Here is a 277,500-nt window from a genome sequence, read left to right on the forward strand (position 1 = left end):
CATTTGCTGTAGTCCTTAAAAAGCGATTTTTAAAAAATAAAATATCTCCCTTTGCTTTGAACTTTGAGAGTCATAACTTTGCAGATGTTGTTTATGCTCAAACAGCAACATTACACATTAACTAAAGTTAGAAAAGTGAAATCATATTCAACCACCCCTTTAAATAGGTCTTACATTGACTGAATTACTAAAGATTACCTCTTATGGGACTATGATAATATTTTGTAATTATCATTTAAATCTGATTTATTTTTACATTATTGCTTGTCGTAAATGAACATCTCCAAAAAAAAAAAAAAAAAAAATTGTGAGGTTTCAAATCAGAATATGACATTCTGTTATGAGACATGAATCAGTTTCATACATGTCCACTGTAGAGGACACCTGGACATGCTTATCAGGCATTTTAGGGAGACATAAGTGAATAGGGAATATATTATAAATCAATATTTCTGTGAAATATTATGAAAATGTTGGCAAGTTATTACTCTCATTATTATAGCTACTTCTTTTTTCATTACATCACCCAAAGAACACATTAAAATGCAAATTAGAGACAATGGATAGATACATTGTATATAATGGGCAACCCCATTTTTGGCCATGTTTAAAAAGTAAAATAGTAAATCAAATCATTCTCTAATATTTTTCATAGTTGTGCATGTCTTTGTGCATAGTTTGGTTCAGGTGGAAGTTTCCTGGAGCTGTCGAAGTCCTGAAAACCCTGATTTACATCAAACGCCTATTAAATGCAGTCACATACAAAATGTAAAATATAAACATCTTTTACCAACATTACCTATTCTTGTATCTGTTTTATAGAGAAGTTATAATAAAAAAAAGCCTGGAACCTAAAAATTGACAGGTATAGGCTACTGTATATAAAAATGTAATATAAAAAACATTGTTTTGGTTATAAAGTCTTGTTTTCATTTTCTTATTAACTGAGTCTTGGGATGCATCTGAAATTGCACACTCTCTTGAGTAGGTAGCCAACTTATTGAATAAGTAATTACTTCACAACTGCTAAAAAAGTTTGTTCTATATATGAGTTGCCTATGTGTAGTATGCAGGGGTTAAAGTGGGCTGGAACAGCCCAGAACTGGGAGAGCGGGGCACAACCTAACACGGGGCTAGTTGTAACACCCTTGATTTAAACATTTCCAAACATGCTAGCATGATGAAACTATATTTACTAGATGCCATATCAACACTCTAAAGAAAAAATTGCGCCAAAATTCAAATCTTTGTAAGATACCAAAGTCTCCGGCACGGACACCAAAGTCTCCGGAACGCACACCAACGTCTCCTGAAAGGACACCACTGTCTCCGGCACAGATACCAACGTCTCTGGCACGGACACCAATGTCTCCGGAAAGGACACCAACGTCTCCGGCACGGACACCAACGTCTCCAGCACGGACAACACCGTCTCCGGCACGGACACCACTGTCTCCGGAACGAACACCATCGTCTCCGGCACGGACACCAACGTCTCCGGCAAGGACACCACCGCCTCCGGCACGGACACCAACATCTCCGGAAAGGACACCACCGTCTCCGGCACGGACACCAACGTCTCCGGAAAGGACACCACCGTCTCCGGCACAGACACCATCGTCTCCGGAAAGGACACCAACGTCTCTGGCACGGACACCACCATCTTCGGCATGGACACCACTGTCTCCGGAAAGGACACAACCATCTCCGGCACGGACACCAACGTCTCCGGAAAGGACACCACCGTCTCCGGCACGGACACCACCCACCGTCCCCGGCACGGACATCAACGTTTCCGGAATGGACACCACCGTCTTCGGCATGGACACCACCGTCTTTGGCACAGACACCACCGTCTCCGGAAAGGACACCACGGTCTCCGGCAAGGACACCAACGTTTCCGGGACCAACACCAACATCTCCAGAACGGACACCAACGTCTCCGGCACAGACACCATCGTCTCCGGAAAGGACACCAACGTCTCTGGCACGGACACCACCATCTTCGGCATGGACACCACTGTCTCCGGAAAGGACACAACCATCTCCGGCACGGACACCAACGTCTCCGGAAAGGACACCACCGTCTCCGGCACGGACACCACCCACCGTCCCCGGCACGGACATCAACGTTTCCGGAATGGACACCACCGTCTTCGGCATGGACACCACCGTCTTTGGCACAGACACCACCGTCTCCGGAAAGGACACCACGGTCTCCGGCAAGGACACCAACGTTTCCGGGACCAACACCAACATCTCCAGAACGGACACCAACGTCTCCGGCAAGGACACCACCGCCTCCGGCACGGACACCAACGTCTCCGGAAAGGACACCACCGTCTCCGGCACGGACACCAACGTCTCCGGAAAGGACACCACCGTCTCCGGCACAGACACCATCGTCTCCGGAAAGGACACCAACGTCTCTGGCACGGACACCACCATCTTCGGCACGGACACCACTGTCTCCGGAAAGGACACCAACGTCTCCGGAAAGGACACCACCGTCTCTGGCATGGACACCACCGTCTTCGGCATGGACACCACTGTCTCCGGAAAGGACACAACCATCTCCGGCACGGACACCAATGTCTCCGGAAAGGACACCACCGTCTCCGGCACGGACACCACCCACCGTCCCCGGCACGGACATCAACGTTTCCGGAATGGACACCACCGTCTTCGGCATGGACACCACCGTCTTTGGCACAGACACCACCGTCTCCGGAAAGGACACCACGGTCTCCGGCAAGGGCACCAACGTTTCCGGGACCAACACCAACATCTCCAGAACGGACACCAACGTCTCCAGCAAGGACACTACCGTCTCCGGCACAGAGACCACCGTCTCTGGCACAGATACCACCTTCTCCAGAATGGACACCAACTTCTTCGGAACAGACACCGACACGGACACCACCATCTCCGGCATGGACACCAACGTCTCGAATTATGAAAATCGAATTATTGATATAAAAATTAACATTGTTACTAGTAGCAATTCAATTGCTGGTATCAAGAATAGACTTTTCAACTAGTGACAATTGAATTCTTGATATCGAAAATAAAGGACTTACTAGTAAGAATTGTATTTCTGATATGTGAAATTAGAATTTCAACTAGTAAAAAATCAATTGTTGATATCAACAATTGAATTTGAATGGCAGCCTATGGTGAGATTTCACTACTAGTATGAATGTAATCTGGACCTTCTACATTCGCTATGTTTTCATTATCATATGACCTACCAGCATCATTTACATCGCTTCACTGCCATTCATAAATCCTCTCCCGTGGCCTCATGGGATTGTAGTGTTTAATGTATGCACACTTCAGAATGGCCACTGGAAGTAGGCCATCCAGTACTTTTTGCCTACTCTAAGTACTGTGAATTAAGATATTTTGTCACATACTGTTTTTCGCCTACTGCCTCCTGGTGTCCTCTACATTGGACATATCATAAAAGATTGATAAAACTTTTTTTTTCGCCATTTGTTTCTTATACTCCAAACCATGTAATGATGTAAAAAAAAAAAACTGACAACTGTCTCAGGAGGATATATAAATATATTCATTGTGCACTAGTGACTACAGGATTTGTTTTGAGAGAGAGAGAAATTGCCGAATTATACGTTTAAATAGGCTAAGCATTGGGTTTCAACTTACACAAATATCACCAACATCTGTACAAATTATACAAATGTAAAAACAAAACCAAACAAAAAAAACTTTAAGCCGTTCAAATGTTGACTTAAACTAAATGCTATAGGCCTATGGACTGTGAACATATTTAGAAAGTTTGTGAACCCTGTTCAGACAGTTTAATATAACTTTCAAAAAGTATATTAGCCTTATATATACACAGCTTATATTTCCAACAATGTAACATGCATTTAAGAGAAATACAAATGTTTCACATATAATGCTCTAAAGAACTGCATAGCATCATAAAACATTAATAAAAAATTAAACATCAGCTATTAAGGATAACATTCATAACAAAAACATTAAAGAAAAATATATTCACATATTAAAGAGGAAGAAGAAAGAAAAGAGAGGAAAAAAAGATAACAGAAAATGGTATATGTGTATAGTCAAAATAAAAAAAGGAATTTAATTATTTGTAAATGTCCATAACTCTGGTTGCTTTACGACTTGAAAGACCTTGTAAGGTTTCAAAATAAATCTTTATGTCAGCCTTTGATGATATTGGGTATCCATTCAGAACATTTACATTTGTTTATGTGAAACTTACCAAGTATATTATAAGATTTAACATAAAAATGTGATTCTTGTCTATATCTTTTTTTTTTGTCATAATAAAAAATAATATATTTTTCATTTTAATTCCACTGAACGTATTAAATAAATATTCCACATCAATCCAAAAGAAACTAACATACATACAGTAGGCTACATACATAAAGATCAGTTTTAGGCCTATATCTTTTTAGGTTTGTTGGATAAATGATACGTATCATTTTAAAGTATATTTCATTAACTTCTTTATTGATACAGTATTTGTTATTATAAGTCCAAATCAATCTCCAATTAATATTCTCAAAATGGTTATTTCAAAAGTATTTATTAGCTATGAAATGTTGCAGGGCAATGAATTAAACGTCTGAAAAAGGATTACTGCATATCATTAATTTTAACACCGTTTATCAAGACCTCCTTTTTAAACGTTGATTGCTATTTCACTGATGCCTTGCAAAAGTCTTAAAAAACCTCCTGGTTTTGCTTCAAATATGCTAGCCTTTCTCGTGGAGATATTGAAATACGGAATGTCTTTAAAAAATTCAGTATGTAAATAAATAGCCCTCACCATTTACAATTTGTAAAAACATTAAAATATACATTTTTACCCAATTGTCGTAGAACATTTACTTATTCTTATATATTTAACATTTTTATTATTCCATATTATGTTTTAAAATTTTAACTGGATTAAACTTGATTAAACATTATATAAAGCATAAAGACAAGCTGTATACCATTGCTTATCTTTATTCTTTATATAATGTTTATTCCAGTTCAACTTGAAAATTGTATTCGATCTCTAACAAAATCAAGCACATTCAACCCTCCCTATATGAATTACATAAAATATTATATATATATATATATATATATATATATATATATATATATATATATATATATATATATATATATATATATATATGTATGTAAATGTAAATGTATATATATATATATATATTTTTTTTTTTTTTTTTTTTTTTTTTTTACTTAAGTCTATTTTCTCAATACTTTTTACTATGCAGATAGAAAATATCCAGACAGAGAAAAATAATACTCATAAAGCAGTTCAGAAATCTTCAGCGTTCATGCGAAGCTGTTGGGTGAAGATGCTATTGCACAGGTCAATGTTACTTCCTATGAATTAATTAATATAAAAACTATTTATATTTAAATAGTGAGGCTTGTCTTTCCATATGAAGTTGAATAAAGTGTAACCAATTATTTTAAACAAAAGATTTTGTTACATGATACATCTAATACTTTCGAAGGGACACAGCTTTGTTTTGCCAGTCGTGACATCACTGCGATCGCTGACCTGAGCGCATGACTGTGACATCACTCCAGTGGTTTGGAGAAGCCGGAAGTGAATACGGGGAAATTACAACAAACAGAGCGAGGACAGTTACTGATCCACACGAATAGCTCGGGGGAATAAAACAAGACTGAAAACTATTCCCGTCTAATCTTCACACTTCATCAAGTGGAACCAGGATGTCGAACATGGAGAGTATCCTTGCGGACCGCGGGGGTCGGGCCCGATCCAGATTCACTTCACTGTGGCTTGGACCGTAAACACTTCTAACGTTACTTAGAGTAATTTATGGGTTGAACTCGGTCGTGGCAACATTTTGTTGTTTACGAATAGGTCGGGTCACATTCTAGCCGTAAAATCTAATCGCACTTTTGGGATTTCTGTTCGCGTCACTGAAGGTAGAAATTGAATTAGAGAGTGAATTTTGTTCTAGAGTAGAAAACGATTTAAAGTGATACGCTACATGAGTTGGTGAACTCACCGTGGTGTTTATATTTTTGTACGTTAATGAAGTTTCAAATGCTTATTTTGATAGTTTCGTGCTCTAAAACATCGTCAAATCCGCCCAGGTATGACTGTGACGTAGAATTACGTAATGTCGCCACCTAACGTTATATGTATCTAGGTAAACTCTCAATCCAGCCGGTCAGACTAGTTTGTCAAGTTTCGAGACGATTTTGGTCAACATTGTTGTTTATATTCTATTGTAATCGGCTTTGTTACATTGTTTAGGCTTGTTTTGGGCATATTATTAAAGGTATCAGATAACTTTTACAGACATGATACAATCTTTTCCTTGACTTTTGACTTCAGAGCAGTTGTTTAACCTCAAGTTTGCAGCTAAAGAACTTCAGCGGAGCTCCAAGAAATGCGACAAAGAAGAGAAAGCAGAGAAGGTCAAGGTCAAGAAGGTAAACAAACCATTGATATTGGCATTTGGAGACTCCATTAATTCATAGGAAGTAACATTGACCTGTGCAATAGCATCTTCACCCAACAGCTTCGCATGAAAGCTGAAGATTTCTGAACTGCTTTATGAGTATTATTTTTCTCTGTCTGGATATTTTCTATCTGCATAGTAAAAAGTATTGAGAAAATAGACTTAAGTAAAAAAAAAAAAAAAAAAAAAAAAAAAAAAAATATATATATATATATATATATATATACACATTGTCAAAAAATTATACTAATGTAAATGTCAAAGTATAGCCAAAAACATAATTGAGAATGTTGAGTCAACACATTAGATTGTATTTTAGTATTTAAAAAATAAATGTTCCATAATTACAGCAGATATAATTGGTCAACGTCGATGTGATGTTATGAAGCTCACTGCTTATGTTTTGGTTACTTTAGGCGATCCAGAAGGGCAATATGGAGGTTGCACGGATACATGCAGAAAACGCTATCCGCCAGAAGAACCAATCGGTGAACTTCCTTAGAATGAGCGCGAGAGTGGATGCAGTGGCTGCACGAGTACAGACGGCTGTCACCATGAACAAGGTACACAAATGGCTTTCTCCTTTTAAACCAGATACACTCAAGTAGTTATCCAAATAGATTTAATAGTTAACTTTTGATTTTTATTCTCCAGGTCACCAAGTCTATGGCTGGGGTGGTGAAGGGCATGGATGCAACCCTGAAGAGCATGAACCTTGAGAAGGTGAGAGGGAGAGAGAGGAAGACTTCTCTTTGACATAAACAGTTATAGTGCTTTGATTTGTCTTCATTTTATTGGCTCTATATTTATTCTCTTTGTTCTGATTCGTCAGATTTCAGGTCTGATGGATAAGTTTGAGCGTCAGTTTGAAACTCTGGACGTACAGACGGCTCAAATGGAGGACACGATGAGCAGCACCACAACACTGACCACACCACAGGTCATACATGCACTCGCGTACTGCAATGACTGCAACGTAGGCCATAAATTCACTGACGTAGTAGTTGTTTTGCCTTTACTGACACTGTGGTGTGTTTTAGGGTCAAGTCGATTCTCTGATGATGGAAATGGCGGATGAGGCCGGGTAAGAACATTTTAAATGCTGAAATTTGTTATTCTTGTTATGCTCACCAAGGCTGCATTTATTTGATTAAAATACAGTAATGTTGTGAAATTTTGATTAAAATACAGTAATGTTGTGAAATATACATTTTATTACACTTTATAATAACTTTTCTATTTGAATATATTGTAAAACGTAATTTATTCCTGTAATGGCAAAGCTGAATTTTCAGCATCATTACTCCCAGGGCTTGACATCAACTTTTTAGCTCACTGGCCACAATTTTGACATCGAATAGCATGAGAAACAACAGCCATATAGATATTTTTAATAATATCTCATAATTTGGCAGCCGGTTTATTAGGCTGCTGTCACTTTAAGACCTGACGCACGGATCCATTATACTGTTACACGTGTTTTCTTTCTCAACTACATTCACTTAAAACGTGAATACTCGCCAAGATCTGCATTTTGGCATTATTTTGTGTCTATTTGACCGTTTAAGCGCAATAAGCAGTGGGAAAAAAAATCAATTTAGTACTGAGAGGCGGCTTTATGTACGCGTACTTTGGGTATGAGCACAAAATCTGCGGGAATTAGTAAAATGATGCGCAATTTGTGCGATCCCACGCCAAAATCCAAGCTCTTTAACAGCAACAATATTCATCTGGAGCAAATTAAATGAGTGAGAGTGGGGAGGCGGGTTTGTGTGTCAACTCACTGTCAGAGAGATGAGAGCACGAGAAAGCGCAGCTGGTATCATGTATCTATTCTGCAGAAAATGAGTATTGGAAACTATTCATATATTTCAGTATCGATATGTTTAATAAATCGAGTTTTTTTGACAACACTACATTGCACTTAGTTTATTATTTCAGATGCCTTTGTAAAAGACTAAGATTGAAAAATGTGTATACTATATATCAAATTCAATAATAATGCTTTGCGTGTGTTAATGTCAAGCCCTGATTACTTCATGATCCTGCAGAAATCATTCTAATATGCTGATTTGGTGCTCACGAAACATTTCTTATTATTATCAATGTTGAAAACAGATATGCTGATTAACATTTTTGTGGAAACAAAGATACATTTCTTCAGGATTATTTGATGAACGAAATGGAAAAGAACAACAATTATTTTACATAACTTTTATACCATGATTAATGTCTTTACTGTCACTTATGATCAAATCAGTGCATTCTTGCTGAATAAAATAAAAAAATAAACTGACAAAATGTCTTTAATTTAAGATTAAAACAAACAGTGTCTGTTCTTGTGTGTTTAGGCTGGACCTCAATATGGAGCTTCCTCAAGGTCAGTCAGGATCAGTGGGAACCAGCGTAGCATCTGCAGAACAGGTATTTAACACAAACATGAGTACAGACATACTAACAAAAATATAACTGATATGTACTACAATGATTTTATCTTTCTCACCATAGGACGAGCTCTCTCAGAGACTGGCCAAACTCAGAGACCAGGTTTAAGGAAGAACCCGGTGTGTGTGTGTGTGTGTGAGAGAGAGAGATTGTGAATGTGCCAGTGTGTGAGAAACATATCACCTGTTTACTGACCCCTGGAAATATTAGCCTCATTGTTTAATTGTTTAGTTCAGTTTATTCATTTGAGGGGTATGTGCAGATGTTTGAGGGTGTGCAGCTTTCCTTATCCACTAGAACACACCGAAACCAAACTGTAAAGACACGCTGGAAACTGAATTAGACAAAATTAGATATGTTATTTGGTAACGCTGCTGTCATCAGGATTGTTCTGGGGTCCTGCTCTCCCTCAGTCCATAATAATTGGTATAAAGATTATAATATTGCTTGCAACATTTCTTTGTAATATTCCTCATTTTATTTAAATACTTGCTTGTCTCTCATATACATTTTATGCCAATGTAGCTACATTAACCTATACCAGCATTAGTATCAAACAGCTGTTGGTGTTTTTTTTCTTGCTGCACACATTTTTGCCTCTGCTTCAATGGATTGTGGGAATTTGTACCTTAAAATGCATGTGATCAAGATGATGATTTGAATAAAATCTTTTCATTTTGTCCAAGGCAGTAAAATCCCCAGTTTATCAGCCCTAAGTCTTTACAGAAACTCTGATCTTTTTCTGATGTGGTCTATCCGAAATGTATAAAACATTATAATAAACTTCCTTCTGCGATGTACATCTCAATCAGCTGGCTAAGATGAGAATATATATATGTTTGTGTGTATATAAATAAATATTTTGCAAATTTCTATGTTCTTGAATGTAAATAATTGATTCAATTCACATTTATTTGTATATTGGGAAAATCTTATTTTCTTCAGAGAATCGGTGTCTGTTGGCATTATAATACTAGTTTTCAGACTTGTACAATGACTGTGATCGGCCTGTTGGGCCTAGAGTTACAACAGGATAGGGTTTTGATTGGTCCATTGGGCTCAAGATTTCGAAGAGTGATAGGTTTTGATTGGTCCGTTGGGTTCAGAGTTAGCAGAGCTGAGCAGCTGTTACTGATGCGCTGGCTCATGAGTCCAAGGAGAAATGTGCCGCTTAAAAACCAAAACCAATTTATATATTCATATAATTTCCCATTGGAGTCTTACCTGATTTTATGTGTGTCCACCTGGAGTCATTTAGATGACAGATCTGAGTGCCTTAATTGTTCTTCCCTCAAAAACAATATTTTATCATGAATTATATTGGAAAAAAAATTCTGTCAAGTCAAAAAAAAAGTTTAAAAAACATATAATTATCAGACACGTGACTAAAGAAATATTTGTACTTCTATAATTTAATTTGTAACATTCCAGGACCATAAAAGTGAACAGCTAGAAGGTGATTAAAGCACTGAAAAATGTTTTAAAATTAGCATTCCCTATATATACATCCATATACATTTCCGCTTAAAAGTTTGGGAATTTATTTAAAAGTTTAGAATTTATATAAAATTCTATATATAAAATTAATTAAAAAATAATAATTATAATATATAATATACTTTATGTGTATATATATGTATATAATTCATTTTTTAAGAAGATTTATATTTTCTCTTATACATCCATTTGCACTGTTCAAAAGTTTAGGGACAGTAGGAATTTTTTTAAAAAGAAATTAATATTTGTATTTTACGGAGCTCCTAAAGGGACCTTTGCAAAAATAAAAATATACAGACTTTCACGTGCTCATGAGAAACGTATCTCATGAGCACGTAAAAATCGGTATTTTTTTTTTTTTTGCAAAAGTCCCTTTAGGGGCTCTGTAGTATTAGCAAGGATGCATGATATTGGTCAAAAATTACAAAAGATTTCAATCTTCAAATATATGCTGTTCTTTTGAACTTTCTATTTATTAAAGAATCCTGAAATGTATCACAGTTTTATCACAAACTATTAAGCAGCGCAACTGTTCAGCTTTGCCATCACAGGAATAAATTACATTTTAAAATATTTTAAAATAGAAAACAGTTCTTGTAAATTGTAATAATATTTCACAATTCTGCTGTTTTACTGTATTTTTGATAGAATAAATGCATCCTTGGATAGCATAACCGAGTTTTTTACTGACCCCAAACTTTTGACCAGTAGTGTACATTATAACTTAGATGGTCATGAAAAAAGCTCATGTCCATTTTATTTGCAACTATACTGTTCATGGAAATGTCACTAATTTATGTGACCAACTCTAATTTTCTCCTCCCATTCTCTCCTGCCCTGCCCCTTCATACCCCGCCTTTTTTGCTGGAGTGTCTTTTACTCTAGAGATGAGAAAGACAGATGGATTGACTGATCATGGCATTATTCCATTTAAGCACAGGAAGAGAAACTTTACGTTTTTAGACTAGTATGAAGATCAGAAACACACTTTGTGTGTTTCTTGTTGAGTATAAGGATGTAATATGGACCAACATTCTAGATTTCTTTGGGATCCTGAAGAGGAGCAGCTGAAGGTGAGTCAGGGAATTTGTCTCACACATGCATGCAGGTTCATACATACATGTTTGTCTCTCACATGTTTATAATATACAGATTTTTAATAACAATGAGGTACAACTGTTTAATTCTTTAATGTTATTTTGAATGATGTATAATAATATAATATTCACATATTTACTAATACATAATACATATTCACATATACATATTGTGTGTGTGCATGTGCGTGTGATGTTTTTGGAAAATGTAAAATTGCAAGTACTTTCTGTGATGGGTAGGGGTAGGGTTAGGGGATAGAATATACAGTTTGTACAGTATAAAAATCATTATGTCTATGGGATGTCCCCATAAAACATGAAAATCTAATGTGTGTGTGTGTGTCTGAGGAATGGTTGTTAGCAACCATGATTTCTCATGAGACATTAGCTCAGTGTGTTTGTCCTCTGGGAAGACAGTTGTGTGTCACTCTGTGTTCTGTGTTTCTTTAATGATGAGCCAATTACCAAAAACATTGTTAACATTCATCTAGACACGGCACTATCCATCCATCCGTCTGTTGAACCATCCATCCATCTGTCCCTAAAGCCGTTCCCTTATTAACCATGAGATCATCCTTCAGTTTGGATCTTGGGCTGTGGTTTTTAAATCTCTCCCTGTTGCATCTATATCTTATGGTAATCTGAGGTGATTGCCATAGTGACCACATTCCCAGGCGAGAAGTGTTTGCTGGTAACTCCCCTGACCTGCTGTCCCTCTGCATTTCATCCACAATGTCTTTGACATGCACTCCTGAGAAGTTTGAAGGGCTAAGTTGTACTGAAAATGGAATGCAATTTAGGCAAAAAAAATTCCAAATTTGTCAATAAAAATGAGCTAATTCTGACAAAACCTCACTTTGGGCACATTCAAATTTGGAAAAACAATAGAAAAAGTATATTTTAAATAAATATAAATAAATAATTTATTATTTTTTTAGATGCAGTGTTTTGTTTAAGGGTTAGCATTTAGTAATTTTCCCATGCTAACAGGGAAGGTTCTAAGAACTTTGTCTAACATTCTGGCAAGGTTCTCTCACAAACGTTCTCCCAGTAACGTTATGTTTGTCCAAAGTTATCTAGTCTAAACATTAGCACAAAAATTGTTGTTTACACATTATTCATGAAAAGTTTTTTTGAAACATTTGAATTGGACATTAGTTTTTAAACTTTACTACTTTTTTGAGATGGGTTAAAGAACATTAACTTTCCCATAATACTTGCAAAATGATAAAATAGAGACAACATTCCCATAATGTTTTCTCTATTTGCATATAACAAGAAAAGTGGACGTTTTGAATGTTCTGAGAACATTCAGAAATAACATTTTCCAACGTCCTCCAACTACCCTTACAAAAAATAAGTATTCAAGTTAATTTTATTAAGTATAGCCTACTTAGGAAAAGTTTAATACTAACATCAGTATACTGTAAGTGTACTGTTTCAATACTTGGGACTAAATTGGCTCACTTTTTATAAAAGTATACTTTTAAGTATTACAGTAGCCTAGTAAACTTTGAGAACACAACTAGTTTACAACTGAGTTTTTCATTTGTACTGCAACTATACTACAAGTGAACTTATACTGATGTACTATAGTCAAATACTTGTAGCACATGTTTTAGAGAAGTAGCCTACATAAAATATACTTCTGAGAAGTGCATAAAAAGTAGACTGAAAGTATACTTTTTAATTTTTTAGTTTAAAAGAAGTATATTTGGACACTTTAATAAACTTCTTTTTCATAAGGGTAAGTGATCGTGTGTGTTTGTGTGTACAGTATGACGGGCCAGTCGGCTGCTGAGGGATCTCCCTGCTCTCATCGTCTCTCTGTGCAAACTCAAGAGGATGAGCAGGACCGGGCAGAGAGTGTGCTCAGCAGGTCAGTGATTTTGTGTTTGTGTGTGGTCTGTTTTCAATCTATGCAAGGACCAAATGTCCTCACAATGATAGTAAAACCAACTTGGTGAGCTTGTGGTCCTCAGAAGTGTCATAAAAGGACTAAACACACTATTCCAAAAGTATAATCATAACTCTTAAACATTTGCATATGTAAGTGTGAGACTGGTTTGATAATTACGTAAAGACCAAAAAATCCAAACTTGAGGGGTCAGTAAGATTTTTAAAAATGTTCTTGAAAGAAGTATTGTATGTTCACCAAATACAGTAAAAACACTAATACTGTGAAATATTATTACAATTTAAAAGAACTGTTTTCTATTTGAGTACATTTTAAAATGTAATTCATTCGATGGCAAGAAACATTTCTTATTATCAATGTTGAAAACAGTTTATTTGCTAATAACCATGATACATTTTTTTCAGGATTCTTTGATGAATAGAAAGCTCAAAAACACAGCATTTATTTGAAATAGTATTCTTTGGTGTCACTTTTGATGAATTTAAGCATCCTTGATGAAGGTATTAAAAGTATTAATTTCTTTCAAAAATAAAAAATAAAATCTTACTGACCCCAAACCTTTGAGTGGTAGTGTAATCCACATCCTAAACAGATAGTTCACCTACAAATTTAAATTCTGTCATCATTTACTCAACCTCATGTTGTTTTAAACCTGTATGAATTTCTTTCTTCTGCTGAACACAAAAGATGATATTTTGAAGAATGTCTGTAACCAAACAGATGCTGGTCCCCATTGACTTCCATAGTATGAAAAAGGTTACTGACATTCTTCGAAATATCGTCTTTTGTGTTCAGCAGAAGAAAGAGATTCATACAGGTTTGAAACTATCCCTCTAAGTCATATTTAACATAAAACACTTCAAGAACAACAGAATTCGATCTGAGTTAACCATGATGGTATAAAACGTGTGATTTCAACTCATTTCTCATTTCCTGCTCATATGTTCTGTCTTCATCCATTCGTTGCTCTCTCAGGTCTCAGTCTGCGTGTGACGACACCTCGTCTGAGCTGCAGCGAGTAGCTGCTCTAGAGCCCCAAGATACGCCATCAAGAAACTCCTTTAGAGGAAGAGGAGCTCTATCCAGGTTTAGGATCCATACAAATATGCACATGCATCTCACATGTGCCACAGCAAGTCTGGATAAATCCTTTCTCTCTTGTGTTGCCAGGTTGGTGACTCTGGTGGTGACTCTGAGAGACTGGGCACACAGGAGTCTGATAGAAGAAGAAGAGAGACCCGATTCCTTCCTAGAGAGATTCCGGGCACCCGAAGTACGAGCCCCACCCAGTCGAAGGAGCAACAACCAACCAGACGCCAATGGAAATACTAAGGGAAATACAAAGTAATGTGACACATTTCTTTTTCTTTGACTTATGGGCATGATACCTAGTCTGCATACAGAGAGGGTAAATCTGATAACATTTGTTACATGTGTGTGTTTTTTCCACAGGAAACAATGGGAGACATTTATAGTTTCTCCATCTGATGATATTTACTACTACTGGCTCTTCTTCATCGCCGCTGCTGTGCTCTATAACTGGGTACTTCTTGTAGCCAGGTGTGACTTTTCACCTAGTCTTTCTTCTTTACATATTCATCACTATACCCTTTGTTAATGTGCTCCTGATAAACACAGTTCCCTGTGCTGGCGGTTTGTTTCTGGCGTAACTAATTGTTGCGATGCTCTAAGGCTCTTTCGTTACGCCTGTCACTCTTCCACAAAGATAACAGTCCTTTGAGACAACTGCTTGACTAACTGTACAGATGTGTGTGTCTGCAGGTTGTCTAAATACTTGTGGTTTTTATGTGCTTTCTCTTTCTGTCTTTGTGTGAATAGAGCATGTTTTGATCAGCTTCAGACTGAGAATCCTATTGTCTGGCTGGTTTTTGACTATATTTGTGACATTGTCTACATACTGGATTCATGTATGCGGCTAAGGACAGGTATAGACACACACATACTCAAAATTCCTGACTTACACCACATGTTAAAGTTAATTATCCCAATGATTGAATTAATTTAAACTAATAAAATAAATAGCTGTATTAACTTTTAAAAGAAAACACATATGGTGTGGTCTCTGGTGACATATGCCAGACTTCTCCAATCATTTTGTCTGCTTTAACCCCGCACCTTTCTTACACATCTGCCTCCATCCATTCAAAAACTGACGGACAGAACCAAGTTCTCGTCCTACATTTTTTCTTTTCCGTTTCACTCAGATGTACAACACAATATGAAAGATTGACCACTTCAGTTCCATCGAGACTTTTTTTATTTTCATTCAGCAACTTGGAAGCAGAACAATGTGCAGATTTTTGTATTCTTTGTGTTACTGAACGAACTATAAAGCATTTTTATGCTCTTCCAGGTTACCTGGAGCAAGGACTTCTGGTGAAGGACCTAGCGAAACTCAGAGACAGCTACATTCATACATTTCAGTTCAAACTGGATGTTATCTCCATCCTTCCCACAGACCTGGCGTACATCATTGTGGGCATCAACACACCACAGGTCCGTTTCAACCGCCTCCTGCGCTTCTCTCGTATGTTTGAGTTCTTTAATCGTACTGAGACGAGAACCAACTACCCAAACATCTTCCGCATCTGGAACTTAGTGCTCTACATTCTAGTTATCATCCACTGGAATGCCTGCATCTTCTATGCCATCTCAAAGTCGCTTGGTTTTGGGTCAGATCAATGGGTTTATCCCAACATCTCATCCACAGAGGAAGGAGGTCTGAGACGGAGTTACGTATACTGCTTCTACTGGTCCACACTGACGCTGACCACCATCGGAGAGATGCCACCACCCGTACGGGACGAGGAATATGTGTTCGTGGTGTTTGATTTTCTTGTCGGAGTGCTCATTTTTGCCACCATTGTGGGTAATGTGGGTTCCATGATTTCCAATATGAACGCCACACGGGCAGAGTTCCAGGGACGGATTGATGCTATTAAACATTACATGCACTTCCGCAAAGTCAGTCGCCATCTTGAGACACGTGTCATCAAATGGTTTGACTACCTGTGGACAAATCAGAAAGCGGTGGATGAGCAGGAAGTCTTAAAGAATCTTCCTGACAAGCTACGTGCAGAAATTGCCATCAACGTTCATTTATCTACTCTGAAGAAAGTTCGCATCTTTCAAGACTGTGAGGCCGGACTGTTAGTAGAACTGGTTTTAAAACTGCGCCCTCAAGTGTACAGTCCTGGCGACTACATCTGCCGAAAAGGAGACATTGGAAAAGAGATGTATATAATTAAAGAGGGAAAATTAGCAGTTGTTGCTGATGATGGGGTGACACAGTTTGCATTGCTAACAGCTGGAGGTTGTTTTGGTGAGATTAGCATTCTTAACATTCAAGGTAGTAAAATGGGAAACCGTCGGACAGCTAACATTCGTAGCATCGGCTACTCTGACCTCTTCTGCCTTTCAAAGGACGACCTAATGGAGGCCGTAACCGAATACCCAGACGCTCAGAAGGTTCTGGAAGAGCGTGGAAGGGAGATTCTGAGGAAGCAGGGGCTTCTGGATGAAAGCACCGCACAGGCAGGCTTGCTTGTCATGGATACAGATGAGAAGGTTAAACATCTGGAGGGCTCACTGGATGTTCTACAAGCACGTTTCGCACGGTTGCTCGGGGAGTTCACAGTGACTCAAAGCAGTCTGAAGCAAAGAATCACAGCGCTTGAGAGACAGTTGTGTCATACAGGCCTTGGGCTTGTTTCAGATCAAGAGATGGACTTTGAGAGTAATGCTAACACACCACGAGCCAATTCAACTGCATAGATATGCGCATTTGCGCCATGAAAATTGTGTGCCTCTATGTCACATGCAGGATTAGCCTATATTTCTAGATGCACATACATTTACAGTCACAGACATTTGCTTTTTCAAACACGTTCCAACAGCCTCCAGTGTTTAGACTTGGTTTTTCAAGTATTTTTCAGGAAAAACATATTTAATTTTCCCTAAATGAAAATGTGTGAGAGATAGATGTAGTCCATCAATATATCATCAGTTTTGTTATTGTTAACTATTTTTAATTGAAAAAAAGCTGAAATAAAATATAAATTCATCTATCCATCAATTCTCCAAACCATGTGTCCATGTAAAGACTATAAAATATAAACTATTAGGTAATTATTATAATTGTTTTAAATCAAACGAAAATGAGAAAAGTTGGCAACTAATTGAAATGAAAGTTGATGTAGCTATACTAAAATGACAAACTAAAACTGAAATATAAATTAATTAAAGATAAATTAATTAATAAAATTACAAATGCACTTAACAACATTTAAATGAAAGTTAATTCAAAATATTCATATCAAATAATAGCCTATTAATAAAGGCTTGTTTTCATTTGTGAAACATTTAATATGGCGTCCACTGTGAAAACAGTCCATACCAAGGACAAATGCTGCTGAGTCAAAATGTGTATTGATAGACTGTATAGGCTACTTGTAACATATTGGGTCCATACCTTAATTTGCTTTTTCGCACTAATCTAATGTAAACAGAAAATAACCAAATGTATATTCTGCATAATTACTGTGATCAGAATGTATACTGTTTGCAACTCGCTCATTTCCGTGCAAAAATAAAGCTGACATTGCCCATCCTCAGTCGTCTCCACGTGTGGTTATGACGAAATCCTATAAAGTAATTACGTCATCACCTTACGTCAGTCACGGTCACAGCGTAGTTTCCGGTGCGCCATTTTAGGCTGCATGGCGCAAGTTCCACTGGGAAGATGGCGGGTGAAACTGGCTTTTGGTTAGTTTTTTCTTTTGGACAATTATAAGTTTTATGCCGATAATTGTTAAACGCATCTCTGTTGGTTGTGCTAAATGCTCGGCGGTGAGTTGAACCACCGCACGTGAGGAAGCGATGTCTACTGAAGTCTTGAGGTAAGGCGCCCTATTTTCTTTTCCACTGCTAACGTACACACTGTTGTGTTTGTTAATAATAATATTCCTCGACAATACATCAATTAAATCCAGTCGCTGTTTGAATTAAATATCTACTCTTTAATCTCCCTTACATAAAGGAATGTTAGGTTTTACGTTTTGACTTTGCAGTTTTGGTCTATCTGCACCAGCCGAACAAAGGGTCGGTGCTCCTCTGAAAAAGATCTATAAACCCTATTTAAGTCCTATTTAAGTCTTAAATGTAACCTCACATATTCCTGTCAGACTGAAGCCTGAGATATGGTTCTGTCTATTAGAAACTCTCTGTGGTTGTGTGTAGTGTGGTTTTGGGTTTATAAAGGGCTAATCGGTGTATTTAATGTATCATGAGGGATTCCAGCGGGAGGCAGTTGCCATGGAGATGAGCTGTGTCTTGTCTTTGCAGACCCAGGCCTGTGGCTGGTGGAGGAAGTAAGTTAGGTGAGCTGATTGGGAAGCTCCATGAATACCTGTCGGCATCTACAGAAGACAAAAATGAACCTACTTTACCCGGACACTGGAATGGTGAGTGCAGTAGGGAAAATATATTGATCATTACAGTCACAACTGACCAGAACCGAAATTAAACTCATTAATGGAGCAGTTATAGTTCAATTTCTATCATGTCTCGTTGACAGGAACTACGGCCAAAGAATACCTGGAGCAGCAGGCTCTTGTCCAGACCGCAGAGGAGGTAGACTGTTTCTAGAGTGCTGCAGGGATGAGATGATCTTCACAAATGAAAACATCTTGCATACCTAAGCCTAAATACAATTGTATCAGAAAGTTAAAGTTAGGCTATAAACGAACTTCACCACAGTCGCATGACTTTAATGTCACCACCTCTAAGCTTCAGATGACACTTTCCATCTTTATTTAAAAATCTACAATTTGGAAAGTTTGATTTAGAATAGTTTACAAGAGCGTGAGTTTAAACACAGTGATCCTGTAGAAGTGGACTATTGAGTAAAATGATATTCCTGTTTGCCATGATGACGTTTAATGTCCCTGACAATCTCTAGTCTCATTTAGCCACAGGTTAGCAACCGCCTTTTTCAAGACACATAAAAACGTAAAGAAATCACAAGTGGGTTATTGGTGATGTATTTTATGTAGTAGAATAAAGAAAATATCTTGAGCTTGTATTAACCACAGATGTTATTTGATGCATTTAAACAAAAATCCATTGACTTTGGGATGATAGAACTGGAAGTTTAAAAATGCTAACTTGTTTCTGGGCTTTAGGTCCTGTGGCACTCTATTGTATAGATTAACAAGAACTCTCATTGTAATTTAAGTTGGCTGAAATTTAGTTAGTTTTTTTTTTTTAAATGATAAATTCTTGAGATTTATTTGTTTTTAAAATGTTTTTTTCTTTTCAGCCCAGCGGTCCCTCAGAAGTGGGAATGTTTTCGTCGGCTCGTTCAAGAAGGTTTGTCAATTAAGGATGAACCACATCTGGAGACCCTTTGTGCTCTGACTTAGTGAACTCATTTGTAAACTGTTACTCTTACAGGAAACCGACTGTTGTCACCAAACACAGCGGGATAAACGAGTCGGACGCTTCGTCTGAGAGTGGAGCAGAGGATGTGATGTCTGTCCACTCCAACGACCATGACACTAACTTTCTACCCAAAGGTGCTACTCCCATTCTCGTATTCACTTGGCTGATTCAGATGATCATGCCTGTGTGATGTATTTTATGTTATGGTTTCTGTTATTGAATACATTAGGATATTTCAAGTTGTCTTTGAACCCCTTTATTATCTGACACAGGAACGGCGTTTGTGCTGCCAGAGCCTGTCTTTAATGAAGCTCGTGATGATTTCCGTGGTCCAGAATTCCGCAGTAGGCGTGTTTACAAGCAGCACAGAGATGGTGACAGACGCAGAGGTAAGAGAGAGGCACAACGTTAAGCTTTAAATGGGGCTGGCCGATATATATATTCTGGTGACAATGTAAAGTGTGCATAGAGATTTTGCTGTATCATGTATATTGTGGTACATTAATATATCTACGCAGCACAGGACTGCTTGAAGTTATTGACTTGTTAGATCAATAAAGAAACATGCAAAATGAGAAAACGAAGCATAGGACATGCTTAATGTTAAAAAGATTTTTAAGTGTAATAAGTTACACTAAGTATAAGTTACAATAAGCAAAAAACTAAACAAAACAATGCTGTACTTGTGCTGTCTGACACCTGAAGCTGGAGCAAGTGCACAAAAAGCCGCCATTCAGAAAGCATGCTATCCTGAATTCAGTTCTCTTTCACGGCTTATTGCACTTTATTGATACAAATGAAATAACAGCACAATCTTGGTGAGAATTTACATAAACATGGTGCGTTCTCTTACTTCAGCGTAAATGGATAGGGAAGAATTTGGATGTGTCAGTACATTAGAACTGTGCACAGCAGTGTAATATACCTGCTTCTTCCTGTGTCCTTAATGTTAATCAAACAACAAAAGACAAGAAAATCAATCACTGCTCTTTAGTGAATAACTTAACCCTCTGAGGTCTGAGCTGTTTTCTGGGCCCTGGAGGTGTTCTGACATGCTCTGACATTTCTGGTTATTTCTGTTACTTGTGACATTTTCATGGCTAAAGTCTAATTACACTGTATTCAGCACAAACTCTGCTACAATAATATATCAGCAGCATGTATGTAAAAGTTTGTAGTTTTGAGATAATGACATTTATGCGTGGTTTTTGAAAATACAAAAAAAAAATCTCACTGAAATAAGGCCATGAAACCCATACTGATTATTTCTTCACAAGACTTTTGAAAATTGTATGACGTAGCCTAGAATATTTGCTGCAAAACTATGTGAAAATCACCCTGACTGCTCATTCAGATAAGACAATATATTGATTTAAAAATTTTACGACGTGTTTTGTGTGAAAAAGCCTTATGCGAGAGCTCATTAATATGTAAGCTTTTCTCACCTGAGAAAGACAAAGAACCTCCCCTAACGGCCCTATTAGGAGCTATCAGGCCCCTATCATTCTGAGCAACCTTGCACAATACTGTAAATGAGGAGATTTAAAAAATAATGGCTTTTAAATTGTTTGGATTTATTTACAACACAACATAATCCAAAGATACACAACAAATGCCAAAAAAGCACTTCAAAGACAGAGACCTTTGTGCCATTCCTAAAAACATTGTACATACCTTTCATTTCCAAGATTTTCACTTTACCATGTTCACGTACTGAGACTCATCTGAATGTTGAAGTCCTCAGTGGCATCTGGGACCTGAAAAAAAAAAAAAGTGAACATACTGATATCAAGAGAAAGGCCTGCACGATTTTGGAAATAAATATTAGATTTTTCTGGTTAAAATTGCTTTTTAAAATTCCTTTTTAAAATTCACAGAATACACACACACACACACGTTTCCAACGATATATAATATAATGAACACCAGGTTTGTTGTGCCTTGTAGGCATAAGGTATATGCGCAGTGCGGATAAAATAATAATAACAATAAATAACCTATAGCAGCCTATAAATCTTCCAAAAGAAGCTAGAGAAAAATATATTGATTATCATGTTACTTCAAATGTTTCCATCCGTTATGATGATATGAAATGAGATAATAATAAAAACATGAAGCCGTTTGGTGCGTTTTGCTTTCATCCAAAATATGATACATTCAAACGCGATCGCTTGCAAAATATGATACATTCAAACGCGATCGCTTGCAAAATATGATACATTCAAACGCGATCACTCTCAAATATAAAACATTATGGTTACCATAAACATATCTATGTTTGAGCAGATATCCACAAACACAGTAAACACATATGATACATTCAAACGCGATCGCTTGCAAAATATGATACATTCAAACGCGATCGCTTACAAAATATGATACATTCAAACGCGATCACTCTCAAATATAAAACATTATGGTTACCATAAACATATCTATGTTTGAGCAGATATCCACAAACACAGTAAACACGGGTCTAAATATTATAATATTCCCCATATATCTAGCAACAGTTCAGCTGCAACGTGACATTTATGCAACAATAACAAACTAGGCTATGTAAGAATTTCTTACCTTATCTTTCTTGTCTTCAAATCGCGTTCTTCTTCTTCTGAGGTAGCCTAAATCCAATGTAAGCTCAGGCACGTCTTTCAAACTCGACGAAAAGTGAAGTGAAGTGTTTTGTTGTTGAGGTAACGAGCGCGTTCGCGTTCCATGTGGAGATTTGCATGTGAATATCTTTTGCGCGAGTAGGCGTGGCCAAATTAACTGTAATGAGCAAGCGTTTGAGAAGCTGGACATCTTGTTGGTTTTATACAAATTACTTAAACAGAGAATATTTGTTTTCGTTTTGAATCCGATCATTTAAAAGTACACACTTAAATGTTTATAAAGGTATATGGCTCATAAATGTGTGACAAGTATTCGCTGAGTTTTGTTTCAGTTTATAGACGTGCTCAAGAAAAAAAAGTTCACCGCGACGGAGAGGCAGAAAGCACACCCTGTTTATTTTCTTTATTTTACAAAAGCACAATGTTTTGATTTGATTGTAAGTGGACACATACAAAAGGAGAAATATCACAGATTCTTTTTTTATATTTCTTTTTTCTGTATGACCATAAATGATGGAGTAATTTAAGTTTATAGTGCTACAATGTGGAGAAAATCCGGCAAAACGCGTCGGCGCGTTTGTCGACCTCAGAGGGTTAAAGGAGTGGTTGATTATGATTTTACTTTTCTAACTTTAGTTAGTGTGTAATGTTGCTGTTTGAGCATAAACAACATCTGCAAAGTTACCATGCTCAAAGTTTAAAGCAAAGGGAGATATTTTCTTTTAAAGAAATTGCTTTTTAAGGACTACAACAAATGGCTAGTAGGGACTACACGACATTCCTCCCGGGTTAGTGACATCACCAACCACAATATTTACATAAACCCCTCCCCCTGAACACGATTTATAGATCATCAAGACAGAATATGCTAATCAATGACTAGAAGATAACTACACTACACATAAGTTACATAAATTCATCAACTAACTATTCAGGAATGTTGTCTACATGTTGTCACTTCTTCTTGAGTCTCTCCATCTTTCTGACTCCGGTTTGAACATAAAAGGCTAAAAGTTTTTGAAATTTTCACTGCATGTCTGTGTGAGGTAATCGAAGCTTCTAAGGACAAGAGCTCTTGTAGCTCCGCCCCCTGTGCTGGGAGCAGCAGCTCATTTGCATTTAAAGGGACAGACACAAAACGAGGCGTTTTTGCTCACCCTCAAGAAGTGACAATTTTAACATGCTATATAAAAATATCTGTGGGCTATTTTCAGCTAAAACTTCACATAGGCCTACACACTCTGGGGACATCAGAGATTTATTTTACATCTTGTGAAAAGGGCATTATTCCACCCCTTTAAGTGGCTTTAATAAGGGTTAAATGTGTATTTGTTTCATACACTGAAGACTGTAAAATGTTTTATTGTTTATTAAATTTCTTTAGTATTTTCTACTGTACCTAAATAACTGTTTGTTTGTTTATTGTATTTGTCCTTTTGTCATTTGCATCTTTGATCTTTTTATTAACAAAGATAACTTAAAATAAATAATTCAGGGCTCAACACTAAAGATTTTTTTCTACTGGCCCAGTTGTTGTTTTTGACCCATGTAACCTTGTATTGTAATAAATAAGGTTATGACACCACAATTTTAGATACTGATTAAATTTCACAATTTTGATAATACAGCAAAAACTGCTTGCCTAAAACTAAGATGATTTTTAAACCTCTAAAGTACATGATGTGCCGATTAATTAGTCTAATTTATCACAAATTAATTGCAAGGATCATTTAAAGTCATTAATGTGTTAAATGAGAAAAGCACCAAATAGCCATTACAAAAAGTAACTTTAGAAAGAAATATTTCATCTGATTCAAACGAGAATTTATTACACGCAAATTTTTAGGCTTCAGTGGCCATGGTTTTTTTTTTTCGGTATTGGTATTTACATATATTTACAGACCAAAACTATTACCTTCAACAAAATCAACATCTTCCAAAGATCTTTTATATTCTGCAAAAGAAAGTCATAGAGGTTTGAAACGACATGAGGATGAGTAAATGTTTATAAACAGAACTTTCATTTAGGCAAACTATCCCTAAAATAGGAAATTGTTTTTCAATGAAATTATAATTTAAATAAGTAACTAAAACCACCAGTAGGTGGTGGTAAATGTCTAAATAAGTAAGTTGAGTCATTCATTTGATTTGTTTCAATGAAGCAGCGCTGTGCTGACTGGCTCTGTGTTTGAGAAGCAGAGGTCTAGGGAGTACATGCATTTCCTGGAAAACCCACACTACCAGATGTTTTGACTGTTATCTCTTTCCGATAAGAGGAATAAAATGGTGTCCCGAGCGGCTTCAACATGCTGTTTGTCAGCGACGATTACGTACATAATTGACTCTTATAAACATAGCTTTGGGAATTTGACCATGATCAAACTACATTTGATGAAAATTGCCTACCGTCTCAGTTGTCTAAAAGATGAAGGCAATTATCAGAGTTTGATAATGTTTAATTTTCCAATAAAAGATATTACATTTTTACATGATTTGTTACATGTAATTACTCCCTATCTTTAATTAATAATATCCCTTTATTAAATTACAATTTTCAAACTGATGGTAGTGCTTTCGTTATTATTAGAGCTCCCGGGACAGAAAACTAACAGCCACCTCAAATCCTATCAGAGATGTTCCCAAGCACCCAATCTCAAAACACTGTTTTGTAGCACATAAAACAAAGAATTCAGTGTTCATGCCAGGAACAGTTTATCAGCTAAACTTGAAAGATAGTTTGTCACCCAATCTTACACAAAATAACTTTCCTCACAATGGGGATTTCAGACCATTTTCTGTGGCTTTCCATTTACAACCATGTGTAACCTTGATGTTGCAGCTGAAGTATGTGAAATAACGCTTTTAGCTGTGTCTGTCAGGCTATGAGGGTAAACTCTTCTGATTTGTGTTTGTGTGTGTCAGGAGGATATGAGTTGGAGAGGGTAAACTGCACAGCGTGCGGTCAGCAGGTGAATCATTTCCAACGTGACTCAGTCTACAGGCACCCTATGCTTAAAGTGCTTATCTGCAAGGTATGTAAATGTGCAGTAATCTGTGTAATGTTTGTTTATGCATATGAAAGTTAACAGGAGTCTTAAAATCAACGCTACTTTCTCATACCTGCATTGTTTTTAGAGCATGTTTGACAACTAGTGAAATCTTCCGCAGAGTTTTATAAGAATCTGTTTGCTTTCTTGTAGAGTTGCTTTAAATATTATATGAGTGATGACATCAGCAAAGATTCAGAGGGGATGGACGAGCAATGCAGGTACGTGTGTGATTTGTCAAAAAGTTTGAGGTTTTTTTTGTCTAGAGAGAATTTTATAAAGCAGATTAGGATCATACATGATTAACTAATATGTGTGGGTTAATATCTCCTGTACCTTCATTTATAAAATGATACATTTATATTTAGGATTTAAGAAAATGAGGCTTGTTTTAGCAAAACATCAGTTTTTTAGGATTTAAATCAGCATAAATTCAATTAAATTAAATAAATACCGCTATGTGTACATGGTTATTTTTCCTCCCCCTTTTTAAACAAATATTCTTTACAAATAAAATGTCATTAAAATATCAAAAAAAAGTCTCTTAAAATAGACACTCTTCTTTTTGCTTTTCATTTTTTTCATCTGACCCACACATTTCTCAAGTTTAAGAGATTCACTTGTGCAGAAGGCAGCCTAAGAGTCACCATTATCATAGGTACATAATGATGAAAGTCAGAGCAGCTGAAATCATCTCAATTAATAGATAGGGTTTGCAGTTGATGTTTTCACTTATTTGTGGGTTTGTAAAACAAGTGCTTTAAATCCCTGTTCATTCAGGTGGTGTGCAGAGGGAGGCAGTCTGATTGGCTGTGATTACTGCAGTAACGCCTTCTGTAAGAAATGTGTCCTGCGTAACCTGGGGAGGAAGGAGCTGTCCACCATCCTGGAAGAGGAGAGGAAGTGGTACTGTTATGTGTGCAGTCCCGAGCCACTGGTGGAGCTGGTGTTGGCCTGCGACTCTGTTCTAGAGAGCTTGGAGCAGGCTCAAAAACGAGTTTCCCGTACCGACCCAAACTCGGTCAGGGGGAGGGCGAACAAGGGTCGTAGTGCGTCCTATCTGATGGGGGCTGGAGGTGGAACGGTGCCCTCTGCAGGCCTTTACCAGCGAATGCAGCGGTTTGTAGATGTCACAACATCTTTGAGTCATTCCTTCAAGGCAGTTGTTCAAAGTGAAAGAGAGGAGGATGGAAACCAAGAAGAGAAGGTAGAGAGAATTGGGCAGTTACGGATGTTCCGCGCTGTCCTGGATGATCTGCAAGCAGCCAACAGTGCATTACAGGTAAAAGAAGTTACCAGTTTTTACCAATTAAACTGTAAGAAGAATGCTTACAATAAAAGAACCATACAATTTTGATTAGGGATGCACAGATAAGCCGGTAATTATTATTTCCATATTAAGACTGATAGCGATACTTGTCTGATTTTAAAATTAACAATTAAAAAAACACTAAAACCTAAAATCAATAATTTTAAATGCTAGTGTAAGTTGAATTTAGACATCTTATGTTAAACTATGGCAGATATAACATTTGATCTAAGATACAGTAAAAAAAAAAACTTTATTCTGAAATATTACAATTTAAAATAACTACTTTAAATGTAAATTATTCCTGTGATAGTAATGCTGAATTTGCAGTCATTTCTCTAGTCTTCGGTATCACTAAAATCATCAGATATGCTAATTTGGTGCTCAAGAAACTTTTCTTATCAATGTTTAAAACAGTTGTTGCTTCTAAATATATTTGTGGAAACCATAATACTTTTTTGCAGTTTGTTCATATGAATGTATTACAACAACATCTAATTTGTAATTGCAGGAAGCCCTGGACCATGAGCTGACTGGTCCCAAATGTGCCAGTAGAGTTGTTTTAGATAATAAATCAAAAGGGAGACGTAGACCGAAGAAGGCCATGTCATCACGGAGCCCTGGACTCACTAAAGAGCTGGTGGTCAAACTTACTCCAGTACCAGTCAGCCCACAGCCCATCAGCAGCAACTTTCCTACTGTTCATCCATCACCTGACAGACAAAACATAAACATTCACACATCAGTGAGTGATGGAACACTGGAAGAAAGTGAAGCAAAGGTGGAGATGGAGAAAGGGATGGAGATGGAGGGATTGACTGAGAGAGATCGACACGTGGAGAATTTTTGTGGTAATAATGAAGAGGAAGAGAAAGAGGAGGAGGAGGAGGAGGAGGAAGAAGAGGAGGAGGAGGATCAAACTGACCCAAAAAGTTTGTCTTTATCAGAGGAAAATAAACGTTCTCCACGTGTAAAAACCACACCGCGCCGTCGGCGGACAAACACAAACCCCTCTGCCGAACATGCTGGTTTAGCTGAGGATGACTCTGATTCTGACGAGGTGCCTGAAGTGCTGCTCCAGACTGCTGCTGCCATGGCGAATAGTGAGGAAGAGGGTTTGGTAGGTGGCAGTTGGGATGGGGATGAGGTAAACCAGCATGTCAGAAAGCAGCGGCTCTTTGGGCTGGTAAAAACCACACCTCCCGACAGAGGCTCTCGTAAGCGGAATCTCAAGGAGAGATCTTCATCGTCCTCGTCATCCTCTTCTGCGTCTTCAAGAAGGGGCTCCCAAGACCAGGGGTCTGCGGTCAGAATGACCAGAGGAAGAGCCCACAAAGTTGCCAGGATGACAGGACAGAGCGGGAGTTCATCAAGTGAGGTGGGAGGACAGGAACTGGAGAGTGGTCCGAGCAGCGACTCCGACGATCAGAGGATCAAACCGCTGACAGAGGGCGTCACATTGCTGGGCTCTGGAAATTTCCAGCAGTCTTCCGGTAAGTTTGTGTGTGGGTGCAAAAAGCCAACATTTTCTTTATACAGTAATACCAGGAACATGTTTTTCTTAAGAAAAAAAAAAGTAAATATAAAAGTTTTTGTAATCTAAATGTAAAAAAAGCCCCCTTTTTCTTTTTTTTTTACGTTAATCTTTAACAAATCTTACATGAAGAGAGCACTTTTCATAATCTGGTCAATTCTTTTTTTTCTGTTTCCATTTTGTTTTTCATATTTCAGAAGCATTTTGTTTTTAATTTTAATCAGTCTTATTCTGTCTTTCTCTAGGTGATGAGATGGACATCCAACCAGGTCCGTCTTTGTCTGTGGAGGACGATGATTTAGAAAATAGGTACGATTCTGACTACACCAGGGCCACACACACTTTCCCAGCACAGGCCTTCTCCACTGGACTCCGACTGTCCCAAACCCACTACAGCGAGAGCTTTGATCCAAATCCCATTTAAAAGCACGCAAGCTTCCCTTCCATCCACATGCACAGCCGCTAGACAGGGCTTTTGAACATGTCTCTCACCCAAACACGCTTTTTTTGCTCGATCAACACTGTCCGATTTTTATTTCCCCACAGTTTCTTCCACACGCAGTAGAGAGAATCTGTAGCCGTAGGCACACACCGCCCGTCAGTGGGGAAGCTCTGAGCCTGCACTGTCTAACGGAAGTCAGTGAATCATCTCCGGGGAAGCTCCTGTGTTTGAATTTTACTTCACTGACACAGACCATTGCATGTCTTTAGCAGAACTCCTGAAAGCCACACTGTCCTCTTTACTGTCTGTGCTGCTAATAAAGCTTTTAAGAGGGTAGAAAGACTCTAAACCTCTAAACCTCGGATCTGATGGATCCTGTGTTCAGTAAGACAGACAACTTCTTGTGTGTGTTTGTGTTTTAGGGCTCAGCTTCCCGGTTCTCACGCTGTAATGTTTTCGGTCAGTCAAAACAAAGGCTGTGTGGTTTGCTAACGGTAGGTGTTAGTTTCATATAACACTTTTGTTATTGACAGTAAAATGTCATTGTTGGTGGAATTCAAGTGAACACGTTTCTTAGGCAGAGTGAAACGCAGTCGTACAGTATTAGCATTTATGTTAAACGCGGTTGTGTTTGTTCTTTTTCAGGAGATTAATCCTGCGACAGACAACTGAATTTTCTACATTTAGGAGCTTAAACTGAAGATTTGTTTATGCCTTTGTCTGTACTGCCTTTGTTAAATAAGTTATTTTTTTTTATTTATTTTTTTTTTACGTAGAGTTACTTGCGTTTTTTTTTTTTTTTTTGGTCCAGTATTACATTTTCAAATCATTTGCACAGAATTTATGTCCTCGTAAATTGGTGAGAAGGTCAAAAGTTTATCCTGTTAATGATTGTTCATTTTAGCAGAAGTTGATGGATGTCAGGGATTGGAAATTTTAGGGAACAGAAAACTTGACTCCAGCACGTAAAAGTTTTTGAGTTGGTGGTTTAAATGGTAGTTTAGATTGGAGCCATGGCCTCGCAGGTGGTGCATGTGCTCTAACTCATTGATTAATGGTGCTCGCTCATGCAATGTAAATTTTAAGCCAGGCTTGTGTTATTTCCCCCTCGCTCCCACCCTTTTTTAAAATTCATATAAATAAAATTGGTTAGAAGGCTGAACCAACCAAAATGTGAAACGATTGTTTTGGTGGACGTGGCTTCAGTTTGTGTTCGAATGTTCACGGGGCAGCAGCAGGTGGCAGTGATGATGCTCTTTCAGGCCCAACATGCAATCTGTAAGCTTGTGTGTAGTCAGTCGCTAAAAGCAGCGCGTGATCGAGTGTAGTCTTCACTCTCACATGAGTGGTTTCTGTGTGTTATTTGCATGGTTCTTATGGAGAGGCAATAAACACTTATTTATTCTTTCTCTTGTTCTCTGTTTTTTCCCCGTTTCATCTCTTTTTCTGTAGCTTAACAGGGTTCCCACGCATCCTGGAAAACCTGGAAAACTTTGAATTTTGTAATGCGATTTTCCAATAATGGAAAAATCATGGGAAATGTACCTCAGTATCTTGGAAAATGTGTTTACTGTAACCTTTTAATCAAACTGGTTCACCGTATCACTGACAACGTTTTCATAAAATGAAGAAATCCTGGGACCCATCGGGATTTGGAACTGGGGTCAGTTCTCATGTATTCTGGCATGAATGACATCGCAGAATCATATCGTTTTGTTTTTTCGTTTGCGTTTGCCTGTGTATTGTCATGAGCAGGAATACGTCATAGTCTCTGCACACTCACCGTCATTTCTGTTCTCCGCACAGAAATCACTCATTGATATCAACTGACATTGATACCATACATATTTCAATACATTATTATTACTATTATTATTTTCCAAAGGATAGTTACTATATCAGGTTAATTCGAGTGGACGGTTAGAATCTTCCGGAGGCTTCTTTTGTCACTCAAATGACAGGCCAATTCACATTAGCTGTGCATTTTGAACCATGCCAATAACCACGATACCTCAATGGCTATGTTACCTGTAAACATTAAATGATTCACAAAAATACATGTGCCTGTAGAAAATATAATTATTAGATTTCTGAAGATTCTTCCAAAATTATAATCAAGATTAAATCCAGCAGAATCAGAATCTGTGGCATGCTGTCAATTACCATGGAAAACTAGCTTGACTTGTCTCCATAACCATTGTTTAACATGACACTGGTGCTATCGAATCAGAATGTGACCAAATTCTGATTAATATCTTCTGTGTTTGTGTTAAGTGTTTCTTAACTCAGTCAATCAGATTTGAACGTTACAGTTCAAATGTCAAACATTTTTTACTGGAGAATTCATGTAAAATAAACCTTTGTATTTCTGCTTTTAAACTCAAGCCTACAAAACTTCCATTGTAAGTGCAGTACTGCAAAAATGTTTTTTAATTTTTGCAATCTAATGGACGTCAACTTTTATTTTCTAAGGCAAACTACAGCAGGCCACAGATGTTGATTAAATATTAGAGATGTCCGTCACATAAAATGCCTTGAAGAAAAGGAAAAAATATCTTGGACCAAGTGGGAACCCTGCCTGACCTTAACATGCATTAACATTAACATGCTTCTGATAATAATCCATTTTTTTCACCCATCTTTCAAAGTGTTCTTTTTTTCTGTTTGTTGTCTTTACTTTCTTGTAGAATCCTCTCACTTTCATTGGATTTCATTGCATTTCAAAAACCCTAAGAGCTCAAATATTTATTGCATGCTAATGTCCTTTTGTTTGGAAGTATTTATTACTGCTATTGTTTTATTAAAATGTTTTACGCAGAAACAGCCTTTTCATTATTTTCATCAGAAAGAAGCATGCATTATTTTGCATCTGAGAAGAGAAAATGTAAATAACTGTGTAAGAACTGTATATGAATTGTAGTTGTAATAAAAGTTTATACCCCAGCCACAACAGCCTCTGTGCATTTTGTATTATATATATTTTGTTATTGTTATTTAGTTTTGGGGGGTGTTGCATCCAGTTTGTCATATTCAGAGGTTCAGAAAGTTTGTCGTATTCAACGTTTCACTCATAAATTAAGGGGTTTTATATTTGTGAAACTAACAGACCACTTTACAGTCCATTTGATATTTTTCATTGTTCAGTAACCTGTTATTTAAATGTTGATATGTCCTTTATATTTACGTCCTTGCTAATTTAAATGAAAAAAAAGAGAAAAGAATAGAAACTACTTCTGTTCTTCTAAATTGTTTCTGTGTAACAAAACATGTAATCTTGCTACTATTTAAGTGCACTTTTGAGAAATTACAATGAAAGAGGTTGGAGGAAGATGCATTAATGAATCTGAATCCATTGGTCACCCACCTCACATTTTGTCCCTCTTTTCTCTTCGTCCCTCTTTTCTCTTCATCCCTTTTCTCTCTCTATTCTCTTTACTGCTTCATCCCATCATTTGTTTTATAAAGAATTGCGAGGCAGATTCTGCTGGCTCAGATCAGAGCTAACCTCTCTGATTCTGAGCTGGACGCCAGCTCAGATGAGCAATCAGAGAGCACGAGAGGAGAGGATGAGGAGAAGAAGAAGAAGAAGAGCAAGAGCGAAGCATCTGAGACAACAGACGAGGAAGGTGAGTGAAGGCCAATACCACTGGTACCATGGAGAACAGACCTTGCAACTACTTTTGCATCTCAATGTATATGGCATTTCTGATGAAAACAACATAAACAGCATCTGAAACTGATTTAACTTCACTATATTTGTATGTAGCTTTATAACACTTTATAATATCTTTTATTAACATATTTATTAATCTATATCCTTCGAATAGTTACAATATTATTAGACGGTATTCTTGTATTTTATTGTTGCGTGAACAAAAATAGTTTTTCTTCAGACAATGATGGCTCAGAGTCCAGTGGGTCAAAGTCAGGGTCACGGCACCGCCACCGATTGCTGCGACATGGTCTTACCTTATCAGAGGCAGAAGCAAAAAGTCAAAAGCAAGGGGAGAAGAAGAAGAAGAAGAGTAAAAGAGAAGTCCAAGATTTAGGATGCGTTGTTGGTGAGTTAAACGTTAGATGTACTGTTGCACAGGTTTTTTTTTTTTTTTTTTTTTTTTACTCTTAAAAATGATGTAATGTTCTGATTATTTGTTCGGACCTGGTGTTATTTAGATTTTTTCCCATTTTAATCCTAGTGAGCAGCAGTGATGAAACGGTTGACTCTGCCCAATATGAGGAACTCAGCCTTTCAGAGTCTGAGGAAATAGGGTAAAGCTCAAGATATCATATTAATCAACTGGAGTCTGTTATGGACATCAAACACTTGAATAAAAAAGCACATTTTCAATTAGTACCTACCAACAAGCCTGAATGTGTGCAGTGATGATTCATTTTTTCCCAATGTATTCATTTTTCTAGGTCCCAGTCACCCACTCATAATGAGAAGCTTCAAAGTCCATCACGCACACCTGACAAGACCACCACCGCTGCTGATGTGTGTGTTTGTTCCTATTATATCATAGATGCTGTGAATGTGTATTCCTCAATATTTATGTTTTTTTTTTTTTTTTGGGGGGTCAATATGTAGGATGATGTCTCTCCAACCACCGAGGAAAGCTTGAGGAGCACCCCTCGAGGGAGAAGGCAGATCAGACGGCTTCTAGAGGTGGGTCAGCTGGCCCGGGAGACACAGAGCGCTCTGAAAGAAGAGGAGGAGCGCAGGAAGAGATTAGCAGAGAGAGAAAAACAAAGACTGGACCGTGAGAGGAGAGAACGGGAAGAAGCAGACCCAGAGGTGATGAACTGCATAGTGTCATATTATGTTACATTTTTAAATATTAAAGAGGTTAAGATATTGAAATTCTGTCCTCATTTACTCTTCCTCATGTCAAGATGTTGTGGGATTTTTATTCATTTATTTTGTCCATACAGTTTTAGGCAAAATATCTTTAATGTTCCACAAAAGAAACTCATACAGGTTTTGAATGACATGAGGGTGATTTAAGTCATGACAGAATTTTCATTATTGGCTTAACTATTCCTTCAATGTTTTTTAATGTTCATTATTAATGACATGCTTTTAACCTGAATGATAAATTTAGTGTTTTGTCTATCATTTGTAAAAAAAAAATCTCCTCTCACCTACTTTAGGTCATCTTAGTTTCTGAGAGACAGGCCACACCATTGGTTCTTGAGCAAGATGATGTAACGCAAAAGCCTATGTTGCAAGTGCACATGGGCTTCCTGAATAAACTTAAACCACACCAGCGAGAGGGTGAGAAAATTTGCCTTTGTACAGTGTTAATACAGTAAGTTGCATGAGGCGCATTAGATGATTCACAAAAATATTTGTTTTAACATGGTTATTTATTTATTTTGCTTAAGTGTGCCTGTAGAAAATATAATTATTTGATTTCTGAAGATTCTTCTTGCAAATATTGTAATAATACAGTGAGATATTTGTGTGGGCAAAAATCCTGCAACAGAGATCTGATCTCACCATCATCGAGTCTAGTATTGCATAAAGAGACAGAAGCAGTCGAGACAGCCTAAATCATGGGGTTAACCACTAATATTTGATGTAATGGTTTTGAAAAATACTAACATAGTCATTTGTGGTGCGGGTGTGGGTCAGGAGTCAATATGCAGGAGTGGACTGTGGGTCAAATTGCTAAGGCAATTTTTATGTGTCAAATAATGTTTATTGTATTATTTTACTTACACATTTTATGCTTTTCAAATTTATCTGTCATTACGGCATGTAATAACTGTGCAGTACAGGAGCTCTCCAAAACTGACTCCCTGTTATCTTTTTTTTGTCTTCCTAGTGTTATAATTTTATAAAAGTCCATTGAAGAACTGTGGCAGACTCAAAAGGATAAATAAAAACATAGTTATAAAAGTCTTTACTGTCACTTTTAATCAATTGAATGCATCCTTACTGAATAAAAGTATTAATTTCTTCTTTTTTTAAAAACAAACTTTTAAGGCTACATTAGAGGATATGCCCTATGACATTTTCCTAACGATTTACAACAGTAGAAATTAGTCAGAACATGACTGTTTTTCATCCGTTTTAATATTCACATGCATTTATGAAGCAGCATGTACGAAATGAAAGCCAGTGATGTGACCTAGTGACAGTTTGTGGTGGAGGTGGTTCATGTAGTGCATATGTATTTGTGTGTTGTTAGGTGTGCGGTTCATGTGGGACTGCTGTTGTGAGTCTGTTCAGAGTGTGAAGTCGTCTCCAGGCTCCGGCTGTATTCTGGCCCATTGCATGGGCCTGGGCAAGACCTTTCAGGTAAGGGGCACATGAATATTCTCCTTTTCTTTGAAAAATCAGAAAGTGGAAGTTTCACAGACAGTAACTGTGTGTGTGTGTTTCAGGTCATCGTGTTCCTTCACACAGTGCTGTTGTGTAAAGAGTTGCCACTGAAGACGGCTCTGGTGGTGTGTCCTCTCAACACGGTGCTGAACTGGAAGAGTGAGTTTGACCAGTGGCAGAGGGGCTTAAGACCACACAGACTGAGGGTCGGTAGAATTATTTCACTTTCTTGTGTTGATCAATAAAAATTATTACAATTTAAAATAACTGTTTTCTATTTTAATGTATTTTAAAATGTAATTTATTCCTGTGATGGCAAAGCTGAATTTTCAGCATCATTACTCCAGTCTTCAGTGTCACATGATTCTTCAGAAAGAATTTGAATTATGCTGATTTGGTTCTCAAGAAACATTTCTTATCAATGTTAAAAATGCTTGTGCTGCTTAATATTTTTGTGGAAACTGCGATATGTTCTTTGATGAATACAGAGTTCAAAAGAACAGCATTTATTTGAAATGGAAGTGTTTTGTAACATTATAAATGTTATTACTGTCACTTTTAATCTTTACTGTATAAAATAAGTTTCTTTAAAAAACAACATTTTGACCCCAAACTTGAATGGAAGTGTAAGTTAGAAAGTTGCAGAACTAGCTAACATAGGGGCTTTTTTCAGACCTGAATCCATCCTTATATGTGTTGCATTTATTCATCTTTAATTTTGTGTTTCTAATGTAAAGCTATCACATGACTTCAGAAGACTTGGAATAAAGCGCTCAAGCAATGTTTAGGCTTTTTACACTACACATAATGTAACCCTTTTTTAACCCGAGGTTAAGGCCACTTTCAATCTGTACTTAAACATTGACAGTGCAAAAGGGATAAGGCTAACTCAGGGTTACATTAATCCAGGGATAAAATTAAAATTTACTCACCCTCATGTTGTTCCAAACCTTTATGAGTTTCTTTCTTCTGTTGAACACAAAATATTTTTGAAGAATGTTGGTAAGACAGTTGACTGTAGCCATTGACTTCCATAGTAGGAAAAAAATACAATGGAAGTCAATGGGGTACATCAACTGTTTGGTTCCCAACATTCTTCAAAATATCATATTTTATGTTCAACAGAAGAACGAAACTTGTACAGGTTTGGAACAACTTGAGGGTGAGTAAATGATGACATAATTTCATTTTTGAGTGAACTATCCCTTTAAGATCACTGACCTAGAATCACTGAGCCTAGAAAAATCTGTTAAGCATCAAATGTATGTGTTGCATAAAAAACAAAACAATTTTTTTTTGTTTTCTTGCCACTTTGTTGAATGTGGACTTTTCACCACATCACTGATATTTTTTTCTGATCATCTCTGCCTTTTTTCACACAGGTGGCAGAGCTGGCTACGGTGAAGTCTTTGGCTGTTCGCGTTGAGCTGTTGACTGAATGGTTTAAGAATGGTGGCGTGATAATCATGGGTTATGAGGTTTTTCGTGTTCTGACGAACACAGATAGTGCAAAATACAGCAAACACAAAGAAAGCTTCCGCTCAATTCTCCTGGATCCAGGTAAATTCTTCTGAATAATCCATCTTCAAATACTGAGTACAGTTAAAATGTTTTTTAAATTATTTTAAAACCTGTGTGTGTGTGTGTGTTAGGCCCTGATCTGGTGGTGTGTGACGAGGGCCATGTCCTTAGGAATGCAGACTCCAGCATCTCAAAAGCCATGCGAGCTATACGTACACGTAGGAGAATCATTTTGACGGGAACACCGCTTCAAAACAACCTCACTGAGTGTAATCACTTTTCATCTCCATTTCTATAAAAAGCTGCTTGTGAAAAATTACTTTCTTATTAATGTTTTTAATATTAAACTTTGAGGTTGTCTGTCTTTAAAGGCAAAGTGTGTAATTTTTTTGTTTATTGTTCTAGATCACTGCATGGTAAACTTCATTAAGGAGAACCTGCTGGGTTCTCTAAAGGAGTTCCGAAACCGTTTTATTAATCCAATCCAGAACGGCCAGTGCGCAGACTCCACCCCTGCTGATGTCAGACTGATGAAGAATAGATCGCACGTCCTCCATCAGATGATGTCAGGATTCATACAGGTGATAGAGAGAGAGAATAAATAGAGCTAGAGGCTGTGGAAAAAAAGGCTAAATGTTTTGTATTTGATGATTTGTGTTTGTGTTGCAGAGGCGGGACTACGCAGTTTTGACGTCCTGTTTGCCGCCCAAGCGCGAGTATGTGCTGTCAGTCCGGATGACACCTCTGCAGTGTCGGTTATACACACACTATCTGCAAACCTACAAAGGTCAGAGTCTCACAAGCACACACTAGAGCAGGACTAGTACTGCGACAGTAGAAAAGTGTCAACCTGTAGAGATTAAGCTAATATTTGTTTTCATGGTATGGCTCATATTGAAATTCTATACTTGTTTTTTTTCTAAATAAATTCAAAATAAAACACTAAAAACTAAAATCAGTTTAAAATGCTTAATTTAAGCATCATGGCATTATAATGTACCAAAATTATATATTTTGAGATTTAACACTGTTATTAAATTGTGTTGTATAGATGAGTTTTCAGATATCATCTAAATGTAAAAATTGGAAAAATGAGCATGCACAATTAAATATCCAATATCGGCTGATATTTTAATCCAGTATTGCATAAAAATAGCCTTAGATACTAACATGGATTTAAAATTGCTATATAGTGATGTGATAAAAACGTTTTTATTTTAATTTCAAACATTGCATTCATTTTGTCATACCATCTAATTCTAACACACACTGCGCTAAAATATTGATAGCATGCAAATGATAACAGTGTCTTTATTTTAGGGCAAGGAGCAGGTGTGAACAGTTTGTTTCAGGATCTTCATGTTCTGAGTTTGATTTGGACTCATCCCTGGTGTCTTAAACTTGCTCAGCTGAGCAGGAATAAGGTATAGACCCCCTCATTCAGATACACCACTACTGTTCAAAAGTTTGTGGCCAGTAAGATTTTTTTGATAAAGAAATTATTACTTTTATTCAGCAAGGTGGCATAAAATTGATCAAAAGACAGTTAAAACTTTTACATTGTTAAAAATTGTATTTCAACCCCAATTCTGGTCTTTTGAACTTTCTATTCATCAAAGAATCCTTAAAAAAAAAACTCAAATGTTAGGCTGCACAAGTGATTTCAACATTTATAAAAAATAAGAAACGTTTCTTGAGCAGCATATCAGCATATTAGAATGATTTCTGAAGGATCATGTTACACTGAAGACTGGAGTAATGATGCTGAAAATACAGCTTTGCCATCACAGAAGTAAATGACATTTTAAAATCTATTCAACTTATTAACAATCTATTCAAAACTTATTTTAAATGATCATATTTCACAATGTTACTGTTTTACTGTCGTTCTGATCAAATAAATGTAGCTTTGGTGAGAATGAGAAGATTTTGAATGGTAGTGTACATGCATCTTGACTCATTTTTACAAACATCCTATCAGTTGTCACTGATTTTTCTCCATCACCTTATATATTTCTGTGTGATGCAGGGGAAAGAGCAAGAGCCTGCTCCTGTCTTCACAGGGCTGGATCCAGGTTTGGAGAGAGATTCTGTTAAGCCAAATGGCTCTGAAAGGTATGCTATGTCATATCAGATTCCAGTCTTTTCTATACCAATAATGTTTCTCATGCTTTTGTAAAATATCACACATTAATGCTAGAGTGACTTTGAATAGAAGAGTAATTTGAGAACATTTTGTTTTGGAAACAATTGGTAAATGAAAGACTGCTTCTTGAATGACACAATCACAACCGACCAGAATATATTTTATTTGTAATACACAGTTATGTAGAACCCTTGAGAGACCTGCTAAAGTCAAATTTTGCACAAGACCAGGTTTGCTGTGATGTTTCCACCATCTGTCTTATAGGAGAGATGCAAAGATCACAGGTTTAGCGGGTGATGGAGAGGGAAATACTGATCCAGTCTCCTCAGTCTGTGGGTCCAATCAAAAGCAAGATGTCACAAACAAACCCACAATGGAAATTCCTGGTGGGGAAGCTGGTACATGTACACAGTCTCTCTCTCTCTCTCTCTCTCTCTCTCTCTCTGTTTCTTTGAATCTGTCTCTCTTTGTCTGTATGTCTGTCTCACTTTTAGTGTCTCTGTCTATTGTTCAGGATTTATTGTGGGGAACGGGTCATCTGCGGACTGGTATCTGCCGTTTGTAACAGCAGCTGATGCCAAGGTGCTGGAGCATTCTGGGAAATTGCAGTTGCTACTGGACATTTTACACTGGGCAGAGGAACTACAAGACAAAGTGTGAGGAACACGTACTTGAATAGAAGTAGCACTTGTTATAAGCTTTGTTTTGGTTTGTATTCATATTTGGTTCATTGAAAGAAAGAAAGCAAGAATGCTTAAAATTGTGACAGTAAAAGTGACAGTAAAGACTGTTATAAAAGCTTTCTATTTCAAATAAATGTTGTTCTTTTGAACTCTATTAATTCAAGAATCCTGAAAAACATATCACAATTTCCATACAAAAATTAAGCAGAACAACCATTTTAACATTGATGATAATTAGAAATAAGAAATGTTTCTTGAGCACCAAATCAGCTTAGTAGAATGATTTCTGAAAGATCATGTGACACTGAAGACTGGAGTAATTCAGCTTTGCCATTACAGGAATAAATTACATTTTTAAATAAATTAAAATAGAAATCACGTTAAATTGTAATATTTCACAATATTACTGTTTTTACTGTATTTTTAAACTTTTAAACGATATTGTGGATTAAATAGTTGTGTGTTAAATGTTAAGAGTGACTATGTTTGACACTTGAATGAATGCTGTTTGCTTTTGTTCAGGTTGGTGTTCAGTCAATCTCTGATATCACTGGACCTTATTGAGAGTTTCCTCCTGTATGCAGATGAGACCAGCGGGAAGGAAGGGTGTCCATACAAAGGTAAAAACAGTTTGTACAGGGGATTGTTAGAGCTGTCATTTGTTCATTGCATACAATAGTGTTTTTTGTGTGTGTGTGTATTGGCAGGAAAGAAATCGTGGGTAAAAAATAAAGATTATTATCGTTTGGACGGCAACACTAGTGCTTGTGCTCGCAAGAGATGGGCTCAAGAGTTTAACAACACTAAAAACATAAGGTACTGCACACAAAATGCTTATAAACATTACATTTAAGTTTTCTGGATTTCTTGTCCTGACTCTTGGTGTTTCCTCTGTCAGAGGGAGGTTGTTTCTGATCTCCACTCGTGCGGGGTCTCTAGGAATCAATCTGGTTGCTGCAAACCGAGTCGTGGTGTTTGACGCTTGCTGGAATCCATCATATGACATCCAGAGCATCTTCAGAGTCTATCGCTTTGGGCAGAAAAAAACTGTAGCTGTGTACCGTTTTCTGGCTCAGGTATGCACATAGAATTACACATACTTGGGTGGACTTCTCATATTTAAGAAAAATATGTATTAAAATGAATGAAAAAAACAATTACAGACGTAGTATTTATAGTAAAAAAAATCAAAATAAATTATATATATATATATATAATATTTGTATTTTTTTGTATTTATTTTATAATTTATACAGTACCTGTCAAAAGTTTGGAAAACATTACAATGTTTTTGAAAGAAATCTCTTGTGCTTACCAAGGCTGCATTTATTTAATCAAAAATACAGTAAAAATAGTAATATTCTGCAATATTACAATTTAAAATAATTGTATTCTATTTTAATAAATAAAAAAATAAAATAAAAAAATAAAAAAAGTTAGTTTCCACAAAAATGTTAAGCATAGCAGCACAGCTATTTTCAACATTGATAACAATAAGACAATCAGACAGTAATGATGCTGAAAATTCAGCTTTGCCATCACAGGAATATTACATTTGAAAACATATTAAAATAGAATTTATTTTAAATTGTAATAATATTTTGCAATATTACTGTTTTTACTGTATTTTTATTCAAATAAATGCAGCCTTGGTGAGCATTGACTTCTTTTAAAAACATTAAATTTGTTATTATTATTATCATTAAATGTTTCCAAACTTTTGACAGGTACTGTATATTTTTTATATATAAATTTTTTATGTGTTTGTTCTTTTTTGTGTGTGTGTAGGGGACGATGGAACAGAACATTTACGAGCGGCAGGTTGCTAAGCAGTCTCTGTCCTCCCGTGTTCTGGACCAGCAGCAGATTCAGAGACACTTCACACACAGTCAGCTGAACGAGCTGTACCACTTCCAGCCTGACCTACGGCCCAGTAAACACACAGAAACGCCTGCGGTAAACACGCATACATGGACCTGCTGTTGTACAACACACAGATGTGGGTACGTGAGATAATTATGACCACAAGGCTTTACCTTCCTTTTGTCTATCAGGATGAGGTGTTGGTCCGGCTGCTGCAGAGCTGTGGGCAGCTCATAGTAAGTTATCATGAGCACAACTCATTGTTAGACCACCGGGAGGAAGAGGAGCTGAGTGAGGAAGAGCGCAGAGCAGCCTGGGATGAATACCGTGCAGAAAAGAAGGTACATATTGCAAGTCAGTGGTTTTAAACTGTGGTACAGAGTGCCCCCAGGTGGTACATCACAACCCTGGTAATTTACACTTTTAGAACAGGGATGTCCAATCCTGCTCCTGGTGGGCCACTGTCCTGCAGAGTTTAGCTCCGACCCCAGTTAAACGCACCTGAACCAGCTATTCAAGGTCTCTCCTGGCATGCTAGAAACTTCTAGGCAGAAATTTCATTTCTGTGCAAAAAAGAGAGTGACCAAAAACTGAGACATTAAAAGCAATTATTGTGTTTTCTGTGAGCTTTATCTTCTTAAGGCGGTTTTAAAGATTGGGGTTGCCCAAACCTGGGTTACACGACCCTGACCTTTATGTGAAAATGTATGCATCATGTTGATGCATATTCACACACTTGCCTTCATTCTGCATGTCACATTTGTTCAACAGCTCATTCATGATTTGTCTCTTTTAGGCCGCTGTACAGATCTCCAATGAAGCCGCCTCCAGACAAGCCAATCGGGACCTACAGGTAGAGTTTAATCGCCAACCTTTAAGGATTCTGTATTTGTGTGTGTATTAAACAGAAATTCTGCAGCGCTAAAAATCTATCTCTTTCTCTCAGCAGGCTGTGGCTTTTCGAAATGTTGGCTATACAACCAAGAGCGTTCCTCCAACTTCACTTGCTGTCAAACAAGGCAATGCCCAACATTCTGCTGCTTTGGATGTTTATAACAACCTTTCAACCTTCAACCTTTTATAGCATCACCTTTCAGCTGCAACCCAAAGTGGTTTACTCCGTTTCAAAAGCAAATACATAGCCTGATATTGACTTGATATAAAAAAGGTCCAAGACCTATTGCTTTTCGAACTACCTCAAAACCAGTATGAATATCCTGAAATGTATCCGGCACATGTATGTTCTTTTGGGCACAATGGGGTTCAGAAGCCTGTATACAAAAAGACAGTTGTATGTGTCTTTGCTAACACTTTTTATGTTTAAATATTAAAAATATAAGATAATTTAGTTTTCAAAAGGTCTTAAAAGTCAGCTCAATCTGTCTTATGACATGTGAGGATTGTTCTCTGTTCAACTGCTTTGTAGATGTAATCAGATAAAAGAAATAAAGATACACTTGCTTGATAGAAAAAACCCACTTGCTTGCTGTGTCCTGTGCAGGCGCTGTTTCTCTTATTACTGTGCTTCATACCATGGACTGGTCACTCCAGTCACTGATGCTTCATAGACTCGCGTCTCGCGCTGGTCTCGCGCCGGTCACCCTGATGCTTCTGCCAGCGTGTCTGCGCCGCTGCGCGAGGCTGCTATACTGGATCCCTGTTACGATCATTATCGTGGTTGTGATGTGGTCATACTACGCCTATGTCGTGCACTTCTGTTGGAGTGAGTAATATTTCTGCAAAATTATTAAAGTTAGTTTAATGACGCAGATTTCGTGGGATTAAAAGGCCATACGTGATATTAAAATGTAGAAGAGACCGAAGTTCATGTTACATTTTGTTTTAGCGTCTGTGTAACTCGGTGTTTTTTGTTGTTTCTCAACTTTTATAAGATGCTTCTATATTTGACTGCTACAGGTTAAGTATCACTTATCTGTTATTTAATGTCAGTTACAACTACATTGCTGAGGTGGGCTTTAATCTTAAATCATGGGCGTCAGTTATATGTAATTTATTTGAGTGCAAAATGCTAAACGAATAGAAAACATTTTAATTCAAATCGGCAATCAATCAATCCAAAAAAAAAAATTATAGATTGTGTGTATTAGTCAGACGACTAACATATGAAGACTGTGCATTGTAATATTTTGTGCGGTCGTTTTGGGTCCAGTAGAAGTGCATTGGTGGTCAAGTATTGTAGTGATTTCAGCCTTGCAGCTCATGTCATATTGGTTAAATTGTGGCTGTTGCACTCCCCGGTCTCCCTCTTATTTTGGAAAGTCATTGAGCACCAGTTATAAATCTAAATATTTAAAATTGTTCAGTAAAGTAGATATGACATCAGATGTTATAACTGATGAATGACTCTTGTTCATATTTGTGTGCCAGTCCTGCTTACCTGTGCAACGCAGAGAGGTATGAAATATTTGTGGTGTTATAAATAGTTATTGTGTAAAAATATGCAGTTCTAAAGTTTGAATGAACAAATTTGGCATTTGCTTCCTGCTATTTTGATTGATAATTGTATATGTACTTATTCTCTCAGTGGTGTTCCTTTGCCTGTTCCACGTGTGTTTTGGGATGTTCTCGTGGTCATTTTGGAAAGCAGTGTCTACTCCACCATCCTCTCCTTCTGTGGAGGTACAGTAGCATTATAAATGTATAGTTCTTAACCAAAAAACAAGTTCCTCCCTTGGACCTTCTGGAGAATGGACGCCTATGGCTTTTTGGAAATGGTACAATCATAACAGCATTTTTTTTTGTACACATCATAGAAAAGACTTGTACCATGTAAATACTATAGTATATAAATAAAGTACAATAGTATGACTATCTTATACCATTGCTGCAGGACTGTAACCACCATAGACATTGAGGGGGACAAGTCCCCCCAATAATCACATATGGTCAAATTGTTATTAGGATAAAAAACGTTTTAAAAGTTAACATTTTTAGGCTGGTCTGCCTTAGTGGTTTGACAGCACTTTTCAATGTCAAAATGATTGAGATGGCCAATCGAATCAAAGAAGGCAGGCTTTACTGACCACAGAAGCAGAACATGAATTACAGTGTGATTTTTATTTTTTATTTTTATTTTTTTGTGATAGAGTGCGATGTAAGTAGCTAAATATTTAATGTTTGACTTATTTTTTTACTATAGAAATGTTGAATGGCCAACAGTAATATTCAGTGATACAAACTACTTGACCTTTATGCCAAATTGTACTGTTTGAATAAAAAAATACAGGATTTCACATGATTCATGCAATTCATAATTAAATGTGACAAGACAAGGAACATTAAAAAAGCCGTTTTGGCACATTAGGCAAAAAGACTAAGGGGGATTGTGTATACTAAATAAATAATTAGAAATAATTTTTAACTTATAAAATTTAAAGCAAAACTCAAAGCCTATCTTTTTTCTTTGGCTTTTAATTGTAGTTGATTTGTGCTGTGTGTTCTGTAATTTATGTTGTACATGGTGTTAAATGTTGATGATATTTGATATAGTGTACTGCACCTTGGTAAACATTTGTTGTTTTTAGTGGTGCTATATGTTGAGTATTATTTGAAAATAATTCAAATAGATAAATTCTAGTTATTTTGCTGTTTTTGTTTTCTTTATTCCTTTAAATCCCTAAAAAATCCTTTAAATATTTAAAGAAACCAACCCCCCCCCCCCGTACTATAGTACACCCGCAGCCAGTACTTTCTTTGCAAGGGGAATTTAAACTCTTCACCATTTCTGCTGGCTTTAACCTCACAGTTAGAAGAGATGAGTAGACTTGGGCTCTTGCGGGGGTCAGCCCATCCACTTGCAAGTTATTCAAGTCAGGCATGTCATATGTGACAAATGAGCGTAAAAGAAACCCCTCTCCCTCTCAGAGCACCGCTATCTAATTTACTAATTGTGTTTGTGTGTGCTTGGGTGTCTGTGTTCAGTTTCAGCTCTCCTCTTCAGACTCGATGCTCTTTGAGCAGGAACGTGGCGGTATGGAGAAGAGTCAGATTCTTCTGGAAATCTCCCAGAAGCTTCCAGTTCATACACGTACAGCAACCGGAGGTCAGGAAACCTGTCAGTGCTATAATGGAGAAACATGACAATGTAAAGTAAATCAAATCTCCAAACTAAACTGGACCCGCTCCAAATGTAACTCGATTCACACTGAACCTGTAAACATTAACCTGCTCCATCAGCATCGTGTAATTGAGGGAAGACACTGACCTCTAGATTACTCTAGACACACTGAACCTGCAATTAGTGCATTTTGAATGGCTTTCAGTGAAAAGCATCTGCATCATGTTAGAAGGTTCACTGCATCAGTGTTCCCTTCACTGCTTTGTAAGAGAGGGGAATCTGATGCCTGTACTGAATACTCAGCACTGTGGCAAAAGAAATTATATTCCAGGTCTGTGTCTTGGGTTTGCAGTCTGATTCACAAACAATGACTATTATGTGTCCGTTCTTTTTAGTGAATCAAAAAAAGATCCTGAAACAAATGGCTCTTATGAGCTTTTTGTTTTATTGAATATTTCAAAAAGACAAGTTGCCATTTTAATCAATATCAAACGCTGCCTTAATTTTCAGCTTCAGTAGAGAGAGAATTTCTACCATATAGATGCAAAATGGAGATTAAAACTGAAATACACCCAAATTAATTGGAAATTTGGAATCAGATTGAATTGGAAAGTCTGTATCAATAGTCCCAGTCCCACAACAGACTGACAAACAAAATTATGTTACTTGCTGAAAATCTGAACAATAATGATGCCGACTAACTGAACACAGTCATACTGAATCATGCTAGTTTGGTGCAATGTAAGGATAAGAAAATGATGGCAAAATATTATTTTTAAATTCATTTTACTTTAATGCAAAGTAGACAACTTGACAAGTGATCAATAACACCAATGTGTCAACAACAAACAAAACCAATAAACATTTTTTTTTAAGAATAATAAAATAAATTCCAGCTCACTTACCAATCAATATGGTAACACTTTAGTTTAGGGTCCAATTCTCACAATTAACTAGTTGCTTATTGGCATGCATATTACTAGGATATTGGCTGTTTATTAGTACTTATAAAGCACATATTAATGCCTTAATCTGCATGACCATATTCTACATACCATAATTCACCCAATACCTAACTTAAAAACTGCCTTACTCTAACTATTAATAAGCAGTAATTAGGAGTTTGAAGCAAAAGTCATAGGTAATAGTTAGGTAATAGTGAGAACTGGAACCTTAAATGAAGTGTGACCTCTATATAGAGTTCAGATGCAAAAGCCTCTAAGTGCCATCTGAAATTTTCTTCTAGAATGATCATTTTTATCAAGCTTGTATATTTAAGTTCAGTAATTTCACTTAAATGGCAATGAAAATGACCTATTAATTTTAATTTAACTGAAATTACTGAACTTAAATATACAAGATTGATAAAAATGATCATTCTAGAAGAAAATTTCAGATGGCACTTCAGATGAACTCTTCATATGCTTTTGATAGAAGTCCGAATCCTCCAAGATTTTTTGTTAACTAATCTAAAATGATCTTCTATTATAAGATATGCAACATAATGAAAACATAACAGTCTCTTATCAAAAAGGAATTCTATTTTCCTAAACGTTGGAGAAAATGTTATTTATTAATTTGATTGCTTGTGTGTGTGTTCATCTCAGCTATCAGGTTCTGTCATCACTGCCAATTGATTAAACCAGATCGCTGCCATCACTGTTCTGTCTGCCAAATGTAAGAATTGTTCTCTCTCTCTCTCTCTCCATTTGTGTGTGCGTATCAGTGCATCTCCCACTCATCTACACACTCTTCCCTTAATGAAAGGGAGAGACGCTGAAATGTGATCTGTGTGTGAGTGTGTGTGTGATAATTACAGGATGTTGTTGTAGCGCTTGGTCACATTTATTTGAGCGGACACAGTGAATCTTCTCAAATGAGTTTCAGCTCCGTGTCAATATCAGGTTCCCTGCCTTTGATTAAAGTCTAGGTCTGAGTGTCTGTGTGAGAGCGAGTGAGTGCAGTGGAGAAAAAGAATGACTATGTGTGTTTGTGGAGATTTTGAATGTGTGTGTGTGTGTGTGTGTCTGATTACACTAGGGTTTTTATTATTATTTAATGAGAATAGTTCCTGTGGCCTGTGCACTTCACTCCTGCGGTCTGTCTCTCTCTCTTTTTGTAGGTGTGTACTGAAGATGGATCATCATTGCCCCTGGTTTGTAAACTAAATTAAAATTGACTCTATTTACTTTCTAAATTCTTGTTTCTGTTTATTGTGAATGACTTATTGGTGTATTTTATTCTAAAGAATAAATATTATTTTGTAATTTATGGCTTAGTAATGGTTACTCTTCCTGTAAACATCTTTCATTTTCAGCTGTTGTTGCTTAGTCTGTGCAGGCTATTGGATTTTGAAGCAAAATAGACAAGACTTAACATGTTACATCTTGTTTAAATGAGTAATATTGCATTTTTAATGCATTTTAATTTTAACATTTTTAAAAAGTGACACTTATTCTCCTCTTCCGTGTGTATGTTGTGTGTTGTTGTGAGCATGTTCAGGCTGAATAACTGTATTGGGTTCTCCAACTATAAGTTCTTCATGCTCTTCCTCCTCTACTCACTCCTGTACTGCCTCCTCATCGTTGCAACGGTTACACCGACCTTCATCCAACTGTGGCTGGTGGGTGACTTTTTTTTTTTTAGCAAGATTTACATGCACTTTGAGTGGTAGTGAGTCTCAGCCTCATATGGCACGTCCACAGATTTTAAATATTAATGAATTATTATTAAAATATTTTAAATATACTCAGAATTTACACACATTCTACAACCCCACTTCCAGAAAAGTTGGGACATTTTGTAAAGTGCAATAAAATCAAGAACCTCTGATTTGTTCATTCTCTTTAACCTTTATTTAACTGGCAAAAGTACAAAGAAAAGATTTTCAATGTTTTCACTGACCAAGTGAATTGTATTCTGTAAAGATGAACAAATTTTGATTTTGATGGCTGAAACACACTCCAAAAATAAAAGTTAAAAGATTATAAAATATCCAAGTTAAACTTTTGAAACGGCCCAGAATAAGCTGGTGAATTGGTAATAGTTGAGGGTATCTTGATTGGGTATAAGAGGAGCATCTCAGTCTTTGCTAGCAAAGATGTGTAATGGCTTACCACTCTGTGCCAAGTTCATGAGAGAATTGTCAAACAATTTAAAAAATCACATTTCTCAATGCAAGATTGCAAACAATTTGTCTTTCACCATCTACCATACATAATACTGTGAAAAGATTCTGGGAATCCAGAGAAATCTGAGGCTGTGTAGGGCAAGGAAAGAAAACCTCTGTTGGTTGTGCGTCACATTCAAGCCCTCAGATGGCACTGCATGAGAAACTGTTAAATACAGCCACATGGGCTCGGGAGTACTTTGGAAAACTGTTTTCACACGGTCTGCTGCTGCATCAAGAAATGCTTGAATCTCTGTTACACAAGGAGAAATACATCAGTTCAATGCGAAGATGCTGGTGAGTTCTCTGGACCCGAGCTCATCTCAGATGGTCTAAAAGACAGTGGAAATGTGTGCTGTGGTTTGATGAGTCCATGTTTCAGCTTTTTTGGGAGAAACGGACATTGGGATCTCAGTCCCAAGGACAAAAGGGTCCATCCAGACTTTCATCAGCGACAGTTGCAAATGGCAGGGGTGACTTGCATGTGTGTGAAGGTATCACTGACGTGGAGGCGTATATTGGGATTGTACAGAGACATACACTGCCATCAAGATGACATCTTTCCTGGGAAGCAAGACAATACCAGGCCTTATTCAGCACGTGCTTCATCAGAGTGGTTTCTAATGTGCCGGACAGTCCAGATCTGTCTCTTATTGAAAATGCATGGCCCATTATGAAAAGGAGAATCAGACAACGACGACCATGGACTGTTGTGCAGCTGTCTCGTATCAGGCGAGATCGGGCAAAAATTCCACTTGCAGAAGTTAGTATTCTCAGTTCCAAAAGGAAATTAAAAGGAAAGGTGAAGTGACAGTGGTAAACATGCCTCTGTCCCAACTTATTTGGAGTGTGTTTCAGCCATCAAAATCCAAATGTGTTTATATTTACAAAATACAATTAAGTTGATCAGTGAAAACATTGGAAATCTTTTCTTTGTACTTTCGTCAGATAAATAAAGGTTAAAGAGAATTAACAAATCACAGATTCTTAATTTTATTGCATTTAACAAAATGTCCCAACTTTTCTGGAAATGTGGTTGTAATAAAGTGTATTGCTTAAGTCGCTTTGGATAAAAGTACCTACCACATGTGTAAATATAATTTAAGTGATAACGAGTAAATTTGATATACAACGTTCTATCTTTTGCAGTATAATGAATTCTTATTTATATAATAATTTGGTAACACTTACAATAAGTTTTCATGTGTTAACATTAGATAACAACACTACTAAACATGAACGAACAATGAACAATACATTTACAGGAATCTTTAAACTTAGTTGATGTTAATTTCTACATTTACTAACACATTTTTAAAATCAAAACTTGTATGTTAACATTAGTTAATTTGCTGTAAACAAACAATGAACATTTGTATTAGTAAGAAATGCTGTGAATAGTATATTGCTCATTGTTAGTTTGTTAGCTTCTGCATTTACTAATATTAATGAGACCTCTCTCTCTCTCTTTCTCTCTCAGGGCAAACTGTTTGATAGTTGTGTTAAACTGCATGTCTTGTTCTTGACACTGGTGTCGGCCATGTTTGCTGTTACCCTCTGTTTTTTGCTCTTCTTCCACATCTGGCTGCTCGCCAGCAACAAAACTACTCTTGGTAAAACCTACATTTCACATATGCTCATTATTCGAATGAGGTTTTGTAGGCGTCATAACATCTTGTTCTCTTTCTCTCAGAGTGGTTGTCAGTCCCCTTTTTTGCGGATGGACCAGGAAGTGAAGCATTTGATGTGGGTGTCAGGGCAAACTTCTTACAGGTGTTTGGAAAGAAAAAGAGACACTGGCCATTTCCAGTGTTTAGCAGGTCAGTATTAAGCAGTAATCACCATTGATGGCATCCATAAACAGCCTTCAGATTATAAACACAATTTTTTGCAGAATAATTAAAAAGTGACAGTGAAGCTTTTACAATGCAACAAAAGATTTCTATTTCAAATAAATGCTGTTGTTTTTTTTCCTTAAAAAATGTGCCACGGTTTCTACAAAATATCAAGCAGAACAATTGTTTCGATAATAAAAATGACTCTTAAGCACCAAATCAGCATAATAGAATGATTTCCAAAGGAAAGCTTTGCTATTACAGAAAAAAACCAATGTGTGTATAAATACAGTACTGTGCAAAAGTCTTTGGCATGTGATCTGATCTCACCATCATAGTCCATCTGTGATTACATGAAGAAATAGAAAGAAACAGAAGGACTGTGGCAACGTCTCCAAGACGCTTGAAGAAACCGATCTGCAAAGTGACCTGAAAAACTATGTGCAAGTGTACCTGGGACAAAAGCTGTTTTAAACGCAAAGGGTCTATTTATGGCATTATTTTTGAAAGCATCCTCACTTTTCACAGTACTGTAGCTTTGCTGGTCGGTTTCTTCAATCCACTTGGAGGCATTTCTTCATGTATTTACAGACAGACTCGATGGTGAGAACAAATCTCATTGTGGAGCATACCGGATTCTCACTGGATTATTACAATTAATGGCAAAAGGAATGTTTGGAAATGTAAACGGATATTTCCTACTGACACACTTCAGCAAAAGATATAAATAACTGGCTTAAAACTATTTTTTTCTGGTGAAAATACTAATGTGTCTAAGACTTTTGCACAGTGCTGTGTGTATATATATATATATATATATATATATATATATATATATATATATATATATATATATATATATATATATATATATACAGTATATGGTAACACTTTACAATAAGGTTCCTTTATTAAACATTAGTAAATGTATTAACTAACATGAACTAACAATGAGCAATACGTTTACTACTGTTTTTGTTAATCTTTGTTAATGTTAGTTAATGAAAATAAAGCTGTTCATTGTTTGTTCATTTAAGTTCACAGTGCATTACCTAATGTTAACAAGATTTTAATAAAGTATTAGTAAATGTTGAAATTAACATTAACAAAGATGAACAAATGCTGTATAAGTGCAGTTCAATATTAGTTAATGTTAACTAATGTAGTTAACTAATGAACCTTATTGTAAAGTGTTACCCAGTATATGTATTTACTATAATAGAAAGCAGCTATTTTAAATTGCAATAATATTTCAAAATATTACTTTTTTTTTCTTTTCTTTTTTGATCAAATATACAGCCTCGGTGAGCCTAAGAGACTTAATTAAAATTGTATATTAATGCTTCCTGTCATTTAAATTGCTGTTGGCAATACCACTCAACCCTGGTCTTTCAGTAGTTAAGGGAGTTTTAGGCATTCTGCTTCGTTTTGCCTAAGTAAACTGCTCACTCATGATAAAATCACTGTAAGCACAGCCATGAGAATGAGAAACATGTCCCAATAATAACATTTTCCAGTTTTCAGATTAAAATGCCAGTACTGATGAATTTCAAAACTGCATTTCCTTGTTAAATACTGGCATTTCGCTGTTTAGTAAACAGACATTTAATTTAAGTCACCAGTCACAAACATTTAAGGGCCTGGTTTCACAGATAGAGTTTAAGATTAAGCCAGGATTAGGCCTTAGTTCAATTAGGACATTTAAGTAGCTTTTATAAGTGTTCCTTAGAAGAAAACATCACTGGTGTGAATTTTGAGACAAAAAATGTAAGATATGTCAGTTATAACAGCTTAGACATGCATTTTAGTCTGGATTATCTTAAGCCTTGTCTGTGAAACCAGCCAAAGATGTGATTTCTTTTGATTTAATGCCACAGCACAGATGCCATAGCTTATGTTTACCAACTGTTTCTTTTATATCCATCACAGTCAAGGGGATGGACATTCATTCCCCTTGAGATGGCAGATGTCGTCTCGCAGTCCTTCAGTGATGAATGGAAATGGGCATTGTGTCATGGAAGGAACTGTCGGTAAGAAATATATTATCTGAATCATATTTCAAAATTTAACAAATTGGTTAATCAATCCAAGTCATGTTTCCCGGTATAGAGAGAGTCATCTAATTATGTGTCAGCACTGTAGTCAGAATGGTTTGGTAAATCTTTTATTTAGAGGGAGACTGAATTTATCCCAGTTCTCACGCTGTCTCTGAAGGTGATCTCCTCTCTGCTTCTGTCATTAACTTAAGTGTGCTATCACAAAGAGTAGGATTACGAACACACATCCTCTAAAATTCCCCCAGTAACTCTAAATAGCATTCTGAATAGTCTTTTTTTTTTAATTCTCAGAAGTAACTGGCAGTTTAGGAGAGAAACGAAAGGAATCTTCTGTCGTAATACAAAGTTTATATTTTTTTAATTTAGAATTTTGGGAAAAGGTTCAGACTCCCAAGTGTATACTGCCCCCGTGAGGCCAATCTAGGGCTGCACAGGCTAATCGAAAATTCTGATTTGAGCCATTTGTATCATTCTGTTCTGCCATCAGTCTCACCTGAGGGGGTCTCCGTTACCATAGCAGTGGATGACTAGAAGTAATGAAATTAGGTATGAGAAATGCTTGTTCTGCATTTTCAGCAGTGTCCAAATGAAACTAAATGAAATCCAAATAATAGAAATGTGTTTTTGTCTTTCTAGGTTAACGGAATGTGTTGTGTGACATTGTCACAGTGAGGTGATTTTAGAAAGATCTCAGTCACAGGTTAAGCTTACAGGAGTGGCGGCCGGCCCTCGGGGAGAACAAGGGGTGAGGGTGAACACCTGCCCGCATGCTCAGTTTTCACCTGGAACACTTCCTAAGGGAGCGATCAGGTCTCCGAAACCTCTTTTACTGATCAGGGTGTGAGAGAGCTTTATCAGGTGTCCTTGCTCAGCGATAATCTTTTAAATTCAATATTTTTGTGCTGAAATGTAGTGGTTTTTCTGTTGTAGGATTGGATTCTAGCTTTATGGTGACACTATTAAATAGTGTCTTATAGATGAATTGAATAACACATTTTATGAAAATAAAGGCAATTAATTTAATACAAAATATTTTTATTTGTAATTCTTTTATTTGCATCATTCTAGAGTGTTCAGGAACAGTCTATAACACAGTTTGTTTTAATCCTGGTGGTATCATGGATAAGCACATGTTTTTGAAAGAACATTTGTTCCATTTTCTCACATTAAACATGGATAAATGCATAACCAATAAAAATACAGAGGCCAGCCCTGATCAACCAATCTCACACTCACAGACACTTGCTGTGCGGCTGGTCAGGCTTCAGATGAATCCAAGTGAACTTGTGTGGAATTGGTGGTTTGTCAATCTGTGCCGAAATACCTCTGGCCGAAATGTGTCGGAGCAACAGCATGAACTTCAGTTGTCAGTATTGTGATGTCAGGAAACTCCTGAACAATGGACCGTGCACCTGCACACATACACACACACATTATGGAGGTGCAGTGTGCACTATTTAAAAAATGGACTTTATTCATATATATATATATATATATATATATATATATATATGAAGAAAATCAAAAGTGACATTAAAGACATTTATAATCTTACAAAAGATTTCTATTTCAAATGCCTGCTGTTCTTTTGAACTTTTAATTAAAGCTGCAGTCCGTAGTTTTTCCTCTTTGTCGTCATTTCTGTTAGAAATCTGCAATTGTAGTTATTCGCGGAATTATCAACTTTACGTGGGTTGTGCCTCGGCACGGCATAACGTGGGTGAATCCAATGTTTTGAGGAGAATGTGCGGCTGTCAGTCACCGCGCGGTGTGGATACGGTCATTCAGAATCACAGGTTCTACTCTTTGGAAGTATGACCAACATAAGAATTTTCATCGGGAAATGTCACCTGAACAAGTAAGTAACATCCACTTTTGTTCTGAACAACTAAGAGAAAAAAAGCATTGCAGTAAATCGCACTGATTAAATCTAACGATCGCTTATATCACGTCAAACCGTGCAAATTATACTTTGTTCTCAAATTGTTAATGTTAACAACCTCAGCATTGCGTGACTACATTTAATGCCCCTCAGATATTTATCGTTGTTTTCGCATGGGCCCGGTTGCAGTCTTTTTTTCTGTAGCCACAAAAGTCCGAAGTCTTTTGCATTTTACAATGGGAGAATCTCCAGTTGTCACTGGTGATTGTCGTTTGAACCTTTCTGGATCCGCCATCAAATTAATACATTTTATTATATCAAGTGCTGTGAGAATAGGCTATAAATCTCCACCTCCAACATCCTCACAAACAATATAGCCTACTCGCCGGGACACCTTCTTTAAGTGTACAGACGTGACGTAATGATGCAAAGACATGCTCGAATTTCCCGCGGAAATCCACCAGTACCACTGGAATTAAAAACATTATTACAAGCTTACCATTTTGAATCGAGCTAAGGCGAGCAGATAGTTTTGAACACTGGCTGGTTATTTACTTGCTCAAATTTATTTTGGATACTTTTTAACCCAAAAAAGTTACGGACTGGAGCTTTGATCAAAAAGTCCTGAAATGTTTCCACAAGCAGCACAACCATTTTCAACATTGATAATAATAAGAAATGTTTCTTGACCACCATCATCAGCTGAAGGATCGTGTGACATGATGGCTGTAATGGCTGAAAAAATAACTTTGCTCTCACAAGGAAAAATTACATTACAAGAGAAAACAGTTATTTTAAATTGTAATATTTTACTGTATGTATTTTTTATCAAATAAATGCAGCCTTGGTTAGTTACAATACAGATTGTTTCAAAGCAGCTTTACAGTGATAATAGTAAATTAATGCAACAAAGATTGTTTTGGCTGTACAGCAGCTCTAGAAGAAAGTTTTTAATTGATTAATTTCCGTTGTAAAAATCATTAGTCATTAACTTAGGGACTGTTTACACACCGTTTTCAACTGAAAACAGAAAACTTTGAATGCGTTCTGGCTGTTCATTTACACAACAAACAGCGTTCTGGTGTCCTGAGAACACAAACTTTGAAAAGTTTTTGAAAACGAGTTTTACAAGCAGTGCTGTTCTCATCTCCGTGTGAACCTGCGCAAATGTGCACGGGCGCGTAGTCTGTCTTTACAAAGTGACATTGCCAATTACTTGTCTGGCATGCATTATACAGCGCTTTTAGTCGTTTCCGCGTATCGTGTGAACGGGAATCATTTTGATAACGTTTTCATCTGTACTGAGGAAAAATGTTAGTCGTGAAAAAAACAAACTTCGTGTCGATGAGGCCTTCGCAGGGGATAGTCTAGATGACACGGTCTCTGCTGACACTTCAGGGCTGCGTTAAAAAGTTATTATAAATGACAGAATATTTCAAATATACAGCTAAGTTCAAATTGTTTCACAAATGTCCCTTGTTTGTATGTTACCAAGAGTGCTACTAACATGTACTAATATAGATAAATACAGACATTTATGATGTGATTGGTTTGTAAATGAGAATACAAATCAAGTCTTCACTGTGTTCGTGTCTTACCGTGTGGAGTGGAGAATAGACTCAGTAGTATGATATGTTTGGCCAGAAGGCCGTGTTCATTCAGAACCCGCACCGCTTCTATCACAGTGTTGCCTGTACCTGAACACATACAATAATAAATCGTCTCTTTAAATGCCATATTTGACCATTTTTAAATCCAGATTTCCCCCCAAATCAGTGCAGAAAATGCAAAAAATACCTCAAATTCCACGTGGACCGGCTTAATGCCTTGTTAGAGGTGAACTACTCACTGAGAATAGGGTACATGAGCAGAACTTTCCTTCTGCTGATGTCAGGAGGAAACTTTGCATAGTAAACTTTGGCCTTTTGTGTCTCCTCATCACTCTGGATCAGAATCTTCCCAATACGGATTGACCTGCAGCAATCTCTCAGGCCTTGCTCCATGGCCTCACCTGCTCACATTAACATATGCGTTTAAGTATAAAAGGCATGCACACTAAATAGGGCTTTTTTTTTTTCATCATGGCTGTGTGTGTGTCTGACTTTGTGAGAAAGAAAGAGACTCACCACTCCTCATGATGCTAACCCCACAGTTTCCCTTTTCAAATTTCACACCCTCATATTTGTGCCCTGCATAAGGAGTATAGAGTGAAACTTTGAATTTGGACAAATTCAACAGCTGATGGCAGCAATGCCATGTTCATATGAGAGAGGGAGAGGGAGAGGGAGAGGGGGGGTAATCACCATGGTAACAGGCTCACCTGTTGGTGTGGTTACAGTGCATTCACTGTACGGAAGCTGATTGAGACCCTCTTCCACCACTAATCTTATCTGAGAGCAAAACAAACAACCAATCAGAATAGGGAGTAGCAAACCAAATACAGAACATAAGAGTTGACCTACTAATTTGACAATACTAAAAAAAAAAAAAAATCAAGTTTTGATTCTTTAATGAATATAGTCAAATAAAAAAAGCAATCAAGGAATGTGAAACGTAATTAATCAACGATACATTCACTTTGTGTTGACTGCAGAATTTCTTGTGTGAGCTGCCTTTATTTACAAGGTCTTTATAAGAATAATGGCTGGTTTAGTAGAATATAAGACAAGACCACAATTCTTTACCATTTTTTGGTGATGCTTACCAATCTATCGGCACAGAACACAAAATCACCTCTACTGGTAGTTCTGGGAGAGATAGAAGAAGAAAAGTCACTATGTGACAAACTATTGTAATACATAATACATGTTGACTGATGTGCAACCAAATGACATGAGGCTATATCCCAGTTTATTCCATGGACATTTTAGATACATTCTGATAAATTACAAGTTTATGTTCCTGTACACATGAAATTATATATAGGTGCATATGGTACAGATCTGGCCTATGGGGACACGCAATGTGCACTCAATCCGTTTAAAGGCGGACTGGAGACTCACTTGTCCCGAATGATAGTCTGAAGTTCTCGTATTTGGTCATTTAATGGCAAGAGTTTCAGCTGAGGTCCTATTTGTCCCTGGATGTCGCTCATGGTTTGGTTTTCACACGGTTCCGTGTCATCTTGACAGGTCTCGGCAGCACCGCTGCTGCGGGCGAAGCGGACGTGCTTCGCGGCGTGTTCGGGGCTTTCATTGTTATTCAGCTGCTGATTATGGCACGGCATCTTTTCGATAAGATCCGTTTCCATAGGACTAAAACCACAAGAAGGAAACACTACACGAAACCACCTGGTCCACTTAAATGATGGCTGTTCTTTTCAACTGATGAGGTTTTCAGCACTATCTCGCCATGTCTATAGCTGAGCGGAGGAGACGCATGCTACATGACGCACGCTCCCGGGAACAACAACCTGACGTCATATCCCATGTTCACATGATTGGACAGAAATTATGCCAATCTAAATCTCACTGACGTAAGGGGCGGGACAAGCTGCGGCCCTCATTCAAGCAAGTGACTATTCACTTGCAGTGAATTTATAGGTAATTACAAGGTAAAAGATAGCATCACACCAGACAGCAGTGCAGAACATATGTTACATATTCCAGTAAATATTCATGTATGTCAAACATACAAAAACAGATATAACTAGTGTTAATAGTGTTTGTGTAAAGGGAGCGTTGTTGCAAGTTTTCTACATGAGAAATTAAGATAATTTTTATTTTCAATATGTAAGAAATGTTGGCTTTATGTAAGAAATGTTGGATTTGTTTGTTTAAAGTAAAGTCTGCATTTGTAATATCAGTTTCGTAGATGAAGATTATTTTTTATTTTCAATATGATGGATTTTTCTAAATTTTGGCCTTTTGGCCTAAATTTTTTCCTCGCTGATATTTACTTATTTATTTAAAGTAACTGTGCTGTGCATGTTATACCAGCTTATAAATAAGCAGAAATAAACTAAATCTGCAGAGACCACTAGCTGGTGCTTGGAGCTTGTGAAACATCAGTACGCATGCGTGCGCCTCTGCACCTGTTCAGCAGTGCCGCGCGCTCCCGATTCCTCAGCGCGCCGCCGTGCAAAATATGGGGGCGCGCTCTTTATGGCAGCTCTCAAAAGAGGGGGAGCAGCAGCGCACGAGCGCGCCGTCGTTGTCAGGGACGGACGGGGTACAGCTGGGAAAAACACATACACACACACGCACACCCCCGTCTCCGTCATACACGCACATACGGCAAAAAAACAAAAGCGACTCTTAGGGAAGAGCGGAACGGGAGAGAGGGAGCATGCGGCGAGGAGCAGGGGCTGCTGCAGACCTTTGTTTGTTTCCTGGAAACCCTGGAGCGCGAGGAAATAAAATGGAGTGGTAGGGGCTCCGAGGCGCGAGAGGCGCGTCCACCTGCTGCTACCGGGAAGGCAGTCCGGGCTCGCGAGAGAGGGGAAACATGTTGAGACCACTGCATTGAAGTGGGTAACAAAAAAAAGCAAAAAAACAACATATGACAACATTCCACGCGCCGAGCGATCAAACGGAGTCTTAAGAGCGGGCGGGACGTGCGGCCCGAGTGTAACGGGAGGTGAGTATGTGGGCTGTGCGTGTTTATGTGCGTGATGCGGTGAGCGGGCCAGTGTGACGCGCGTCAAACGCTGCAATGGGGAGAAATGGTGGAGCGAGTGTCAGCTGTCATGATGCGTCCATATTGCACAGGTGTGTGTGTGTGTGTGTGTGAGTGAGGGAGAAGAGGAGGAGGAATGGTTCAGTGTCCTGCGAAAGCTGAGTCGCAGGCCATCGTTTGAGGGGACAGAAAGCATTGGTGCTACGTGAGGCAAACACACACACACTCTCTGTCTCTCTTTCGCTCTTACACACCATCCCCCCTAAGCCAAGGCCACAGCTACATACGCATTCGTTCACACAGAGCAATAACACGAACGATGTTATGTGGCGACATTCTGTATGTGCCGTTTTACGCATTTTCATTTCCCCCGCGTTTTGCTTGTGGTCGGTGCTCGGCGCCTGCGACCGATGCGGCATTTGGCGATGGGAGATGCAGAACAGCAGAGCGCGTATCATAGCGCACCAGGCCTTCAATAATTAAGGGTGGACTCAAACCTGTTACGTCTCTCTGAATAATGTAAATTCTCTTGGTTATCCGAGATGTTGAAAGCGTGCTCATCTTTCAGGCCCTTGATATAATCATGTTTAGAGTCTGTCACCGGATACCTGTCCTGGGAAGCTGTTATGGAAGTTTCTTTGATGCTGTCAAGCTGCACCGCACACGTACGGCTATAACAGAACCGAAGGTGTCTTGCACAACAATCACCCAAATCAATCAATCAATCAATCAATCAATCAATCAGAATGGATGCATAGGTCTATTTGTTTTCCACACAGAAGCCAGACTTGCAGTGTTTAAACCTTCTACCTTGAGTTAAGTAGTCAGTCAGTGTAGTAATGCTTTCATTTACATAAATGGATGGATGTTTGATATTTTGGTTGCTTGTCTGACAGATGACCAAGGACAGATTGCAGCAGATTTATCGATCTCCGAAAAAGATCTAACAAACTCACACCGACGTGGATTAGGGGTCTCTCTCTCTCTCTCTCTCTCTCTCTCTCTCTCTCTCTCTCTCTCTCTCTCTCTCCTGTAATTCCATTGTCTGTCTCTTGGGTGAATGTTGAAGCTGAATAAATATTAATTTCGTTTTTAATAAAAGCAGTTTGCAGACAGTGCCACTGCCCTGTTCTCTGTCTCTGTCTGCAATGCTGGCAAGAATGAGCCCAGCCATGCTGTTCTCAGAACAGCCCTGGGCTTTTTCTCATACTGGCACTGGTTTGCAAGGAGCAAATCCTAGATCATAGCCATTTCCAGATCCGGAAATGGTGTATAAATACATTGGAAATTGTGTTTTTAGTGTATTACTCTGTGTGTTGTTGGAAATGGGTGTTATGGAATTTTTGCCTGATGATATTCTAAAATTATCCAGAAAATGTATTTATGGGGTATAAGACAAATGTGCTGTTGACAGTAACAGCTTATTGAAATAGTTGGGCCATAAACATTTTAAGGTATAGGTAAATGTTCACGTATTCATGATCAGAAGCATGTTTTAATAACATTTGATAAATACATTTCTGAATTAACTGTTATGTTTGTTGAACAATAGTAATTGAACAAACAGTAAATAGTAACAACCAATCAGTTATATGAATTCGAATTGAATGTATCCACTAAAGTTTCATATGGAATTCAAAGTGATAATGAAATTAGATTTTTTTTTTAAAATTAATTTAGTTTAAATGACATTATTTAAAGTGTATAGAAAAATATTGTAATTGGAGCAGCAAACCACTGAAATACACACAATGCCCACTCAACAGTTTCAAAACTCTTGTGCAATTCATAAATCTTCAATAGGTCAGTTCTGAATTCCTATGTAAATTCACCTCATGGGAACACTTCAAACAGTGTACTAGAGATCAACATTTCTCCCCAAAGCATATGCTGCTGCGTTATGTTTATTTATTTATTTTTTTTAATAAAAAGCTGCATGTCTTTTTACTTGCATATATGGTACACTATTCCGTTACATGGACACACAGCCTGAGGCAAGAGATAGCACTCTTTCTTTTCTCTGTCTCTGCTGTTACAAAGCTCTTTCATTTCTTTCACATCCTCAAGAGTTGTACTTCACAGTGAAGGGCAATCAGAGGACAGAATGATGTAAAGCAATACAACTTACTGTAATCCTTGAGAGTAAAAGTGAGAGACCGGAACGGAAAACGGGACACAAATCAAGGAAGTACTAGAGAGAGAAGGCTGATTTGTAACTCATAGTTGGCATGTTAAATAAATAATTTCTCTTCTCAATTCTCTGAGAAATAAGTTTTGAACATCGAAATACTGAATTGTTTTTCTGGACCTGAAGCTAAAATTCCCCTAAATTAACAAGTCACTCTTTATCATTTTAGCTGCTGATGAACCTAAAAGAATAGTTCACCCAAAAAAATGAAAATACCATCTTGTCTATTTAAATGTTTTGTATGACTTTGATGGAATACAAAAGAAGTTTATGAGGATTTTTTCTTTTCTATTAATTGGCTAAGAACTGATGTTTTCTGACACTTTTTTTATACACTTATAAAAATGTATACACTTATTTTCTGCATTTCACTTCTGGTCTAGCTAGAGTAATTTTATACTTTAAACTTGCCATTGTGTAGTGCAAATTAATGTTGGCTCTTATGACAAATTGTTTGGGATATTCCTCATTTGTAAGTCACTGTGAATACAGAATCTGATAAAAGAATACGTTAACACCATACTAAAATACCCAAAACACTACTGGTTTATCGGTCAAATCTAGAGTTCTGAAAAGTGTGATTTGTTTTTGTTTTTTTCCAGACTTTAGTGCTGACCGATTTTAAAGATTGCATGGCTTCCACTATAGCCTTTACTGTGTGTGTCTTTGTGTTTCTACAGGCTGGACAGTGGTAATTATGTTAGTGAGAGAGAGATTCAGTTCAGATTGATGGATGTTCTACGGGAGTCTCGATTCTCAGGGGCAGATCACAGCCCCTGCCCAAGAGATGCCAGTGAAAATGGTAGGAGTTCCCACATGCATATAATATGCAGCATTTTAAGAACTATTATTGCACCTAATTTAAAAAACACATTGATTTCAGTGTAACATGTAAAATTCGTCTTTTATATCTATAAAATCTTTACAGATGTTTGTCAGGAAAAACTTGAATTTCACTTTAAAGTTTTTTCTCACCCTCTTTTTGTTTTTGACTTTTTTAGAACCACATGACCCGTTGGCAGATGTGCCACATGATTTAAGGCGCTGTGATGACATCACTCCTGCAGTGCTGTCCCTGCCCTCCCTCTGTGGCCAGAGTCAGACCTCTGAAGGTCCCCTTAGCCCAGCTGACCTGCATGATGGGTCTGTCTCCAACACCACCTCTCTATCCTCTCTCTCTTCGTTCTCCTCTCTTTCCTCCCTCTCATCTCTCTCTTCTGTGCCCTGTTCCAAACCTGTGACGCCCTGGTCTGTGCCGCAGACCTGTGACAGGTCATCCCTCTCTAACATGGACTCCAGGGGCGGAGATTGCCTTAGCTGTCTGATCCCCAAAAATCAGACAGAACCGGAATCCTGTGAGTCCGTACTCGGCTTTGCCAGCATCAATTTGCAATGCCTTGGCCCCGCCCCCAGCGCAGGTCGCTATGGTGACCAGGTCCTATCTGACCAGCTGCTCAGCGGCCCCGCCCATCCAGCTGTGACCAATGAGGGGGCTGAGGAAGGGAGGTCGATGCAGGAGAGCGAATCAGATGAGGATCCTGCATCCAGGAGCATATACGAAGGTCTTGGTGAGGAGGCGCAGGACTGGAGCTGTCTAGAGACACTCATCAGTGAAAGCCGTATGGAGCTCTTGGACTTATGCTCTCGCAGTGAACTTGCAGTCAATCTGTTCTGTGAAGAAGATGTGGAGAATTACATGTTTCAAGAGGAGGAGACAGCACTCAGTACTGACGTCTGCTCACTTAAGATACGCTACGAGTCCTATCAGGATGGAGTACAGGAGAGAAGTGAGTCTGCCCTACAGGATGAATCTCAGCTAGGTTTCTTTCCCAGTTTACCTTGCAGTAGAAAGGAGGGGCCAAAAGAGAAAACGGACCAATCCATTGAGATTAAGGGTGATGACCATGTGACCCCCAATATTAGCCCAGACAGTAACTTTCTTTTTGACCTCAGTAATTCTCCAGAAGATTCTGGTGAATTCAGTGATGACAGCTCTTGCACAGGCTCCCCAGACCACGCTCTCTCCCTTCGCCATGGCCGTTTGTCCAGAGAAAACTCTAGCTCCTCCAGCCAGCTAAGCTACCGCCTCCGAGCCAAGAGGAAGGTGGCCTACCGAGAAGACTACCTGTATGATGTGGACTCTATAGAAAGTGAGAAAAACGCAGAGAAACGAGATAAACAGCCTGCTGGGCTCAAGAAAGAGCGTGATGATGACTGGTGTCCGAAGAAGAGGAGGCGGTCCAATAGGAAGGACCCACCTGTCATTATAAAATACATAATCATTAATCGGTTTAAAGGCCAGAGGCACATGAGGGTGCGGCTGGGACGAGTCGACCCATCACCTTCTGTAGTCTGTTTGAGTCCAAATGCTCTGCTACGCTATGAGAGACTTGCACCATTAAAAGCTTACTGGCAGAAAAGAGAAAAGGAGTTGCAGGAACAGAATAGATTGAAAGCTGCAGAAACAACCAAACGTCTCAATGGCTGCAAAAGACCGCCAAACACTACACCCAAACGCAAGCACAGGTTGGCCAGACTCAGGATCCAGCAGATCCATGCAGTACAGAATTCCCTCCCCAGCCAAACTATAGTGGTCCACGCCAACAATCAGCCAGAGGAGACTGAATCACTGAAAAGCACAGAGGAACCAAAAGATGACATTACCCCCATTACGCACACTGCCAGGGCTAAAAGCAGAACACAGGAGAGAGAAGAACGAAGAAAGGCAGGTAAAACAGGAAAGATAAAGAAGTTTAAAAGTGAAGCGAGACTTCGGTTGAAAAAGTTAAAAGACGCTGAGACACAGGGAGTCCCTGAAGCCTCTGAGATTGAGCAGTGCAGCCCATGTTTACCAGAAAACCTTAGTAACTCTTTAGAAGTTAATGTTACAAATGAAACCTCCAGTAATGACCCTGAAAAATGCACTTTGACCCCAACAGCTCCAGGGACTAATGGAAACGCTGAACTCCTCCCGGGGGGATACCTGCAGACTCTTCTCGAAGCCTCTGAGTCATCGAGCACTGCTAACATCACTTATTTCCATCCAGGGCTGCAGAATCCCACCCTTCAACCAGTCCAGAGCTGTGTTCTCTCTCCTCCCTCTGAATCAGAGCTGCCCCACTCTCCTCCACCTATGAACCACGGGCCCAACCACACACATTATGCTGAGCCAAACCTTACTGAACCAACCCAGCCCATTTCATGGCCATCCCAACCATCTGCTGAACAGCTGCCCTTCTCCCCAGACATCCCAACCCAGTCGCCTATGATGCCATCAGGCTTTCCCACACCATTGCCTGTGTTAGCAGGGGATGGCACAAATGTCGCAGGGTATGGGCAAGTGTCTCTATCAGGGTGCAGGGTGTCATATGAAGAGTCCCAACCTGATGCTGATTATGGCTTGAGTCCGACTGGGTCTAGGAGTGACAGTGGTGTAGGGCGGCTGGTTAGCTTTAACTCCCTTGGGTCACTTTCTGCCACCTCTAGCAACTACAGCTCGCTCAGCCTAAGAGAGGGTGAAAGAGAGAGGGAAGAAGAGATCAGCGAGATCAACGATGGCTTCTTGCCACATTGCAGTCCACGGCTCATCCTACAGCAAAGTCTAGAGGAGGTCGCTCCACTTCGAGAGTCCACTGACCTTCTGGATATCTCCAACTTTACCCCTGACAAGTTCCGTCATTCATCGCTATCTGAGATGTCCCCACCAGACACACCTAACTCTTCCCCACAGCTGCTGGGGAATTGTGGTAAAGTTGGAGAGTTCTCTGAGGCAGCAGAAGCAAATGTACAATGGAACTGTGGAGTTGTCCCGCAACTAAATGAAGATGGAAACCCACACCTCCTTCAGATACAGTCTTTCAACACAGAGGAGGAAGATGTAGGGCTAAGGGATCACAAAGGTTCTACGAAAAAGGGTGGGAAAAATGGACAAGGCACTAAAAAGACCAAAACTCCAAAAGCAGTGAAAGGAGAGAAAGTAAAGCTCCCACGTCAGGGTTCTCGTTCTGTGAAGAAGATCAAAGCCTTGCTAGAGGGAAAAGCAGCCAAATGTGGCGGAGGGTCAGGAAGTTGCGCTTCATCCCCCACCCCATCGCTTGGCTTGATTGGAGCTCAGGGGGAGTGGCCTATTACCGGGGGACTGTCAAACGATGACCAACGAGAATTCCAGGAACCATCAAACATCCTGTCCAATATAGTGTCTGGCATGGCTGAGGTACAGCGTTTTATGAGGGCCTCTGTGGAACCTCTTTGGGGGCCTTGCCTGTCACCAGGTCAACATGCCCTCCAGAGCCAGACACTGAAGATTCTGGGTAGTGCCGCTGACCTTAAAAAGCGGGGTGGTGCCTCAGGCGGAGGTCGAGGGAAGAAAGGGGCTGGGCGTGGTGGTAAAGCACTGCCTAAACTTCTCCCACCAGGCTTCTTTCCTACCCTTGGATTAGACTGCCTCCCACTTCCACACCGCCCAGCCCACAAAAAAATGTACCGTCACAAAAGCAGTGCTAAGTTTGCCCGTGAGGAACTCTTAGCGGGCAAAAGGGACATAAAAGGAGTAGCATTGACCGCTTTGGTAGAGAAACGGAGGTAATATTTTCTCTCTGCAATGTGCCCCTTCTCTTTCTCCGTTCCCTTCCCTCGCACCCTGCCAAATCCTCCTAAAATCCTTTCCACATTTCAGAGCTGCATGGCACCGACTTTACCCACAATCCTTTGCCTAGCCCACTGGAAGGCAGGCACATCCTGCATGTCAGCCCTGCTAAACTACCTACTAGACTGACTGAAGTCTCACTGTCATGGCTGCACCCTACTCACCATTGCTGCTTTGTTGCATTTTTACCTGACAAATTTTCAGTTGTTTTTAGTTGTGTTCTGTTTGTTTTACAAGAAGAAAAATGCCTTGAAAGTCTTTGGATTCTCTTTTAGTGTGGTGTTTATCTAAATATCAATATTTTGTCTTTTTGTTTTCCGTTGCAGCTATAACACTGTATGTGTTAAATCGGTGTCACAGCACCATGGTTTAAATCGAGCCCAGCGCCCTGCTCTGTCTCTCAGCAAATGGTTGCCTTCTGTTCAGGGGTCAAAGGTCATGTGTAGTATTCTGTGCTAAGAATCGTTTCCCCCTCGTTTCTGTGCCAACCCCTCAGAACATTGGGCTTTGACAAGCTAAAAGAAAGCGTCCTCACCAAGATGTTCGTTTTCTGAGGTTCTGAAATTCCGAAAGAGATTTTTTCATTGTTGTTTGTTTATAAGTTGTGAAAAGGGGGTTCATTCATCTGTTCTCCAGTGAATCTCCTCCTGCCAGTATCAAAATGCTGTTGTACACAAACATATGCACTATTTACAAAACAAGATTATATCAAACATGTTTAAATTAATGTGCCAAACTATGAACAATTAAATGTACAGACATTTTTATCTACATAAATATTTGCTGTTTTATAATGTGGCAGTGATTGAGGAGTGTGTGTGTGTGTGTGCGTGCTTGGGATGGGGGGAGTTGTTAATCTGAGATTCACTCCTGTTGCATCACATCTGTACAAACAGCGAGGAGTCATCTCAACAATCAAAAGAAAAATGTTGGTTTATTTTCTGTTTTACACTCTTGGCTAGTTCCAGTTTAGAGGCATGAAGTGAGAGATGCATGACAAGAATTGGTGGTAGGAAGCCGAAGTGCTATAATGGCGGAGAAATTCATTGGTTGCCTTTCGTTCTGATTTATTTCTGGATGGTAAAAGATCACTGTTCATCTATGACAAGGTAAGAAAATGATCATTCCTTCTCATAACAAGACATATAATGCATTCTAACCGGTTTACGTCCCCAAGTTTCTAATTTAGCTTTCAGTAAATACTTTCTCTGTAGCTCTAATGAATTTTACACCCTTAAAACCAGATAAGAACAGGACCAAATATTGTTTGAAAGTTTTTCTAATTTGTTGCTAGTGATGTGCATGCATTTAAAACATGAATATGTGCTGTGAATGCTTATCCCCTGTATTACTTTCTCTGACTAGCCTGTTTTTTTTTTCTTACCTGATCTCAAAACCATTGTTTTTCAATTGCTGTTGGAATGTTATTTGTTGTGTTATAAAAAGAGGGAAAGAAGCCAACTTGGTTACCCCCATGTACTGTTTACTACATTGCTGCAGGATTGTACAACTCCCTGGATCCCCTCTTTTGTGAATATGTATTTGAAAAGAAGTTTTTTTCTTTCTCTCTTTTTTTGTTGACAGAGTGTGAAACACTTTTAAGTTGTTCACTACATCGGGTTCGTTTGTGAACTGATCCTCCTATTTCAGAGTTCAATGGGTATTTGTGCAAATGCTGTTCACACTGATGTGAATGAATTGAGGTTAAATTATTGGAGAAAATGTTGATGAACACAGGTGCAGATGATGAGTGACATTCCACAGCTGGTGGTGTGATTCAGAAGTGAGCTCCTCTGAAAACTTCTTGACTTTAGGGTGAACTAATTAGAGCCTTCCCAGCCAAATCAGCCTCACCAAGCAAAAAGCCAGGAAATATTAGCCGGGGAAAGCTTGTTGTCCATGTTTTCCCTGTGCTGAGTGAATGGAGATGTAACACAGTTGGTTCAGGTCCGTTGGCTCAGGGAACCCAACTGCATTCACATCTCTCATTCCCTCAGCTGTCCATCTCGACATAAACTCAAGCTGTTCTCAGCGGTGCCCCCTACTGTACTGTTTTTACATAGCCCTATTGTTGCTAAACCTGCAGGACATCTGTGATGCCAGTGCAGGGTGCTCTTGTTCATATTTTGAGAACAGAGTTTTACACCAGTGAAAACTTTATAGCACACATCCCCTGCACTTACTGTTCATATTTTTAAAAGTTCTTAAACAGTGTTATTCCCCTATAAGTGCATCATGTAAAGTTAAAACAGGAATATCAAAAACTTAATTGTGCCCTATTTATGAATGTATTATATTGTCAAGTTGGAAGTATTTTTTTTTTTTTTTTCATGATTTATTTGACACTGCATTACTTGTAACTACTTTTGCCTTTTTTCATCATCAAGGAAAAAAAAAAGAAACTCTTTCTACTGCCTGGTCTGTGTTACCCAGGTGGATTCTCAATGAAAAAAATGATGACCTGTATATTTTTCATTGTGCCAATTTGTAACATATTTTCTAAGTGTATATTTTTCTTAGAAAGTGATGTGAGGTCGTTCTTACTGTGGCTTTGTTCTTTTCCCTTTTCAGCAAGTGAGAAGGTTGCTAATTGCCATGTTTTCTTTCTTTCTTTTTCTTTCTCTCTCTCTTATTTGTTTTTTGTTTGTTTGTTTTAAAACCAAAAATTGAAAATATTATAAAAAATAAATAAAAAACTATTGTAAAGGAGAGAGAAGGAGAGCAAGCTGTGACTCTTTGTTGAGAGTTTTTGTAATTGGACCAATCTTGTTGTAAGAGTGTTGTGCTCTAGTAAAAAATATATATTAATTTAAAGATAAAAAATAAACCATGAAAACAGACAGTGGAACAATAACACTAATTTGTGATCTCATTGCTGTTTTATAGATTTTCATGTAAATTATTCTAGTATTTTGTTTTTGTTGTATCTGTCACAAAAGTTGAAATATTTGTGATCAAGCCTGTATGGTGACAAATGTAATATTGGTAACTTGCTGAGTTTTGTAATCATGTTTATGGAATAAATATTAATTAAAAGAGCTTTTGATCACTTGTTTCAGTACCGTTTCATTTTTACTTGTAAAAATATGAACACATCTGATTTAACTAAATTTGATGTAGCCATTCTGTTTTCCAACGTTGTTGCTCTGTCGAATTATAAATATAAATATATCTGCATATCTCATTGTAAATCAGCTTTGATGGCAGTTTTTACAAACTACAACTGCAGTTCAAGGAACACACTGCTTGTTACACCTCGCTCTTACACCACAAGAGTGCACTATTAACTATGAAACCAGAGATTTTCCTTAGAAATCACTGAACTTAAAAACTAACAGAATTTACAATACATAAATTATTTTTATTCTTGCAAATGATTTTTTATATTTCATCTGTATGTAGGCTATGATACACAGGACAGGTTTATGATGACATAAGTCTTACGACATTTCTATCTATAGGCCAATTAGCTGGTTTCTAACTGTATCTCATTTGTTAAGCTTTATAATATAGTTACATTACGCTGAAACTGTAAACTGGAACATCATTAACGCGTGTTGCGCGTATCTGTCTGTTTAGCTGCCAGTCATCAAGCCCCTAGAAATGTATCCAATCATATCCAAGAAATTGACGAGCGCCACAGTTTATGGGTGTGTTTTTGCTTGAAGGGGGCGGGGCAACAAGGGCACATAGTACATTTGCTGCGTGGACAGACCCGAAATCAGATAACCGGTACCAAGGCCCTCTTTGCACTCACTTTATTGAGGTTAACATTGAATCAGAAGAGAATTTCACTTACAGTGTTTTGTAAAAAACACTGTACAGCACCCCGACACTATAGGCACCACGGATCAGCCAAGAATGCCAAATATAAAGATTTTTAGCGGCAGTTCGCATCCGGATCTGTCGCAGAAGATCGCGGACCGACTGGGACTCGAGCTGGGGAAAGTGGTCACCAAAAAATTCAGCAATCAGGAAACCTGGTGAGTTATTTTTAGTGAATTGATACTGAACTATGCTTTCCCGTAATGTTTTGGCTAGGGTACACGGAATGGTAAACACATGGTAACCATGTTTTGTTTTTTTAGTTTGTAGTTTTCTGAATTGGAAGATGTCGTCTGGCGCAATGCACCTCAGACATGCAACAGACTCAGTTTCCCAGCATGCACCTGCATTAAGCATGTGACTCTAGGGCCGCTAATGCTAATTTTAAACGTCCTGTCTGGCCTCCTCTGCCACGTGAGGAGTCATAACGTTATTAATTGTGCCCTTTTGAAATGCAGCTGTATTATTATTTATTATTAATAGTTGTAATACCGCTGTACACATTACACGTAATCTAAAAAATAAAATAAAAAATACACAACTCTCATATATGTAGACATGAAAAATCATGTTGGCTCTGCTGTCTGTTTATATAATTGACATTTAGCTCAAGATGAGTGGAAGGCTTGTGACCCTAAGATAAAATGTCTCTTACTCTTTATCTGCTCCTGACTTTTGATAAATGTAGCCAGGTTCTTGACGCAACCGTTTCAGTTTGTTTTGCAATGGTTAACAGTCTGATCACCAGTGAAGACCAAATATCAGCTCGTATCAGATACTCCCCTTTAATCAGGCTGACAAATATAGATTTAGTGTGTACTGTCTTTAGTGATTGAGACTCAGCCTTATCTGTGTGTTTTTGTCTGTTTTTTTGTGTGTAGTGTAGAGATTGGAGAGAGTGTGCGTGGAGAAGATGTGTATATTGTCCAGAGTGGCTGTGGCGAAATAAACGACAATCTAATGGAGCTGTTGATCATGATCAATGCCTGTAAGATTGCGTCAGCATCCAGAGTCACTGCGGTCATTCCTTGCTTTCCCTACGCTCGGCAGGACAAGAAGGACAAGGTGGGGGTGAGAGAAACAGCTTGCTTATTAACATGTACACACAGTTGATCATACATTAATCACATCACTGTTGGTGGATCCATGTGGGCTACTTTCTGTAAGTCTTTCTTCTGTGGTGTCAGTGTGTGTTTCTTGTATTCTCCTTTTCTGGCCTCTTGGCAACTTATAAGGCATGGCTAATTATGCTTGCTCTTTTCCTGTTAATGTGTCTATAGTTAATGGTCGTGATGATACCTGTTTAGTTACGAGTGAAAATTTTGTCTGGTAGAGTCGGGCTCCAATCTCAGCCAAGCTGGTCGCCAACATGTTGTCTGTAGCCGGAGCAGACCACATCATCACTATGGACCTACATGCATCTCAAATTCAGGTACACACAGTAAAACGCCTTCCCTGTTCCCTCTAAACGCAGACTCAAAACAAACCCTTATCTCTCACGAACAGAGATCAGTGACATAACCCTACAGTCAGGCACGTTAAACTGGGTGGGCATTACATTTTATAGTTTCGAGACTTGGGGACAAAGTTGTTTTTTTTGTTTTGTTTTTTTTTGCTCAAGGTATGATTTTAAGTCAATGTGTTTTTTTTGTCAGGGATTCTTTGACATCCCAGTTGATAACTTGTATGCTGAGCCAGCAGTCCTGAAATGGATAAAGGAAAACATCAATGAGTGGAAGAATTGCACAATTGTTTCTCCTGATGCCGGTGGAGCCAAGAGGTGTGTTTTTCTATTTCCTCTCCTGCCTCTCTCTCAAAAACATAGGGTCTCGTTCAGTGACCCATGTGTATGCAGAAATATGTGTGATACCTGCGTACAAAGGTTTTCACAAACAAATAAATCATGATTCATCAATTGTTGTACCAAAAGTTTAGAATAACTTCACAATAAATGTAACATCAACTGAAACCAGACAGGCAAAAATCAGGCAAAAGTCTCGGTGGTCTTATAAACGTTTTTATATGTATATATATATTTATTTATATTTATATAAATAAAATTAACACTCGCCAAGCAACACATGCGAATAAAAATGTTGGCGAGTATATGAAACGGTGTCAATCGCCAGTTGGCCGGTAACATTTTTATGAATTCTAACAATGCAGTATTGTGAAAACATTTAAAGGAGTAGTTCACTTTAAAATGAAAATTACCCCATGATTTAATCATTTTACTCACTAGGTGTATGACTTTCTTCTTTCAGACAAATACAATCGGAGTTATATTAATAAACACCCTGATGCTATAATGGCAGTGGATTGCAACCATCAGATTGAAGCTCAAAAAGTGCATCCATCCATTATAAAAGAGCTCCACATGGCTCTGGGGGGTTAATAAAGGCCCTCTGAAGCAAAGCGATGAGTTTTCAGTGTAAAGCGCAACTTATGCGAGTAATGTGACGTACTGCTGATATTTACGCTACGCCATGACGCACTACGCTACTTCTGACGTCATGAGTTGCGTAAGTTGCGCATCAGGGGCAAGTAGACAGCGTTTAGCCGGAAGCTAGAATTTCACTTTGTAGCGTTTTAAATAGGAATATTTTTCTTACACAAACTCATCGCTTTGCTTCAGACGGCCTTTATTAACCCCCCGGAGCCATGTGGAGCTCTTTTATAATGGGTGGATGCACTTTTTTTAGCTTCAATCTGATGGTTGCAATCCACTGTCATTATAATGCTTGCAAGCGTCAGGGTGTTTATTAATATAACTCCGATTGTAATTCGTCTGAAAGAAGAAAGTCATACACCTTGTCATATACTTGGTGTATAGTATAGTATAGGAAAGTCATATACATGGCTTGAGGGTGAGTAAATCATGGGGTAATTTTCCTTTTAAAGTGAACAACGCTCAGGAAAGTTGACGTGCCAGTGATGCATCATCATGAAGGTTAAAGCATTGTCAATTTATATAATCAAGCACAAGAAGACATGAAAGGGAACTCAATTTGTTACTCGAAGCACACGTCTCAGTGAGCGCGCTATACTGAATTGAGCTCTTTCACGTCATCTTGCGCTTGAACAGACCTATTCAAACAAAATTGTTGAAAGGCCCGTCTTGGCAAGTAAACAGTCACTTATGTCTTAAGTCAGTGTGTGTATATATAATATATTATATTATATTATATTATATTATATTTTATTATATTATATTATATTATATTATACTATATATTATATTATATTATATTATATATAATAAAAAAAAATATTTTGTGAGGAAAAAGTAAGTAAGGCCTAATAATATTTCCATGTTTGCTGAGTGACCAGAAGCTGTGTGGAAACACCACATATGGAAATGGTTTGGGCGTGTTTTACACAAATTACTAACCGGTGGCGAATTCAGGATAATCCAAATTCATTAACATTCCAATAAGGTTAAGAACAAACGAGTGTCTGTATGCACGTGGTCTAAATTTGGACCACCATGTATACATTTGAATAATTTACACAATTATCATTGAATGAGACCCATTCTCTTCCTCACTTATTTCTTTTCTTGTTTCAATGTCATTCTTGTCATTTTAGATTTCTCTCTGTTTGTCCTTCTCATTTCCAGTTTGTTTAAAAAGTTTTTAAAAAAAGAATGTATTTTGTGATCTTTTTAAGTATTGCAAATTAGATGATTTAAAGCAACATAACCCTTTCAGGTTGTTAAACCTGGAGAATTCTAGTTCATAATGTTGATAAGGCTCTTTCAAGACGATGGACATGAGTGTGTTTTACTCTTTTTAGGTGTGGAGGGTGAGGAAATGTCAGGTTTTTTGTGTGTGAGTGTGTGATTCTCTGCTAACAGTCGATGGCTTGGCCTAAACCTTTAGCTGTACATTATAGTGGTGGGCATTTTTTCAAATCTGTTTGAAGCCTTTTAAAGCTTGGCTAATTTAATCACGCTGATTACATCATGTGATTTTGTTTCTGGAGAAATGGACTGACTGCAGCGCCCCCTTTTGTAACAATTTAAGGCACTCGAGTGAGTGAGTGAGTGAGTGAGTGAGTGATCTTACACACACTGTGACTGGAGTTTGTACTTGTTTTTACTGACATTTGTGCATGTGGCCTATCTGTGATGTCTGTATATGATACTTGCAGAGAAGCCTGAATGCATCCATTGTCATTTCTCACTGTTGTACAGAATGCTACCTAAAAATTGTGTGTTCATTTTATCAGAGTAACATCCATCGCTGACCGACTGAACGTGGACTTTGCCCTAATCCACAAGGAGCGGAAGAAGGCCAATGAGGTGGATCGTATGGTGCTGGTTGGGGACGTGAAGGACCGAGTGGCGATTTTAGTAGATGACATGGCGGACACGTGTGGGACAGTATGTCACGCGGCTGACAAGTGAGGACTCGCGTGATACACGATCACTTTCATGCTCAAACACATGCACGTTCATGATAATCCTAGTAATCTGTCATGCCTCCATACAGGCCTGTCTGTTTTTTAACCACATATGTGCATCTCTGTCCTCTATCAGACTGGTGTCTGCAGGAGCCACTAAAGTCTACGCCATCTTGACTCACGGTATCTTCTCTGGGCCTGCCATTTCTCGGATCAACAATGCCAACTTTGAGGCCGTCGTGGTCACCAACACAATTCCACAGGAGGACAAAATCAAACACTGCAACAAGATTCAGGCACAGACATTTATCATATTAAAAAACTGTTATGGTTTAGGGATGGGTAATAATTTCCAAATAATAACAATCAATTTAAATATCGATTCTTCAATATCTATTTTTAAAAAAATAATTCAAACAAATGTTTCCGGTCACACAGTATTGTAATAAACATAATCACATGATTATGCAATAATTGTATAATATGTATTTCAAAGTCAGAATCGAATCTCAAGCTTGTGAATCTGAATCAAATCAGTGATGATATGCAACTCTATTATGGTCTCACAATTTGACCATACATTTGTAATACATGTACACTGTTGTTTAAAAGTTAGCTGAGGCTAGATTTTATTTGATTAAAAATACAGTAAATACAGGAATATTGTGAAATATTATTACAATTTAAAATAAGAGTTTTCTATTTGAATATATTTTAAAATGTAATTTATTCCTGTGATTACAAAGATGAATTTTCAGCTTTACTCCAGTCTTCAGTGACAAATGATCCTTCAGAAATCATTCTAATATGCTTATTTGGTATTCAGGAAACATTTCTTATTAATATCAGTATATTTGCTATAAATTAATGCTTATTGCTATGAATGAATGTTGCCGCTGAATATTTTTAGTGAGAATTATTTTCAGCATTTTTTTTTTTTTTTTTTTTTAATGAAATAAAATAAAAATATTAAATTCTTACCAACAACAAACAAACATTTGAACGGTAGTGTAATCTGGTTTTAACTTCTGGAATATTATATCTGATTTTGTTGTTTTACAGATAGTATTGTTGTTGTTGTTGTTGTTCTTTACTCTGAGCATTCTGATTTATTTTTCTCTCCCTCTCCAGGTGATCGACATTTCTATGATCCTGGCTGAAGCCATCAGGCGAACTCATAATGGGGAGTCGGTCTCGTACTTGTTCAGCCACGTCCCTTTGTAACACGCACATACATGCAGACACACGCACACATACACACGTCATCTCTTTACACGTCATCAGACTCGCATGATGGAGAACCATTGCTGGGTCTGTCACACATAAGAGTCTCACACACGCGTCATTTAACTGAAGACATATCCTGGACAGTGAATGAAAAGAATGAAAGCTTTCCCCCTTTCTGCTGCATGTGCTGACTCGCCTTTTTTCCCCAAGAACATTGTGAAATGTAATAATTTGATACTTCTATCATCTTGATTTCCATCTACTATCCACTCATTGAATTTCACCCGTCACACTGTTGCATAAATGTTACTTGCATGTTTGTCTGTCTGTTATTTCCTTAGAAACCATTTAAAGCAACAATTAGACAAAAAACCTTGTAATGCTTATAATGGGAAATCTCCTGTAAAACTGGATTTTTTTGGGTATTTTAACTCCAAGTTTACTGTTTAACTTAAGGTACGATGGACGTTTATGAGTTTTGTATCTTATTTTTGTTATAGAATATAATTACTAACATGTGGCAAGATTGGAAAAGAATAGAGATTGGTTAGGCCCCTTTAGATTGCCGTTGTTATGGCAGCTGGATTTTATTTCTTCCTTTTTGTTCCTCTTCTCAGGTTTTATTTGTGGACAAATTAGGTCAATTAAAAAAAAAAAAAGTTGTGCTTAAGATGTTTGTTCATGTTTACAGTTAGGCAGTGTTTTTGTTTGCTTGAACACAGATCTGTGAAGTGCCCTTCAGATTGGGCTGAAAACACACACTCGAGTCCTATTAAGTGGCTACTGTGGAATTGGCCTGAACAATCAGCCTATTGAACCATATTTTTGTTGTTTCTTGCTTATGTCTGTGTGGGTCAGTGTGTTTGTTCTTTGAGGTATGTTTCTTTTTTCCCATGCTACTTAAGGGGTTAGTTCACCCCAAAAAATGAAATTTATGTTGTTAATTACTCACCCTCATGTCGTTCCAAACCCCTGAGACCTTCGTTCATATTTGGAACGCAAATTAAGCTATTTTTGATGAAATCTAAAATAAGAGATTTCTTATTTTAGATTTCATATCTAAAATAAGATATGAAGATATGAAAGATAATCCCCCCCCCCCCCCCCCCCCCGCTTAATTTTAATGAAACGATGAGAATACTTTTTGTGTGTAAAAATAACGACTTTATTCAACAATATCTTCTCTTCTGTGTCAGTCTCTGACGCTGTTCACGTTGTAAACAGTGCAGCTCTTCTGGGTTCTACGTCAGAACGCCGGCTCCTGCATCAGCATCAGGTGTGTGTCGTGGTGCTCACGTAAACAGAGAAGAAAATGTTGAACAAAATCATTTTTGTTTTGCTTTGTTGTTGTTTTTGTACACAAAAAGTATTCTCGTCATTTCATAATATTAAGGTTGAACCACTGTAGTCACATGGACTATTTTTACAATGTCTTCACTACCTTTCTGGGCCTGAAAGTGTCAATTACATTGCAGTCTATGGGGGGTCAGAAAGCTCTCGGATTTCATCAAAAATATCTTAATTTGTGTTCTGAAGATGAACGAAGGTCTTACGGGTTTGGAACAACATGAGGGTGAGTCATTAACAACAGACATTTTCGTTTTTGGGTGAACTAACCCTTTAAACGAGCTCAGAGAATACACCTAACTATCCTACAGCTTACACTGGAGAAGTATGTGAGATGGCAGAGCTTGATTTGATAGGTCTATGCCGTTTGCCTTAATGAAGGAAAAAAAATACTGACGACTGTATCTTGTCTGAATACAGAACAAGTAAAGCATTTCATGTATAAGCTGCACACCTGCTTGTTTTTCCAATTATTATATAGGGTTGGGAGGGTTACTTTTAAAATGTATTCTGTTGCAGTTACAAATTACTTCATAAAAAAAGTATTCAGTAACATAATCCAAGCACCACATTATGAAAGTAATATAATCTGATTACTTTTGGATTTCTTTAAGGTCACATATATAAATAAGGTCAGGTAAAAAGCAATCATCAGAGTAATTTTATTTAATAGTGTCTTGACATGATCACCAACTAACGTTAGATTACAGAGCCCCGTACATATATTTATATAAAGGATACAGACATCTAGTGGCTACAGGTATTATAGATGGTTTTATTTGTATTTCTTTAACATGTACAAGGAAAAAAAAATACTTATAGATTATACACAATATTTAAAAAAGTCTGCACCATCTACATATTAGTCTACTTTAAAATACATGTTGATCAAGGCTGTTATCTTTCTTAATTTCACTGACTTACCCTGCGCGTTAGTGGTGGGAGTTTGGGTTCATTTGCCTCTAGAAACTTAGATACAACTGCGATCAGAAATAAATGATGGAATTTTAAATCACTAACAAACACTATCTAACACGATGTCCGTTTTACCTTTGAATGTTTAAGTTGGATGTTGAGTCCTTTGATAAAGAAAGCGTTTTCATAGCTGGAAGGCATATTTTCCTTTTTCCTCTTTGAAAACAAAATAACTGTGAAATGTCCAGACATGAAAACGGGTTTCCCCGCGGGAAGCATCGTAATTAATAACTTAACTGTGTCTCAACCTGCGTCTGAGGAGAATGGTTGTAGACAGTTTGACTATTTGAACATAAATATTTTATTGGATATTTAAGCGTAATTTCCGTTGGCTAGATGGAGCTCTAAAAGCAGTGCATACTAATGTAGACGTTTATAAACAGAAGTAGACTTATAGGCCCTGCACAAGTGCACTAGGTGGCGCATATAGGCTACACGACATTGCCAATATCAGTTGACAATATCAGCTACTGCATATTGCCTCTGTTGCCTATCTGTCTACTGATATGTTTGGAAATATTTCCCTATATGAATCATGACCTATATGAATTTATTATCAATAAAATATGAAAAGTGGTTCGAGGTCTGGTTTACAGATCATGTCAGGCCCATTCTGGCTGACAGCCCACAGCAACCGATATGAGATATAAATTCACCTATCCGTCACTCTCAGCAGAAACAACAATGAAAATAATAGTCATCAGTAATGAAGTAATTGTAAGGAAAACCGATTTGCCAAATCATCTTGTTTGTCAACGTTAAACAGAGCCTAATCCAAATACCGACAAGCTCGGCGTCAAACTCGCGCTCTCCGTGGTGTGTCCTGTCGTTATCTCGCCGGCCGCACGATTACGGGATATGTCTTATCTTAACGAGCAATGTTCCCACGGCTCGGGCTCAGTAGTGCAAGCTATCCTGTTATCATCCACTTGTCTTATTTATGGAAGCCTGTTTAGAAATGTGCACGAGTGACAGAGAACGCGCGTGCTTGGACACACTCATTAAATAGATCAAATAATATTTCCAAAGTTATCATTGAGGGGAATTTTGTTTTCAAAAACAACCGGATTCGCACAAAGAGAGAGAGAGAGAGAGAGAGAGAGAGAGAGAGGACAGAGCGCTCGCTTTACCTCCTTTCGACCTCCTAAACTTTTAACCCCGCAGCGCGCGCAACCGTCGCGCGCAGTGATGTTGACTGACAAGCGCCGATTTTTTACCGCACAATTTGCACTCTGAGCATAAATTCTGCACCATAAATGTGAGTATAGTGAATTTCTCTTCTTACGCTTTTTAGGCTCAACTTTTTTAGTTGTATTTGGGAAGCACATATAGGAACAAGCAGATATAGCTATCACGGATGAAAATAGGAGTTCGCGAAATGTGGTATTTATTTTGTCGCCGTGTGTGAGTTTGGACATGGCGTGTCATGAGTGTGTGAATGAAAAAGGTGTGACGACATAGAAGGCATCCCGCTAATGGGAGACCGAGAAATCAGATGGAGAGACACGACAGAAGAAGGGACAGAGCTTGGTAAAGAGGTGTCTGAGAAGAGAAACTCAAAAATCAAAACGTTAAACGCTTTTGCCAATATTCTCATTTGTTTTCAAGGAGATAAAAATGCCTATCGGAGAAACTGCCTAACAAATCAGTGGGGACGAATTTTAAATCTGTTTCGGAATTAATTCACCAACGAAAAGCTCCTTATAACGATGAGGTAAGAGACGTCAAAAATCAAAATAGGCCTATGCCTATGCGCGAGAAAAATACAGGGTAAAGAGAAAATAAATGTAGCTAAGTATTTATTTGGATAGAAATAAATGAAGATCATTTTTTTTCTATAAAGCAGCCTGCAAATCGAGATTTTCCAACAGTCGGTAACTGTTATAGCTACATAATATTATTTATAGCTAACGTTAAACGTTTTACATTGTCAGCCAAAAAACGTCGCTCTTATTCTGTCCTAAAATTCTAGCCTACAGATTTATCATCGAACGCAAACTGAAAACCCAAAACTTTTTTTTTATCAAGGCTAAATCATTTGTATCTAGCCTACTTAATCACATTTCACAAGAATTTAAAAAAATCAGCTGTTTGAACGCATTTTTTAAAGAACATTGTGAGTTTGTGTGGATTTATTTATTTATTTGTTTGTTTATTTATAATTAAGATCTGGAGATCACCTGCTGATTTTATTATTATTATTATTATTATTATTATTACCATTTTCCATTGCGCATCTTTTAGTCCACCGTAGTTAACCTCAAACGAGGATATGGCGGATTTAGAGATCGGATCTCTACAATCGTGTTCCGGCGGCGATTCTCCAGCGATGGAATTCGAGAACGATAAAGATTCCGGACATCACGGTCGGAGCAAAACCGGGTCGCCGCCACTGCAAACTCAGCCTTCCCAACAGGTCAGCCATGACTGCACGTGCAGCCTCCCCGAGTATGCAAGGCAATAATTCTGCTGTCACATTTTTTTTTTTTTTGTTCATTTTGTGATTATTATTATTATTATTATTATTGGTGGTGGTGGTATTGTTGTTTATTTTAAGTGGAAATTGTTTATTGCACGTAGCCTATGATATTCACTACGCGGATACAGCTAAAATGGAATAAATAATGTTTACAAAACAAATAGACATTTTTGTAGCATCACATTCATTATATGAGTGTATTAGGCCTATTTATATTACGTGCATTTAGTAGGCTACGTAGTGTATTTAGATCGTTTGTTGTTGGGTGTCTTCATAATTTACACGCATATCTTTTTATTTTGCTTTCAAATTTGATATTATTATTTCACAATTATCGTATGGACTAATTTAAAAAAAACACTGTATGGTTAAAAAAAAAACGTAAAAATTAATTACCAGACAGGAAACGCTTTCTTTTATTTAAATAATATATTATTATTATTATGTTTTAATATTTATTATTTTTATTTGTCAACATATTCAGACAGAATAAATAAAAAAAAAGCAGTAATTTCCATTTCCCCCCCTTTTTTTCCTCTCAATGCAGGGTATGGAGGGAATCAAAGTTTATTTGCACGAGAGAGATCTGTGGGCGAAATTTCATGATGTCTCTACAGAGATGATCATTACCAAAGCTGGCCGGTGAGTGACACATTTCATTCTTTCTTTCTTTCTTTCTTTCTTTCTTTCTTTCTTTCTTTCTTTCTTTTTTATTCTTTCTTTCTATGTAAAATATGTATTTCTCTTTATTGTATATTCATGGATCAACAATTTTTTTCAACACAATTCTCAGGCAGGAGCAAAGGGCCCTTGGAGGACAACAGAGTAGACAGAAATAGGGCAAACTTTGTCATCATATTCAAACATGCTGGATGGATACCAGAAAATATTTGGTTTGATTTATTTCCAAATAAATCCATTCCCTTTTTTAATTAGAGTGAGCCACAAATACAATTAAAAATTGATAAACAAATAATGTCTTTAAATATATGTGATAGTTTCAGGGACTCTCATTAGCTACATAAATCTGCAGGTTATTAAAATTATTGCATTATTGCAAAAAAGAAAAAGCTCTTTCTTTACATGCAATGACTTCATGTGTTCCAGTGCTCAGAGGCAATCAAGAAAGTAATCCATTGTTATATTATTGTTGTATGTATGCATGCATGCATTTATGTATTATTATTATTATTTGTTGTTTGCTCTCTATAATGCATCATTAATCTTTTTCAGACGAATGTTTCCCAGCTACAAAGTGAAGGTAACAGGCCTAAATCCCAAAGCAAAATATATCTTACTGATGGACATTATTTCAGCCGACGAGCATCGGTATAAATTTGCAGATAACAAATGGTAAGAACTACAGTGAAATTCATACATTTTAATTTATGTCCATATTTGTATATTTTTTATATTTTGTATATATTCATTCTTTTACAACAATATTAAATGGGCATTTTATTAAAAAATGTCAGAGTGGTGAGCATTTGAATTATTGTAGGGCATTGAGCTGTTGAGCATGACTGAAGGAAAATGAGAGATTTAGCTAAATCAATGCGTGGGGGGAATGCAAAGAGAAAGGAATGCGTAGTGTAAATATGACTGAATAGAAAATGAACTGTGTTGTTGTTGTGAAATGATGCATGACTCATATAATTATGAGCTTTGGTTAGGTTGTATTGTTCAGTGAGTGGAGGATCCACACAGAGAAACTCTGAGACAGAAGCTCATTTTGCTCCCTGAACTTTTATCTTAGAGTTGTGGAGCAGACAGAAAGTCCTTATCTTCTTTAATGTTGACTAACCCGTTCCTATCTCTTCTGCAGGTCCATCAGTGGTAAAGCTGAGCCGGCGATTCCAGGCCGACTGTATGTGCACCCAGACTCACCGGCTTCAGGAGCTCATTGGATGAGACAGCTCGTCTCTTTCCAGAAACTCAAACTCACCAACAACCACCTGGACCCTTTCGGACATGTAAGTAATGATGTCAATCAGATTGAATTGATGTGATTCAGCTCCCCACAGGTTTACACCTCAGTTTCTTAACCAGTGGGTTAACCAGGAAATCTCTTCCTGTTATTTGCTGCAGATCATTTTAAATTCCATGCATAAATACCAACCTCGCCTGCACATCGTGAAGGCAGACGAGAGGAACAGCTTTGGCTCCAGCAACACAAGTTTCTGCACACACTCCTTTCCTGAGACGACTTTCATCGCTGTAACTTCCTACCAGAACCACACAGTAAGCAGCAGGAGTCCTATGATCGTGAATAAATGGACAGATTTGCATAAAGTGTTCATCTTAAATCCTCTTTTATTTTCAGATCACTCAGCTGAAGATTGAGAATAATCCATTCGCTAAAGGTTTCCGTGGAAATGACGATGTCGAATTGCATCGCATGTCCCGTACGCCAAGGTGGAGCGCGCATATTTTAAACATATCAATACGTATGCATGTCCACACGCAAACACATTTTACTTTAGTAGATCATGTCAGCACCATAACAGTTTGTGAAGTGAGTAATGATGAATCATTAATGTTCTGTATTTTTTCTTGTATGTATGTGCCTGCATGTCATTGTGTGTTGCATCTCGTAGCCGGTAATGCTGTTGTTTCAGACACACAGAGAATATGTTGTACTTTAACTAGCAGGGTTTGGGAACAAAAGTCAAAGCTTTCTGTTGAATGTTGACAGTATTGAATGTGACACACAAGAGAGGGATATTTATAGTGTAACAATATTAAGAGCAGAGCGGCACAACACACTGTCACACAGAAAGGTCACTGAAGGGCTAATGTGTGTGTGTCTGAATAAATGCGTTTTTGAGAGAGAGAGAGAGAAAACAGAGAGAAAGAGGAATGGGTCAGATTGGAAAGGGGGTATAGAGAAGATTTTTAGCTACTGTAATTGTCTCTTAGCGTAGAAATTTAATTAGAAACGATCAGTACTGTGCAAATGATATCCCTTACCCTCGCCGCCCCACCATGCCAATGCAAATCATGAGACTGCTCTCTCTCTTTTAACACCCTGATCTATCAACCCTAGTGCCAGTGTTTTGTGACTCCTCCCCTAAAAGTACCATAATTCACTTGGATATATCCTGGAAATATCTTGAATAAAGCTTTTGAGGTTTTCCTCTAATCATCATTTTCTCTTTTTTTTTTCTTTTTCACAGTAAGGAGTATCCACTTGTACCACGTAGTACTGCAAGGCAGCGTGTAGCTCCACCCTCTCCTGACTGTCTCTCTCGGTCAGAATACACTGTGACACAAAAACCCAGTCCAGGCTACACCTGCTCCGACACTTCAGGTATAGTCCAAAACAAAGAGTTTGTATTTTTGTGTTATAATATTTTGATTAAAGGTAAGTTTTATTGTTATAGTGGCTCCAGTAAATAATTTTAGCAGCTTAAAAAGATGAGTGCCTTATACCTCTCTAAATTACTTTAAACTTTACTAATTTAATAAGTCATCATTTGATTTTATAAATTTTAATATTTATTATTTGTACTTTTATTTTGTACGTTCTTGTGTTGCTTCAGAATTTTTGTGTTTTTTTTAAACAATGTTCAGGTAGGCCTACATCATTTTCTCTTTTCAGAAAAGTCAAGTCAAGTCCCCTTTATTTAGCGCTTTGTACAATACAGATTGTTTTACACTGCTGCTTTACACTGGTTAACAGGAAAAAGATTCAGTAAGGCAAACAGAATAAAATTCTGCTGTAAAGCAGCTCTAAAAAGACAATAGCAAACAGTCACCATCCAGGTCAAATAAGTTCAGTGTTGATTCAGTTCGGTTCAATAATTGTAAAGTTCATCAATTATGGTATGAATTCAATTCATCTATAAAGCAGCTCTGGAGAAAATCCAGCTCAGTTCAGTTCTCGTCAGTACAGTCAAGTCAATAATATTGCTGAATATTAAGTGTCCCCAACTGAGCAAGCTAAAAGTAACCATTATAAAATGTTACGACTGTTATTATTTGTTAGGTGTAAATGAATGAATGTAATTTCCTTTATACTTTTTAATTTGATGTATGTGACCAACGTTAGCCTTCGAAATGAGAAAACATTTATTTTCTGCACGCAAAAAAGAAAGAATAAAAACAGCCTGTGCTGTGATGTCTGATTCAAACAGGTTATTTTTAATGAGTCAGTCAAAAATGTTCACGAAGCCACGATATTGCTTGTGAGTTGAGGTTTGAAACAGGGAATGCAATGTGCTAATTTCTGCACTCAGTTGATCTAATTTTGAGCCATATTAAATGTTTATGGGATCTCCTTCAAAGCTTTTAGAATCTTTGCTTTTTTTATTTCTGTATTTATCAAATGAACATTTTAATGACAGTATATTTTTTAACAAAAATAAATGTGTTTATTTAACAAATTAAACAGAATATAGTAACATTTTTGTTGAAGTGATTGGTTTGAACAAGTATTATGCAAAACATATTACTTTAGATAAAAAAAATATTTTTATTATTTATTTTACTTACAGTGTAATTGAGCTCCTAAATATTTTATTTTAGGAGCCAACATTGTCCTTTTCATTTTTGCTGTCTAGACTCTATTCTGTATGCAGCAGAGAGCACTCTGTAAACTTTTTTTGCCATCCTATTAATTCAAAAGGTCAGTGGCCGTCTTCTAAGCTAGCAGCAATCAACTATATAAACCCAAAACAATGAACTACTCTTTTAAAGCAGAAATGCCCATTTCAGCTCTTATTTGCCATGTCTTTACTGGAATGATTGAATCAGGTTTTTTTTTTCTCTGCAGGTGATCACACCCTCACTGAAGCCCCACACACTCATGACCCCACCTACCAGCTCTTCACCTACCAGCTCTCGCCCTGCAGTATGGACACCGCACAGCACCAGCCTTGCATGTACGGAAGCTCTCAGGTGGGCATGGAGGACCTCAGGTGGGCGTCTTATACAGACAGTACAGCTTACCAGAGCTTTTCTTCTGCTAAAGAAATGGGTGGGACTTTTGGTCCCACCACTGACCTCTCTCAGGAACTGTATCCACAATACACCTGTGAGGTGGGTGTCCAGTCACACTGCATGATGACTGATTTATCGCTTTATGCTTGCAGTCGATCATTCAGCCAAAACCAACAACCAAACAGCTGGTGTGGGGGCAGTTGAGCATGTGTGTGTGTGTGTGTGTGTGTGTTTGTGTAAGAGGGGAAAAAACTCTGTGAATAATTGTGATAACTTGCTCATAACTTCATCCTGAAATCACACATTTGCATCTATTTTGCTCCACAGATTCTATGTTGTTGGGAATCAGGTCTGGCAGATTAAAATTGGTACATTTTACAGTTCTGCTATATCACCAAAATAAATAATAACAATACAATTTGACATCAAAATGAACTGATATAAATATTTGTATATATTTTATATATACTGTTTTATAATATTTCATACTTTTTCATGATTTCTGTCATTAGCTTAAGTAAAATAAATTAATTAAAACTAAAGTTTCCAGTTATAACCAAACAGAGTATTATAGCATGCATATATATACAGTATATATATATGTATATATATTAACAAAGTTTTTAATGTTCACATTCACTGTGGAGCAAGTGGAAACTAATGGGATTTCAGGATAAAAATGAGAAATTTTCATTTAATACAAAAAAAACACACAAAAAAACATTTAATTTCCTCTCATCCCGAACACAGTGATGGACGTTTGCATGTCCCTTGCATCTTCAGTGATGTGTGTGAGATTTTGTGTACCTTTGTATCTCATCAAATATCTCTAGTAAAGATGTATGAATCTCTGTTACCATTACCGCAGAAAAAAAATCATCAAGATACATCTACACCAGGAAATAAAAAAGAAAAAAAGTTAAGGAGGTGGGTTGTTTCACTGTGGCCAGTATTTGTGAAGATTTAGAGAGAATCCTCTCTTTTACTATTTCACTTGGGAAATGCTGATGTACAAGCACTAACAAACCCAAATGCAAAAGACTCTTAAATATCCACTTGAACACGCTCATGTGCTAGCTTCAGATGGGGTCCTTTATTTTGTTTATTCTAACTCTATAATGAAGAAAAAAGGGAATGCTGGGTACTGCACGTGTCACAGTCCGTTAAGGGAGCAGTGATGTTACCAATCCTGCCATGGCCCAAGGCAAGAGAGACAGAGAGGAGGGGCATCAGCTGGACATTTATTTATAGACACAACATGCAATAAAAATTTCATTAGTGAAATAGGGTAATTTAAAAGAGTTTTTAATGTTGTGAAATTCATGTTCCAATTATTTATAATGATGAACTATTTATTGATTTTGAGTTCACAATTTGTGTTTGCTGATATTTATTTGTAAAGCGATTTTTAAATTCATTGCGAGTGGTTTACCCAGAAAAATGTAGAGTTTCCATGTTTTGTGAAGGTGTTTTCTGAAACTTGTTTGAATATGAGGCTGAAATAAAATGGTAATCCACAACCATGTATTTTGTGTTTAATCTAGAGCCTGTGTCTTGAAATGTACTTCATTCATATTTTGATGTTTTGAATGTGTATGTTTGCATGCATGACAACAGCAGTGTGTGTGTGTGGGGGACATTTTTGGCCCCCCATGAGGAAAACATCTTAAATCATCTTAAAAACATCTTAAGAAAACATTCTATAAATCATATTAAGTGATGTTTTTTCAACATGTAAAACTGCAGACATTTTCTGTGATGGGGAGATTTAGGGGTATGGTGAGGGTTGGGGAATAAAATATACAGCTTGTACAATATAAAAATCATTACGTCTATGGAAAGTTCCCATAAAACATGTAAACCCAACATGTGTGTGTTTCTGTGCCTTAGAGGTGTAGTTTCACACCTCATGTAAGAGTTCGAGCTGTTGCAGGGAAACAGAGAGAGATAGAGAGAGAGAGAATTTGTCTTCACAGGAATGACTGGAAGGTTTAGGAAAAACAGTTTATCATGTAAAGACCAGGGAATTTCTTGTGCATTTCAACAACAATTTCTACTTGGAGGAAAATAATTCAGCCCTTTTCTGTCTCCTTTACCAGTTTTTATGTCATTGGATTACATGGTTGACATTTGAAAGGCCTATTATTATTATTATTATAGGTTTTGCGAACAAACAACACTGCACTGTATTCAGAGAGCAATGTGTCTTTTTGCCATTTATAACTAAATTTCAGATCAAATTTGGAACATCTCAACACATTTTTAGGGATGTAAAGCAATGTTTAAGTACACAGAATATTAGAATATGAACTGAATAATATGCCTGCTATCATTAAATTCCCCAGCAGAACTGTTTAGGGTGGCAGATGTAAAATCTGAACTCAAATCAAGTCTTTGAAAAGCCTCTGACCCTGACTGGATTTCCTGGCTCAGCTAAGCACTTATTTACTGCTAATTAAGTGATCTGAGCTCATTTTCCCAATCCTAATGGCATCATCCAGCTCCTCCAGGAAACACGCCGCTGCCCCCAGTACACTCTGGCACACGCACACACTCCAATAAGGGCCCTTTTACCTCCCTGACATTAGCTTGTAATGCTATTAACCCGTTCATCGTTAAGATGCCCACTTAAGCAAAATGCGAAAGCGAAAGATACCCATTTAACGGAATTTATTGCGGAGTGGGAAGAGATCGAAAAGCGTACATCTTAATGTTAATGCAGAGTTGTTAGGAGTGCAGCTCACAACTAATGTATTCATGATTGTGTCTTCTTGTTCCTCATTTCCAGCTTTGACCTGAAGAATCTAATGTTGAATGTGTTGTATGTCAGCTGGTAGGCCTATAAATGTTTAAGAATGGGGGTATCATAATTATTTCCGATTTTTTTTAAAAGAAATTAATCGTTTTTTCAACAAGGATACATTAAATTGATCAAAAGTGACAGTAAATACATTGATAATGTTTTAAAAGATTTCTCTTTCAAATAAATGCTGTTTTTTAAATCAACTTTCAACTTTCAACTGCTAATAAATCAACTAATAAACTTTCTAAATCATCATCATCATCATAGCAATAAATAATACATTCTAAAATATATTAAAATAGAAAAGTTATTTTAAATCGTAACAACATTTCACAATATTACTATTTGCTGTATTTTTCATCAAATAAATGCAGCCTTGGTGAGCATAAGGGACTATGACAAAAACATCAAACGTTCTTACAGACCCCAACATTTTTAATGGTGGTGTAGAGCCTCATAATGAAGTTACTCATAATTCAATTCACATTTATTCAGTAAGTTTGATTAGGTTAAGTTGATGGCGGAGGAGAAGGAGGCACTGTGACTTAATTGAATTTAAAACAAGAATTTTCTTTAACCTTAGGATTATACAGTGAAAATATAGAAAAAAATTCTGAAGTTTTTAAAAGTATTTTTATTAAATAAAGTCTTAAATATTTAAAGATGATGTGTTATAGCATTAAAATATATGAACATAGCCTATATTTTTTTTACATTAATTCTTTATTTAAACTAAAATATTCCTCTAGATTTTTTAATACTGTTTTTCAGTATTTATGCCAATAAACCTGTGCTAAACTTGATAGAGAGGCAGAATGTAGTTAGCAGTTGTCAATAATCAGTAAATACCAGCAGCCAAGAGATTCAGAGTGGGTCAGTGCACCCATGTATCTGATGCTTAGTGGACCAGAAAACACTCATATGGAAGCCCCTCCTCCAACAGTTCATCCCAAGAAGACTGTTCCCTATGGAGACCTCATAATCCTCAAAGTCAAAGCCTGTAGCCAAACACAGACAGAAAAGACCTGAGCAGATCCTCAAAAACAATACATCGTTAATAGAGAGAGGTTTTTTTTCTGTAAATCAAAAACTAACACAAAAAGCTGTATGTACTCATTTTACCTGCTCAAATAATATCATTTCTGCAGTGCTTTACTGATAATGTATAGAATAATTTAGATTTTTAAGAAGTTAATAATTAAAATATTTAATCCTCCAAAGAATTGTCCATTTGACCATGTTTTTTTTCTCTTATTTTTTATATTTATTTTTATTTACTGATTACTGTGTTTGATTTATGTAATGATCATGAACGCACAAATGATTCCCAGGCAAACAAGAGTGAGTAAAAAGAGTTGGACTGACGCACAACACACTGTCGATGTGGGGGTGAATACCCCCCTAGCGCACCCCACCTCCGAATGTTCTGGGGCAGTGTGCTTCGGCAGCAAGGAGCCACTGTCACTCTCCATTAGCAAGAAAGCCCTAATCCCTCCCATGCAAAACTGCCATAATGATATCACTAACCACGAGTGGCACCGCCGGTCATGCAGTGTCTGCGTATGTGTGTGTATGTGAGCGAGACCTAATGTCCAAAGCTTGACCTTTCACAAACACTTGTTTCACTAATCTGAACCTTTTTTTTAAATGCCTTCCTACATCTTTTGTGTCTATTTGAATATGGTTTGAGCAAAATGAGATGTCTGGCCTCCTATATGACCTCAAAGAGAATATTGTTTTTGAATGTATATATAGGCGATGAAGAGTTCAGATGCAAAAGCCTCTAAGTGCCATCTGAAATTTGCTTCTAGAATGATCATTTTTATCAAGCTCGTATATGTAAGTTCAATAATTTCACTTAAATGGCAATGCAAATGAAATTACTTAACTTAAATATACAAGCTTTATAAAAATGATCATTTTTTGCATCTGAACTCTTCATACTCACTCACTTACTAGGTAAACCCTGCAGTCCCGGGAATCTAGGGTGGACCCCCTTTTGTCTTTGGAACTGCTTTAATTTTTGTGGCACATATTCAACAAGGTGTTGGGATTCCTCAGAGATTTTGGTCCATATTAACATGAAAGCATCACGCATTTGCTGGAGATTTGTCGGCTGCACATCCATGATGCAAATCTCTCGTTCCACCACATCACAAAGGTGCTCTAATGAATTGAGATCTGGTGACTGTGGAGGCCATTTGAGAATAGTGAACTCATTGTCATCTTCAAGAAACCAGTTTGAGATGATTTGAGCTTTGTCACATGGTGCGTTATCCTGCTGGAAGTAGCCATCAGAAAATGGGTAAACTGTGGTCATAAAGGGATGAACATGGTCTGCAACAATACTCATGATGACTGTGGCATTTAAACAATGCGTAATATACTAAGAGTCTAAGAGGTCTAAAGTGTACCAAGAAAATATCCCAGAAACCATTACACCACCACCAGCAGCCTGAACCATTGATACAAGGCAGGATGGATCCATGCTTTCATGTTATTTGCGCCAAATTCTGACCCTACCATCTGAATGACTTTCTAAATGTTTTTGAATAGTATTGTATCACAGTTTCCACAATATTAAGAAAAAAAAAGTTTCAACATTGATAATAATAATTTTTTTTTTAGCCCCAAATCAGCATATTAGAATGATTTCTGAAGGATCATGTGACACTATGACTGGAGTATTGATGCTAAAAAATTAACTTTGCCATCACAGGAATAAATTACATTTTTAAATATATTAAAACGTTTCAATTGCAATAGTATTTCAAGTGTTTCTACTTTATTTCTTATCAAATAAATGCAGCCACGGTGAGCATATGAGACTTCTTTAAAAAAAAAACATTTTTGAAATAACACGAGGGCCTGTAAATGATGACAGAATTCAAATTTTTGACTAAACTATCGCTTTAATTCAAGCACTGAATTACCTAGCTGTTCGGTCTTTATGAGCATATAGTCTCCCCCTCTCCTCTTTCTCCCTCTCTCACCCCAGTGTTCTTGTTCGATATTGTTTACTACCCATAAGCAAGTCTCTTTTTGCAACACTAAACGGTGCATTACAACTATCAAACAAACAAACAAATGCTCCCTGACCCCGGCTCAGCGGGACAGCTGTGGTGTCTCATCACTTAGCACAAATGCTAAGTGAGGGTAAACATCATCCTGAACATTGAGTGGCTCTCCTGCTCACTCACTCACCTCTGTTATGCTTTTGAATAATGAATTTCGCCTGCGCTTGTTCAGTGTTCGATCATGTGTGAACACAACAGAGAGACACACAGAAACCTGATGCCTCCTTAATTTACTGAACAGCATGCTGATATGTGGGGTTGTGTGATTTTTTCTTTCTGAGATTTGAGGTCAGGGATAGGGTCAAATAATGGGCTAAATATGGGATCCCTGGCTTGATGGAGGACTGTTCAAGGGACCCCACTGTTTAATGTCTTCCGAAAATAATTTTAGTTTAACTTGTTTTTTTGTTCTAAAGCTGAGAAACATAAGCCAAATAGAGTGAAATAAAGAAATGCCTGTTGTGAGGAAAAAATAGTTTCTTGTCTTTTCAGCATTTGGACATTTACATGGGTGTTAAAATCATTTCCTCTAATTCCACACTAAGACAACAGAAGCATTCGTGGCCTTAATGCATTAGGAGAGAAGGTGGCAGGAGACAGAAGCATGTTTATTAAAGATAAATGAAGGTCTGGACACACGCACGAAAACAAAAGGAATAAAAAAACACATAAAAACACTTAACGTATTTGAATTTATCTTATCAAGTCCATTAAGCATAGTAAAAAAGAGGGAATTTTCATGTTCTCGCATTGTTATTCCAGTGGAATTATTCATTAAATAGCGAAAAAATATATTAAATTCTAATGATGTAGACAAAAAAGTGCATTTTGGCACGCTTTGAACCAAAGAAGACATTTAACAGGCTTGTGTGTAAAAATTCCTCATAAATGTTTATAGCTTATACATTTGATAGCGCTTCAGTGCGTAGGGGGAGACCAGGGGCAATTGTAACACACTTAATTCCTCCAATCAGGAACAAGCTGACACTTAATCTGCACATGATCAGTAGGATTTTCTCTCTGCCTGTAGAAAAGGATCACGATCATTTCACCTCAGCAGAAGTTTTCAACATAATAGCCTACACAATTTTGAGTTATGAAAGTTACTTTTTAGTTGAACACTATTTTTTGTTATTGTATTTTTCTAAAGTTTAGATTACTTCAAATTTAAACTTACATACATTTTATGTAAAATTGAAAAAATTTTATAAAAAATGAAAATATGAACAACCTATGCTATTACCCAGCAAACATACCAGTGCGGGCCCACTGTGGGTAAGTGTGGGTTTTCTGTGGGACAGTGTGGGCAAAGGCAAATCCTTTGGGGCCCCATGTGGGCTTTCTGTGGGCAAGGTAACAGAAAACCCACACAGGCCCCCAGTGGGTTGTGGGGGCCCATAGCAGTTTTGCCCGTTTCGGCCCCCATGAGGATTTACTGTGGGTAACCCTCTATATATAGGTGTGGCTAGCTAGCATACAAGATTTTTATCATGGCTGCAATATTGGGGGCAAATGTAACATTGTGTTACAGTTGCCCCCGAGTCACATGGCCCAGTGGAAGCACCTTGTTTGTCTGTGTTGACATACTTTTCTGTTAGAAAATGAATATATTTATACAGTGGGTATAAATATTATATGACTTAGGCTATTTATCAATGTTACAATTACCCCCAAACCAGTGGCGTCATGCCCATTCAAAGTGAGGGGGCACGTGCCCCCTCAGATTTTTCCTCCCTGATAATTTTTTTGTCTCAACTTTATTCCTATTATGCTCCATAATATACCAGAGCCTATAACGACTCAAATGTATTCTTCTGGATGTGTAATAAATCGGTCAGCATCAGCCCGCCCCTTTTTCCTAATATGGTGTCTGTGTATATCAAATCTGCTGTGTATGTTCAAGCAACTCACTCGTCTCGCACGTTGAGCTGGCAATGTTTTACAGATGGTCTTGAAGTGGTAAGTGGGCAAAGCAACAAATCGGCATTGAATTAGTTATCGGATGATATTAAAAGGTAGTGGGATTATTTGTGGTTGACCTGGAAATTTTAACTTGATCAAAAAGTTATGGATTTGATATTAGCCATTTTCAAATAAACGGGGTAGTGCTAACCTTATTCAGCACTGAAATTTGTCAAACTTCTTTCAAAGTCCTTCATCACATATTAATATTAAAATAACTTAATTTCAGAACACCACAAAGTCAGACCTCAGCACCTTTATGTACCTTTAATGTAAGATCGTTCTTAGGTCACATACCAATTTAAAATCATAACATAAAAACTGCAATGGTACTGTTTTTAAAATCATGTGTAGTAGGCCTAAGTGTACAGTAAGTGTGTGTGTAAAAATGCTTTAATGAAGTAGACTTCAAAAGCTTTTGAATTTGAGCTTACAGTTCTTTCATCAACCTGTCTTTTACATAAACTTACAAAATAGATACTTTAACTTAGTCCTCAGATAGAGGAGGGTTGCTGCTAGCTCCGTTAAGGTATTTCTGTCCCTCCCAAACTGCATTGAAATGGTATGTTTAGCAGCCAGAATTTAAAAATTTTCAGGGGGAGAACCCCCCTGACCCCTCCTAACATGATCCATATCACCCGTCAGAAAACAATTGCAACGTCTCAGATTGTGCCCCCCCAGAATTTTGGCTTGCATGACGCCCCTGCCCCAAACACTGTTACAATCGCCCCCACCAAGGCGGAAACTGTAACACTCTGACTTCTTGCATTTAATTTAATATTATAGTCTTGTCCTTATTAGTGAAAATATATCAATTGTATTGTTAATTGGTGCACCTATATTTGTTTCTTGTATCAAAAGATGATTAGTGTATTTCAAGTATTCTGAGTTATAAAGGAAAATGTAAAAAATGGTAGAATTGTCCCTGGTCTCCCCATATTGAAGATGATTATGTACTGATCCATACACCAAAACCGTTGTAGGAGATCTATATGATGTACAGTTACCGTAGTGTTAATAAAATGATTCACTCAGCAACCGCAACATTATTCATAAAGACCACTCTATTATTATTCACACCAACGAAGTATTATCAACACCAATCTTCACCAAACGCATTTTATATTTTTAAATGCCTGCTTAAAAATGATCTAATGTCTAATCACGACGTGAGATGGTATTTATTTCGGTAAGGAAAAACATCAGTCTTCTCTTCAGTAATAACAAAGTTGGAATATGAATCTGACACTAGAGGGCAATAGAGGAAAACGCTTTCCTTTTTGTTGCCGTGGAAACGACACACGCGGAAAAAGTTTGTCCAGAAAGCTTTTTGTGGGACTTAAAGGTGAATTTGGAGGATTACTTTCAGTCGATTTTCAAAGAACGACTCTCATTGTAAGTATATCAAATTTATTACACCACAAATCTTGTTTTTGTATCCGTTAATCCGATATGGCCACTGAGATTCAGAGTCGTTGAAGTGCAATTAACTGTAACGGTAGTCAAAGCTTTGTTTGGGCGGAAAAAGATTGTGAATTGCATGTAAGTTACTCAGAGATTGTTCAACCCTTTAGAAATAAGGCCGTGCAGAAGGATTTGACGGATATGAGTACAAACGTAATGCAACTTTTGGAGGTGCGCGAGGAGTGCGCGAGCGTGACCACAGGACTGGAAGCGCAGAAAGAGGTGGTCGTATGAAACAAATTAAATAAACTACTGTATTTACATTTTCGCTGTTTCAGTTTGAATGAGTGTAATGTTTCCGTGCTCCATCTTGTGTGTGCTTTTGTCAGGAAATGCAGATGAAGCGGGAGAGTTTAAGAAAGAGAGGCGAAAACATGAAGAAAGAGGAGGAGAAACTGAAGATATCCATACTGAAATATAACAAGTTTTTGCAAGTAAAACAACATTCTAAAACAACTACTTTGATATGAATGAATAATATGTAAGCTGACTTTTTGGAAACCTTTTTTGTGTTTTTCTTTCCCTTAAGGAAAATGATGCCAGGCGGTTGCGTGCCATAAAGAAAGCAGAGGCAGAGAGAGCTCAAATAAGACTGAAAGAACAGGAGATTCAGAAGCTAAAGAAAGAGAATGACGCCCTGCAGGCACGTAAAGAGCTTCTGGAGGAACGTGTCAGAAAAGCCATGTGCTACCAAGAGTTCCTGGAAAGAGCTGTAAAAATGTCCGGAAAGGTAGGCATTAAATAACTGGGTCGTTTGTTGTGTCTGAATGGGGAGAGGTACTGAAACAACTCAGAGAAAAAGTCAAGCTGTCTGGACTCACCTGCCTCATTTGACTGAAGAGTGAGACTTTCCACACTTTGAGAGTCTGAACTAAAGACTGTGTAGGGCAGAGAAGGTCTGCTTGTACATTTATGAATTGCTACGCCAGGGTTCCTGCAGGGCATTTAAAAGTCGAAATATTCAATACTGTGATAAAAGTTTACATTAGCAGTAGCTCCGGGTAACACAATGGCAAACACAACTGCAAAGGTGCAAGTTTTGGTCCATCAGAAAAACTGAAGGCTGTGGGGTCTTCACAGTCGGCACCTCCACCTGAGATGTTGGGCTACTGATAAAACAGGCCCTTATGTTAACTCCCACTATTATGTATAAAAAGGAAGAACACTAGCCTGACGTCGTCATACTCATATTCTAGTCTACTCTGTGTCTGATTTAGAGCGTATGGAGCGCTAGATTTAACGAGTTGTAGCTGACGAAATTAAGTCATTTTAATGAACCCTTCCAGTTAAATTTTTCGCTGCTAACATCTAGGGTTTTCGCAATAGCAAAAACATATCTTATGATACTATACCAGCTGAAGTGTCAAGATATCAAGCAGTATCATGATACATTGCAGTACTGTGGTAATTCATATATACTAGTGCAAAATGCCCGTGCAAAATCAGTTTTTGTGTGTGTTTTTAGTAATTGTTGGTTTGGTGCCCGTGAAAGAGACTGTCAACGCATTGAATTCAGGGAGCAGGCTAGGTTACTACAAATGATGGCTGTGAATAAACTATAATATTCAGAAGTAAACAGTGTAGCTAACTGAGTGTTTATGAATACCACAACCTTCTAAGTGCTAGTGCAAAATGCCCGTGCAAAATCAGTTTTTGAGTGTGTTTTTAGTAATTGTTGGTTCGCGTCGATTCAGGGAGCAGTGCAAAGTGCCCGTGCAAAATCAGTTTTTGTGAGCTGATCGCCGTCAAAAAAGTTCAGGAGATATTCCTTAGTGATGGCTGATTTCAACAGTTTCAATATGATAGCATTTTGAAAAAAAAGTGTCATGAATTTATTGCATTTTTTGGGGAAAATAATCCGTTTTTATAATAGATGGTCAGGAGATATTTCTTAGTGATGGCTGATTTCAACAGTTTCAATATGATAGCATTTTGAAAAAAAAGTGTCATGAATTTATTGCATTTTTGGGGGGAAATAATCTGTTTTTATAATAGATCTTTGAAAATCCAAATCTGGATTTGAATTTTTTATGATATTATAACCTAAAGATGCTATGTGAAAGTTTGAAACAGAAAATAGTGGTTTTCATCTTTCCACTTTCTTGGTAAAGAAAACACATTTTTACTCAAATTAATCAAAATGGATTTATCACGTTCTGGAACCAAACTATAATATTCAGAAGTAAACAGTGTAGCTGACAGAGTGTTTATGTCAGAATGTTTATTTTTAAACCATAACCTTCTTGGGGCTTCTTTGACCGATACAACTCTCTAATGTCAGAATGTTTATTTTTAAACCACAACCTTTTAAAAATGATATATTTAACAATATCTTTAGCATTTCTCATCCAAACAACGTCAAACTTGGCACTGCACTTACTCATGCCGTGGCAAGACACCTGTCGAATTTGAAATCCATCGGACTAACGGTTCGAGAGATATGCGGTTAACAGACACACAGACAGACAGACAGACAGACGTTCCTGTAATTTATAGATAGACTAGTGCAAAATGCCTGTGCAAAATCAGTTTTTGTGTGTGTTTTTAGTAATTGTTGGTTTGGTGCCCGTGAAAGAGACTGTGAACGCATTGAATTCAGGGAGCAGGCTAGGTTACTACAAATGATGGCTGTGAATAAACTATAATATTCAGAAGTAAACAGTGTAGCTGACTGAGTGTTTATGTATACCACAACCTTCTAAGTGCTAGTGCAAAATGCCCGTGCAAAATCAGTTTTTGAGTGTGTTTTTAGTAATTGTTGGTTTGGTGTGTTTGAGTGCTCATTGTTACAATTACACAGCAAAAGTTCAGTGACATTTTTATTTGTGCATGGTAGAAAGCACACAGTGAACTCCGAGAAAACGCTATGCTTGAGGAAACAGTTTGTGAATAGGCTACTACAAATGATGCCCGTGAAAGAGACTATGAACACATTGAATAGGATATGTTTAGTTGGTGAATAGCATAGGCTACTATTACACAGTAGCGATAACTTTAAGCGCACCAGAATGAAATATAATATTCAGAAGTAAACAGCATAGCTGACTTACAGATTCAGTTAACATCCACAAATGAATAAGCGCATCGATTCAGGGAGCAGTGCAAAGTGCCCGTGCAAAATCAGTTTTTGTGAGCTGATCGGAGTGTTTATCCCAGAATGTTTATTTTTAAACCACAACCTTCTTGGGGCTTCTTTGACCGATACAACCCTCTAATGTCAGAATATTTATTTTTAAACCACAACCTTCTAAAAATTATATATTTAACGATATCTTTTGCATTTCTCATCCAAACAACGTCAAACTTGGTACTGCACTTACTCGTGCCCGTGGCAAGACACCTGTCGAATTTGAAATCCATCGGACTAACGGTTCGAGAGATATGCGGTTAACAGACACACACACACACAGACAGACAGACGGACATACAGACAGACAGACGTTTCTGTAATTTATAGATAGATAGATGTAATTGAAAACTACTAGACTAGACTTTTTTTTTTTTGACATTTATTGGGGGTGAAGGTTAGTCTTTCCTCTCGGTTCAGATTCAAAATAATTCCTTCATTAATAATTTGTTACACAGGACTTTATTATATTAAATATTAATCAAAAATGATTCACACTTTCACAAAATCCAAACATTCAATGTAAGAACATTATTTATAATAAGTTTTATTTGATTCACAGCTTATATAGTGTTTTGACCTCGACATCCCAACTGCATTTTACTGCAAACTTGTGACTAGTTAACTTTCTAAAGAAGGTGCAATCGCTTGTTTGCTAAGGGGTCAAAATTCTTGTTTTTCCTGGGTCAAAATTAGTCTTCGGTGGTGGCCGACGGACACTGTCATCCGGTCTTGCCCTTTTTTTTTTTTTTTTTTTGCTGTGATTTTACCACTGGTTTGATTGGTTTACATACAGCTGTTCATTGTGTTCATGTTACTTCACAGTGCATTAGGCTAACTAATGTTAAAGGAGTCATAACCTAGTATTACCTTGGATACCCATGCTCTATTATAGTCTTTCAGGCCCTTCTAAAAAAGAAAAGTTGAAAAAAAGTTGAAAAAAAATAAACAGAGCTCCTCTGACCCTTATTTCTGAAGGCATTATTGTCTCGCGAGATCTGATGCGATATTTTGGCTGTCGTGGACGGTCATTGTAATAATGCAAATGAGGGGCGCGTTGATTGGTGGCAGGAAGGAGGCGGGTTGACACCGCAGGTAACGCTTCAGCATATCATTCCAAAATGACATCATGGCGCAAGTTGTGAACGTTTCTGCATCTTTCACGGTCGAGTGCGTACTTCGAATCGGAATTCAGTAATGGCGGCGCTCGACTGAATATGAGGGGGAGAGGGGCAGGGCGGGCTTCCTGCAGCATAGGTCTGCGGTGTCCATATATGGTATATCCTATAAATTAACATCACGTATTTGAGTGCGCGTGCATGTGGGCTGGTTGACGAACCCAGGGGTAAACAAACGCTTCACTTTTAAATATCGGCTTCCCGGCCAGTGTATAATCGTTAGACAATCATAACATACATTTTTTCTCGTGGAAAAGTGAAAATTACAGGTCATGACTCCTTTAACAAATACAACTTTTGATTTCAATAATGTAGGCTAATAGTAAATGGTGAAACCATTAACCATTCATTAAATTGAATCGGTTCAAAGGAGTCATTAGTTTGCGAATCGGACGTGTCATTAGAGGACCACGGCACGCGTTGTGTGATTATCCCGGCAGTTTAGGACATCGCACAAGATTTGTGTCAACACAGAAAACATTTAATCACTGGATAGGTTTTTTTTTGTTTGTTTATTCAAAGTGTTTTTTATTTCAGCTGAATGTGTGGAACGCTTTTCAGAGAAGATAAGGCAACCTTTTTTTTTTTAGCACAATTCACACCCAGTGGTAATTCAGGGAAAAATCTTCCGATCTTTTACCATCGTGTCAATTCTCAATTGTTTTTTTTTATTAATATGCGCGAGGGAGCGAGAGAGAGCAAGACATACACGACCAGGGCTCGCTCTCTCTCTTTCATCGTTCTTTCAGTAACATACGCCCTATCGCAAGGGCAGCAATCATGTACATCACTCACCAATCAAATAAGGCTTTGGGGGGACAAAAATTTGCTTTGGCGGCCGAGAGAGATGGAGGGAGAGCAGGGAAAGGAAATGCAGCTGAACGAATACGCTGCGTGTTTTAAATAGAGTAAAAAAAAAAAAAAGAATAACGAAATGCAATATGTGGCGGCCGGTGTTGATTCTGTGGCGCTGCGGTTCCATCCTCAGAGCAACCAAGATGTGGAACGAGTGTTGCAATGTTTGTTGTCTTCGAATCCATCCTCTTGGAGTCAGCATCTCACATGGGTTGAGTACGCACATAACTCGTTACCAGTATCGTCCACAGGCCTGTCTTCGTTTGAATGTAGTTAAGGTTACCAGCCACATATTTTTACGAGTCTGGAATCCGAAGTTGCGGTTCCCTCCGCCCACGCCTTTGTCCAGTCGTGTCAACACACCAGGCAGACCCTCCTCCAGGTGGGCTTGTGCACCAAGGCTCAGGCAAAAACCTGGCAGGACTTTCCAAAGCGCAACCCCACTCAATGACCTCCCTTCTCTTGGTACCTGTAACAGTAAAAGATAAAGAAGTGAAGGCGGTATTGGATACAGGGAGTACTTACACCCTGATGCAGGAGAACCTGTGGAGACAGTTGGGAGGAGAGGCTTCATCGGGCACTCCAGTTTCCTCTCAAAGATTCATCATGGCTGATGGAAAAGTTCACCAGGCTATGCATCAGGAAATAGTCAGAAGTGACATGATAAAGTATGCAGAGTAGACACCTATATAATGAAGGATGCCCATCTGGCTTTTACCATTATAGCTGGCTTGGACTTCCTGAGAGCTGCTGAAACCACCGTGGACGTAGGCCAAGGCAGATATGGCCTGGTTATACATACTTTCTCTGATTAAGCATCATTGAGCCATCTTTCTCTCCATGGTCATCACCCGTAGTCCTCGTCCCCAAATCTGGCGGTTCCTGCAGGTTCTGCGTGGACTATAGGAGGTTTAACAGAAAGACCATACATGATGCTTATCCAATGCTGCTTATTCATGATATCCTGGAATCCATGGATGGCCCCACCTGGTTCAGCACATTGGATTTGCAGTCAGGATACTGGCAGGTGGATATGGAGGAAGGGAGTAAAGAGAAAACAGCATTCATCACCAACCAGAGGCTAGAGGCTCAGGAATGCCGCAGCCCTTCCAGAGGCTTATGGAGAAGGTCCTGGCAGAATTGAGGGGCAAATTCTGTTTTTTATATATAGATGATTATCATCTATTCACGATCATTAGATGAACACATACAACATCTGAACACTATACTGCACTTGAGTCTGCAGAGACTCAACCAGGCATCTCTTACTCTTAACATGAAGAAGTGTAATTTCTTTAAACAACAGTTAAAGTTCCGTGGTCACATTGTCTCAGTAAAAGGAATGGAGGTTGGACCCAGAAAAAATCCTCCTCCCAAAGACCTTAAAGCCGTCCAACACTAAATAATTGCATAATTATGATACATAATTACAAGTAATCTTTGTGTAAATGAAGATCTAACCTTGTGACAAGCCATCTTTGTTCCACAGTGTCTTCTTGGACATGTACAGGTCGTGTCTGCCTGGATAGTACCCGCACATCAATGCAGCGTCTGCAATGGTGTATGGGGACAGAAGCCAATGAAATGGCAGCATTCTGTGGAGACAGATGGGAGACATCTGATTATTACCTTAAACTTCATATCTGCTCTCTTTTGATCGAGAATCAAGTTACTGCAGTATCCGCATGACTGTCTTTTGTTACTTTGTTCTGTTTTGTATGATAATTACAAGTAATCTTTGTGGAAATGAAGATCTAACCTTGTGACAAGCCATCTTTTTTCCCAGAGGGTCTTCTTGGGCATGTACAGCTTCAACTTAAACTTTTATTTATTTATATAGCACATTTTAATAGCAACGTTGTTGCCCAAAGTTCTTCACAGTTAACTAAAAACAGTAAAACATACCTGAATAAAAATATTTATCAAGCCTAGCAGATGAAGGCATGACTACACACTCTTAGACGTACCCCCTCACACAACAGTATAATGAGATCAGTGTAGAGAGAAAGAAAAATAATTGAAAACTAAATGAAAATAAGTTATATCTACAATGTACAATACCCTTAACTAAAAAATAAGTTAAAAATATAAGTTTTTAATTGAGACTTAAAGATTTCTATTGTTTGAGCTAGCCGGATATGTGGGGGAAGACTGTTCCACAACTTAGGAGCCACAACTGAAAAAGCTTGGTCACCCTTTGACTTCTTTTTAGAATAAGGTTGTGTCTACCTGGATAGTACCCACACATCAATGCATTGGTGTGTGGGGACAGGGAGTTCTGTAGCTGGGGCGGCCCATCCGGTCCTAATAGTATTTCAACTAGGGATGTGCACGAATATTCAAATTTTCGAATATTCAATGTGTAATTATTATTCGAAAAATAAAATACTATTCGAATTTTACTACGTTGCTTTGCTGGCCGTTAATGCAGTGAATACATGATAAATCCCAATCACTAACTCGCAGTTATAATTAAATGCACTGGGTGGCGCTGTGGAGCATGTTTAACAAGTGGATGGTATTTGATCACATAATGTCGTCGTCTGCCTCGCGAAGTTTGGAATTACTTAGATGAAAATTATATTACAAAATGGAAGTACTTTTAATCAAATTAATTAATGAAACTGAGTTATCATAATATCACCTCCACAATGAGAAATCACATGAAATCCAAACAGCAGTCGACTGAGGAAAGACAGCTGTCCATCACTGCATTAACGACTGCAGGTAAACTCGGCTGTAGCGCTAGTGATCAGATATGATATCTTCTGATAGCAAAATGATCATAACTGAAGCGAAACCAGAACGTAGCACAAGCACGGCAGGGTTACGCAACACTCGTTCCCTCATCTAGAGAGAACCGAGGTTACGTTAGTAACCGAGACGTTCTCTTATGAGAGTTCTCTCGTGTTGCGTAAGCTAGCTTACGCTATGGGAACCCAATGTAAAACGCCGTGCGTGCTAGGATTGTCCACAACATAGTCCCAAGGGCATGTTCCCGGGGCACACATGATAAGTGGGCAATATCAAGGCCAACGAGGAGTGGGCCTTATAAAATAACATACGGCAGTATATTTGCCTTATGAACAAATAGGTGCTTAACACAGTATGACAGTCAGGGTCGACAGCAGTCAGCCTGAGCTACTGTATAGAATAAAATAGGTGCATAATACAGTTTATCAGTCAGGATGGACATCAGTCGGCCTGAACTGAGAATGAGATAGGTGATTAACACAGTATCACAGTCAGGAAGGACCTAAGTCAGCCTGAACTGCAGATTTTCACTCTGTACAAAAATGCAAAAGCATAATATACAGTCTGGTCGGCACTGAGTCGAGCAGAGCTGTAGATATTACGTTTAGACTGATAACAGTCTAGCCTGTAGGGCAGGAACTTCTAGGTTGTAAAACCTTATAAATGTAGACGGAGAGGCCCAGCCTGCTGCCATACAAATATCTTGAATGAGACCCCACTGGACCAGGCCCACGAATGGCCATGCCTATGGTGGAAGGCCATGCCCACGAAGGCCATGCCTATGGTGGAATGGGCTCTAACGCCCAAAGGGCAATGAAGGCCTTTAGACATATAAGCCAACGAGATAGCATCGACTATCCACCTGGAAAGGCTCTGTTTCGAGGTAGCTAGCCCTTTAACGGACACCGAAAGAAACAAAGAGCTCACAGAGAGTGCATGCAGGTCACTCACTCGCTTGACCGAGGCGAGAGCCACCAGGAAAACGGTTTTAAGCGAGAGATACCGTAGATCCACAGACTGTAGTGGTTCGAAGGGGTTACCTTTCATGGCCTCCAGGACCATGGAAAGGTCCCATACAGGAACCAAAGGGGGTCGAGGAGGGTTTAACCTCCTTGCCCCTCTAAGGAAGCGGATGATAAGGTCGGTTCCTACCCAGTGACTGGCCATGTATTGGTTTAATAAACGCAGCTATGGCTGAAACGTACACTTTGAGCGTGGAGGGGGACCTGCCCTCGTCCAAAAGCTCTTGTAGGAAGGAGAGAATCTCTGTGACCCCGCAACGTCGTGGATCTAGGTTTCGAGCCGAGCACCAGCCGGAGAACACTGACCACTTGGAAGCATAGAGCCATCTAGTAGAGGGCGCTCTAGCCTGCGTAATCATGTTTAACACTCCTACTGGGAGGCCAGCGGGTACCCGTTGATAGCCCATACGTGCAGGGCCCAAAGATCGGGGCGTGGATGCCAAATCGTGCCCCTGGCCTGAGAGAGGAGATCCTTCCTCACCGGAATCGGCCATGGGGCCGTGCTCATTAACTGCATCAGCTCCGGGAACCAAACTTGGTTCCTCCAAAGCGGCGCTACGAGGAGCACAGAGCATTTGTTCTCCCTGATTCGTTTGATTACCTGTGGTAACAACGCAATCGGGGGAAACGGTCAGTTGGAGCGGGCGGATGGGCCAGTTGTGGGCGCGTTGTCTAAAATACGCGAAGAGGTCGATTTCCGCTTCCGCCCCATAGTACCTGGACTACCTGAGGGTGAAGGGACCATTCCCCTGGGGGAACGTTGTCCCTGGACAGCATGTCTGGACCCATGTTCAGACAGCCTGGCACATGCGCCGCTCTCAGCGAGCGCAGGTTGTGCTGAGACCACACGAGGAGGCATTCTGCCAGTGTGTGAAGGTTCCGTGATCTGAGACCGCTTTGGCGGTTTATGTAAGATACCACCAACATGTTGTCCGTGCGGACTAAGACGTGGTGGCCCTTTAAAAGGGGAAGAAAATACCCCAAAGCGTTCTCGACTGCTTTCATCTCCAGACAGTTTATGTGTAAGCACTTCTCTTGGCCTGACCATATGCCAGAAGTCGGCCTGCCCCATGAGTTGGAGGCATCTGTCGAGATTACTTTCAGTTTCGAGAACGCTCTCAGATCCACACCTGACTGATACCAGTCGGTCGCCTTCCAGGGCTCCAGAGCTGTAACACAGTTCTGGGTTACCTTGAGGCGTGCACTGCGCTAGAATTAGCCAGTCGTCCAAATAGTTCAGTACACGCATCCCCCGTTGTCTCAGGGGGGCGAGCGCCACGTCCATGCACTTCGTGAATGTACGGGGTGCTAAAGACAGACCAAACGGAAGGACGGTGTACTGATAGGTCTGGCCCTCGAAGGCGAATCGCAAGAAAGGCCTGTGACTGGGCGTTATTTGAATCTGAAAATAAGCATCCTTCAGATCCACTGAAATAAACCAGTCCCTCGGGCGAATTTGCGCGAGGATTTGTCTGGTCGTGAGCATTCTGAACGATCTCTTCATAAGGGCTTTGTTCAAACGCCTGAGATCCAGGATGGGTCTGAGACCGCCATCCTTTTTGGGTACTAGGAAATACCGGCTGTAGAAGCCCGACTCGCTCTGTGTCAGAGGGACGGTTTCTATGGCCCCTTTTTTCAGCAGTTTCGCTATCTCGGCGCGAAGTAGATGAGCCGCAGCGGGACTCGACCATCGTCGTCTTCTCAGTGGTACATTTGGTCTCGAGTGGTCAGGAAGACTTGGAGGGCTCAGATTTCAGCGCAATCTTGGGCCTGGGTCCCCGGGGGGGAGGCGGCCTGTGGCGGCTTGAAGCGCGCGAGCGCTGCTGAGAGTCCCTGGGCTGACGGCGCTGTGAAGCTGGAGGCGGCGGGGGCGCTGTGTTCCGGCCAGGTGGCTGCTTTTTGAGCGACCTGTCGTGGAACTGGAGCGCCTGGGGATGAAATGTTGCATGGCCTGCAACATTTTCTGCACCTCTGAGTAGCGCTCAGCAAAGCCTTTAACAGCCGGGCCGAAGAGACCAGACGGAGACACGTGCGCGTCGAGGAAAGTAGCTCTGTCGGATTCCTTCATGTCGGACAGCATTAGCCACAAGTGTCTCTCGGTGATGGTGAGAGACGCCATGTTCCTCCCAATGGCCTGTGCAGCGGACTTGGTGGCTCGTAGAGCTAAGTCCGTAGCGCTTCTGAGATCCGTGAAGCTTTCAGGATCTGGGCCCGCCTCGTCCATAGAGCGGAGAAGGTTGGCCTGGTAAATTTGAAGCACAGCCATGGAGTCAAGCGCTGAAGCGGCCTGACCGGCGGCGTAGGTGTGACCGATGAGAGTCGAAGTAGTCCGGCAGGCTTTGGAGGGCAAAGCGGGCTTGGACTGCCATCCAGCAGATGGCGGGCACAGGTGTGTAGCTACCGCTTCCTCGACCGGAGGAATGGAGAGGTAGCCTTTGTCTTTCACGCCGTCAACATTAGAGAGCGTCGAAGAGACAGAAGTCCGAAGCCTAGCAGAAAATGGCACCCTCCAACTCTTAGATAGCTCCTCGTGCAGCTCGGGCAGGAAAGGAGCGGACCTCGTGTGAGGGGTCGAGCGTTGTCCAGGGAGAAAGCAGCCGTCAAGCCTGTTGGGCGCGGGCTCTTTGGGCAGTGACCAATCGAGGCCAAGGTCCTCCACGGCCTTAGTAAGGAGGCGGAGAAGTTCGGAGTCGACGCTTGCTCGCACTCAGCTGGACTCTTGCAGAGAAGGGGCGGGGTCCGGATTGGAGCCCGACCACCCTTCGCTCCCCGAAGTGAGAAGAGAGCAACTGTCCTCTTCTGCATTGTCCCCGTCAGACTCGTTGAGCACGGCAGGAGCGGTGGCGTAAACTGGGTGCTGACCGGCCGTGAGCGAGGTGGGGGACTCAGGAAGCGATGCACACAGGGATCTCACCGGTGTGCATTCGCGAACAGGATTATCCTCCGGTGGTCTCTGTGAACGGTGCTTCTTGCGGCGCGGCCCAGACGAGAGAAGCGGAGGGGCGGGGTCCACGTCGAAGGTGGCTAGTCGAGCCCGCAGGGTCGACATAGCCATGATGTCGCATTCTGGGCAGCCGCCCTTGGAAAGTGTGTGGTTACATCCCAGGCAGGAAACGCATAGGATGTGGTGGTCCCCGTTGCTGAGAGGGGCTCGGCACGAGCCGCATTTGGAAATTCGAGGCATTTGAAACAACGCCTCGGCTCTTTTAGGAAGAATGCACGCGAGTGTCGCGACGGCGAACACACACACGTGAGTGAGTAAGAAAGGATATGAGAGCCGGATGGCGCAGCAGGAACGGCGGCTGAAAGCGGCAAGAAGATGGCCGGCTTCCTAGCTCTCCTTACTAAGGCAGTGCTTTTCCAACGCCGCAGGCTTCTTCCGGAGATCCAGCGATGTGTACACTTCGCTGAAGAGATGAAAAATCAAAGAGCATCCTATCTGGACTGGGCTTATATAGACATAAGCCACGCCCATTTTGGTGGGCCGTGACGATTGGTGCTTACGTCACGAGCAGTCTCTCGATAGGTTGCAGCAGTTGCCACAGAGCGACCAATAGGCGCGTGAGCTGCCTCGCCTAGGTCTGCTCTGTGCAGCAAATACGTTTTAAATTAATACAAAATTAAGGATAATTTTTCGCTTCAGTATTCTCGAGAAAAGGGATTTTCCCGTAGTGTAAGCTAGCTTACTCTCGTAAGAGAACTGCGCAGTCTGCTTTATTAGCTTTTTTTTTCGTTCGCGCTGCTTGAGCTCAAATGCTTTTGTTCTTTATATTTTTTGTTTACACATATTGTTTAATGTTTTCAACTAAAAGACAACCTTAATATATATAGTAAGCTTGATGTGTATATTGCCTAATTGTAAGCTTGTTCAGAAATGGTGACAAAAAAAAAAAAAACTTAAAAAATAATGGCTTTCTCGTTGAACGTAATTTAAATAAACGAATATTCGAATATTTTATTTTTATGAGCCCAAATATTCGAATACAATATTTTTGAAAATAATTTTTGCCCATCCCTAATTTAAACCAGTTGTGGAGATTGACGTTGTCCAATTCAAGCCGCTTCTCTGGGTTTCTTTGCAGGAGAGAGCAAAGTAATTTGCAGCATTCTTTGAAGAAAGAAAAGAGAAGTCCTATTATTATCTTAAACTTCACACTCGCTCTCTTTGATTAAGCTGAAAGATCTAAATATTACTGCATTACCCACACAACTATTTGAATTACTTTGTTCTAGGGCTGTTTTCGACCAAGGATTTTCATAGTCGAATCTGATTCGTTAGATTTTGCCGTAGTCGACTGATAGTCAAACCTTTTTTATATAACGATATATCCAACGATATATATTGCGATATTGCGAGCCATCAATCCAGGCTAACGTCAATTATTACCATTCCATGATATTAATAATTTCACTAATAAGCAAGCTTCATTACAAGTGACAAAAAGGTCACTTAATATTTTATTCCAAAATTTATTCCAAAATTAGAACATATTTCTGTAAGAATTCGGTGAACGTTCTACGCAATCCAACGTGGCGGCGCTCTTAACAGATGTTTGTTTATTAGGCTACAATTCCTCAAAATAAGTAAAAAAAAATTGTATTCTCTCTCTCTCTCTCTCTCTCTCTCTCATATGCAGTGGACGCGTTCATGTAAACGGCACCTAAAAGCTGTCACTAAGAACCAGAACCAGCAAAAGTAATGATTATGAATATGTAAAATATTTCAATGAAACATTTTAATTGTTTATTAATAAACAAGTGTTTTCTGTTTCGGCTGCAAAGATGAAGTTGACGATAGGCTAGCCTACTAACTCGCGATCTTCGCAGTGAACGCGCCGGAGAAAAATGCACATTTCGGATTACATAGTTTTATTTTGTTTTGAATGGTTCTGTTTAAAAGTAGAGATTTCTGTAGATAATATATATATATTTCGATTTTTTTTTTAGGTGTGTGAGGCGAGTAGGCTACCTTATACGCTGAGTTTCGGTTCATGGATGATAGCTTAAACTCCAGGCAGGCGCTTACGCCTCCGTATAGCATATCTCTGTTATATTTACTTTTTATTTATTAAATCCAGGAAATTGGATAATGAAACACTGATTAAAATTAAGATACAATTAATACAAAACGAAATTCGTTTTAAAGAAAGGCTTTGTGCTTTCTGTTTGAGGTCTCTGTGAAAGTTTTAAAGCAGTCTTTTAGTGCCGCTTTCAGTGCGGTCGCGTCCGTAGTGGAGAACTGTCACGTAACATTGTTTTTTCCTCATAAATGCGAACACGAAAAATAAAAGACAAAAGACTTTTTAAAAAAGACAACACTCCAGGAAAATTAGGCTACCTCTTTTTGGTCAACATCCTCCTTTTTGTAGCCGAAATAGTCCCAAATAGCCGACTATATAGCCAAGATATTTTGACTTTCTTTTTGGTACGAAATCATCATTCGTCACCCCAGCAACAAGCCATACAACAAACTCGTGTTTACTGTGTGTGCTATCGTTCTCTTAATACACCATGGGTGCTACTACCCTTCACATCGCATGTTCCGGCGATGTGACTATCGCTCATGCGCACATCGCGATGTCGATGTTAAAACAGAATATCGTTCAGCCCTAATAATAATATAGGGTTTATGTCTGTATTGACAAAAGAGTGGTAGAACTGTTTGTTTGTTTTTTGTTTGTAAAGTTAACAAGCCTTACCCGTTTCAAATGATACGCCATGTTGGTTGTCGTCGTGTGATATGAAAGAAGCTGCTGACACAACTTGCACTTAACTTTCTTTGGGTCATCTTTAACCTTCTCGAAATACTCCCACACTTTTGATGATTTTTTAGAAGCCATTGTGAGCCAATAAATCCGTAAATGCTAACAAATGCGGTCCGGACGTTACAGGCCTGTATTTGTGCTGCTGCTCATTGGTTACATAACACTTCCCTACTATTCGACTATGAGGTTCATAGTAGAATCAGACCTCTCCGAATCGAATCGTCGAATCCTCGACTATTAGAAGTCAGCCCTACTTTGTTCTATTTTGTATGATTTATAATTACAAGTGTACTTTGCTGAAATAAAGATCTCACCTTGTGACAAGCCATCTTTGGTCCAGATGTTCTCATTGAGGTCGTCCAAGTCTTCTGACTTTGGAAATTGCCCACACAGCAGCACAAACAAGAGTATCCCGAGTGACCAAACTGTCGCTGGTTTCCCGTGATACTCACCGTTTAACTTATACTCAGGGGGCCGGTACCGTTTTGTGCCTGGAAAAAATGTTTTTGTAAGAAAAAAACATTTGGTCTGATTTATAAGTTTGTATTAAAGGGGTCATAGACTGAATTATTTTATTATTTTATAATGTTTCCTGGGGTGCCCTTATAATTTTTCCAAGCCTGATTTTAGCCTCTGATTTGAAAGCTTTGTTTATGGGGCGTGTCTGCTGTGAGACTTCAGTGTAAACACCCACTGCTGTGATTGGCTGACATGTTTGCATATGAAACAGCTAGTATTACATGTGGAACTTTCTCTAAAACGTTTACTATGTTTTTGCTATAACAGCTATCGAGATTAAGTAATCATGAAAAGTATTGATCATAATGATCTATTCAAATCACATGAAAGGTTGCAGTGAAGAGCATTGAGCAGATGACAGACAGTCTGTTGATCGCGTATGAAATTACACCTCTGGCTTTCACCAAATAACAATGCAAACAATGTAAATACAGTAAGAGCTTCGTTGTACTGTACATTGTAACAGCGTCATGATTTTGTGATGATTGATTTCAACGAGTTTTGGCAAGTGTCCAGATAAACGCGTGCTGTTTGATTGACAGCTTGGGCAATTGGAAAGGGAGCGTTCTTTGATCGCTTTCTTTATATAATTTAATCACAGTTTAAATAAGATTATTTTCATCAAGAGAAAGGACGTGAAGTTGATTGTTTAGTCACTGGCTTGATTTACTGATGCATAAACAGTATTGAACGATATTTTGAGAGATAATCTGTCTGAACTTGAATAATTACATCAGAAATCACTGATCACAGATCAGGCATTAGAATAAACATGTCTACTTGCATGTTTGTGGGGTTGCTGGCAGATCCATATCGTAAAAGTCTGTTTGCAAAGCCTGCGCTGAAATTTACCAAATAATCCACAGTGAAATACACCGAATCCAAACAAATAATGCACTGCTGAGACATTCACATTGTTGGGAAAAAACCCCACTATCCTAGCATTAGGATCGTTTGGAAGGTAATGATATTGATCCTGTATCGATCTTTTCTCGTTCTCATGTCACTGTTCACTAACGCTCCACTTTTTTTAAAGTCTCCACTTTTTAGATCCTGTCGTTTACTGGCCTTGGTTTCAATAAAATCAGTTTTTGGAATAACAAGAAAGTTTTGAGTTTTGAAACTTACAGGGAATTTTTATAGTATAACGAACTCTTAACTGTGAAAGTGTGATCAAGGAACATTTGAATTCTCATTCTATGACCCCTTTAAAGCAACATTTTGACTAGGTATTCATTAGCATGCAAGAAATTATTTGATGCTATTGATTTACAATGGTGGATCCCATTACATGATGCAAGTCGAAAGGTCTCAAACTCGTCATCAAAGTTTGAGACCCACCTTACACCTCTGAGGAATAATACATACCAGCAAAGGACGTGTATCCCGCATTGGTCAGGATTTCGTCGCACCCAAAGTCAATTAGTTTGACTTCCAGGGTAGTCCGGATTTATCAGCAGGTTTTCCAGCTTTATGTCGCGGTGCAGCACTTCACGTTGACAGCATGCTTGAGCCTTTGCTACATCCTCTTTGATGGTGCCTTTGTGACGGTCTAGAAATTCGAACAAGTCCTCACAGGGTGTAGGCAGCTCTAGAACCATAATGTATCGTTCAGGCTCTTCGACCCAGTCCAGAAGCTGGATGATCTGGGGAACCCTGGGGCCTTTGTTGGCAAGAATTAGCAGACCGATCTCCAGTGGAACGGGTTCAGGATGACCCTCCTAGAAGAAAGACAATTCTTATGATCTTACATGGAGAAAGGAAGCAGACCACTACTAAACTACTGACAATACCAGTTTGTCTATTGAAAAATAGACTAAGAGAAACAGAGTACTTACAATGTCGATCCATTCTATACCCACTTTGTCAGCGAATTTCAGCGCCACCTGATCAACAAAACAAAAAATGGATTTGTGTTAGAATTATTTACAATGTGTGTGCAGAGTTCATATCATTTCAGTCATTAACCTTGAACAGACATGTTCAGTTTCATGAATTTAAATTCTAATAATCTAGAGCATGTCTAACAATTTAAACAGGTCTGAGAGGTCAAGTGCTCTAAGTAGCAAACATAAGATACACTGAGAATGCTTGAAAAGGAGAGAATGATTCGAGTATAAGATAGGGCAAGAACACTTTGGCCTCGTTTACACTGCAGATCTTGATGCCCAATTCTGATTTGTTGCCTATATTCTATTTTTTTCACCGTCCATTTACACGTTCTTTCAATTGTGACCCATATCCGATTCATGCGTTTACACTTGCCATACAATCTGAAACATTGTGCATGCTTAAAGGGTTAAATTCTCTTGCACAGATGGACGAACATGAAATATGCTTGATGCTAGCTCTGCGATGCGAAGTTCGCCAAACATCACCATGTTTTTGAGGCGGAGGAGGACGAAAAGAACCATCATTGCAGCCTGCACATACGCCTCAGTTATTGAATGCGAGAGATCTCAGGACTCGTGGGAGCATATTGTGTTTAAAATACTGGTTTTAACGAGGAGCGGTCTGTTCGAAATTTTAGGATGAGCAAGCCAACCTTCAATATGTTGTGTCAACATTTCGCCGTTTCGTCCCTTCGCAGATGCGAGTCGGGGTTGCTATCGTCATTAAACCACGGAGATGTAGATAATGCCTCAGAAAATCCGATCTGCCTATTTACATGACATGCGTTTTTTTTTTCGATCTGCGTCACACGTGAGCAAAAAATCTGAATTGGGTCACATTTCACTGACAGTGTAAACAAGGCCTTTGATAGATAAATAATGTAAGTAAAATAAGTGATACCTCAAGGCCATCTTTCATGCGAAACCCCGCATAAACGCTTCCAAAGCCTCCTTCACCGAGCTTCCTGCCGATTTCATAGCTGCATGAACCTATGTCTGTTAAAAGAAAAATAGGAGTTGACATTAGTAAAGACAGATATAATATCAAAAGTTTGTCTGTATTGTGTTATGTTGGAGTCAGTATGACAGTCAACTTACCAATAATCTCATAATCCTCCAGTTGCTTCAACTGAGGTGATACAGTGTTCCCTGTCGTTCCGACATGGGGGATGTTGACTCTACAGTCTGACGCGGTACAGACTGTAAATTGAGGGACATCAACACAGAAGTCAGCCACATCCAAGCCTGGAGCTGATGTGGCACAGACTGTAAATTGAGGGACATCATCTCTACAGTCTGATATTGCACAGACTGTAACTTTAGGGACATCATTTCTACAGTCTGATATTGCACAGACTGTAACTTGAGGGACAACATCAACACAACAGTCAGCCACATCCAAGTCTGGAGCTGCTGTGGCACAGACTGTAAATTGAGGGACATCATCTCTACAGTCTGATATTGCACAGACTGTAACTTGAGGGACATCAACACAACATTCAGCCACATCCAAGTCTGGAGCTGATGTGGCACAGACTATAAATTGAGGGACATCATCTCTACAGTCTGATATTGCACAGACTGTAACTTTAGGGACATCATCTCTACAGTCTGATATTGCACAGACTGTAACTTTAGGGACATCAACACAACATTCAGCCACATCCAAGTCTGGAGCTGATGTGGTACTGACTGGAACTTGGGGGACATCCACACTGCAGTCTGCCACATCACGGACTGCAACTCTATAGTCGGATGTAGCACAGACTGTAGTTAGGAGAACGTCAGCACTCAATTCAGTCGCAACACAGACTGGAGTTTGGAGGGTATTGACATTAAAGTCCAAGAAGATACAGCTCAAAGAGTTGAGGACTTCAGCATGACCAGGTTCCTCTGCAACGCTGAGGACTTCGGCCTCACTAGTACTGGTGACATGCTGAGAAGTCAGATCTAAAGAGGGAAATGATATAACCAAAATATATTTTTAATGAAATGCTATTAATAAAAGATTGATAACCGTATACATTACTAGACACTAATATTGCTGCAGCTAAGCTTGCTGTAAATTATGAAGCAAGTTTTTGGGGCTTTCAGACAGGTCTAATTCGTGCATTCCGTTTTCTCAGTTGTCGGTCAGTGAGCACATGCAGGAATGTTCTGTTCTCTGTTTAAGTGTCAAATTAAAAATAGTTCAACTTTTCAAGGCATACTCCAAATAAGTTTCATTAAGTTAAGTTTACATTCATTAAGTTAGTTTTACATTAAGTTTCATTCATTTGTGTGTGTGAATATCAATGGGGCAATCCAGATGTAACCCTTTAGTAACCATACATGCTCAAATGTAGAATTCATTAATTTGCCATCTGATTAGCACATTCATTTTCATTTACAGACTTGAATTAGGCCCACTGGGCAAACGTCACGTGGCATAATTATTATTCTTGAGCAATTTCACCTTCTTAGGACTTGTCAAGACAGCATAAAAACTTCAATAAAAATCTGAGGTTATACATTTTAATGTCTGTTTAAAGTATATTATTTTACTGAATTCTCTAGTAGTTTTTTAAATCATGGTTGAACATTACTATTATTTATTAGACTTTAAAAACAAAACTTTACATATTCTACATACTCTACATATTCCAATAACATTGACATGTCTGGTCCTCTTTCATACCTTGACTTGAGCTGGTCTTTTTGGTTTTTGCCTTCCTCTTGAAGGAAGGCCACTTTCTCTTTTTTGCCACTTTCTCTTTTTTGTGTAAATTCTCCACACAGTCAGAAACATCTACACATTTAACGTAAGAACATTTTGAACCCATTTTCAAATGCTAAATAACGACGCTGCAAGAAATGCCAGTAGAAAACTGTCAGCAAAGTAATGAATGGAATGTGTCTATTGACCTGCAAGCGATTGTGACGTCACGTTCTATGACGCATTCCCATGCGCATTCCAATGCAGGCTCAGCATCACTGGTCAGCGTCACTCTGTGGGCGGGGCTTCAGCGTAGGCGATAGTAGTGGGAAGTTCGATGTTCTGTCGATTTGTCCTACCTTGTCAGATTTTCCTACCGTAGCGCAAAATTATAGCCATATATGGCGGGCCAGAAGATCCAAACATAAGACTAATGACTTGTCATGTCACTTTATTATACTTTAGTCACTATAGTCACTTTATTATAACCACTAGCTACTGAGATTCCCCACTGATAGGCCAGCGGTGGATCTATATACTCACTCTCCTGACGCAGCGAGCGACTCATTAATGTACATTGACCTAATATTATAATAAAATCTCTACCCTTTTCAAATACTGTGATGGTCTTGCGGAAGAACATTGTGTTGATTGTGCGCGGATGAATGAGGTTCGGTGGAAAAAAACAAATATAGACTGTAAAAAAAACATACACGATCTCATTAGAGCGGATGGATCGACACATAAACAACGGGTTCAGTGTTTTTACAACTGGTCAGTTTGCCGTTTTAAACGATCCATGGTCAATTTTTCTCATTCAAACAAACTTTTAGTGTCATGCTACCCACAGCCAGAGCTACTTTTCTCTGTCTACCGAAATGACATGACGTGACCGTGGCACGCACGTGTTAATGACGTATATGTATTCAATTTTCCGCAAAACCCGTCCTCGACTAGCCTGACGTCGTCATACTCAGATTCGAGTCAGAATATGGGTCTGATACTGCTCCATTGGGCTGTTCCTCGGACAGTACACCAAATATGCATTTATTCTATCTGACTTATTTGTAAGTGTGAAATCTCAATTCTCCAGCGGCAGTCATCTTTGTTGTAAACGAATTCAACCCAAGCGTTTTTTGGTGACGTGGATGATTACGTTACTGTTGATAATCTGTCCATCATCGTATAAAGCCCGCCCTGATAATTTGATTGGTCCGAACAGCTTTTGTTCGGGCATATTAGGCTTGTTTGAGATGAGCAAAATCTGCGCAGAACCGATCACCGGTGATCAGCGCGAGATGCATGCCGGTTAGAAATGTGTCCGAGTGCGGTCCGCCTTGCTCTGATGTCATGCTGACGTATGTCAAAAATCTCTCGCGAGCGCAAGGCGCACGTGTCGGATTCTGCAGTCGAGCGCAGTTGCTCTCCACCGACTGCGCTGATCAAAAGCACGATGGGAAACGACTTGCTGACGACACAGCTTAATGCTCATTGGTTTAAACAACTGTGATGTATTGTTCTCTTTTAAAATGTTTTGATTTTAAAACTCTAATATCATGTTTTATGTGTATATGTTATGTGTGAATATTCCCAAACTATCTGACAGTGCGATCTCTTTGGGTTATGCAATTTAATTTTTATAAAAATAAATAAATAAATAAAAACACATATGTCTGTAAAGAAAAAAAATATTGATAAACATGTATTTGGTATGGAATTAAATAACAAGTACTTTGGGTGTCTTGTTCATTTTATTTATTTTCATATAAAAGCAACAGAACTTGAATTACATCCAGTTTATTAGCAACACTGTGCACGAGTGTGAATCCCGCGATATCCATCTTTGATCTCACAGGTGTCAGATCCACTGCGAGAAGAGAGATCTGTCCGGCTTGCCTGCGCTTTTTTCACTCCTCCCCTCACTGCAGCCGCCTACTCTCGCATACATTTCAGGCGAGGCAAGGCGCATCTCAAACAAGCCTAATAGCTCCACAACGGATCAAGTCCAGACCGAACTTCCCGACCTAAAAATGTTGTGAGCGGGGCTAAGTTCGGCTGGCATCCAGGCTAGAAGAACACTGCTCTGGTGTGCAATTATTACTTTGTTTTTGAAATGCCAGTAGGATGGTGGATGAACAGTAGAATGAAAAACATAATGACCATCTGTCATTTGATCTGACACATTACATCCAGTTATGCATGTTAGATTTTACTAATCACTGTTACATGTTTTAAGATGTTACATGTTATGTGTTTAGTATTTGTATATTTGCTTACATAATATTATGTATTTTGATAATGGGTAAGTTTGTTCTTTATGTGCATACAATATTAATGTACATTTCTTCAGGTCTTAAAAAAATCTTACATTTGATTTTAAAAAATGTGCAGCACCCCTGAATGCTCAATATGGCAACTGTAAACACTGGAGGAATGATAACTCTTTGTTTATTCATAAGCGTACCAAGCCGCTTTGTCATCAGACTTTGTTAAAATGTTTTTATCACTCATCAGCTGGAAAAAAAACGTTCTGAAAGTGATTCTTAAGATCGTTTCTCTGTGCCTTTATTATTATAGTTGTGGTGTGGACTCTGCTATTCTGTATATTTAGAACAATATTTAGAACTATATCTTTATCATTATCATAATAGTTATCGTCCTTGGTGTGAACGGGCCTTTATTCTGTGTGGTTAGATTTTCTGCTTTCTGAATGAGGCAGATGGGGTAACAAGAAAATATCCGCATAAAGATACTACTGAGTTTTTTTAAATATTTGAAGACAAAACATGCATTTTTGAAAGTTTTATATTATATTTGAATATTGTATAGTAATGTTACACTTTTTCTTTTCGCATGACATTTGAGTTTCAGAATATTGGTCAAGTCATTGGCCGTCTTCAAGCACTCCGGTCTATTCACAAGGAGCTTCTAGAAAACCAGACTGCGTTAGAGAAAGAGAGAGAGAGGACAAAGCGGGAACTGACACAATACATAAATAAACAGCGAACTGTTCTCCTGCACTGTAACAACCAACTACACCAGCAACAGACGCAGCTAGACAGCATACGCTTAGAAGCATACAAATGGGTAAAAACATACACACACACACACACACATTTATGGAGTGTCCGTGTTTACGTACATACACAAAAAGACACAGATGCCACTGTGGCACCTCTGTCTTTTGTACCGTTCTGTCTCCCAAGATTACAGATTATTCATGTATTCTACAGGAATTAAAACTGAAGCACTTCCGTTCCACTGCAGCAAAAGAGATTCTCTATTTTGCTCAGCTGAAGTCCACGATCCATAACATTTATCAAATGATCACACATTACAACAGAACAGTGTCTGTGGACACTGAGGACACCTTCAATCAGTTGAAAATGGTGAATAATGTTTTGTTTTTATTAAAATGATGTACAGTAAAGTTATTAAAAGTCATCACAGCAATGTGTGATCAAATGTATGTTTCACAACTGCTGTGTTGAATAACTCTTTTTTTCTTCTTTTTCTCTCCAGATTCAGAACTATTTTCAGTTTATGGGAGCTCTAGTAGATGATGATCTAAAGTCCAACATTATGACAATGCTGAATCGAACTGAAGAAAATGATTGAGGAGATTAAGACCCAAGCTCTGAGGATGTACAGTATATCAACTGAAAATGACCAGATGTGCCTAAGCTAAATATAATCATCATCTGATCAATCTTTTGACAGGATTATGCACTGGGGTGGGGAGGGGCAGCAGGGATACTGTATGGAGATTACAGGGATGATTAATTTTAAGGGTTTTCCCTTTTAATTAAAGGAGTCATGACCTGTAATTTTCACTTTTCCACGAGAAAAAATGTATGTTATGATTGCCTAACGATTATACACTGGCCGGGAAGCCGATATTTAAAAGTGAAGCGTTTGTTTACCCCTGGGTTCGTCAACCAGCCCACGTGCACGCGCACTCAAATACGTGATGTTAATTTCTGCGCCGACTTGACATCAAGTCGGCACAGGATATACCATATATGGACACCGCAGACCTATGCTGCAGGAAGCCCGCCCTGCCCCTCTCCCCCTCATATTCAGTCGAGCGCCGCCATTACTGAATTCCGATTCGAAGTACGCACTCGACCGTGAAAGATGCAGAAACGTTCACAACTTGCGCCATGATGTCATTTTGGAATGATATGCTGAAGCGTTACCTGCGGTGTCAACCCCCCTCCTTCCTGCCACCAATCAACGCGCCCCTCATTTGCATTATTACAATGACCGTCCACGACAGCCAAAATATCGCATCAGATCTCGCGAGACAATAATGCCTTCAGAAATAAGGGTCAGAGGAGCTCTGTGTTTATTTTTTTTCCACTTTTTTTCCACTTTTCTTTTTTAGAAGGGCCTGAAAGACTATAATAGAGCGTGGGTATCCAAGGTAATACTAGGTTATGACTCCTTTAATCAGTGAAATATTATCAAAGCATATCGCCCTCCTATTTCTATGGAAGCTTGTTTCCGCCACTGAATAAAACAATAAAAAAGGTAATTGCGACTTTTTATCTCCCATTCTGACTTTCTTTCCCCCACAATTGCGAGTTTACATCTCACAATTCTGACTTTATTCTCAGAATTGAAAAAATCTGCTCAAAATATCAAACATATCTGAGTGGCCTACATACAAAAATCTGGGTAAAAGTATTAACAAAAGATGAATGTGAACACTTCTGAATGCTTCATGAGTCTCAGTCACAGTGGGCTTTATTGATTTTATTTATCTAATAACATAGTAATAATGGTGATTATCTTGCACTGTGCGTTAGTTTCTAGTTCTCTCTCTCTCATTTTTTTTTTTTACCCTTTCCTTTCTTTCCTTTCTTGGGCTTTGCGCTGGCCTTCGTGGCCTTGCGCACACAGAAGCCTCTCCAGTGGGCCTGAATGATAGTGGCAGCTTGGCTCTGCATCTCTCTTTCTTTTTCCAGCTGTTTCCTCTTCTCCTGAGCCTCCTGTCGCTCCTTCATAATCTGGGAGTACTCCAGGTTCAAAACTGCAAAAAGTTCCTCCAGCCCTGTCAGCTCTGTCTTATCTTTCTCGTGCATGTCTGTAATTCCCTCCAACTCTGTCTAGACACACATATACACGTATAAAATCAAATACATGTATTCATAAAGACAACATACTTTTAAATATTAAAATACATTCACACTGATGCACTGATACATTGAATGTTTTTAATGCAATTCATATACAATACTGTTCAAAAGTTTGGAGTCGGTAAGATTTTTTATGTTTTTGAAACTCTTATGCTCACCAAGGTTGCATTTATTTGATCAAAATACAGTAAAATTACAAATAAAAAATACAGCCATATTGTGATTTATTTTTACAATTTAAAATAACTATACTCTATTTTATTTTTTTTATTTTTACTGAGCCCAAAACTTTTGAACGGTATCTGCAAATACATCTGGAAATGATATTGCATCAAACATCAGTTAAAGCCATATTAGATTAATGTCTACCTGTTTCTCTCCCATTTCAGCATCGTATTTCTGGATCAAGTTCTCTATCTCTGTTTCTACCTTGTATTTTTTCTGCAAATCAAAAATCAGTAACATTACAACAAACTAATCACTATACGCATGCTTCCTGTTTCATTAACTGGATGAGCCACAAGTGTGCACACCTTTCGTAGTTCCAGTTCGCTCTCTCTGTTTGCTGAAATCACATTATTGAACTGAGCTCCCAGTTGATTGGCCTCCTGCTCTATACGAGCTCTCTTTCCCTCTGAAGTTTTCTTATCTGATTGGTACTGGTTCTCAGCATCCTGCTGAGTTCGGACAACAGACTCTTCCAAACCCTTTTCCATCTGATGCAGTGAGCTCCTCAGATGGTCCACTTTATTATTCAACATGGAGATCTAATTAGGAGTGAAAGCCAGACAGAGAAAGAAAAGGGTGAAAAATAAAATAGAGGAGGGCACATAGTTTGGAGAACTCATTCATCTGTCAAGATTCTGTCATCTATCTAATCATAACTGTCAACTTTATAATAAAAAAAATCTCCTTATGGTGCTTCTCACCTTTGTATCCTTGGCTTTTATTGCCATTGCAACCTCTTTGTCCAGTGATTCTATCACTGCCTGGTTGGCAGAGTCACGTAGACTGACTTCCAGCATCATCTCTCTGCGTTCTCTCTCCTCCGTAGGGGTTGTGAGGAGCCTCTCCAAAACGACCTCCCTCAACTCGCACAGGCCATCTCTCAGTTTCTGAGACGCCATCTCTCCCCCTGTGTTAGGTTCTATCCGTTTTAGCACCTCCCTTGTGGTCGGAGTTGCCGTAAATAGCCGCACAATGTTACGAAAGGAATCCTGAATTGCTTTTGCTGATTTGGCTAGTTGATCCTTTTGTTCAAGACTCCCATCAAGCACCATAGCTTGGTACTTTTCTTCAAGTCTATGATGCTCTTTCAGGGCCCTCACCACCTCCTCTCCCAGGCTCGGGGAAAGAGCTTCTGGACAGTTCAGCAAAGTGCGGGAAAGAGCTTCTGGACAGTTCATCAAAGTGCGTAAAAGAGAGGCTATCTCCATCTTATTAATGCACTCATCTAGTACCCCTAAAATGAGCTTTGCTTCCCGAGATGATAGAGTCTTCATGGAGGGGTTGATGGTCTTTAAGAGGTCTCTCTTAGTTTTGTTTGGAATGCTGGCTGCATCTGATAGTCTCTCTTCAGGAGGGAGATCATCTAATTTTGAGCTCATCATTAGAGGTCTCTTTGATTGAGTAAGGGAGAGAAAACTATTCACACACCAAATAAACATACAATAGATCATCTTTGGTGAAATATTACTAACAATATTGATTTTAAAAACATTTAAAACAAGATTTGAAAGACATTTAAATACAGAAGGTGTAAGTCTCCACAAAGTTGAAATGCAATTCATACAAAAAATACCTAAGTACACAAATGTTTTCAGTTGAATGATAAAAACAGTTCTGAATTAAAATTCATTTTAATATGTAATACGTCACCGTGCTATTCTTTTTGGTCGAAATCCGTATTCACTTGCTTAGAGTCAAACTCAAACTCTGTTGTTGTTTATACCAGTTGCCGTGACAACCGGCGTTGGCATGACATTCTTATCTTTAACCCCTCCACTCCTTGACTCCATTCAGTGACTTCCCACTCGACTCCCACAAAGAACAAAATGAGAAATCTCACTCATCGTTTAATTATACACGTGTATGAAAGAAAATTCATAAACCTCATATTATCAATGAACGAATTAAACATTTTGGCACAATGAACATTTTTCAAGTCGTGACTTTTATTGTGACATTTCAGCTGTTTTATCTCTGCGATCAAAAACGACACTGTCGTAAAAAGACGTAACGTCAGATCCTCCTGCTTGACGGCGTCGGTTCTTTTATTTATAATGTTAAAAGCGCGATTAAATCGCATCTGCGTTATAAAGTTAAATTAGTTTATTACTAATTTAGAAAGCAGCTATATACCTTGCGCTTGCGATGGTATTTTAATAACAGCCGACGATAATGTCGTAAACAGACAGGCTCTGTTAGTTTTTAATCCTAATTTGTTTAACTTAGACGTCTGTTAAAGTTAAATTAAAACACATTTTAGCATAAACGCGCTTAGTTGGGTGTTTGGGGACAACACAGTGGTTTCTGTAACTCGTGTCGTGTAGCCCAAGTTTCTCTGCAGCAGTGAAAGGTTAGTTTATTGAACATAGAGACTCTGTGTCCCCTAAAACCTGCGGTCCTCTCGCCGTTCTGCGGGATGGCGGACGGGGACGACGATGTGCCGCTGATTCTGACCTGGGACGATGCGACCAGCGGGCTGCTGGAGGAAGACGAGAGTGAGTATATGTGCCTTGTGCAGTATTGTTCGGTCACCTGTATTTACCTGAGCTTTGCTGGTGGTAGAGCAGGACTGCGTACAGATCTTTAACCGGCTTTCAGCCTTCTTGTAAAGATCTGTCACCGGTTCGGTGTGCAGCATCCTTCATGAATACTGTCAATGGCCTCTATCTCCTTGGCTTAGTCTGAGCTGTCAGATACTTTAGAGCAGGGAGTTTGAAACTTTTTCATTCCAAGGTCCGCAAATGTAATGCAAATATAGCCTAAATCCTGGCGAAGTAGCCGCATATTTTCTAGTAGGCTATAAAGAGAAGTATTTTAAGCGTGATATTATAAAGACAACATCAATCGCTTTGATCTCTCACTGTTAACAACTAGTGAAGTCAATAGAACAATAGCCCTATAAACACCATTTATAAAATTCTCTGAATTGTCTACAGGCTCCCTATAGTTCCCTATTGTCCCAGGCAGAACCGACATTTGACAACTTCTGCTGTTGGGTGTCAGTTAATTATCAGTGATTAACAGTGATACTCTTACAGACATGTTGATTATTAGACTTAGCTGAGATATTACAGGCCCAGCTGTTCTACATGAAACCTGCTGATCTTTAACCCCCAGACTTCCATCATGTGACAGTGGATAGCAAAGATGGCCATTTATATAGTGTGAGTTCCAAACACTGACTCTAGAGGGCTCGGCAGTCAAACCTTTTCGTCATTGTTGACTGCATTATTGACATTGCTAATGCGCTGAGAGATGATTTGTAGGCCTTCTGCATAGGCACAATTTACGGTTTTAGTAGAGCTAAAGCATGGCTGTTTCCCCCCACACCGCTTTATAAAAGCTTTTCTAATGCTGAATTTAATTTCATCAGTGTGTGCCAGCTGTCATCAGTGGCGGATCTTGTTATAGAGGGGCTTGAGAGTGCTAGACTTAATCATGTCATCACACCAGATATCTTTCATGTTCATGTGAAAATAATAATTGCACCCGCAACTTGTATTTTGTAAAACAAATGATTTTCATATATTGTTGACAATTCAGTGTTTACTTGGAAGTGAACAAATTATCTACTACATTCAGATATACAGATATCAGTAGTATTTATTCATCAAAACACACAAAAAAATATGTTTATGAAGTAAATCAAGTTGGCTTGACGGCCATACATCGGAATCCAGTTTTGTTGAATATAACATAACTGTGTTACGTGTGGCATTTTTCACTCTAATAAACAGATTTGCCATTGGATACAGATTGCTTAGTGGTATTTGGCTTATGTTGTTCTTAAGGCATCTTTACACAGCTGAGTTAAGGCTACTATGTGCCTGCTCAAAATTCAGTCTAAAGAAGCAATTTGGCATAAAAGCTAGACTAAATTATGCCTGCTCTCACCCACCTCTGCCCCTAGAATCAAAGTTGTCATTTTGGTGTAAAGGCATTTATGCCACCTCTGAGCAGCATTAAACCTTAGACTTAGGCCACTTTTAAAGTGCTTTTGTGACACATTTGGAAAATAAGGAAAATAATCTAATTAAAAGGCTACTTTACACAGCAGAGAGTTAAATATGCGCTGTGCCTGCTTAATTCTGTGTAAAGACCAGACATAATGCTGCATAAGTATACAGTTGAAATTGCTTTGTAAATGCATTTATGCCACTTCTGAGCAGCATTAAAAAGTCTATGTAAAGACACCTAAATGCCATTTCAGAAGCGCATCTGTGACACCTTCGCAGTGTAAATTTGGCATAAGTGTTCAGAGCTGTAGTAAGAGTCATTTATAGATTGAGAGACTTTTGGTGCAAGTGGTTTAAAATCACTGGTGAGATGCTGCACTCTAGTGCTATTGTGTGGTATTGCATTTTGGTGAAAACATTAACAAACATTATGTGAATTAATTACCAATAGACTATTTCTGTTCGGTAATTTTTTGGGGGAAGGACACTGTGAAGTACTTTCACTTTAAGAGTGAAGTATTCCCAACCCCAACGATCATGTGTTCAAGTGTCCAATGCAGCAGCATACCAGCTTTTGTACATCACACACACACAGACAGAGGAGTTAAAATGCTGTGTCAGCCTATGGCAAATACAACGGTGTTTGTGGCCCCCTCTCCACTCCCATCCGGCACACACACAGTCCATGGTCTTGTGTCAAAACTGTGCGGGAGTGATGAGAGCTGGACGCGTGAATATTTTGAGGACCTGAATGGAAATTGTAGCGCTCTTTTTGGGATTTGACATGTTCCTTCAGTTAGCCAAGAAAATTCTTCATTAAGAAAAAACAACGTAAGGACACAGTCTGTCTTTTTGGTTCCTGAACCGCTGTCTCTGAATTTATGAGGAAAGAAGCTGACGTGAATATCAGATGCCTTCACTTCCTCATTCTGCCTCAAGCTGCTATCTCAAAATGTTTGTCAGTGTCATGGTGAAGATTGTTTGGATATTTTAAATCTCTGGTCTTTAGTTCCGCTTTGTTTCTTTGTGTTTGAAGGAAATCTGGAACTGGACTGAAAAGAAAACTGCTATCAGTGCTGTCTCTCTTGTTTGCTCTTGCTCTGCCAGGAACTTATTGATCAGACAGGCACAGAGCAAAACCCACACTGTTGTTGTCACGTGCGTACTCCATAAGAGCTGTTTACAATGAACTTATCGGCAACTCATTCAATCAGCTTGTGTTTGGTCAAACTAAAAGCTCTTACTGTTTGTGATTTAATCGGTAAGGCCAGGCATATTTACCAGGCTTTGGCCTGACAGATCGTTTAAAAGGGTGTTAGTGGATTAATGTTATATTCATTGCTTTCAGAGAAGCAATGGAAAGTATAAATCGAAAAAATGAATTGAAACTTTTTACTTCCCTCTGAGTCAAATGAGGCTTTCAGCTTGGTAGATTTGTTCAGCAGTTCCCTCGATCTCAAAGGACAGCTGCGTTTTTGAGCTTGGAGAAAAAAAGGACTAAAATGGACACTGTATATAGAGGATGTAGCACTGGAAACAGAAGATGACACGGAAGAGAGGAGGCTATGACAGAGAGACTGAAACCGAGCTGATGGGGTTGGCTGGAAAAGAGACTAGTGTCAGACAAAGCAACTCCAAGATTCTGAAGGACATTCTCACTGTGTTTGGGACTGATGCTTAGGAAAATCCACTGGACTATCTATTCAACTGCTGGGTTACACTGTGATCTCTGAACCATCAACAGCGTCTCCTTCCCACATATCCTCTGAAAGAGAGGGGAAAAGTGCAGAGTGGAATCCTTTTGGAATATCTAGCTATTAGGGATTCAACAGCCCAGTCAGTGTTTTGGGAAGCAGCTCTGAAGTGCATTTGTTCACATTTTATTCACATTTGAATTTTTTCAGTATTTGATTGTCTTTGAACATCTAAATCTTGTTGATGTTATTGAAAGCAGCTCTAATCTAATTCTTCACTTTTCTGTAAAATTGTCAAATATATCAAATTTTTTTTTATAAGCAAAACTTTGTGGGATCCTCATTTGTGGATATTTTTTTAATGTTTTGCCAGCGAAAGAGACTTTTTTGTGTAATCTATTTAGTTATTTTTAGCATAGAAACACATTATTAGCAATTGTTTTTTGTCTTTCTTAACAAACGTTACAATCAAATGAATGTATGAAGGTGCAGAGAGAGATGTTTCAAGTTTTAAAGTAGCGCTTGGCCTGATTTGACTTGAGTTTTCCTGCAATCCGTGTCGTCTTTGGAGGAATCGTGAGCATAACCACTAGATTCTGTTCTGCTTTCGGACCATTGGCCACAGCAGCTGGCACAATGAAACTCGCATGTTCGAGTCCATTGTTTATAATGAACCCTTGCAGTGCTAAAACTGCTTGACCAGTGACTACTGGGACGTGGGGCCGATCACAGGGGCTGCTATGGAAATCAGTAGTATGGTTGACAACATGACTGGACTAACACATGATAGGCCAGTCCAAACATCCTCCTTCTGCCAGCAGTTTCCATCTGTCGGTATGCTATTGAAATGTGTTGATCAACTGGCTTAAAACCTCCTCTACCTACCTAGAAGTTAATGCTTATTTTATATTGAGAAATCATTTTAACTATATCTTTTTTTCTTTCTCTACACAGATGGGGCAGGAAATTATGATGTTGTGAATAATGTTGTCATACCGACCCCAGGAGCACCAGACCCCAGAGCCCAGAATTCTTTGCGGCAGAGTTGGGAAATGAACTACCAGGAAGCAGCAATATACCTGCAGGTCATCTTTTGAACTCCCAATGAAGCACCTAAATAGACGCAGATGATCACAAACACACACTCAGGGCTAATAATAATTCTCCCATTTGTCTGTGTTTGTCCTCAGGAGGGAGAGAATAATGACAAGTTTTTCACTCATCCGCGAAGTGCCCACGCGCTCAGCGCCTACCTGTTTGCTCACAATCACCTTTTCTATGTGATGGAGCTGCTGACTGCGGTGTTACTCATGCTACTGTCCCTCTCAGAGGCCCCTGCCGTCCCCTTCCTCCGCTTGGACGTCTATGTATGTGACTTCTACTTGCACTGTGTGCATACACTACCATTTTAAAGTTTGGGAGAAATTAATTCGTTATTTAGCAAGGATGCATTAAATTGATCAGAAGGGAGAGTAAAGTCTTCTACTTTGTTACAAAATGATTCTATTTCAAATAAATGCTTTTATTTAGAAATTTATATTAACTGAAGAATCCAGAATTGTTTTTCGTTTTCTACTAAAATATTAATCAGCACCGTTTTCAAAATGGTTATTTTAAGTTATAATAAAAATAAAATGTAATAATATTTCACAATATTATGCTTTTTACTGTATTTTTATTTCAAATAAATGCAGCCTTGGTGAGCATAAGACACATCTTTGGAAAAACATTCAAAAATCTTACCGAGTACCGACCCCAAACTCTTGAAAGGTAGTGTATGTGTGTAAAGCCATACTGGGACAGGACTTGTTTCTCATTTGGACGTCTCTAAAAATAGATTTGCATGGCACCTCACTGATAAAACTCATGCATTCGGATGGCAATTTCTTTTTTTTTCTATTCTATGAACCAACGGGCTGCTCACATGGTCGTATGATTGACTGCTGTAAATAAAATGTCATATGCTTGGAATAAGAATAAATTCATATTTATTTTAAAATATAGTTGGATTTGCGCTATAGTTGGATTGCTTTTTTGTAATGCATTTTATCTCTCAAAATGATGGATGTCATTTTAAAAAACAGCAGTTAATTCGGCGGGGGAACAGACATTCTGGATTCGGACGGCAATAAAATCACAGACTAGTCCCTGTAAATGTTGAACATAACTTACGTCCCGATCAGAAACAATTACCATCCAGACAGGGCTTATGCCTTTGTAATTTTTTTTTGTATGCTTGTGTATTTCGATTATATGAATAGGACTTCGTACTTGTACACAAACACTTAAAAGTGTGTATTTTTGTTCCTGTCAGATTCACGCAACACTGGAGTTATTGGCATTGGCGTTGGTGGCATTTGAGTTGGGTATGAAGCTCCGATGGCTTGGCTTTTACACCTTTATAAAGCATAAAAGGACCATGGTGAAGGTGTGTGGATTTTGTTCATTTAAAATGGTTTATGTTTTCCTCTTTGAATCAGGATGCATCGTAGATTCATATTCACAGAAGTTCAGCTCAAGAATCCTGTTATCCTCTCTTGATTTGTGTGCTTTTCAGACATGTGTCCTGTTTCTTCAATTCATCGAGGCGATTGTGGTCTTAGTCCGGCAGACATCTCACCTGCGTGTGACGAGAGCCCTGCGACCGATCTTTTTGGTGGACTGCCGTTACTGTGGAGCCGTTCGCAGGCATATTATTATTATGTTTTATAATAATTTTGAAATTATCATTATTAAATTAAAAGTTTACTACTAGTAATAATAAAACATTGTTTGTTAAACATTGGTGTTTTTTATGCTGTTGCTGTTTCTGAGATCTTATAAAAGCAATAAGCTGCTTGAGGTTGTGTGTTACACCGATTTTGCCTAAAATCAACTTAACCATGGGAAAATTACTGTATAGCATGTCCTTGACCGGATACGTTGTAGTGATATTCTGACACTCTATCTCTGTTTCTGTCCTCCCTCAGAAACCTGAGGCAGATATTTCAGTCTCTTCCTCCCTTCATTGATATTCTTCTGCTGTTGCTTTTCTTCATGGTCATCTTTGCCATCCTGGGATTTTGCTTGTTCTCAGCCAACCCAGCTGACCCGGTTAGTGCATCACAGTCACACACTCACCTGTGTGTTCCAGATGTTTCTCTGTCTCTCACATACATAAAAACTCTCCCTGAGACCGGATGACTTCTCTTTCTCTCTACAGTATTTTAGCACACTTGAGAACAGCATTGTGAGTTTGTTCGTCCTTCTGACCACTGCGAAGTAAGTATGTAGCCTCACCGTGGGGTACACATCCTGGCTAAGATAACATGACTCTGAGTCTCAGTGGGGTTGTTTCATGTCTTCCTGTAACTGAGCTAGTAATACAAAATGGTATCAGTTCAAACCCCTGGAGTTTTTTTTTAACTAGAGAATTTTTCAGATCCTCTGTTATCATTATGCCCTGCCTTGAGCAACGTACTTAACCCCAGGTTGCTACAGTCAGACTGTCACTGTTAAAAATGTAGTAATAGTCAATTTCAATAAGAAAGTGTTTGCTAAATGATTCATAGTAAACTATCCATCTATAAAGACCTCAGAGTCTTTAGTAGATTTACAAGTTTTTCCATCTTTTTTCTTCACTAGTTTTCCAGATGTGATGATGCCAGCATATTCCAAGAATCGTTGGTCATGCATTTTCTTCATTGTGTATCTGTCCATCGAGCTCTACTTCATCATGAATTTGGTCAGTAATGAACAACATCAGATCTGTTTGTTATAATGTATTAATTTTTGGAAATGGTCTTTTGGGGCAGTGTGAACTAGCCTTTACCTTGAGTTTGCTATTCTTTTTTGCCTCTCAGCTCCTGGCAGTAGTTTTTGACACCTTTAATGGAGTCGAGAAGATGAAATTTAAATCTCTGCTTTTACACAAGCGATCTGCCATCGAGCATGCCTTCCAGCTGCTGCTTAGTCGGCAGGTGAGATTTATACAGATAACGCTCTTTCCCATCTCTTGGTTTTTCATGACTGTTTTTTAGCCTTGTGTACTTTGTGAAGAAAGTGAATGTGATAAATCTGCATGTGTGTCTTTTATTTAGAGGCCAGATGGAGTGTCTTTGAAGCAGTTTGATGGACTGATGCGATTCTATCGTCCACGAATGACTGCACGGGATCGTTTTCTCACATTCAAAGCCCTCAACTATTCAGACACAACCATGCTTAGGTACACACACACGCTCATACTCATACACGAGTGCATACGCTCACATTCTTTTGATTATTTTAAGGAGTTTTTAAGGTGTATTTGTGCTTGTGTTTTAGTCTCCAGGACTTTTATAAGTTTTATGAAGTGATTGGGCTCAAATGGAAGGTCAGATTTCACACACCGTCACATGATGATTATACTCCCAGCACGTATGTTAAACCCTCTTGAGCCAGAACATCTGGTGTGTGTGTGTATGTGTGTGTGTGTGTGTGTGTGTGCATTTGTTGCAGGCTCGACGGAGTGGGGAGTACTGGTTTGATGATCTTCCTCGCACAGCATTCCTCATTTTCAAAGGTTTTTAAGGCTTCCTTGTCATTTTAATTCAATTTGTATTAGTTACAGTATTTTACACTTTAAAGATCTGCTCAGAATGATCAGGTACATTTATGATTAGTTAGCATCAAATATTTTTCTTCCATAATACTCTTTATGATCATTATTCTTTTTTTTTTTAACAGGAATGAATTTACTTGTGAAATCTAAAGCTTTTCAATATGCAATGTGTAAGTTATATTTCTTAAATATTTTGTTGTATGCTCTACCCCTTTAGATATTAACATGCAATACCAGATCAGAATATATATACTCCTTTAAACCCATGAGCTTCTGGGTTAATAGAAAAATTTGTATTTTAAAAATTCAAATTTGTCTGATATTCTCCTAGTACCTCTTATATTATTATATACTGTACCGTTCAAAAGTTTGGGGTCTCTTATGCTCACCAAGGCTGCATTTATTTGGCCAAAGATATAGTAAAACAGTATTGTGAAATATTTATATATTGTGAAATTTAAAAGAACCATTTTCTATTTTAAATGTAATTTATTCCTTTGATGGCAATGCTGTATTTTTATTCTAATATGATGATTTGTTGCTCAAGTTGAAAAGAACTGCATTTATTTGAAATATATTTTTTTCTTTACTCTAACTTGTGATCAATTTAATGCATCCATGCTTAATAAAAGTATTAATTTAGTTTTAAAAAATAGTCTTACAGGCACCAAACTTTTAAATTGTAGTAGTGTCTTGCGCTTGCACTAAATTCGTTCCAATATTTCTAATAATACTGTCTGTTTTTCATTATTGACCTGTAACAGATCTGGTAGTAGCAATTAATGGCATCTGGATCCTAGTGGAGACAAACATGGTAAATGGTAAGATCTGCTTGAGTAATGTAATGTAACAGTAGGACATGCAGTGCAGCTGTGTTGCAGTTCTAGATAATTCTATGAATTCACCATTCAGAAACGCTTGTAAACAGAGGAAACAGTTTTCTCTGTGTGAACCCAATTCTCAGGGAGCTCTTCTCTCCCCACAGATGGTGTCTCATGGACTCATGTTGTCCCCTTGAGTTACATTATTTTCCTCACAAGTAAGTGGAAATTGTTTAAAATGAAATCATTAGTAAATCCAAATGTAAATGTCTTAATGAATATGCGTACCATTTACAATTTTTTTTTTATCCCCTGCTGATGTGTCTGTGGAATGAAGTTTATGGAATTGAGGTCTTGTTGAAGATCACAGGCCTTGGTCCAATGACATATTTCAGCTCAGGATGGAACCTGTAGGTACACACACGTACATTCATATAAGCACTAACACACACACATGCCTCATTGCTGGGTGTGTGCTTCTATTTCCAGCTTTGATTTCTCAGTAACAGTATTTGCCTTTCTGGGATTGATTGCTCTGGCCTTTGACATGGAGCCGTTCTACTTCATTGTGGTGTTGAGACCTCTTCAGCTCCTCCGGTGTGTGTACTTATTTTTGTGTTTTGACATCTTTTGGTTTGCATATAGTTGTAGTTATTCATTTGATTTTTGTTCTCCCAGAAGTGTGAGACTGAATTGAAAACCTGAAATTCAAAATCAAAAACCTAATTCATACCTCTCAATAATCAAAAATGTTTTAGGCTTGATATTTTTATTTATTCAACTTTCACTCAAATTGTTATCCTGGTAATGTAATTTGTGCATTATATTAAAAACCAATCAGTTTAGAAAAATGCCAAATTGTTACCCCACTGTAGCTAACATCTGCAGTGTAATAACATCATTAAATATCATTTTTATCATTTATATTTTCATCAGTCATAGCTGATATAGATAGAAACAGATATTTTCCTTTTTAACAGAGTTTCATAGTTTTTTTCTTATTTCTTGTCAAGGTTGTTTAAAATTAAACAGCGCTATCGGAATGTTCTGGACACAATGTTTGAACTGTTCCCGCGTATGGCCAGGTACAGAAATAATAATCCATTTCAGCTCATTACTCACAGATGAAGGATCTTCTCTCATAACACTCTCTCTGTCTCTGTAGTCTAGGTCTGACTCTGATTATCTTCTATTATTCTTTTGCCATCGTTGGAATGGAGTTTTTTGCTGAGGTTGTTTATCCGAACTGCTGCAAGTAAGTCCCTTTAATCATCATAAATGCATTCCTTTTGCAAAAATCAACATCACCTTTAACTTATCCAGTTTATAAATGTAAGATGATATACTACTGCTGTCCTGTTGTTACATAATGAAAGAATAGTTCACCTCGAAATGAAATCATTTACTCAGCCTCGTGTTATTTCAAGTGCGGTGTGTGCAACATAAAAGAAGACATTTTAAAGAATGTTTATGAAAGTGCAACGTGATTAGTAGATGTCAAGCTACAAAAACGATTCTCATTGAATAGTGGTGTGTTTAATGGTATGTTCTCTGTCTCTCAAAGGAATAGCACAGTTGCTGACTCGTATCGCCAGATAAATGTGACCATTGGCAACCGAACCGTGCTGGAAGAGGGATATTACTATCTCAATAACTTCAATAACATCCTAAGCAGCTTTGGTATGTGCAACACTCACAAATACACACTCCTCTTACTTCAGTATATAGCTTTGTGTAATTTGTAACTGAGTTTTTTTTCTCTGCCATGTTTCAGTCACTCTTTTTGAGCTAACAGTGGTGAACAACTGGTACATCACAATGGTGAGTGTAAATGCACAAAAACACCTGCTGTTTATTGGAATTAAATGTCAGTTAGCAGATTGTTGTATATCTACCCATGTCATTGTAAACAATGAACATTACATTGTTTAAAAGTAATGCTAACATCTCTAAGTGTTTGTGCAGTGTGTGTGTTTGTAGCAGAATCCTATGAACCAGTCAGTAAATGAGCATCTGTCTGTCATTTGTAGTTATTGAACCCTTTGAATCCTGTTTTCACAGGAAGGTTTGACATCAGAAACTACTCACTGGACTCGCCTTTATTTCATGACCTTTTACATTGTCACCATGGTAAGGGAATGTGTATGTCGGTAAATCAGGGTTATTATTCCTAACTAAAACTAACAAATTTCAAATAAACTTTCATATAACAAAAATTCTTTTCATATTTTTAGTTAAGATAAGATAAAATAAAATAGAAGAAAAACTAAACGAAAATTAGAATAGTTGCTTTGGAAGTTTACGTTGAAAATATAGAATTTCTACCTACATTTTTTTTTTCTAAAAACTAAAGCTGAACTAAAAATAAAATGGATAAAAATAAATAAATCAAAATAGTAATCTAAAAAAAAAAAAAATCACAAAAGCTAATGAAAACATTTAAAAATTAAAATGAAAATGTATATAAAGAATAAAATTAATATTAATAAAAACTGTAATAGTATATACAGTGAGGAAAATAAGTATTTGAACACCCTGCTATTTTGCAAGTTCTCCCACTTAGAAATCATGGAGGGGTCTGAAATTGTCATCGTAGGTGCATGTCCACTGTGAGAGACATAATCAAAAAAAAATAATCCAGAAATCACAATATATGATTTTTTAACTATTTATTTGTATGATACAGCTGCAAATAAGTATTTGAACACCTGAGAAAATCAATGTTAATATTTGGTACAGTAGCCTTTGTTTGCAATTACAGAGGTCAAACGTTTCCTGTAGTTTTTCACCAGGTTTGCACACACTGCAGGAGGGATTTTGGCCCACTCCTCCACACAGATCTTCTCTAGATCAGTCAGGTTTCTGGGCTGTCGCTGAGAAACACGGAGTTTGAGCTCCCTCCAAAGATTCTCTATTGGGTTTAGGTCTGGAGGCTGGCTAGGCCACGCCAGAACCTTGATATGCTTCTTACAGAGCCACTCCTTGGTTATCCTGGCTGTGTGCTTCGGGTCATTGTCATGTTGGAAGACCCAGCCTCGACCCATCTTCAATGCTCTAACTGAGGGAAGGAGGTTGTTCCCCAAAATCTCGCAGTACATGGCCCCGATCATCCTCTCCTTAATACAGTGCAGTCGCCCTGTCCCATGTGCAGAAAAACACCCCCAAAGCATGATGCTACCACCCCCATGCTTCACAGTAGGGATGGTGTTCTTGGGATGGTACTCATCATTCTTCTTCCTCCAAACACGTTTAGTGGAATTATGACCAAAAAGTTCTATTTTGGACTCATCTGACCACATGACTTTCTCCCATGACTCCTCTGGATCATCCAAATGGTCATTGGCAAACTTAAGACGGGCCTTGACATGTGCTGGTTTAAGCAGGGGAACCTTCCGTGCCATGCATGATTTCAAACCATGACGTCTTAGTGTATTACCAACAGTAACCTTGGAAACGGTGGTCCCAGCTCTTTTCAGGTCATTGACCAGCTCCTCCCGTGTAGTTCTTTCTTAGGATCATTGAGACCCCACGAGGTGAGATCTTGCATGGAGCCCCAGTCCGAGGGAGATTGACAGTCATGTTTAGCTTCTTCCATTTTCTAATGATTGCTCCAACAGTGGACCTTTTTTCACCAAGCTGCTTGGCAATTTCCCCGTAGCCCTTTCCAGCCTTGTGGAGGTGTACAATTTTGTCTCTAGTGTCTTTGGACAGCTCTTTGGTCTTGGCCATGTTAGTAGTTGGATTCTTACTGATTGTATGGGGTGGACAGGTGTCTTTATGCAGCTAACGACCTCAAACAGGTGCATCTAATTTAGGATAATAAATGGAGTGGAGGTGGACATTTTAAAGGCAGACTAACAGGTCTTTGAGGGTCAGAATTCTAGCTGATAGACAGGTGTTCAAATACTTATTTACAGCTGTATCATACAAATAAATAGTTAAAAAATCATATATTGTGATTTCTGGATTTTTTTTTTTTTAGATTATGTCTCTCACAGTGGACATGCACCTACGATGACAATTTCAGACCCCTCCATGATTTCCAAGTGGGAGAACTTGCAAAATAGCAGGGTGTTCAAATACTTATTTTCCTCACTGTACATAATACTAAAATAACACTGCTGGAAATAAAGTGGATATGATTTGTTTTTCACATGAAGATTTTAGATTGAAATGTATAAGGTGTACATTTTAAGGGGGAGTAACTGGTTTCTTTTCATTATTTTTAATCTTTTTTTTTTATATTTCATGTAGTTGCTGAATTAATAGTAGACAAATAGTGCATGTTGTTTAAAATGGTTTTAGAATGTTATTAAACTATAGAATGTCACATTACTGTTACCAGCTACCCATTTATGTATATGTTATAAACCTGATTTAGTGATCTTGATATTTTCTCACAGCTCTGTGTTGTTTTGAGTGTAAATGCCTGTGTGATTATGTGATGCAGGTAGTCATGACGATAATCGTGGCCTTCATACTGGATGCATTCGTCTTCAGGATGAACTACAGTCGGAAGAACAGAGAGCCGCTGGACGACCCAGAAGGTTCTGAATGAGTCCTGTTCATCCAATGACAATGAGTGTGACTGGGACCTATTTCACTGAGATCTAATACTGAGAGTGTGTGTGTGTGTGTGTGTAATAGATGAAAAGGGGATTGTATTTGAGACAGAGGTGTCTCAGACTGAAGCTCTACAGATTCTGGACTTGTATAAACACACACTGGGCGTCACCAACCTAAGCTCACTGCAGGACATGTGTATGACTCTGGAGCGAAGCGGGGTTAGTACATGCACACATGTACAAGCAGTCTATGTTCAGAGCATCGAATTGAGTTTTTTCATTAGATTAATTGAACTCTAATGGATCATTTTTGTCTTTGCTCACAGCACTCCTCATTAGTATTTCAGGGTCGAAGGTCACGTACCAAGAGTGACCTCAGCATGAAGATGTACGAGGAGGAGATTCAGGTACTTAAACCACACATATAGAAACGCATGGAAAAACCACACTTGAATTTGCATAAATGTAGCGTTGTGGTCATAACAAGTGATGTGTTAACCAGATTTCTTACATTAATTTTAACCTTTTATTGGAAGTTTTAAGTAAAGCACTCCCAAACGGTTCTCTTATTGGATCAGAAAATTCAATCATGAAAGTTTGAAATTGTAATATATCAGACAGCTATTTATAGAAGGATATACCGAAGTGGAAACATGGAACGTTTTGCAAAAGAAAAATAAACGCTACCTAAATTTATTTAAATGAAATCATGTTCTGTTGTGCTAAGCTATACTGTGATGTATTTGGTTCAGAATGACCCCCCTTTTTTAAAAACAGAAATTTCCAGATAGGCATTGGTATGTTTGTGTAAAGTGGTTGTTTCTTTTTGTCTGCAGGAATGGTATGAGGAATATTCCAGAACAAACCTTCAGCCTGAAGAGACATTGCACAGAGAACTGGACAGCCCTGAAGCCAATGCCTCAAACAGCATTAACTAACACACCCTCTGAACACTGCACCGGCGTTACCTAACACACTCACTCATACCTCTGAGGGACCGTAAGACCGTCTTCCTCCCATCGATGGAAAGCACAGGTGTTCCCCATGACCACTACATTCTCCCTCCTTCCACATGGAGAACCACAGAACTCCTTTACTTAAAGCCTTATTCCCCAAAAAACCTTAAGGTTCCATGGCCAATCAGGGAACCTTGCAGGCCAATCATGTGACATGCACTAGGTCCAGGAACCTTCTTTTTTTCTTCCATAAAAATGCACCTCATGACATTTGCCTTTTGATGGGTAGATCCTGAATGATTCAGACTCTCATGGATTTGACAAATGGAGCACAGTGATTGAATGTTTCTGTGGGAGATGAATCGGAACTGAATGTGAGGATTTTAGCACTAAGTGTCTTTCTTCACAGTCTGAGGTATTGCTTAACCAACAGATAAAAGATTATAGTAATAAACTAATGCTGTTTTTAAACTAAAGCTGCTTTTTGCTGGAACCTTTGGACCTATAGAGAGGCTTATTTTGTTGTTATATATAAATATATACAAGCAGATTAAACGTATGTCAGATGCAGTTAAAGGATTAGTTCACTCAAAAATGAAAATTCTATCATTAATCACTCACCCTCATGTCGTTCCAAACCTGTAAAAGTTTCGTTCATCGTCGGAACAAAAATATTTTGACACAGAATTTAAAATTTTGGGTGAACTATCCCTTTAAGAGTCAAGCATTTAAACAATTTTTTAAAAATACATTCTCTTATTCACTCAATATGGGCTGGTTTCCCAGAAGTGTTAATTTTGGACTGATAAATGTTAGAAACCCAGCCCTGGACCTTTCAGTACATTCAAACCACATATAAAAAAATATTTTATTTCCTTTGTTTGGAGTCAGTATTGTTTTAGGCATGAATGAGAGTAATTTTACAGACCAGTTCAGATATAATCTAGTCAAAATCACACTTTTTATTCCACCTACAGTCTGATTCTTTTGTCTTTCCAGAGTAAATACAAATGTTTAGAAATCCAAATTTTCTTTTGTGTAAAACCATAGGTGACAAAGGGAAACCATTTAGCCTTGCTTATGGTTTTTTGCACAGTACTTCAAAACTGTTATTTATTTATTTACATTGACTTAAACAAATGTTCATGTACATCTCTCTTGTTTGCTGTACTATTTTATATTTTATTAGTTATTTTTTTAATGCTTTTAACAGGGTGAATGCATGCAAATCCTCATATATCATTGTTTACTCTAATGTCTAGAGCATCTGACCTGGAGTAAATCAAAAATGTGTTCACGAGGGTCAGTGATTTCATCCCAGTTGGTTGTTTATTTTGCACTGTAGGATGTGCAGCCATGATGTTCCAAACACAAGGGGACATGATGTATGTGTGACATCAAACCACACCAGCTCCTCTAATACTGTAGGATTTACCTGTGTTTCAGTTCTCTGTTCTTGTACCTTTGTAAATGTATAATAATGACAGGTCTAGTAAATGATACATTTTAATGGAACCTTTTTTCTTTTTTTTCTTTTTTTTGTTAATAGTTGCTTTTATATGTATTATGTGAGTTGGCTCGTCTTTGTAATTGTTATCATGTTTAATTTCATTCGGACTAAAACAATGTGTCTTTTTACATTTTCAGGTAAATGCTTTAGCCCAATGAAATCGTTTTTTCCTTTTTTTTGCGAAATAGAACATTTTCATGGGCAATAATAGGCTAGTCATTTCGGGTAAGGGCGAATATTCCCCACGGAAATTTCGCAACTAACGTTGGTTCGAGTTAGTCACGCGAATTCGCAGCGTGGAAAGTGACTTGAGTGAGCTTCATACACTATTGATTTCACTCATGTGACATAAAAATGCGATTGTATATTTACCAAAAATAATTTCCTTGGGCGTTTTGCACATGCTCTGAAATACATGCTCCGATTTTTCATATTTCTATATTTCGACAAACATGTATAGGCTACATGTAGCTAGCTCGACTATGCAAAACTCGCTGCATTATATTTTGCGCTTGTAAACGTAGGCTACTTGAGTCTCTCTCTCTCTCTCTCTCTCTCTGCATCTTCCCTGAGAACAACAGCAGGTACAGCAGCTTTCTATGAATACAGATGTAACGTTAGGCCTTCACGCAGTTAAAATCATGATTGTCTCCGAGTACTGATACTGAGGCAACTGACAGTTATTCCCGTCATTTAAGGCGAGACACTACAGGTGAATAGGGTAAAAATTTTAACTAGCAGTTATCACCATGAAACTTTTCCAGTTGATTACCTACATTAAGATGAGAAAAAAATGTATTACAAGTTTTCTGTAATTTGATGTTTAAATATGCAAATTAGGCAATATCTAATCAAATATGCACTAATTTGCATATATTTTAAAAAACGAAATCTGAGTATTGGATAAAGCCAGGTTAAAAATTATTTTTTCATTGTGTTCACATATTAGATGGGAAAAAAATTACAGAGGGATTTATGGATATCTACTTTTGTTATCCTGTAAATCAGAAAATACTGTCAATAGCCTTAAAAAAATGATTTTCGCCATGTTTTTTGGAATAAAATGTTATATAAATCAGGCTAGGAATAATATATTTACAAATCCCTCTGTAAATGTCTTCATAATATAACTAGGTACAAGACTGGAAGGTTTGGTGTACATAGGTGCTACTGAAGTGGAGATTTCGGACTTGGAGTATGAGAGAAAAGTCATTTTGAGAAAACGGGCTTTAAAGATTTTTCATCAGCCAATGAGATTGCGCATTCAGCCCTTTTACTTTCGCGATTGGTTGGTGATAAAAAGGAAATGACCATATTTGGATCCGACAGGATTGTACACAAGAGAGAGAGCTTCCTAACGGTGCTTGATGAAAGGGTGCCGGTGTGGTGAATAATCGGGTCCGGCTGAAGAAATGGGTCCGGGCTGAGGACCCAAGCAATCCGATTGGCTCAAAGCCCGTTTTATGGGTAATCGCTTTAGTGCCTGGTTACAAATCATACAAAATCACTTTATTATAGAAGACGTTTGTACTACGTTATAACGAATCATTAATGTATTTAATGTATTCTAAAGTATACGTTTCATATACTAGTATTTAACCGAAGCTATAGATTGTGAAATTAAACATTTCTCGTTGGTAGTGTTTTTTAGTTAGCTTAGATAATAGCATAGCATACAGCTAACGTTATCCGATGATCGTGATTCGTGCTATGAGCTTTTCCTGAGCTTATACTGCACTGATACTGCCTTACCATATTCACAGCCATTCGTAATGCAATTATAATTATGTAATTATTTTGTACACTTTTATTTATTAAAATATTCTTAAAATAATGCTTATTTGTGTATATTACTATTTTTCGTATTACCAGTTTAGACATTTAAATAAATTACAGAATGCTAGCTATGTTTTGTGGGTATAAATATTAAATCTAGCCTTGACTAAAGAACAGTATAATAAAATTATGGAATCACAATTTTTAATGTGATTAATCAAACCCCTTAATTCATATAATAATGTTTTATTTGAAAGAAATAACATTTTTAAAGTATGTTTTGTGACAAAGTTATTTGTTATTAAGCAATGGGGCATAAAATGCTTTTTTATTTCAAGCATGTCATTTGTGTACTAATGCATATGATTTATGTCAGAATTAATTCTTAATACAGAACATCATACAACACAATAACATTTAATGTAATAAAATGAGAGAACCAAAACTTATATAAAAATTTAATTAAATTACACAATACAATACATAATGAATTCAACTGAATTATGAGATGTAATATATTACATTTTTATTAACACAAAACTACAAGCAAAATGCACATCGTTTTAGGACATTTATAGAGCTTTTTAAAATACACAACAATACAAAGCAGCTTTAAACAAACATACTCTAGTATGTATTTACTTTCCTAAACACTTTTGTGATAGTCCTCTGGCTATACATTGTGGAGATTTAAAAACAATTAATGTTGAGTTAGCTGTGTTAAAATATTTAATGAACTGTAAGGTTAAAGTTTTTTGAGAGCTAATGAGACACAAATAGATGCAGTGTCTTTTGCTGTATGTAAAGTCAGATCTTTAGTTTGAAGTAAATTCATGTTGTATGTGCAGTCAATTCTTTGTGGAACCATCCTAAGGCCTAGATGATGCAGTCAGTCAGTTTCCCCTTTAGATGGTGCGGTCGTGACCTGGTAGGTGAGGAGGCTGGACTAGGTGTCATGGACTGACTTGAGGAACTCTGTAAAAACACACAAACAACATGTCACATGCAACTGTACACTTGCAGTCCTTAGTGCTATGGAACATCACTCACTGTTTTTGCTTTGATATGCAAACTCAAAGGTGCAACGCAGCTTCAGACGTAGTTAGCTCGTTGAACCTGGGTGCCATGGATGGACTGGCTTAAAAGGCTATTTTAATGACACACTCCACAAGATAAGATATATCAGCCCAAAAGTGACTGAAACCTTCCGTTCGTCTCAGTATTGTAAGGCTGATCTGTACAACAAAAGATAAAAAAAAGTAATTACTTAATGAGTTAGTTTAATGAGTTAGTTCACAAAAACATATAAAAATCAGCCATCAGTTTCTTCCAACATATTATCAAATGATACCAGGGTGAGAAAATGATGTGTTTTTTTGGTGATATAAAAAATTCGAGTACTTATTTGTACCAACACAATCCCATAAAATGCTTACCTCAGGAATCAATTCACACATTACAAGGTCGATATGTTCAAGCTTTTTGTCCTTCTTTTGCTCAAACACAATGTTGTCGATGTGTCCTAAAAGTTCCTCAACATGTGCTGACAAGGCTGGATGAAAGCTCTTAGGTTTTGCCATTTTCCCAGTCTTCATTTGCCACCATTTGTTCCACGTGGGTTTCACCAAGCCTTTCACAATTCCTTGAAACAACTCCTGAAAAAAATATTTAGTATAGCAAACAATATCTAGCCATTTTAAATTTTGTAAGGTCTTATATGTACCTGAATTTCAGCATCACTGACAAGAGAACAAATTCCTTTTTTTTCCACCTCCTCGACTGTCCTAAATTTAAAAAATCAACGATCTACTTGATTTATTAAACTTTTAAGTTGATTTATATGAATGAGGACACTCATTTTACACATACCTTTTATACGTCATATGCTGAACAGCATATGCTGCCATTGATGATGCGTGATATCTTCTCAGATGCCACAGATCTTCTCCCTGTATCACCTCGTTTTTCATAGAGGTCCATTTGTCCCTCACCTCCATTTCTGCCATCTAATGCAATAAACACAGTTGTTAAAGTAATGTAGATAAAAATAAAATAAAATAAATAAATAAAAGCATTTTTTTAACTTACTGTACAAACCAAAACCCCACAGTTGTTAGAGTCAGCCAGCCTCCACTGTTCTGGGTACTCAACAGTCCATTTTCCCAAGTCCCAAGTATTTCGGAAGGCATTGAAAAAAAGAAATTAATAAATGTACATTAGTAAATAAAGATCACAATTTTAACATTTACAAAGCACATAATACCATAGTATAGCCAGGTCCATCGCAGAAATTGACTTGTAGTAAAAAGCAGTGTCCGTGAAACCATTATTTTGCATCCTCTGAATAGGTTGGATCTGGGACATTTATGTGTTTTTGCTCTCCCGTCATGTGTGATATCAATTCTCGTTAATTAAACCACCCCCACTGTACTAAGCACGCTCAACTGAACACATCACACTAATTTTCAAGTCATTTCAGTGTTTAATTTGCATAAAAATGAGTGTCCTCGAAACCACTATTTGGCGGCAAAATAGTGGCTTCGCAGACACGGTGGTTTTTAAGCTCAGCTTTCGAAATATTTTGATGAAACCTGTTTATCAGCACTCAGCGGGCTCCCCTGAGTCCGTAGCACCAAGTGTCATCCCAAAATTCCACTGTCCGTGAAACCACTATTTTGCACAGTGTAACAAATGCTACCTGGGATCTCCATATCTCAGCTCTGGAAGGCTCTAGAGCCTCCAATCTTGCACTCCTGTCTGCGCATCAGCACCCTCTATCCGAATCCAAGGTTTCAAGAAGATCCAAGAAACTTTATTTTTCGACCCAAAAAAAACGACAGGGGTAGGTAGGCCTTATAGTTTTTTTGGGTCGAAAAATAAAGTTTCTCGGATCTTCTTGAAACCTTGGATTCTGATAGAGGGCGATGAGGCGTAGAGATGAGTGCAAGTCCTGGCTCTCTACACCTCCCCTGAGCTGAGATATGGAGATCCCTTTTTAAATATGTACAAATAACTTTTTAACGTATGCTTTTCTGGTAACAGGGCTGACACAATGAGCGTGTCCCTGTCTTTCAGATATTACATGAACTCAAAGAAAAGAAGAGAACACTTGTCTTCTACCATCAACTTCATGAAAGGCAGATGATGCAAGGAGAAGTAGAAAAATCATACTGAGGGACATGCCATTTTCAACATTTCTGCAAGATGCTGTGCACAAAAATGTGATTAAAATCCTTTAAAAACAAAAGAAACAGAAATTAATTTATTCTTATATTATTAGACATATTATGGAAACTAAATTATAAAATATTTTATTTGTTTTATGGTTTATTAAGATTTACAGAGCTTTTTTTTCTAAGGGACACAAAATGGCACGTTTACGTATAATGACCCAACTTTGATAGGACTCATTAGATATTGCTTGATGCTGCAATATTTTTTTTTACCTACAAGAGTCTCCTAGGATAGAAGGAATGGGTGGATATTCCGGAGCAACTTGGCATTTCTGACTGACCATTTGCCATCTTGGTTTGGAGGGGGGAAAAAATCGAAGCACAACGGCTTGCCACTTGGTTTAAATATATAGGATGATGCACCAGGGTGGGTCCACTGAAGAGGATGATGTGCAACTATGCCATCAAAACCCGTGCAAATTTAAGAATTTTTTTTTTTAATAGCTGTCCACTGTAGTGACCACTATGCATGAAAGGGTTAATCCATATAAAACAGCGATTAATCTTGCAAAGTACGTTTTGGTGTTACTGCTATCATTACGTTAGTAATTCATTAAGTTAACTAAAAAGTGTCGCTATGTTGTGAGAAGGTATTCCTTTGCAGAGATCCCAACCGTAACTAAGCATTTAACAAACAGAAAAAAGTGACATCTCATTACCAGATGTTCTCCAGTCCTAAAAGTAAAACAAAAACACAAACAATCTGTATTTAAAAGATCTTTTAGAAAGTCATGGACTCTTTTGAGCCTTTGTCAGTGATACTCTGAAATACTTCCCATCCCATACATGAAAAAAATACATGCCATGTTGGTGATATCATATATAAAATAAAATGACACAACCCTGTCTCTTTTTGTTAAATTTCAGTTTTATTGATCAATAATAGCAATTATGAAAGTATAAGTAGCCATACAAGTCAAGAAATAAAGTAATTAAACGATTCAGTCAAACATAAGTCAGCAGGCTACAACGTTAAAGATAAATAGCCTAAATAATTTAACGTTATATAAAGTTATGAAACTAAAACTTTGCCCTCAGCCAAAACGATTTGCCAGGGAACAAAATATAGATTAATGATTTCAAAGATCGTCCCACAAGACGAATTATATCTCATGTTTAACCACTCCACTAGACTAGAGAGCAGCAGCAGCTCTAGCCGAGGTAAGGCTGTTCCAAGCGGGATACATGAGCGCTGAGCAAACGGTGATCCCTTGGATCTCACATCTCCGAAAACGTCAGATCAAATTTTTAAATAGGCGCTATCTGTATAAACAAACAACATATTTGAGCTTTAAACAACTACATTATCGACTGAAAAACTCTTAAAACTACATTTCGTGACACAATAACAGTAGTATTTTTAAATTTCGCGGTCTTTCTCCTGCTATTGACGCAACTTGAGATTTTAAATATTAGCTATAGAATATACACGCTTTACATATACAATATAAAATTTAATTCAATCTTACCTTGCATATAGCAGCGGGATTTAGCATTCTACATAAAGCTACCACATAATAACACTAAAACAGCTCACGTTAGCTACAAGTTATCGCGAGAACAGATTTAGATCAGGCATACTACTGGCATACTAATGGGGTCCTCAGCCCGGACCCATTTCTTCAGCCGGACCCGATTATTCACCACACCGGCAGAGATCGCGGAGCAGCGTGTTGATTAAGAACGCAAACTTTTGTTGAATTTATGAGAAATCTACAGACGCAAACAGGCAAAGTGTAATAAAATAAAGACCTAAATGTGTATTTCGGACTTTTTTTCAACACAAGTCTGAAAGACGACATGTTATTGAAGACAAATATCCAAAAATCTCAAAATTGACCAGTAAAAAAAAAACGATGTTTTTGCCTGCCGTGTCTCGCCTTAATCTACAAATTTGACATTGACAGTTGCAGTCTTCCACAATGACTTGCTTTTCTATAGCTTTTTTTCGCACGCATTATCTCCACCCGACAGAATGATTTATGAATGTATTGTTTGTTATAGGCCAGCAGGAGGCAGTACAGAGTCCGGGCCATCATCATAGAGCAGGGAACTTGAGTCGTCCTGTTTAATTACCTCTGTCTCTGTGTGATGTGTGTAGGATAATTATCTTATTTTCCTCCGTTTGTCAACACCTTTGAACCATTTAATCCCCTCTTCCCTGATGTTCCAGTGACAGTAGGGTAGGCTACCGGTTTTCCGGAAGTTCTGTGTTGATGTCAGACATTCAGTTGAGCGTATCAAATGTTGGAATTGACTTCCACCGTTATTGTTCTACATGTCGATTACTTTACGCTTACGTACCCCATAAAGAGATACGAAGTCAATCTATTAGTTCAAATTCATTCATAAAAGAATGTCATGGTCCTTGTTTTAATGTTGGTGCAGTTATTTCCCGCGTGTTTTTCAGCCGGGGGTCTCTGCGTACATGAAGGTACAGCAGGGGGGGTCTGTGCATTTAATAGTTTTACCTTTGGTATTAGAAAATTTATATTCATTTTGTTCAATATTTTATTATATAATGTGTGGTTAAAAGAAACAACTTCTTTTCAAAAATCTTTTGTTGACCATGGTTTTATAAAACCATCATAAAACATCAATTTCTCTTTCTGTATGCTATAGAACATTACTGTGGAGGGATGAATACAAGATATGCAAAGGATTAAAAGGTAGGCAAATGAATTGAAAAACCTGGTCAGATTTAAACTGTGTTACTAAGGAAATCACACATTTTTATGTTGGGGTTCCTGACAACACCTTATTTATAGTGTTAAAATAACTTTTTTTTGTGAACATCTCTGTTGTTAATTTTTTCTTTGCGATTAAATTCAGTGATATGCCACGAAAAACTTTTAAATAATCTCTCTTTTATAGTATTTAAAACAATAGACACAGAAAGACAGAGAACCCTGTAGTCTGTAGCCTACCTGGCCATTCGATGATAAATGATGAAAAATTTACACTGAGAAAGGCTAATTCAACTATGTATATGTTTATTAGTTGTGGTTTTGTCAGATCAAATAAAATCAGGTGTTTGTCAAATTAGTTTAATGAGAAGTGAGCATCATGAGTGTTTTCTCCACAACAATGTGCTTTTGGCTTTCTGTTTTTTGTTTAAAGCACAATCACGCACACATTCTCACACAGTGAAGTCTATTATTACTGTTTAGGGTGAGCCCTTAGCCTGGGATGGTTTGTGACTCATTCTCTGTACATTGAGGCTGGCTCCCAATTTAGCCCTTCAAACTCTCCCCCAAACCAGCATCCTGTCTCCTCTGTGACCCTTCCTCTTCCTCCCTCTCTCTTCCTCTCTCTCTTGAGTTCTTCTGTCAGTCACTAGGGAGAGCTGCTGATGCTCTTTGACAGGGAACAGAATGTGTTCAGGACTTTATGTCTGTCCTTTTTATTTTTTTAGCATAGACACATTGGACAAGCTAATTTATGATCTGGTTATGTTGAATCGTGACATTGTGCAGTTGTAAAACTTCTACAGGTTTCATGCTGTTCTCACACATTTCATTGTCCATCAGGGAGAAGAAACGCAGCTTGGGATTTTGAGTGTTTTGTTCCGAACGTAAATATCCTGTATATTCTCAGCCCCCCCCCCCCACCCCACCCCGCTCAACTCCCAACCCCAAACCCCCATTCTTTTTCTGTTTATTTCTTCCTTCCTCTGTTAAGAATTATAGTAGCATAACAGACATTTTATTTTTAAGATTTAATTTGATTTTGAATGTTTCACAGCATTATTTTAATCATTTCTTCAGATATCTATTTTTAGTACTGTGACTGCAGTCATTTAACTTATGTCGAAGTGTAAACATATTAAGTAAAAGTACTTTGAATTTCAATATGTGAGAAGTCCTAATCTTTAATGTATGCCCAAAACTTTATGTACTATAATAGTTTATTTTATTTTGAATTTAAAAATGTGTACTTTTATTACAAAAAATTCAAACGTTCTCACTTAATGCTTTTACAGCCAGAGTAAAACCCATTGCTCATTTAGGTAAGCCAAGATGTGTTTTCACATTTAATAAGCTTCAGTGGCTCACTAAAATGAGTTGACATGATCAAAACAGTATTTAGCAAGGATTCTCAAGGTTACTGTGAGCCTGAGAATACTGCTCTTTCTCAGCCCAATATAATTTGTGCATGTGTAATTCTCTAGAAGAGTTATTCGCAGTTACAGTCACAAGTGCTGTCTCTCACATTTAGATAGAACAAAGTCAAACTGCAATGTACACAATTCTTATAGAAAACTATAAAACTTTTTCTTTAACAATCAAACATTCTCATTAATTGCAATCCAATGTTAAATTGATGAGTGATAAGTTTTGTTTTTTGAACATTTTTAGATGGACAAGCTACTGTAATTGTAGAATGATGCAGAGACAAATGAACCAGTGCTCCGGAAATATCCATAGTGATCCCACATTTTGGAGCTTCATTTAGTCAAAATCTACACAACAGGACTCAGTGCATGTAATCCTTTCACCTGAAAATCTGTCCTTCAGATCAGAGTGAAGTGAATAAAAGACTAAGAGCTTCTCAGACAAGTTATTTTATTCAGTCAAAATCATCTCTGTATAACATGTGTGCCATTTGTGATCATTTACAAAGATGTTCCCTTTCCCAATGGTCACATAAAACCATTTCTTTCATGTTTCTCAGTTAGAACAAAGTAATTTACATCTGTTGCTCTGAAGTAATCATAGCTGGCATATGTGGCTAACTGCACTGCATATGACCAAGGAAAAACAAGGAATTTAGTACAACCCCAAATCATGAAAACTTGGGACATTTTGTAAAATGCAATAAAATCAATTTTGCTAATTCTCTTTTAAATTTATTTAACTGACAAAGGTTCAAAGAAAAGATTTCCTATTTCACTGAACTTCAGGCAAAATTAACATGAAACATAGAATTTTAGAGTTCAAGTCTTTTGAAACAGCCCACAAGTAAATTGGTAAGCTGAAGGTATCGTGATTGAGAGTAAAAGGAGCTCATGGGTCATGGCTCACCACTTTGTGCCGAGATAATTGTCAAAATATAAAAAAATCACAGTTCTCAATGCAAGATTGCAAAGATTTTTGGTCTCCAGAGAAATCTCAGACTATGAAGTACAAAACAGGGAACCTCTGTTGAATGTGACCTTTGACCCCTCAGATGGCACTGCATGAGAAACTCTGTTAAATACAGCCACATGGGCTCGGGAGTACTTCGGAAAACCGTTTTCGCTTTATACGGTCTGCTGCTGCATCAAGAAATGCTTGAATCTCTGTTACATAAGGAGAAATACATCAGTTCAATGCAGAGATGCTGGTGAGTTCTCTGGACCCGAGCTCATCTCAGATGGTCTAAAAGACAGTGGAAATGTGTGCTGTGGTTTGATGAGTCCATGTTTCAGCTTGTTTTTGGGAGAAACGGACATTGGGATCTCAGTCCCAAGGACAAAAGGGACCATCAGCGCCAGGTGTACCATCAGCGACAGGTGCAAAAGCAAACATCTGTCATGGAGGCGCATCAGTGCAAATGGCAGGGGTGACTTGCATGTGTGTGAAGGTATCACTGACGTGGAGGCGTATATTGGGATTGTACAGAGACATACACTGCCATCAAGATGACATCTTTCCTGGGAAGCAAGACAATACCAGGCTTTATTCAGCACGTGCTTCATCAGAGTGGTTTCTAATGTGCCGGACAGTCCAGATCTGTCTCTTATTGAAAATGCATGGCCCATTATGAAAAGGAGAATCAGACAACGACGACCATGGACTGTTGTGCAGCTGTCTCGTATCAGGCGAGATCGGGCAAAAATTCCACTTGCAGAAGTTAGTATTCTCAGTTCCAAAAGGAAATTAAAAGGAAAGGTGAAGTGACAGTGGTAAACATGCCTCTGTCCCAACTTATTTGGAGTGTGTTTCAGCCATCAAAATCCAAATGTGTTTATATTTACAAAATACAATTAAGTTAGTCAGTGAAAACATGACTCCCTCCCTCCCTCCCTCCCTCCCTCCCTCCCTCCCTCCCTCCCTTCCTTCCTTCCTTCCTTCCTTCCTTCCTTCCTTCCTTCCTTCCTTCCTTCCTTCCTTCCATCCTTCTTCCCTCCCTCCCTTCCTTATTTTCTTCTTTCTTTCCTTCCATCCTCCCTTCCTTCCTTCCTTCCATCCTTCCTCCCTCCCTCCCTCCCTTCCTTCCATCCTTCTTCCCTCCCTCCCTTCCTTATTTTCTTCTTTCTTTCCTTCCTTCCTTCCTTCCATCCTTCCTTCCTCCCTCCCTCCCTTCCTTCCTTCCTTCCTTCCTTCCTTCCTTCCATCCTTCCTCCCTCCCTCCCTCCCTCCCTCCCTCCCTTTCTTCCTTCCTTCCTTCCTTCCTTCCTCCCTCCCTTCCTTCCTTCCTTCCTTCCTTCCTTCCTTCCTTCCTTCCTTCCTTCCTTCCTTCCTTCCTTCCGTCCATCCTTCTTCCCTCCCTCCCACCCTTCCTTCCTTATTTACTTCCTTCTTTCCTTCCTTCCCTCAGTTCTGAGTGATCAAACAGAATTTCTCATGTTCCTTACTCTTTCTTAAGATTAATTTATGACTGAATAATAAAGATTTGTTAACTCTCTCTCTCTCTCTCTCTCTCTCTCTCTCTCTCTCTCTCTCTCTCTCTCTCTCTCTCTCTCTGTCTCTCTCTCTCTCTCTCTCTCTCTGAACCTTGATGGATGGCAGAAGGAAGTGTTTGAGAAGAGGGACATTTTTCAGTGACAGAGGATGGATATGGATTTAATTAAGTGCCCTCACTGAGGTCAGACGCACTGGATGTCATGCTCACTCTCACAATAACAGCATTTCTAAAAGCATTTATTCACCAACAAACAAACCATGACACATGGAACTTTGTTTAATGATGCTTTAATATTAATCCTCTTGCTGATCAATATATATTTTTTCAGACCATGGATGAGTGAAGTCATAAAATTGAACAAAAGCTACCGTAATAATGAATAATGCCCAATAATGAATGTCAGGAGGGGAGTTTAACTGGCCTCTGTTTATGCAGCTTACATCAAAGGTGTATGTAATACAAATTCCATTTTCTCTATAAAAACAGCTGCTGGTTTTGCCTATGATGTCAGTTACTTGAGTTATGCTTCTACTGTTAAATGTTGTTATTTTAAGTAGCCACAGCTGTACATTGTTCCACCCTTCAGCCTTCAATTATGTTAAGTTAAAGATCTAGCAATGCTCAGTATGTCCAGACCAAACGAATCAACAGAGCTGGAATTCTAGAGTTTACTGGGAACAGCAGAATTCCAGAGTCCCCTTCGAATCAATCGCTGCCTAGTTCTAGTGTCTCTGTGAAACAGAGGCTGAATATGAGCCAGTAGTTTCAGGAGACACTCTGATTTCAAAAGCAGCTCTGAACATGCAACCCCCCCAAAAAGCCTCTTTGTTGCAACATTGTTTACTTATGATCAAAGTTTTATTAAAGAAAGTGTTTTCAGACACTGGGTTTGACAGCCACTGAGAAACTCAAAAGCGTGTTCGGCAGTATGAGAAACAGTATGTTCTGTTCCTTCAGTTGTTTGGACATACTAATTTGTAAACATACGCACGCTTCTGTGTAATGTCATCTGTAATTGGCCATTTCGGTTATCTCAGCTCTCCTCGTTTGAGTCATTATCTGCCTCGTTATGAGATTGTTGGAACACATCTGACCGTGACCTCTGAGGGGTCTCTCTTTGGGTCGTCGCCACGGTAACTAGAGTCCAGAGTGAATGGAGAGGCTCTGACGTCTCTCAATTTCCTGTGTTTTAAGAAGCTTATCTGCTTTCACACTCTGGGTAAAAGTGTTTGATAGAGGACACGATTTTACCCAACAGTTAAGAGGCAGAACCTCAAAACTCTCGTGAGACCAGCGACCAGCACTTCATTAGCAGGAATGCAGAAATGTACATTAGAAAGAACAGATCTAAAGACATTTGCAGGTTTATTCACTGCGAAAGATGATGAAACATTACTGCAGCACATATAAACATTACTGTGAGACATCTGTCTTTAATTTTTCAGGTAATTTCCTGGTTATGTTTGCAGTCTTCCTTCTCTTTCTCTTTTTTTTACCAAAAAGAAGAAAAAAAACGCTTCTTTGTTTTCATCTTCGTCTTCGTCTTCATCTTTATCTTCATCTTTATCTTCATCTTGTTCTTGTTCTTATTCTCTCTCTCTCTCTCTCTCTCTCTCTCTCTCTCTCTCTCCCTCTCTCCCCCTACACCATCCTTCTCCACCCTCCTTTTCCCAGTGGACAAATGTGGACGTAAAAACTATTTGAACAAATCCTACATCTGGTTGGCTGTTCACTCCCTCATATACTTACACACGCAGAGAATCAACTCCACTTCCAAAATGGAAAAGTCTGCTGGGGGCTAAGCTTTCTTTGGCTCGTTTTTCAGCGTGAAACGTGTGCCAGGAGTGTATCGACACCTCGGAGGGACTGAAGACTTCTCTAACTTTGCAACCGGAAACTGAAAGGTATGTTAAGCTGCAGAGTGCTGTGGTCATTTTTTAACCTTGAAATAAAGTCATCCTGCAAGAAAAATTACTAACTTACCTTAAGTTAACTTCTTAAGATCCTGAATGTAAAATTAGAAGTATATCTGGAAAATATGTAAGGAGATGCATTAGCCAGTGGGATGAATTTCCTAGCGCTATTGCTATTATGATCAGTTCCAGCCTACAAACTATGAAATCAGTTAATGAAAACGATATGATGTTTGCACAGTATTTATCTTGGTATATGTTTTGCACTGTGGCGTCACTTTATTTCCTTTTCTTTACTGTAATGTATTAGAAATTAGGAATGTCATTTTTTTCAAGGGAGCAGAATCACTCTAGGCAAATTTGGACTTTGCAGTTCTTCTAATATGACGTGTAATATGAAACAAATATGAGGGAAATAGTTTAGATCGTTTGAGTGGTTAATCTATTACTGCATCATTCTGAAAGAACTTACATTTTTCATTGATTATATTAAATAACTAAGCTTTCCAATGACTTAAACAGAAAGTGTGTGAACTTGACCGGCGTAGCATTCTGATTAAGAACATGTGCAACATTTGAAATATGACTGGAATTATTTTCAACAGCTGTGAACATTATTTAGGGCTCAGAGTGTGTAATGTTAATCTTCATAAATGAATTATCATGACAGTGGTGAGCAGATATAATTTATGAGAAACGTGTTCACTTAGTATATCATATAACACAAGCAGATTCCTAATATTCAACATATTAAAACTTAAAGATATTTTTAATATAAGGAATCATTTATTTACATTTTTAGATCTAATCATGGTTAAAATAACTGACATTACCTTTAAAAAAAACTTCAATCTGCAAAATATTTCAGCAGTTGCTAGAGGATTTGATCTTATGTTACTTGATTGTGATTGCGATTGCCGGTGTGTGATTATATGTTGTGCAATTATGCATACATTACTTGATCTCAATGGTAAAATATGAAAAGAATGACTGGGCACCTACTTTGTGTTATACAGTACATACTATTGGGGAGCAGGACTGAATCTTGTTCGTACACCCCCCAAACTCCACAACTGATACCCTAGCCAATCAAATATCTGCATGTGCCCCCCGCCTATGTTAACAGTAACCAGATGTATTGTGAGCAGCCTACTGAGAGCTATAAAACACATCTGCGCTGGACCCAAACTCACCAGAGCTACGGTTACACACATTCACACACTCGCTTTCTCACGTTTCTTTCTCTCACTCATAGATTCTCTTTCTCACACTGACAAGATGTAAAGGAGAGGATGCTGCAACATCAGTCCCAGTGGACTGTCGATGGTCAGTATATGGTGGGATTTTTTCCCTCTGGTTTATAGCTCTAATCACGTAACAGACAGACAATGAGGCTGTACACAACCGTGGGACAAGTGCTTTAAATAGGACTCAAAGTGTTTTCTGTGTTTATTCTGGCAACCTGTGAAATTCAGCCTGTGACTTGTAGCTGTGTTATGACGTTTTCTTTGCTTTTGGGCGAAACGTTCAGGAGTTTCACAATCGTGTATTTTCTACTTGAGGGGAGGGGATCAAGAAGTTTTAGTGAAGGAGTATGATAGATGATTTTGCATTTTATCACAAGGCTACAATAACATGTTTCATCATTTCTGCTTCACATGAGAACTTTTTTTTTTTCATTACAGAACTTAAGAATCATCTGCATAATCAGCAGTGTCGCCATGGAGACAGACTCCGCCCATAACCTGACTTCACCCGATGTGTCATTGCTGCAGCATAATATGACGAATTCATGTGACTACATGTCTTCCTCAACTTCGCAGTACCAGAAGAAAGTGATCCCCGTCTTCTACAGCCTCATCTTCTTACTGGGTTTTCTTGGTAACATGCTGGTGTTGTGTGTGCTGTATCACAGTTCAGGCCGAAGAACCGTAGCCAACACGTATCTGATGAATCTAGCCATGTCGGACTTGCTGTTCCTGAGCTCTTTGCCATTCTGGGCTGTGTATTATTCACTGGATTACAACTGGGTTTTTGGGAAGGTTATGTGTAAGCTGTGTGGGGGTTTGGTCACTATAAACGTCTATGCTAGTATCTTTTTCATCACCTGTATGAGTGTGGATCGATATCACGCCATTGTCTCCCCCCTGCACTCTCAGATCAGTAGGAGCATTAAGCGGGCCAGATGTGTCAGCGCCATCATTTGGGTCGTTGCGGCTCTGACCACGCTGCCAACAGTTGTGTTCCGTGACATACACACTCTTCCCAGTTACAACGTCACGGCTTGTGTCATTTATTACCCCAGCTCCATCTGGCAAACTGGGTTAACTCTTGCAAAGAACATCCTTGGATTCTTCTTGCCGTTTGTTGTCATAGCTACTTGCTACAGCCTAATAGCCATGCACCTTTTAGCCACCCCGAACAACCTGGAGCAAGACTCTGGCCGATTGGTCCACGTGTTGCGTTTGGTGGCCGCCGTGGTATTGGCGTTTTTCTTTTGCTGGTTCCCATTCCACGTGCTGGCGTTTCTCGGAGCTCTGGCAGAGCTGGGGATGGAGTGGGATTGTTGGATGCTCCAAGTAATGCATAAACTCCTGCCATTCTTCCTCTGCCTCGGCTTTTCCAACTCTGCCATAAACCCTTTCCTGTACTGTTTTGTGGGAAATCACTTCCGGGAGCAGCTTTGGCAGCTTTACGGGGGTATGCTGTCACAGAAAAGAGATTCTATCAGCACAAGACTGTCTTCCTTCTCCAGGAAACTGAGTGACTTCAAAGAAACTGTGCCTATGGAGATTCTTGAGCAGCAGAGCAGCCCGTTGTGAAATCTCGTGAAGCTGTAACCTTTACATGCTATCATTACAATCTACGGAGGACCATGGCCCTGTCCCAAATGGCACACTTCATATCGTGAGCACCCCCTTTGTGGTCGATATGCGCCTTCGATGAGCACTTTTGCCAAGCCCACACTGAAGCGGGCTCCGCAGCAAACTTCTTCCCAACAGTCAAAGCGGCGTTACGTCACAAATGTTTTTAGGGGTGCCATTTGAGACAGGGCCTATGTCAACAGTCAGCATCAGTCAAGTGGATTACCATGGCCTGCCACTTGTTCAGGATGATCAGTTCAGATGATGTTGTTGGTTGATTACCTTATTTCTAATTATGTAGGAGTTGTGATTAGCCCCACCATCTACAAATAACATTTGGTTACATAATAAAATGTAGAAATATAGCCCAAATATTATTCTTGTGTTGTTCAGACTCTATCCAGGATGAGGAACTTCCTGATTTTCCTGCACAAATCATAGATGATAAAAAAAAAATGTTTTTGAATACAGCTGTACAGTCTTAATATTATGTAACTGGTAATATCAGAGTTCTAAATAACACTCAAATGTTAGACGTGTCTTTCATTATATGGGCAATATCTGCCAGAAAGACCCAACTTCTATCTTTAAGCTGTAATATAAAAAATGACTGTAATGTAATATGCTGTTTAAATTATAAATCATTGTAAATCGAATTATAATTCTATTATAATGGAGCATCGTTAATAAATGGTGTTAACAAGTAAACAACATCACTGTTTTGTTCTGTGATTTAGTTTATCTATCTGTCTATCTATCTGTCTATCTATCTATCTATCTGTCTATCTATCTATCTGTCTATCTATCTATCTATCTATCTATCTATCTATCTATCTATCTATCTATCTATCTATCTATCTATCTATCTATCTATCTATCTATCTATCCTACCGATTTGGTTAGGCCTACTGTCTCAATGGCTTGTGTCACTTATCTTAAGAGTAGATGCTTGAGTTAACAGACTAGAACAGATGTAGATCGACACACCTTTCAAGCCTTGTTGGGTCATCTGAAACACCAGCTTGAGTAATGAACATACTTACTGTGACAGCAGTTCTTCTGAAGGAATCTGGAAGAACCCGCCTAGCATTTAGTGATAGTTTTCCTTCTGTCTCTGAGAGTTTTAGCAGTAGTTCTGTAGGGATTTGTATATTTCTCATATTTTACTTTAATTCATTTTCTAAAGTCTGTCATTCCCTGTAGACACTCTTGCTGCACACATTTCCTTTAATGTCTTTTTCTCACATTTCAGGAATCCTGTTGCCTTGGTTATTTGAATACCAATTGTATTGTATTCCAATTGTATCCAATTGATTGTCATTAGTTTTTTTCTAAACCTCCTGTCAATGAAATATTCAGACATCAGTTCTCCTCAGTCAGTACTTATTTCAATTTCATTTTCTTTATGAAGACAAGATCAAGATTCTGGAACTTTTTAGTTGAAGTTAAATGGATGAAAATTTTTGTATATCAAGCTCCTTCCTACCAAACAGATGCACTTCTGAGATGTAATGAGATGTCGGTTACACTTTATTTTAAGGTGTCATTGTTAGTGTAATTATACAGTTAAGAACTGAGTAATATTAAACAACTACATGTACTTACTGTAGGATTAGGGTTTGGTTGAGGGTTAGTTGAATGTAATTATGCATAATTTAAGTACATGTAACATATGTAACAAGGACACTGTAAAATAAAGTGTTACCGAGATGTCTTATGTCTGAAAGCAGTGAAACAGGCTTGAAACTGTAGATTCATCATTCATTGAATGCAGTATGAGCATACATGAGGAGGATGTTTTAGACAGATAAAAATGTTGATAGATAAGAGAAACCAGGGTGTTGCATAATAGTTAGGAATCTGGACCGTTTGGTGCAAAGGTTTCAGGTACATATTTCAATAAAGATTTTCAGAGATAACTGTTCCATCACCACTGTGTCCTGCAGCACTAAACTGCTGATCCTCACACAGACCTACTATTAGTGCATCTAGTTTGAAACTGCTACATGACAGTTTTAAGTTTTCACACTCCAACCTCTAAAATCTCAAATGTTGTGACTCACTAGAACCACTGGAGCAACATGTAAAAATCCACCTATATTGTTCTTGTAAATGTGTAAAGAATCACTCAAATGTTTTTTTTTATATATTATTATTCATTTAACATCTGACTGTGGCATTGAATATGTGACTGTTAATCAAATGTATACTTTTGAAAATCTGAGAATAAAATCCAGAATCTTAATTTTTCTTTCTGTGAGGTTGAATTTAGGCTTATAAGCCACAAAATACAGATACGTTCTAGCCAGTGATTGTAAGTTTGTTGTGTTGATGAAAATAATTTATTAATACATTTATTCCTGCAGGTATACTGTTCCAGCCAACATACATGTTGCACACTGTACATTTGTGCAAATAGATGTCTGTAAACTTACGAGGTTAGATGGTCTTTGGTGCACCCCATTTGTCTCACTTTGTCATTGTTTCATAACAGTGTCTTGGAACATTTAAACTGTAACTGGACTGCAGACAAAACCCTCGCGCACACACAAATATGAACACAGACATCACTATCTTACATCAAGGAAATAAATTCAAAGGTGTGTGAATGTGAGTTCCCAGCAAGCAGTTTTGCGTTTAAAAGACGTGTAATAGCCGTCCAAACACAGCCCTGACGTCTAGGCGTAAACAAGGCAAAATTTGGGCTGTCAGTGAAAATTGAATATTTTGGCAAAAACGACATGTAATCAAATTCAAGGTTATTTTGGCTAGAAGTGGGTTACTCATAGCCAGACTATATTGGGTCTATAGTTAACCTAGATGGTGAAATGACAGCTATTGCTTGCTGAGTTATGTCTAGGTTTTTTGTATTTGGTTTGCTTTTTTGGAGGTGTGTGCAGGTGCATGGGAGGTGTGTGTTGTGTGTGTCTGTGTGCATATGAAGTGGTTGCAGTCTGGCAAGTTTTAAATCACTTTTTTACAGACTAAACTGCACAGATTTCTACACACAGGTAAGACACCATTTCAGAGAAATGCACTGTCTTGTATGTTTAAACAAATTTAGGGTGTGTGTACAGTTTTGGCAGTAAGCTATCTGAGGGCCATTTTGTAATGTCCTCTAAGATATAGTGAAGCATGTCTGAAACCATGCTACTTTAAGTGCTCCTTATGAAAATTATTGCGTATATGAGAGGTCCTTACTAATATAGGCCTAGCTCTTAGTGTCTAGGTGTAAGGGTGTAAAAGCTTTTCTGTGTGTGTTCTAGAGTTTTTGTTTGAGGGGGTTTGCATTATGTCATAGGGGTTCTTCCTCTGACTGTGATCAATGAAATTTCAACAAACAAGCACTGAAGATTATTTCACTGTTCTGGGAAGTGAGGAGGACATCCTGCCATTATGTTTGAGACTTAACCAACAGTGTGTGTGTGTGTGTGTTTGTGTGTGTGTGTGTGTGTGTGTGTTTGTGATGTTGTACTTTTTGATCCTGAAATGTTAAGAAGATGACATGCTTTTATGAATGAATTAACTAATCTTGTGATGGCCAGAAATTAAAATATCATATATAGTTAAACATGGCAACAAAAAAGAAGACAATTGAAGTGCAGTGAAATACGTTTTGAAAGGCTTTTTTTTTGTTTGTTTTTTTGCTTTAGCCTAAATCTAATAATGTCAACAGTTTTGTAGGAGGGTTAGGATTAGCGATAAAGGTAATTCTTAACTGTGCACGCGCAGTTATAATGAAGCAACATCTTTCATCTGTCTGTACAAATAATATGAGACATTTGATTGTTCATCGCGTCTTTTGAAGCATACGCACAACGTCGAGGCCAAATTACATTGACATCGCAAAAGTTGGACTGCTACGATTTCAGCCGAGATAAAGCGTTTACATTATTGGCCTATTTAATAAGACGATGTGTTGTTTTAGTCCGACTTACGTCAAACCTTTAAAGTGCATGCACGCACATTATTCAAACGGCAAATGTATAAGCAGAACAGATCCTGTAAGTAAATCCAAACACCAATGAGGTAAAAGTGGGCGTGGAATAGGCTATATCTAGCTTCATATTACTTTGATATCATGTAGGCTAATTAGCTCAAACAAAGCAAAAAAAAAAAAAAAACAGCATTCCACAAACACAACACATATGAGCAAATAAACACATACAAGGTCTTATAGACCATTTGCTCATCACTTGTGTTTGTGTTGCTGTGTGTTTTATGACCTGCTCTTCCTCTTTGCCATTGTCCTTACCGTCTTCCAGCTCATTTATTTTTGGCTACTTATGTCTTCACTACTTAAGTGCTAAAGGACTAATACATCACAACACAATGCAATTACTATGTCAAGTGCAATTCCAAACAGTGCATGAAGACAAAAAATATTCACAACACATTTTACTGTGACAGCACCAGAGTTTCTGTTATAGATGGTATGCGAGATAATGCACACACTGAAGACAAAAAACATGTGGTTGTTCTGCATTTTTGTTGTTTGTATGTGCGTGTGTTTCTGGGTAGTACAGAAATTGGCACCAAAAAGAAAAAGAGCACATCAAACAATCTAGTATGGATTATACTAAAATGGGATATAGAGAAACTGAGGCTGTAAAATATCAGATTTTTTACTTCATGTGTTCCTAATATAGGCCTGACTGAGGAAGAGGATCTCACCATGTCCAGTGGTAAAACATGCACAAACAATAAAACATGCACTTGTGAACAAAACACACTCTAACAGAGGTTTTCTGTGATTGTAGATGTTAACAGGCAGGCTGTGTTGCAGGCGATAAAAGTTCGAACCCATTTGAAAAAAGATGGAAGTTGGATTCAAGGATCTCAAGAGGTTCTGGACACTCAGTCAGATGTAAAATGGTAAATGCACACTTATGCTGTCACCTGCTGGCTGAGAGTGGTAGTATCAACCAGTCAAAGGTCTTTCCTGTGACTCCATGAACACTGAAAAATGGATCAATGTTAACATAATTTTCCCTCTCACTCTGAGTTCATCTCACTCTTTTTTCTGTTCACTCTCTAACAGTAAACCAGTAAAGCTTGTAAAGCCTAAGAATGAATCATCACCTGAGAGCAGTCAGGTCACTTCCTCCATCATACCATGTTCACAGAGTGGTGCCACCACCTCCTCCAGTCTGGACACATCCACAACCCCTCAAAGCTCTTATGTCATGTCAGCCTTAAGGACGTTTGAGTGAGAGCTGTTCTTATTTTCCTTGTGTGTTATTTATGTATTCAATGTTTCTGCATTCTATACATGTTTCCATCCAAATAACTTCAGGTATCTGCACTCCCTTAGGCCTGTGAGCTCAACAGAAAACACACCAGTCAAGAGAGGGTCCCATCTGGCCAAAAGGTCTGGTGGAGCTCTCTGTACTGGATAGAGCCTTTTATCTATTTTATTTATTTACCTTTTATTTATTTAGCCTTTCTTTAATTTCCTCATTTGCAAGTTAAAAAAACTGAAGCAGAAATTCTTAGATGTTCACACTTATTAATTCATAACAGGCTATATTTAATATTTCATGAGGTGTAGAAGAACAATCAGATGCTTCATAATTATTCTGAATGTGTTCCAGTCCATATCCTGTCCTTGAGGACTCCAAGAGAGCACATGCAGAGGACGTAACAGTCAAACCTGTAGAAGAACCACCAAAGACTCCAGCAGATGCTCTTAAAAAGGACGTAGTGGAGAAACCTGTAGAGAAACCATTGAAGACACCTGCAGATGCTCTTAAAAAAGACATAGTGGAGAAACCTATTGTCAAACCTTTAGAGGAACCGTTGAAGACACCTGCAGATGCTCTTAAAAAGGACGGAGTGGAGAAACCTGTAGTCAAACCTGTAGAGGAACCGTTGAAGACACCTGCAGATGCTCTTAAAAAGGACATAGTGGAGAAACCTGTAGTCAAACCTGTAGAGGAACCGTTGAAGACACCTGCAGATGCTCTTAAAAAGGACGTAGTGGAGAAACCTGTAGTCAAACCTGTAGAGGAACCTTTGAAAACACCTGCAGATGCTCTTAAAAAGGATGTAGTGGAGAAACCTGTAGTCAAACCTGTAGAGGAACCTTTGAAAACACCTGCAGATGCTCTTAAAAAGGATGTAGTGGAGAAACCTGTAGTCAAACCAATAGAGGAACCATTGAAGACACCTGCAGATGCTCTTAAAAAGGACGTAGTGGATAAACCTATTGTCAAACCTGTAGAGGAACCATTGAAGACACCTGCAGATGCTCTTAAAAAGGATGCAGTGGAGAAACCTGTTGTCAAACTTGTTGAGGAACCATTGAAGACACCTGCAGATGCTCTTAAAAAGGATGTAGTGGATAAACCTGTAGTCAAACCAATAGAGGAACCGTTAAAGACACCTGCAGATGCTCTTAAAAAGGACGCAGTGGAGAAACCTGTAGTCAAACCAATAGAGGAACCGTTGAAGACACCTGCAGATGCTCTTAAAAGGGGCGTAGTGGAGAAACCTGTAGTCAAACCAATAGAGGAACCATTGAAGACACCTGCAGATGCTCTTAAAAAGGATGCAGTGGAGAAACCTGTTGTCAAACTTGTTGAGGAACCATTGAAGACACCTGCAGATGCTCTTAAAAAGGACGTAGTGGATAAACCTGTAGTCAAACCAATAGAGGAACCGTTGAAGACACCTGCAGATGCTCTTAAAAAGGACGCAGTGGAGAAACCTGTAGTCAAACCAATAGAGGAACCATTGAAGACACCTGCAGATGCTCTTAAAAAGGACGTAGTGGATAAACCTATTGTCAAACCTGTAGAGGAACCATTGAAGACACCTGCAGATGCTCTTAAAAAGGACGCAGTGGAGAAACCTGTAGTCAAACCAATAGAGGAACCGTTGAAGACACCTGCAGATGCTCTTAAAAAGGGCGTAGTGGAGAAACCTGTAGTCAAACCAATAGAGGAACCATTGAAGACACCTGCAGATTCTCTTAAAAAGGACGTAGTGGAGAAACCTGTAGTCAAACCTGTAGAGGAACCGTTGAAGACACCTGCAGACACTACTGTAGAGGTAACAGGGAAGAAAACAGTAGAAGAAGTTTCAACAGATCAAAGGCAATCCAGTGGAGCGCTGCATGAGAAAACAGCCAAAACTCTACATGAGAATCCATCAAAACCTTCAGGTGCGCTGACCACAGAGAAAAAAGAAGACAGTCCCGTGGAACAACTCATAACAGCACATATACCTGTACCCAGACAAGCAGAAAACCAGCCAACAGAAGAGCCTCTTGTGGAAGCCCCCGCAGAGCACCACAGACTGAACAGTGAAGCTGGATTGAAGTAAGTCATTCGTTTATGCAACGCCATTTTCATTTTGATATGACATTTGTTGACCTATATTGACTCATAGGCAGTGCCTAGAAAATTATGAGATAAATTTATTTATAAATTTATAAATTTAATTTTTAGTTTAATGTATGCTTAAGTATGTCAATTAAATCAGTGTCCATTAAATTAAATCTGTGGCTCTAGAGAATCAGAAAGAGGAATCACAAATGAAAACTTCTAGAAAAAGTTCTTGGCAACTTTATGCTTGATTTCTATAGCAGTAATATTCAATTATAAAATTAGACATTAGTTACACAAACTGTAACACTGTAAGTATAGTTTATCAGTATAAATCAGTACTTATGTAAACATATCAACACTATCAAATTAAGTGTGACCTGGCATTTATTTTTACAATAAAGTTGAATGTATTAGTATTAGTATTCAACACAGTTTTATTTTTAATAAGACATCTGTGTATCTGTGTATGTCTCCCTTTGCAGTGTGAAAGGTAAAACCATGTGTTCCTTCTGCAAGTTGCCCTTAAATGGAAGTGTGAAAATTACCATCAACATTCCTGACATTTGCTGCCATCCGGATTGTTTCAAGGTTTACTTTTTAAATCTCTTCTTCCTCTGTACTGAACCAGGCTCAGAAGTCAGTGTCTCAGCCTTCCTCAAAGTTGTTTCCACCTGGTATTAAAGGTACAGTAAGCGATTTCTGAGAAACGCTGTTGAAAGTGGATCGTACCGAGCTCCAAAACACACTTGTAGCCAATCAGTAGAGAGAGTGAGCAAGAGGGAGATATGAAGAAAGAATGTAGAAAAAGAGATGGCTGAGGGACATTACAAAAGAGAAAAGGTCACTGAAAATAAGAAGGGTTATGATCAGGCAAGAGCTTTAGAACCCACATTCCTAAGCGAGAAGGCCTGAAAACGGACGCTGAGGTTGAGTTGTTTCTGCACCACGAAATAAGAGAGGAGTCTCTGCAAAATCCAAAACCAAGTGGTCACAGGAGACACGTTAAAGGGTTAGTTCACCCCAAAATAAAAATTCTGTCATTAATTACTCACCCTCATGTCGTTCCAAACCCATAAGACCTTCGTTCATCTTCAGAACACAAATGAAGATATTTTTGATGAAATTCGAGAGCTTTCTGACCCCCTATAGACTGCAACGTTATAACAACTTTCAAGGCCCAGAAAGGTAGTGGTGACATTTTTAAAATAGTTAAAAAAATTATCTTATTTACTCAACTTCATGCTGTCCCAGACTTTCTTCAGATGAACAAATATTTTTAGAAAAATCTAATTTAATGAGTCCATTTAATGACGCTTCAAAAACCACACAAAGTGAACATGATGGTAATCTACACAACCAGAGTGGATTAATAAATGTATTCTGAAGCAGAACGAGATTTGTTAAACTATAAACTCTTGCCTCCAGCCAAGTGTCATATTCTGGTTCGAGTTCACGCTTGGCATAAACGGCCGAAGACAATTTATCAACTGTGGTTGTGTAGATTAGCCCTACCATCGTGTTCATCGTGGTTTTTAAAGAGTCAACTTTATAGGTCCTGTACACTTGCTTTATATGGACGCAGAGATGGAATTTTTATTTTTATTTGTTTGTGCTTGTCTGAAGAAAGAAAGTCATATACATCTGGGACAGCATGACGGTGAGTAAATCCCTGAGTAAGTATCCCTTTCATTTCTTTTTCCTACGACCATCCACAGCAATAAGATGTGCTGCAGTGTGATCAGTAATGCTTTGTCTCTCTGTGTGTGTTTTAGTGTAATGGCTGCCGCAGTCCTCTGGGTGATCTCTCCTCATCTATGTACCACTATGCTGGGAAAGTCCTCTGCGAGAGATGCTTTGATCAAATCTTCCAGCTCTGATGATTCATCCTCACAGCCACCTACTGGACTACAACTTACAACAAAGCTCATCTCAGAGTCTGCCACTACGTTTGCTTTAATTCAGCACTTATTTAAAATAAACTTTATCAGCGATGGAAATGCTGTCGTAGGTTTAGTGCACATGAATACAACACCATTTTCTGTAAATGATCATTGGTGTGTGTGCATGAATTTCCCCTTGGGGGTTAATAAAGGATCTCTCTCTCTGTGTGTCTGATCAACATGTTTCTCATCTTCTTCTAACAATTCAGTTTCAATTGTATTTTAATATCCTCTTTAAATGTGATCTGTAGCTGTAAGAAGAATTGACAACACTGATCGTCATCTTTCATTAAAGTTTATTGCATGAGTTTCTATGAAGTCAACACACAATTGTATGTAAATTCATTTTAGTTTGCATTATTTTTATTAATCATTTACAGTTATCAATCTGACTAGAAATATTTTTAGTGTTCTAAAATGAGCTAGAACAATAAAAAAACATTAGTTCCTTTGATCGAGCACCATCATTGAACAGGTTCAGCATATTGCCACAGTTAGTCAAAATATACAACAAATACACACTGACACTAAGAGTGTCTGTAAATACTGAATTCAAATTGACACAAAGAAATCTGCTCACTTCAGTGCTGTTTCTCTGTGTGTCTCAGAATATAAACCAACAACTGACTGAGGAAACAAGTCAAACTCTCTCAAAAAGATGAAAAGTGAGAGAGAGAAGCTAAAATCCTAGCAAACTGCAAGGCATTAATATGACCATGAAGCACAATGAATACAATCATTAAAATGAATAAATGGCCGTGAGAGAAAGGAGAGAGCGGTGTGATAATGTGTGTGTGACAAAGGCAGAGAGAAAAGAGACAAATGAAGAAATAGAGAAGCTAGATTCCACTCCTCCAGAGATCTACAGTACAGTAGTTTGTGGTTTTATGTTTTTTCCATTAATCAGTGTTCTTTAGTGAGGTTTGTACTTATTTGTCACACTAGTGTGTGTGTGTTGTGCTCTGTATGATAGACCTCTGCAGGGGCTTCATGGCACTCTCTTGCGTTTCCTCACGGGCCACAGTGATGACACCACTGATACCGCTGCAACAGGAAAGCGGGCCTAGCAACACCGAACCTAGCAACGGATTCCCTTCCTTCCGAGAAACCTTAGAATAGCGTAGTTGTAGGTGGTGGCAACCACGTAAATGAACTAGAAAAAATAAGAAAAGGAAAGAACAACCCATATGTCTGATCAGAAGGTGGCGCTGACCTGTTCCTCTGCAAAAGAGGAAATTTGACGTTTTGTGACATTAGTGTTTATATCCCTTTGACACTCACTGGATGATAAACATCAGACAAGGCATGTGATTCTAACAATACCACCATCATTTATTTACAACCTAGTCCGTAGCAGAGTACAGTACTAATATTTTAGAGGAACAATCACTTTGGAGCAACTGGGGTTTAAGTTCCTTGCTCAAGATAAATTCAGGACCTGATTCTTTGAAAAGGTTGTGAACGTTTGTTAATGCAGTAATTCTTATGTAATTCTAATGGAGAATTTAAGAGTAGCTTAAGTGTCTAAATACTTTTGGGGGCCATTGAAACTGCAATTTTTATTATTACATGTTTGCACCAATCTCACTGTGATCCTCAGCAGGACAGAGGGCTGTCCCGATAGTTCTATCTGGAAATAACTGCCGCCAAATACACAGGAAAGGGAGTAGAGACGCTGGGGATCTGTCAGTAGCAGAGGTCAGTTAATGATTGTAAACTAAACATTCCCTTGCTGTACTTCCGTTATGAACTTCACGCTGTTTGACAGCTCTGCACTCTGACCTCAAAGAATCCAGTCCAAATTCAATGGCAATGGAGGTTTGTCAATAGACATAAATAAATGTGTAAATATAATAATCAAAATATGTGTAAATGACCTGTTTCTGTTCTCAGTAATTGCCAAAATTGACCAATCATTGTCATTTGTGATTCTTAAAATCATTTCATAAAGATTTCTGAGGTGGATTTACCAATTAATAATGGATGCTTTCCAGAATGCAAAGCAAGGAGGCCCTTGAAGAAGGAACCAGTTAACCACTATGACCTCGCACAAAACGTCTTCCACAGTAAATATCAATGACTGAATTTCACGTGTGTAAAATATGAGATCACTAACCAGGGCAAGAAGGGTGATTCCTGCTCCAGCAAATGCACAGATGTAAAGGTCATAGGTCATGTGGAACTGGAAACATGAAAAGGGATATAAGTGATATGATCTCTTGAAACTCTGAGTATGTGTGTGTGCGTCCAGGACTATAACCATCTAACCTCTTGTGTTTTGCAGATGTTGGCCAGTGTATTTCCACAAACAATCCCAGGCACAGCATTCCAGGGAAGAAACCCTACATAGAAAAAACAGACATCACGATCATGAACGCACACAGATTCACACACACATGGGCGCAGACGTACCATACATGCGTGGGTCCATGCAGACCCTTGATTGCTGGTTGAACATGGTGGTTTCCGACAGAATGTTGACTTTGTGACAGGAGCTTTTCATATTAATGAAGAAGAGCACGGGAATGGCAGTGAAGCCAAAGACAACCAGCCAGATCACAGCAAGAATGTATGTCAGGATAATCAGCTGGACGAGAGAGACAAGCATGCAAGTAAATCTTGATATAGCACCTAAACAGTGTTTAAACAGTCCAGATACAAACAAAATAAAAAGACTAAAACAACTGCTCATAGGTTATCAGGGAGTTTAGATACAACAATCAAGTTGCAGTTGGATGAAATAGTGATCTAGCTGGTGTGTATTTTAGTGTTCCCACACTTCCCACACCAAAGTAGTTTTGCAAATCATTTTATAGATATCACATTTTCAAAATGTAATTTAAGCTGAAAGAAATACTTACTGAAGGACTGAGCATAACTGAAAAAAGAACACTAAATACAGAAATTCCTATGGGTTAAATAATAATTATAAAATATTATTAATAATTTATGTTATATATATATGCATTCTTTTTTATTTCTTTTCCATACCCTAATATTTCATTATCAAGAAAGATGCAAAGGGAAAAATTCAAAAAGCATCTCACACACACACACGTGCACACGCACGCACACACACAAACACACACACACTCACAGTCAGGCTGAGGCCGCGCCCGAACTGGGTGCTCCTGAATTCTCCGAACGTCTGCTTTACTGCACTGGTGGTGTAAAAACCTTCAGCCAACAGCAACAATCCATAGAGGAAAAAGAAGGAGGCCAGACCGTAGATCACATACTGGAAATATTTTATACTGAAACACAAAATATGGAACAATGACACAAACAATCATAAACAGACCCACAATCACAAAAAGATAGAGAAAGACAATCACTCACAAGTCTGCCAGCACAATGAAATCCTGGACGTCCCTTGCGAAGTAGAGCTCTACGAATGTGTGTGTGTGAGTGAGCGCCTCATGCCCTCCCCCACAGAAGAGTGCCACACCGGTGTAGCAGAGCAGGGTGGCCAGCAGGCTGGTGTAGGGCACGGCGCCCAGGCAGCGGATGCAGCAATCATAGCAACCTGTAGGTGAGTGATATATCAACACACACACTGCACATGCAGCACACACAATACACACACACATTTACACACACACTCTATTCTAACAGCGCACAAGCGCACTCATGATCATCTAGAAAGCTCACCGCTGACCTATAAATGAGCATGCACACTTAATACAAACACCGCTAATGTGCTTTTAAGAGTTAGTTGGCCTACAGTAAGTCAAGGACACACAAAAACATGCACACACATACACACACAATGTGCTCTATCTGACTGACGCATGCACACACTTTTAAACAGTCAGTGTATCATGGAATCACAAATGAACAAGCCAAAATGCAGGCGATCAAAAAGCCCTGCTCGAAATCTCGAACCACAAAAAGAAACCCAAATTACAAAAACCTGAAAGTAACAAAGCAAACAAGATGAATATGCGCTATATGCACCAAAACATTTAACAGGCAAAACAACTATATCAATAATAAAGCAACTTAACCAAAAGAAGCCAAACAATAAGCGGCAGAAGGCTCAGCTATGAAGTTCTGCAGTCCCCAGCGTGTGAGAGAAGATGATGCGCCTCGGGTCACCTAGCGCTTTACACAACCACGGCTGTTTCACTGGAAACATGGACACTGCTGAGCCGAACCCACACCAGGAGAGAGCCGTGAAGACGCTTGTCCACTCACTCCACAGAGATCTCTGTCCTCTGTTGCTCTAATTTCTCTTTCTTTCTTCAGATACCCTCCACTGTCCACCTCAAGGAAGAAAAAAAACGCATCGCTTAAGCTGCTCCTCTCCCTCCCTCACTTCTTTCTCTCCTTCTTTCCCTCCCTCCCTCTCTCTTGCCTGAGTAGCCTGGTGTCAGGGGGAGATTTGGAGGGGGGAGGGGGGGGGGGGGAGTGTTGCGTTTTCATGTGTGTTTGAGGTTTTGTGGTCAGTAAAAGAAGCACTTGTGACAGTCATAATGGCTTTTGTTTTAACAACAAAACGTATCATTGTGAACAAACACACACACACTCACAGGCCTCAGCAGTGGAGTGCGTCATTGCATTTCAACCCACAGCGGCACAGACAGACACATACTGACACCACTAGGGTTACAACTGGGATCATGGCAGGTCACCCAGCCTTTTACACTCTTTTTAGACTGTTTTTTTTAGCTTATCTTCTCAACAAGCGTCAAAAATGCCTCTCACAATAATGATTACTATACGGAAGACACTTATTCATCACACCCTCTGTTTGAGAATGTTGAAATGCTTTTGGGTCTTAAATGAACTTAAATGGGATAGTTTACCCAAAAATTAACATTCTGTCATAATTTTCTCACCCTCATGTCATTCCAAACCTGTATACCTTATTTCTTCTGTGGAACACAAAAGAACATACTTTGAAATTCAGTGCTTTACTTTTGGGGTCCAATGTTGTTTGGACACCAGTGTTCCTTTGTGTTTTGGAGAAGAAAGAACATCAAGTTTGGAAGAACCATCCCTAGTTTTGAGCAGAAAATGACACATTTGCTATAACAGTTCAAACTGAAAATGGGATTCTGCAGAAGGCTGATAAGCTCTTGTCCATCTAATCTGCTGTCAGGCACTGCAAAAATAATAATAATACAATGCATACATGTTAATCCCTCATGCCTATTTTTAGACTGGCACTGGGCCGTACAGGATTCGCCCACAGAGAAGAGAATATTTGACCTAAAGACCTTATGTGACCTCTGGCTGGAGTCTCCTGAGGTTACTGGTCGTCTCACCCACACCTCTGAGGCGTCGTAGTAACTGTCTTTGCCAGTCAAAAGCAGAACCAGCTGGTTAATCAATCAAAACAACCTTTCTAATGAATTAGAATCCATTTAATACCGAATTTCCCCTCCATAAGTACAGGAGTGATGCTGACCAATCAGAAGCCATCTTAATCTTACACACTACATACAAAAAGGATCATTAAAACACTTCTACGCATTTATCTAAACAACTAATATCACATGCAAATCACAGACAAAACAAATTCTGCCAGTAAATATGAGAAAATGAGAGCCGTGGTTAAAAATGGGTTCAGGTGAGTTCAGGTAGACTTACCCATGTGAGTATGTGTGTGCGTATCGCGCTCTGTCTCTCTGATGTGCCGTGTAGTTTAAACTCTCGATGCTTTTATGATTCTCACTCACGCTTTTGTCCCTGGAACAATAAACAAACCCCTTTGCTCTCTCTCACAAACAAACACACTCACACACTCACACACTGGGGCAGATCTTAAAGATGCAGCGCCCTCTTTCACTGCCATGATAAATAAAGAGTAAGTGTGTTTGTGTGTGTGTCAGTGCAATGAATCCTAAATGCTCTCATGCGCATCCATGATAAAGATGAACAAATGGGCCAAAACACTCATGCACAAACGCTAGTATCTCTTACGTTTGGCCTCTTCACAAGTTCTACATAAACATCCATGTACACACACACAAACACATTTGCTTAACTTTCTGCATTTCCGCAGTTATTGATTTTATTTTAATTACATTTTTTTTTTGTCCCCAAAAAAAGGTTATGGTCAGATTTAACTCACTTCTAGGTACAAATTTGTTTCCAAAATATGGTTAAGTTTGTACACACAAATTTTGAAGCAAACTCAGGGCGGTGTGACTGAGTCAGTTTGGGACAAAAGACCATTCAATGCAATACTACAGCTGTCCAAATTAGGAACACAGACAATTCTCTCTTTTAGTAACACACACACACACTTGTAAGCATTAGGACTTATGTGTGATTTGAAAGAAATTTTGTGATTTTGTGCGGTCCATTAAAAGTATCTGTCAAAAAGCCAGGTTATTACACAGGTGTAATTTACAAAGTGTTATCATATTAGTGAGGAAACCTCAAATAGGTGATGGTTTTATAGGCAAGTGTTGATATTACCTAAACTGCTAACTTTCACAAAAACCTGCTCATATCAGAAGATTTAGCCTATAGCAAAACATTGTTTGGCTCATTTATGCAAGGACCACTGAAATGTTTTTTTTTTTAGAAATTTTGACCTTATAATAGCCAAACCTTGGGCCGGTTGCATAAATTGCTAAGTCTTACATATTTTTTTTTTTTGTTCATAACTTTTTTTTATTTTTACATAACGTGTTTTTAATTTGTATCAAAAAAGTAAGTCGGATTTCCCCTTGGCTTACTGCTAGTTAGTTCTTAAGACACAGTCTTACAGTTTTTTACGATCGCTAGGACACATTTCTCAATACTTAAGGCACTTTTTCAAAACTCATCACACAGTGATCATAACATTAGTCTATGTGGGCTAAACTGTGGATCATTTAACATTGCTTTGGCACAAAATGCTTTCAATGACTACATCTTTCAAGTTACATAAATAATTTTCTCAGACACAACAAGCATTACTCAACAACTTTTCAAAACTATTAAACTTAAGTTCAAAACCTAAATGAATAATACCATATTGAAATATATTCTGAATCTTTAAACTTAAATACTATCAAAACAATTTGATGTAGCTGAACACCTACACAAGTGTTAGTCTTTCAATTTCATTACCATCTATAGGCTACAAAAGGGGAAAACTTATGAATAATTTTGTACTGTAATGTAAACATGTAAAATACTACTGCAGTGAATTATAAGCAGAAGAACGTGTCATTCTTGTTTTGTAAGACATGTTTACAAAAGCAAGGTTGTTAGTGTTTTTAGGTCAGTGTTTTATTAATGACAAAGTGTGTTTGTTGGTTGAAAACCTTTGCTATTGTGTTATGGAATAGTTAATTGATTTGAGACATAGATTAAGTGTTTTGGTAGTATTAGTGCATTCTGAATGTGAAATTAACGGCTGTGCCATGTTAAAAGTTGGTTAGGAGAACTGTGTGGAAAAAAATACCTAAGTATTGAGAAATGTGTCCTAGCGATTGTAAAAAACGGCAACTTGTTGTGACTGCCACTGGCCCATAGACTTGCTGAATAAAGGCCTATATCACAGTCGTATAATAGAAAAGCGCTGCCCGAATGGTAAGTAGATAGGCTAATAGATTTTTTATTTTGTGTGAAATATTCCAATACAAATATTTTGTTGTAGACCTAGTTAAGATTTCCCTGTAGCTCTAAGGTTTTCTCAGGTTCAGTTCTGACAGAAAGAATGTGCTCTGAATGCGCTGTAAAAGGCTTATATGCGTCACAGATTTCTCTTGAGGAGATCAAAAACTTCAGTCTTCAGACTCCAAATCAATCTTGATAAACAAGGAGCAGGAATTTTAGGCAAACTCAATATTTACTGCAAATTTGAGGCAGAAATGTACAGAGTATAAAAGAACAGACTTCTGCAAGCCGTTGAATCGACAGACCTGAGCAGCTGCACATCAGGTCACCCTCATCCAGGAGAGACACACTGCTGTTTCCAACACATGCATCCAAATGCCATTGTCTTTCCTCTTCAAAGTCCAGATGAACTCAAATGGTGGTAAATACTGCAAATTCTTTTATAAAGCTGTTGAACTTTCACATAAACACGTTAACAGACAAACGTTCTGCTGGTTACCAAGGAAACTATCGCAAATTTGGCACAAAAATCATGGCAGGGGTGGTTAGCATAGAGAATCTAACCATCTGGCAGGATATGACACCATGACTACACGATTGTACCCCTGTGCAAACTCTGTGCAGCTCCGTAGTAAACATGATATTTTAGAACGTCCTTCATCAGAGAAGCCCAGTGTTCAGTGCAAATCACCACATTCATGTTTCACGGGAAAGATTAACATTTTAAGTTCTCAGCAAAAGCCTGTATGTCATATCACAGCGTGAGTGATGATGTCATATTACTGTATGAGTGATGTCATATCACTGATAAATACTGAAGAAACTCAATGCTTTCAAATTGAGTTCGAACATTTTCACAAAACATATCAAACAAACTCAGATACAATACAGATTTAAGATGATTGAAAAGCATTTTCACAAAATGATAACATTTAGCAAGACAAATTATCTAAAGATGCTTAACTTGAAAATTACACACCCGCTCTCTCTCACTCACGAATAATCTTCACACACGCCGTGTTCCTTAAAATACTCGACGTTATGTGTTCGTGTAACCTACAACTAAATGAATCGATTATACCAAAAGTAAAATAGCCATCACAATTCACCCGTTCATAGAGAGAGAGAGAGAGAGAGAGAGAGAGAGAGAGGTGGTATAAAATAGTACATTTTTTGCGATTATAAAGAAAGAAAGAAAAAATGTTTAGGATTTAAAATCATTCTGGGCTTCAAATGACCTTCTTTGCTATGGATATAATCTGATCTTAAAAACGATTAGAAATAATTTTTTTCTGACACATTCAAAAAAGCTGTCTGTACATTGACGTTAATATATGTTATACTGTACAATAGCCATTAATATGTTTGTTATTACAGGTTATTATTATTACATATCTTAGAATAAGTGCTTGCTTGGTTCATAGTGGTGAACCACTGATGGGACTCCAGCGCCCCCTACTGTTCTTGCGGATCAAACCACCTGCAGGGTTTTTAGAGTCTTGCAGCACCACCTAGAGGCAGCAGCGGTACTACAGCTCACCCTCCAGGTAATCTGCTCGTTCTTTCTTATTCCACAGAGAAGTTTCTTAACTGCTCATATAACGTGAATATTGTCTGTATAGACATAGGTCAGACGTGAAGCGGTGCGTTCATACTGAGCCGTACTAGTGTGCTGCAGACAGTGACACTTCCTTCTGGCTTATATTGTTCATTTCCTTCTGGTTTATGTGATTGTTTCTGATGTTTCTGTTTCATTAGTGCCCTAAATCAGAGGTGATTGTGCTCATGTTATTATTAGTTTCACCTGCTATTGTACTTTCGAATACTGCTAAACAGTTTGCACCGGATTGATCTGGTTTTACAGTAGGCTAATCAGTTGCTGTGATTGTGTTGTAAGGATTTGTGGGATGTGAGTGTTGTGTGTTGCCGTGTGGAGTTTCTGTTGCATGTTATACACGTGTTGTTGAGTGTGGGTGGGGCAGGCTGGTGGAGTTGTATCCATGTGTGAAGGTGTTGTAAGGGTGCATGCTGGGATACCCCATCAAAGAATTAGGTGACATGGTAATGGTGTTGGGCGTCATGGTAACACTATTGGGTGTCAAGCTAACTGTGTTGGGTGTCATAGTGCCGCTATTTGGAGTCATGGCGACAGAACTGGGCGTCATGAGCGGAATGTCATCCGGTGAGCGGCGGAGTGTGAGGGCGTAATCCCGTGGAGATGACGCCGGGGTCAAACGTAGGGGGTCGCACAGTGACCCCTCCTCTGGGTTACCCCCAGAGATGGAGGTGGGTGTGTAGCTGAGGTCATTGGGCGGGGTCTGGCGCTGAGGTGCGGACTGAGGGGGTGTGTCCTGCCGACTGCGTTTGTCCTTGCGGTAGTAGAGCGCAGCAAAGGCCAGGACGTTGAGGAAGAGGAGCGACGCTCCCACAGCGATCGTGACACTCAGCTCCGTGGAGTAATCGCGCGGATTGGCAATGACCAGCGGCCCACTGCGTGCTGTGGACTGGGGGGGCTGTTTACCAGGGGTACGAGCCTTGTTGCCTGGCCGCAGCGTAGCACTGTGAGAGCTGTGTGTGGTCAGAAGAGGTGGAACCCGCGTGGTGGTGGACGTGTAGTGGAACATGTCATGCAGGTTGTACAGGTGAGGTACCAGGTGCTTCCAGAAGGCCACTTTAGTAGCTCGATAATGATCCCGAACACGAGGCTTCAGCCCAATATGCAGATACAGCTGGTCGTGAGGACCGTACTTGGCCCATGTCACTTCTTCGAAACGGTTTGCCTTCGTGTGGATGAACTTCGTGTCCTGAGGAACTGGCTTGTTCGGATCCCTAAACAAACAGATACACAAACATACAGTTAATTAATTACATCTGAACTATATAAACTATATAAATATTATACAATTTAATCCTGAATTTTTTTAATTGTTTTAGTACATTTTAAAATGAATTTATATTTTATCAAGCCATATTCAGTACTATTCAATAATTTCTGAAAACTGTAACAGCAAACTTAAAACAAATGGTGCATTAAATAGAGACATAATGACATAGTGACAGACATAATTTTACAAAAGATTTCTACAAAAATATTAAGCAGCACTACTGTTTTTAACATTGATAATACTAAGAAATATTTCTTGAGCTGCAAATCAGCATATCAGAATGATTTTTGAAGGATCATGTGACACATGATTGAAGTAATGATGTTGAAAATTCAGCTTTGCATTCGCAGGAATCAATTAAATATATTAAAATATAAAGTTATTTAAAACTGTAATAATATTTCACAATATTACTGTTTTCACTGGTGACAAGACTCAAAATATCTTACTGACCCCAAACTTTTGAACAGTATTTAGTGAATAAATATGTAGGCTATTATTTGAAACACATATCAAACATATACAAGATTTATCAACACAAACAAATTGTGAATAACAACATATGGAACTATCCCTGTTGTGAGCTGATGTACGTGTACAGTATGTATCTACAGGTGCATTGTTTTAATGCCACTTTCTTTCCACCAGAAGGCACTGTTTCATTGATTTAAATGCTGATGCCCTGTTTTACATTGTAATTTACTTATAGCATTGCTCCTCCCACAAGTTTCTAGCTATGCTTCCTGTGACCTACTTCAAGGTCACAGGGACTGTTTACATGTTTACCAGTCACACTTGTTTTACCATTCCCTGGTGGCTGGGAAAGATGGGAGCCTGTTGTATTGTGGCAATGTGCTATGGTGTAAATACTATTATATAATGCCTTTTTACTGCATTTTTTCACGCACTGGACTGTGAACAAAATTATTTTTTGTTTAATGATTGCATAACTGATTACAGAGTGGCATGTATAAATAATATTTGCACAAAAAAAAAATCTTTGACCCTTTTTTTTGTTGTTGTTGTTGTATTGTCAATGATATTATTTCACTTTGTGTTGCTTAATTGTGCATATTTCTTTGATTGGTTGCTTGTGCTATTTTAGAGAGTGTTCTGTTTTACCCGGTCTTTGCAAAGTTGGTCCAGTAGGTCATAACGACGGCACTCAGCATGATATCATTTCGGGAGAAGTTGCAGGGAAAGAGTTCAGTGGGACCAATAAGCGGAATGCCGAACACATAGGGGAGCTCATCACCGTGTGCCGAGTCCGCCCATGGAGGCTTCATAGGGCTCTGGCAGTGATGGTAGAATGCATAGAAGAAGGTCGGAGAACCGTAGCGTGCATGCAGGTCGGCCGTCACCACAGCTGGCTCCACCCACTGGTGATCCGTAAACATGGCCACGAGGGTTTTGCGGCGGGTCTCGGGATTGTCTCGATCGGCCCAGTCAGTGTACATAAACTTTATGGTCTCTCTGAGAGTGTCCTTCCCTTCTGGATAACCGTAGAGACCGTCCACAAAATCAGATACTGTGAAGTCAAAATCCGAGCCAGAAACTCCGCCCTCTTCTGGTTCCACCACACCCTCTACGAAGCGGAAGCCCTCGCCCTGGTTAACGCCCAACATGATGTCATAGTTAAGGAACTCCCCCTGCTCCATGAGCACTTCAGGGTCATCCGGGATGAGGTCACCATCAATGACCGGGCCAAAGGCCACGTGGAAGCGCGCTGGCTGAATTTCCTGCTCCACCAGTTCCTTGTAGCTACGCTTCTGCATGCAGAGGACCAGGTCCTGCATAAAAAACACAACCATTATATCTGCCTCCACACCTACACAACTGCTAAAAAATTGCTAGTCATTAAAATGTAGACACTAAAATAAAGTTAAAAATAAATTATTACACAGGCAACCAATCAAATTTCACAACTGCATTGTCGCCCCTTCCTTAATTACTCAATAACCATCAATCAGCAATCAAATGAAAACAATCATCTTACTTGTGTGTCAAGGACATTACAGCCGACACGCTCTGCGAGGAGACGCGTGTATTTCACAGGCTGATAGTTCACTGACCAACTGGACAGTGCTGAGCCGCTCTGAATGATTGCTCTGTGGAACAAACCTGGAGAGAGAACAGGGAATGTCAGAAGAAAATAAAACCGTAAATGCCATGCCAATATTCCAGATCAGTAATTATATTAGTATCCTCAAAGGGCAGAGTTGCAATATCTTTCATCTGTCATGAAAGACGGGTCCATCCACATGCTGGGCTTACTCTGTGTATCCTGATACTGATTGTATACAGTATCAGTACATGCTGGGCAGGTTATTTCTTCTTACATGTGCCAAATAATCTGTTTGGTCCATTGCTAGAAATGAACTTTTTTATTAAGGGGCAATTGATCTTCAGGGTCATTTTTGCTTTTATGGTGCCATTTTTTCCTGACCATACAGTTTCTGTCATATGTTCCAATTGAATAAATTCTGTTCTAGTTTCTTAAGTTTGATGCTTCATATTCAACTGCACTCACAGTTTTGTAATCAGTTAGATAATATAATATTAGTTGGCTAACTCCCATCTGGTCGGGGGTGGGCTTTTTTTTATCATTTAATATTTCACATTCAACTATCTCCTCTGAGACAGCGATTACAGATATCGGACAGCTAACATGTCTATAGAGACACTAATCCCAAACTTGATAGGCCTAGAATACAATATCATGACAGTCAAATATCATCAGATGTTCTCTGCAAAGCACGAGCCATGAGTCATCACTATTGTGGCCTTCAGCAAAACACTTTTAACCCCTGATTCCTCCAGCAGGACTGTTGCTGTGATGAGCTTGTGCCTTGACTCGTGTAAACAAGTTTCACCAACCTTGATCAGGTGACTAAAACATTTCTGTTCTAATCAATTCTACCACATCATTTCAACCAAGACAAGCCTTCCGTAATTAGCACATGCATTTCTGACTCATGCAAATTACTCTACAAGGAAACAGTGAAGAGAAACTACTTCAACAGCTACATCCTACTGGGATGCTCTGCTTGGTGTAAAACATGCCAATCACCCACCAGATGGGAGCTGAATTTTCCTGAATTTCGGGGATTGAAGCTCAAGTCAGCTATTATCAGAATCAGAAAGAGCTATATTGCCAAGTGTGCTTACACACACAAGGAATAAACCCTGGTATTGAAGCTTCCAGTGTACACTTAATAACGTATCAAGCTGAATAAAAAAGTCTTAGATCAGGGGTTTTCATTTTCATTTAGCAAATGACTATAAATATGATGTAGAGTATAAAGACCCATTTGTACTGCATTAAAAAATTAGGTGTGATAACATGCTGTTCTTAAAAAGAAATAATTTTAATATATTTTATATTATTATATAGTTTTTTTTTTTAATTGTTTTTAAAGCCTTTATTGTGTCACAGTAAAATCAAAGCTAATTTAAATATTATGTGGAAATATTTACCAGTATTAAGTAAGACAGTATATCTTTTTCTACTCACTATTAGAATAATTTCATGTGCATAAACCTTAAACTGTGTTGAAAAAAACAAACAAAACAACAACATTATAATATCTAATCTTTGGTATCCTAGTTTAAAAACCCTTGCTTTAGATGGTACTGCAACTTATGTTAGCATATAGTATAAAAGAATATCAAATAAATTAGACTCTTGTTTGATAGAGTGGATGAATGAATAAGTGTCACAAAATGCTCACATCAGATAATAAACCAAAAAATGAAATAAATAAATAAAAAGAGGAAGAGTTTTTTTTCCTGAAATTTCCTCTATCGCTGTCATGTAGAAAATATTATTTTACTCAATCCAACGCTCTGGCATACAAAATGAAACGGAATCTACATGCAGATTTAATCCTTTTTATCCTTTATCCTCTTCTGTAGCAGAGACTTTCTAGTGAACAGTAAAATTGATTTTTGATTGTTTGAAGTCATGCTGCATATTTCACTCGGTCTGGAACAGTCAGAATAATTTAAAGAGAGCTTAAGTCTTAATGACTTAGTATCAGTGTATTTCAGAGAAGCAACAAAACCGTACAAACCACAGTTAAATGTATGGAGGGTAGAGAGAACGGGTTGTAGCTTAAGTCCAATCATTTTGAACATCTCCATAAATGATATAGCAACAGTAGCGGTGCAGTCTGCCACCCCTGACCTCACTCTATACACACTGAAAAATAATGTCTGCTCAACGGGGATGACCTGTTCTGCGGTCCCCACAAAAAAAAGGACACTCTCTTCTGGAGCAATAACTGCAAAAATTGTTAGTGACAGTCAATTTAGACAAAAACAGAGATGTGGTTTTCCGTAAGAAAGCAGGATTTCTAGGAAACAGATACCAGTTTTGGTGGAGGTGTCCTAAAATACACAACCACCTAGAAGTGCAGCTGGGTTTTATTCTGGCTGTAAATGCATTCGGTGAGAAAAGAGCTATGAAATTATACAGTATGTACAAAATCAGGGTTTGCTAAACTATATGTATCAGCAAATGCATGCGTGAACTATCATTAGGCTATGAAATAGGGGGATCAGCGTCATATTTTCAAAAACTGACAAAAAGAGGGAGGGAGAATACAAAACAGTGAGAGAAAGAGATGAAAAGGAAGAGGAGTTATCAGTACTGTACAGCGAAGCAAAACGATGATGTAGGATCAATATCCCTGCAGGCGTGTGCGATTGACTCTGATCTCTGTAAAACACTCTTTGCACACACGCCTTGCAGTGACAGACACACCTACACACACTTGAGGCCCACAACAGAGGGATAAGGCTGATGAGGCAGGAGACAAGTTACCATGGTTACAGCAGAGATTACCGTGGTAACGGAAACTCGAATGTGACAGTGGTCATGGTTGCAGAGGCAGCTGTCTCAGCAGTTACGGACTGCAGAAATACACTATGTACTAGGTAATACACACCTTTAACTGATTACCATAAGGCCTTACAGAGGGTATCATTAAATAAGCATAATTATAGAAAATTACTTTATTACCAGGATTCTAATGAGGAGATTTTAAAAGGACATATTTTTGTCCATTATCTCTGTTTTCCAAACAATTCATTGATATTTAAATGTATGTATTATTATTATTATAATTTAATAATATTTTGATATTGTTTTTATCAAAGCGTACTCACTGTCAGGTCCCTCTGTTTCAACGTATGTTCATGAATGATGTTGATCTGAATATATAAACATTTGGAACAGTAGCGAGGAGAATTTCATAGCATCTGTGACATTATATGTTTATATGGTCACACTTTAGTTTAGGGTCCAATTCTCACAAATAACTAACTATTAGCTACGACTTTTGCCTCAATAAACTCCTAATTACTGCATATTAATAGTTAGTAAGGTAGTTGTTAAGTTTAGGTGTCGGGTAGGATTAAGGGATGCAGAATAAGGAATTAATATGTGCTTTATAAACAGCCAATATCGTAGTAATATGCATGCTAATAAGCAACTAGTTAATAGTGAGAATTGGACCCTAAACTAAAGTGTTACCATTTATATGTTGCATTAAACATTAATATTATTTGAGGTGTCTGATCTCTGACCTTCAGAATGGTGTGAAAGAGTGAGCAAACTGACACAGGATGCTCCGATTCCTGAGCCAAATACGGTCACGCGGCCTGGATCACCACCGAAATATCCAATATTCTTATTGATCCAGCGGAGAGCCTGAATCTGATCCAAGAGACCATAATTCCCTTTAGCGGCCTGGTCACCCGTGCTTAAAAACCCTGGTACAGAAATAAAGAGAGAGGACAGAAAGATTTGAAAAACAATATTTTTTGACTATTCATCAATGATCCTGAGAGTGAAAGTTTTATTTTTGTGTTTTTTGGCAGCTGACAACAGGACGAATTTACTGAAGCTTAGAGAAACAGAAACAGATGTCTCACTGAGATTATGGGTATCATTTTTTGTAATCGTGCATAAAATAAATCCTTAAACCCTGAATATTGCTGCACAACCTGGAAATGGCCGGAAACGTTATGAAAAAAGCTGCAGGTCTCCTCCACCAAGGAGGTCTGTACCAAATGCCTGCTACCGACTGTGCGATTTCAGCAATCCTATAAGATCATTACAAATCACACTGTACGACATGGATCTAATAAACTTGGGTACGACATGAACGTAGACTGTACGATGATGACACCTATTGAATCATAGGCAATGACGCAAGTTAGTAAGGAAGAATAAAAGGTCATCAGCATGAGCTATTGGTAAACAAATAGAGCAAGATGAACCGCACTTTGGCAATTGTGGTTTTTATGTGCGCTAAAAAAAAGGAGGAAGCGAAAGAGGAGAATATGGACGGTCATGGCTAGGGAAAAGAGGCCAACTTGCCAATTTTGCAAATGGATCTTGAGATAAGTAGTTTTAAGTTTGTCGCGTTGATCAATACGCCATTTCATGTTGCATTTTTTGGGCTAGTCAGTAGACGTGGGTCTTAGTAGCAAACACACTCACTGTGAGATGATCATGATACATTTTGGACACTGTCATAAAATTATCGCAGGCTATCTTTAGTCGCAAGACCGTGACAACAGACATCTTTGATCCTCTCTCACTGTACGACGTAGGACCACCGTTTAGGAGCCACAACCACATAAATCGCCACGATTGGTCATATTTTGTCTGGGGCAGCCCAAAATTGTACAATGTGAATAAAGAAAGCCATCCATAAGATTCTCATTCATTCATTGGCAGTTGTTCAGCTTTACTCTAGCTATACTTTGCTTTAAAAACAAACAAAAAACAATCAGGTTGTGTAGTTATGACATCTACTAGCAGGGGCTAACTGCTAAGCAGCTAAATCAAGACCCCCCAGTTGGGGTTGGTGCAAGCCATTGGGATTGGCTGTGTTCTTTAGGAGCTGCATACAGCCTTACCAGTGATATTTAGGACATCTTTGTCCAAGATGTACAAAAGAGCTTTGATAAGTTTATCTAACGGGTCACTATCTGTTGTACTGTAACTGTTGTAAAGTCTGGATTTGGGTACATGATCTCTGCCTATTAAAGACACAGTCTTTGAGATAGTGACTGAGTACTCTTTTGAGTACATTTCTTTCATTCAGAGGTTTTATTGCAGCCGACAGGTTATCAGTGATGGTAAATGTAAGGCGAAGATGCCTGTTTGCTTTCAGAGATGACTGCTGTTTTATAGGGTTCAGCTGTGCTGTCTTATCAGAGCATTCTTCAGAGCTTCTTCATTCCTAAAGATGGGAGCATTCTGCACTCTAACTCTCTTCTCTTTCTTTCATTGTAGGTAACATTCTGTCTGATAACATCTGAGTGGGAAATTGTTGTTTTGATGCTTTTCTCTCTGAGATTTAACAAAATCAGAGCTCTTTAGAAAAGAAGCACACTAACAGCACTTTCTCTGAATGAGGCTGTAATGGACAGATCTGCTCCCCAAAGCATTTATAAAACATTACTGAGGTCTTCTAAAGACTTGGATGCTTTTTTAATGGCTGACATGTTTAATTTGTGCATGTTGATCTTGCCTTCAGAACATGAACATGTTTTTGTTAATATTCATTATTAGTTATTAATATTATTATTAGTTTGGCCACTTATTAAATACAGATTTTACCAAATTTCAAAGCTTAAAATCCTTTTCCCATATGGTACATACCTAATATTCCCACCCTGTAGTTGAGGGTTATGACGATGACATTGCCGTAGCTGGCCAGCACACTACCGTCCATGATGTTCCCCGTGCCCTCCATGTACGAGCCACCATGTATAAACAACATCACAGGACGGGGGTCATCTCGAGAATCCCTCAGACCTGCACACACACACACACACACACACACACAGAGAAGTGCACAAAAAAACATGAGACTCTCTGTGTTCTGAAGTGTTTTTCACAGCTGCTCAAAATTTCCACAGAGATCTTGTGACTAAAGTGACTAAAATAACAATGTAAGCAGCCAAGATCTGCCTCAGAGACTTCCTTTAAATTACTCAATTTCTTTGAGTTTCATTTATTATAATGATTATAGTCATTTTATGGTGAAGTGTTGACTTCAAATGCAGTGTTCACAAATAACGGTAGGCAAGTGAATAATGTCTATTCATTAGATGCATTTGTAAATGATTGGTTTGAATTGCTGTTCAAACATCATAACGGGAAAGTGGCAAAATGTAGTAATACAGACTATGGATTTGAAATACTATAGAAACAGTGTAAAATAATTGCATATGTAGAAGTGGTCGAAAATATGATATCTATAACCACCCAAAGCCACAGCAAAACATACTGGACCACCTTATAAAATCATCCTGAAAATGATGCAACATTGTGTAAATATCATCCAGATTATTCTCTCCTGCATTAACCACGATGGGATAAAAATAAATAGGAAAAAACATAAAAAATTGATTCAACTGAAAGAATGATGAAAACGGGACATACCATCATCCTCTGAACGCTCTGTGTCAGCTGACATGTCGCCTGTTCTCTTTGTACCTAGAGAGAGAGAGAGAGAGAGATGATAAATTGGAAGAGCAGATAGAAACTAGACCGCAGAGAAACGTGTGTTTGTGTGTGTTGCGGGTTCTGTGTACGTGTGTAAGTGGGGAATGTATAAAAGATCAGCGGACTCCTCTCTAAATTACTGTGTGAAACCAAACAGGGGTTCACTTTCCTGAACCCTGCAATAATAAAGCTTTCAACATTTTACTAGGAGAAATCAGCTATTTCCTCCAAATGAGGCCAAAACAGTGCTCTAAACGTTCACTCCAGTGGACTTAAAGACTGCAAGGAAAGCACAGAGTGGATTCTGGCCATAGGCACTGAACTGGATATCAGAGAAGCTTCTGATGTAGCTTAGAAAGGCTGAGGAAGACAGGAACTAAGATGATCCGTGGAGGATTGTAGTGCTTTTAAGCTAACATAACAGAGCTGAAGTGGAATATTTTATTTTTTATTTTTGACATCCAAGATTACAATAAAAAGTCTATCTCGGTGCATTATGTGTGCTGCTCTTTTAAATTTGTATCAAAAATTCTGAACAAACACACACACAGAAACTATATCACGGTTTTCACAAAAACAGCACAACTGTTTTCAACATTGATAATAATAAGAAATGTTTCTTGAGCAGCAAATCCGCCTAATAGAATGATTTCTTAAGGATCATCATGTGACACTGAAGACTGGAATAATGATGCTGAAAATTCAGCTTTGCTATCACAGGAATAAAATACATTTTAAAATATTATTATTTCACAATATTTCACAATATTACTAATTTTACTGTATTTTTGATCAGAAAAATGCAACATTTGTGAGCGTTAGAGTCTTTCAATTTTTTTTTGTTACCGACCCCAAACTTTTGAACAGGGTGTAATTTTTACTAACAAAAGTTACAAACAAAAATTAGCTAAACACATTTAAACAGGCAGTATATATACATATATATATATATATATATATATATCATATACTGCCTATTTTAATATATATATATGATTATTTAATTGTTTCATTTTTATTTCATGCAAAAAGGGTTTTTGAAGGAAAAAAAAACGTAAACTTAAACAGAAAAATGTACATTGAATACAATAATGAAAATAGAATACATCCTATGTTTGTTTAAATGCAGCTTTTAATAAAATAAGCAATAAAAATAAGATCTAAAATGCAGCACAGGAACTGATTATTCTTTTTTTTTAAGATCTGTTCAGTTACATGAACCATCTGAATAAACTGATTCTCTTCAAGGAATATTACAATAAAATAATAAAATATCAGATAAAATGTAAAAATTGTTGAAACCAAAAACCAAGAACCAGAACCAGTAATGTTCTGTATATGAAATAAGGAATGTGTGTGTGCATTTTGCATTTGTAGGTACTCACCACTTTTTGTGGGTACGTATATATTCAGGTACAGACAGTCCTCACTCTGCTCCTGCAGGTACGTCGCGACCGTGTCAAGGTTGTAGGTGGCCCACACGGGCATCATGATGTCGGGCACTGCATTGCGAATGTTCTGTGGGCAGACAGGAGGAAAGCGGGTGGCGTTCCGTACAACGGACCAGGCCGACGGAGCATCGGGCGGCATGAAGCGCTTCTCTCCTACAGGCGGGGAAGCGTACGGCACACCCAGATACTGATCCACAGGGCCCAGACCCTCCGTTGCCACAGCAACCCGCATCCCCCTTAGTCTGCCAAGTGCTGTGTTTACTGTGGGCTGGTAGGTCAGTGCTGTTGCCATGGAGACTGACCACATCAACCACACAAGCAGCCAACACAGAGCAAAGTTCAGAGGTCGGCAGAGCAGGTGGGGAAGCGGCAGGTAAGTTGCTGACTGTGTGTGCCACATGGTCCCTCTTAACAGCACACACACGTTCACACTGAAAAATCTCTGTCTGTAGCTTAATGACACTCTCCGCTTTGACACAATCACACTCTAGCACTCAATAACAAACGCCACACACTCAGGAAGATCCAGTGGGAATCTCCGCAGCCAGGTGTGCGCCACCAAATGCTCCATATTGGTTATTGATTTCAGCAGGTGAAGCTGTTCATTTTTCCAGCACGCAAATCCTTTCAGCACAAACCTGAAATACACACAAACAGGATGTAACAGACAGAACCTCTCATCACACCGCTCAGAATATGAACCATATTAATAATCCCTCAGAAAATACAGTTTGTCACATCTTACAGTGGCCTCAAAAAGGGACACTTAATGTCAAACTTAAAATGCATGAATGCCATTGCATTAGATAGCTAAATATCAAACCATATGGCATTTATTTTAAAGAAAGAACACTTTTCAAGCGTAAAAAGAAGTTAAAATGAACTTTGGAATGCAAAAACAATAGTTCTGTCATGGCAGCTCTAGGAGTGTGTGGCATGGCAATGAATGTGACAATGTTAATGTGTTTGGTCTTGGCGGAATACAGTAGATCTGCTACACTGCTGCTGCTGCAGAGCAAGTACAAGACATGCTACTGCCAATTCATACACGACACGCTGCTATGAGCAAGTAAGACACACTGCTTCTGTAAACTGCTACAGCAGACGCTGACCAAGTATTTGAAGGTTGAGCAGCAAGCACATTGGCTACTGATACTGCAGGAACCAATCAGCTGTGGCCTATAGATGCAACATGTTTGCAAGTGGATTGAGTTAAAGACATCAGCATGCGCCATCTAGAGTTTCATGACAGAACTTTGTAGAATACATTGACGTTCAATAGTTTGGAGTCAATATGTTGTTGTTTTTTTTTGTTCAATTCAGCTACGTAGGATGCATTACATTGACATTATTGTTACAAAAGATTTGTATTTCAAATAAATGATATTCTTTTGAAGATTCTATTCAACAAAAAATCCAGTCAGAAACTGATCAAAAATATTAAGATAAAATAATAATAATAATTATAAATGTTTCTTGAGCACCAGATCCGCATATTAGAATGATTTCTGAAGGATCATGTGACACTGAAGATTGTAATGTAATGCTGCTGAAAATTTAGCTCATGCCATTATAGGAATAAATTACACTTTAAACATATTAAAATAGAAAAGTTATTTTAAATTGGATTGATACTTTAAAATATTAGTGTTTAAAAAAAAAAAAAAAAAATGTTTTACATATTTTAAATTTAACTTCTTTCAAAAACATTTTGAAAAAATCTTATCTACCCCAAAACCTTAGATGATAGTGAATGTTATACAAATGGTGTACTTTAAAGAGAGAAAGCCAGCAGAAACACTCAATTGCAGATGCACACACAATCTCTGGTTCATATCACATTTACACATGCACTAAGGGGCAATTATAAACTCTTTAACCCTGGACCCTTGCGCAGCTCCAGCGCTGTAGGTTCAGTCTCATGAGGGATCAGACATGGACGGCAGGTGGATCTCTTATGTTCTGAGGGGAGGAGCTAAAGTCTCAAAGTGCAGGGCTTGGCTTGTGTTCAGAATGCATGTTGTGCGAGTGGATCGATATGCAACGCTTCAGCCACAAACACACAGAGCAGCTGCTTTATCTGAAATCAATGTGCGTGCATGACGCTGTGGGATGGCAGCATGTAGAGCCTATAGGCCGAAACCCACAGCATTCATTAACCTGCACTGCGGTGATGAGGACTAACCACAAAACAAGAGTTCACATCTACATCCTTCCTTTTTAAAATCTGGCCAAAGATCTATGACTGCGATTCTGGCTGGGTAAAACTGACGCACCAAAGAACCATTGTATTGTTAAGACGGCTCAATTTCTAGGATCTTATAAACATTCACTGACAATAGAATCAATATGTAACAACAATGCTAAACAAAACAAAACATTTACATAACTGACCAAGAAAATTAAAATGAATATCCAGCCATGTCTGGTTGAGTGTCATGTTCACTTCTTGTCCAGATACACATCAACAACTACTGACTAAAAAAAAAAAATCAAATGCTGTCTATATTGAGGAAAATTTGCTATTTTCTGGCTGAAGACATGTTGTATTGGACAGTGGTGTGTTATATCATGTATGAAGATACATGGAGCATTTTATGTGCATTTGTTCATGGGCCACTAATATAGAAGTTGATGAGAAGAGATGAGAGATGTACTATCTGGGATAAGTAAAACATGGCCACAGGGTCATTAATCATTAACGCATTGACCTTTAATTTGTCACAAGGAACCTTTAAAATAGCACCAAAGTTTCAACATTGAATACTTTTTTGTCCAGATTACCAAGACTTTTCTGTTGATACTAGGGGTGGGACAAAATATCGATAGGGCAATATATTGTTGTCCTTCTTCGTGTGAAATTGATAGAGTAGCGGCAAATATCGATATTTTAATTAATAAAATAAGGCGCTCTAAGCCCTGCTCCCAGCATCGCTACTTCATGGCTCAACACATGGATGAGGGAAACGTGAACATAAGTTAACTAGTCTAAGAAAAATAGGTTTATAAAGGGGATGGCAGACAGCAGCGCGAGTAAAATAATAGATGCCTCAGCCACGTTTTAGTCCAAAGTCTGGAAAACCCGCACTTAACATTTTCACAGGCATTTTGTTTTCATAGTTAGACAGATATCGTGATGTATCATTGTCTAGCAATATACTGATTATCGCAGAATTGCTGTCTCGTGATATTATCGGTATTGTGAGGCATGTGTCGTATCGTGAGGTACCCTGTGATTCCCACCCTAAAACTTGGCTGCCTATGGAGTAGAAAGGAAATCGGTGCAACCTGACTAGAGAAAAAAGAGAAAAAAGGCTGCTGTCTTTCCTTTTGCTAAATAGGTAGGAAAACTTCAACACCCATAATGCACTGGGCACGATGCCATCAGGCCACTCCCACTAGTCTGCTATGGATACGCTTGACCAGAGTCAAATACCGCCTTGCTTAAGTAGGAAATACTTCTTAGCAAACTTTTTGTAATAATGGTGTTGACTTGTATTGTTCCCGGGTGCAAGAATTCAAAGAGTAAACGTTAAGCGGGAGTGAGTTACTTTCGGTTTGCAGTAAAGGATCCAGTGCGTTGTAGGCAGTGGCTAAAGGCTGGATGACTACGAATACAGTGTGTAAGGCCAAACGGAGGGGGAAAAACAAAGAAACTGCCGTTTTCATGAAAGCCCTGGAGCTGTCAAAAGTCACCAAGACATTTGCATACAAATAAATATGAATTTCTCGGTCCAGGTAACACTAAATATTGTCAATTTACATATAATACTGACATTGTAACAATAAAAAGTGGGTTGAAAAACGGCAAAGTTACACTTTAAGCAGTTTTTAAAAAAAGAAGTGACATCAGGCTCAATAATCCCCATTTCATAACTCACTGCCCCAGAAGCACTGTTTACAGATCATGCAAATACCAAATCTGTAAGCCTTCCTAAGGCTCTGACAGAAATGCACACTTTCTGGGTAAAAAACTGATTTGCAACCATTTACAGCCAGAGATGTAAACAAAAGTAAATTATCAAATAATTCTGTATCAGAGCTTTGATCTCATAGACATTACAGAAATAAAAGTGAATATCAAGATATTCCAAATTTATATAAAACGGCTTACAATTTCTATTTCAGGAACATTATATGAGCAAAACACTATGCAATGCAAAATAATTAACAGCTTCCAGTACAGAACCTAAAATACCTGATTTCTACAAGCCTGGCACTCTAGAGGCGTGAAACGACTTTCGTTCACAGTGGTGTAAAACACTGGTGTGTTGAGCAGGTGCTTATATGACCTATTTTATATAATTGCCTTTCCAGTAAATTCAACTTTAGAACTGCAAACAACACAAAATTAAAAAAATCCCATGTACACAGAAACAAACTGATCTCAACCTGCAATGCAGACTCATCACTAGCATTATTATGCCTTAAAACAGCAACCTAACAGGATCAAATAATTACAATTATTCAGTGTGCAATTAACTGGGTCATTCCCATTATGCAGCACCTCTTGAACTCTGAAAAGTATTTCAATTAAAGGTACACCAGACCTTCAGAAATATACGCTGGTCAAGTTCAGGCATCAAAACCATCAATTATAACTTGATGAATTACACAATGGCAAGAGAATTTCCCATCATGCCTGTAAAACTGAACAGTGAAATTAACTACAGTGAAAATATTACAGATCAAATATTACTAAGTTCGTTGTACTTAATAGAAAAAAGTCATGTGAACTCAGTAATTGATTATATTAAGCTGAACTTAACTATATTATATTAAACTGAAGAACTGATTTTTAAATCCCATTATTGCATCAGACTGTATAAGGAGAATACATGTTGGAATTAAGTGTTATTTGGTGTGTTGTAGCACAAGATTAATTTAGGGAGAGATGTGTTAGTGTACACTCTAAAAAATACTGGGTTGTTTCAACCCAACTTTGGGTCAGATATGGACAAACCCAGCCATTAGGTTAATTTTTTTAATAACATTTTTAATCCAACGTTTGGGTTTGTCCATATTTGACCCAAAATTGGGTTAAAACAACCCAGCATGTTTTAGAGTGTATATACATGTAAGTGTATATAGATAGTCTCCAAGCTTGTTTCATAACCACTTGCTAGCTAGCAGTTAACATGATGTTTAGTCAAACTGAGCGAGTTAGCTTAGTCAATATTTAAATTATAATGAACTTGTTTGTGTAATACAAAATCAAAATTTATGTCAACTTAAAATAATGTAACTGATTACCTCAAATTTCTTTTCTTTTTTAACTTCTGCTGACTTATAGAAATAAGCCTAAACTAATATTTCCATCTTTTAAAATGTTGAATTTAATAAGCCATCCGCTAAAGCCATCCAGCCCTTCAGTGTACCCACGGGCTCTTTTGTGGATCTTTTACTGTTGTTCACTCATGTCGCTGTCCATGGTTCTGATGAGATTCGCTACCTGTAGAATATCAGTATAATAAACAAACGTAGCCTACTCGCGTTTCTGTAAATATTTTTTAGCTCTGGGTTCCTCCACCCTTGTAATGTGGGTCAGTTAATCTGAATCGTGGGGGCCCATCGAGAGAATACTGGGAGTCCGTTTATTCCAGTGCCCATTTTCCAATAGCGAGCGGACAGGGGAGGACGGCGCGCGCCTGAATCAGGTCAGCTGTATAGGGTAGAAGTGTTTCAAAATTGGGGTCCTTGATATTTAACCCACATAACTATGCGAGAAATGAAATGATAAAGTCTGCTTTCATTGAACTGACGAATTCAGCTCTGTTTACATGAAACTGGTGCTATTGCCTATTCAGGTTTAATGATAGGGTAAACTGCTTCTTTTCTGCATTCATTAGGAATGGGGAGTATGTGTGTGTTCCCCGGACTCACGGCGGGGACGGTGAAAGAGACTACCATACGAGGGATGAATACCAATAGTCTTGTCCCTCCCCCTCCTCCTCCTCCTCCTCCGCCTCCTCCTCCTCCGTAGCTCCGACTGAACGGTGCAGTGGCGGGATGGCGCGCGGATAATAAACTATGCGGGGGCATTCATTATGAAAACTCTAGCGAGGTTCAGTATTCACTGTACATCTGATAACAAGTAGCTCGTGAAACGAGCTGTGGTGTCACGACCCTTCCCTCAAATCGGCTAATGCCAGTGTTTTGTAACGTAAACATACAACATAACGCCTAGACACACACGTGCGCGCGCTGGCAAAGCTTTAAGCAAACCAAGCCAGCAGATGGTAAAATCACTATGACAACTTGGACTCGGTACCGGCCTCGCTTCCTGGATTCATCCACACGGACGGTCGCGACACTGGTTCCTGACTGGCACTCCCGTGTGCGCTGCCGTTACCTTTCCAACAGGTGACGAACTGCGCTTTAATTCACACGCGCGCAGCGTCACGCGTCGCCCGTGATTAATATACCAGCGGGTATTGAGCATGCACGCGGACAACAACTCGACCCCCGAGTGTCCCTCGCGCAGACAGGCCTGGAGAACAGCTAAATAACGGTGCTGGCAGATGTGTTTTCAAACAGATGCGAATAAGTTTATGTAGTCTGACAACGAGTAGAACTACAAAGCCGACTGTTTACAACCATCTAATGACTATGATTAACGAGACCCCACAGCCCAGATGCAGCAAATCACGGCTTTGAGGTTATTCGAATGATAATTCTCTACCTCTCTCTATCAATTCGTCTCTCTCTCTCTCTCTCTCTCTCTCTCTCTCTCTCTCTCCTGCTATTGCAAGCTTTCATGCTGCAGATGAGAATGAAAATGCCGTTAAAATCATATCAAATGAATTGAAATAAAGAAAATGAAAACATTTCCTTTACAAAACCCACATCATTTTATCGTAGCCATTTCCCAAACACAAGCAATGCGGCGCATTCATTAGACCGTTCATTGTTCAATCAAAACGCGTTCCACATACACTCATACACAATCCAATTCACGCCTTTTTCATAACTAGGCTACTCATATTTTTTTATTCACCAGCATCGGAAAATTGCTCTTATTACTCGGGATCGTTCGTTCTCACCGCTGGCTGATATTGAGAACCGACGGCGCGCATCAGATCAGCCATAAATAAGAACATTTTGGGCTCACCTGCCGAATCGCTCAGCCGGTATCGCATCCGAGCGTGCACTGTAATATTCTCATATCTCATCGTTCCCACCATCCAACATGCCCCCTTTTTCCCCGTCGAGCCGTATGAACGGCGCTCGACTCTTCTTGCGTTTTTCTTATTTTCAATTAACGTCAATCTCCCCGGGTCTATTTTAAGCGCGCGCGCTGTGCGCGGTCGCGGACGCAAGGTCAGGAGCGCCCACTGCCACGCGCGTTGCCAGGCAACCAAAGGGACACGAGCAATCTTACAAACCGGCAGCGAAACAAAATAAATAAATAAGGCGGATGTAGGCTGCAAAAGCTCGTCTAATTCAAACCAGACACGAAGCTTATAAATTAAAACAAACACCACTGAGTCATGGAGAAATGCAGAGCGTATAATGGCATTGGTGGGGTGTGGCGGGTGCATCACCATTTATTATCTGAATAAAACTCGTAAGATCCGTTTGCAGAGCTGCTGCAATGGGAATAAATACAGAACCTTCGATAAAAACAGAATAATAGTGTCTTTTTAACGTTTACATTTGTTCATGTGTTTTTAGAAACACATTTACTCTAAGGTAAAAAACAAAAACAAAAAAAAGCCGAAATTTAGCTGACGCCTTTATCCACACTTACAGATACAGTCAGTCCTTCTGAATGATGTTTCAATGGATCGAACCAACAACCCTCTGATGACCAGCCCAGGACTTTTGCCGCTACGCCACACCAGCCTTTATTAGTAAACCTTCAGAAGAATTAAGCAGAACTGCAATGGTCATAAAGCTCTAAAAACAGTTTCAGGAAAGCACTTTTCCATTAACCTCTTATTACACAAACCTGTATAACTGCCAGCTGCTGCTGTGCAACATGTACTACATTTGCATGCACAGCAGCAGGCGCCTATTTGCTCAGCAGGTGGCATGTATTGCAATAGTGATGAGGCTTATTTGTAAGTGAGTTATTATCAATAAGATCATCTCTTCATGTTACAGTAATCTAGAATGCAAAGCTTCTGACATGATCCTATGGTCTTCTTGTGGTTTAGTGGAACATGTCGGTCAGTGGGAAGCTGTCAGCCCTGATAAAAGATGACATCAAATTAATATGAGGTGTTTTTTCAACGTTACAATACTTTCTCCTATCAGCCTAATGTGCACAGACAACCATAAGACAAACTGAAATTCCTTGGAGAATGTAAGCATCAATAAAAAAAGAAAATAAAAAAAAAAGAATGTTTGACATAATAATACATATACACAAGTACAAACGCATTGGTTCTGAAGCAAAAATCACACATTAGTCAGTAGAAATTTGTCTTAAATCTGTCTTTATTTACAAAATTAAATGTTTAAGTGGGATGCAGTCATGCAGCGGGACAGACTATTGTTTTCATCAGGATGTATCTAGATCATTTCATTATTTTCTATTCATTCTTTTATTATTTTTAACCAGGAATGGAGGAGGATATGGGAAGAGGGGCATGTCAAGGGAGGCTTTACTGAGGGGAAAGCAGTTTTCATCCTTACTGTACATGCAAGTTCACTTAGAAATCATACAGAAGTCAGTTTATATAAAATCTTCAAAATAAATATGCATTTTACCATCTAAACAAATGTTAAGAATTTCAACAGAGTGGCTTTATCTGGATCTATAAAATCAAAGATCCATGTGTTTTTTTTTTCTTTTTTAAATCGGTTTAACAGATATCATACCTCTGTGACAATCACAGTTCATTAAAGTATTTTTAAAACCAAAGTATACAAACTATTAAACATTTTGCTGTTGTTTCCTAAACTTGACTTGAAGAACTTATCTATGATAGTGATGAATATGCTTTTTTATTTTTGTTGTTGTTGCAGATGCTATATGAATGTGTTGTCATTATTTATCCCCTATGTTTAAGAATAAAGTAATATGGCAATAACAATTCAGCATCTTCCACCCTTGTTGGGTTTTGAGAACAGAAAACGGAAATATTCACTCTCTCTCTCACACACTCACACAGTATGAATTCACTCTCTCGCCAAAGTAAATGCACTATGAAATAAAAAATCTTAATAAACTGTAAATTGTGAAAGGAAAACAATATTGACATTAGTTATCTGATGCCATAATGTATCTGAAATTATTATTTACATTATTCATAACATAAGTTGATGAGGACAGAATCACAGCACAATTTTTTAAAACAAATTAATGAGCAGAATCCTTTAAAAACATTTACTACAGTTTGCATAATATGTTTGTTTGCAGAAACCCTTTTGGTGTGAGTTTTCATGGAGACAAGCTGACTGTCGCTCATTAAACACTGTCATCACTGATCAGGAGATCAAACTTCTCTATGGTGTGTGTCTATCTCTCCCTCCCTCCTTCACCGTCTTTCCCTCTCATAATAAGCATACGTTTTAAATATGGTTTGAGACCCAGCACCCAGCAGGACATCTCCGGGACTTTGGTGGGATGGCCTGCATGTTTTGTTGTTTTGCCACTGGTTCAGTAAGGCACTGAGAGAGGGTGGGCGGGTGTTTGGTCCATCCGATAGTCTGTCGCGTGATTGGTTCAGGTTGTGGTCAGAGGCGAGAAGACAAATGTTCCGGTGAGATGGGTTTTGGTTGGGTGCGTGTCCACTTTCTAAAGGGAAATCACAGTCGCCTCAAAGAGACGGAGAGTCTATCCCATGCCGCATACGACATGATCAGCAAGGGACAGGCTTCCAATCTGAGAATAAGAAAAGACAGCAGCCCAACCCATTTGAGACTTGCAGGAAGATACATTCTTTTGACAATAACACAATTCACAGACACCAAAGGCACTGAACTAAATGCAGGAAGTTTGAAGAGATGGAGCCTCTGATTCATGGCACCGACTTAAAGCCGCTGTAAGTACCACCAGACTAAAAGTGAGGTCACATTAGTAAAATATCAGCAAAATTTGACAGGTAAAAGGTCCATTGTCTATTGTCAATATTGTACGAAGCACAGCTCGCAGAGAAGTCACTTTCAATTCAAGCAAATTTGCTTTACCAACTTATGCAAAATATGTGTGGGGAAATATTTTGCTTCCGTGCAACATTCCTGATCGGATAGATTCCTATTGAAAATTCCCTGAACAATGGTAAATGTGACCGCACTTTAAGCACTGAATTAGAGAGCACCTCCTATGTGACAGGTTGAGAGGCAGAGGTTTTATGATTGGCCAAATTCTCTTACTGGCAAAATGCCACTATAAATCACAATTTATTTTGTAGTTATTTATTTTATATATGGTTCCTTTTTAATATAAGTAACTATTTATTTGATATACATTATCGTTCAAAAGTTCAAGGTCAGTAAATAATCAAAGGTGACAAAAAAATACATTTATTATGTTACAAAAGATTTCCATTTCAAACAAATGCTGTTCTTTTGAACTTTCTATTCATCAAGGAATCCTGAAAAATCACAGCTTCCAAGAAAGATTAAGTATCACTGTTTTCAATATTGATAATGTAATGTCTTGAGCACCAAATCAGCATTTTAGAAGGGATTCTAAAGAATGATTGATGTGACACTGAAGACTGGAGTAATGGCTGCAGAAATTACAGCTTTGCATCACAGGAATATATTACATTTTAAACATTAAATTAGAAAACGGCTATTGTAATAATATTTATTATTATTTACAGCATTTTTGAGAAGATAAATGCAGCCTTGGTGTGTATTATAGTCTTGCTGACTTCTTTAGAGACTTTAAAGACTTCTCCTTGAAGACCAACCCCAAACTTTTGAGCGGTAGTGTAAATCATTACAAAATGACACGCTCCAACTCTGCTGACTGGGCCACGCTCAGATTTTTATTTTTTTTATGTTTACAGTGCCTAGGGCAGTTAAAGAGACGAGTGTGATTTCTCAGAACAACTGCTATTCTAAAAACAAATAGCTAACAGCAGCTTTAACACAGTGGAAAACTTTACTCACCTCAGAATTGAACACCAACTCTGATATCATCACTCATCAGAAGTAGACCTCCCATCATTAATACCTTTTTTAAGAAATGGTATCACTAGTAACAAACATTCAAAACATACACATAAAACATCCTTAGACGAACCATTATATTTTGACGCTCTCTGTTCCGTAGACGTTATAGCCTTCTCTGTATGTGGTGAAACTCTGTGCAGTGGACGGAGGAGCTGGTTTGAAGTTCTGGGCATTTTTGGCAAGTTTGAGTCGTTTGGTCTCCTGATGCGACTTATAGCAGAACTCCACCAGAGCCACAGTCATAGCCAGACCCAGACCCCCCACCAGGATATAGAACACGCCGGCCACGTTACTGAGACTCAGCGCGCTGGTCTTATCCTGTGGGGGGGAGACACAGTTAGTACAAAAGTAGTATACTTGGATGCACACCAAACTACTATATAATAACTAATAAAGAACCTTAAACATATGCATGCAAGCTTTCACAACCCAGCATGCACTTATTCGCACACATCAGCGTATCTTCACTTTCGATCTCAGGGGTTGCACGACTAGTCGACTCATTGGGTCTGCACCAACTCTACATAGATTGGACGGCAGGAGGATAATTTTTGTGTGTATGCTCAAATAATCTGGAAATGATTTAAAGGTGCACTATGTAACTTTTTTGTTCAAAATGAACAAAATTCAAATAAGTCAATACACCATCAATCTTTCTTCCAAAATGTGTTTTCATCTTTCACTATGGTAAGCCTGTTAAAACTTTATATTTTAGACCTAGTGAAATGCTTTTCACGCGAAATTGCGTACTTGCGTCACTCTATTCCGTGCGTGTTTCGTCATATCCGTAAATAGAGAAAAGTTGCTCTGGCTACTTTGACGCATGTGGGAGTGGCATCGGTTAGTTGTCACAACAAGCGAGAAAGGTCATCATGGAGCAACTAAATCTCTTTATTCAAAAATGTATTCAAATCAGCATAGAGCAGTTTACTTTCACAAAGCACGTAATATGCGAACGTTACATTTGTGCTCCGGACATCTGAGATGGTTCATTTTCGAGTTCAAATACAAGCCAAATTTATTGCAAAGCATTGTGAAATTAAGTGAACTTAAGTTAAGTGGCACTCAGAAACCGATTAAGAATTAAAAAATAATAATTAATCTGTAAATGGCAATTTCTCACCTTTCTCTGCTCTCGCAACCCCCTCCATTAATGCAGAATTAGACTTGCCGGAAACAGCAAAGACTGCTGATGTTGAGTCATATAAACAAGGTAAATAGTGATTCGCTGACTACTTTTCGCCTAGTAAAAAAGAGTAGCCGTGCAAGCCCTGTTACACACATACCATACGCAACTTGCTTGGAGGTAAAGAAGATGAACTAAATAAAAAGGGGTACTTGAGGGCTGTATTCAAAAGGGCATCAAATCATTATGAGGTGTGCCCAGAGGTCAAAGGTTAATGGATTAAAAGCTCAGGCAGCTCAAGAGAGGAAGAAGTTATTCCCTCTCTCCTCTCATACCTTCACTCTACTGGCCAGAGAGACAGTGAAACACTGCCCTCGAACAGAATGGAAACAAAACACACACACACACACACACACACACACACACACACACACACACACACACACAAACAAACAAAGAGCCAGCTCTGAGCCTGTTGCCCCCTCTAGAGGTGAAGTTGAGTCAGTACAGAAACATGACAAATAAGCTGCCACCAGAGAGCTACAGTCGGATCCTCTGGCTTCTTCGGTCTGCCATCTTAACAGAGGAAGTAAGGAAGAGGAGAAGGAGGGGGGAAGAATATTGATGTTACTATGGCAATTCCCCTCTCTGAACTACTTCTGCAAGCTTCACAGCCTTCAAAACTCATTAACAGACACCTGCATGCGACCATCGCCACACCTCAAAACACAGACAAGCCTCAACATGACTCGGTTCTGCTGCTGTGACCACCAGCCTGGCTGTCTACGAAACACTCTGACACACACAAACATGGTCTGTCTTCACTAGAAGCCTGTGAAAGGGCACCATAGCAACCGAGGACTGGGAGTGTAGCATTACGGTCTTGAATGCAAAGCTAGAGACCCGTTTTCCCTCGAATACGGTTACCATGGTTACAGGCCCATATAGTCAGTGGTATAGCCTCGTAACGGATCTGTGCTTATGCACATGGGACATGTTTTCAGAGTTAATTAACTTTCTTATCAGACTGGATTACATTGAGAATTGGGATAAAAGAATTGCAACTAGAGTCTCCAGGCAAACACGCTTTCCTGAACGTGGTCTTTATTAAACCGATGCCACTGGCTAATACAGGGGGCGCTGTGCAGTTCCATAAACTCAATCAGGACTGGAAATAAAATGACCAGGATTTGTCCCTGGTATGTACAATTCACTTGAACAGAATGTATTCATCTTCACATGCTATATGGCATTCAGTCGCCCTTCATCTGGCCAATTAGAAATACTTTCAGAATGACTGTGCTTCTTTTAAGTTTTCATTCTGATGATAAATATCTATGACTGTTGCCTGGAGACCATTTATAAACTAATTAGTTAACGAAACACCAACAATATTGAGAATGAGGCCATGTCACAGCAGCAGAAGAGGAAAAATTGAATGAAATACTTAATTGCTAAATCACTGTTATGAATGCTTACTACAAAATACTTATGTAACACTTAATTACTACATCATTAAGATAATGAATCTCGAACACTGGTAAGAGCTTCCTTAATATGCCATTTCTCCTTTTGTGTGTGTGTGTGGGTGGGTGGATCTGTTGTGTTGTCTCATTAATGCTAAAGGTTTTGATATTTGCTACATTTGTAAAGAGGCTTTCAAAAGAAGGGGCCAAAATGAAGTGAATCCAGCTGGAGCCAAATCCACTAAATCCATCAAAACCAGTAAGGCTTGTTATGATGTTTGTAGAATATGAATATGTTTGTTGGCAAATGAATGAGCAGACTGACCTTACTCCCAGAGTCTTTGGTCCCACATTCACCCTTATCGTACCACCACTTGTTTTTCAGCTTGTCTAAGATGCCTTGTTCACTGAGTTTCAACACTGCAAGGTTTACAGGAGTTCTTCACGAGGGGAAATAACATAAATAACATGGCACCATTATGTTATTTTATGTTATTAAAACTTAAACCTACCGAATATCTGTTAACCAAAGCGATACTGTAGGACACCTGGCCTTGTGCTGTTGATATCGTAGACAGCGAAAGAATAAGAGAGGGAGAGATGGAGAGAGAGAGAGGGAATGCAGGCAGGGCTAGCCTCAGTGTTACCTTCGACCTTTGACCTGGCAGTGCTACCTACTGTTATCGCTTTGAGTAATCGGCACTCACTGTTCCAACAGAGGCAGAGAGAGTAACCATGGTAACACAGCCAAACAGAGCATAATTACAAAGAGCATTGGGCAGATGAGTTTGGTTATTGTAATTGTGGTGTGAATGCAGCTTTTCTAACCCAGTATTCAGCAAGCCGGATCCATCGGGAGAAAAAACCCTTACTTGACTAACAGATAAACAGGACCCAGCAGTCAGAAGGGGAACCGGTCTGTGGTGGGTGAGGGCTGAAGCCAAACATCTTACAAACGAAAACACCAAGCCCTTATGAAAGTCAGCACATAAATAATAAACAGAATATTAATATTCGCGGGGCATTCGTAGATATTTGCATAACGCATCCTATGGCAAATTTTATTTGTAAAAAAAACATTAGTTTAAACGAAAGCAGACAAAATAATGGAAACAAAGATGTTACTATTCCTTCTGGACATTTCCGTTTGTAAGATGTTAGTATGTCATCAGCAGGACTGCTGGGAAACTCAGTTTATTTTCCTTCTGCTAAATGATGAGAGTTGTAATCCAGCAAAGCAAATATACCATACTTACCACGGTGACACAAGCCAGCTTCGGACCTCGAATGGTTTGACACCTGACGAATAATACCTTGAAAGAATGAGATCTGTTTATGGAGAGATGGACCTAATGCTTGAGTACATTCAACTCGTATTTACTTATATTATAATTGAAAATCCACACTTTTATTCAATGCAACAGCACTGTGCAAATATGGTTTCTCCAATTTTATTCAAAATTTTTAATAAATAACTAAATATTGTTCCTACTGTACTTCAACAGGGTGCTCTCGTCAGAATGAAGTGGCCATGGTTGAATTCTGTTTTCAGCATACACAGGTTCGAGAGCACATGACTCTATGATGAGCTTCAAAGAACTCAGAAGTGTGTCAAATCGCCAACAGCTAAAAAAAAAAGCTTTTTTTCAGTAATCCATTTGTGAAAAACGGGGTCCTGATTCCTATATTCATCAATACATCCTACTGTTTTGGGGTGGATTTTCACCACTGTTCACCACACTCTGTACTGTACTGTGTGTTTGCATTGTAAAGCTATATGCTGTATGTGTTGGAGTTTTCTCTATATTTGCAGTTAATCAGCTGTTTTTAATTTTGCTATGTGTGCTAATAATAGTATAATATACTTGCTAGGTTTGCTGAATTACTCCATTCATGCATTTTGGATCAGACTCAGGTCAATAAATGAGAAACATGCAGTTGTGATGTCATAACAGACTAGACACCCTCCACCCAGCATGCTCAACTTATCAATGCAAGGACTAGGCGGCCATCTTCCTCTGAGTTTTTAGAGCTCAGACGCCACTCATGAGAGAGAGCCAATTACTGCAGTGAACCCGCTTTTGAAGACCAATCAGGACAGAGTGGGGCTACCTTGCCCTCATGATAGGCTGAACACAGGGTGACCATTCTGCAGGCACAGGGGCTAAAGAAAAGTGGCCATAAATTAATTTAGAAGTGTGCGTGTGTGAGTATAATGAATTTGTGCTTGTTTGTGGTTTTCTGTGCATTCGTATGCAGATGAAAATGTGCGTTTAGTGAGTCTACAATACGGCACCAGATCTTTCTCCACCTTTGATTTCTAGGAGTGTTTAATTAGAATTCTCACGTTTTCCTGTGATGTTTTAGTCCCTTCAGGACTGTCTGTCCCAGTGGTCTTATAGTTTTTCTTTAATCCCACCAACAAGGGAGCTACGGCTTTTCCATGGATTACACGCCAATTCAGGGAATAATCTGAGAGAGCTAGCAGCTCCAAAAGGATTTGCATACTTGTAGCAGGGAGTTGGCCAAAGGCCAAAGATCAAAGATGGCCTTTTAAAAAAAATCTGTCATCTGACTATTTGATTGGAGATGTGAAGATACCAAAAGTCTTCGCACTTCTCTTTTGCCACGACCAGAAATATGACACTAACAAACAGACACTCGACATATAGTGCCCTCCAGATGTTTGGAAACACCATAGGCATAGTGATGTGGACAATATCAGCATAAATATTTGTCATTTGTGAAGACTTGACAAGGGACAACACAAACTGGAAGAAAAAAAACAACAACATTTTATTAACTAAAATAAATATGATTTGAGAACACAGAAAAATACTACAGCTATTTTTAAATATCTAAACTGTGTTCTAATTGGTCTGTTGTGTACTAACCTTAATAGGTAATCAATTGGTAAAGCTACGAAGGCATGCGGACCCAAAAATCTGCAAAAAAGAAACTCGAGTTAAGTTTATCCAGTATTTAGGCCTTACAGCTGACTGTGGCGTGCATATATTGCCATTAATATTTAATTAAGAACAAATTCATTATTTCTGATCTTCAATGATAACTGCAAGTTACGTGAATGCATTTACACCAAAACATGTTACAGTCATGTTGATATTGTCCAAAAATGCCACTTTACCTAGGGCATTTCCAAATTTTTAGAGGGTATTGTAAACTGCAACTTAAACACGTAATCACAACTACGCTAAACTACAGCTCCAAAAGTAGGGATCATTTACCTAGAAATGAAAATTCTGTCATCACTCACTCTCCCTCATGTCATTCCAAACCTGCATGACTTACTTTCCTCTGCAGAACACAAAAGAAACACTTTTTATGTTCCACAGAAGAAAGAAAGTCACATGTTTGGAGCACACTAGTACAGTAAATGATGACAGAATTTTGGGTGAACTATCCCCTTAAACATAATAATGAACATCAAATAGGCTCATCCAATTCTCTGTGCTACAGACATCCATTTTCCAGAGCAGTTTTGGTCTTGTTTGCAATTGCTATTAGATCCCCATTCATCTCTATTTTTTCTTTCTGTTGATAGCCATTAAATCCTGAAGCCTTGGTATACACAAACAACACTACATTTTGTGATGGTCTGATGTTACAGATCAGAGGAGAGCCTAGTCTATTCTACCTAGAACAAGCAGCTTGTTTTACCACACAAACAAACCCACGAAGCAGGTTCGCAAGAACCTAACCATCCTAATAAGCTCTGCTCTCGGTGACCCTGACCTCGCTCTACACATCCACCCACCCGAGTCTTTATTCCTCTCCTCCTCTGTTTCCTTTCCTCCATTAGCCAAGTAAAGGGTCACATCTGATCACAGTTTGCCTTATTACGTAATCTCCAAAAAACATTACATTAGCAGCGCAGTACAGTAACTGACAGTAACTGCGGCCATCGCAGTGGTGCTAATGTCCTCGGATCATTAAGCTCAGTTTGCTCGTGTCCACCCCTGAGGGTCACGGTACTGTTGCCGGAGGTCATAGGTCACAGCCTTGCCGATTACTCGTAGCTAGGAAATGGTTGTTTGGGTGAGATTGAGGCTGACCTTCGAGTCCCCTCCCCCGCTGCCGCACTCTCCCTTGTCGTACCACCATTTATTTTTCAGCTTGTCCAGCAGGCCCTGCTCATTCAGCTTTAACACCGCCAGGTTTACAGCGCTTCTTCAAACGAATAAACACATAGCTCGTAAGAAAAGGGACAGGTTCGTGAGAAATCTAATGAGACTGCAGCAACTGGCAGTTGCTCTTTTGTTAGGGGTCAATACAAAGGAGAGACCGGTTAACTGGTGAAGTGGTTGGACCGTTTGATTGGTTAATTGCGTCGGCTAGTGGGTACAGACAGAAGCGTGTATGCAAGTGAGGTGTGTGTAGTGCCAAGTGGAGAGAGAAAAACAGAAAGAAGTGAGAGAAAGAAAAAGAGGTTGAGTGCTAGTGAGTGATGGGAAGGATGCAAGGACAGTCCGTTGCCAAGAGGACAAGAAACAGTTTATGGAAGACATGCATGGAAGCAAGCAGAACAGCGCCAGTGCAGAGAAAAAAAACCCAATCCAACCACACAAATATTACAGAACTGCAATCACAGCACAAAGCGAAGGACAGAGAAGATTTAAAAGGAGGAGGAGGACAGGAGAAAAGGGTGTAGGAAATCAACAGCAACAGGCATCACACTGTAAAAATGGACTGTAAATTAACAAGTTAAATTACATTTCTGTAGAGAGAAACACGGTAAAACATTAACACAACAGACATAACTAAAAAAAACAAAAAACTTGACACACAAGACACGGTTACCTTGTCATTTACCACAAGAGAAAGAGAGACAAATAGAGTGATAAACAAAAAAGAATGAAAAAGAGTTTGAGGTAGAGAGATTGAGAAAAGGTAGAAGGGTGAGAGAATAAGAATGAAAAACAAAACATGAAGACAGAGAGAAAAGAGAGATGGTGGAATCAGGGTAGGTGGAATACTATAACAACAGAGGGAATTGTTATATTATTCCACCCACCTTAATGCCGACCCTTTGGGCGTGGCCACACCGTAGCCCTTGGAGTCCAGGTTCCCTCCCACCTTCATAGTGTCGCAAGGCTTTCTCTGCTCGATGTATTCGTTCATCGTGGACTCGAGCAGGAACGCAAACTTCCCCTTTGACTTGCGCACGCGAGCCACTCCGTCGGGGGTGGTCTTAACGAACACGGAAGGCTCGGCGGACTTCATGTAGGACCACATCTTCTCGTAGACGGCGATCTTTGAACGCTGAAAGAGAAAAAAGAAAGGAAATTAATGGCAAGGTTAGGAAAGATAGAAACGTGTTCTATGGAGGTTCAGAGAGATAGAAATGGGTTTTATGACATTTTACAGGCTAAAATGTCTTCTCAGCAAGGGATGGACTGGGACTGGGACCTACACCAGCCCATCATTAGCCACCACTGATAATTCTCCACTATATTATTTGAAAATAGCTAATTTTTGTTACATATATATCCTGTATTCCAGGAGCATTTCTAGCTTTTCATCAGTACACATGCAGCACCCTGCCATATGCTATGGTCTGCCATTTAAATGCTCATTAGATTTAAAACCAAAAAACATAATTTAATCAAGAAACATTGATTTAAACTTGACCTACAAACATCTAGTGTATAAATGAATGTGTGAATGTGTTTTTCTTGAGTTTCAGGTGTCTTACAACATGTACATCCCACCCCAGACACATTGTCAACTAAAGACCTCAAACTCTCCTCTCAATGAGTCTTTTGTACAAGATCCTTCAGGGACATTTGATCTTGGAGCCTCCTTCAATAATGAGACTAAACCTGACAAGAGCAGAGTATAAAATAATAGAAGAAAAGACAGAAAATTAAGAGCTCTTGAAATAATCACTGCAAAGTTCCCTCACATTCTCTAGAGGAAGAAACATCTGCCATGCTTGCCTGTCCAAGGCTTTTCCTTTCGGTGACATTAAAACAAGCCCTGTATCTGGAGTTAAAGTACATGACTATATTAAGAAAAAAACTCAGCATTTCAACACACAGTTATCTAACACAATATCCTCACACTCAGAATGCACAGAATGAATGAATGAAAGAACAGATAAATTATGGTTGTACTAATACTTGGAATTCTTCTGTCCTTCTGCAAACTTAAGTTTCATAAACCAAAATATTCTGTGTCCATCTCTTGTGAGACTAGATATAAATGGCCATGTAGCGGACAGGATATCTCTGGGGTAAACACACACACACACCTAAATTTATTAGGACAGATACACACAGTCCTGCTTTTATAGGACACAGTTTTACACACATACACTCACAAGTATCGTACATGCAAGTAGGTTAACTTGACCTACACACTGCTGGTGTATGAGTGAATGTGTTTTTCTTGCGTTTTCAGGCACAAACTGTAGAACTCAAAGGGGGAAGTGTGCAATTTCTGTGCCACTGGAGACACAAAACAAATGCAAAAATAATGACTCTTTTCAGACATGATAAACATATAGTCCCAATTTACACTATTAGATGAGTGATTATTCCCCAAAATGCTTCTTTAAATGATGTATTGAGAGCCAACTAGATGCAATGACTATCAGTCATTTAAAATGTACACAACCTTTCAAAAGTTTGGGGTCGGTACAATTTTTTATATAAGTCTCCCCTTATTTGATAAAAAATACAGTAAAAGTCATTTTTAAATAATATTGAAATAACTGTTTTCTTTAATATATTTTGAAATCAATTTTTTTTCCTGTGATGGCAAAGCTGAATTTTCAGCATTATTACTCTTTAGTGTCACATGATCCTTCAGATATCATTCTAATATGCTGATTTCATGATCAAGAAACATTTCTTATTAATATCAATGTTCTTATTAACAATTGTCAATGTTGTGATGCTTAATATTTTGTGTGGAAACTGATACTTGATTTTTTTGTCAAGTCAAGTCTAGGGATGCCCCGATATGAACATTTTGGTCGATACCGATAATCCTTTATATTTGAAAGCCGATGACTGATATATTGGCCGATAAATCTAAATCCAAATTTGTATAACATTTTGAGAGCCTGATTACAAAAACAAAAGTCTCAACATTAAAAGCCATATCCCAAGCACAAAATTATGATGTTCTCATTATAATTTATGTAGCTTTTATGACTTTTTTCGTTGCGCATGTTGAACTTAACTGTATTTTCCTTTTTTGAGGGATTCCAATCATATTTCAGCAATTCAAAAGCATCATGGCGAACAGTGCGCATCAGAAGTGTCTCAGCTGAAGGAAATAATACATTATTTATCGGCTTTAATATATCGGCCAAATTTTCTTATTGGGCCGATAACGATACCAGTAAAAATTAACATATTGGCCGATACCGATATGGTGTCCGAAATATGGTGCATCCCTAGTCAAGTCAAGTCACCTTTATTTATATAGTGCTTTTTTACAATACAGATTCAAAGCAGCTTTACAGTGATAACAGGAAAATAATGCAACAAACTTTGTTTTCGGCTACACAGCAGATCTAAAAGAAAACAGTAAAAGAAAATTTGTAACAATGTAAATGTCTTCAACATCACTTTTGATAAATTTAATGCATCCTTGCTAAATAAAATAGTCTCATGTGCCTCTTTGCGATAATTTTATGGTGTTTTTGCATCCTTTTTGAAGTTTGAAAGGGTCAGACCTCACTCATTGTAATTCCATGGAAAAGAGTACCAGCACAGCAAATGTTCCTTTTGTATTCCATGGAAGAAATAAAGTCATCAATTTTGGAATGACATGAAGGTGATTATTCCTTTAAATCACTTTACTTGTGGGGTCCGTTTGGCTGAAACAATATATGCACATTGTTTTTTCAACGTAAAAACCTAAACTCTAAACAAGCATCACCATCTAATAAGTTGAATTGTCTTTATTACTTGCTAGTACAGACAGGAAACAGAATTCACTTCTATTGACATGATGTTTTTTATTTATTTCTGAAATAATAAGTTATGAACACAAGGTGGAGACTGTCTCCACATCACATTCAGTCCAACTCCATGTCAGCTGCTCTCCTGTCATCTCTGCTCTGATCCAGTGTGTTAGCAGATGACAACTCATGAAAGAGAGAAGAGCAGAAGGCATCTCTTTTCATGTGTTCTCTCTCTAAAACTCTGACTCCAACCACTCTATAGGGGGTCTGCGACGTGACAGTGACTGTGAGTGACTGATTTAAGTGCGTGCATGAGTGTGTGCACATGTATATCTGCTTTCACACACACGCATTAGCGAGTAATCGTGACATTAAGGTGAAATGACAGGATGAGCTCATCAGCAGTGTTGTATCTGGGTCATCTTAAAACTGCCCTGCTCCCTGTCATCTCAAAACACATGGACAGACACGAACACACACTCTGCCCCCTGGCTACCTCACTTGAAAACGGTTTATGGCAAAGATTCAGTAAAACATGTTTTCAGTCAAAGATGGTTGCGTGTCTGTGGTGACATGTCTTTGTCAGATTGCCAGTAGTCTGTCATCATATTTTATTGTCAGAATTTCTTGCAGGTAAATGCACACAAATATGTGCTTTCGTTTATATCAACTAGTTTAGTATTAAAGTTACTTAACACTGTGTCTACACCAGACGTGAGCGGCCCGATGCAACGCGACCAAAGCAAATAGAATGCGCAATAAGAAACCATAATAATCAGTGATGCTGTCTACACTGGATCCGGCACGACACAATAAATCCCGACAGTGAACTGATGTCCCGTTTTATTTCTGATGTACTCCAAGCACTCGTGCTACTTCTGACACAAAGAACAAATAGATTTGCAACAGTTGCTTTGTTGCGTCCAGTGTAGACATGCTTCAAGCTGTTGCAGTGCGGTGCGACAACTTCGCTAACTAATCGTTTTTTCCCCCCTGTTTTTTTTTGTGAACTGGCTGAACCAGCTCACCAAATCGGACTGAACTGTCTGAAACAGTTTTTGGCTCAATTCAGCAAGTTAATCAATCAAAACTCACTTACAGACTTGTCTGACAGTCTCTCCATCTTGAAATGAGCCAATATCGAGGAGTATATGATATTATCATATGATACCGGTTTTTGTCAACTCATACACCACTCCAGTTAGTCCAACAGTACACTGAACTGAGTCTTTCGAGCATGTCCAACATGTTTCTGTTTCTGACTATTGGGTGCTTTAATAATAGAGTTGTGTATACCTGACATCATTGTGTGGTTATGTAAACAAACTGAATCGTTTTTTTTAACCAGTTTATTGAAACAAAATGTCAGAAAAAAAAGAGTTTGCGGAAAAGAATCGGACTTCCCATCTCTAGGTGTTAGGCAACAATCATTTATATTCTTGCTCCTCTAATGTGTAAATTAAGCCAATAAAGTATGACATTTATAAACTGTCATCATAGCAATATCACATACTCCCTCAATCCTATATATCAGTGTTTTTCAATCCTGTAACAAAGTCCTTTCCAATACTGCACATTTTGAATGTCTCATTTAATTGACAAATTCAGTTCAGCTACTATGGCTAATGAGTTGAATAATGTACATTAGGCTTTGTTCAGACAGGCAGAATTTTTTTTTTGGCACATCCATTTAGTTATTTAGCAAGGATCCATTGAAGGCACAGTATGTAAGTTTCACCGCTAGAGATCGTTTATTCAAAACAATAACAAAGGTATGAATTAGCGCTTTGGGTTTAAGAAAAACACATTACAAATAAAATGTATTATTATTATTATAAAGTCATAGATTGATGCCGTGAATGAGCGTGGAATCATGGGAGTTGTCGTCTTCACCTCCACAGCAAATGCATCCTTAGGGAGCATCAGAGACTTCTTTCAAAAACATCATACCAACCCCAAACTTTTGAATGGTAGTGTAGATGTAAATAAAATCAAGATATGGTTGGGAAACAATGGCACTGAACACTATTTTTACTATCATCAATAACCACACCAGCTTGGCTAAAAATTGTGGTAATATTGCATTTGATAGAACATTTCTATTGCTGTCTTACCCTGAAGAACTCTTTAGTGGAACCGGAGTCGAGCGTTCCGTAGGCGATCTCAGTCTGCTTGGCCAGGTCTTCTGCGCCCTCTATAGGCGAGACCATCCTTTCCACAGTCAGGAAAGCAGCCAGATTGGCAGTGTAGGATGAAATGATGATCAGAGTGAAGAACCACCACACACCTCCAACAATACGGCCAGACAGAGACCTGAGAGAGAGAGGGAGTGAGGGAGAGAGACAGAGAGACAATAGGAGAGCAAACAAATCCCCTGTGAAAGGTTAACAATTAACAATTTCACACATATTAAAGCTATTACTGCTGATAAATGATGCAAAGGTCTTCAAGCTACGGACAAAACAATCACTCAAAGTACAATTGAAGCTTCTGTTTGGGCAGGTCTCCCTAATGAAGGGCCGGAAGAAAGATGAGGATGAGAACAGGGTCACAAAGATCACTTCAAGAATGAAAGACAAATCCAAGAGGAATTTGGTGAGTAAGATGGACAGGAAAATCAAATGACTGAATAGAAGAACGATGGAATGAGTGAAGAGGGCTGACAATCCTCCACTGAAACAGTTTATAAACACCAAACTGCTGACAGTAAAATAGAGACATGCAGCAAGAACACGGTAGCCCTCCAAGAAAGAGAGAAAGACAGTGAAAGAGAGAAAATCTGTACATTTTACAGTCAACACATGGTGAATATAAATTATTTTAGTTGGTGTCAAGCATCACTTAAAGCAATGGTTCTCAAAGCGCAAGACAGTTCTCAAATCTTGTTTACTTACAGTATGTTTGAAACATGACAATGAGTAAATAACTGAATTTTCATTTTTTGGTGAACTAACCTTTTATCATTGCGCCTGTAAAGCAGTATCATTTGTTTATTATTTCATTTATTTCTGGATATCATAAAAGACATTTCCTGTTTTATTTAATATATTTTTTCCAACTTTTTTCAGTGAAGACTGTAACTTTTCATAATTCAGCAAACATGCTGGATCATTATCCAAAACATGCAGTTTTCATTGTGTTTTTAAAAAGAATGTAATATTTTATTATTAAACAGCAAGCATTTGAATAAAAACTTCATAATGTAACTGCACATGACATTGGTTCATGTGCATTAAATTGTTTGTTGTTTTTTCTCATTTTTAAGTTGCTTCGTACAAAAGCATCTGTTAAATGATTATATGTCATTATAAGTGCCAAAACTTGGCAGCAATACTGATATATTATTATATTATTGGCTGAATGTGGAGCGAAAGTTTCTTTAGTTCCAAAGAGGAGTGAAAAAAAGAGAGAACCACTGATTTAACACAAGCTATATTTCAAAAGAGGAAAAGTGGAGAAAGACAGGAACAGTTGTAGTGACAATATTGTGACTGATGAGTGTTTGAGTGAATGAATGAAGTGACACAATGATAGAATGAGTTAAGGGTTAGGACGGAGATAAGCTTTAGCTTATTGACAAGTGAAACACCCCAAGTAAAATAACATATATGCACCATGAAATACGAGACAACCATAAAATGCAAAGATGAGGGGAGAGAGAAAGATGAGGATGGAGAGACAAGAACGGGCTAAACAATACACCAACCTTGGCGAGATATCGCATCCTTGCTGCATGAAAGCTCCAAGAGAGAACCAGAGACTGTTAAAGATGCCAAAGTCGTTGGGCGGGTCAGGTGGTGTCTGCGGATCCTTCGCCTCTTCATTCTCGTCCAGGTGCCATTCGTATGGACTGAAACGACTCACCAGGAAGAGAACCACGCTCACACCGATATATGCAAACACGATACACATCCAGATCTCATAGGCCAATGGGTCTAGGAAGGAGAAGACTCCCGGTTTGGACTTCTGTGGTTTCTTGATCATGATGGAAATGCCCAGACTCATGAAGGGCTTGGAGAAATCTATCACCTCCTCCCGGACAAGGGTTATAGTGAGAGGAGCCACAGCTATATCTGCCCTCTGGAAACATGGAAGTTTATAATATGAGAAAAACAATGTCATGGTGTGATCATGGAAATGTGATTAGATAGTTTAACATTTTCAAAGTCTAATGACAATAAAAATGCAGAATCGAGGAGTGAACCAGTTGTTTCAGTACCAACAACACTTTTACAAGGTTCATAACAGCAAGTAATGGAGAACCTTTGGTTCACTCTTTACATTTAACTGTATGCTGTAACTGTATGTAGCAGAATGTTACCATGTACTTCTGTCCCATAATGCCTTCTTGTCTCCATCTGCTTATGAATGCAACTCAGAACTCGATTTAAAATTCAACAATAGAACTAAATAAAAATTCATAATAACATTGTGTGTAAGGATGCGCTCAATTCTGGCCAATACAGAGAAGCCAGGAATTATTTTCATGACATGACATTTTGTTATCGTAAACAAAAAAATTGTTTACGATAAATGCCTGAAAAATATACATTTATATTAAATTAAATTAACTATTATATATCTGCTGAAAAATATCAAATATTTGTCAATATATACATAAAAATTCCAACATTAACTGATAACCGATATGATGAAGATACACAGTGCATTATAGTATTGTGTATAAGATCATTTCAGTAAAAAAAAAGACTGAAAATCCAGTTAAACACTCTTCACCTGAGATTATTAAATGATATGCATCTCATATAGGCAGGATATGTTGAATATCACACAGAAACAAAACAAAAGCATAGAAACACACACTCTTCTCATTCTTAGAGAATATATTGTGTTGTTTAACTTTAACAGCAACCAGGAACAAATTGGGCGAAGCTGTTTTTGGGGTTTTTTTGTAAATAAATTTAAATTGATTTAGTCATTGTGCCTCAACAACATGCAGAGAGACACTACTTTGGAGCTTTATTGTGTAAAAACACTGACCATGACCAAAGACTTGGGTGATGTCAGCAACACCAGGAGACTGTAAATAATGTAAAAATCACATTACAGTGTCAAAATAAATGACACAGGAAATAAATGTTGAGAACAACTCTGACAAGCACCAAACTCATAAAGCAAACAACTCAGTTATATGAAAAGATTCTGCATGACACATTTTGAAACCTGCAAAAAAAAATAAACAGTGATTCTGTGACATTTATTTTGACAGAGCGGTCAGTGATTATATATGAGGCCTCCTAAGTGTTGCTGGCTTCACACAGCCACTATCCCACCACCAAAACCTTCCCATTGCAGGATCATTTTCCCAGCACTCACCCCATATACCAACTCCCCCACCATGCCGTTCCAGGTCTTGGTCTCAGGGTCGCGTGCTCCGTATTTCCCATCAGCTACAATGGACAGTTTGTACCTAATGCCGACGTGCTTCGCGATTTCTGATGCCAAGTCTACACAGTAGCCCTCATAGCGATCATTTCCATCCATCTGCATATAATTCCTCTTGTACATTACATATGGAGCTTCCTGTTAACCAAATCAGAGGAGGTTGAGCTGGCTTACAGACTGACAGCCCAGAAAACACAAAAAAATCATTAGTCTGCCATCATGGCGATACTTCTCTCTCTCACACACATTCACATTCATTCTTACTCATTCGCACAAACACATACTGAAATATAAACATGCATTTTGAGTCTTGTAACAGCAATGTGACCAACAGCCAAGCTACCAAACAAACAGCAGCTGTGAGGAAGGCTAGTTTGAATTTAAAGTGGGTTTTGGATTTGTGGACAGTGCTATTCAGTGGAATCTAATTTCTCAAAGTGGAGAGAGAAAGACGTGAAGTGAAGTTGCAGGTCCTCTCATAGTCATTCGTCAGTCTAAAGCAAGCAAATTTAAGGGGGTTCCACTTAAACTTACACACATGTACGTCTAAATTGCATGCAGGTGGGTGGGTTAAAGAGGGTGGCAGAGGTTTTCTCACATGTGTGCATGCTTTTAACTATTTTAATCAGGCCAGATGTTAACATGAATGATGATGAAACTCTAACATTAAAAGCAATCAAAATACTGCTTTAATAGCATCAGATCAAACTCTATTTAAAAAAAAAAATTTTTTTACAAACTGGCCCATCTAAACTCAATATTTTCAGTCAGTTTATATGAGATTTCTATACACAGGCACATCTGTCCAATTTATGCAGAATAAAACATTCCTTTCACAAACTCTTATTAACCTAATCATCTAATTAACCTAAGATTTAGTTCTTCTTTCACTTTCTGTATCTACTTATGAGATCATCATAGGCAGAGTCAGAAAGAAGTCATTACCACTTTTAAATGTAACATAAGGCGAACCTTGTGGTACATTTAAATATGACTGCTTCTGTGACTAACTAAATTTAGTGAAATATGTTTATTTATGTAATTCTGACTGGTCTTATAAATGCTCACTTTTCTAATGTACCTGTATTAAAATAACTGTATTCCTCATTGACACAGTTCTGAAGTTCATTTGATGTTTTCCTCACTAGGATTTGGTTTCTGTGACCTTCAGGTTATGCATTATTCAAAAGATTAATTACCATATTCACTCTTTAATTAATATTCTTTCAGTTTCATCTCAGTCCTCGCCTCTATCCCCCCCTCCTGCCCTCAAGTTCTCAGAGTTCTTCATTAAGGACGTAATTATGAAACTCGTTTAAGCCCAGCTGTAATCACTCTACAGCCCCAACCGATTCAATTCCGGCATTTGGTTCAATTAACACATGTTTCTTTAAACACAATGAGTCGTCCAACGTAACATGTCCAGTAGGCAAAACATTATCACGTGCATAACCTTGCACGTGTCCTGTTTGAAATGCTCTAGATTAAGAAGTTCTGCATTTCTTGTTAACTGTTAATATATGGGATGGAAAGTAAAATTCTAATTACATTTTGCTATTTTAAAATTGTATAAAACCACAGTTCACTCGAATATATTCATCATTTTGCTTTGGTTGGGAGTTACAAAATTAGGGCTGCTTGGTCAGATTTTTTATTTTTAGTCAAACAAAATTGCAGCTGTATTTCATAGGATGTATCTAAACAGTGGCAGTACATTTGTATGCATTTAATTTTGTAACTATACATATAACTGGAGCGTAATATTGAATGAAAAGGCACTGAGCTGGTTCCCAACCACAACTCGTCTTCATGTGGCACTTAAATAGCCACTCAGAAATGAGAGAAATACGTAAAAGCCAATCTAAGCAAAAACTTTAATTGTATTGATTTGCTATTGAGTGGACACTGCTCACTCTCGCTCACAGTCACGTCCCTGCTCACATTCATTGTTTCTGCTGGGACGATTATGTCATTTTAGGGAGCTAAATGAATAACTGTCTGCACCTAATGGGCACTTCTGATTTGACAGCTGGAAATTAAAAACAGCTCAGCTAGAAAATGCAGAGAACATCTGAACTCTGAGGGGATGTAAAATAAAACACTTTACTTAATATTGCACATGTGTGAGAAAACCCTAAGCCAATTTTTGTTTGCATGTGTCTATGTACACTGTCATCTGCATCCAGCCCGACATCTCAGTTGTTCAGTACTTACGTTTGGTGAAGTGAAAGAAGCAGAGATAACCTATTTCTTACCAAAGCCAGTATTGTGATGTCACTGCTACAACAGGCCACTGGAATGGAACTGAAAATGCTTTGGCACTCACACGGATACAGTTGAAACACTCTATTGTGATCGACTGTTTCAACATGTAGTGAGTGAGTGCAAAGCAAAGCAAAACATAAAAACGTTCTGACCCCCCAGGATGCAATGCAACTGTGACACTAAACCTGAGAGGGCAGAAGGGTCATGGTTCGGCATATTTAAAAGCAGCTTTAGATAGTGTACCATGATAGTAGTGACCACAATGGTTCTGTTTTCCACAGATGAGGATTCGTTGGTAACCTGCTGCTCCACTATATAAACAAATTTCTCTAATTCATTCCAGTAGCCAATCTGCAAGGGACAGAAACAGAAACAGCAAAAGAATAAATAGAATCAATCAATCACTGTCAACCAATAAAAGAAATGGGTAATACAGAAAGAGAATGACTCAGTAGAAACATGATCTCATGAATGATGGAGGAAGAAAGCAAGTATGACGGTAGCTTGAGCATTCAAGTGCACGTTAAAGGGGTTGTATAGTGAGAAATACAATTTTCCTTGATCTTTTAAGATAAAATGTTTATTTGTACTATAAAAAACAGTTAAGAAAAAAAAATGGAAAAAAAGAAATGGGAAACAAATTAAACATTTAATGATGAGGGTCTAAAAGAGGGCGGTAAGATGGCAATAAAAAAAAACTCTTGCTTAACTCTTTCCCTGCCAGCGTTTTTTTTTTTTTTTTTGCCAGCCACTGCCAGCATTTTTGATCATTTCCACAATTGAACATGCAATATCAAAAGAAAGAACAAAGCCTCTGCTTTTAAACAATTCTTTTTTTTATTCTAGCTTCATGTATTCTCTTTTTTTTTTTTTATGTGGGTAAGCAACATTTTGAACAAAAAGCTGAGAAAATCACATTTTTGTCAAAGACTACATGTGCATAAGCAGTGCTTCTATCACTTGTTTCTGCTTCATTTTCGCATGTGTTTTGATCCTGAGATTTTGTACTTTTTAGAAGATGCTTAACAGCACCCCCTACTGTAAAACAGTGAAAACACGGATTGCCAGAAAGTTCCATCAATGGTGGGAATCGTTAGGGCTGGGCGATATATCGCATGACATTGTTATGTGCATCTCGTCAGTTAAACCGGTTCCTTGATTAGTAGTAAATCGCCATCACCTGCTTTCAAATGGAGCGGCATTTACAACACAGAGCCGTAGTTAACTGACAAGCTGAGCCATATCGCATTAATTATCACGGATGTATCGCCTGCGATAATTAATGCGATATGGCTCAGCTTGTCAGTGAACTACGGCTCTGTGTAGTAAATGCCGCTCCATCTGAAAGCAGGTGATGGCGATTTACTACTAATCAAGGAACCGGCTTTACTGGCGAGATGCGCATAACAATGTCATGCGATATATCGCCCAGCCCTAGGAATCGTCCTGTCAAAAATTACGGAAAATTACATCGATGGCAGGGAAAGAGTTAATAATGACTGTTTTTCTGTTTTTGGAGCAAAAGAAAAAACATTATATACAGTATTCATTCTCATCGGCCACCTTTTCAACTGCTAGTTAACGCAAGTATCTAATTAGCCAATTACATGACAGCAACTGGCATGGCAGACATGGTCAATAAGATCTGCTGAAGTTCAAACTGAGCATCAGATGAGGGGAAGAAAGATGATTTAAGTGACTCTGAACGTGGCATGGTTGTTGGTGTCAGACAGGCTAGTCTGAGTATTTCAGAAACTGCTGATCTACTGGGATTTTCGCACACAACCATATCTAGAGATTACAGAGAATGGTCCAAAAAAAGAGAAACTATCCAGTGAGTGGCAGTTCTGTGGGAGAAAATGCCTTGTTGATGCCAGAGGTCATACATTATTATTGTGCTTTTCGCGTCACTCAAAACGCTTTACACATGGAAAGGGGGAATCTCCTCAACCACCACCAATGTGCATGTGCAATGTGCAATGTCATCCACCTGGAAGATGCAACGGAAGCCATATTGTGCCAGAATGACCACCACACACCAGCGTATTGGTGGAGAGGAGACAGAGTGATGAAGCCAATCAGTATATATGGGCTGGGGATGATTAGGAGACCATGATGATGGACAGAGGCCAATGGTGATTTTTTACAGTTTAGTGTCCCCAATCCCCATCACTATACTGGGGCATTAGGACCCACACAGACCACAGGTTGAGCACCCCCTGCTGGCCTCACTAACACCTCTTCCAACAGCATCCTAGTTTTTTCCAGGTACTGACCAAGCTCAACCCTGCTTAGCTACAGTGGGCAACCAGTCTTGGGTTACAGGGTGATATGGCTGCTGACAACCGAGGTAAGCAGAAGAGCATCACTGAATGGACAACACGTCGAACCTTGAAGCTGATGCTGACCATGTCCATCCCTTTATGACCACAGTGTACCCATCTTCTGACAGCTATTTCCAGCAGGATAACACACCATGTAACAAAGCTCATCTCAAACTGGTTTCTTGAACATGACAATGAGTTCACTATTCTCAAATGGCCTCCACAGTCACCAGATCTCAATCCATTAGAGCACCTTTGTGATGTGGTGGAACGAGAGATTTGCATCATGGATGTGCAGCCGACAAATCTCCAGCAAATGCATGATGCTTTCATGTTAATATGGACCAAAATCTCTGAGGAATCCCAACACCTTGTTGAATCTATGCCACGATAAAATAAGGCAGTTCTGAAGGCAAAAAGGGGTCCAACTCGGTACTAGCAAGGTGTACCTAATATAGTGGCCGGTAAGTGTATAAATACATATAGTCTCATTTTCAGCACTGCTAAATGTTCTAAAGTGACTTGTGGCTTCACTGTGACATTAATATTGTGTGAATTTATAGAAACTGCCCTTCCAGAGCCACTAACCTTTTTGGCTCCTCCCGGTTTCATTTCATAAACATCAATGGTGTAATTTGATCGCCGTCCAAAGGAGTCGAACTGAATATTTCCCGTCATACCCTGAACCTGAACCTGCAGAAGGAAAGCACACAGGAACAGTAACACCCACAAAATAACAAGCAAAAGAAAAAGACAAGAAAAGCATGAAACAACATTATTAAAGGTAATATAGGTATCATTTATATGAAAATAAACACAAACTATTTCAACAAATGTAAATGCATATCTAAACAGTAGTGAACATTCATTTATAGTAAAAAATGTGAATGTTGCTGTTTTTCTAACTCTTAGAAGAAGTCTCTCAGCTCTCTGTCTGAGGCCCTTTGTGGACCGCTCCTACCATTTTGAGAGCTCTTTCAATGTCGATTCCTTGGCTCCATGGTACGGCCGGGTTGGCAAGGCAGTCGCCTGCACTCCCTCGACGGGAAATATCAACGCGCTGACGTCTCAAATACCGAAATGCCTCAGCGATCACCAGGATGGCATCGTGTGTCAGTGCAGATGTATACTAAACATGACAACAAACAGACAAACGGTTTGCATCCATGGAAACATCAGTATAGAAAGAGAACCACACTAAGACTAGCAGTTTTTTCAATACACTGCATTTTGACCAAATGAGTGCTCATATTCTATTAAATAAAGGTGCAGTATGGGAGAATTTCAGCAACATAGGCAAGAAACAACAAAAAAGAGATGATTAATAAAACTACTGCATGACTGCTACATTAAACTCATCAAAATATGTTATCATAAATTACACATACAAGCTATTCACAAGTGGCACACTCCCAAATAAACACATCACAAATGCACATAAATAAGCATAGAAATAAAGAGAGAGACCTTCAGGGGAGTGTTTCTAGACTCAGGGAACTCTCTCTCATCGAGCCGCTCCCAGCGCTGGAGAAACTGCTGCACAATCGGACTATCAGAATTTATGATTTGGAATCCGGTAATATTTGCTCCGCCTGAAAACACCTTATCCAAACTCATGTTAGAGAACCCCTGCAGAGAGCAATGGCCAATAGTCAAAAGTGAAAGGTCACTCACAGAAGGTTAGGAAATAAGAGCTCTTTGTATGTGTGTGTGTATTTTCTCACAAGATTAGCCAGGATGTAATGATATCCTCGACCGTTCTTTCCTGAGATCACAACCTGGAAATAAAAGAATGGAAGAGTGTCATCTAGCATTATGTCTGATAGTTTAGGTGGACATGATATCAAAACCAACGAATGACAGGCGAAATTGGAAACAAAATGCAAAAGCCTTAACTGCAGAAGGGTGATTCTGTAACTATGGGCACTTTGCAGTCCCAGCGGAGGAAAGAAAAAGTTTGCTTGCGTTTTTCTTTTTATTATTAGTAAATAATTGGGGGGGTGGGGGGGTGGAGTGCACTGGGGAAAAATAATGACGTCTTTCTTTTTATTATTAGTATAGCTGAATACTAGGGAAAAGTCACGGGCCATGAGTGACAAGGTCTTTTATAGTCATTTTATGGGTAATAGTTTCTGCCACGTCATGGAATATTTTAAATCACAAATAAAGCCAAATATAAAAAAAATACTTTATTTTAAATGAAAAATGTCAAGTGTCACAACCACAACATTTATGTTAGGGAAAATGTATATACACAGATAGATGGATAGATTTAAAATATTTTTTCACTAAACCAATCAGGTCAGTAGTGCCCACTGTTACGTAATCAGATATGAATGAACTGTCTCCATTGTCCTGCTTGAACCTGTTGGGAACTGTGGAGCTGTTACAATGCATATTCCCACACATCACAGGACTTGTGTTATTATTTATTGTTCTACAAAGTTGCAGTGCTTGAATACATTGGCAATATTGAAATTTTTAGTGCTGTGCCAGCACAACATAAAGGTATGACCCAACCACACACACACACACACACACACAGCTATTGATTTACAAATAACAACAGACAGCCAGTCTGCTGAAAGCGCAGAGCTCTGAGCACTGATTGATCTACTTGTGGATTTCATTATCTCTGTGACCTCCTAGTGACACACACGCACACACATTCTTTTCTACTCTGTTTCAATGCATATGAGTGTGTGGGGGAAAAAACAGGAAAATATAGACAGAGGGTAAAAAAACTGAAAGAGAAAGAATAAGTGAAAGAGACAAACAGAATCGGAGAATGTAACAGTACCTTTGAGAGCTGTATTTTTGGATGAGAGGAAAGGGAGTATTTTTAGTTTTCTCACTGTTCCCTTGTTATAGGACGCTGTGCCCTACTTAGACAAACACACGCACGCTTTCACACACACTATTTTTATCACCTCATTCGCTAACGACAGTTGAATTTTGGAAAGGTATTGATCGATACCACAAGGCTGATAACTTTTCCTGATCTACCACTATGACAGACAGACAGTCACTGTAAACAGACTCACAGGCCGACAGATGAAATGATGTGTTTTTATTTACCTGCTCTAGAATACTGTTAATGCGTTCAACCTCACAGTCGATAAGGAAGCGTTTCTCCTGCCGACGATCCATTTCTTCAACAATGCGTCGGTATTCCAGCGGATCCACTATGTTCCCCACTGAACGCGCCGTCACCTGCCAATTATTCATCACTGCGGATTCCATGATGGCCTGTAGGATGGAAAACCCTGAGAGAAAAAGAGAGAATAATACATGGTGTGAAAAACACTGCTGCACCGGGCCTGTGCAGATGTAGTAACAGGGCAGAATTGGGCCAGAATGATGGAGCAAGTACTGCTTCATTTCTCTTCCTGGTTTGAGAACACACAGGAACTGCTGATGCAGTGCAAATCTGAAGGGATGAAAGGAGGGAAGGCTGAGAAAGAGAAATGGTGAATGTAATTACTGCAACTCTGCACCAATGATACTAATGCAATGGCAGAACGCACATATTTTATGCATATGCATATGTTTGTGCAGGTGTGTTTTTGGCCTTCATTCATGTATTTCTCTGATACGTTACACTATAGATCATATCCAATGCAGATCATATATTTTACGCAACTGATCAGGTCTTCTGTAATACATCAGATCCACTGCAGCACATATTAGACAGGACAGGCACCCCGCCTCAGCGAGTGAGTGTTTTGTTTGCTCTGAAATAAGCTATGATTACCGTAAAAAAATTTGGGAAAAAGTCTTTCCATCCTATATGTCTTCAAGAGAAGAAAAAAACATCACTAAGGAAAGTGGTGCAAAAAATAAAACATATTTACATATCTTCTGACAGACAGATAGATAGATACATAGCTAGATGATAGATTATTTTCTGTATTAATAGACAACATACCACAAGTATACTTAACCTGTTAAAGGATTCAAAGCAAACACAAAAGCAATAACAGCCTTTATCACCTCCAACTCAAGGCCATACACACACACAGGACACAAATCAGCCCTGTTCTATTTGATCTCGTTTTTAGCCCCGCGACCACATTTATTACAGGACAACACGCGCACACATACACTCAATCACTATTTTAATTAGCATACGTCCTAGAGTGCCAGACCGCAAGGCTGTTTAGCAGTGACCAATTAATCCAGACTGACAGCTTGCAGAGAGGTGAGAATTCAAATGACATACATACACACAAGCACTTCAAATCTTTAAGTCATACATGTTATTAAGAGGAAGGGCACGTGCCATAGCAGCGCTCAGACCTGCAAAGGTTTATGAGTTAATTAAACATTGCTCCTCATTAACAATTAAGAGGGTCTTGCTAACCACTGTATGGACAAAATCTTTTACAGTCCTTCATTAAATATCTCTTAACCTCTGACAGATTAATTTTCCAAATTATATACTTGGCCTTTTGAAATATTTATTGAGCATCTCTGCCAAATATTGCGGCACCCATCTGAACATCACAACTCGATGTCTCTGAATGTTTATGTGAACCATCAAGCCAAGGCTCCAATCTCATGCAGATTTTTTTTAATCGTCACTGTTTAGCATATTTAACAGATCCAAGAGCCCTGTGGTGATGTAAAGCCATTTAAAGTTTGGCACTACCAGCACAACTCCCTGCTGAGTGTAGTGGATGATTTTAAGGGTGGTAACAGATTGAGACTGTCTTCACTGTATCATGATTTGAGAATGATCTGATTCCAAAGAGCATGATCTTGTGCTTCAATAGAAGAAAATCTGACCTTTTGTACAAATGAGTTCACATGATCAATGAGGTCTCTGAATTTTGCCGCCTATTGTATTAAGAAGTGGAGGTCCAAACAAAATTCCATTAACTTCTAGCTGTAAGTACACAGTTACTCCAAATATTCTGTGCATTAGTATGATGGGTTTAATCCATTAAGGAGGATCCCTGGAGTAAACATAACAAAGTCTCTCGTTATCTTAAACTGTCCCTGTAAGCACTCTCTTCAGAGTAAACAAGCTAGGAAAAAAATGTGTGATTGTTGGCTGTAAGCCCATCAGGTGATTTGGAACACAAACAGAGAGGAAAATGGTCCTCAATTATACCAGTGATTGACTCTGCTGTCACAATACCTGATATGAGGCGTGATGTCTACTGCTTTAGCTGTAATTTGCAAGCAAAAATCTGATTTCTAATATTTGTGTGAACAAAAGCAGACATTAGACCTATACAACGCATCAGGCACATGCACAGATAGACCCTAAGTGGTGCTCAAGCACCTGCCATTTTGGCCTCTAACTAGACACTTTTTATTTTATTTTATATTTTACTTTTTGTTTCAATTTGGCCCGTGGCATCAATACACAGCATGTGTGCCCGACAACTTATTCTTAATAATTCTGTGAGACTGCACAAGCCCCTCCTCCTCTCCTCGTCACAGTCACCACAGCGCTCTGCAGAGCAGGCGAGCAGCATCCACGTCTCCCGGATCTGCTTCATTGGTGACAGCCAGGTAACGATCGTGTCTGCGCTAAACCTCGGCACTGTTTGTCACCACTGTGAAATTAAACAACTATTTAAACATCTCAATACAGCCAGCCTAACTTAGCCAATAGCCCTCCATTAAAGGGGTCATGACATGAGAAAACAAATATGCCTTGATCTTTTGACAAATGGTCTTTGTACCAATAAAGCATCCTCCAAGTTTCATAGCTTAAAACGTCCTCCTTATAAAGAAAGCATTTATTTATTCAAGATCAAATAGGGCTTGTTTTGATATTGGGTGACCTGTGACATCACATGGGCAACTATATTTTGCCCCTTTAAGCTTAAGCACAAGCTAGTCTGCCGTTGACGTGAAATAGCGTCATACAAGATCAGAAATACCACTAAAATAAATAAAAATGCACCCAAAATTCAAGATATGAATTGCCCTTGTATGAGTTCTTGTATTTTGTGTTTATAACATAATATTGTTAAGCAATATCACACTAGCAAGAGTGCTATTTTCTTGAATATCAGCACGATTGCAAAATGTGATATTTATTTTATACAACAGTTCAATAAACAATAAGTTGATTATTTTCTCATTTATAGACACAACTTTGTCAATTTTGACTGTTTTTGCTCTATTTTACAAACAAAATGAGTGATTGTTTTTTCATACAAGTGAGTGTTTTTTGCCAAACTAAGCAGAAAAGTTTCCCAGTAACACACAGCGGTGTTTCGTTCTTGAATGATTCACCGTTATTGAATGAATCGGCTGAGTGAAATATTCAATGACCCATTCGTAAAGTGAACGGAAACACTTGCTTCATTCATGAAAGAATCAGCCAGTTTGAACGAGTTGGTTGAATGAATCATTCTATGATTCACTTATTACAACTTGCCACCATTTAATTTTTTTTCCCATCATTTCATATTTCTATATTCAAAATGTTATATTTAGAACATTAATATCATGACATTATTTGGGCAATTGTAATTGCAGTGTACATGGTTGATAAATGGTAAGATGGATTTTGTTGATACTGATTTCAATTAATTGGTATAACAGCCCTATAGTGTATAGTGATAAATAGTGTAACTAATCAACAATCTGACACTTTACATTTTATAGGTAATTATACAAGGGGTGCCTTTTTTTCACTTGAGCACTTGCCCCCCAAAATGTCAGTGGACGTCCCTGACAGACTTGGTATTCTATAGGCCCTATTTCCACCTGGTATTTCAGTCATCCAATCACACGCATTACCGTTTACACCTAATATTAAAATGCGTTTCAAATGCATCTCCTGTGACTACTTGTGTTCGGATTTCATTGAGACACTCACCTCTTATTTTGTCACATTCTACACCACTTTTGTGGTGCACGAATACTACTGACTGGAACCATATTACGCTGATTACCAGCAATCTAGAAAGGAAGTGAATGAAAAGCTAAAGGAAGACATCTGCGATTTCGACTGTAATCCATGTGTTTTGGTGCAACACAGCAAAGTTTGAATTGCTTGTTTTGGTGTAACACTCACAACACTTCTCACTACCCTTCATACAATGATTACGTATTAGGTTAGTAGGCAGTCTTTTGTATCAGTTTGAACACATTTAACCACATGAGCATCTAATTTTTCAGTATGCTGTTACATTCAATAAGCTGTTTAAAGATGCTGACTCGGCGTCACAATATGGAAGAAAAGAGGCTACCTCCATTTCATTACAACTTTAAAGGTATAGTTCACCCAAAAAATGTCATACCACCATCTGTATGACTTCTGCAGAACACAAAAGAAGATATGTTGAAGAATGTTGGAAATCAAATAGTTTTGGTGAGCACTGACTTCCATTGAATGAAAAACAACAACACATTTCTCAAAATATCTTCTTTTGTGTTATTGCGTTTTCATTTTTGGGTGAACTATTCCTAGTGTTCGAACACTTGTTCGAATAGTGTTCGTGTGTGTGTTTACTCACCTCTATCAGTGTCATACAGGTAGACAAATTTCTCCCATTTGTAGTGGGCTAGCAAGCTGAGCAGCGCCCCCCGGAGGCTCGGCCTCATCTGCATGACAAACTGCACATCTGTGTCCGTGGGAAAAGATGGAGTGATGAAGGAGGTGTGCAGAGCGCCGCAGAACGATGTCAATGTGTTCATTGACCTCCTGTCATAGAATCCAAATATTGCATACACACCCCTCGAGAACTGAGAACAAACTGCCAGACCAAGAGAGAGATGGAAGCATCAGTCAGTGCATTTTAAAATAAACAAACATTAGGCACACAAACTTACAAGCATTTAGATTTGTATTATGACACTGTCTACTGAGTACATGTACTATGTGAGTGTCTGAGTACGTCTTCAAAAAAAACCTGAAGAGACAATAGCCTGTTAAAATGGAGAGATTTTGACATCATATTTGATTTCACAGACCGCATGTATTGCAATATGGCGTACATTCTTCTAAAATCCAAATCAAATGTCTTGTTATTTATTTATTTTAAAATACCCTAAATGCAGTTGTCATCTAAATTATTTAAAGATAAACTGCAAATGTTTCTAAATCTAGCAACCATGTAGCGAAGCTGACAGTAGACAGATTGAGTTCACTGACGTCTCCACGACCCTAACCATGAATGAATCCTTAGAAAAGTCAGTGTAAAGCATTAATTCAGCTTTTGCTGTCTAATTAACTGAATATTTACAACCATATGTTCTCCAGAAAGAGTACATTTTTACTATTTGTTTCCCAAAGCAAATTATGTTTTGCCTTACACAAACACCTGCCTCTTGAAAAGAAGAGAATATGAGAGAATAAGGGACTATGGAAGGATAGAAGTTAGTTGATTCTAGGAAAAGGACCAAACGGGGCAAATGTTCCCAAATGTGTCCAGAAGACATACAAACAAAAAAGCAAGGCAAAAAAATTATGTGGCATGTAAGCATGAGGGAGAAAATGAAGAAAATACAAGCAAATGTCAAATTACTCAGAGAGCCCAGAGGTTAAAAATCATCACACACAGATAAACACACACATACACAGCCTACGCTTGAAAAAAAATAATGCTCAAATGATCATGCAGCACAGAAAATATATTCATACACAATTGAGAGCTTTGGTACAGCAAAAAAAACAACAGCAACAACAACAACAAAGAACAACTTTGCAAACACTCACTACATACAAACACACACACACACACACACACACACACACACACACACACGTGTAGGCCTATATAGAGCCATACCCATCAAAGACTGAAGGGGAAACATCCTCAATATTTAAATTAGCAGTCAATCAAAATGTGTTTTTTTAATGAGCAGAATTTTAATCCACTAAAATTGTCGTGGCTGCCATTGCTTTCCTGTGCACCACCCATCACTTCACACTCCAGTCCAGTAGGTGGCGGAGGCTGTATGGTGCACAGGAGCACAATGGTGCCCGTCATGATTTGACTTTTAATACTGATTAACTATTGGGATCTTTTCACAAAAAACAATCAGAGCACTTGGACAATGATCAGTGAGACACATAGCCTATATTTTTTGCTGACACTATTGGATGTTTTAGTAATTGTTCAAGCGAGTCCTGAATGGACTCTACACATGCCTCAGTGGCCACTGCAACTTCTACTTAAGCACAATGTAAGCACAAACTGTGAGAAAATGAAGCACAAAATTAAATCTTGAGGAAGTGTTACATGACAGAATAAAGCAATATTGATATAATCCACCTTCACACTAAATGTATTTAAAGCTGGTGTTTAGTTAGGGTTAGGGTTAGGGTTAGGGTTAGGGTTAGGTTAATAATGTATATGATACACAGTAGCCTGCTGTATTATAATATAATGTAATTATTTGTGATTGACAAAGTTTGCTATGGGAGAATACTATAGCAGTAGGCATTCACCAACTGGATATTCATTAAATGAGTCCAAAGAAAGATAACCATACACGTCATATATACACACAAATTGAGTGCTGTTTTTGTGTGGGTATATGTTTTAGTGTGTATTTGTGTGTGGGGGTATATGTTTTAGTCAGTGTGTGTGAGTGTGGTCCTGTCCTGTCCTCTTTCTATATTGATTGCGCCTCGGTGGAAAGCAGCTCTCACCATGATAGAACAAACCAAACGATCACTGCAGTTCAGAAAGACACATTCAGCTCTTACTCACTCTCTCATTTTAGTCCTTAAAGCTGAAGAGTGTACTTTTTTGTTACAATATTTTCTTTTACTCAGCTTAACATAGAGTCATCTATAACTAAGTGTAGGTTGATTTTCCTGAAAAGTGTAAACACTGTGGCTCTGTGGTGCAACCAAAACAGTGCTCAGCTTGTTTGCTCAGGCCAATGATGTGGCGGGACTTTGTTTGTCTGACCAATTACAGATGAGGCTTTGAGTGTTTGAAAAACCTGTTTGATAACAACTATAGGTGCACAATATATCTGTGGCCATTTGCATTGTGTTCTCCCCCAAAAAAATATTAGCTATGGGGGTTATTTGAGGGGGAAGGGGTAATTGTTTAGACATTTTTCAAAATTATAATGATCTCACCTACATATTTGAACATGCAGTGCATTTTTGTTTTTACAATGGGGCAATTTTGTTGCACATATAGCTTACACACAGCACAAGCCTGATTTCAAACGCTGAATTAAATTCACCAAAAAAAAGACATGGGATAGTAATGGTCCGGGCCTGTGGGCTGCTGTACGTGAACTTTACATTTTTCTCCTCGCACGCGATAAAACATTTGGTCCGAGCGCACAAATGAAAGCCTGAAGCCTTGCACTCCTATAATACGTTTATTTTATATATATGTTTAGATTTACTTATATATATGTTTATTTTATATATATGTTTAGATTTATATATAAATATATATATATATATTTTATATATATGTTTATATATATATATATATATACACACACACACACATTTACTGATTGCACTTCTGGTTAGATGCTGTGTTTCATTGGCTCTGTACTAGTACTCTGCACAATAACAATAAAGTTGAATCTAATCTAATAATTATTTTACCCGCGCTGGACAGAGATTGAGACGGTGCCACTGCATGTCATGCCATACCTCTGACGGCAGGAGCGAGTCAGCATGAGATCGGTTAACGAGATCGGCAAATTGAGAGGCTTGCGATTATCGGCCGATAGCGATTGGTCGCAGATCAATCAGAGCACCCTAAATATTTTCTTACATATTATGATGAACTACATATTAGCGAAATGGATTATCGAAAGGAAAAACAAAACTGATTGTAAGAAAGTGGGCAGTTTATGAGGACGAAATTATTTTATAGAAATCAGACACTAGAAATCCGACCAGAGAGAAGTTGTGACACTGCACCAGAAGATCAAGAAGTTTTTTTTTTTTTTATGAAATGCATTTCGTTCAGTAAAATTAATAACATGCATTTAGAAAATAGATAGGGTGGATTTCAATTTCATGCCGTAGTTATTTTTGCAATTCTCTTTGGTGACACTAGTGGTGCAGAAATTATACAGAGACAAGGTAATGATTGTCTCTCTCTCCTTCATTTGTTTTTCTGAGCAAGCAGGTTACATCTGCTTACTACCCTTCTGCCCTTCTTTTCATCTGTCTCTCGAACGCTTCAGGGAGCAATAAGGAAAAAAATGATGAGAAGACGGAAAGTAGAAAGGGAGAGAGAGAGAGAGAGCAAAAGAGTGAAAAATATGTTTACAAACCCTCTGACCCCTACCGTTTTCTCTTCACTACACAGATTGCCTCAATTAAAACAGCAGGGTCACTGCATACGTATGCTGTCAAAACCTTTTCTCGCAGGATCCGTTTGACGCACAAATAGCACTCACAACACTGAGCGACTGGTCTGAGCTAAAACCGGCTCACCTGACTAATAAAAGCACTGCATACAAAAGTTTGTGTGCTCTGATTCAAACACCACCCCAGAGAGAAAAATAAGTGTCTGTCTCTATTTATGAAACATTCTTGCATCACTGTTAAAGCACTTTGTCATTCCTGTCATGTTATTTCTGGATGTGTACTTTAAGCTTTAAGAGCATCTCCACAGTTTATTCATTAAACTTTAAAATCACCTTCAGAGTATGAGAGGTATGTGCAAATGTCTCACCTTGGAAAATCTTTTTATTTATGTTTTTAAAAGCCCGGCCATTTTTTTGTCCAATGGGCCAACCTGATGCCTGGAGCAGTGTGTGTGTGTGTGTGTTAATGCAGTGAAGAAAGATCAATGACTGCAGCAATAACACCATAAGAGAGGAAACCAAAAGCTCACAAACACTGTCTCTCACATAGACACGCTCAGATGAGCAGCCAGGCCAGTCAGAGACACAAAATGGTAATGACAGCAGCTGTAAACAGGCATTTTATAATGATGGTAAAGCTCTCTCACTCTCACACACGCACACACACACACACACGCACGCACACTGCAGGGCACTAACCCTTGCACTGGTTTGGGCACGTGTGCAAATGTCAGCCTGCACTCATCATCATCGCTCTTTCTCTCGCAGTCCTTCTCCCTTTTTCTTTATCTCTCCATTATAAAGACCTGAGGCTTGTGCCACAGAAGAGTTTTTCACATTTTATCCTCTCCATTCCTCTTTTTTGCCAACTTCTCACACTATCAGTCTTTATTTGTTCTTTTTTCTTCTTTTTCACTCGCTTTATTTTCTTTTTCTTGATATCCAAATAATAAAAACTACAAATAAATAACTTCATTATTGGAAATTAAAACATTAGCTTTTTGTCACCTCCAACAAAATTATACATTTTCACTACACATGCTCCATTTTTCTCATTTGAACATTTTCTCTGTTTAAGGACTAAATATGAGAGTTTATATTTGGTTGTGTTTTATTTGATGAATTCACTGGAGACAATGTTTAAATGAGAAAAATGGAGCATGTGTCTTTAGCAGTTGTGTGGGGGCAGCGCTTCATAACGAACGCTGACGCTTTTTGACGTCTAGTCCCAGCTAGACTAGAAAGAAGAAGAACACTTGATATAAAAAAAAGAATGCATACTTAATGCATGCAATGAACTTTAAAGTTTGTAACAACAGGTAAAACGGTATAGGATTCAGTGACATACTATCAGATATCAGAAACAGGACAGATCAGCAGTCTTATTTATATGGTGTGGGCTGAGAAATTATGGAAACATGCATGTACTATGAGACATCCACGCAATTGAATTTTCTCAACACCTACATTGTGAAAATGATCAAGGTCCTGTGACTCATAGCTCGAATTGTTTCTGTTTGTTTTAGAAATTAGAATCTGAGGGTTGTCTCCTGCCTCCTCACAATATGTCCTTGCAAACCAAGCCTACATCTTTGGTGAGAATTAGGAGCTTTTATTCTCAAAGAGCGCAAGAACAAGTCTTTTCTAAGTCTTTTCTAAGTCTTCCTATAATGTCTATGATGATATATATATATTTATATAATATGAAGTGTATCGTTATGAACACTTAAAGGAGAACAGGTGCAGAATTGCATGTAGGAAAAAAAGCGCATAGACTCACACGCGTGCGTGACTGAGAAACTATTGGACGACTCCAGATTGTCCACGTTATAATTCAGGTGAAAGGGTTTCTCAGTGACGTTCTGATTGGTGTTGTAGAGCTGAACGGCGAAGCGGAACGCGCTGTGTTCCTGAACCGTGGAGCGCATGAAGAGACCACCTGTATGTGAGATCAGAATCAGATGAGTTAAGAACATCTAGGCTACCTGAATGTACACTTGTTCGAGTGAGGGATAGTAGTAGTGCCATTCATATAATTCACGCTCTGTTTGGCACTAGAGGTGCAAACTTCTCGAATTAAGAATATGTGGGTGATGCAGCAGGTAGATGAGGATCAGCACGTGTGCAAGGGGAAATGTTTTATGTTTTGAGCAATAAATAATCAAATCACTTACCGATATTGATCTGGTTTGGAAAGCCTGCCTGTGTTTGCAGCACAAGCCACGGCAGGAGCAGGACGCTCGCGTGCGCTCGGCGCCGCATTTTGTCTCCGACCTCTAGAATTCTTCAGCTCGCGCGCAACATCCAGACCGGGCGCGAGGGCGACAACAAAATCCTCCAGATGTGCACCTACTCCCTCACGCGATGCCGGATAGGTGCATTCGGGCTACAGGACGAGAGCCGAATACGAGCAAACAAGCACAAGAGCTCCTCAATTCAGGACAGCGCTGTAGATCATCCAATCGGACCGCTGATCAAACTTGATGTGACGTGAAATTACAACAGCAGCACCCGCGTACGCGCAAACGCACGCGCGCAACCCGCCACTGCGGACCCGCGTGCGCAGTCCGCATACAGCTCAGAAAAATCGGCACGCGACCCTGGGAACCGTCCACTTCAAAGACGTCGTTTAAACCTCCTATATTCAGCCACAAATCCCTTCTCCATTTGTGCGCTCGGACCAAACGTTTTACCGCGCGCGAGCTGAAAAATGTAAAGTTCACGTGCAGCAGCCCACAGGTCCGGACCATTACTATCCCACACCGGCATGCTAGTCATACAGTGTTAAAGTACGAATCTGTCGAAAAGCAAGAGGTGTCGATAAACGAGTGTAAGGTGCTTCTGCCTGAATTTTTTAACAGAATATTAATATTTTATGTCGAATAAAGGTTATCTCTGCAAGCTGTTAACTTGAGGTCTTCACCAAACACACTGCACTGCATGTGTAAACAATCCAAATTTAGATTTTTTCCCTCCGAATTTACCCCTACTGAGGTTCTTGCAGTTTCGTGATTATCATGCTAGGCCTATTATGATTCTATTATTTTCACATACATGTTTATCTATTTTGTCTTGTCCATATATTAAGGAGAATATTTTTTTTTCTATTTTAATCCTCTGATCTGTTTGATCACTGCTGTTGACTGTGTGAAGTACTGCTGAAGTCTGTCTCTGGAGTGCTTCAGATAACACAAGCTGTCCTTCCTTTATGCTTCTAAGAACTGACTGACTCATATAAAGAAAACATGTTCATCAGTATTGATGTTTCAATGTGTTTATGCCATTATATGTTCTTTATTCTTGAGACATGCTCTGCTAAGAGAAAAGCTATCTGCAGGTGCCTGTAATTGTGATATGCTTCCACGTTTTCAGCCTTGGCATCGCCCAAAACTGAAAGCTCACAACACTGAGCTGGATACGGCTGACTAACAGCGACCCAGATTTCCTCAGCTCCTTATTTCCTATGTGAGTGTGTGTAAACTGACCATACAAGCCATGTCTGTGTATGCGGTGCCAGATTTATCAGACTGACTCTCTTGTTGAATGCAGACACACATACACACTCTCACAATCATCTCTCTCACTCACATTCAAAACACACTTATAAGTGAACCATGTGTGTGCTGACGTGAGTTGACCATCTTGTCTTTTGGGTAAATTTTGACTTGCAACTTCATGTGCAGATGGCTGGACAAGTATAAACAAATAGTATATAGTTATTTAAGTCACACATAGTGACTATAAAGAGAATTAACTGCCCAAAATGACCAATCTTGCACCAGTTTCTTACAGGTGTCACTAATGAAATGTATTGCACACTGAATTGGTCGCATTTGAATTCAGATTAGCATGCAACTCGCCCGTAATAAATTATTGCCACAGAAACAGTCTACAGCTGGCTTTTTCACTCTGAAACAGCAGCACAGATGGAACGCAGCTGATCTGATGTCTTTTGAGTCCCCTATACTCCCACGACAGAGAAAAGCATAAAAGATATATTGGGGGGGAAAAAACATGAGATAAACAATAGGGTTCCCTCGCAAGCTGTGCAAAATACTGGACATACAACACAAACTATGAGGCCTAAAAACAAAAAACATGTTACTTAACCTTGAAATACCAAAATATTCTATAGATTAATTTGTTCTTGATAGTAATTATCACTGATGCATTAGCACTATACTTGATGTAGCATAACAGTAACAATGTCACTGTTCCAGGATCCCCCCAAAAACTATAATCTATAATGGTATCTCAGTGATAGTACTATAATACTGCTGCAAGCTCAAGAGATTGATTAAAGGAACTTACTAATTAATGCATATGCATATGCATAAGCACTGACACACACACACACACACACACACACACACACACCAGAAGCTCTGGGGAATTATCTGTCCTATATTCAGGCAAGTGGAAAGTTCATTCATTCTGCATAATGATTGAGAGCTGTGAACAAAATTAATTTCACTGCAGGTAACATTCAAATACCTGTGAGCTCTCATTACATGCATTCATATTCAGTGTTCCTTAAAATGTTTACAAATATATTACACATATTACTCTCCATAGGCATAATGGTTTTTATGTTTTATATATACAATATATATAGTTTAGAAAATGCTAATAAAATATGACAAGAACTCAGAGTTATCAAATCCGTTGATATTTCACTGGTTTTGGACATCCTTCTGTTAGACTGTCTTACAAGGTTGAATAGCTGTCAGATGTTAAATTTAAGTGCACAATTCGATAATTCCAATTTATGTCAACCAATTACCAAGCAATGCTTAATTTTGTTCAGTTTGTGGTGTAAAAAGGTGCATTAGCAATTAAAGAAAAAACACTTAAGCAAAACATGGTCAGGTCAAATTGTCTGAATAATTTTTGGTCCCAATTTTTATACATTTTACTGGTAGTCCACTGTATGAAGAATATTAGGGTATAATATGTCACAGTTTACTTTTTTTCTGCTATCCTCACTCACATAAATGAACTACAGTGTCCTACACCCACATCCAAAATGATATTTGGTGTCTGAATATTTTTTTTTAAAGGAACACTTAATACTAATGCAGTTAAGGTCCAATAAAGATTGGTTTAAAGCACTTACTCAATGACATTTTTCTATTTTCTGTGAACTAATCTAAAGTGAGAACTATTTGCGGTTAAAAAAAGCATAAAAACATCTAATTCTTTACATATGAGCTATTTAAACAATAATAATTAAGTCAATTACAGTGCCAATGAATAAAGAACTATTTGTATATAGCCTATTAATATATGAACAAGAGACTACAATATATTAACTAGAGAATAACTCTGCAAATGATTTATTAGTACTTTATTACTGTATATGTATTTTAAAGTGTTACAAAAAATATAAATAAGAATATGTGCATAGTAAGATTGTATGCAGAAGCTGTTCTTCGTATATTGTTTGAAAGTGTACCTGTTCAATTATGCTAGTTGCAAACGAATTAAATAATTAAATGTATTTGTTTTAAGTTTTCTTAAATAAAAAATTAGTCATTTAGTGCTCTGCACAGCTGTCACAGTGATCTCACCATAATAAATGTGCAGGAAGTGATGCGATATCTAATGTGGCCAGTGGCATCAGCTGGTGGGCAGTCATCCAGTGAGACACAAGAACAGCGGTTTTGCAGCAATCACTCCATTTTCACGCTGAAGAAAGAAATGGACAAACAAGTGAGAATGAGGCATTTCTTAGAGAAGTGTCAGTGCAGATTAGGAGTTTAGTCAATACAATGCTAAAAGACACACAGTTCTGTGATGGACAGGCTGAAAATAATAAATAAATAAGCATCAAATTACATAATCAAATTTCAGCATGTATTTGAATGTGACCATTATGCCTGGTACGACAGAAGCTCATCTTGTCAAATTCTAATTGGACCAATCGGCTACAAAAGCTCCTGTGGGGATTTTAAGAGAAATGGGAGTTTTCAGCAGTAAACAGCTTTTATCCATTTCATTTTCTGAGAAGGCACTTGGCCCCAAACTGTCACTTAAAGATCAAATGAAGTCAAAATTGGACTTTTGTGGCTTTTAGTCCATGTCTATAAGTTTTTATTCCATCTATATGCTAGTGTACTCCAAAAAGTTGACAAAATTAACTTCAATGTTTACAGTTTTTCCTCTATATGGTAAAAAAAAACGACCAAAATATTGATGACTCAGGTAGCTCTCAGAGGCATAGCCAAACCTTTGTCCAATAAAATGCTCTTTAGAATGAAAAAAGACCTTCCCTTCTAATACCACATGCATCTGACCAAAGTATGGTTAATTTTCATCAAAACCATCATTTTTAATGCACTTGCTTGAGTTTGACCATGCTTTTAAGAGTGAGACATTTTACGTTAGCAAAGAAAGAAATCACAGCGAAACGACGAAGACAGCCATCCAGGTCTAAAGGTCTAAAGACAACTGATCCGAATGAAACTGAATGATGCTAACCCAAGTGTACAGACTGCACAATTATATGCGCTATCTAAGATTTAACCACAGAACTGCTCCAAATTTGAAACTGTTACTTTTTATGTCACTTCATTAAGAAAGTCTTGTAAGTCTGCATCAAAGAACAACCAATTTAGTCCAGAAACTTTCTCTTGCTCTAGCTCCGCCCATTCCCTTCACAACTCTGTTTCAGTCTGTGCGTTGGCGGAGAAAAAAATATAGCCAAATTGTTTCTCTATAGTAACTTCTTGTTTATTTAACTTCAGTATAAATATCACACTATCAATCATGCTGTTGTATTTGCTAAAATGCATGATTGTGAATCTGATGCTGCTTAAATATGTGTAAAGAAACTTATATTTCTATAAAATATTAAAAATCTGCATTTTTAAAAAATTAGGTTTAAAAAAAAGCACCCAAATCTATACTTAAAGTCTTAGTGACCACAGCTCTGACAGCTGATTTGTAAAATAATGTAATGTCAATAACAGCTAGCAAGCGAAATTGACTTATCGACTTAATCAGTAATCAGAGCATTGTCCACGACTGCTGACTGGAAAATTCATCTCACAACCTCTCATGAACACTGCTTACAATTCTGCAAATCTTTTTTTAAAGAAATGGGCTGATGCCAAAAACTGGAAGAAAAAAACAGTAGTAAATATAAACTATTTTTGTAAGAATATATATGTATATATATTTATACTGTGTATTTTTTTTTTTTTACAGGTCTGAGGTGATGCTGACCTGTCAGAAACTGGAAGAGAATAACTAATGACACACGGGCTGAAGTGATGAGGAGTATTTAGTATTTTACACAACGCAATGACCATGAGCCACCTGGACTAAATACACACACCACAGAGGTCAAGCTGTAATTTATCTGTGTATCGGTTATATGTGTGCATGTCTTCGTATACTGCTCACTTACACTGGACATTCTGTAATAGGAACTCATGGTTGACTAAGCACACACACGCGCGCACAAACCCACACACACAGTAACAGCCTCAGCAGCCATCACTCTTTCTTTTTTTTCCCCATTTCTTCTCCATCATTTATTCTCCGCATTTTTTCCAGGCAGAGATTCTTCAGTGCCGACCCACTGAAGCATAGAGATTCGCCCTGAGCACACTCACAAACACACACACACCCCTAACTTGTCTCTGCAGTCTCTTACACACACCATCATAGAGAACAAATCAGATTTACGGCAGATGAATCTCTGACTTCTTAAACAGAATCACAGCAGAGAGAGAGAAACAGATTTATATTTATTTTTTATATAATTCATTAATTATTATTAAATGATCACTGTTCAAACTCAAATATTTCTTAAAATCATATATGCAATACTGTATTCCAAGTTATTGCAAAAAAGTTTACTAGACTACATTGTGAAAAAATACTTTATTATACTCTTAATTAAAAGGAGTATTTATACTTTAAAAGAATATACATAAGCACATACTTAGTGCTTTTTAAAAAAATGTGTTATAGTTTTTGAAATATGGTTCTAATGTACTGACAATTATTTACGGTAAAAAAATACAGTATAATGCCATTTCTACTAAAATTGTCATGCATTTAAATATATTTGTAATTACACATTTTTAATAAAGTTCCAATTTAGTACATTTAAAATATATTAACATCGAATAACACTACTTAAATTTATAATCAAGTACTTTACATGTGCTTTAGAATGCTAGTCAACATCAAAATAAGTGTACGTCTTTTAAACACAGAAAATATTATTAAACAATGAATTAAAATAAAATAAAACTTTTCAAATTACATTATTACAAAGTGCTCTTTTTAAAAATGTACTTGATTTATCTTCATTTATCTTCAAGTACAGTTTTAAAAATATATACTTTTAAGATATTTTCTTTTAAGATACTTTCAAGTGCACATTCAGTACAATTAAATGGTTAGTTCACCCAAAAATGAAATTTCTGTCAGTAATTACTCACCCTCATGTTGTTCCAAACTCGTAAGAACATCTTCGTTCATCTTCGCAACAACATATTTTTGGTGAAATCCGAGAGCTTTCTGAACCAGCCATAGACTGCAACGTCATTGCAACTTTCAAGGCCCAGAAAGGTAGTAAAGACATCGATAAAATAGCCGTGTGTGCGTGTTGTGGTGCTCAAGTAAACAGCATCTAACAATGGTGAGCCGGTGTTCTGACATAGAACCTGGAAACGCTGCACTGTGTTTACTATGTGATCAGCGTAGGAGACTGACACGGAAGAGAAGAAAGTGTTGAATAAAGTCGTTATTCTTGTCGCTTCATAACATTAAAGTTGAACCACTGTAGTCACATGGACTATCTTAACAATGTCTTGACTACCTTTCTGGGCTTTGAAATTTGCAATGATGTTGCTGCCTATAGCTGGTTCAGAAACCTCAGATTTCATCAAAATATATCAATTTGTGTTCCGAAGATGAACGAAGGTCTTACGGGTTTGGAACGACATGAGGGTAATTAATGACAGGAATTTCATTTTTGTGTGAACTATCCCTTCAAGCACACTTGTTTTTCACAAGGGTATGCTTGGAATCTCATTAATTCAGATTAAATCACTAATTTAGATTCAGCAATAAGTGCTTTTACACTGCTTCTAGTCAATAACTTAAAGCACTCTGTGAAATCAAACACGGCTAGATGAATGCTTGAGAACCAGAGCTCACTGCTGCAGAGAAAGAGTTATCACAGGGGAGGTTTATTTATGATGTTCAAATTGTACTGCCGATGCAAACAGGCTGTAAATTCCATGCTAATATGTTAATGAATAGCCTGCAGACAGTGCCTGTGATGTTCAAATCAAGATTCTACATGATTCGGTTCATGAAAACATTTAGCTAGGAGCTGCTTCAAGTTAATACCACCAATCAAATTCTGGGGGTTTATAATTAGCTGTTTCCTCAGGCACAAGCATTGCCTTCATCAGTTTTCTCAAGAGACCATATCCACAAGGGTCATTCAAACTTCATCACACAACCCTGGAAGTCATCTGTCTACCTGCTACGGTTTCCTCTAAAGCTTGAATTCAAATGCGACTGATGAGTAAAGCAGGCGGGGGCGTGGCTTAGAGGGCATTTGATGATGCTGCGAAACACCCGTTGCTGTGACGATTGCACTGATGACATCATAGAGAGCAGGAGATCAAACTATGCTTTGCGGCAAAAGTGCAACAGCACAAAGTCTCCCTGTAATGCAGACACGCTCACAGGAAGCATTAAGGGTTCTAAGATATCAGAGGAAGTAAAAGCCTCATCCATCATTAAGTTCCCCCTCTTAACCCCCTTGGGGCTCTATCATTCCTGCACATTCATCTGTGTGTCCGTCCTCTAAGTTCCCTTAGGAAACCGTTCTCCCTGTCCTTGTGTTGCTCACGCAAATATGCCCTGTCAGCAGCTCTCACTGTCCATCTGCTAGAGGCCTGAACCCCAACTGCAACGCGCCCACCGAAAGAGCAAAAAGTGTGTGTATGTGTTTGTCAAGCTGAATTATGCCCCATGGTTTCTGTAGTCGAGGTCAGACTCAGATATAACGTTATGGACAGTTTTCATGGCTGGGATCTATAGCGATCACACAAAGACCTTGTGACATTACCGATAAGTTATTTACAGTCACGCATGACGTTCATGAACCGTTTAGTGTGGGTCACAAATCTCCCTTCATTGAGGTTCTGATATGGCTGCAGCGGGTCATACCACCTATTACTGCTGCACACACTTCCATGCGTTCAGTACATATCCATATATTCAAATCTTGTATGGCAGCTGTTTGTGCTTTAGGACAAGCACACAGGCCAGCTGCAGTTCTGCAAAATGGTTACATGAGCAACGTCACTTTTCATTGAGGGAAATGTAGAGTATGTGTCTTGAGGGAAAATGAAAAGTTTGAGCATAAGACAAAGACTCAGTAACGTCACGAATCGGAAGAGATGTGATGCAACCAAGAGGTCACGGTTTGGCTGGTTAGAATGACCCGGTTTGTCCCTCCTGGTACGGTGTAACTAAACCATCTGGACAGAAATAGGTATCTGCAGTCTCCCTAGAGTGCTGCAGGAATGAGTCCTAAAACTAATGGGTTTTTGATTAAATGGCTGAAATAGGGCCTGTGGTTAACACAAGCTCAAGATAGTTTCATGTTTTATTCTTTGGAATAAAATATATCACTAATATCCCACTTTATTATTATTTTTCAAGTCTGTTATGCGTCAACCCTATGGTGCTCTTCAGTCATTTTAGAAATTCTTTACTTTTTGTTTTTTCAGAATTCAGAAATCGGAATGGTACGAAACATGGTAAAGGTCATCTTTGAAAAGAGATCAAACTTAAGTCTGTCGTAATCGAGATTTACGACAGATTAAGTAAAAAAAAAAAAAAGTTCAAAGCTCAAAAAGTGAATAAATGGATTGTAAATGCAGCGTAAATATAATTTAGTACCATAAAAACCCCTAAAAATACAAAATATTAAGTAAAAAACATTATTGAACTAAAATATAGAACATTCATTTCATTGAAATAAAAAAAAATTGTCATTTTTGACTGACACACGAAGAGCACCAGAGGGTTCAAAAGGCGGTTGCTGTAAAGTTTCTAAATGGGATTATAGAGGTTGTTGGGAAATTAAACATCATCACACAGAACAGAAAAACTCATCTACTCACTACTTTGCTTATACAGCTTCCTCGTGTTTATGCTCACGCTCTTGCAAACTATTCAAACTCAAAATTTGCAACTTGTACATTTTAATTTAAGAAGAAAATTATTGTCATACGCTTAGTGGTTGTGACGTTGAAGTCATGAGCCATTGTGTAGTTACTAGTTCATTTATAGCCTTTTTACTTCTTTTAAAAAAAAGTTGCGTTCGTGTGTGAAGATTATCTTGCTGAACAAAATGTGTAAAAATTATAAAAGTTAGTTGGTCAGTTTATTTCAGCAATAATCCAAAAGCCAATGGAAAAATCCTATTGGCTTTTTGTGTGATGCTAACTTCCAATTGGCATATAAAATTATGTAGCACTCTATTCGACATCCATTAACAAAGAGGCTTTTCCCTTTAAAGCATACAAATCACCCACTCAATAGTCATACTCACTTCTTTCAATACTACATCATTTACTTGTCACTTTTAGACACTCCACTCTTTCTTTCTCCTTAAATGGAGTCACAAACTGGGATTTTTAAGGCCTCTCAGTAACCTGTATTAAAGCCCATTATTGGATACTACATCCCAAACATCACCAGTAGATGCTGAATGCCATAGAGAGAGAAGTGTGTTCCAAAACAGAAAAATACAGACATACATGTTAAACTAGGCATACATGTATGAAGCAGTCAGTGACAGTGAGTGATGCCTTTCTCTCTCCAGCACAGGCTGAAATACAAGCAGTAACGTTACTCAAAAGTTCTCTGGAGGTGAGTTTAAATTTTAATAGATACACTCTACGCTCTAAAAGCGAAGGAGTGTATCCATTCAAGAACATATCAAGGAAACATATGACAGGAAGGACAAAGTGGTTTAACACACACACACATTATTTACAGGTTCTGCAGAAAAAGCTATTAAAGTCAACATGAAACAATGTTCACAGCCCATTTTCCTATCATAATGAAACAGCTACTCACAAGAGAAGAGAGTGTTGGCGTGGGGATTTCATTAATAGGACAATGAAAAATTTCATACCAGAATGGAGCCAGGTGGCTGAAGGAGAAGGGTTGAATGACAAGCCAAAAAGGACAGTCAGAGGTGGAGCAAGTTATGTTTTGATGAAAGATTACAAAGCCACTAAAAAAAAAAAAAAAAAATCACCAAATAATTTCTCAATAAGACTAATTTTGATTTCATGTTGACTTTTATAATTAATCTTCATTCAATGTATGATCATTGTTTTTCAAACGTATAATTTAAGATACCAAATCTGGGCAACCCCATTAAAATATTGGGCAAAAAAAATCTTATGCTTTGTTCTATCTAACATTTCTTCATATTTACAATACCACTCAAATGTCTGGGGGGCCAGTAAGCCACTTAATTTTGGGAGTTTGGGGGGGCCACTTAATTTTAAAAAAAATATATATATTTATATTTAGCAAGGATGCACAAAATTGATCAAAAGTGACAGTAGATTACATCCAGGCCAGAACATCCAGTCTCAAAAACAGCCTCACCCCGCCAAAAGATTGTGACCATACCCCCATTATAATATATATATTTGAATTTAAATATATTCGTACCTCAATGCTGCAACACTTAATAAATATATATTGCTTTATTTATTTTTTAATTTATTGTCCATCTTTTTGTATATCTATTGTTTGCATTACTGTTGTCTTTTCTTAGTCTTCATGAATGTGTTACCGTTGTTCCCTGAAATAACTGTTTTGTTTTTAACAATTGCCATGCAAGGTTCTAAAAATGACAATAAAGTTGACTTTGACTATTACTATTTTTATTCATCAAAGAATCCTGAAAAAAAAATGTAGCACAATTTTGACAAAAATATTAAGCTGCCTAACTGTTTTAACAATGATAATAATATGAAACGTTACTTGAGCACTAAACCAGCACATCATTTCTGAAGGATCATTTGATACTGAAGACTGGAGTAATGGCTGCTAAAACGTCAGCTTTTACATCACAGGAATAAATTACATTAAAAAAATAAAAAAAATAAAAATATTATTTTAAATTGTTGAGCTGCTCTGGAAAAAAGGGCCTGCTAAATAACAAATAAGTTATTCTATGAAATGACGGGAGGTTTTAGTGACATCTCACACACTGTATTATTTTTCTTGACCAATGGCAGCTTCTCGTTTCCCTCATTCTCATTTCCATATCCCTGATCTATGGGATAACTGAAAACAAATCAGAAATATAAACCAATAACTAATAATAATTGTCATAAAGGCACTGACAGAAATGTGTATTTTTGCAAGCCATCTGAGATTAACTGAAGATCTGCAAGTCTAATTTTACAAATAACTCTTTTATTAAATTATAAAAACAGACATCGAACCCCATGAGAGGGATTGGAAAGACAGCGTGTGCATGTGTGTGTGTGTGTGTGAGAGAGAAAGAGAGAGCGAGAGAGATTGATTGGGGTGTTCAGCACTATTCTTTATGTGTGTCAGCACAAGAGGGTGTTTGTGTCACAGTGAAGGCCTGACTCTCCTCATCATCCTCTTCCTCTGAGCTGCCCATCACTGCGGCACTAAGAGCCTGCAGTGCCCCCAGCAGACCTGAGAGAGAAGCAGGATGAGGAACCAAGTCAAGTGCGAAAGAACATTGAGTAGACAAAGCAAAATAAATGAATGAATCAATGAATGAATGAACAAATAAAATAATCAAAGATTTTACAATATTATAAAAATAAATACATATTTGTAAAAAAGCATTAAAACAAACTGCATAAGTGAGTGTCAGTGTATGCTTACGTTCAGGTGTTGGAGGATTGCTGCACTCAGACTGAAGATTGTGTTTTTGTTTCAGAGCATCGGTTGTCTGAATTGCTGATCTTCTCAGTCTTTTATACTCATTCATCAAACCCTGTTCCTGAACCACTGCCTGCACACACAAAACACTATAAGGCAAAGAAAACAGAAACAGATCTAAAACCACCCACATTTAGATATTTGAACCAAGTGGATTTAAATACGACTTCCAAAAAATTGTTTGCATCTTTGACAAGTTAAAACAAAATATCACACCTTATGTTACTCTCATGTGTTTTTTTTTCTCAGCAAAATTTTTTCTGAAATTAGCTGTAAATATTTGGATAGTAAATTTAAAGCTTCAAGTTTGATTATAAAACTTGCGTTGAGCACCAAGTGAGCCAGGACTGCCACTGATTCCCCCTTAGAGAGTATGTGAGTATGTGTGTGTGTGTGTATATATATGACTCACTAGGAGAAGGTTGCAGTCTTTGTCCTTGTTTTTTAGCTGTTTCTGCAGATGTGTGATCTGTTTGAGTGTGTGTTCTGTTCTCTCTCTCTCTCCTTCTTTCATCTGTTCTTTCTCTCTCTCCACCTGCCTCTGAACCTGTCGCAAAGCTACAACTGCACACATATAAAACAGACCGTGTGTGTTCAGTTCTGTGCAGATACTCAGAGCATTATTCAGAAATATATAACATATTAACATTTGTATGCAAACTATATATGTATACCTGCTTTTGTGTGCTCTCTCCTTGCTGTGTTGAGTTGAGCCTCCTTGTCCCTGAGCTTCTCTGCACACACACTCTCAGCTTCTGATACCTTTTGTAAAACTGCACAAACATACACATCTTCAAAAAATAAGCAACTGTACTGTTAGATGTTGTACACTTTGTAAATCTTGCATGGATATAAAGAAGCACAAACGATTCATAATTAGAGTATGTGACCAGAGTGGAAGCAGAGCTGCATGATTTTGCCTGGAGCAACGAGCAATTGATGTCAGCAGAATTCACCGTGTGTTAAGCACAGTGTTAATAGACTATTAGCAATGAGAATTAAAGAAAGATGGAATTTGTGGAGTGAATACAGAATGCTCTGTGTGGGGACACTGGGGAGGGGAAATTACCATTGCTCCACTCACACACACAGTTTTTCACACACCTGAGTCACACTGCTGCTGTAGTCTCTGGGCCTCAGCACGGAGCTCCCTGATGGTCCCCTCATGCTCTTCACATTGTCCCTGAGTCTCCATTCGCATAATTTCTGATGCCTCCAACTCCTCTCTGCTGCGTGACAGAGCTTCCCTCAGGTGGCTCAGCTCTCTCTCTCCTGTAATGTGCATACAACACACAGTTAGGGCTCCTTTCTTTACACCACTCTATAAACATTCAGCGTTAGGCTGGGGTTTGTGTACATACGCTGCTGCTGTAGTTCGGACAGGGAGGCCTGGATGAGGTCTGGTGTGCGTTTGAGCTCTTGTGTGAGTTTGTCCCTGTCTGCACTCAACAATACCACCTCAGCCTGGAGACTCTTAATAAAGCTGCAACACAGAGAGAAGATGACAGAACGGAATACTAGCGTATTGCTTATTATACACCGTTTACTACTAAAATAATTGCAGGTGAAGCTGTACTCATTATGGAATGATTAACATTTCAAAAAAGTTGTATACTACACAGTCATCACACAATCTCTTGCATGTTTAGTTATTGATAGTTATTTCCAAAAATTTGGAAAACCGATTTTCTTACCAGAATGATCAATTAATATTAAAAGATAAATATAAAGAAAAGGCTGATGTTATTTTGCTTATTTCACACATTAGAAATAGAAGGTTAAGGTAGTAGTAGTAACAACAATTTGTATTATTATCATAATTATTATTATTATTATTATAAAGAAAAGGTAAAAAAAACGAATGCTGATATAATTTCTGGATTATCTGTCACACTGGAAAAAGAAGGTTAGTGTAATAATAATAATTATTATTATAATAATAAAAAATAAAAATAAGCCAGAAATTGTTTTTTTTGTGTGGAAAAATCCAAAAATATCCAGCATATTCAGTTGTCAGACACGACTGGATCTTCAAAAGGGACCGGATTCTGTGGTACAAAAAACAAAAACAAAAAAAGGGCTTTTTGGCAGCAAACCCACCAGATGTGTTTGGAGCAAACAGGGATAAAAAGTACCCCATGCCTACGGTTAAATATACTGCTGGATCTTATATGTTGTGGGCCTATTTTTTTGCTGGAGGTCCTGGACTTCTTGTTCAGATGCATGGTATCATGGATTCTAGCAAATACCAACAGATAAAAAATCAAAACCTGACGGCCTCTGCTAGAAATCTTATAATGGGCTGTGGTTGGATCTTCCATCAGGACAACGGTCCAAAACAAACATCAAAATCAACACAAAAATGTGTCACTGAGCACAAAATGAAGCTTCTGCCATGACCGTCCCAGTCCCCTAAACTGAACCCCATAGAAGATGAGTGGGCTGAACTGAAGAGAAGAAGCACCAACATGAAATTGTGAATCTGAAGGATCTGGAGAGATTCTGTTTGGAGGAATGGTCTCTGATCTCTTGTCAGTTATTCTCCAAACTCATCAGGCATTATAGAAGAAGACTCAGAGCTGTTATCTTGGCAAAAGAAGATTGCAAAAAGTATTCAATAACAGGGTGCCAATAATTGTGGCCGACGTGTTTTGGAGAAAAACATTTATTTTATAATGTGATTTACCCCCCACTTTCAATTCTTTTACTTCAATGAATGAGAGAGTGAATGGGTGAATGTGAGGCTATGTAAAGCGCTTTGGTGGCCATAGGTCTGTGAAAGTGCTATATAAATGCAGTCCATTTACCATTTACCAATGAAAGGTTTGACTTTTGCGAATTTTTTGAATGAAAGATCAAAAGGATAAACAATGCAGATTTATTTTTTACAGCCATTTTTTATCATATTTACCAGGGGTGCCATTAATTCTGACCACCACTGTATATATATACATACTGTATTATGACTGTGCTGAAACTCAAGGATCTTTTCTGGCTTTTCCAACAATCAACGGTGAAGTCACCTTAAAACAAAATAACTACTCAAAATTGACATTGAATAACAATGTCTCTAAATCTTTCCCATGATTCTCTACCTCTCTGACACTGCCGGCTCTGGAGATCTTGTAGCTTTCTTGGTTCTCCACAGAGCTTCTTTCCTCAACAGCAGCCCTGCAGACAAACAACACACGTTATTAAAAGTGAAACGCACTTACACACGCTCACACACAGATGACAATCTCACCATGTACTGTGTCCAGACGTTTAGCAGCGAAGGCGAGTCTCTGGTTCAGCTGACTTACACTGGACTGAACTGCTTCCATCTGACCTGCCTTCATCTCTATGGCTGACATCACCCTGATGACAGAGACAGAGAGAGAAAGATAACACAGAGAGAGGCAGATGTTTATGGATGAGCGGACTTCAGGGGTTTGGTCAGAGGAACAGTCAGCTTTAATCTAATCACGACAGTCATGTTGGTGTTTAGAAGAAGAAGAAGAAGAAGAAGAAGAAGAAGTAGTAGTTTTATTTATATGTGACCCTGGATCACAAAACCAGTCACATGTCGCATGGGTATATTTGTGGCAATAGCCAACAATACATTGTATGGGTCAAAATTATCGTTTTTTATGTCAAAAATCATTAGGATATTAAGTAAAGATTATGTTCCATGAAGATATTTAGTAAATTTCCAACCGTAAATATGTAAAACATTTATTTTTGTGAGTGAATGCAGCACAATCGCGAACATAAATGGACAACTTCAAAGGCGATTTTCTCAATGCTTCGATTTATTTGCACCCTCAGATTCCAGATTTTTAAATAGTTGTATCTTGGCCAAATATTGTCCTATCCTAACAAATCATACATCAATGGAAAAAATATTTAATCAGTTTCCATATGATGTCTAAATCTCAATTTCAAAAAATTGACCCATGTGACTGGTTTTGTGGTCCGGGGTCACATATAGCGTATTTCGTGGCTCAAGGTCGCTTTACATTGTACATTACAATACATTTACATACCCGCACACACATTACAATCACATAAGGACACATATAGTCAAATTATCCAAAATACATGTTCAATAGATATGTTTTAGCTGAGTCTTGAATGTAGCCACAGATGAGATATTACGAAGTGTAAGGGGTAGTGAATTCCATAATTTAGGAGCATTGACACTAAATGACCTTCCACCTACAGTAGACAACCGAAAACAAAGGATGGACAATAAACCAAGTTCAGCTGATCTAAGGGACCGGGCAGGGCGGTAAGAGTAAAGTAGATCAGACAGATATGGAGATGCAAGACCATTTAATGCCTTGAACGTTAGAAGTAATACCTTAAAGTGAATATGTGATGTCACGGGTAGCCAGTGAGGGTCATGAAGCAGAGGAGTAATGTGAGCAGAACGCCTGGTGGAGGTGAGAACTCTTGCTGCTGAGTTTTGAACATACTGTAATCTTGCAATACGTTTTTTGGGCAGACCAAGAAATAGAGCACTGCAATAATCCAGACGTGATGTGATTAATGCATGAATTAAGGTTTCAGCATCAGCTAAAGTGAGAGAAGATCAAAGAAGTGCAATATTACGAAGATGGAAAAAAGAGTTTTTAAAGTGGATATATATAGATGATAAACAATAGTGGGCCAAGAACTGAACCTTGAGGAACACCCTGTGTAAGCGAAGCAGTGGCAGATCTATACCCTTGTATGGTGATATAGTACTTTCTGTCGCTGATGTAAGAAATGAGCCAGGAAAGAGTGGAACCAGTGATGCCGATATCAGAAAGCCGAGAGATCAGTATTTCATGGCAGACTGTGTCAAATGCAGCGTTTAGATCGAGAAGCATCAAGATGTTTATTTACCCTGAATCCACGGACAAAAGAATGTCGTTAACCACCCGAAGAAGAGCAGTTTCAGTGCTATGAGATGGAAGAAATCCTGACTGAAAAGGTTCAAAAAGACCATTAATATCTAAATATGATCGCACTTGCGAAGCCACAACCTTTTCAAGGATTTTGCTTAAGAATGTTAAATTAGATATTGGCCTGTAATTGTCCATGTTTAGATGGTCAAGGCCTGTTTTTTTAAGAATGGGGGTCACCGCAGCCATTTTTAATTCTACTGGGACAATGGCGGAATCCAAACTACAGTTTATCATATGTGTTATGAAGGGTGCAACCTCAAAGACACACATCTTAAGCAAAACAGAAGGTGTAGGATCAAGCCAGCAGGATGTGGAATTAGACTTCACAATTAGATCACTTATGGCAGCAGGAGTAGTCGGAGTAAAAGCAGAGAGAGAGTTTGTTGAGTGAGCTGAATTAGATAACATCAAATGAACATTTGAGTCACTTGTATGAGGGGTGTCTTTGGTGATGGATTCAGTGATTGACTTTGTCTGAAAAGAATTGGGAAAAGCTATTCACAAGCACCCCAGAGCCCGAAATAACAACGTTGTGGTGGATTAGTGAGTTTGTTAACCATAGCAAAGAGTGATTTGGGCCTGCACGTGGAATTCCTTATGGTAGAGGAGAAATAAGAGGATCTTGCATCGTTGAGGACTGTACGGTAGTTGAGCAAATGTTCTTTAAAAGCCAGAGAGTGCACAATGAGTCCAGTTTTCCTGTATAGTCTTTCTAGGCGGCGACCCTCAGTTTTCATCGTTCGAAGTTCAGGAGTGAACCAGGGTGAGGCACGAGTAGATGGAACCAGTCTAGTTTTAACAGGAGCATGCCTCTCAAGTATTTGAGAAAAATTGTAAATACAGCGTATTTCTGACGGACAGTTAGATAGTAAACATTCTGACATGGTTGAAGCCCTTATTGAAACAGAGAAAGCTCAAGGGGTGTGATTGTGTGTGCTACCTGTGTGCAGTTCCACTGATATCATTCAGTGATCCCTCTGTGCTCTTATTGTGCTCTTTCAGCTGAGCATTCTCCTGTAGAGCTCCGTCCAACTGTTGCTGTATTCCCTGAACACACACAAAAAGCAAGCACACAGGCTTTCAGAAACACACACTTGCCTGTAGGCGCTACAGAAGAAATGTTTTGGTGCTGTCACCGTGTAACACAGCTGATCAGCTGGACAGCTGCTCTGCATGCAGTGAGTAATCACAGATGAACAACGTGATGCTAAAATAGCAGATCTTCAGTGAGTCAATGCTGAACAAGCTTAAACCTCCCTAAGCTCAATCCAACCGGCTGTTAAAAAGCAAAGATAAGAAGGCAGAAAGAGCTCATGAGGGTTAGAGAGAAAGTTCAAAAGCTGATGCTGAAATGATTATGTGAATATCAATGAGCTAAACTTAAGATATTTAGTGAGTAACCACTTAAATTTCAGTCTGTTTCTCACACAAAGCAATCACATGACCTGGAAGACCTGGAATGTAGTAAACCCTTTATCACGCCATACCTGGTTAGAACACGTGTAACTCTGTGAAAATGTATATACTGAGTCAAGAAACCCAATATGAATGACAGAAACACAGATAGCATCAGTGCAGACTTTAAGGCCTGTTTCACACCAAGAACGATAACTATAAAGAGAACAATAACTACTCTATTAGCATCCACACTAGTGGAGGATATCATTGTTTGTTATGTCATCTGCCACTTCAAATGCTTGTGCTTTAAAGCAGGAAGGATTCTGATTGGCTGTCAATGTTTTTATCGTTCATCAGCTAGAAAATCTCGTTCTGAAAGTGATTCTAATGAAATTGTGAGTGTCTCAATCAGCTCAGGGCACTGATCAGGGAGTTGGCCATTTTAAGGGCTGTCTCAATTGTAAAAATCCTTCTAGTGCACTGAAATGCTCGCTGCCTAAAAATGTCCCACAATGCACTGTGAAAACCAAGGAGCATCAATGCTCACTATGTTCCCTTTTCTGAAGCATGAAATAAAACATATGAATACTTGAATACTGAAGAAATTGAATAGGGGAAAATCTTATAAAAATTATTTTAAAAAAATTATTATAAAAAAAATAATACTGGAAAGTCTTCCCTGAATAAATTAAATACAGATTAATCCTTACAATTAAAGTTACAAAAGTTATCCGTTTAAAAGCATGGGCATTAATGTTAATCAAACAACAAAAGTCAAATCAGAAGAAAATATTATTATTAGGCTGCTGTCATCCTAAGAGCTGCACAGATCCATTAAAATGATCGATTTTTCTTTTATGCAAAAAATCATTAGGATATTAAGTAAAGATTATGTTCCATGAAGATATTTTGTAAATTTCCTACCGTAAATATATCAAACATTTATTTTTGTGAGGGGATGCAGCACAATCGCGAACATAAATGGACAACTTTAAAGGCGATTTTCTCAATGTTTGATTTTTTTGCACCCTCAGATTCCAGATTTTCAAATAGTTGCATCTCAGCCAAATATTGTCCTATCCTAATAAACCATACATCAATGGAAAGAATATTTCTTCAGCTTTCATGTGTTGTATAGATCTTAAGTTAAAAAAATTGACCCATGTGACTGGTTTTGTGGTCCAGGGTCACATATGTGCATATGTGTATGACAGAGTACCTGCGCTTGTACATGCTGTAACTCCAACTGGGCTGTTTTGTCCTCTAGGTGGTGCTGAAGGACACTGTTCTGCGACTGCAAAGACTCTATTTCCTGCTGTAGAGAGGATACCTGCACACATTTACAGATTCATATATTCATTTTATTCACACATTCAAACATGACAAAACAGACAATTATTTAAAATGTGTTAATGACGTCAGCTATTTCTCTTTTTGATGTTGATTTGATTTTTATAATCATAATATTTTAAGCCATAATTGAACAGATTGAGAATTTATTTGCAGATTGATTCAATTAATTGACACACTACTGTTAAAAGCTTGGGGATGGTACAATTCTTTCTTTTTTTTTGAAAGAAGTCTCTTATACTCACCAAGGCTGCATTTATACACCTGCACCTATTTATACATCTATACAGTAGAAACAGTAATATTGTAAATTTCTATAATATTTTAAAATACAATTTATTCCTGTAATGGCAAAGCTGAATTTTCAGTACTCATTACTCCAGATTCTTTGATGAATAGAAAGTTTAAAACAACAGCATTTATTTGAAATAATTATTTGAATTTTTTGTAACCATGTAAAATTATTTTCTGTCTTTTGATTAAATTAATGCATCCTTGCTGAATAAAAGTATTACTTCTTTAAAAATAAAAATCCTTACTGACGTTAAACGTTGTGACCTGTATATGGGCTTACACTATGGTTGGAAAAAAATATAATCTAATAGGTAGGAATGACTTCTGAAAATCAATTTCAGGGGGCAAATAAAAATGCTAATTACTGACACTAGTGGTTATGAATGAATATTCAATTCAATTCACATTTATTTGTATAGCGCTTTTCACAATACACATCATTTCAAAGATGAGTCCACATTACAATTTAGAGTGATCTATTATCAGAGGTAACTGTCTAAGTTATTTATTTCAGAAATGTACATATACAAAACCACAGTTAGCGAAAAAATTATTAATTTAAACAATGTAATAATTTAATGCAGAAACAATGAGCTCATTGTTTGTTAACAAATGATTATCTATGTAATGAATATCTATGATAGTACACTATGTATGTGTGTAGGAATTTGTTTATATTACCATGTTGTGTAGTTGTGATTTCTCTGTGTGGAGTTGCAAGTCCCTTGTCTGCAGTTTAACAAGCAGCATGAAGACCTTTTGCCTCCAAACACTCAACATCTGCCCAGCCTTACTGCCAGAGTACAACGGGTCCGTCTGCACCTACACACATAACAAGTATCACTAAATGTACTAATGAATTCTTAACAATCAAACTGCATTGGTCATTCAATTCAAACACTAAACGTATATCTATATGCGTGTGTAATCTTACCTGTTCGCCTAGCTCTTTCTCTTGAATGGACAGAATGTCACTGGATGCATTCACTCTGACATTCAGTAGCTGGACAGATAGAGACAGAGCTTCCTTTTCCTTCTCCAAATGCTATAAACACACAATCATTATAAAATGAATGTAGTCACTGGAAATAATAATGCAATCACCACAATTTACACAAGCTGATATGCTGATGGCATTTCAGTAGACTGCACATGTGTGTGTGTGTGTGTGTGTGTGTGTGTGTGTGTGTGTACCTGTATCTGTCGTCTAAGCTCTTCATCTTCTTTTCTTTCAGTGATGTTGCTGCCAATGTATGTACGCAGTTTCTGCACACACTCAGACTGTTCCAGCCATGAGCTGTTCAGGACACTGCATAAACACAAATCATGCGAATTCAAATAAACAGACCTGTAAATGATTTGTCATTTAGAAACAGTTATATGAGCAACTTATTTTTTATATACTCACCTCAGCTGATTTTTCAGCTCATCTCTCTCTGATATCACTTCTTGTATTTGAGTCCTCAGTGAGGTCGCTTCCTGTACAGCATCATTTATCACGTTCTGATATTCAAAGAGGTTTAAAGTTAGATCCTAACCGCTAGTGCAGTGGTTCTCAACCAAAGAAAAAAGGTCAACAGGATCTTAAATAAATTCATATTCATATATTAAACAATCTAATTCTAATAAGTTAAAATTATTAAAAAAACACCCAAAAATAAAATAAAGAAAATCCCAATATAAACACCCCAAGAATAATGATTAATTCATTTATCTCAACAAACTATTTTGACATAATTATTGCATAAATACAGATAATATCTTAGCCTACATAGGGGAGGGGGACCTATGAATAATGTGTTGAAAATACAGGGGCCTTTCAAGTTAAATGGAAATGGAAAAATGTGGAAAAAATGTGTGTAGTGTTCCTTTAAGACACATTTAATTGATCAGAATATCATTGTACTGGAAACAAAATATTCCTAATATTGTGTCAGTTATGCCTTACCTGTGTCTCTAATTTTTGCTGCAGTCTCCCCATCTCCTGCTTTGAGTCCTGTAACTCTTTCTCCAAACGTTGACATTCTAATTTATACTCCTTTTTTAAGGTCAAAATCTAGACACACAAAATAAAGATGTATTCAGAAACTAGCTTTTCTGACCCTAAAATACACGTTCTACATATATGTTACATACACGTAAAACTGTTCTGAAGAATCAGAGAATAAGGGAAAAGTGTATCCATGCATTTACCAGGTCTTGGCTCATACTGAGTTCAGACTTGCAACTCTTCAATTCACTGTGTAACTCATCACGCTCCATACACTGTCTGCAGACACACACACACACATATTTCAGCCTACATACACAGTGAAAGTATCAGACATGCAGTCAGTCAGTTTGAGTATTTGTACCTGTTTATTTGGCTTTGCTGATCTCTAATCTGCTCTTTCAAACACTCTACTCTTCCTTTCAGACGCTCCATCTCGACCATCATCATCTCCTTGTCTTCTCTTAACCTTTCCACCTGCAGAGGTTTTGAGCTGCTCCTCTCATCTTCTGGCAACCTGACAGAGAGATGAATTTTTAAACACACCCTTAAAATCACTAGACTGGATTCAACAGGGGTAGTGCTTGTTGTTTTGTGTACCTGTGGTCAGAGCGCTGCTGTAACATTTTCTCGCTTTGCTGTTTATGATGGACGGGCCGCCATGCTTCCACTCCATCAGTCTCGGTCCAGGCAAGCCCCTCCCCATTGAATTTAGAAGGGGGCGGAGCTCTGAAAGGTGTGGACTGTGGCAGATCTTGGGTGGGTGTGGCCTGTGAAGCTGTGGGCCGGGGCACAGGACCCCCAGTAAACTGAGCAGGTGTCATCAGAGGAGAAGGGTTACAGACAGATGCTGGGAGACAAACAGACAGACTGATATTATTGTACTAAACACAGAATGGCAGAAAGAAAGAAAGAAAGAAAGAAAGACTTGACCTCTAAATCTCTCTTTTGAGTATGTGTCCTGAGCATCTGGGTGTCTTTTTATCTTTACATTCACATTTAACATTACAATATTACAGAAAATACAACACAACAGAACTGCTCATTATCTTCCAAGTTTGTTATTTTTAACCACCGTTTAGCTTCCAGTTCACTTAATAATAGTCAGGAAAAAAACAAACACTTTTTTAAATGGAAGTTTATTCAACCTTTGTGATACTTTAGAGACCATAGAAATGTGTGTCTCAAATGTTAAACAGAAGGCTTTATTATAGCGTTAAAGTCCTGCGGTGTGAGTGACAAATGAATTTTTAGAAGTACAAATAGTCCATGTAGACTATGGAGTTCATTTGAGATATATAAATTGCAATTATGATAATATACAATGCTGTTTAAAATTAAGTTAGATGAAATTTCTCATCACGCAAAACAGCTGTCACTGCCTGACATGTCATGTCAACTAAGTTACCCTGATGTAGAGACTAATATACTGCTTATTTTGATTCTATAAATTGTAATATCACAATATTAATTAATTGACATATATTTTTATAAGAGCACCAGCACATTTGGGTTTGTTTATATGGTTTATGTCGGTCATTATTCGGATAATTTTTAATTTGTTTACCTCCGTCAGGAGCTTTCATGAAGTCCGCGGGCGCGTTAAGCCTCTCTGCTTTCCACAGATCCATAATAACCACTAAAAGCCCGGTCTTACAAAAGAGGTCTCATATAAAGTAATTAAAATGATTAAATTGAAATGTTTTGATGAATATTTCACGTCAGAAAGTGAGCGTCCTCCCCGCCATTGAGTTCAAAGCTGCGCGTGCAGTTGTCATGGCAGAGATTTCCGGTCGGTGCGAGCCGAGGTACGACAGCAGCGCCCCCTGCCGTGTCGTTTGAAGAAGTAAATCAACTATACTTGTAGGCTATGCAATATATTCCCATTTTTACTTAAATTCGAAATATTTTAATCGATATATCATGTATACACTCGGTACTCCTTTGAATCATTGTCATTAACCTTCAATGTTGTTTTTGCTCATCTTCTGCATTTGAAATTTCCTACAAAGACAATCTGCTGACACTGAGGGGCCGAGTGTGAACAAACCATTATCTACGTGTTTATTTCTGAAACCTGACCAGTTATGTTTTAAAGTAACTATACTTTTTTAAATCCAGGGTGCACAACATTCTTCTAAGGTTTTCTGAAGTATGAGTGTTTTAAAACATACATATGCTTACTGCATTAAAAAAAACCTAACCCTTCATGTTCAGTGGAGGTTGTGGATGCTGTGGTGTTTGACACTGATCTCTGTCATTTGTTCTGGTCGGATGTGTTTGTTCAGTCATTGATTCTTTGTGTGAATGAAGGCTTTGATTAGGCCACTGATGAACACTGACCTTCTTGTTCATGACCCAGAAAATGTCACTGTTGTATTCATGGTTCACAGGAAGAGATCAATGAAGCAACAGTGATTTGTATGGCAATTGTTTGTATTTTATCTATGACACAAAAACAGAGACAAAAAATATAATTAATTTTGAGTTCCAGTATTCTTCAATGAAGCATTTAACAGAATACAATTTAAACAAACCTTTCAGTAACATTTGATGACTGGGCAAAGAGTCTTCTCTCTGGGAGTTGCTGATTTAAAAAGCAGTGCTAAAGACCAGAGGGTTGTTCCATAAAACAAGATTAGAATACAAGCCAGGCTTATTTTGGTTAGTCAGACTTATTGTCGGTGATTTCTGTTTCATAAAGCAAACTTAAAATAGTTCAAACTCAGTTACCCTGGCAACTTATGCTGGGAAACTAGCCTGGTCCAGGGCAGGCTAACTGTCAGGCTAAGCCTCAGTTGTTACACAGATCCTCTAACACTGACCGATATTACCACTGACACTCTCTCACCATTACTGGACTTTATTAACCATTATTAGTCCAAAAATAAATACACAGTATACAGAAAATCAACTTAAATAAGGCTACAATGATAAATTAGACAATATAGACATATATATATATATATATATACTGTATATAGGCCTATATATAGATATATAGATAGATAGGCCTAAATACAATATATATATACTACAGGTTTTCTTTTTTTACTGGCTGAATGTTTTGTGCCCAAGATTTAATTAGATTGTTTTAAAGATTTATGAATACATTTCTCTCTGGTTTTGTTTGGCAGCTGTAGTACATGTTTATGATTAGAAGAACATTAGAACACAATCTAAAAAAAAGCTTTGTAAAGCAGACGTTAAAATCACAAAATTAAAAATAAATAATTACAAAAGCACAGTATGAATTTTAACTGGTAAGATGAATCTGAGCTTAGTAATTAACAGTATATTAGCCTACATTTGATTGACCCCATTACAATAGTTCCTTTACAGTTATTGCTATCATAAAAATACACTTGTAGGTTTAAAATTCTAAATAAGGCACATCTAATGTCCAAATAACAAATATTTTAGCATATATATATATATATATATATATTTTTTTTTTTTTACTTTATTATGTCTTTCAATTCAAACACATTTAACACAATTATACAAATTGACAGTTCCTTTAAAGACATCATATTTCCCCCCAATAAATATTCCTTATTTTTCCTTCTACTTTTTTTCTTTTGTGATAATACCCACCAACACATAGCCTAAAAAACACATGATTAGAACAATAACCAAAAAGTACATAGTTAGACACTTTTACATATGATTTAAGGGGGAAAAGACACAAAACAATAAATAAATATTAATAAAAATTTAACATTCACATATTTATATCAAACTCTTATAATGACACATAATTCCTAATAGTTATTCAAGTAATATTATTTGAATATCAAATATTCAATATAAATAAATAAAATAACTAGAAATAAAAGGGAGGGTTATATAAAAATGTTGTTAATGTAGGCTAATATATATTCCTTTATTTTATGGAATATTCTTTGATTTTAGAGTTGCACATATCTTTTTAAAATGTATACATGTGCTCTTAATTTCATGTTATCCTCTCCATAATGTACTTTAGAAACTAAATCTACTCAAAGTGATTTGAGTACTAAAACTGGGGATTCTTGCTTTCTCACTGCAACTTATCCAACATCCTAAAGATAAATTATTATAATTAGAAGATATTTCTAGTGCTATAAAATATCGCATATTAATTTTACAAGCAAAATGTATATTTTAGTCAGAATTATTGCGCTCCTATTTGGCGCGAATGCGCGCAGCAGCGCTCGTTCAATATGAAGATTAGCATCAAAATGGATACATTTGCATGACTTTTTAACATTTACAGATGGAGAATATAACTGTAAAATGTAAGTTTTGCACTGAGGGGAAAAAAACATGTCACAAAACGCATTAAACAGCACAAAATATATGCTGTTTGATGGTGGATCGATTTGATCCACGATCGACCTCTAGGGCTGCTTCAGAAACGCGTGCACACGCAAATATCTAGACTAGATAAACCTGGATCAAATTAGTGAGATTGCGTGAACTTCAATGACCTTTTATGGAACCACTTTAGCCCCAACTTATTTGTTAGGCTCATTCAAGTCGGTTTTGGAGTTTAATCCCCGCTTTTCTAAGCGTCTTTTATGGAACAACCCTCAGGAAGGTTTATTTTTGTATATAAATATAAATGCATAAACATAGGAAATGAAACAACCGACATCTTGCAAATAGAATAAAACATCTTGGTTTTTATGTACAGTCCAATACATTAAAATACATACACTCACACACTTTTGGAAATAAGGAGACATTGCAGAACTGGAAATTAAAATCAAAGTGGGACAAATGACCAACAATGTGTGAAATGCATATAAAAAGACGTTTCCTTTCCAATCCTGAACAAAAGCTCCTCGCAGAAATGCATTTACCCTGCTTACAATCACCATGGTTGCATTTACCAAGATTTCTTACCACAAAAACAATCATGATTCGCTCTGATTAACAAGCCATTCATGATTTAAACTACCCAACCTCAAAAACAACACACAACCTGAATCCATACCTCAATGAACTACACAAAGGGGAAAGATTATAGAATTTTTCACAGTGGAGCTTTTCCAAAATAAAAGAGAATAAAACATCAGTGATTCTCTCAGGACAGATGAAGCGTGAATAAAACAGTAGGTTGGATACCAAACATAAAAAACATTAACTTAAATATAAACCAGCAATGATTCACATTACATTACCCATTTTGTGTAAAACAAAATAATACATACATATATGCATGTATGTATGTATTTAAGATATATAACATTATATTATAATACCTCATTCTAATCTTTAAAAAGAAATTAGATGTATTCTACAGAAAGAGCTTTTCTCTGAAAAAGGGGGTAATGCCCTTTATGCAGAAATACCTTTAAAATTATATCTATATATTCAGAAATTAATTTAAATCTGAGGGAGGGGCAGGCTTTCAAAGTGTCAGCCAATCAGCACAAGTGCTTTGAGCTCTTAGAGGACCAATAAAAACTCTAAATCAGCCAACCACCACCATACAAGTGAGGAATATCATCACAATATGAGTTTTAACCTACTTTTGGGAAGCGAAAACATTGTGAGAGAAGTACTGGGGGAAAAACAGACACTGCAAGTCTAAACCCTTTAAGGAAAGTTGAGTTATAAATTTTAGATTTCAATCACTCTTTATAAAGTCATTTACAACTGATTGTCTTTACAAAATTACTTAAAAATCAAAACTCCTCCAGGAGTTACAAAAAACAGCTATTTTTAAACCTCCATTACAAAAAAGCATGAATAGATAAGTCTGATCTCATGCTGTAAATGTTTGTCTGTTATATGTACAGATGGAAAGTTATGGTGTGTTTTCAGGAGGGAACGATACACAGCACCATCATGTGCATTTAGTCCATGGAGTGAAATCAGAAGAGGAGAAACATGTCAGCGATGCTCTCATTTACCCATCTCAGAACATGGAGACATTAAGAACCTGGAAGGCAAAACACAGAGTCGCTTTATAACCCCAGTATTGCAGGTGCAAAGAAGTTCTAATGATAACAGGGTTCAAGTTGGTCACATAGATTCCAACAGAAATGTTTTGGTTTCAGAGTGACTTCTGTGTGATCTCAGATCTGTGTGCATTGCTGTTATTGACAAAAGGCAATGGAATTAGTTGCCCACAAAAATTAGCTAATGAGACCACACCTTTACAATGATGTTTTAAACATCATAGTTTATCGTTATCGTTCACTTCATAGTTGATAGGTATCGTTCTTGGTGTGAACAGGCCATTAGTGCTGTATTCTTTCACAGCATCTCTCTCTGTCAGTTCACAATGACAAGAACAATTGGACAAACAGAGAGTAAATGAGCAAAGCAGATTTTTGAATTTTGTGTGTGGGGTGGGGGACGTAAATTTGCTACAACAATGCTGTTCAGTTGCTAAGGTGTTCTGGCATTAGACTAATAATAAAATAAAATAAAAACACATAATGCCCTGGTCCATCCTTTAATTTAAGTCTGAGGGATTTCTAACAAGCACCACTAATCAATAGACTGAGTGGATTAATAAGTTAATGAATAAACATTCGGATGAATTAATGCTCACCGAGTCGTCCATAATGGAGGCAGGGTCAAAGTAGTCTGGTTTCAGCTCTGACCTCTCCCTGCGGTTTTTGGATGGAGGCTTCAGAGGGACAAAAAAGGGTTAAGTTAAAAACAATGACACACAAAATGTGTTTTCTCTATGTATGAGTGTGTTGACCCTGCAGCCAAAGGAGATTGGATTAGATGGACTATGTGAAGATCTGAGAAACTTTCACTGTCACTTTCATGCTATCCTGAACTCTGACTCCTACCAGATCAATGTCCATGGTGTCAAAGTCCATGCCCTCATTAAGGTCGTCCAGTCGTTCTTCTGATGACATCATCACATCCTCTACAATTGGCTCCTCATCATCCTCCATCAGTCCGCTACCACGGCGACTGGCAAACAAGCACATCAATAAAAAAATGTATCACAAATATCACTACCGTTCAAAAGTTTTGGATCTTTATTTTTTTTTTAAATGTTTTTTTTTAAACAAGTCTCTTATGCTCAACATGGCTGCATTAATTTGATTAAAAAAAATACACTGATAATGTGTCCCGGGATCGTTTAATTTTGGTTCATTCACACTGCTAGTGATTTGCTGAAATCTGAGCGGTCGTTCACACACATCTCGTAAAGATCCCGTAAAGACACATGACATCAGGATGTGACGTGTTTGCAGACATTTTTCCGTCCTTTCTTTGTTCCTTGACGAACACAAACTTTCTTCTTTGTTAATGTGCAACGTGAATGATCGTTGATCTGCATTTAAAACCCCCGGTCAAAGAGTCGCACGATAACTACGTCATTGAGACACCCCTTACAGCACTGGTCCTGCCTTTTGTGCACACAGAGCGCATTCTGGGACTAATCCCACCAATGTTACTAGGTCCCCATCCCGGGACGTGTTTGCGTTCACACAGAAGGCACTCTAGCAATTCTATGTCAATTTTCTGGGATCAACGCTCTGAAAGGGGCTAGTGTCACATGATCCCCACATGATGCTGATTTGGTGCTCAAGAAACATTTCTTATTATCAATGATGAAGTTGTGCTGCTTAATATTTTGTGGAAACTGTAGTACATTGTTTTAATGATTCTTTGATGAACAGAGAGTTCAAAAGAGCAGCCTATATTTTAAAAAGAAATCTTATATAAAATTATAAATGTAATTTATTGTCACCTTTGATCAATTTGATGTATCCTTACTGAATAAAAGTATTAATTTAAAAACATCCTGACCCCTAACTTTAGAACAGTAGTGTATGTGTACGTAGATGTGCACTCACATGGTGTGCTGAATGTGGCCTCTCATCTTGCCATACTGCAGGCTTGCTCTGTCCTGCTGCTGTTTTTGGGCCATCATCCACGTGACCTGAGAACTGAAAACAACATTTCTCAGTCAACTCTTTACTAATAGAGGGAGTATGTGTAAATCAGGGGTGGGCAAGTTCGGTCCTAGAGAGCCGCTGTCCTGCAGAGTTGGAGGGTTGGAGCTAAACTCTTCAGGACAGTGGAGTTCTATACCTAGAATTTGCCTAGCCCTAGTATAAATGTATGTGTGTATGTTTACTTGTAGTCCATGTGTTGGTGCGGCTGCTGCAGGGGTGTGTGTTGCGTTTCGTTGCTCATGCTGTAAACTCCCATGTACCCCTCCTCTGGTCGAAGCTTCTTTGCGTCCCGCAGCACAGTGGAGACAATGTGGGGTGATGACATCATTACAGGAGTGTGTGGGCCAGTCTGCTCTCGGTTGACCCATGCGCTCACATCACTGCTGCTACAGCTACTCTCCTCTGAGAGACGGACAGATAGAGAAGACAATGAAAGGGAAAGTTAATTTTTAACTCTGTAGAGATTATAATTAATGATATAATTACGATTGAACACACGAACCCTCAGGCAGTTTTCTCTTGTTGGCAGCGGGTGGTTTGCTCCTGCGACTGCGGGCGGAGCTCCTGCTCATGCCGCTGATGACAGACAGTGTATCATCATCAGCGCCCGCTTGCAGAGAGTTCCGGTAGGAGATGAGTGGCAACCAGCAATCGTCCCTTTGCAGGGCCATTTGAAAGGTCATAAACCGCTCTAGATACAGGTGCCTGATGGGAAAGATCAGAGGTCAAACAAAGAACACAGATATACTTCAGTAGAGAAATTCATTTAAAAGACAGTACACAGTTAACCTTCAGAGACCCAGCGCAGCAGAATTGCAACACTTGTATATTCACTAAATATGGGTAAAAACTACACATACCAGTAGCTGAATTTTTAGCTGGATTGAGATGTATCACAACAGCAGTTTTAGTGAGAACAAAAACAAATCAAATATTATCTGCCACAGCTTGCTAAAGTCACTCAAAATGTATGTCTATATATATTAGATGCCTGATACTTCAGATAAATTTGTTCCAAAAGTGTTAAGAATGGCTGGCACAATTCTTAACACTTTTGGAACAAATTGATCTGTTTAAAATAAATAAAATAATATAACACACACACACATACACATACACACACACATATACATATACATATACATATATATATATATATATATATATATATATATATATATATATATATATATATATATATATATATAGGCTTATGTGCCATCTAAAATTTTGTAAATTAAATTTACAGTACTTAAATTGTCAAATATTTTTACCTTCCTAGCTCAAATGTTGCAAATGCTGGTGTTCAAATATTCACTTATTGTATCAAAAAATAGTTGCCCAGCACTAAATGGCCAGCGTTGCAATTTTGCAACATTTTTCCAACTTATACGCCAATGTAAATTGTGCCTAAACAAAATTGTTTTTATAACTAATGGTTTCCTAAAGACATTTTTGAGGTTTAAAAAAATTAATACATCATAAATAACAATGCTTAGGTCTCTGAGGGATCTGAGAAAGCAAGGGATTCTCAGTGTGAGTGTCTTACACAGTCTTCTTGTCCTGCCTCAGTAGTTTGGAGGAAAACTCACTGAGGATGTCAAGGAACGGAAGGTTGAGAGGAGGGCCGCCTTCTCCCTGTGGACTGGGTTCTTTAAATGCAAATTCTATTCCATCCCTAAAACACAAAAAGCACATATACACACACACTTAAGACTCTGTCACTAAGACATAAGGGGACGCTGATGACCCTTTTCCACAAATGGTGCTGATGCTGGTAACAGAGCAGTATGACAATCAGAAGATTTGTGAACCTCTCTTAAAACAAGCCCACATTTCTTTTCATTTTCTTTTAATTTCAGCAAGTTTGTGTACAACTCATTTGCTGCCATTAAATTAATGTTATTAATATCATGCATATCTCTGCATTAAATCAGCCACCCTGCTTTCTAAATATTGGTATCGGCCAGTGAAAAACCCACTTCAGTCAACCACTATTTTTATTCATTTGTTTCAGTAACTTTATGCAATCGAGAGCCGCTTTTGGTGCTTAATCTGGTGTCAAATAAAAATCCTAGACATAAATAAAATACATGATTTATACAGACAGGAGAAAGAAAGTGGATGGAGCCCAGCCCCATAACCCTGTTGGGTCTTAACAGCAAGCATGTTTGAGTTTTCTTACTTGTGGAGCATTGCAATCGCCTCTCTTGTTTTGACCTGATCAAGTCCAAACGTGAGCGAGAAGCGTCGGGCCAGTTCTTTAATCCCACAGAAAGCAGATGCGGAACGATCAAAGTTACAGCCTAGATCACTCAGCATCTCATTAAACAGCTGAAACACACACATCACCCTTCTGTTATTCAGTGTTGCTGGCAGAGCGGGTCTGTGTAAGGATAGAAGCACTATCTCACCTGCTGCAGGCTGAGGATCAGAGTCTTTGCACACTGAATCTTGTCGATCTGACGTGCCTTACTCATGGTCTCCTTAATGATGTCACCATAATCATTATAGTACTACACACAAACAGAGACAGAGATGCACTGTAAGCTTCAAGTAACACAGAGGACTGTGTCGGAGCCGATAGCCTCATGGGCAGGGCTCCGACTTAGCAAGGTAGCACTTTGGGTGGCCTGAGTTCCTCTCCCGGTTCATGGATCTTTCCCGATACCAATCCCACCCCTCTCTCTCTCCTACTTCACATCCTGTGTACTATATTTGATCTTATCCCAATAAAGGCAAAACACTAAAAATAAATCTTGAAATAAATAAATAAATAAAACACAGAGGACTGTTACAGGGACTGTGAGTGGGACTCACTCTCATGTACTGTTTGAAGACGTCAGCTCCTGTCTTCATGTCCACCACGTTGTAGATGATCAATTTGCAGAAGGCGGCCAGTAAATTCCTGCGTCTGTGGAGCGCCTCAATCTTACCAGCCTCATCGTCTGCAAGACACACCCCAGAAAAGGATGAATTGGACTGAATAGTGAAAAAAGCAGCCAATAATTGTGCAGAATAACATAATAATAACAATAATTTGTACTTTTCTTAATCTTTTTTGTTACGATTTTTTTTTTTTTAAGCAATGATGGAAATAAAAAATAATTCAAATTGAATACAATTACCAACTTCTTGGTAATTACCAATTTGGTTTTTCTACAAATTTTAGTGTTTCTAAATAAATTAATGAGGTGCAGTGTCTCATTTATGCGCCAATAACAGCACCAAACCAAAAAAAATTATAAATACATTTCCTCACAGTATTCTTAAATGGAATGACAATTCTGTCATCATTTACTCACCCTCAAGTCATTGGTTAATCATCAAAACACAAATTAAGATTTAATTAAACCTGGGAGATTTTTGTCCCTCCACAGAAAGTTTAGGTAACTAAAACTTAAAAGATCCAAAAAGCTCATAAAGCATAATGAATCCAGATTCATTTATTTTAAACAAGGTATGCCACAGTTTGACAACAACAGTTGTCGTCTGACCCCAAACTCAAACCTGAGACATATTGCCATATCATTTTTTTTTTTTTTTTGGTGATGTCAGTTGTGCAGAATTTAGAACTATGCATTACAAATCAGCAGCTGATCGTGCCTCTGGAGCAAAGACTGCATACATGCTGTTATACATTTAAATCCACTTTAGAGTGGATCAGAACAGTCTTCTGTCCTCTTTGTATTTGTTTTTTGTTCACCTGTGCTGCTGTCCTCATCCTGGTCAACAAACACGTGATCCAGGATAAAGTTGATTAGTTCGCTCTGTAAGGATGCATCTGGACTGAACACCAGGGGTTCTAAAGCTTCCCGCCCCGACGCCACAATCTGATAACTGAAGATCAGGAGTGAATCGCAGAGAATGGTGAAGGCCTGCAACACACAGATACACACAGTTCATGAAAGTACAAACAATTTCCTGCCGGTATTAAGAATCAAACATGCAACATTCGGGTTACCAGTATGACTCTAACAATTATAGGCCACGACTGCCCCTAAGAATTCATTAATTTTCCCACAATCCCATATGCATGAAAGGATGCGTGATCTGTGGCAGGTCAGACTCACCTGTTCTTTGACAGTGGTACTGATGCTGTTCAGGTACCTCTGACACATCAGACAGAAGGCTCTCACCTGCCTCCGCAACAGCACCATTTCATCCTGAAATGAGACAAGAGTGTGACTAAACATTCAAAATGACAGTCTCACACAGGTCTGGGCACGTACGTGTGTGTTGTACCTTGTTGGCACTGCCCTCTGAGACTTTAGCCAAGTGCCAGAGTATGACATAGTGAGTGCACTGGAGTGCATGAGCCACAATCTATAAAAACAAAACAATTAAATATCAATGAAAGTCCCTGAAGTGAGGTCAAACAGTTTAGAGCAGAGTCAAACACACAAATATGGCCTGTAGAGAACTACAGTACTTGTAACTAAAAACTATGCACTACAGTACATTTGTAAAATAAATAAATGAATTAGTCAGGGGTAATAATCTTTATAATTATATAATAATTAATTTCTTCTTTTTAGATGTGATAAATTTAAGGGATAGTTCACCCAAAAATGAAAATTAAGTCATCACTTACTCACCCTCAAGTTGTTCCAAACCTATGAATTTCTTTCTTCTGCTGAACACAAAAGAAGATATTTTGAAGAATGTCAGTATCCAAACAGGCCCAGGTATTCCTTGGTATTTTTTTCTTCCATACCATGGAAGTCAATGGGGCCTGTTTGGATGCCCATATTCTTCAAAATATCTTCTTTTGTGTTCAGCAGAAGAAAGAAATTCATACAGGTTTGGAACAACTTCATTTTAATTTTTTCGTGAACTATCCCTTTAAAACTGATTTGATGCTTTCAAGCCAAGATCATTGAGTAGTTTTTCTTTTTCTTCACAGCATTGTTGCTTGATTAATATTCCTTAAGTACCAATTTATGTAGGCAGATTAAAATTGGGAATGGGGAATTAAAATAGAAAATTCCTTGTGCTCCATTTTTTGTTATTAAAACAGCATGAAGTTGATTCAGGACAACATTTAGCTGCAGAATAGCTGCTAAAATGAGTTAACCCCTGTGTTAGTAGTCAGTACCTGCTCAGGCATATCCCCGTTTTGCAGGCCAGAGTTCAAAAGTTTGTAGTTGCTGGTGAAAAGGTCCCATTTAGTAAGGTCATGGGCACTGCAGGAAGACAGACACACACAGTTATGATGAAGACACACCTCTGGTCTCACAGAAATATGTCCAGATCTCATTTCGCACCAAAATCAAAAGAACAAATAAGAATAATCTGCTTATCAAAAGAAAGCAGTGTTTTAAGAACTTAAAGATTTTAGCAAGTTAGCTCAACTATTTCTCAGTTTTAGCTCAATTATTTCTCAGTTTTGAGTATGTGTTCTTACTTGTGGAAGGCTGTGATTCTTTTGAGTGTTGACAAAACTTGATAGGCGTCATCTTCATCAGGCTCCTCCCCCTTAAAGAAACAAAAGCATTCAAACTCAAACTGGCTAAAATTACACAGAGCTGTAATTAAACTAAAACACACACAAACCTCCTGCAGGACGTCCTCCAGCAAGCGGTGGAACTTGTCAATCTGTTCATCGAGCATCTGGCTGCGGACGATATCTACGCGGTTATAGATGGTGAATTCCTCATTGCACAGTGCATGGAATGTCACAGAACATGCCTCTAATACATCTGTGTCTGTGTGCTTCTCCACCACATCACGGACCTGACGCAGCAGAGCATCCAGATGCTGCAGGACATCATAGTTATTACTTACAGTACTACTATAACAAAACAAAAACAATCAATCATTTCTTTATATTCATGTTATTAAAAAAAAACGATTGGCACTATTGGAAACTTTCTTCCAATAGAAAAAAACCCAAAAAACACAAAGCCATATTTTATAACCACAATATTTGTATTACTATGTGGCACAATATGAAGTGTTTTTTTTGGATAAGCATGATCACCTTCTCCAGCCGACCAGTTGTATAGATCTCCAAATCAAAATACTGAGGAAACTGCAACAGATTAGTGACCTTCTCTGGGTCCACTGAATACTGAGAGAGAAAGAGAGAGAGAGTCAGTTAAGAAATCAATCGGTTTGCATCCTGATTCAGGTGGCCCGAACCATTTGGTTGGAATATTTATGTGCAAAATGCAAATTGTGGACTGTTGTTTTATGCCCAAAAAGCCAATCAATATTGCAGTGAAATTTCTTTTGAAAACCCCAAAACACGCAAAAAGTGTTGAGGATCAATCAAAGTGACATTTTGTCAATCGTTTACATTTGTTTGCTATTCTTTTGATGCATTACACACTGTCTGGCAAGGAGGAGAAACACTTACTTTAGCCAATAACAGAGGCAAAGCCACAGCAAACGTTTCTGTGATCTTTGTTCGATCATCCAGCTGGGTTTTCTTTTCTTTAGCTGTAAGAACCTGTGCCAAAATGAAAAAGCAAACGGGTTTGAGAATGAGTGAATAATGACAGCATTTTAAAAGAGTTTTTAGACAATTATTTTATCTATTCCTTTAAGTGACAACATAAGTATGATGGTTTGAAAATAGAACCTGTGAGAACATAAGAAGTGATCCCCTCTATTTGAAAAGGCTCATAAATCACCCAAATCATGCTTTATAGTTGAGATGAAACAAAAGCAGCGTCAGATCGCATCTTCCATGTAGTAAAACGGATTATCAAAAGAGAAAAAAAATATAGGATGGAGACTTGGTTCTAATCATCAGTTGTTGATTGGATGTTGGCAGATCTGAATACGAGCTTGAGGTCGATTATAAGAAATGACCGGGGTTTAAGCAGACTAAATGATCAGAGAAGTCTAGCATATGTCACCAGAAAGAAGCCTTTCGTTTCAAAGGAAGATCGAGTTCAAAAAAATTATTAAATTACAAGGTCAACTTTTTTTTTTACATGAAACATACATGGATGAATCGTTCAAAATAAGATAAATAACATGCATTTAGAAAATAGATAGGGTGATTTTTAAAAAAATCTACAACCAACCACTCTACACCTTGGCAATAGAATCGCCATTGGCTAGTAAATTTTTTTTTGGTTACTCGCCAGACTGATATACAATTTTATATATATATATATATATATATATATATATATATATATATATATATATATATATATATATATATATATATATCTCATTCCACCAAATCAGCTTATCTTTGTAAAATGGCACAGCTTTTTAAATATCTAAATGTACACTCTTAAAATCAGTCAGTCAAGCATTATATTATGATGCTATGATAATCAAGCATTATTTAATGATAGAAATTTAGTAATTAGATCTTAAACTTAATAATCATGCATATTTGTCATTTTAACTGAACTTAGGACTAGTGGTGGTGTTTAAGATATTGTTGGTCATTCAGTGTTTCTGTACTACTAATAATGACAATATACAACACATGAGCTGCTGGGTTCATGAATGTTAATCACATTGTCAGCGTTTGCTCGAACTGATTTGCTGAAATTAAAACAGAGATGAGTGCCAACCAGTGAGATTGACGTTTGCGCATTAGTTCCGCCCACTAACGGAGAAACCGGTATATCTTCTGCTTGTTCTTAAAAGCTTAATAATTCCAGATGAACTCCATTATTTTGACAGGAAAATACAAGCAAGAATATAGTTTACATGTAGCGCGTCAATTTTGCGTGGTATGTAAGACTCTCGCTCTCTCTCTCTCTCTCTCTCTCTCTTTGCGTGTGTGAGAAACACAACGGTTTATACTCACACTAGAGTTTATACTGGTACGCTGAGCTGAATATGAAATACTACAGAATCAGATCACTTGACGGAGAGCGAAACTCAAGAGCTCAGTCAGTGTTCAATGAGTGAAAATATATCTATGCTAAACTTATACTTGGCATCTAACACACACACTGGCGAGTAAAATCTAAGAATTTATTAGCCAATGGCTAATGATAGACATTATTTAGTCGCCCAGAGAGAAATTTACACGCATATGCGAGTGATTTACTCGCATTGTAGAGGGTTGACAACTTTTCCATAGATTAGGTTCATGGTTAGGGGTTAAGAAAATATCTCCTCTAAGTAAAAACCACTGCATCTATGGGACGTCCTCACTATTATAGCAAAATCAAAATGTTGTTTTGTGTGTGTGTGTCTTACCCTTCTTCCAGAGCCTCGTCCGATGGGTGGGTGACACTCACAAGTCTGTCTGACAGCACAGAGCATGATCTCAATCAGAGCAGTTTCCTGAGCATCAGTGAGAGCTGGAATACACACATCATGGTGTTTAAGTGATGTAGGTTAGAAAGATTTTTAGCACAATTTTGGCCCAGACACAAAAAAAACTATGATAAATACAAGTGTGCATTTGTACCTTCCTCTCCAGGGAACGGTTCGTCTAGCAACAGGCTGATCATACTCTCCCAGTCCTTCAGGAGCTCTGATGCACAGTCCCACAAGCTGTCCACCAGATAGGCACCGTGCTCATGGAGCTAAAACACATAAAAATTCATAAAAGAACCCAAAAAAATACATTTATTTTATTTCTACATTACAGGCCGAGCACATCAAGCACACCTCACTTTCCAGAAAGAACAAGACAGTTGTTCTGATGAGGTTAGCATTCAAACACTGTCTGCCTCTCCTGGGCCGCCCCTCATCCTCTGGACCATGATGACTGAACAACCTAGGAACACAACACACAAAATTGTTGTGTTCACAAAATAGCCACATGGCGGAATCAGTCAGGGTGAGAGTCAGATGTATTATGGATTAGAGCTAAAGCCCAAAGTATACTTCGGTTGTCCGGGTTCCACGAGGGTTCGTGCAATGACTTCATTTTCTTCATCAGGAGGCTCCACGGACGTCCGCGCACAGCCCAAATTTTGTGTCTATGGTGTGCATACAACAGCGTATGTATGTGCAAGTGGCTTGAGCACTTGAAAAGAAGTCCACTAGATTTGCACTAGGGCTGTGACGTGGCAGTGTTTTACCACTGCGGTGGTAATGGACCAACTACCGGCGGTGGGGCGGTGGTTGGGGGGTTATTTTGAAATAAAAAAAACAAAGAAACAACACACTAAAGCCTGTAAAGCATTGAAATAAATATCAGTAAATACTGGTAACTTAAATAATATAATATTTTATATAGTGCTTGCACACTCAACTGTATAACCGGACCTAAAATTGGGCTGCACGTGGACATCCGCGGACCCTCCTGATTACGAAAGTTGTCACGAGGAAAATGCACAAAGTATACGTTGAGCTTAATGTGGCAAATGCGTTTAATCACATTCGTATTTAATGAAGCACAGACTGTGCAGTGGAATAAAAAAAAAATGTGGCACTCACTTTTTGTAGAGAAACTCCCCTGCTGCCACAGCAACCGGTCGGTGGGCAGAGTAAACTAAGTGATAGACACTCTCACAGTCTTCAGCAGTCAAGACCTCATCACTACTTCTGTGTGCACAAAGAAACATACCCGCAAATTAAATGGACACATCTTTAAAAAAAGTATGACTGTCAATGATGAATGATCAGTGCTGAACTCACTGCAGAACTAGCGTCAGCAGTTTAATGGCCTGAACTGCAACATCATATTCCTTATCCAGAGTCATGGACACAATCCGATCCTACACAGACAAAAGAGGAGAGAACTGTCAGTAAGATAATACATTTTTCAGAGCCTTCAGAATCATAAAGCGAGTTGATGTTGCCATTTCAAGTATCCTGGTGGAATACTCACCTTAAAGCGGCTTGTAAAGAGTTCCAGTCTGGCGTTAAGTTCTCTGCTATAATACAAACCCTGAAGAGCTGTAAGACACTTCAGACGGACCTCCCCTTGCTGGAGAAAGAAAAATAACATATGACGGATGAGATAAAGAGATTGTAAAAGTCACTCTTTGTATTTAAAGAGTGTATAAAGTCAGTATTTATATAGAGCTTTATACAATACAGATTGTTTCAAAGCTGCTTCACAGTAATAAACATAAGCATGCTATTTATTTGTTTAGCTTTGAAGAGTACATAATCAATCTGTGTGAATGTGTTTGTGATACCTTATCATACATGGTCCAGCCCACGTACTTCAGGTAACTGTCATTAAGAAAAGCATCACTGTACATCTTCATCCACATACCAATCTCCTCAATGCAGACGACTCTGATCTCAGCAATCACATCCCTGCAAACACATACATGAAAAAATAAGCTCTTCAAAGACTGTGTGGGTTATTTTAAAATATTAATTCATTGAATAAGTCATTTAATTTAGTTAATTTTGAGACGTTTCCTTGCCTGTATCTGTGGATGAACACTCCTTTAAAAATGGCATTCATCATGTTTTCAATCTCATCCTGGTTTTCCTGGAGCTAAAAATTACAGAATCCATGTTTGAATCAGGTTTATTGTCTCATTTTAGAATGTGTGTGAGTGTGTGTGTGTGTCACCTCTTTGCGTTTCTGCAGCAGGAACTCCAGGCGATCATTGGCTCGTTTCCCGATGGTCTTGTTGCGTTCTGTCTCATATTGTCGTTGTGTGTTGTCCAAATTGATGCTCAAATTCAGAGCAACGTTCACCAAAGCGGTCATCAGTTTCATGGCTGAAATACAGTGAAAAACTTTAGGGTTAGGGTGTACAATTCATACTTTATGATTGAGAACACCCTGCCTGAATATTGCATCACAAAATCCATGACATTACAGTTCGTTCATGCTCAGAATGGAATATTAGCATTCACACCGTGCAGTACACATAATACAGTAAGTAAACAAGACTAATCAACTTCGCAAATGTATTAAGTAGGGAAGCACCGAAATGCAAATTCTGGGCAGAAACCGAAAATTATTAATCAAACTTTAATCAACACTCAGTAGCTAAAAAATTAGCTATAAAAACTTTTAAACTGTATATAGGCAGTTTTTATATCAACTACTCCAGTTTGTTGGTGAAATATAAACATTTAAATGACAATAAAATGTAATAACTTGTTTTCATTCATGACAGATTTTTTCAAACATACATTAAGTAATGAAGACATCACTAACAGGTTAAGTAAAATTATAAATTAATAATGGATATGTAATACAGTGCATATATTTAGCAAAATGCTCTTCTGTAGAGTTATTTTTTCTTGCTAACTAATGAGTTTATGGACACTAAATAGCTTTCTTGAGGTAAATGTAATGTTAAGTGACAATGTATAGCTTACAAGCTGGTATACTGACGTCCTGCCACAGTTGAAACACTGATTGAGCGATTACATGAGACAAGATTCATCTCGGTAAGTTGTAAAGTATCTTTCAACGTGTTCACCCATTTTTATTTTGTGCACAAAACTAGTAGTAAAGAAGAGATGAGATGATCGGTTCACATGTGCTACATCCGCTTGAACTGAGGAGGCTACTGCGATCTGTCACACTGTATTAAAGAGCGCCAACACAACACAACATTTATTGTTTGAATTTCGTAATAAAATCGACAGAATTTTTAAGTTGAGACTTTGCTTCATATTAAAAGTAACAAAGCTTTTTGTAATTATTGGATGGCAGGCGTGCTACAAATATTTAGTGAAGTTTTGTTCACATATCAACAGAAAGAAAGAAACCATATAATTACTGATTAAAAATTAGAAATTAACTTAATCCAGAGGTAGTGTCCACACAGCTGACATGTTTAACTGTTGTATCTTATCTACGTTGTGTGCACTTTGGTGAACACTGAACACAGTCAAAAAGTGCCACTGGAAAAGCGCTAATTGAACGTCTGTTTCAGTCAGATTTCGGCCCGAAACAGAAAATAGCTGTTTCGGCGAAATTTTTCAGTAGTCGAAATTTCTGTGCATTAAGTCATAAAAACAATATACACAACCATTTAAAAGTTTGAGGCCATTAAGATTTTTAAATGGTTTTGAAAGAAGTCTATTGTGCTCTTAAAGGCTCATTTTATTTAATCAAAAATGCAGTAAAAATTGTACTGTTGTGAATTATGAATACAATTTCAAATATATTATATTTGATATAAAATATAATATATTTTAAAATGTAATTTATTTCTGTGATTGAAATGCTGAAGTTTCAACATCATTACTCCAGTCTTGAGTGTCACATGATCCTTTGTGATTCTAATAAGCTGATTTGCCGCTCAAGCATTTCTTATTATTATTAATGTTGAAAACAGTTACTTTTGTGGAAACCATGATTTTTTTCAGGATTCGTTAACGAATAGGGAAAAAAAGAGAAGAATTTATTTGAAACAGAAATCTTTTGTGATGATTTAAATGTTTTACTATCACTTTTAATCAATTTAATGCATCCTTGCTAAATAATAGTATTAATCTATTTAAAAATATATATGAATGACTCTAAACTTTTGAACAGTTGTGCAAATCATAATATCAATATACATACTGTATACTGAAGAAGCAGTGGTTAGGGTATGCTATTCTGAACATTGCATGGTACATAGCCCAGGGTCACCCACCTGCCAGGGTGCTGGTGTGTCTGAACGCTCTGACCTGTGAGTCGGACAGGCCGGTGAGGAGAGAGATGAGCGTGTCCATCATGTACTCATCATAGATGATGCTGTACTGGCACTGTCGGACCAGGACCGCGATGAACTCACACAAGCTTAATTTAAACTTCTTCCACACAGGACCTGAACTCGCCAGAGGGTAATCGCCACTGTCCTGAACACACATACACACACAACCTTTTTAAACATATTCATTTGAAGTAGCTAATCTCTTCCATCCCTGCACACACACTGTTTTACATATCATATATTCTTCCTATTGAAATGTCTGTGGTATATTAACAAACCTCATCAAACTCTTCTGTCATTTTCCTGATGATCTCAGAATTCTGCATGTTCCGGAACATCTCGGAGCTCACAGCGCCTACAACAAGCACACGCATTGAGTAAAACAAAACACACCCTTGAAGTATGCAAACTTATCTACCGGTACACCTAGAGAACATACAAACACACACCTTTACAACCAGAACAGTGGATGAAGAAGTTGATCAGTTCCAGAAGGGCAGAGTCTCTGTCTGTCTTATAGGACTCAATCCAATCATCAATCACTGACTGCAGAGAGAGAGAACACACACACACTCGCTCAAACTACCTCAGTTAAACCTTCTTTCATACACACACAGCCTACACAGAAAGCACACGCTGCAGTTAGGCCTGGATATAATAACTAACCACACACACCACTGATTCACGTGATGATACATCCGAGCACTTTGAAATAGAGTCTATGAATGAATACAGTGCAAGAGATCAGCATGTATCTGAAAATGTTGTGCGCATGTTGGTACCTGTGTGGCACTCTTGCCCAATTTGACAATCTCGAACAAACTGAGATTCTCCATGTCATTCTCCTGATGGTGGCCATTTACCCGACCTCTCACCTCTGACCCCTTCAACTTTTCTCCAAGGGTCTTCTTCCCCTTCTGGACACAAATGGTAAAAAGCAAGGAGAATTCCATTAAACATGCTAGTATCTATTTCATCTCAGATCTAAGGCTGCACAATATGAGGGGGGGGGAGGGAACAATCTGCGATTTTTCACATAAAAATTGCCATTGCAATAAAAAAAAACTCCAGGTTTGCAGTGCTTGTTTGTAGAGCTGCACATTTTAGTTTTGTTTCATTTATTTGTTTAGCACCTTACAGGCTACCACAGTAGTTCCAAAGTGCTGTACATTACAATAAAAAGCAAAAGAACGACAAGACAAAACATAAAAACATCAATGTACTAATGTAAGTAAACACAACATAAAAAGTAAGAACAATAAAACAAACTGAGCAAGACGAGCAGCCAACACACCACCGGGTGTTTTTGGAGAGACCGCCAGGCGCCATCTTTACATCAGATTTTGGTCAAAAATACTGTGATTATATATCAATATGATGATAAAATAATAATAATTATTATTATTATTATTACACATTATTATTATTAAATAAAAATATGAAACAATGAGAAATGTCACTGCATTGTGATATTTCAATAGAAAAAAAAACTAATTTAGAAAAAAATAATACAATAATTTTAATTTTCAGTACAACTGTAAATTTACAATTCAAACATTTATGGTTGTCTTAATTTCTTCATTTTCAAATGTTAAACCACTGAGTTGAGGCAGAAAACCAGCAAAATAAGACCTCAAAGCTTCTCTTTTTTTGACAACCGGTTCTCATCACAAGATATGAAGATGTTGCCTTCTTAAATGCATGTTATAAGCTAAGCACATGTAGAGATGGAGTTTGTGTCCAGCAGCATTTCTGTGAACTAAGCCACTCCGAGATACTGAAAACACTGGATTTTCATTTCCACGCGTGAGCTGCAAGTGTGTAAATGAAAACAGTACCACACATCACTCTGAAACATTAAACGCAAATTTTCATTTCATTAAATCGCACTAAGCCATGTCGCAATTTCAGTGTGTCTGAAAGCTGTTTCACTTATGAAAAAGAACTAACTACATATCTGAAAGCTCATTTGCTGATAGGTACCTTCCCTTTTCCAGGTTTGCCATTTCGACCCTCGAGATCTTCAAGATCGGTGTCCGAGAGCCGAGAGTGTCCTTCCCTAAACAAAACGCACCAGTGATTACAGCAGTGTGTACATCAAAGTGGAGATCAAAGTAATTGGGGTGTGTGTTAAACAGGTGCTTTAATTTCCTAACATACAGAGTTTAGATGTACTCTGTGTGCATCCATATGCAAACACACAAGTTGTAGTTTAATTAATTTCCCTACAAACATGGATATATTGGTTTTGTTATAGGTAACACAAGTGCATAATAAGCAAATAGTCATGTAACAGATGCTGGACTTCTTGTTCATAAGTGCTTATGATTCCCAAAAATGCCGTTTAGGTAGGCAGCTCACTAGGTTTTGAGACACAGACACTGTCTGGCTGGAGAAGAAGTGAGTTAATGCATGTCTGGTACTTACTGGTAGAAGTCTGCTTGAAAGTCCTGAGCTGCTATCATTTTTTCAACATCTTCTGTCTCTTCTGGAGTTTATAAGTGTCCCCACACTGCAGAAGAAAGACCCAAACAATTTAAAAACTGCTGTATGAAAAACATTTCTTAAAATGTCTGCTTTAAAACAAACATAACAACTCAGTTACTGAATGAGTTTTTTTACGCGTGCGTTTGTGTGAAGGACGGTGTGTTTATATATGTGACTTTAATAATAAATATCAGACATTTGCTGTCAACATTACTGTACGAAAAAATCAAACATTATAAAAACTCAATTAAACACATAAAATCTCGAAGTATTCGTGTAACGTGTGAGATTTTATTAATTGTGTTTAAATATTGAGTTTGATTTCCGTAAACACGGGCTAGCATGCTAACATGCTAACAGGCCTCCAGGTCCTCTAAAAGACATTAAAACCGCCCCAAACCCACCAAAACAATTTAAAACTGTAAAACCACATTAGAACTTTACGTTTCTTCACACGTAGCACATTATAGTGTCTCAATAATTCTCAATATTCAAGCTGATGGCTGAAACTGTCTGACATATGAACGACTCTGGGACATTTATCTTCCTACAAACTCACAGTAAAATGTATTTTATTTATTTTATTTTTTCCAAAATCGCGGATATTTATGAAGATCGGCCGCCATTTCCTCCCTCACCTCCCTCAGCGTGAGTCCAGCTGCATAAAACCCGCCCAGAGCCGCCGCCGAACGGAACCGAACCGGACCTCCGCTCCGCGGTTAAGACATTAAAACATGATCCAAGTGGAACTGGCTCAGTTCTGTTATGGTTCGAAGGTGGAAGAGGCAGTTTGGTGCTGTGGGCGGACAGGAGTAAAATACAGCCTCGAGGAACCCAAAACACACTTATTACGCATCCACACACACTAGTATCCACAAACACACCCACGCGCGCGCACACACACACATATGCACATCATGGAAATAGCCTAACACAGATATTTTTTGGACATTTTAAAATGGTTTGCATTTTAATGGTTTCGTTTCTGAATCATACTGTTTCCATTTACAAACAAATGAATGAGGAAAAACTAGAAGATTGTCTACTTTATTCTTGTTAGCCAGATTTGAGAACATCAACAGTTTCAAATTCAACCATTTAAACTTCAATAGAGGTGTTAAATCAGACTTTGACGGGAGAAAAGAACAGTACTAACAGAAAAGGGTTAAAATGTCCAATTCTTTAGATGACAGAGACGATTTCCATGGTAGGCTAAGAGGAATTCAATTCAGGAACAACAATTGGTATAGAGAAGGTTTGACAGATAAATGAGGAGAAATAACCATAATCTAGCTGTGTCCAATTTTGATCAAATAAGAGGGATAAACAAGTGTACTTAGTTACATTTTATTTTGACACACCTGCAATGTGCAAATCAAGTTATAGAGAATAAAAAGAGCATCCAAAGTCTGTGGAGTGATGGTGGACAGACGAGATGGCAAAGGATCTGTGTTTATTAGAAACTGAGTGATATCATTACATACATAGCACAGTCAGGAATTTATTTTATTTATTTATTTACAAAATTCACAGGTATAAGGCATATACAAATAAACTACTTTTTGTACATTTTTCAAAAAACTAAATCAAGCACACAAGAAACAAACAGAAAGCCAATTATAAATTAGGGCTGTGAAATGATTAATCGCATCCAAAATAAAAGTTTGTGTTCACATAATAAATGTGTGTGTACTGTGCATAATTATTTTGTATATATAAATACACACACATGAATGTAAATATTTAAGAAAAATTAGTTATTTATATATAAAATATTTATATTTATTTATAATACAAATTATATATAATATATATACAGTATATTTAAGCAAATATTACTTAAATATATACATGCATGTGTGTGTATTTATATATACAAAATAATTATGCACAGTACACACACATATTATGTGAACACAAACTTTTATTTTGGATGTGATTAATCGTTTCACAGCCCTATTATAAATGTTTGCTTTGTTGAGGCAAATAACAAATGAATAGTGAAAAAGTTTATACTGTGGAATGGTGATATAGTTTTAAAAAATAAAAGTGCAATACAATATATTGCTCAACAGAAAAATATGACTTGCCAGTTTTATCTCTAACACACATTACACAATGACATTGGGTTCATGGCACCACATTCTCACCATGCGCAACTAGAGATGAAGTGTACAAATATAATGCAAAATGTAGGCTACTTCTTTTTTATATTAATAGTATACAGATAAAAAAAAAAACTTATTTCCCATACATATGTAAACATAAACTCATCCCACATTATATTGCATAGTTCACACAGTTCGCAGTTGAATTTCTGCAGGTCTTGAGTGACAGTTACTACTCTTACCATCAGAAATAAGAGAATCACACTAAACAACATTGCATCAGGTTTTTTTTTTCAACTGACTCTAAACAATATTACACTGAGCAACTAAAAATGTGACATTTACCACTTACATCCCAAGAACACTTTCAAGTAAAGGTGGCACAATTTTTAAACATTTATCAGAATATGTAACATAGCTATGCTTTAAGGCACTTTTTAAAGTAAAAAATATACAAAACCATATATAACACCACTGCATGCATCTTCTATTCCCAAACAAAAATGGTCCAAGAAGTAAATACTATATATATCCAGCAGGAGGCAGAATGGTGTTTCTACTGAGATAAACAGGACTGGCAATAAGTGCTCAATTAAAAGATACTTTTATCATGTCTACTATATTGAGCAAGTCTGGATGACAATACAATACACGTGATATACATCTGTATTGGAAATCAGCCTAGACCAGAGGAGTGTTGCATGTGCATCATTTAATCCCATATAACCTCTCAATGTCCTTTATATAATGATTTTTCAGCTCTTTTCTCTTTAGTTTGAAGGCGTCCGTCACCAGCCCTGTTTCTGGAGTCCAAACCTCAGAACTTAAACGGATCTTCTGTGGAACCTCAAACCTTTCCAGTTTATCTATAGTACCACACACACAAGTTTATATGCAGTTTATACACATAGACACAGTGACACACACACAAACATAAACGGCTTTGCCGTTTCTCATATCAAACACACAAATATCAGTAGTTTACGACAAACACTGTTTAAATGTAAAAATGTGCAATCTAGTGCCACCCCCAACTCAGTCTGCATATTAAAGTTACTTTAAAATCAAAATGCACAATTCTTCATTTTTTATTGAATATTGCATTCATGTGCCCTCTCTTTAATCAAAATATCTTCCCCTCCCTCTTGCAATGACATCTCTTCTCTTATCTGATGACGTGTTTACTGGTCTGAGGGCGGGACAACCTGTCATTCACGTGAGATCACAGCAATAGCAAACCACAATCCAATCCATTCCCAAAGGACAAATTCAAGTCCTGCCCTACATTTTTTTTCTTGTTCAAGAAGCCATTTTACTCAGACATACATCACAATAGGGAAGAAAAGACTATCCAGTTTCTGTTTCATGCTGACTTTAAGTTGGGATAGGTGAAAAAAACACTGAAAAAATACACTTTTCAGTTTTAAATACACAAACAGCAGATCTCTGCAAAATACCTAAAACAAACAACCAAACACAATTAAAAGGCTTGAAAAGATGTGCTTACTTTTTACTGCAATCTCTTTGATGACTTTGAGCACTTCCTCCTCCATCATGGTGTGGTTACAAAGCTCCTCCCACTCGGCCTCTATCCCATTCTTATTTGCCAGCTCAGTCAGTTGCTTCTGATTGGGCACCACAAAGCTGATCAAGTAGTTCTGGTCACTAATCGGAAATAAATCACAATGTAAATGTAGTGTTTATCCATGTTAATCTATAGTTAGAGAATATTATGCTGTGTGTAATTGTTTTGCGATCAACTGGGATATATGGTTCTGGTGTACCTGCTGGCATA

General features: G+C 38.2%; 20 protein-coding genes across 40 annotated transcripts in view; 11 read left to right on the forward strand and 9 right to left on the reverse strand.

The window, feature by feature from the left end:
• The first annotated feature begins 5,586 nt into the window (after nt 1–5,586).
• On the forward strand, nt 5,587–9,839 carry chmp1b (charged multivesicular body protein 1B). The gene is made up of 8 exons (XM_084114655.1): nt 5,587–5,776; nt 6,395–6,492; nt 6,938–7,084; nt 7,176–7,244; nt 7,354–7,461; nt 7,562–7,605; nt 8,873–8,945; nt 9,030–9,839. Exons 1-8 carry the CDS (start codon nt 5,761–5,763, stop codon nt 9,072–9,074), a joined length of 600 nt encoding a protein of 199 aa, XP_083970781.1. The 5' UTR covers nt 5,587–5,760; the 3' UTR covers nt 9,075–9,839.
• A 3,499-nt stretch (nt 9,840–13,338) lies between these two features.
• On the forward strand, nt 13,339–17,599 carry cnga2b (cyclic nucleotide gated channel subunit alpha 2b; the record flags this gene model as incomplete). The annotated part of the gene is made up of 5 exons (XM_084115507.1): nt 13,339–13,439; nt 14,454–14,822; nt 14,931–15,038; nt 15,318–15,424; nt 15,853–17,599. 5 exons carry the CDS (start codon nt 13,339–13,341, stop codon nt 17,271–17,273), a joined length of 2,106 nt encoding a protein of 701 aa, XP_083971633.1. The 3' UTR covers nt 17,274–17,599.
• A 584-nt stretch (nt 17,600–18,183) lies between these two features.
• On the forward strand, nt 18,184–42,783 carry atrxl (ATRX chromatin remodeler, like). Of its 3 annotated transcripts, none has more exons than XM_084114439.1 (34): nt 18,184–18,397; nt 18,843–18,961; nt 19,075–19,130; nt 19,819–19,868; nt 19,953–20,074; nt 20,213–20,329; nt 25,475–25,584; nt 25,753–25,820; nt 26,380–26,881; nt 27,420–28,401; nt 28,688–28,751; nt 32,350–32,510; nt 32,778–32,945; nt 33,081–33,153; nt 33,304–33,379; nt 33,473–33,679; nt 34,036–34,159; nt 35,079–35,188; nt 35,275–35,418; nt 36,595–36,772; nt 36,865–37,002; nt 37,139–37,314; nt 37,403–37,520; nt 38,054–38,157; nt 38,763–38,848; nt 39,144–39,277; nt 39,394–39,535; nt 40,085–40,182; nt 40,270–40,378; nt 40,461–40,638; nt 41,351–41,518; nt 41,617–41,766; nt 42,222–42,278; nt 42,372–42,783. In XM_084114439.1, exons 1-34 carry the CDS (start codon nt 18,378–18,380, stop codon nt 42,507–42,509), a joined length of 5,247 nt encoding a protein of 1,748 aa, XP_083970565.1. In that variant the 5' UTR covers nt 18,184–18,377; the 3' UTR covers nt 42,510–42,783. The 3 variants fall into 3 exon arrangements, with proteins under 3 accessions (XP_083970565.1, XP_083970566.1, XP_083970567.1); XM_084114440.1 differs by having other exon boundaries at nt 42,375–42,783; XM_084114441.1 differs by having other exon boundaries at nt 39,144–39,265.
• Nucleotides 42,784–42,835: 52 nt separating this feature from the next.
• On the forward strand, nt 42,836–53,590 carry zdhhc15a (zDHHC palmitoyltransferase 15a). 2 transcript variants are annotated; one of them, XM_084114442.1, is made up of 12 exons: nt 42,836–43,148; nt 43,814–43,840; nt 43,971–44,065; nt 45,368–45,488; nt 47,111–47,180; nt 47,626–47,658; nt 48,006–48,126; nt 50,153–50,285; nt 50,366–50,492; nt 52,437–52,537; nt 53,052–53,110; nt 53,201–53,590. In XM_084114442.1, the coding sequence occupies exons 1-11, from the start codon at nt 42,959–42,961 to the stop codon at nt 53,093–53,095; spliced, it is 1,062 nt and encodes a 353-aa protein (XP_083970568.1). In that variant the 5' UTR covers nt 42,836–42,958; the 3' UTR covers nt 53,096–53,110; nt 53,201–53,590. The 2 variants fall into 2 exon arrangements, with proteins under 2 accessions (XP_083970568.1, XP_083970569.1); XM_084114443.1 differs by lacking the exon at nt 43,814–43,840.
• Nucleotides 53,583–57,868, reverse strand: uprt (uracil phosphoribosyltransferase (FUR1) homolog). The gene is made up of 7 exons (XM_084114444.1): nt 57,449–57,868; nt 57,151–57,193; nt 56,767–56,836; nt 56,573–56,635; nt 56,296–56,457; nt 56,045–56,143; nt 53,583–53,976 (listed from the first exon to the last, which is right to left on the reverse strand). The coding sequence occupies exons 1-7, from the start codon at nt 57,694–57,696 to the stop codon at nt 53,870–53,872; spliced, it is 792 nt and encodes a 263-aa protein (XP_083970570.1). The 5' UTR covers nt 57,697–57,868; the 3' UTR covers nt 53,583–53,869.
• A 644-nt stretch (nt 57,869–58,512) lies between these two features.
• Nucleotides 58,513–68,551, forward strand: nexmifa (neurite extension and migration factor a). The gene is made up of 4 exons (XM_084113237.1): nt 58,513–59,024; nt 61,932–62,053; nt 62,253–65,832; nt 66,223–68,551. Exons 2-4 carry the CDS (start codon nt 61,981–61,983, stop codon nt 66,353–66,355), a joined length of 3,786 nt encoding a protein of 1,261 aa, XP_083969363.1. The 5' UTR covers nt 58,513–59,024; nt 61,932–61,980; the 3' UTR covers nt 66,356–68,551.
• A 1,005-nt stretch (nt 68,552–69,556) lies between these two features.
• On the forward strand, nt 69,557–77,150 carry prps1a (phosphoribosyl pyrophosphate synthetase 1A). 2 transcript variants are annotated; one of them, XM_084115500.1, is made up of 7 exons: nt 69,557–69,879; nt 70,603–70,792; nt 71,055–71,153; nt 71,377–71,501; nt 73,952–74,125; nt 74,262–74,421; nt 75,257–77,150. In XM_084115500.1, exons 1-7 carry the CDS (start codon nt 69,758–69,760, stop codon nt 75,347–75,349), a joined length of 963 nt encoding a protein of 320 aa, XP_083971626.1. In that variant the 5' UTR covers nt 69,557–69,757; the 3' UTR covers nt 75,350–77,150. The 2 variants fall into 2 exon arrangements, with proteins under 2 accessions (XP_083971626.1, XP_083971627.1); XM_084115501.1 differs by having other exon boundaries at nt 70,603–70,786.
• Nucleotides 77,151–78,640: 1,490 nt separating this feature from the next.
• tbx5b (T-box transcription factor 5b) lies at nt 78,641–85,490 on the forward strand. 2 transcript variants are annotated; one of them, XM_084115180.1, is made up of 9 exons: nt 78,641–78,932; nt 79,919–80,090; nt 80,701–80,795; nt 81,387–81,506; nt 81,979–82,126; nt 82,242–82,394; nt 82,477–82,568; nt 83,330–83,463; nt 84,928–85,490. In XM_084115180.1, the coding sequence occupies exons 2-9, from the start codon at nt 79,947–79,949 to the stop codon at nt 85,296–85,298; spliced, it is 1,257 nt and encodes a 418-aa protein (XP_083971306.1). In that variant the 5' UTR covers nt 78,641–78,932; nt 79,919–79,946; the 3' UTR covers nt 85,299–85,490. The 2 variants fall into 2 exon arrangements, with proteins under 2 accessions (XP_083971306.1, XP_083971305.1); XM_084115179.1 differs by lacking the exon at nt 78,641–78,932 and adding an exon at nt 79,146–79,388.
• An 8,743-nt stretch (nt 85,491–94,233) lies between these two features.
• cfap73 (cilia and flagella associated protein 73) lies at nt 94,234–118,749 on the forward strand. Its single transcript, XM_084113784.1, has 7 exons — nt 94,234–94,331; nt 94,511–94,622; nt 94,730–94,834; nt 94,930–95,130; nt 117,073–117,294; nt 117,441–117,596; nt 117,730–118,749. Exons 2-7 carry the CDS (start codon nt 94,542–94,544, stop codon nt 117,823–117,825), a joined length of 861 nt encoding a protein of 286 aa, XP_083969910.1. The 5' UTR covers nt 94,234–94,331; nt 94,511–94,541; the 3' UTR covers nt 117,826–118,749.
• Nucleotides 118,750–118,969: 220 nt separating this feature from the next.
• Nucleotides 118,970–121,257, reverse strand: drc10 (dynein regulatory complex subunit 10). 2 transcript variants are annotated; one of them, XM_084115499.1, is made up of 5 exons: nt 121,227–121,247; nt 120,278–120,967; nt 119,882–120,115; nt 119,718–119,789; nt 118,970–119,318 (listed from the first exon to the last, which is right to left on the reverse strand). In XM_084115499.1, the coding sequence occupies exons 2-5, from the start codon at nt 120,956–120,958 to the stop codon at nt 119,037–119,039; spliced, it is 1,269 nt and encodes a 422-aa protein (XP_083971625.1). In that variant the 5' UTR covers nt 120,959–120,967; nt 121,227–121,247; the 3' UTR covers nt 118,970–119,036. The 2 variants fall into 2 exon arrangements, with proteins under 2 accessions (XP_083971625.1, XP_083971624.1); XM_084115498.1 differs by having other exon boundaries at nt 120,278–121,257.
• Nucleotides 121,258–121,552: 295 nt separating this feature from the next.
• On the forward strand, nt 121,553–137,662 carry tpcn1 (two pore segment channel 1). 2 transcript variants are annotated; one of them, XM_084114237.1, is made up of 26 exons: nt 121,553–122,071; nt 126,181–126,311; nt 126,417–126,593; nt 127,541–127,654; nt 127,784–127,914; nt 128,196–128,319; nt 128,429–128,487; nt 128,851–128,950; nt 129,069–129,185; nt 129,306–129,430; nt 129,529–129,577; nt 129,703–129,766; nt 129,931–129,975; nt 130,570–130,626; nt 130,791–130,844; nt 130,964–131,036; nt 131,116–131,223; nt 131,640–131,711; nt 131,792–131,881; nt 132,191–132,306; nt 132,401–132,447; nt 132,688–132,756; nt 135,077–135,173; nt 135,274–135,410; nt 135,518–135,598; nt 136,028–137,662. In XM_084114237.1, the coding sequence occupies exons 1-26, from the start codon at nt 121,993–121,995 to the stop codon at nt 136,127–136,129; spliced, it is 2,418 nt and encodes an 805-aa protein (XP_083970363.1). In that variant the 5' UTR covers nt 121,553–121,992; the 3' UTR covers nt 136,130–137,662. The 2 variants fall into 2 exon arrangements, with proteins under 2 accessions (XP_083970363.1, XP_083970362.1); XM_084114236.1 differs by lacking the exon at nt 121,553–122,071 and adding an exon at nt 125,075–126,060.
• A 2,217-nt stretch (nt 137,663–139,879) lies between these two features.
• LOC311083181 (uncharacterized protein) lies at nt 139,880–144,303 on the reverse strand. Of its 4 annotated transcripts, none has more exons than XR_014606220.1 (7): nt 144,136–144,300; nt 141,522–141,571; nt 141,303–141,439; nt 141,157–141,217; nt 140,870–141,088; nt 140,484–140,668; nt 139,880–140,408 (listed from the first exon to the last, which is right to left on the reverse strand). XR_014606220.1 is itself a non-coding variant. In XM_084114518.1 (7 exons), exons 1-6 carry the CDS (start codon nt 144,140–144,142, stop codon nt 140,573–140,575), a joined length of 570 nt encoding a protein of 189 aa, XP_083970644.1. In that variant the 5' UTR covers nt 144,143–144,303; the 3' UTR covers nt 139,880–140,408; nt 140,550–140,572. The 4 variants fall into 4 exon arrangements, 1 of the variants encoding a protein (XP_083970644.1); XR_014606221.1 differs by having other exon boundaries at nt 141,522–143,929; nt 144,136–144,298; XM_084114518.1 differs by having other exon boundaries at nt 140,550–140,668; nt 144,136–144,303.
• Nucleotides 144,304–150,492: 6,189 nt separating this feature from the next.
• Nucleotides 150,493–156,294, forward strand: agtr2 (angiotensin II receptor, type 2). 4 transcript variants are annotated; one of them, XM_084115836.1, is made up of 4 exons: nt 150,493–150,720; nt 151,101–151,179; nt 152,444–152,514; nt 152,874–156,294. In XM_084115836.1, exons 3-4 carry the CDS (start codon nt 152,512–152,514, stop codon nt 154,008–154,010), a joined length of 1,140 nt encoding a protein of 379 aa, XP_083971962.1. In that variant the 5' UTR covers nt 150,493–150,720; nt 151,101–151,179; nt 152,444–152,511; the 3' UTR covers nt 154,011–156,294. The 4 variants fall into 4 exon arrangements, with proteins under 4 accessions (XP_083971962.1, XP_083971961.1, XP_083971959.1 ...); XM_084115833.1 differs by having other exon boundaries at nt 150,494–150,720; nt 151,033–151,179; XM_084115835.1 differs by lacking the exon at nt 152,444–152,514.
• A 374-nt stretch (nt 156,295–156,668) lies between these two features.
• On the forward strand, nt 156,669–163,644 carry LOC311083131 (uncharacterized protein). The gene is made up of 8 exons (XM_084114447.1): nt 156,669–157,063; nt 158,702–158,737; nt 158,813–158,927; nt 159,094–159,261; nt 159,367–159,423; nt 159,647–161,374; nt 161,866–161,971; nt 163,156–163,644. The coding sequence occupies exons 2-8, from the start codon at nt 158,728–158,730 to the stop codon at nt 163,258–163,260; spliced, it is 2,289 nt and encodes a 762-aa protein (XP_083970573.1). The 5' UTR covers nt 156,669–157,063; nt 158,702–158,727; the 3' UTR covers nt 163,261–163,644.
• On the reverse strand, nt 163,603–171,474 carry plp1b (proteolipid protein 1b). 3 transcript variants are annotated; one of them, XM_084114451.1, is made up of 8 exons: nt 171,189–171,474; nt 168,919–169,017; nt 166,663–166,849; nt 166,421–166,577; nt 165,736–165,910; nt 165,592–165,665; nt 165,440–165,505; nt 163,603–164,476 (listed from the first exon to the last, which is right to left on the reverse strand). In XM_084114451.1, exons 2-8 carry the CDS (start codon nt 168,920–168,922, stop codon nt 164,402–164,404), a joined length of 738 nt encoding a protein of 245 aa, XP_083970577.1. In that variant the 5' UTR covers nt 168,923–169,017; nt 171,189–171,474; the 3' UTR covers nt 163,603–164,401. The 3 variants fall into 3 exon arrangements, with proteins under 3 accessions (XP_083970577.1, XP_083970576.1, XP_083970575.1); XM_084114450.1 differs by lacking the exon at nt 171,189–171,474 and having other exon boundaries at nt 168,919–169,039; XM_084114449.1 differs by lacking the exons at nt 168,919–169,017; nt 171,189–171,474 and adding an exon at nt 167,422–167,656.
• Nucleotides 171,475–172,701: 1,227 nt separating this feature from the next.
• On the reverse strand, nt 172,702–184,284 carry nlgn3b (neuroligin 3b). Its single transcript, XM_084114446.1, has 7 exons — nt 183,681–184,284; nt 182,233–182,286; nt 181,447–181,602; nt 179,358–179,543; nt 175,765–175,889; nt 174,891–175,558; nt 172,702–173,712 (listed from the first exon to the last, which is right to left on the reverse strand). The coding sequence occupies exons 1-7, from the start codon at nt 184,144–184,146 to the stop codon at nt 172,833–172,835; spliced, it is 2,535 nt and encodes an 844-aa protein (XP_083970572.1). The 5' UTR covers nt 184,147–184,284; the 3' UTR covers nt 172,702–172,832.
• A 7,886-nt stretch (nt 184,285–192,170) lies between these two features.
• On the reverse strand, nt 192,171–229,210 carry gria3a (glutamate receptor, ionotropic, AMPA 3a). 3 transcript variants are annotated; one of them, XM_084114627.1, is made up of 16 exons: nt 228,848–229,210; nt 228,454–228,612; nt 222,887–223,126; nt 218,481–218,668; nt 217,127–217,180; nt 216,870–217,031; nt 216,364–216,531; nt 215,991–216,095; nt 213,322–213,429; nt 210,745–210,951; nt 209,114–209,487; nt 207,522–207,720; nt 202,504–202,751; nt 201,545–201,659; nt 194,950–195,197; nt 192,171–193,578 (listed from the first exon to the last, which is right to left on the reverse strand). In XM_084114627.1, exons 1-15 carry the CDS (start codon nt 228,933–228,935, stop codon nt 194,952–194,954), a joined length of 2,661 nt encoding a protein of 886 aa, XP_083970753.1. In that variant the 5' UTR covers nt 228,936–229,210; the 3' UTR covers nt 192,171–193,578; nt 194,950–194,951. The 3 variants fall into 3 exon arrangements, 2 of the variants coding, with proteins under 2 accessions (XP_083970753.1, XP_083970754.1); XM_084114628.1 differs by lacking the exon at nt 201,545–201,659 and adding an exon at nt 197,797–197,911 and having other exon boundaries at nt 228,848–229,186; XR_014606254.1 differs by lacking the exon at nt 201,545–201,659 and having other exon boundaries at nt 228,848–229,186.
• Nucleotides 229,211–240,144: 10,934 nt separating this feature from the next.
• On the reverse strand, nt 240,145–252,440 carry cchcr1 (coiled-coil alpha-helical rod protein 1). The gene is made up of 19 exons (XM_084114510.1): nt 252,196–252,440; nt 251,229–251,478; nt 250,993–251,145; nt 250,832–250,907; nt 250,587–250,694; nt 250,047–250,141; nt 249,833–249,947; nt 249,573–249,683; nt 249,320–249,460; nt 248,214–248,324; nt 246,537–246,643; nt 243,910–244,022; nt 243,761–243,836; nt 242,027–242,148; nt 241,770–241,937; nt 241,340–241,438; nt 241,078–241,229; nt 240,609–240,738; nt 240,145–240,413 (listed from the first exon to the last, which is right to left on the reverse strand). The coding sequence occupies exons 1-19, from the start codon at nt 252,257–252,259 to the stop codon at nt 240,286–240,288; spliced, it is 2,319 nt and encodes a 772-aa protein (XP_083970636.1). The 5' UTR covers nt 252,260–252,440; the 3' UTR covers nt 240,145–240,285.
• Nucleotides 252,441–255,275: 2,835 nt separating this feature from the next.
• On the reverse strand, nt 255,276–274,479 carry stag2a (STAG2 cohesin complex component a). The gene is made up of 34 exons (XM_084113962.1): nt 274,236–274,479; nt 273,538–273,622; nt 273,094–273,169; nt 271,893–272,027; nt 271,560–271,656; nt 271,389–271,465; nt 271,051–271,255; nt 269,019–269,170; nt 268,867–268,940; nt 268,630–268,753; nt 268,317–268,415; nt 268,124–268,203; nt 267,923–268,030; nt 267,149–267,257; nt 266,946–267,063; nt 266,732–266,835; nt 264,912–265,004; nt 264,534–264,623; nt 264,107–264,310; nt 263,958–264,028; nt 263,649–263,736; nt 262,796–262,876; nt 262,624–262,716; nt 262,257–262,428; nt 261,371–261,498; nt 260,965–261,066; nt 260,736–260,884; nt 260,100–260,228; nt 259,053–259,255; nt 258,733–258,952; nt 258,449–258,541; nt 257,429–257,555; nt 257,179–257,256; nt 255,276–256,560 (listed from the first exon to the last, which is right to left on the reverse strand). The coding sequence occupies exons 2-34, from the start codon at nt 273,573–273,575 to the stop codon at nt 256,537–256,539; spliced, it is 3,741 nt and encodes a 1,246-aa protein (XP_083970088.1). The 5' UTR covers nt 273,576–273,622; nt 274,236–274,479; the 3' UTR covers nt 255,276–256,536.
• Nucleotides 274,480–275,030: 551 nt separating this feature from the next.
• The window catches only part of acsl4b (acyl-CoA synthetase long chain family member 4b), a 10,428-nt gene continuing 7,958 nt past the window's right edge, over nt 275,031–277,500 (reverse strand). For 3 of the 4 annotated variants that reach the window (XM_084114800.1, XM_084114801.1, XM_084114802.1), the window contains exons 13-15: nt 277,490–277,500; nt 277,213–277,370; nt 275,506–276,571 (exon numbers count right to left, since the gene is read on the reverse strand). The exon at nt 277,490–277,500 is cut by the window's right edge and continues 104 nt beyond it. In XM_084114800.1, coding sequence (XP_083970926.1) covers nt 276,414–276,571; nt 277,213–277,370; nt 277,490–277,500 — 327 coding nt within the window. In that variant the 3' untranslated portion in view covers nt 275,506–276,413. Of the gene's footprint in view, nt 275,290–275,505; nt 276,572–277,212; nt 277,371–277,489 lie in introns of those variants that run through there. The other variant, XR_014606274.1, reaches the window with a different exon arrangement.

Source organism: Abramis brama (assembly GCF_963993115.1).
Source record: "Abramis brama genome assembly, chromosome: 5".
In the NCBI taxonomy this organism is placed as follows: domain Eukaryota; kingdom Metazoa; phylum Chordata; class Actinopteri; order Cypriniformes; family Leuciscidae; genus Abramis; species Abramis brama.

What these genes read in the sequence shown, in the direction of transcription:
- chmp1b (XM_084114655.1), top strand. An exon ending in AGAAGGTCAAGGTCAAGAAG is followed by an intron (nt 6,493 to 6,937) that starts GTAAACAAACCA and finishes TGGTTACTTTAG; the next exon opens with GCGATCCAGAAGGGCAATAT. An exon ending in GAAATGGCGGATGAGGCCGG is followed by an intron (nt 7,606 to 8,872) that starts GTAAGAACATTT and finishes TTGTGTGTTTAG; the next exon opens with GCTGGACCTCAATATGGAGC.
- atrxl (XM_084114439.1), top strand. Translation starts at nt 18,378, where the DNA reads ATGTCTACTGAAGTCTTGAG. An exon ending in AAATTTCCAGCAGTCTTCCG is followed by an intron (nt 28,402 to 28,687) that starts GTAAGTTTGTGT and finishes GTCTTTCTCTAG; the next exon opens with GTGATGAGATGGACATCCAA. An exon ending in CTATCTGCAAACCTACAAAG is followed by an intron (nt 37,521 to 38,053) that starts GTCAGAGTCTCA and finishes TCTTTATTTTAG; the next exon opens with GGCAAGGAGCAGGTGTGAAC.
- zdhhc15a (XM_084114442.1), top strand. Translation starts at nt 42,959, where the DNA reads ATGGACTGGTCACTCCAGTCACTGATGCTTCATAGACTCGCGTCTCGC. An exon ending in TGTCGTGCACTTCTGTTGGA is followed by an intron (nt 43,149 to 43,813) that starts GTGAGTAATATT and finishes TTTGTGTGCCAG; the next exon opens with TCCTGCTTACCTGTGCAACG. An exon ending in CCATTTCCAGTGTTTAGCAG is followed by an intron (nt 50,493 to 52,436) that starts GTCAGTATTAAG and finishes TATCCATCACAG; the next exon opens with TCAAGGGGATGGACATTCAT.
- uprt (XM_084114444.1), bottom strand. Translation starts at nt 57,696, where the DNA reads ATGGAAACGGATCTTATCGAAAAGATGCCGTGCCATAATCAGCAGCTG. An exon ending in GGTTAGCATCATGAGGAGTG is followed by an intron (nt 56,458 to 56,572) that starts GTGAGTCTCTTT and finishes TAATGTGAGCAG; the next exon opens with GTGAGGCCATGGAGCAAGGC. An exon ending in GCTCATGTACCCTATTCTCA is followed by an intron (nt 56,144 to 56,295) that starts GTGAGTAGTTCA and finishes GTATGTGTTCAG; the next exon opens with GTACAGGCAACACTGTGATA.
- nexmifa (XM_084113237.1), top strand. Translation starts at nt 61,981, where the DNA reads ATGGATGTTCTACGGGAGTCTCGATTCTCAGGGGCAGATCACAGCCCC. An exon ending in AAGAGATGCCAGTGAAAATG is followed by an intron (nt 62,054 to 62,252) that starts GTAGGAGTTCCC and finishes TGACTTTTTTAG; the next exon opens with AACCACATGACCCGTTGGCA. An exon ending in GCTTTGGTAGAGAAACGGAG is followed by an intron (nt 65,833 to 66,222) that starts GTAATATTTTCT and finishes TTTCCGTTGCAG; the next exon opens with CTATAACACTGTATGTGTTA.
- prps1a (XM_084115500.1), top strand. Translation starts at nt 69,758, where the DNA reads ATGCCAAATATAAAGATTTTTAGCGGCAGTTCGCATCCGGATCTGTCG. An exon ending in TACATGCATCTCAAATTCAG is followed by an intron (nt 71,154 to 71,376) that starts GTACACACAGTA and finishes TTTTTTTGTCAG; the next exon opens with GGATTCTTTGACATCCCAGT. An exon ending in GTATGTCACGCGGCTGACAA is followed by an intron (nt 74,126 to 74,261) that starts GTGAGGACTCGC and finishes GTCCTCTATCAG; the next exon opens with ACTGGTGTCTGCAGGAGCCA.
- tbx5b (XM_084115180.1), top strand. Translation starts at nt 79,947, where the DNA reads ATGGCGGATTTAGAGATCGGATCTCTACAATCGTGTTCCGGCGGCGAT. An exon ending in AAACTCAGCCTTCCCAACAG is followed by an intron (nt 80,091 to 80,700) that starts GTCAGCCATGAC and finishes CTCTCAATGCAG; the next exon opens with GGTATGGAGGGAATCAAAGT. An exon ending in AAATTTGCAGATAACAAATG is followed by an intron (nt 81,507 to 81,978) that starts GTAAGAACTACA and finishes TCTCTTCTGCAG; the next exon opens with GTCCATCAGTGGTAAAGCTG.
- cfap73 (XM_084113784.1), top strand. Translation starts at nt 94,542, where the DNA reads ATGAGTACAAACGTAATGCAACTTTTGGAGGTGCGCGAGGAGTGCGCG. An exon ending in AATATAACAAGTTTTTGCAA is followed by an intron (nt 94,835 to 94,929) that starts GTAAAACAACAT and finishes CTTTCCCTTAAG; the next exon opens with GAAAATGATGCCAGGCGGTT. An exon ending in GCTTAGAAGCATACAAATGG is followed by an intron (nt 117,295 to 117,440) that starts GTAAAAACATAC and finishes TGTATTCTACAG; the next exon opens with GAATTAAAACTGAAGCACTT.
- drc10 (XM_084115498.1), bottom strand. Translation starts at nt 121,138, where the DNA reads ATGAATTGCATTTCAACTTTGTGGAGACTTACACCTTCTGTATTTAAA. An exon ending in TAAAAGCCAAGGATACAAAG is followed by an intron (nt 120,116 to 120,277) that starts GTGAGAAGCACC and finishes ACTCCTAATTAG; the next exon opens with ATCTCCATGTTGAATAATAA. An exon ending in CTGAAATGGGAGAGAAACAG is followed by an intron (nt 119,319 to 119,717) that starts GTAGACATTAAT and finishes ATGTGTGTCTAG; the next exon opens with ACAGAGTTGGAGGGAATTAC.
- tpcn1 (XM_084114236.1), top strand. Translation starts at nt 125,967, where the DNA reads ATGGAAATCAGTAGTATGGTTGACAACATGACTGGACTAACACATGAT. An exon ending in GTTTATCCGAACTGCTGCAA is followed by an intron (nt 131,882 to 132,190) that starts GTAAGTCCCTTT and finishes TGTCTCTCAAAG; the next exon opens with GAATAGCACAGTTGCTGACT. An exon ending in TGTACGAGGAGGAGATTCAG is followed by an intron (nt 135,599 to 136,027) that starts GTACTTAAACCA and finishes TTTTGTCTGCAG; the next exon opens with GAATGGTATGAGGAATATTC.
- LOC311083181 (XM_084114518.1), bottom strand. An exon ending in TCAGTGATGCTGAAATTCAG is followed by an intron (nt 141,089 to 141,156) that starts GTACATATAAGA and finishes TATTTTTTTCAG; the next exon opens with GAGTTGTTTCAAGGAATTGT. An exon ending in TGTGTGAATTGATTCCTGAG is followed by an intron (nt 140,669 to 140,869) that starts GTAAGCATTTTA and finishes TTTGTTGTACAG; the next exon opens with ATCAGCCTTACAATACTGAG.
- LOC311083131 (XM_084114447.1), top strand. An exon ending in ACTCAGTCAGATGTAAAATG is followed by an intron (nt 158,928 to 159,093) that starts GTAAATGCACAC and finishes ACTCTCTAACAG; the next exon opens with TAAACCAGTAAAGCTTGTAA. An exon ending in GCCATCCGGATTGTTTCAAG is followed by an intron (nt 161,972 to 163,155) that starts GTTTACTTTTTA and finishes TGTGTGTTTTAG; the next exon opens with TGTAATGGCTGCCGCAGTCC.
- plp1b (XM_084114449.1), bottom strand. Translation starts at nt 167,461, where the DNA reads ATGTTTCCAGTGAAACAGCCGTGGTTGTGTAAAGCGCTAG. An exon ending in GTGGTTGTGTAAAGCGCTAG is followed by an intron (nt 166,850 to 167,421) that starts GTGACCCGAGGC and finishes ACTCACCTACAG; the next exon opens with GTTGCTATGATTGCTGCATC. An exon ending in CATGGACCCACGCATGTATG is followed by an intron (nt 165,666 to 165,735) that starts GTACGTCTGCGC and finishes TTTTCTATGTAG; the next exon opens with GGTTTCTTCCCTGGAATGCT.
- nlgn3b (XM_084114446.1), bottom strand. Translation starts at nt 184,146, where the DNA reads ATGTGGCACACACAGTCAGCAACTTACCTGCCGCTTCCCCACCTGCTC. An exon ending in TCTTTCACACCATTCTGAAG is followed by an intron (nt 175,890 to 179,357) that starts GTCAGAGATCAG and finishes TTCTCTCTCCAG; the next exon opens with GTTTGTTCCACAGAGCAATC. An exon ending in GTAATGTCCTTGACACACAA is followed by an intron (nt 175,559 to 175,764) that starts GTAAGATGATTG and finishes TTTTTTATGCAG; the next exon opens with GACCTGGTCCTCTGCATGCA.
- gria3a (XM_084114627.1), bottom strand. Translation starts at nt 228,935, where the DNA reads ATGCGGCGCCGAGCGCACGCGAGCGTCCTGCTCCTGCCGTGGCTTGTG. An exon ending in TTTCTCAGTCACGCACGCGT is followed by an intron (nt 223,127 to 228,453) that starts GTGAGTCTATGC and finishes TTGGTCTGGCAG; the next exon opens with TTTGTTCTCAGTTCTCGAGG. An exon ending in CTAGAAACACTCCCCTGAAG is followed by an intron (nt 216,532 to 216,869) that starts GTCTCTCTCTTT and finishes TGTCATGTTTAG; the next exon opens with TATACATCTGCACTGACACA.
- cchcr1 (XM_084114510.1), bottom strand. Translation starts at nt 252,259, where the DNA reads ATGGATCTGTGGAAAGCAGAGAGGCTTAACGCGCCCGCGGACTTCATG. An exon ending in TCAGTATGAGCCAAGACCTG is followed by an intron (nt 250,695 to 250,831) that starts GTAAATGCATGG and finishes TTGTGTGTCTAG; the next exon opens with ATTTTGACCTTAAAAAAGGA. An exon ending in ATCAGTGGAACTGCACACAG is followed by an intron (nt 244,023 to 246,536) that starts GTAGCACACACA and finishes CTCTGTCATCAG; the next exon opens with GGTGATGTCAGCCATAGAGA.
- stag2a (XM_084113962.1), bottom strand. Translation starts at nt 273,575, where the DNA reads ATGATAGCAGCTCAGGACTTTCAAGCAGACTTCTACCA. An exon ending in TGTTCTTTCTGGAAAGTGAG is followed by an intron (nt 267,064 to 267,148) that starts GTGTGCTTGATG and finishes TATGTGTTTTAG; the next exon opens with CTCCATGAGCACGGTGCCTA. An exon ending in TGCCTCTGTTATTGGCTAAA is followed by an intron (nt 264,624 to 264,911) that starts GTAAGTGTTTCT and finishes TTTCTCTCTCAG; the next exon opens with TATTCAGTGGACCCAGAGAA.